This window comes from Columba livia, chromosome 3, assembly GCF_036013475.1.
Source record: "Columba livia isolate bColLiv1 breed racing homer chromosome 3, bColLiv1.pat.W.v2, whole genome shotgun sequence".
Classification (NCBI taxonomy): domain Eukaryota; kingdom Metazoa; phylum Chordata; class Aves; order Columbiformes; family Columbidae; genus Columba; species Columba livia.
The window spans coordinates 95046617-95334974 of NC_088604.1; the positions used below are offsets into that span (position 1 = coordinate 95046617).

The 288358-nt window shown below is 39.8% G+C and overlaps 1 protein-coding gene and 1 long non-coding RNA gene across 12 annotated transcripts in view; both read right to left on the minus strand.

The window, feature by feature from the left end:
• Positions 1–9032, minus strand: part of LOC135579118 (uncharacterized) — a 24885-nt gene extending 15853 nt beyond the window's left edge. Inside the window, exons 1-2 of one of the 2 annotated variants that reach the window (XR_010471595.1) lie at positions 8770–9032; positions 271–341 (exon numbers count right to left, since the gene is read on the minus strand). This is a non-coding gene — a long non-coding RNA (uncharacterized LOC135579118). The other variant, XR_010471596.1, reaches the window with a different exon arrangement.
• An 8133-nt stretch (positions 9033–17165) lies between these two features.
• Positions 17166–180433, minus strand: EML4 (EMAP like 4). 10 transcript variants are annotated; one of them, XM_065058315.1, is made up of 24 exons: positions 180093–180433; positions 90382–90564; positions 78555–78672; positions 73208–73378; positions 70956–71078; positions 67969–67994; positions 67487–67519; positions 56126–56249; positions 50725–50874; positions 49348–49417; positions 47834–47944; positions 45521–45616; positions 44599–44733; positions 44241–44376; positions 42277–42428; positions 40659–40784; positions 40303–40434; positions 39646–39713; positions 33508–33596; positions 31286–31383; positions 26331–26418; positions 24967–25065; positions 20511–20641; positions 17166–19999 (listed from the first exon to the last, which is right to left on the minus strand). In XM_065058315.1, the coding sequence occupies exons 1-24, from the start codon at positions 180115–180117 to the stop codon at positions 19535–19537; spliced, it is 2949 nt and encodes a 982-aa protein (XP_064914387.1). In that variant the 5' UTR covers positions 180118–180433; the 3' UTR covers positions 17166–19534. The 10 variants fall into 10 exon arrangements, with proteins under 10 accessions (XP_064914387.1, XP_064914385.1, XP_064914386.1 ...); XM_065058313.1 differs by having other exon boundaries at positions 73208–73381; XM_065058314.1 differs by lacking the exon at positions 180093–180433 and adding an exon at positions 140166–140205 and having other exon boundaries at positions 73208–73381.
• Positions 180434–288358: the final 107925 nt, after the last annotated feature.

The following is a 288358-nucleotide window of genomic DNA, read 5'->3' on the forward strand; positions in this document are numbered from 1 at the left end:
AACTCTTTGTACTTAGAAACTATTTTGCCAACGTGCAGTCATGTATATCCAATACAGATTACTCAAAGGCTTGTCAGCAATCTTTGAAAACACTCAGGTTTGCTAAGATGACTACAATTCAAGTGCCTCACTGCAACTAGTAGAGAAATTGCATAGAGAAAAGAAAAAACACATCCACAGCACAGACCAATGTCCAATTCCATAATTCTGCATTGAAGTGCTAGAAAAACGTTTAAGTACCACGAAATGTTAAGTTGCTAGCAAAGTTACCATTTGAAGAGTAAGCTTGGATCCATATCCGCTAATTCAAGTAGACCCACTCCGTAGAACATTTTCTGATCCTTCAAAGGAAAAGATGGTATCATGAAGTGACGCACCCACTCACATGCCAGTTAGAATATGTCTTCCTCTGCTCAGCAAAATTCTGATTGGGAGGATGACAGTTTACACATTCCCTTTTCAAGGTACTTTTGCCTTACCAGTGTATTACAGAAAACTATTATTCCTGCTCAAGGCATAATTGACACTCTGCTAATTTTGCTCATGCTTTAGCTTCTATACAATAATTGGGAAGAAAAAACAAACAAAAAAGATCCTTTATTTCACTGTTGTCTCTTCTTGGGGTCCTCTCAATAAGCTTTGGATATTGGTGTTCTCTTTGTTGGTGTTTTCTCTCAAGCCTCTTTCAGGAATCAACAACTTTTAGAAACATCCTTACTTTGATCTCTTGGTTACAGTTTCACTTTTAAAAAAAAAATTAGTTTCTAGTCCCGGTAGCTGTAAAGGAAAGCTTTATAGTGTCATCCAAGAGAGCAAATTCATTTTGTGAGCTGGGAAAACAAAACAAAAAACCACCAAAATATTTTATATTAAAATAAATTCTCCATATTGTAATTTAATTGGGGAGGGAAGGGAGGGAGAGAAGGGACCGATGCTTGAGCTGTGAATTCTTGTAGCTGACAAATCTTTCATTCAACCCACGTGCTGACACAGTCCTGTTATTGTACTTGCAAACATTTTATGCAAAGTGAGACCTGTATATTGTATTTGCAAACCACAGAGCTCTTTGCAATTGTACAAAACTCAGAAGCAGACCAGGTATCTTGTCAACAACCCCAAAAACCTGACTGGAGGTGTATGGAAACCTCATGCCTTTTCAGATACCACAGAGCAGAACAGCAAAAGATTTCTCATCTTTTCAACTGCTGCATAAATTCTGGATGAGCTAAATTCTCCTGTGTGAAAACTAACAGCATCTGGCAAGTGTAGTGGCTTCTTAGGAGGTTCATGGCTCCACGTACAAAATCTCGAAGTGACATAAAAATAGGAATGTACTTTGTTTCAAACAATTAAGTATGCAGGATCCTTCAACGTGCATTATAGCACAGAAACAGCACTGACTTCAAAGTTGCTGCTGCTTTCATATGTGAAAGATCTGAATCTGGCCTCTAACCTTAAACATCTGAGTCTTTCTTTGGTCATTCAGCCAACAGTACTTTAAACCTGTCTTGCTGACATCCCATAGCCACAATGTACATCCATACCATATTGTGCTTTCCAATCAGACTTATATATGTGTGGGATGCAACTATATCCTTAATGCCGGCCTCCAAGAGAAATGCACAGACTATTGAAAGCATTCCTTCCAATTTTAAACAGGATTCTGCCAAAATACTTAAATATAGCTGGTCAGCAGACTGCACAGTGGTTATTGTGATGAAGTGAGACACCAACTTAAGCTCTGTCTGCACCACAAATTTAACCAAGCTGGTAGCTGTTTGACGGTACAGGCTGTTAGTCTGGGCTCATCTCTCAGTATAATACATCCTAGGTCACATTTGCTCCCATCAGCAGAGTATTTGAATGTGCCTGTGGCCCTAGGAAGGCATGTGAGTGGGTGTGTGCTATTCACAGATGTGATGCTATAGACTTTCAGGAATGCAACAGAAGAAATTGCTGAAGGTTGTTTATCCTCTAATTTAAAGCCAGGCTTTTAAAGGTGAAAAAAAATGAAAGACTGGCTCTCAGCACCACTTTGCAAACTGAGACCAGGTGACTTTGTCTTCAAACAGATTATTTACTTTCTGATTCACATCCCTGGATACTACACACTCCTTTTTCTCACAGTGCTGATGCAAAAAAATCACTAAAACAACACAAGATCCAAATGGTAATTAAAACTTTCCATCACATTGCACTGACATTATCAAGCCGTGGGTGGATTCACTGACACAGTAGTGGAAGTACAAAATCAGCATTGGTTCCATTCTTTAGAGATGCAGTGCTGCTGGCATCCATACAGAAACGCCTACAAGTCTTGAGAGAATATGATAGTTGACCTAAAATATTTGTATACACTAGGTTATTCAAACAGTTTTCAAGATATTTCTGAGAGTGAGCCTTATTTCAGTTTGATCTCTGGCTCTGTGCTCAAGAAACATCTTGCACTTAACTGAGAATTTGCTGGGAATCTAAATTGTATCCCAGCGCTGAATGCTTGGCCAAGGAGATCTAGGGTCTCTGCCAGCAGAAATACACACTGAAAGACAGTCTGCCTTGGTGTGTAACCAGTACCCCACCACATATTGGACTGATTTGAAACCATCAATTGTAGTTGTATTCCACCACAAGGAACACTTAGATGGGGTACATTTTAGCATGAACCACCTCAGAAGGTCATGAATATATATGGAAATTTTTGCAATGTAATCTTTACAGAGAGGAAAGCAATAGCTCACTCGATAGCCTTTACACAAGGGTGTACAGACAGCCATTTACACTCATTTAGCTCTATCTTTCTTTGCATGCATGCCTCCATGTAGAAACACAGAAGTTTCAATTTTTCTTACCTGTAGAAAAGAGCCTTTAATGGGCTCCCTTTAAAGGGAGCCTTTAATGCTGGAGACGGGACCCAAACCACAAAGATTGTAGACTAGTATTAAAAAGTCAGCGTTCATCCGCAGCAAACATACAGACACATACTCACTTTATACGAAACACATTTGCTTTGTTTTGGCAAAGTTGGGCATTTAGAGGTGCCTGAAGCCCAGTCCTCCCTTCTGAGTGAATGCCCCAAGCAGTGGGCTGGGCTCTCTCCTCTTGTCCTCCATCCTCCTGCCCGCTGGCATTGCTCCAGGCAGGAGGTGGAAGCCATCCAGTTCCTCCAGCCAGGCGCTGCAGATGCCCTGGAGCTCTCTGCTGACAAACCGTAAATCTGGAACTAAGGCTGGGGTCCCCGGGATATCAGGATAAGATTTTTAACACCTAAATTAGTTTGCAAAAAACAGTGCCTTTCTCCTCCATTGACAGCCCCATTTTCAAGGATGAACAGTGAGTTCAGTTCAGCTTTCTCTGAAAACACCTTTGGCTGCCTCCCCACTTGGAGGTCCCCCATCTCTGGCTCCCAAGGGCACAGGTACCTCCAGCAGCCTCAGAAATGCTTTTGAGCTCTGTTGAATACAAGAAATTTCCCCACATGCCTCAGCTTAACCAACAACTTTCCTCTGGTCAGCAGCAGAGATGCTTCATTTGCCCATCTCACATCCTAACTCTGATCACATATCGGCTGCAGAGTCTCAGGTCCTAAACTCTGTGAGGGATGGCATAAGTTAGACTAAAACTGCTGAACCTTTGACAGAATCCAGCCTTCAGTATTCATGGTCACACAGGAAGTCTATACTATCAGAGTTCAAGCATCAAAACTGTAATCCCAACGCTGGGTTTCTGTCCTGAGTAATAGGTCACTCACCCTCTGAAGCTACTCAGATATAACACTGATGTAAGAGCAATGGTTGATGGTCATTTTCCAAGTCACATATTTTTCTTAACAGCATTCATGAGCTGAGTTTTTCTAACACTATCCATTTCTTTCTGATAAGCAGCACGTATACAAATCTTGTCCCATCCGTTAATAAAAAGGGTTTGAATGTATTCAGAGAGCATATGTGGCATTTGTGCTATTCTGCTGAGGACTGATCACTCACACTGGCTGATAGTCTATGACAAGTGACTCAAATGTACGATGAGGGATGGGGTAGGAACTGTTGAGAACAGTAACACCTTTCAATGCTTTTATCAACTCCAAAGGAGGCAGGAGGGCTCCACTTCTAGATGTTGGCTGTTCTAGGGCACAGATTTTTTTTTTTAACTTGGATCAGGAGAAATCTTCTAAAGCAGGGATGTCAAACTCATTTTCACCACTACCAAGACCCAATCCCTCCCTCGGACTGACAGTTGGTCTTACACCCACCCAGGTGGTATTTGTTCCAGAAATCCACCTCTTTATAAAATCTTCATGCACACTATACATCCAGTCCATTAAAATTAAAAAAAAAAAAAAAAAAAAAAAAAAAAAAAGAAAAAAGAAATGCAGCTTCCCTTCTCCCAGCCTCCAGTAAACAAAATGTACAAAGAATAAATGGGGCAAAACAGCCACTCCTTTAGTAGGTGTCCCACAATCCCTATCCTATTCGCTACCAACATGGCCTTGAATTATTTCAGATTATAGCACTTCCTCAAAGGGCACCATGTTATTTACCCCACAAAACACCATACTGATTTCTCAGCAGTAAGCAGAACAAATAGCACTATTAGAATAAGCACATGGATCTAAATTCCTGCCTGCTCCCTCATCCAGTGAACATTTGAGAGGCTCAGACAACTTCATGATCTGGTTAAAATTCCCCTCGTATCAGAAGATGGGTGCCTATACTCGTAACTTATGGATGAATCTAACCTCTTCCCGTTGTTACCATTGCTCAAATGTTTGCCAAACCTCAAAACTAAGGCAAACTAATTTAGATTATAGCAGAGTGCCACCTAGTGCTAAGCAGGTTTGAATTCAAAAGATGTGCTCTTATCTGTAAGAAATTATTGAGCAAAATTTCATTCTTCGGTTGTACTGGCAGTATAACACACCCTCTCTGAAAGGGTGGAAGGAAAGTACATGAAATAATGGAGGGGAAGATTATAAAAGAGCCTGAACCAATTATGTTTGATATAAAGTCGACAAGGCTGTGCCATTAATGAAACCCTGCCCTTCAAGGTGAGTGCATTTAGACTGTTAAACATGCTCTAGATTTTAGCACATAACATGATGTATGAGAATAGAAGAAGAAAATGTGACAAAAAAACCCTGCTCAGAATACTCTGGAATTGTCCAAGAAGCAGGGGTGGGGTGAGAGAGGTGTGGGGAAAGTCATGTTTATTTCAAACTTTGCTTTTTTATGATTAATTTTTTTTTCTACCCTGCTGAAGCAGACAGGTCACACAGGGCCAGGAACCTTTTCTGTATTTCAGATGAAAGGCACTTATTGAGCCCAGCAAACATCAGCTGTCCCACAGCTTTATGAAGACATATGAGGTGACAGCTCTGCTTGTGGGCTCTGAAAACGGCCTTAGAGATGAACAGAAATGTGAGACACACAAGTTTTCACTCCCTAAATGCTTTTACTGATGTTCCAAGGGACATTTTAGGCTGAGAGAGGGTGGTGGCAGGAAGAAGTTCTCTGATAGTTCAAACAGAGATTAAGCATTTCCTAGTATTAAGCTCGGGAAAGCATTTCCCTGGCTAGGATGATGTTACCATGCTGTAAATGTTCTTCTCTGAAACCAACAAAGGGAAATGGAGAAATGTCAGGTTGTTGTGGGGTATTTTTTGTTTAGGTTTGTTTTGCTTTTGTTGGTTTGTGTTTGTTGGTGTTGTTTGGTTGGTTTTTGTTTGTTTGTTTAGGGTTTTTTTAATTTCTTAAACCCTCAACACACCCAACAACAGGTGTTCTATAAAAAACTAAGGTTCCCAGAAAATGATACCCAGATATAGAAATGTCAGTCCCTTCTCTTGGTAATCACTACACGTGGTTATGAACAACTCTCTCACATGGGCTGTCAGGGTGGAGCACAGATATTCCCAGGAAAACACTCTCTGAGGTAAAGTCTATTTACTGCTCAGTGCCGTATTCTTCCTTGGGTGTGTTTGAGAAAAAGCTGAGGGTAATTGACATTTCTTATGAAAAACGCAGACTATCTTTAGGCTAGTAGAAATGGGCAGGGTGGATCTAGAAATAATTCAATGGGCTATTCTGAATTATTATTCTGATTCTTGTCCTCATACTGCAACCAAAAGCTGTCTGCTTTGACTCCAAATTCTTATAATGAAGGATGAGTGAGGTTCCACTCTGCTGAGACTATCCCTGTTTGTAGCCATTGTTACTTTGACTGAAGTGTTTGGTGCAACTCTAGCAGCACGTTAGGCACGAAAATGCTCTGTAGGCCAGTGGACTTGGGAAGTCTTGCTTATGAATATCCCTTTGAAGTATCAGGCTGGTCCCACCACACACCTTCCTCCTCTCTAAAGCTCAGGATGGGTAGCTCCAGCTAGCAAAGGTGTTGCATACTTACCCACAGCTTCATACTGTATTAATGCAAGAGAGCTCATATCTTACAGCTAAATGAAGGTGCCCCATTTTTTAAACCTATAAAAGCAGAACTTCCTTCACTCAAAACCTAAAATAATAGCTAAGATAAAACTGAAATTGAACTGTGGGTGACTCCAATTATTAAGAAAAAAAAAAAAAAAAGCAGCCCTGTTTCAGGATTATCTCCGCATTCTCTAGAGACCTTATTTCTTCCCATTAATCTCAGCACCCCACCATCTACAGCATGCTGCAAGAAATGGAATCCCCACAGCTGGCTCAGCTCTCTGATCTTGCAAACTTTCTTCCTTAAGGCAGAGAGAAGCTTAACTCCATCCTGGTTAGAATAATTCACAAAAAGCTCCCTTTGCTCTTACCAGATGCCCAAGGGAGGTGCTGCTGTCCCTCACATTTCCCATTATGCAGAGAAGGCTTTCTCATGCTGCAGAGGCTGAGCCTACTTCAGCTCATGTACATCAGGCAGAACATGGTCTTTCAGCATCAGTTCCAGGCTGATGTGCTGGTTTGCAAGGGAGAAATTTGTGCATCTTTGCAAGTAAATATCCTCATCATCACAACATGTATTTTCATGTTTTAAAACATACGAAAATCCTACACACAGGGAAATTGAGAGACAAGGGTAAAGTCCTTTGGTGAAAGCTTCCCTATTGAGTTGGGAACAGCAGCTGGATTTCTCCAGCCTCCATCCGACCTGTCTCCACACAGCTGCATCTCTCCCCACCAGCACTCCTGAGGCACCACTTGCACATGGGCAGCCACCTTGTTAAGCCAGGACTCTGGTTTAAAAGACCACTCTCCACTGAGAAGCTGCTGTTCCAATCAGGCACCTTTAAACCCAAGGCAGGTATCAACAAGGAGTCCCATCTTACAAAACTGAGCAGAAAAATCAAAGGGGCTGAGGCTGGAGGGCCCGCCTTAAACCCTCCAGTGGAATCCTCCTCCTTGGTTTATTGCATTTGAACTGCTCAGACCAAAACGCAATGCTCAGCTGTAAAATATTTTCTTTTTGGCAGCTCACAATCTTGTTCCAAAGGCACATGTGAAATACATTCCTGGGTAATCTTGGAGTGAAGTGGGCCAGATGGTAGCAGTCAGATGTGACCCAATTCTTCTTAAGCTCTCATATTTTCAAAGATGTATGCTTAAAAACCTCGTGTTTCTCTCCCACAACATATATATTTTTTAGAATGTGTTTTTTGAGGTGGTCACCGGAATGTACGAAACTGTTGCCTTTCAGCATCCTGTGTCCTGGGGATAAGGAGCTGTGCACATCTGTAACTCAACAAGTCGTCCCGTCGCAGTTTTAATTCTGTTTCCCATGGATCAAGGGGATATCAGCAGCCTCCTGGTTTAAGGAGGGTGAGGGAGCGGAAATACTTTCTTAAGACTTTACTGAAGGGAAACAGATAAAAGAGGGACGGGGGTGGAAACTGGTTCCAGTTGTTGTATCAGCTGGAGGGGAGGGAATGGCTTTCAAAATAGCCACAAAGCAATTTAGCTAAAGGTTTAGGATTGTTTTTCTCAGGAAGACTTCAAAATGTCTGATCCTTGTTCAATTAAATATGTACGCAGGCCCTCCTCTCATTCGGGACAGTTCACTTTTTGTTCTTATTTTCTTTTCACGTATTTGGCACAGGCATCTCAGTCATATCCCTTGTGTCTAAATATTTCAACATTCATTGCAATATTGCGGAGCTCAGGGTAAGCCCTGCAAAACCCATCACCACAGGAGAACCAACTCCCGTAGCAGGGGACATAAAAGCACCACCAGCCCTGGTGGCAACTGGGTCTCACTGGTGTCAGAGTAGGGGTAGGATGGTCCCTGACCCACCTTTGTGGGGGACTCTTCGCCCATATTGCAGAATTTTAGGATGGCAGGTCTGATTTCACACATGTGTGCAGACAGACTTCTCTATAAACCTTGCCTCCATAAAATTGAACCTTTTCAGTGCTGTTCTCTTTGACAAGAAGCTTACTAGTACTCGGTCATCTCTACCTCACATAATCATGGTCCCTTCAGAAAAATAAACCCAGTAATTCACTACCACATCTGTATTTCCCAGCTTATGAGAGGCATAGTGAGAATTGACCATTAGATCGGCTTTTCTCCCCAGCAGGAGAGTTCAGCAAACGGATCAATAGCTGCAACCCCTCCAGAGGCCTTGGCCAAAATTTTTAGAAGTGCAGCATGCTAAGAAGAAAGCAAAACTTATGTTCAAAGTCTACCTAGAGCCTGCCATGGCAAGCAGGCCTGTGGAAGTTCAGTGCCTGGAATTTGGATTTGACGGGAAATACGATGTCACCACACAGAGCCCATACATACATATGTACATACCCTTTCTGTGCCCTGCAGCCTCGCATCAGCACGGTCCTCCCTGTTCAGGCTCCCCTGGACAGGCAGCAACAGCACCACCATCACTCTCCAGCCTCCTCCAGAGCTGGTGCCACCACCACAGCTTCATGGAGGCACATGGACATAGAGATACCTCACTTGATTGAAAAGGCCTACCTCCTCCTTAAGTGAAAAATCTGAAAGCAAGCAACTTGTGCATCAGAAGCATAATATATAAAGAAAATTTCAAACTAATACAAACCAAATATTTGGTTCCATATTGTGGATTATCAGATTGAGCAGCTGAATATGATTTATAAGGCGGAGCTCAGCATCCTTGCTAGCGGCTGGGTGCAGCTGCTGCTCGAGGAGGGGCTTGCACCCACGACACACACGGATAAGCAGACTGCAGCAGCAATAAGTTCAATGCAAGGGTCTGACACCTGCATGTCACCAGTTTAATGGTATTTCATTGTCTGCAAAGAAGAGATCAGTAACTTTGATTTAATACATTGCTGAAGATGTTTTGTGCAATTTCACTTGCCCTTCACAGTTTCTCGGTGAAGCTCTTTGCAAGACAGAGATTGAGCTGCAGAGAAGTGTTTGCTCACAAGCCAACGCGGCAACAAAATATTCTCAGTGCTAGGAGGCTAACTGTGGAAATCCTTCCCAGAAAACAAGCAGGTTAAATCTTAGCCTTATAGACCAGCTACATCGAAATACAACTTACTTATTAAACAAACAACAACCAAAACTAAAAACACGTATCTCAATGCTCTTGAGAGACAAACACCCATTTTCACGGACATAGTGTCTACTCTGGTGAAAAAGACAAAGAAACACCTTTTTGGCCACTGCCCAGACTAGAGATCCTGACGATTGATACCATTCACTATGGGGTCAAAGTTTAAATAATTAGTTTCTCCTTACTGCAAATAGAAATATCGGATGTTCTGCACGTGAATGAGAAAGTAGAAACAACATGAAAAATACACCCAGAACAGGGTATATTTCTGGGAAACATTCCCAAAGCTGAAAAGCAACTGTTGCAGCACTGTTTAATTCCAGTCTTAGCATAAGGCTATACAGAGCCAACACAGACAATTACAGCTATGACAAAGGTACTGTAAATAAATCAAAAGATGTCATTAAAAAAGGAGAAAAAAAAATCAAAAATAAAAATCTGAAACACCTTTGTAGAAATTTCTGCCAAGCTGCAGGGTTTCCCAAGCTATACACTAGCTTCAACATGAGAAATAAAACTGTCATTGCATATCATCATGTCTTGATTTGGCATAGCAGTTTTACAGTTTTAAGTTGGGAGGTATGAGCATCTTTGCACCCAGGCAAGATTTTTCACCTGCTGGTAAGAAAGGTAACAACACAGCTGGATATCAGTCCAGCTCTAATTTATACTGAAGTGATGGTCAGAGATGATTCTAGTGGCCCTAGAAAATAAGAGCACTGAAAAAAACAAAAAGGTTAAAAATAAGCAGCAAGGAAAATCTTTTAGGAAAGTCTGCTTTGTAAACGAGTTTTGACAAAACATTGCACAACATACTTCATATTGCCTTTTCTCTACTAGAATATAAAAGACCCTTTTAAAAGGAGGTCAAATTCTTGTAGTTTAGAAAATAAGAATCACAAAACCACTGTCTAGTCTGCAACACAATGTAGTGGTGAGCAAACTTCCTTTGCTAAGAAAAGTAGCATGACTCGTTCAAGCAAATCCCTTTTTGCAGCTTTCTCCTTCCTTTCAGTTTTCAAATCACTCAAGAAACACATCTTTATTTCCTGGAATACTTCTACTATTGAACTAACTTAGCTACCGGACAAGTGTTTGGAGACCATTCATCTGTTATGCTTTAAGAAAATTCAGTGGTGCAATCCTCTTCTTCTGTTCTATCTGTCATACAAGAACACATATTCCTGTAATCAACTCTCAGAGTCACCTTTCCATCTGAAACTCGTGCCTGTGAAATTTATTATGTGAATGTTTGTTAATGTTAGCTTAAAATTTGCCTGGTGTAAAATTTCCTTTCCATAAGGCAGCTTGATGGGATACCCTGTAATGAAAAGTAAGGTGGATAAAACATTTGTAACAGTGGACTATTCCAAGTAAATATTAATCAGGCATTGTTCTGGTGTGTATCCCCAGTCAAGGCAGACTTTTTTACTTTCAGTTTTTAAAGCTGTGGCAACAGGACCAGGTGAATTTTAGAAGCAACAAATAATTCAGAATAAACAAAATATTCAGCATCTTCATGACAAGAAGGGAAAGATTTTTTTTTTTCCTAACGAACATCAACAAAACCTCACAACACAACAAAAACACAAAAACACAACATGCAGCATGACAGGTTAGGAGACAAAAATTCCATTATCTTCATATATAGTCACTGGTTGGTGCACAAGAGTCAAGGAAAAACAAGTACCAGAGTTACTCAGCCAAAGCAACTTCTAAAGGCAAACACATCTAATTATCATGTCTACATACCTGTAAAAAAATGGTATGCCTTTACTGCATGTGGCTTTTATTTGCCATTGCAAGGTAGTCTTGGCATTTCCTCACTACTCTATCGAGTAACCATGCAGCCTCACTACCGTAATGTTTTGTCAAACCATCAGCAGTATTTCAATTGATTTTGGACCACAGGAAAAACAATGGTACATTTTATTGCTGTTTAAATGTGACTCTGCCCTGAAAATTACTCTGAACTGGAACTCCTCAAGAACTACCAGGAATAAACCTCATGGAGGGCCTTTGAACATTTGAAGGAACAAGCGAAAACAAACAAATCAGGTTAAGGATTACAAGAGAGTTGCACGTTGGGCTGATCAAAAACTTGCCCACTCCTTTGCACACATGATATTCATTCCTCCCATTTCATGCACATTTCATTAAATACATATTTTACGGACACGCAGCATGACAGATGTGCAGCAGGAACACATGCACAGAGCACAATGTCCCCAGGCCAAGCTCTCTGCACAGACAACTTAATGCAGACATACCCAGCCTAAAACTCCGGACCCAATTCTCATGACTTTCAGAGAGACAAGTCTCTAGAAACGTTTTCAATTCAGCAAAAAGCTTGCCTGTCAAGTAAACTGTTTATGGCAGCACGCCCCATCTGCAGCCCTTCCCCCTGCACACAACAATCCTTTCTGTTGTTTGCTGTAGGGTTATGACTTATTCCCAGAGGGTGATTCTGGGAAGATAGCGCATGCAGTGGGGAGATATTGTAATTGGCAATAATTCAGGTCCCAAAACTGGGATCCCATGGTTTCCCTAGTCCTTTCCTTACAGCAGAGCTAAAAGAGAATGCTTTTCTTGCTATCTGTGACATTAAATTCTGTGCCATTGGTCAGGCTCCAAAGTGATGGGGGGAACACAGGAATAAGCTTTCCGTCCGGACTTCATGCCTATTTCCAGTTAAATTTAAATCTGTGGAAGAATGAAGAAAAAAAAAGTAAAAATCAAAGTAATAAATGAGAATGTAGCATGTAACTACTTCTATCCCTCCTCTCTGAGAAATTCATGGATTGCAATAGCCTGTGTGCTGCCGCTAGACTGGAAAAGCTCTGGGAGAAAGTAATCAAAGGAAGAGAAACTGCTCCAGAAACGTCACAGGGCTTGGTAAGCACAGTGCAGTGCTCACCAAAACAGAGCGGCCTTGATGGCGCTCCATCTAATTCAAATATCCCAATACAAGCAGAACTTCATGCATACATACACACACAAAATGAGCAGATCCATATGGTCCTGGCAAAGGGTCGAACGGACATCTGTCCTGAAAAATCACTCCTAGGTATGTTTTTTTGAGAGCTTAAAATGCTTCACATCTGTTCCCCTCCCAGCTGGCAGAAAATCCAGAGGTTTACATACTTCCTTATTTGTGAATCAATTGAAAGACGTAATGCAACTTTGACATAAGAAACCCAGCATCACACACTCAGTTGACATGTAATTTTCCATTTGCTAAACCTGGACCAAATGAGATTCTTTAATGTGCCTGGTCTATACTGCAGTCATTTCACGTTAAACATTCATGACAAATCTCTAGTTTGTATTAGCAATGTAGGATACCTGTGTATGGACTAGATGTTGACTGTTCTCTCCATGCTTAATTCTGCGTTGTCCAATTCTTCAAGGAAAAATTCCAGTCAACGCAATGCTGGAAACAAAATTTTCCACTGAAATTCTGCCTACAGTAGAATCTGCAGTCTCACTACAAAATAGAGTGCCTGCCCACAGCAGGGTATAGCTCATACCCACCTCTGGACCAGAAGAAACGAAGTAAGAGCAAGTTTGGTGTACAGTTACCTCCTCTATACACACAACACTACCTAGATCTGTTTGCTCTGTCTTCTTTCACAGTCAAACTGAAAACATTTTTGTCTGCATTGCTAAAACCACAGCCTTCAGCTTATTTTTTTTTTCTTTCCTCCCTTTTCTGTTTTCCTGAGCTGAGGCAAGCCTTCAGGCCTCTCTGACGTAGAAATAACACCGGCTTTGTTCCAAAGTCTTTTTACCCGGAACACAGTTCTTTAAGCTGCAAATTCTACTGTCAGTGCCCACATAACACCCGAGACACTCATTTGTATAAAACAAAATACTAGGTATTTTTGTACTTACATACTAGATAGCTTTTAAAGCTCTATCCCTTGTCTGATGCAGACAACTTATGACTTTCCCTCTCTATGATCCTCCTGTATGCAGTTACAGATGCATAGGAAAGTGTGAATGGACTTAAGAGAGCCTAAAAGGAAAGATTATTGCCAGTGCAAGGACCTATCTCTTATTGCCAGTGCAAGGACCTATCTCTTACTTGATGGAGCTGTGCGAGGAATAGAGGAGACACTCACAGACAGATACTAACTGAAATGACAAGACAGCATATTTAAAGGAAGCTGAAATAAATTCTGAAGCAGCAGTAAAAGCAAATGACACCTCTTGCTTTTAGGCTGGGAGGGCAATGGTGTACAAGTGGTGAGGAGCGGGCTACATGACAGGGAGGATTCAGAGCAAGGTCAGCTTTGAAACAAGTGATGCATGACAGAAACATGGAAATGCTGAAATAGCCCACCACAGGGACCAGAGCATCTCAAGAGCTATCTGGAGCACTTACTTGGCTCGCCGTCCAAAAAGCACATTCAAGAAATAGCAACTTAAAGGCACTTTATCAAAAAATAAAGCTGAGACTGTGTAACCAACTATAATTCAGACAGTCTTTTAAGAATTTGTAGCAAGTGTTATTTACAGCTGTCCCAAAGAACCAACAAAGTGTGGTGGTTACCAGAGAACAAAACGATGTGACCCAAGCAGAAGTACCTGGCAGAGGCTGCTAACAAGGCTTGGATCTCACTGGGATCTCACACCTGGAGAGAGCTGGGAAGAGCCCAGGAGTCCCCTTCAGGAGATGAAAGTGGGCTATAAAACCTACCACTTAAATCACATGGACACACATATCCCTTGAAGATGTAGACTCTTTACAGACTTCGGTTCATTACTACAACTTTCTGGAAGAAAACTGCTTTCTGTAATTGTTTGTTAACAATAAAACCCAACCAAAACCTCCATGAACATACTGTTCGTCAAAACTGACCTGTAACCACCACAGATGAAATGAAAGCTTTTGTAGGTTTTAGCATACAGACAAAACATAACAGATGACAATTTGAGGTCTGGGATGGGCAAAAGATGTTTTTGTTTGTTTTTTATTATCCATTGATAGCATCCTCCTCTTCCCTTAAAAATCAATTTAGTCATTTTAACACAGTGCCTTAAGTACAGTATGAGTAGGCTCCATCCACCGGAGTCTCTCTTCAACAGGGCATTTCATCTGTCCTTTTTCCCCAGCTCCCCTGTAACATGCCCACTTGTGCCAGGAGGCAGCCGAGCTTCCCAATTTCAAGTATTTCTCTCTTCATAGAGAAGAATCCGAGGTCTGTGCTCAGTTTAAGGTAACAAGGTTAGCAGACCTCTGAAGGGGCTTTTCATTTATCTGAAAATGTCCTGCATGGGGGACTTCAGAGGATGTGTCAGGAGCTTCAGCTTAGCCCATCCCAATGGAGGGGGGCAGCAGGACCAGCACAGGAATGTACCAGGGACTCAACCTGAGAAACCCTCACCCCATCACTGTGCCTCCTTTCCCAGTCCTCCCACGTTGCCATCCTGCTGGAGATGTTTTTCTCCCTGTGCTCTTAAACCTTCTTAATTCACTGTGGTGTGAAGCCATCCACTTTTCTTTCAAATAATAATAAAAAAAAAAAAAGGCCTTGAGCAGTCATAGCTGTTTGATGCTTGTATACATATATGCACACAAAGACATTACCACATACATTAAGTGCATTAAAATGTGTACACTGCTCAGTCTTCTAACTTGTATAATCCTACTGTAAGCAGTTTTTCATTCTCAGTTGATTAAAGTATTAGTACATAAAACATCTGTCATAAATAAAGATTAAGCAATGGGCTCAGACTTGCTCAGAAGGAAAGCAAACAAGCAGCACAAATATCGCACAAGTAAAATCTACCTCATGTAATATTAATCCTTTCATCGCCAGGAACCAACATTTTATTAACGTGAGGCAGCAGAAAGGAGAATTGTTGTTTGTTTTTTCAGCCAAGCTTATATTTCACAATGACATTCTGCTTATTTTTGTCCTTAATCAACCAAAATACTGCACTAAAGGACATAAAAGGGGGTGTAACACATCTAATGGGGTGAAGCACAAAGCAGAAAATACAACATTTTCTTCCATGTAGACTAATCAATGTAACAACTGAAATTTAACTTTTGCCTTATTTTCAGAGACAAAGACAGAATCTATGCATTCCAGGAATTATTAAAATAAATGAGGCTGGAACTTGACATGCATCCTGTGCAAAATCTAGTTATTGTTATTTATTACAAGAATTACAGTAAGATCAAACCTAACAAATGCTTGCTTCATCATTACCCATACATGCCCCCAGCCGCTTTCTGACCTACCGTGGAACTTCTACGTGGAATAAAGACCAAACTGAAGTATATGGTCATAGCCTGAAAAGTGCCTTTTATATGCAAAACCCAATTACTATCATTCGGTGTGACACATGCCCAATATGGACATATATTGCAAGAATCCATAAGCTTAGCATTTCATAACACTCAAATTTTACCATGCAACCTAAACAAATATTTTAATGCTCATTTTGAATTTAAAGTTTTGATCAGGTAAAATTGGATGTTGTTACAGTTTTATACCTTTGCTGGAGCTTCCACCCTGAACTTAAGCTCCACAAGACAAAGACCATGGCTGCACCTATCCAAACAAGCTGGCAGCAGATGCTTCTGCCCTAAATAAGAGGGGCACTTGGAACCCTATCCTGCCTCTATGCTGAGGGAAGCTCACAAAACACCAGCTTACCTGCTCTTCAGGAAGAGTTCTGCCTCACAGAGCATCCCAGAAGAAGAGGTAGCAAAAGCCTTGTGCCAGGTTTGGTGAGAAAGGGAGCAGAGCCTAGCAAAGCTCACCGCTTCACAGCTGCCCCGAGGCAAAGTGGCACATGATGTTACGGGTGTGCTGGAAACAGCACAGCCTGACCTTAGGGCATCTGCTTGTTGCTCAAGTTAGAACAGCAAGCATCCTCTTGCCAATTTGGTTGAAACAAGTCATAGAATCATACAATAGTTTGGGTTGGAAGGGACCTTCAAAGGTCATCTAGTCCAACTCCCCATCAATAAGCAGGGACATCTCCAACTACTTTCCAGTCAAACTCAGGGAGTGGCAGTGATGTTTTTTTGTTTTTCTTAGAGCGAGGATAAACATGAGGTATTTGTCTATCTCGGAAGTTTCTTTATTCTCCACCCCACCCTTTCCTTTTCTGAAGGGCAGAAACCAGCTGCAAGCAACAGAGATGATCCAAAGTCTTATAAAAGGCTGAGAATCTTTCACATGGAATATATTAAGAAACTGAAGCATACTGTGACCTTCTGCATCTGCAACTGGACAGATATTATCAGGAATGTGGAAGCGTCATGACATTTAACATGCTACATCCAAAATGACCTTGTACTTTTTTGTATGACTTCCAGATAACAAGCTTCTGGCAGAACCCTGGAAAGTTGACTGCAATACGCATCTGGACAAATACCTACTTGTAATCCCCTGCTGCCCATCAATTAAGTGCAGTAGGATAGTGCTAATAGGCTATTAATAAAAAATGGAAAAGGGTAATGTCAGAAAACTTTTGAAAAGGAAACAAGATCAATATTTAGGAGTGCCAGTGCTATTCATGATTCTGAATGAACTCCTAAAATCGCAGATCCAGACATTGCAAATGTGCTCATAGCAGGTACTTTATACACAGAAGGAACCACAACAGATATGGAGAAAAACACTGCAAGATATTATTTTGATTATTTTATTTTTTTTTAATCTTCAAAATTTTCTGCCTTGAGACAGGAATGCATGATAGATAGAAATGGCTCAAACATCTTCACATGAAACACTCTTAATCATAATTCATTCACAATTATTTTTCTAAAACATCTACAGTTACATAATCCCACCCATTTCCATCACAGATTTAATTATTTGTTAAACAGTAGTTGCCAGCAATTGAAAGCTGTAAGGCTTTTTGCATATTAGTAGAGTCTTCTGAACTACAAACACAAGAATATCACAACTATAACTCTCACTTTACATGGCAACCCCAGGTGGCAGATGTTCCAAAAAGAAATGTGTTGCTTATGTGGAGTTCATAAAAACGACAGAGAGAGCTCTGTGCCTCATTAGCTCTAAAATCCTTTCTCCTTTACTAAGATTATTTTCTAAACCTACAGCATATTTCTCATTTGGAACCAAGAACTTTGATGAGTTGACCTTTATCTTCCATTGCTGCTATTTGGCAAATTTGCAAATCAAGCAGACTAGAGCTCTCCAGTAAAACTCTATGTACAGAGCACAGTTTAAACAGATGGGTTGCTTGGAATCCGTATCTCCCTCCATCTGAAGGGAACTACTTTGAGGTTTTCTGGAACTGTTGTAAACAAGAGGATATTTTTTTATATATATATATGTGTGTGTGTATATATATATTTATATATTTTATATATAAATGTTCTAAATGTCCTTTGGGAGTCCATTTGTGTTTATCTTTCCAAATGATGACTAAATACCTGATCTGTAGCATTTCTCCTGAGAAGATACTAGTAAGGGAATGACAGTTTTGATGCACTTTGGAATGGCACAATCACGTAAACGCTTGCACAATTAAGACTTATGAACTCATCCAAAGTTTCTAAACATGATATCCTAACTAAGAACTAAAATACCAGCACAACGCAGCAAGTTAAAAAAGAAAAGTCTATGTAGTCAAAATATAAACATGTACATAGGAAATGGATACCTGTCAGTAAATCTATATCTTTTTAAAGTAGGAAACGTATGCACTTAAGAAAAAAATGTAGCTATCTGACAAACTTTGTAAAAAAAAGTACTTTCCAAATGCATAACAAATGCCAAGATATCCCGTAACTGGCCAGGTATAGCCACATGAGAGCTGCATGGCTTAGAGCAACCCAGGGAGGGGTGGAAACAAAAGTCACAAAAATAATAGATCAGCAAGTCTAGGGGGGAAAAAAAAAAAAAAACACAATTAAAAAAAAAATAATAAATCACATCATCATCTAACTTACCATATGCTTATATCACAACTGCTAAAGGAGCCAGGGCAGGGGAAAGAGAGATTGCAGTTTAATGATTCTTAGAGTTACCTCTAAAAATTCAGAAGAAAAAAAATGATCAACTTAATATACTACTCCTAAGCACCAATTTAATAATTTAAGTTAACTGTATTTATATTTCTCCTAATAGGGATGGAGCAAGTTCTGCTTGAAGTTTAACTATGGAGCCCATCTGACTTCTGTGTTCTTGCCATGCTTCCTCTGCTGTTCACATCAAAGTCACTGTAAAGACTTTCCTTAGGTTTCAAACTCTTTAGGCAAGCAACTCTTTGAAGAGACAATTACATCCTACAGTTTAAATCAACTTTCACGTCATGAAAAGTGAAACAAGCCAGTATTTGGTTAGTCTGTTATTGAACAGCCTGTGAAAATGGAACAGCCAACACTGTTCCCCGACAGGGTTTGCCTTAGAACTAGCAGCACCCAGGGCAGACCAACTGCGAACACATCCAGACTCCACTAGGAATTAGTAGTGTTAGAAAATTGCATATGTGTTACATCAAGAAGGCATTGCCATACATGTGGCATCATTACATCGTTTTTCCTCTATTTTTCTCACTAAGAAAAAACAAAGGAAAATAGCCCTACAAAGAGCTTTTTTTTTTTGCTGTTGTTTGTCTTCGCACCTGGAAAAAGCAGCACAGTACTCCCTAGCTGGAACAGCTCAGCGCTTCCCATCAGCTTCATTCTTTCAGAAAGCACTTTCACATCATTAAGGTGGTCTACTTCAGCTAATTCTCAGAGCTAACCTTTTTTCCAGTATATATTTCATGCCACTTCCTGACAGCAATTTCAGAACTGAAATGGATCTATGGTAATGTCCACTACTGTGACCGGATCTTGACACACACCATCAAGTCAGGCCCTTGGGATGGTTCCACACATTGAACTGAAGCTCAGACTAAAAATCTCACTGAAACTCAAAAGCTGGAGTGGTCATGAATCTCAGGTACTTTTCCCTATTTGAACCCTCACCCTGTAATGAAAGCACGCACACCAAGGGAAAATAACCACTGCCTGAGCTGGGAGCATTAAGACACCGGTGAGTTATCTTGCTGCTCCTCAGTGACTGTGGATTCGCTGTGCTCCTCGCTCGTCTCGTTGGAGGGCTCCTCGTAGCCCGGCTCAGCGGGATCCAGGCTGCTCCCCTCGCTTTGCTCCTCGCTTTGCTCTTCACTGGCCTCCGCAGACTGCTCCAAGTTGCTCTCCAAAGAAGCCGGAGAGCTGCCAGTTACGCTTTCATTTTGGTTCATTTCATTAAATGACTGTGGCAGCGGGGCAGGAGACTGTACAGCATTTTCACTGGCGGGGATGGGGACTTTGGTTGCACCGACGTCTACGACAATGTCATTTTGTGGTAGAGTTACCTTCTCCACAAGTTTCCATTGAATAATACTCATGTCTTTCCCTCCAGTTGAAATCAAGTGACCATCATTATGGGTGAAGCTGACATTTGTCACATGACTACTGTGAGCGCTGTATTTGTGACTTGGAGCCTATTGAAAACAAGCAGAAGTATAAATCACATGTTCAACTAGAAGAGCACATGAGACCGAAATCCAAAACAACTACTGTTTTTGTTTAGCCCTTCAAGAGAGCTCTTTATTCATGCAAGAGTAAATAAATATATTTATAATACTTTTCTCCCCACAATATACCCTCTCTTCTTAAGGCTTGTGTACTTGGGATAAATTTAGATCTTTATGCAAAAAGTAATGGACTTAACACCAAGGCCAGCCAACAGAAAGCATCAAGCCTCTGCTCCAGAACTTAAGGATAACTATTGCTACTTCATTATTTTATAATTTTCATATATATGTATATATATATACACACACATATATACTTAATAAGGAAAACCATGCTTTTGTCTCTAGAACTGTTCTCAGACATGAACGAGCCATTTGGCTGGAAGGCTGCAAAACAGCAGAGTTGGAAGCAGGTATCTGGCAAGGAGAGCTTCAGGCAATGCAAACAAGCACATAGACTAGACTAGTCTAGACTTACCTTTGGTTTGGAACAGGGATACGGAAAGAGATGGACCTTACAAAAATCATCAGCAACTGCTATCACTTTTCGGTTATGGGATCTCACAAGGGCATTTATGTCTGTACCATCTGATCCTTCAGGCCAAACTCCTAGGAGAGAGTAGAACAGATATTTAGTGATGGCAATTTTAGAAACAAACTAAAAAACAATCCATAAAAAAAATAAAATGTATACAGCTATAAGAAAAGGAAAGCTTAACAAAAGATAATTAAAACATTTAACTAGAAATGGATTATGCATTGCATTAAATGTCATTAATATTTTGCTAGTCTAATGCTGCTCCCACACCCCCTGCTCTCCCAATCCCTCAGCCTCAGCCAGGATAACCTCTTGGCTTGATGAGTTTATCTTAAAATTAAGTTTGCTGCTAAAGCTGGCCATCTCTTAAATTAGCACTTTAATTCATGCACAAAAAGCAAGACTGATGCTGAAGCATGGAACACGCCTGTGTACCGTATGCAGAGATTTCTTTTGGTTTTAATTTAAATCTTAGTATTTGCATGATTCAAAGGAGACAACTGTTTGATGATACTTTGCACTTTAGAAACCCAGCCTGTACAAGTTTCATGGATGTAAGTGCTGTCAAGTGCTTAAGTACAATTCAATATGCTTTTAAGTGAAAAGAATGACACAGATATGTCTAGACAGAAGAATAACAACATTGCCTGAATGAAAAGCACTGAACAAATTGGGGAGGAGGGAGGCTCTAGTTTTAACAAAAAATAAAGACCCTAGAGATTCCCATAACAAAACTGATGGTTCACATCTGCAAGAAAAGCTGAACAAAAGGTAAGCAGGGGGTTATAAGATACTAATTTATGCCAAAGGTACCATATTTTTACAGCTCAGACTTGGATTTCTGATCCGTTCAGAAGTTAGGAGGAACCTTCCCCCTCAAGCTTCACCCCCCACACTGAAAAAACTGTGTCCCCAATTGACTGAGAAGGATTTCCATTGTCCAATATGATAATATGTTCTTCCTCCCTTACAATCACCTTAAAAAACGTGTGCTGTCTACTATTTCATACAGCACAAATGCCAACTTAGAATCACCTTATCTTTAAATTCCCACACTCTCCTTGTTTTTAAGCAAAATGGCAAATAGCATTTAACTTCAAAGTTTTTGTTTGTTTGTTTGTTTTCCCTTCCCTCATTCTCAGTGGGTGGAGTAAGAACTTTATATTCTCTGGAGAATAACAAAGCAGCTCGTTAAGCTTGTTACAATGCCAATAAACTACACTGTAGGTAATTTACTGAATAAAGATATGAAATACTAAGGACAATATTCAGGAACATTTTAGTGCTCTCTCATCAACAAAATCCATTTGGAAAATATAAACTAAGAATTTTCAAGTAGCTTAAAATGAATGAATTTTAACTTTCTCCTGCATTTGATATATATATAACATACTGTCATCAGGTAGGAGTAATAAATGAACTTCAAATCTGTTTCCTCAAGTTTCAGCTACCATCTTATGTAGACTGTGCCAAACAGCTATTCTATTTCCTCTTCTTTTTACTTTAAGATAAAAGACTACTATTCAAGATTGCATCTCTTACTAAACATCTTTTGTGCACACGAATTCTTTTAGCAGCTCTAAAGGTAAGACAACCTTTTATCGTAACACAGTAGGATTTGCTTTCAATGCATCAGGCAAACATAGAAAAACCATGACATCAACATGATGACAATTACATAATAACTGTAAACATATAATTAAAAGGAATAGGACTTTATCATTAGGTACAACAGCAGCACTTCAATTTTAATAAATTCTGCTAGCCAGCAGTAAGCCTCTTAAAACAACCTGCTCAGATGAAAGAGTGGGAAATGTGCAGTAAACGAGAGTGACGGCAAGTGCTCAGGGTACAGTGATGGCGCTGTTGAGCCAATACAGCAATATGCACGGCCAAAAAGGAGCGATGCTAATTCTCATCCCAACCATGCATTTCCATCCTCTTTCTCCTGCTGACAATAGTGCAACGCCAGAGCCTACAGAGGCACTATCCACAAAGCTAAATTAGTAAAACACATCCCCCAAAAGCCAAAATCCCATGAACTTAACCCTCTCTCCTAAACATCAAAGCGAGCAGCCCCGGGCTTGTTTGGATCCCTGAGCCAGCTGACCCTCGGGTAAAAGCCAGACTTCTCCTTTGGGCAGCAAATACCTCATCGGTTGGCTTAACTGCACGGTCTGATTTAATGGGAAAACACTTGCCTTTGTCTGAGATGCAGCCATAATTTTAAGATTCTGCAAAGGGTGTCAGACTATCAGACAATATAAAATTAAAGCATGATGAATCTTGGCTTGGAAGTTTTAATATATTATTTTCTGCTCCAGAATAACATCACATTATTTGCTTTATCTATTTCACTCCCAGATCCTCTGGCACACCGAAGATTTTGAGAGCAGTTGAGGCTAATTAAGCTTAATCCAGAGTGGCTAATGTTTGCATTAATCCAAAAGGGAATGCAGACAGGATCAGCAGGATTATCTACTTTTTAAAAAGTAAAAAGGCTTCTCAAAACAGTGGTTATGGGAGCTACTCATCTCCAGCCTGGCCCCGGTCACCAGCAGCTTCTATCCAACAGCTGCTAAAGAGACAAAGCCAATGGTCTAGATGTGAAACCAAACCCTACCCTCCCACACTTCATCTCCTTAGGTCAGGAGTAAAGGACACTTCTGGGAAAGCACTGGGATCCAGAGAGCTGCTCCCTTTATTCTGCCTGCTCTGCCACCAAATGCAGTGGTAAAAGTTCAGTAGCAACAGAGCCACCATCCCCTTCCTCCACATTTCCAGCAGATGTAAGCACTCGGCATAAAACATAAAATGACTTCAACTCCAAGGCTATTCCAGAAGGAATATTCAGTCCTTACAATGTGCTTTCATTGCTCCTGGCGAAAGACATCATATTAGCAGAGTTTTTTGTTTTTCACTTTCTTTAGTGTCTCCTGAATCTTCTGGTACTCCATTTTAAAGAAGGCATTTGTGTTGCACTATTATTTCAGTCACAGTAGCAAAGACAGCAAGGAAATGACTGCTGTGGACTTAATTCCTTGTCAGCCTAGGCTTACAAGCATAAAGCATCAGGAAGAAACAGCCACCCAGTCCCACTGAATAAAAACAAACAAGTACACAACCTGGTTCACAGTTCTTATGCTAATAGGAACCAGTATTTTCAACATACTAGCAATAAGCAACAGTATTCAGCTCCAGAAACAGCACACTCCAGTTTATTTCTGCTACCTACCTCAAGCTTCAAATAACTCAAAAATATTTAGGCAGTTTATTAATCAGTTCCTCCTCTGACTCCTTTATTTTCCCTGCTTCACCTCAGATCTTTGTTACTCAGAAGGAAAACTAAGTCTGGTTATAAAGCACCAAATATCCTGCACCCAACCAATTTGCCACATAAGGAGTGTCAGTGTTGGCCCACAGATCAACTGCAATCCTTTAAGGCTACTTGCTCATTAAGCACATGCCAGTGCTGAAATTTACATAATCAGTGTCAGAAGCTACAGAAAGCACCCAGACTTAACTGATTTTCTTCTACCCTGCATGTATATGGATATTCAAAGTTGAACTCCTCATAGCTGTGAAGAAAAGATTTATAGACCTAACCCTCATCTCAAAAGGCTTCACTGATTTACCTGCTTTTGATGGTTCCAACAACATGAAGAACAGAGGAAGGTATCTGATCTCAGTGGTGGAAGCGAGACATCCAGCAGCCTGCTCCCACAACTTGGTTTTACAATGCTGACAGGCTGAACCAGACTTTTCAACCCTTTGCAGAGGGGCTCCTCATTTATGGCCAACAGAGCTGCCTTCAGCAAAAGCAGTTTGAACTGTTTGGCCACAGTCTCAATTGCACTATTAAAATCAGATCTGTCACCTTTGTAATTTTTTTTTTTTTTTACTTTTAAAAAATAAACTACTAGGCAAAGAATCTGTTTAATCTTTAAAGCATTTTTGCTCTTCCGAAGCAGTGTATATTACTCACCATTGACCATAGGTATCAAAGGGCTCTCATAATTTTAAGTCATGAACTATAACCTACACTCACATAGTCTTGTTCCTATCCCAAAACAAGGTTAGCAAAGGAGAACAAACATGTGCCGTATGATAACTTTAAAATATCACCTTTTTGATTCAGTGGCTCCAAAACCGGTAGCCTAAAATGATAGCAGAAAAATCAAATCCTAAACTTCAAGGCTAAATAGAAATCAATTGTACATTGTCTATAGAGCTACCCAGTGCTCTGTATCATGGACAATTATTGCGGTCAATATCTTTGGTCTCTCATATCAGCACCATCCTCAATCATCATTAACAGTGTATTTCTAATGACAAATTGAAGCAAAACACAAAAGCACAGCATGAATAGCTTAAAAGCAAGTTAAATGGTGCTTACCAAACACCTGGAAGCCTAGCACACAAGTGTATGTTGTCCAATCTATATCCTTACAGTCAGAACGATTCCTGATTAGCTTACAACCACTTGGAATGTCCCCTGCAAAAAAAAAGTGAATGATGAGTTATGCCATATAAAATTTTATTTACAAATGTGCTCTTTGAAGGTGCTAAGACAGTAAATAAATGTATCGTAAAACTAATCTGGAGTCACATTGTAGGGCCAAATACAGAGCAGTAACTTCATCAAATTCCAGGTACTGGAAACTTTGCTTGGTATTTGTCACATTTACTTCTCATCTCCCTCTTCAGATCAGAGTATCTCAAACACACTTACCTGCAGCCTGAGTCCCTTGCTACCTACTCTACAAAATGCTTTAATAGTAATAGAATAATTTCTGCTTCCTACCAGCTCCATTGATGTGCTAAAATTCAACCAATCATTCAGGAAGCTCTGCTTTTGAAACTGACAGAAGAGGCTTATATTGCTTTTCAATTTCTGACTAGGAAAGATTCCTCCACCTTTCAACATACCAGCCCAGTACTAACAGGTCACAGCTCTTTGCCTCCCTATACAGGCAATTATAAGCACCAACACTTCCTTTTGGCAGATTGAGATATTGCACTATCCAGATTTGAAACCTAAGTTGTGACAGGCAGAAACAACATGTTAAGGTGACAGATATTTCAACTGTTGGCTCTTCCTGCCTCTACAGGAACAGAACTACAATCCTCTTGGATCTAGTTAAAGCCACAGAACACGAGATTAGAAAAAATGATTTAAAACCAGAATTATATGCGCTATGCAAGTCGAACTTTTGACACAACCACTATATATTAATATTTTCACATAGTTGTTAGGGAACTGCAAACTTCCTTAACATATTAAAAAAAGACAAACACAGAAACATTTTTACCAGTAACTCATTAAAGTAGTATTATTGCTTTGCTTAGTCTTCAACACTAAAGATAAAGTTTAAAAAAAGAAACCCCAGAACAAAACAGTGGCACAGACCCACTGATTTTATTCCCCCAAAACAACTGGTACTGTTGACACTAGTTAGACAACTGTGTGTACTTTTTCAATCTACAGAACTTTTGGCCAACATCAAAACATAGTGCTACTTGCTCTGTAAATTCTACGCTGCTAAACTGATTTATGACCTTGTAAAGAAGTAAGCTATATTTGGCATCGCCATTAGGTAATACAAAGCTCTGAATAACATCAACATATCAGGTTACACAAGTTCAAACTGGTTCCTTTGTCAGTAAGCATTTTGCGCAGTCCTGATCAAACACAGTCTTCTAAATATTCTGACAGCCAATACATACTTCTGTTTCCAGTGTATTTAATTTCATACTTACAGTATAGTATTTCATAGTCTCCTGAGTTTGACATTATATACTTGTTGTCCGGGGACCAGTCAAGGTGTGTAATATAGCTGGAATGTCCCTGGAGAAGAACGCAGTAACACCAATGTGAAACACTTACTTTAATTCAAACAGAAGCAGAATTTGCACCCACAGTTGGGACAGCTATCAGCAGAAAAGCACCTCCCTTCCCACCCACCCCAGGTCTGTCTCAATTCACTTGTGCTCCTTTAAAGGCTCCTTGCTCCAGTGCCACAGACTGAAACATCTGAACACACGCAAGCTGGGCATCCCGCCTCTCCCACTGCACGGAGGATTCTTCACTTGTAAACTACATCACCCCAACAGCATCCCGGAATGATTTACTCCTAGAAGGTACATTGCTAAAATATGGATAAACTCACGCTTTTACTTGCATTAAGAAAGTATACATCACTACTAATTGAGAAAGGCAAGTACCTCACATGGGAAGATTTTTAGATCCCATCAGAGGAGTGACAAATCAGACTCTTTTATTTCTCTGCCCTTTCAAAATAACTTCCATCAAATGCACATACATTCAAATAACCTTTGCTTGTCCTAAAAACTTAGGGATCCCTTGGTTAACAAATACTATGTAAAACTACAACATGAGAGCCCTCATAAGCTTTTCAAAAGTTTCTGCTGTGCTTCTTACACTGCATGCATGTTACTGCCAGCTTCGAAAGGAGTCTTCCCTATAGACACATGGTCAGCTATATCAAAACACTTTGGCATAGTTGCTTAGTTATCACCACCAAGAACACACTGACAGCTAAAAATCATGCATCTTTGTTTTTAAGGGAGAAGCTAAATGCAGCTGGTCAGAATATTCTTCCTGGGCATGAACATTTCTGTTGGCAGTTATAATAATAACAATAATAATAAAGATATGAGAGACTCCAGAGAAGCTGCAAATTTCTATTAGGCAGGAATAAATTATTTCTCTGTAGAGGAAAGGGTAGGAAATGAATAAAAGTGACATCTCTTTCACTCTTTCCTTCTTCTATCCTTTCAATTCTTCTTACTGCTATTCTTCCCCTCATAAGACTATCCATTTTCTCCCCTTCCTAGTCATTCTGCCAGGCAACAAAATACCACTTTCTTGACTGAGAGATGCCAATACATGTCCCTGTCTCAGTGGGGGTGATAAAGATGGTATCCCTTGGCCACGTGCCAGGTCTACTGGCCCCACCTGCACCCACTGTGCTGGGCCCACGCTGGGGCCCTGCGCTGCTGCTGCAATACCCGCCACACCAGCTTCCTCTAGAGAGAGCCCTAAGAGATGCTGATGGATTCCAGAATTACCTGCAAAAATACACCCGTGCTTGTCTCCCTGTCCCCAGGCCCTCTGTGAGAGACTGCAAAAACATTCAGGGGAAAAGCAAGCTTTTAAGATTTATTTACTTATGAACTAGTCACCGCCACCAGCAGAGGAACTGTGTATTGACATAACTGCTTTGCAGTCATGGGTGGGATATATGATATCGACATGCAAACTTGGTATTTTGAAAAAAACCACGCACAATTGGCTAGGATATTTTCTTCCCTCCTTATTTTCCAAGTCTTCAAATTTGCAAGAGAACTCCAACATGGAAAAGAATTGGTCAGTCATTTACTAAATCCTGCCAGACATTTGGCAGCTGTTAAAATTCCTAGGGGTGGCGGGGAGCAAGTAAAACAATTGGCCAGGGGGCTCCATGTGCAAAATCCCTTCAGGAAAATGATCACCAAAGGATGAACTGGAACAAAACACTGTCATACTATTTTCAAGAGAAAAATCCCATTTTCTATTAAAATCTTTCTTTGGCAGCTGCCTACTGATAAGGCAACATTTTATTCTTTCCTTTTCTGTACCTTTATATACGATGAACATAATTCCTCACATTATCAGTGGCTAGCAAAACTATCTGACCAAATGGAAACCCTCTCCTTCATTGGTAATGTTTATCTGTTTCAGACTTAACATTCAAATGGCCAGAGCCTAAGAGACGGGCACACCAATTATTTCAAGTTAAGCCTGGCGTATCAAATACTTCAGCGTGGCTGCCTTTGTGGCTTTCATCCCACAGCTCTATCAGTAAACGCACAGCACTTGCTTCTCTTTTGCTAAAACATATCTCTGATGTAAGGCAAACAGAGACAGCGCCAGCTACCCTGGAGCTGCTGACATGATGGAAGTTCATACCCCAGCCCATACCTTCACATTGCTGTCTGCATAGCTGAAGCCCTCAATAAACAGCTGCACAAGTCAAAATGGTTGTTGCAGCTCATCTGAAATTCTTTCTCATCACAACCAACACCATCCCTCACTGGAAACATGCTCACAGATCAGTGACTGGCCTCTCCAGCAGCAGCAGAAAGCCTGGTTGTGACTGAAAGGGGATTTAAACCTAACAGTGGGCATACAGCCCTTAGGCACAAGCTGATGCTTTAGTACATAAAATTCTTCTGAAAGCATTAAAGTAATGTATTCAAGTCGGAAGAAACAACCAGAAATTGACTACCAGGAGGACCAACTCATACTACTTGGAGATCACCCGCAAGGCTACTGAATGACATAAGAACGCCAGAAGGATAGGGTGACAGCACCCGAGTGCCAGCTGGGAGAGCCCTGTGGGTCTAGAGGGTTCCCAGGTTCCTCCCAGCTCAGCATCAGGCTGGGACAAGCAGCTGAAGGAGGTGCTGGGTGCCTGAAACCCGAGCAGCAGAGTCAGCCCCGGGCGGCTCACACCCTGCTGCTGCCTTCTGCACAAGCTGGAGGGGTCAGGGGAGCTCAGCCCCGACAGAAACCAGGTTGCTAATTCTGGCTCCTATGCGCAGTCACTTCGATTGAAAAAAGTGGTTAACAGACATGTGCTTTGAAGCCTTAACCCTTTTGCCTGAGTGTAACAATGTTCTTTTCTCCTATATCAAATTCACAAACCCCTTTCCTGCCAAGACAGAGGTACAGGTAGCTATAGAGGTGCCTGACAAGAAGCTGTGTACAGGAGAAAAAAGGTGAGGAAGGAGAGAAGTGCTTTTCAGTGGGGTGGTGCTTTTTGTTTCAGTGCAGCTTCACCATACTCAGTATACTGGGAACTGGTTATAATATTCCCAGCTATTATCAGCTTTAGAATTACTAGATCACTTACTACTAACACTTTATTTAAAGTAGGTATATTCTACAAACTAATTGCACCTCTGAAACACTGTCCTACAATGTATGGGCAAGGGGACCCAAGCATCGGTCAATGCTGGTTTAAACTGCCAGATGCTCTCTCCTGAATACAATACATATGATATACAGAAATAAATTATTTCATACATCTTCAAACAGCTCACAGAGACACTGAAGTACATAGCAATCTAAATATTACATATGTTGAGACTAGCCACCTGAGTTATTTTTTTTCTTTTATGGTTAAGGAATAAGTGACAGGGTGAAATGCTGTACTGAGGTGCAGCCATCCACTGCCATCCCTACCAATCCCACTGGGCCACCAGTCTGACCTCCCTGTAGGCTCAACCCTTTCCTCACTGCCTGAGCTCCCTGGAAGGCTGCAGATCTGATTTCTCATATCACAATCACTGTGCTATCGGCTAACCCCATCACCACCCTGCTCAGGGGCTGCAGGACGCCCTGGCTCACCCTGCTTCACAGTCCTGCCATCGAGGAGCCTCCAGCACACCCAACAGCCTTCCCTCCAGCTGCATCCCATGCCAATGCTGAGCCCTCCCTGCCATGGATGGAGCAAACCCACCGCTGCTGACCTGCACACTCCAGGGATGGAGCAAACCCACTGCTGGTGACCATCCTGCCAGCCCTGTGCCATGGCAGCAGTTGAATCCAAGCTGCCCTGGACCCCTATGCTCTTGCAGCGTGGAATGTCCTCAGCCAAATGATGAGTAGAAATGCACACCATGCATGGCACTAAAGGACTGGCTAATGCCTATTTGTTTCCCCCTAACAGTTTCCACTACAGGTCTTGCGTCAAAGGTTGGGAGGGGAGGCAGAAATTAGAAACAAACAAAAAAAAACCCACCCCACAATTTAGCCTTATGGTTCCATTTTCAAATTAACAAAGTAGCTTGAGAAGCTCTCTTATTTTTGAAACTAAAGAAATGCAATTGGTGACAAACATGAGAAGTGTTTTGAGCATGCGATGCATTCCTTGAAAAAAAAAAACAAAAAACCCACCAAACATTTTACACTACAAATGTGAACCTATTCTTACAATATCATTTGCAAATCCCATTAAGGTTCAGATTCCCCCTAAACTAAAGAGAGCTGAACTTAAGGCCAGGATATTAGATAATTAAAACACTTAAGGAAAAAAAAAAGTACGTCTTTTTAACACTGGGACAACCTCATATAAGTGTAAGGACTAAAATAAACTCCACTACTTGTGTTACGCTTACATTTAGTTACCCTGGGCCATAAATTTATTGTTGGCTAATCCCCTGATTCCAAATCTTGTAGTAACAATTACAGCTGAAAATAGTGCATATTTTCAACCTCAAAAATTACATATTCTAATGAAATTCTATCATCTAATATTACATTGGTCCAAGGAGTATTTTACCAATAGGGGGAAAATGCCCCCAAAGAAGTGTATTATTTTCGCCAAAAGAGTTCCAGCATACAGGTACAAGGCACTTCTCCATCTCACTGCTAATTTCCCATTTCAAAGAAAAAGTCAGCAGTCTGAGAAATCAGTCATATTTGATGCAAAAGTGTTCACCTAACACTAGTGGTTGCAGTATCCATCAGACCAAAGTAAAAAAAAAAAAGTAAATAATCAAATGCTGGAAAAAAAACCCATAAAACTTAAGACCAAAAATAAAAATGGAAAAGCATCAATCCGGAAAGAGTTCCACTGTTTAACATCTTAGTGTATGTATAACATCAAAGTGCAAGAACTGCTGATTGTATTTTCTCCAAAACTTACAGTGCATTTTCCATATCTGCTATACTTTCTTCCGTTTTCTGTTACTACGTAGAGGTAAATAAAGTTGTCATGGGATCCAACTGCAAGTAAGGTGCCATCTACAACACAAAATATTTGGTATCAATTTGTTTTCTAAATATTAATGATTTCAGATTTATCACTAAGATAATAGTCTCGATTAAACTACTGCTTATGAATTGTATTAAAGGATACATAACTCTTTACTGTTTTTATGGATACATAGCAATTTAAGTAAGTGTCCCATGGACATGGTATAAATCCTCAGATTGCATTGAGTTTCTGGAAATTGCTGACAGTAAGTAGGCATAAGTTTTCTGCATACAGTACTTCATAGCTCAGCTTTGGAGGGGGAAGTTGCATATAAATCAGCACTAAGTAATGTCTAAAGAAGCGAAGCATTCAAATATGACAAGCAGTTTTCTAACCTGTGTTGTTTCCATTTTAAAAAAAGTACATGGAGAAGAGTTGCCTTGAATCATGATCAATGCTTTAAATGTCAATAAACATCAGTGCTTTAAAATAAATTGCTGCACTTGGCAGATGTGGCAGCGGCAGAGGAACATTTTGCCCACTGATATGGTATGTTCTCCAAAAGCAAACAAGAAACAGATTTATGAGAGTATTCTTCCATCCAGTTTTACTGAAGAGGAGTCAGCCTCTGATGATTTGTCATGTCACGTCTGAAGAGGAGACTCAGTGCTGGCTGGGACTCTCTATGCAATCCCATTGCAAATACTTAACAAACAGCTCTGAGTTTCAGACTGACCTGAGTTTAGTTTTATGATTGTGTATGAATACACTTGAAAATTAACTAAGTAGTATAATAAAATATCACCAAAATACTAAGCTTTTTACAGACATTTTTGTTAACCTGTCAACTACTTAGTTGAGAAATTAAGGTTTTTCTGGGATCAAAGCTAACATTTATTATAACAGCAAAGTTTGATGTGAAGGAAAGGCTATGACAGGCAACCATAATGTTTGCAGTTACAAAACTCAGAGATTTAGCATACACAAACAAATCTGTAAGAAAGTTGTAGTCAATGGGGCGGATTGTTGTAGTCAATGGGGCGGATTCTACTTGGAGGCCTGTATCCAGTGGAATGCTTCAGGGGTCAGTACTGGGGTCAGTATTATTCAATATATTAATCAACAACTTGCATGAGGGAACAGAGTGTACTATCAGCAAGTTTGCTGATGACACCAAGCTGGGAGGAGTGGCTCACACACCAGAAGGCTGTGCTGCCATCCAGAGACATGGACATGCTGGAGAGTTGGGCAGGGAAAAATTTAATGAAATATAACAAGGGAAAGTGTAGAGTCTTGCATCTGGGTAGGAACAACTCCAGGTTCCAGTAGGGGAATGACTTACCAGAGAGCAGTGTAGGGGAAAGGGACCTGGGGGTCCTGGTGGACAACAGGATGACCATGAGCCAGCACTGTGCCCTTGTGGCCAGGAAGGCCAATGGCATACTAGGGTGTATTAGAAGGGGGGTGGTTAGTAGGTTGCGAGAGGTTCTCCTTCCCCTCTACTCTGCCCTGGTGAGACCACACCTGGAATATTGTGCCCAGTTCTGGGCCACTCAGTTCAAGAAGGACAGGGAACTGCTGGAGAGGGTCCAGCACAGAGCAACAAAGATGATTAAAGGAGTGGAGCATCTCCCTTATGAGGAAAGGCTGAGGGAGCTGGGGCTCTTTACCTTGGAGAAGAGGAGACTGAGGGGTGACCTCATTAATGTTTATAAATATATAAAGGATGAGTGTCACAAGGATGGAGCCAGGCTTTTCTCCGTGACAACCAATGATAAGACAAGGGGCAATGGATATAAACTGGAACACAAAAGGTTTCACTTAAATTTGAGAAGAAACTTCTTCGTAATCAGGGTGCCAGAGCACTGGAACAGGCTGCCCAGGGGGATTGTGGAGTCTCCTTCTCTGGAGACATTCAAAACCCGCCTGGACACATTCCTGTGTAACCTCATCTGGGTGTTCCTGCTCTGGCAGGGGGATTGGACTAGATGATCTTTTGAGGTCCCTTCCAATCCCTAACATTCTGTGATTCTGTGATTATACATAAAGCATCCTAAACAATTTTTTTAAAAGTTCTGCCTTTTTTAGTGACTGGGGAGTAGCGTAACACCATTTAACAGAACAGACATCTAATTTATCAGCACTTACTCCAAATGTACAATTCTGCCTACCTACTGAGTAGCGCATCACTGATAGCTGTTCGTTGCCATCAGTGTGTATTGAAACCAGATCCCGTGTTTCTGCATCCAAAACAAACCACCTAGAGAGAGAAGAATTCAAATGAGTATCACTTCCACCAAACAAAAAAGCAAGCAAAAGAATAATAATCACTGCCTGCCTTCATCTTCTCATGGAAGTCCCTCAAAGGCAGCCCAGAAAACATCTGTTTTTTATGAAACACTTTTCTGGTTCACAAAGCGATAGGAGTTTCAGTGAATGATATAGAAAAGACTCTAAATGTGGCCCAATTTTTTACCACTTCCACAAAAACTGTAGTAATCACTAAAATGTCCACTGGATGATAAACATGCCACCAGACAGCTAATGTGACTGCACCCTATCATCCTGAAGCCTTAAGGCTACAGCTGAAGTTTATCTACTACTTCTTCCCCATTTTGAAGAACAGTTTTGCTATAAAACCTAATCTTTCAATTTGTATGAAGCAAAGTTAAAAAAAAATGTATAGAAGTGTAGGAGGGAGTGGAAAACATTTCCATACTCATTTTAAACAGAAAGTATAATCTCATCTGGTATTTTCCCCTCAGTCCTTTCCATTTCTGTGAATAATTTTACCAAAGAAAGAAGAAATAGCCAGGTACTGAAATTTGATTGTATGTAACCTGTCACGTTGTGGTTTTTTTTGTTTCCTGCTTGCATGATTTATAACTAAAGCAACTAATGGCATCTATTATTTAACAATAACTGTATTAGTTATGAAGAGCAGGTAAAAATCTCAGAGCAGCTTACAAAAACTTGGTGGCCCATACACTGAAATTGCCACTGACAACAAGACCGGCTAGATCAGCAGAATCTGAATATTTTGCAATGGTTCTGATGCCCACCTAACTCCTAAACATAGCAAACATTGGCAAAACAAAGACAATGAAAATTTAATAAAAAAAAGTATACAAGTACACATATATAATGAAAACGTAAGATACCAACATGGCTAAATACATTAAAGTGGTACACAGAATTTAATTTCTTTGCTCTGAACTTCTGATCTCACGGCCAGGTTTCCATCCCCAGTGGCAAATGGCAAGTTCACACACTGTGGAAACGACTCAGGCAATTCCACCCGCTGTCTCGTAGTGAACTCAGTGGAACACCGCTAACGCTAGGACCATTTATTCCATAACAAACTTATATGACCTAAAATAAACCCAGGAACAACAGCGGACATCACCACTTTCTATGGACAGAGACGAGACTCCAGCTTGCATTGATCCAGCAGTGAGGTATCTGGAAAGCAGCCCGGTCCCAAGGGCTTAAAACCAGCTTGTGGTTAGAGAACCACATTAAAGAAATTAAACAACATCTGCATAAAAAAACCTGAGGCCCATATGCCATGGACTACTGAATAATTTGTGTGCAAGACAGTGGAAACCAGTAAAACCAGTGGAAAACAGCTAGTAGGTCTGCATTGGACAGGAGTAGAAACCACACTCAGAGCTTCTCTGCTGTAATCCTCTGCTGAAAGCAGACTTTTGATTTCCTCCAGTCTATACACTGAAGCTTTGCAATTTCCACAAATTATATTAGGAATTACAAGTTGCTATTCTGCTATTTAGTTCAAACTATGCCCTCCTTTGGCCCTGCCAAATGCTCGCTAAAATGTTGCCTGGCTGATGACCATGACAGGGGTACATACACTAAAGAACAAAGCAAAATAAATAAATAAAACCCAACCAAAACCACAGAAGGGTTTGGCAGGGACAAAGACAGAGGGTAACTGTGCCATTTTGCCACCACATAAAGAAAAACAATCACTCCAACGTGACAGGAAAACTGCTCTTAAAGTACATCCTGATGGGACAACAACAGGAGCATGAAGAGCGCACATGGAAGCATCGCTGAGTTGAAGCAATCTGCTTTCCAAGGAACAGCAGAAGCTGGTCTGAAAGCCAGTGCTCCCTGCCTCATTATTTGTGTTTTCCTGAATTCAGAACTGGGTGGAGGCTCCTCACTGCTTCTGCCCAGGTGGGCAACACACCTCTTGTGCACAGATAGCAAAACAGGAGATAAAGACCTTTTGCTTTACCAGAAAACTTAGCTACTATGCTGTAAAATCTATTTATCTACCAAGACGACGCAGCAGGATGCATGTTTTGAGTAGCATAATTGTGGTGTCTGGATATAAAAACTGCTTATGAGCATAGTAAACAACCAAAACCAGCCTTCTTCCACAAAGTGGATGGGTACTCCCCTCCCATGCCCCCTGCCATACGATCCTGCTGCATGAAGTGTCTGCCAGACAGCCAAGAGGGGGGCTGAGGCCCCCAGGTCCAAAAATACACAACCAGGACAGGGCAGGGAGGCTGCTGCGGCAGTGATGCGCCTCGTGATGCTGGTCCTGAGGCCTGCTCTTTAGGTTGATCCTTTGAGGCTGTTCCCTGAACCAGGTAATCCTCCAGTTAATATTGTGTGAAATGAAGAAAAAAAACCCAATCAAACAAACCTGAAATGCAACCAGAAAAACATAAAAAAATACCCCTATTCTACTGAAAGCACAAGGGTGGTGCTGTGTGGTATCAAACACAAGGCTAAACTTCTGCTGCTCTGAAGGGTGCTCTTTGAACTTCATTTGGCATTAGGAGACAGCACACTGTGACAGTAGTCGTTCTGCAAAAATTTTTCTGAACAAGAGATCTTAGCTGACCAAGGAAATGGCACACCGTGACAATTTCTATATTAATGTAAAAAAGGATGCATTGGTCACATCTAGTTCAGCTGCTTACAATCTTCCAAACTCTCCCAGTGCTGAGGCAAACACTGCAACTGCCAGCAAGAAAGTCCGTCTCCATGAAATGTGTCTTCTGTCTGGCTGCTACAGCAGTTTATCGGTATGTCCCACACCGGCCCTTCTCGCAAACAGCTGGGGTCCACCTTGAGGCTGTGCTTCGGGAGAGGATCTTCCTTCCAACACGAAGGTATGCAACACGCAAACGGCAGCTGACCGTGAAAAAGTCCTATAGGGCTGTGAAACACAAACTTTGGCTGCCAAGTGAACTTCTGATCTGTAGATCAGATGAAATAAATGGATGGATGGGATCCCAGCTGTAAGAGAGCAGCTCTTTAGCTTTTTCTGTTTTTTTACGTATTTTCTCCCAATTGTTACTGAAGGTAACATGCTTAACTTGTTTGCAAGTTCACACAAACCAGACAGAACTTTTGCCATTTTCATCCATTTCTTGTCTTCCCATTCCTTTGCTTTAAAAAAATACTAATAACCTACCTAAAAAAATACCAGTTTTTAGAAACAAACCCCCTTAAATTACTCTCCTTTGGCAAACATCCATGAAAGACATTTATTACTGATAACTCACATCTGTGAATGCAGAATTTTTCTGATTAAATCATCAGGGAAACAGTAATCCAGAGTAGTAATACATTTTTGCATGTACACTTGCAATTCCCACATTTAGTTAATACCGAATGTTGAACCTGCAAGGCATTAATCAGAGGCAACAAATCAACCCATCTAGCAAGACTGGTTCCCTGGGATATTTAGGTTCCTTTATCTTAATATCACAAAAGATGCTGAACTGGTATAAATCTCAATAGCTCTACTGACTGATTCACCTCCTTGTGGGTCTGGCTTACACTGGTCTTGTTCTCCAGCCTTCCATTTTCTTAATAATATTAGTATTTTTTAAGAATCTCATTAGTCTTTTTTTCTGCAGTGCACACCACTCAAGATATTCTCTGTGATCGGTCACGGAAAGGTCCACTTCCCTACAAATAATACCACTGGGAGCATAGAGCACAACAAAAGGATCTCTATAGTGCCTTGAAAACCCACTTCTCTGGTAGGATTTCTGAATGCCAGCTCTTTTTAGTTTTTCAGCTGTGCACTTCCAGCAACAGCAGGATCCACAAGAAGTATCAGTTCTCTCCAAGCCAGGCTTAATCCCAGACAACCAAAGATCACGCACACAGAAGGTATTTAAAGAAGTGGCTAAGAAAACCTGCAGCAGACCACTTTGCAGACAGCCCAAAAAGGGAAATTATACCAAAATACTCGCCATGGGAAGTGGTACGTGAAAAGCACACCAAAACCGTGACATGCTGGCCTGATAAAAATGCACCGCTGCAAAACGACAGACAAGAATAGGAAGAGATGTAGAAAATTCAGTTGTCTTCAGATGTCACAATTTTAACCATCACACCCAACTTTCTTAATGCTCCGTTCCCTGCTCCTGCCTTACTGACCTCCACATTGGAAGCAGAGCAGCACTAGAATGACATTAATGGACACATCCAAGGTTTATTGAACTCTAAACATATTAGATCCATTTAATATTGGCTTTATGCATTTTGGGCTATGAATCAAGCCAGTTATTAAACAACTTGTTAAGGCTTGAGACTCTTTTCTCTCAGATGTTAAACGGGACACATGCAGCCTTCATTCCTTGGGAAATAACTCCCTTGGACGGGATTATCTGGCGCAGAAAGCACTGCCTGATGCCGGAGGTTAGGCAGTAAATTTAAAACTGTTCTGTTTATCTTGATTCACAACACCACTTATTTCTCGTACACTTTTGCACTTACCAGGCTTTATTTGTATATCTCAAACCTATAATGGAATCATGGAATTTCAGAACACAGTAAAATATAACGGTGAAAATATAACTGCTTGGTTTCAAGAACAGGGTAAAAAAAAGGAAATAGATAAAAATCCTAAGGCCATCATGATAAATTTACCCAACACAGTAATTAAAAAAAAAAAAAACAAATTCAAACTGAGAAGTGCTAAAATGAAAAAGTAATGTTCAAATGCCTTGGGATGTTGTGGGGGGGGTGGGGGGGAGCACAGAATAAAGTCAAAAGCAAACACCAGACTGAACGCTTCAGCCTCTCCATATGCCTTCATTATGCTTTGATGGAATTTCAAAAACATCTAATAACTCTCAAGAAATATAACCTGACCTTCTGTTCCCTTTTCCCCATTTCAAGTACTATTAGGCCAGTATCTTCTACTCTGTTTAATGAAAGTAGAAACACTTGTTCAATTTAATGCTATATTCAGAAAGAGATGAAAAAATTAAAAGGTACAATGTAGAAACCAGATATACCAGAGCTCAGCAAGATTTTTCTAAGGAAGGTAAACTAGGTTTTCTAGCCTGATGTTACACCTAATGAATTTAGCAAAGACTGCATCATCATCTTGGAAATGAATACTCTTCAAAAGTATTTAACGCTTATTTTTTCCAGGAAAGTTAAAGGGAGCTGTTCATGTTCAGCAGTTTTTAAAAGCAAACTTAAAAAAAAAAATTATGAGATGCAAAATACTGCCCCCCACCCCCCCAACTTTCTTACATGTACTAAGAATATTATTATTTTATCACTGAGTTGCCAAACCGGATGTAAAATTAAAAATGGCAGTATATTTACTATTTTCTCACCTCTCTAATGCTATGAATATCTAATTTTTTTCTTCTGTTACTTGCTAAAAATCTTTTACATGGGACTCCTTTTTTGGGAGATGATACCAAGCCAGAGGTTGGATATGAATTAAAACGATTTTCTTCCATGACTGAAAGAAGCTGGAGCTAAAGAATTTGGCAGCACTCATTTTATGAATGAATGTGAACAGGTCAATAGCATTTTATTGCAGCAATGTACCATGTTGAACTCTGTCTTACACAAAAATCAAAATATTAACCTGTTCACTTGCCTTTCCATGTCAATTTAGAAGGTTGCAAGTGTGTTTGACTTGGGAAGGAGAAAGATCTGTACTGTACCTGTCTTATAAACCAATGTCACACACACGATATAAAAATATATGATACTTGGTAAAGCAAATAAGGAGTGCTCATGGAAAGCCCCCCAAAAATTTAGAAAAAATAATCAACATCTGGGCTTTCAGGAAAGAGTAGTTAAAAAACCTAGACAGCCTAACAACAGTCAAATAGTCTTTCTGTCTTCATCTAACCCACCTAAGAAAGATCTGTCCCCTTCTCCCAACCTTTATAGGCTACTTAACCTCAAGCCAAAAGAATAAAAACCAAATGAAATATAAATTCCAATATAAAAGATGCCTCGTATCAAATCTTTAAACTTCCACAAGTCAAATGAAAGGCATTTACCTGCCCGAGTGGGTTCCTATCGCGACCACTGCTCCGCTGGGATGGAAGTCAGCACAGTGCCCTGGCTCCTGGAGGGACAGACATGGACAGATCATTCACCCATCCATGTCCTCATGGTCAAACACCTTTCCTTCTACCAAAGCTACTCTAAATGCCTGAGGTGAACTGACACATTGAAAAACTAATTAGCAGCATGCTAATAATCCTACACAGGTTATAAGTGACAGGTATTGCACTAAAGCCTAAATTTTCTGTAAAAAGATGCTTTTAGTTGGATATTAGGACAGAATTAGCCAAAATATGAAATGAATAATGACAGTAAGGAAGGAATCCTAAAGCTAAATCTTGCACATTTGTATGATATCCTCTTTGAGTCGTTTGAATAATTTATAAAAAGTTAAACTCTAAAAAGAACAAAGCATTGAGTTTTATTTGACTTGGTTTGCTAGAATGGCACCAGACAATGGTAACCTGATTACAGTCCACACAATATCTGATGACCTGGTTAAGTTTATCACAGTTTCCAAATAGCTGTTTTTAATGGTGTAACTACAGGATTTTTGCATTCCTGCAATCACATGGAACAAGGGTGTTTCAGAAAATTTATGCTTTTTCCTATTTTCCAACTTTATATTCAATGTTGAAGGGTTAACATACATCTAGCAGCCTGGTCCATTCCAGTGTGTGGTCCACAGAGTTCCACATGCAGACTTGCCTATCTTGGGCACATGTTAAAAATAAGTCTTTGAAAGGATGGGATGCCAGTCCCCAGAGTTCATCTGTATGTCCCTGGAAAGAAAACACAAATGATTTAACAATGAATAAAGTAAAGGCTCTTAAAATAACACGCCAGTAGGGAAACCGTTTACATTTGGGGGGGGTTTAAAAACAAACAAACAAAACTCAAAAACAAGCAAAAAACCCCCAACAACAACAAAAGGAAAAAAACCAAAACCAGCACAAAACCAAAACCAACCAACCAACAAACACTAGAAAAACCCTGTTGTGCTTACCTGTACCTCTACTATGAAACCATCATTAAATGTTCCCCGCAAAACAAAGTTTCGTGAAGTACCCACTAAAAATTGATCTGCTTTTCCTTCTGCTACTGCTCTGATTGTACCGTACTGGTCAGGAACCTAGGATAAGAAACATCTGTAAAGCCACATGATGCACCTTAATATGAGCTTATTTTTGAAGGGACAAATAGTGCACAATGACAGTACCAGAACTGCAGTTCTCCCAGTATAAATAATCTAATCACATATACATTATATCAGGACTTGACCAGAAACCTACTTCATTTATTTCTCAGTACAGAATCTCTCCCCAAAATAATCACAATTACTCCATTTTAACAAGTCTCCGTAGAAAAAAATTACCAATTAAGTTCCATGAATTTTTAAGCATCAAATACACTAAACAAATGCATTTCACATCTTTATGTCTCATCATATAAGAATAGGAATAATGTATAGTTACTGTTTACTTTTCAATACACATGCTGTAAAACAAGAAAAAAAAATCTTGCAGCACACAGTAAATGCTTCCTGATTTTCTTAATGCTTCCTGCTTAAGTAAACGTTCATATGCCTCATGTTGGCAATGACTCTGAATTTTATTGAGTTTGTTTACTGCATGCTTCAATTTTAACACACTGCTTTATTTTACAGTGTGCATTTGTTTGGTTTACTAAATTATTTATCTTTAGAAAATACACTAACTTTATTGGTCACACAAGACAGAAAATCCATACAATCATTCAGAAAATTGTGTGTCACGGTTCTAGTAATATTTCTCAACATAAAAAAAAAAAAAGCTTTAACATAACACTACTAATAAAAGGAAAATAGAGACACTGATATAAAAAGAGTGCATTACTCAAGTCTAGGAGTTGTATATGACAGTCAATGCTGACTACCTCTCAGCCATGTTTTCTAAAGGTTAATATTAGATTCATGGTAATAATGAACTCTAGATGGAACTAAACATATTTGTTAAGGAAAAAATGCTGCTATAAATACATACTAGGTAAGTGGAGTGAACCACAACTAGAAGAACTGTTTAAGGACAACACATTATTTCAAGAAGTCATTTTCTTGTCAGGACAAAAAGCATTTTAAAATCCATAATGTATGATTTTTTCCAGTTCTTCTTCATTTACCTGGAATTACCATATTGCTAAATCACAAAGACACACATTCTTACACGGTATTCATGTGTGTCCTACTTGATTTTTGTCTTGTATATTAACAAGTTCTATAAAAACACTCCTCAAATGCTGGTAACATTGTTTTTTCCCAGACAAGCACACTTAACAAAAGGTGATACTGGAGAATACCCTCAAAAAATAGATGAGTAAAAGAAACTAATGAAGCGCTTGGAGGAAAAGAAAAAACTAACAATTTCTGTTCACTTAAATGGGAAAGAACTGAAGTGTCAGAAAGGCTCATTTACAGGCTAAAAATGTAAACACTTTTGTAATAAAACACCATCATTGACTTAAGAAGACAGCAACCAGCAGATATTCTATCATCCTAAGTACTGATTCTCCAAAGAGTGGAAAGGATTCCAGCTGGCTACTCAACACCTTGCTCAAGGCAAATTTCCTTGTCCCTCTTGCTTTCTCACCTCAATTTCCCTTTCAGGATTCAAATCATGATCCCACAGGATGATCTTTCGGTCCTTCCCTCCTCCAGTTAGTAGCATCCCATTCCTCATTTGACAGAGTGTGAACACACTGCCATCGTGAGCTTTGATTTGTCTGCTTATCTGATATACTCCTACATGCACAAAAAGAAAATAATAAAGAACGCTAGTCATTTTTTCACCTGGGGTTTACAAGAACTTCTGCCTTTTGGCAGAAGATTAAAGTAATGGTGTACAATAAATAATTAAGTCTGAACTGTCAGGCTATTTGTATTGCATCAGTATGGCAAACACAAGGTGGTAGTGTTTTCTTACAGGATAAAAAGCTAAAACAAAGGGCCTGCCTTTCAGAATACAAACGTTTTTGAGTTCGATCGCTCTACAACTTGTGAAGGCAAGCACAACTATTTACAAAATGCTTCCGTACCTCTACTATCCAAGAGAACACAGTTGTTCCAGCTGCAAATGAAACTGTCCTTTAGAGTCACAGAACATTTAGCAATTCATTATTAGAAAAGAATTAAAGTTATTTTATTAAAAGAAACTTGTTGTCTGTAGTGTAATGGGAATAAAAAGCAAATTATTTACAGCAAAGTTTCCAGGATGCATGAACCTAATATCTAATGCTGGATGTTGCCTCACCTAAAAGTAGTACAACCAACACTTGGCATCTATCAATATAGCAGTCTACCCAAAGGAAAACATCAGGAAGAACGAGAAACGAGAGAATTAAACAAGAAAGGTATCAAAGGAAAAGCCTTTTGCAACCTGATCAGGTCTTCAAGTCAAAAGAACAGCTGTAAGAAAGTATGTTAAAAAAAACAAAACCAAACAAAACAACAAGATTCTGATGCTTTGAGACTTGCATATTTTCAAATAGCAACTACAGAAAAAGCCTTAAACACCACCGAAATAACTACCAGCTTAACTTTGCTCATTCTGCCTATGGCTCAAGTCAGTTCAAGTCAGCATGCTCTCACATGAAAAAGAGTTTGAGATCAAGTCCTGTGACCCATCTAATATGATAAGCCAACTAAAATATCTTTATGTTGATGTAAATAAATGTTGTATTTGATATCTTTTAAGATTATACTGGCAAAAGGTTACAAGAACTTCAAAATTAAACATCAGATAATTTGTTAAATCACTTTTCCATTGCAGTTAGCTTGAAATACAAGAAAAAGATTTACCTACAAAAACAGACTTACCATTAAAAATTTACTTTTTACATCAATGTTTTCCTGGAATACCAATTCAAATCAGAGTGTTTGAAACAGCTGCCAAGTAAAATAAATTATCCTTCAATTTATAAGTCACCTTAGGGTGCAACTGTGCCAGGTCTGCATATGTTGGGTAACAAATAATTTTCCTTTCTTTTTTACAAAAGCTTTGCCCTACAGAATAAGTTTAACCCACATTCCAAATAACATGGGATTCAAAGTATATTTTACAGCCAAGACTTGAGTATCTGCTAAACCAGACATGGTTATTTGTGTTAACTGGCATGGTATTTTTCCTTCACATACAAGTCTTATTAGCATCAGCTTTGCCACTTAATGGTATTCCTCTGAGACCAAGCATGGAACAATATAAGCCTTACGTGGCAAACGCAGCCTGCAGAACCCTCAAACTGATCCTACAGCCTTTATCAAATCACAGGATGAAAGGAAAGCTGATTAACTGCACATTTTTAAAATGCAAAACATTTAGATAAAGTAGTTTTTATTCACTTCAGGCACAATCTCATTAACTATTATTGAGAAACTCTAGAATGCTATTAAGTCAGCAAATTCCTGAGACTTGAAGGAGTTTAGTACCACCTGTTAATAACATGAAGTGTACACCCTTAGTCAGGCCTGTGTCCGTACTCCTTTCCTAATGCAATCCTTTATGCTTGTCTTCTACAGACTATCTAAAATCTGCGATTAACTGTGAATGTGTCCTACCTTTAGGTCCTTTTCCTGGAGTAGATTCTACAGTAGTTTTGCCCCATATAAGTATTATCCCACCTGAGTCACCAGTGAGCACATCACCATTTCCCAAAAATGCCAAACACTGAACAAATTTGGGTTTTTCATATTTCTGAAACAAAATAAGCAAAAGAAAGACTTAATGGCTTGTACTCTTTAGTAATTAGTACAATATATCCACACCCATACACCCTGCACGCCTGTAAGCAGAATTTAGCCTTCCTTTGTTTGTTAACTCTGCTAAACCAGTACATGGTAACAACGTAGCAAAGTTACAGACAGCCTGAGCAGATCATACAATTTATTTAAAACTGACCTGCTAAGACATTCTTACCCCAAATATGCCTTGCTTCCTCGACAATGAATTGCCACTCCAGGTCCAGAAAAATATATGAGATTTGCCACATGTTATTATGGTATTGGCATCAGTTGGATGGAATTCTACAGCAAGAACAACTTCATTTGTAGTCTGAAATAACAGAGACAATATTTATTCGGAGGGGGAATTAACTACTAGAAACACATGTAAAATCCCAAGTTTCAGAACAGAGATATGAGGAACCAAACAGCTCATTATACGCTCAAAAGAGTCTGCAAGTGTTCCGTGCTAAATCAACTATCCAAATGGCCACGCATATCATTTTACATATATTTATTTTTTACAGTCAGGGTTTTACACTCACTTTTTAAATGACAAATCTTCTGCCCTCAGGAACAGCTAAGACTTCTGCCACGGAAAATAATGATGATACATAAAAGAGACTTCACTGAGTTGAAAGCCCTGCTTAGTTTTTACAAAGACTAGTTTGCTGCTCTAGGTAACAAAGCTGTGACGCAGGCAAGTGAGAGAACGCTAACACAGAAGAATTATAATGCATCTTTCTCTTTCTGAAATTCTACCAAAATTCCTTTGGGTTCTTTCTTCCTTTCATTTTCTTTTAAATAAACAACTACAAACTGAATCATCACTTCAGTTTCTTAAAGTCCCCATGATTTTTTTTTTTAATTAGGAAAATATTAAGGAATTTCTTTATTCGGTTTGGCCCTTAGGGATGACTAAAACGTAATTATTAAGAGCTCTGATATTCAAAACCCTTCCAATATACAAGTTAAGAGTACATTTCTTTTGTATCCTACAAGCTGGCTGGATTACACAGTTGTAGTTTCTAAGAAAGATTAAATGTGCACCTCACAAACTTGTATTTAAGGTATTAATATTCTGAAGCAAAAGTGGTTCTAATTTGTGCAATAATTACCTTTATTTCTGCTATTTTTGATTTCCTCTGCCAATCCCACACAGTGAGCATATGCTCATTAGAGTCATCAATTACACATAAATGAGTACCAGAATCCTAAAGGAAGAAGAAAAAAAAGTGCTGACAAGGTACTATCACAGCACATTTAGAAACAGAGCAGGGCATCAATATTCTTTAAAAAGGTACAAACACAAATTAAGCAAGTCCTTTTAATTGAATTCTATGCTTGGTATAGATGCTATTTTCCTTTACTTTTAAAGACAGACAGATTTTTTTTGCATAATCTCATAAAAATTACCATGCTTCAAATAGTATTGTAGGAAAGCTTTAAAATTATCTTACCAAACCTTTCACTTTTCATTTGCATTTGTCGTTGTTTTTTTCCTTTCTTGGTTGCAGTATCAAGCTACTTAGTAGCAAAGAGGTTTCTCCCTTTTACTATTCTGAAAATATATTATTCCTTAGGTCTCAGAGGACAGACACACAGATCCACTTGTGTTTTTTTTTTTCTTAAATGTCACCATTGCCTATACACAACTTCATACTATCCAACTTTGCAAGCAGATCTCATTTTTTCCTCATGGAGCTTTTAGTACCAGCAATTTAATCAGGTAGTTGGCAAAACCGCAGCAAAGGTAAAACTTTCTGAATAAAAATATGCTTATAGAGCAGGAAGACTGGCATCTAGAGTATTAAATAACTGAAATGGCTTATTTTAAATGATTTTACAACTACATGGTAAACAAGGGTATGCCAAATTAAAAAGCAGATAGAAAATCTTAGAAGAAAAACATGCTTATTCACAGCAACACATACTTGCACAAACCAGTTGTTTCAAGGACATGTGTAGAAAGATTTGGAGGAGGCCTGATTTATTTTAAAGTTGATTCTTGCAGTTCAACCGCATTCTCGAACAAATTATGAAAACAGAAGTGGCTGAAAATTTTATTCCCAAATACTATTATGAGAAGTAATATGCAAATATACATGGCAATTATTAAATGGAAAGAAACTCTGAAGACAGCATTGGTGACACACACAGCTCTTGAGGGGGGTTAATGAAATTATGTGATTAAAACACAGTTCTACAGACATTCACTGTTTCAGTCTTAGTGAGGAAATCATGGGTCTGTAATAAGGTTTCAGAATCAGTTTCAGCTACAAACCAGAGCTGATAAAAACTAGAATATAGTCCTCAAAAATTCCTTAGTCCAGGGGTGTCAAACTCCTGTTCACCAGGGGCCACATCAGCCTCGTGGTTGCCTTCAAAGGGCCGACTGTAATTTTAGGACTGTATAAATCACAGGTGGCAAACAGTTATACAGTCCTAAAATTACATTCGACCCTTTGAAGGCAACCGCAAGGCTGATGTGACCCCTGGTGAACAGGAGTTTGACATCCCTGCCTTAGTGGCTTATTTGTTTATTTTTAAAATGATGGAATGTCATTTATCCACCTTGAAAACAAACAAACAAACCAACAACATAACTGAGTTTAAAAGTTGTATTGTTTGTTAGAGTGACGGGAATAACAATACTCTTCTCACATTATTCTATTTTGTTTATGCTACCCCCATTTGGAAACACACAAACAAAAATCTTTTATTTACTGAAATACAAAACCTACATGTAACTAAACTAGCAGCATTACACTGTTAAGTGAAATTTCAGCACGAAAGCATAAGCATTTCTTTTCAACAGTTTGCCCAGTGACACTGTTGAGTCTCCATCCTTGGAGCCAGCATGAACCCAGCTTGACACAGCCCTGACCCGCCTGCTCTGGCTGAGCCTCCTGAGAGAAGGACGGTGGACAAGCTGATCTCCTGACCTCCCTTCCCACCTCAGCTGTCCTCTGAATTGTTTGGGTTTTTTGTTTGTTTTGTTTGTTTGTTTTAAATTTCCTGTTAGTACATAAAAACCTACTCCAGCTATGCAAGCAGAAAAGTTACCCCTTCTATCAGAACTCACTAAACGTCGTTTTCGCAAACCTCGCTAACTTGTTTTTAACAACCAAACCCTCACAAACAACACCAAAGCCATCACAGACTTCAATTTCTAGTTAAGGCTTTTCTTGACTAGTGTTTCACTGTGCTAGTTTGTTACCTCAGTTCTATACGTGCCATTTCCTGTTTTTTCAGCTAGCTCACTCACTGTCAGCTGGTTTTATAAAGTATACATAAACTTTACTGACACACTTTTAATACCAAAACAGATCAGCTAGACAACCACGTACAAAAACCTCCAGATATTTTCTTCCCGTTTACATGGGACCAGATAAATTATTTAACACACCAAGTAATCCTACCCATCTTACCGCTTTCGAAAAATCCAAACACCCCACTCCACGTTCAAAAGTCCCGAGGCCAATAACCTGCAGGGTCACCAGGCTCACTGAGTCCCACACTCTGACATGGGGCTGCAAGGGCTGTGTGAAAAAGCAACAGGACAAACAGCGTCATCAACAGCGACAGCATCATAGGCAGGTGTCAAGTTTTGTTCAACAGATGCTACCTGAATTACAAACTGCAGGCTGAAATGCAGGATGACCTGTGCTAATGATGCTGCTGGGTAGTCTCTTGAAGCTCAGAAGGTGAGAGTCAAGACATCCTTGCTCCCTGCATCTGTGCTACAAACACGTCAGTGGTTGCCACTATGGCAAGAAATGAAGTATGGTGGCATTCCGTAGCTGTGAAAATAAGTCTTTGCCCAGCATAAGACATAGAACACATAATGGGGGAGTCATTTTGCATTTCAGACCCCAGATCCAGCAATCTTATGCAACAACTGAAAATAATAATCAATTTTTTTTTCTTTCTATATATATAACGTAGGAAAAAACACACAAACAACCCCACGCAATAAAACAAAACCAAAAACCTGTGGTGCTCCAAGCACCTTAACCATCACCAAACACTCAATGAAAACCTCCATGATTATAGCTCATACAAGTAGCATCCCAAACCCAGCTTAGGTTCATAAACGTGAAACAATCACAAATGAAGTGGAAATTAAGTTGGTTTAAGGAAAGCATTCATCACAGACAGTAAAAACTAATCATCCCATTGATGGAAGAACAAAACAACCAGCCCTAACAAGATATTCAACAAATGTTCAGTGGAAATCATAACAGTATCTATGCAAAAAATCCCATATGAATTTCTTACAAAATCTAAGAAATTCAGTTGAACATCTGAATAAGGGTTACATTTAATGTTCTTTTACACCTCATAGTATCTGTCTTTCCACCACCTCCCCCCCGCCCTTTATTTTTTTCCTCTAAATTTATGAAGATAATTCAATTATTCAAATTCTGACAGAGTTCACCAACAGCCAGAGACAAGAGCATTTAAACACGCTTTAAATGATCTCAAATGAGGAGGTTTGTAGGAAAGCTTGACACACCTTCCATGGACTCTCAGAGGTGGTTAAGAGCACAGTGACCCACAGAACCAGAGACTTGTTCTCTAGGAGGAGACTTATTGAAAAAATGTGACAGAAATTATGTGGCCTTATAAATCAATCACAAGCTTGACATCTGCTTGCAGAATTAAAATTGCAGAATTAGTTTCTTGTGTCACAGATAGAGGACTTTATGAGCTTCTGCTTTTTTTGATGAGTGCTTAGTTTTTACTGTCTTTTACTAGAGATATAGGCTGTTAGCTTCGACACAGCAAAATATCTCCGTAAATGCAGTGCATAAAGTAAACTGCAAACAGAAGATGACGATGAAATTAAAAAACAAACAAACAAACCCAAAAATACCCCAATAAAACACTTTTTCCTGATTTTCATAACAAAATTCTACTGCTCAACAGCTCTATTACTTACCCTTCCATCTTTATCCACTCCAGCTAACTGTCCTGTTGCAATTCTAATTTTGTCTGGATGAACTGCAAGACTAAGACAGACAGAAATATGACTTGCTTTTGCTGTCACAGGCCTTAAAAACTAGGGTTTTTCGTAAATTTATTTTTCTTAACAGAAGCCCACGCTTTTGATCTTAAATCCCACTTTTAATAAGACAGCTTCAATGTTTTTCATCAGAATATTTCATTGCACACTTGCACTGATGGGCCAGTCGCGCTCTTGCACAACCAGCAGTGCCAGAAGAGCCACCTCAACTTGTGCTCTCACGAATCTAAAGTTCGCACTGCATCTGGAGTCCACTGTAAAAAACCACACGTTGTCTGATGATGAACTTCCTACACATGGTCATGTGCCATATTTATAAACACTACAGCATATTTTATGCTTAAATCTACAAATAGTATGAACCTGGGGAAAAAAAATAGCTGAAAAGTCGTCGAGGGCTTGTGCACCCAGGAGTCAGGGATTACTGTCACTTGAAATGAGTTGCTGATGTGATTGTACTAATGACATTCTCCAGTATGGTACACTACTAGTGCAAGCAAAAATATGCTTTTCCTTATCATCTTTTGCTTTGGAGCTGATGTGAAAAAAAAAAAAGTGTCATTTCAGAGTACAAATCCTCTTAAAATCCTCTTAGTCATAATGATTTTTTGACCGACCTTCTTATTTGCTTTCTCTGTAAAATTACAAAGGTGAAGAAAGCCATTGAAACGGGAGCAGGGTGATCCTGCATAGGTCAGTGAGGGACATGAAAAACATTTTCAATTCCAGTACAGTAGGTAGCTTAGGTTTTCCATTACATTATGTTTGCTACTCTTAAAAAGTCAACAACTGCTTTTGCACCCACAATGACGATGGCTTCAATTTCCCTGCTTGTTTTCTTTTGCAAACATCTTTTTGAGTTCCCAGACAGTCTAAATACTTGGATGTGGCATCTATTAAGAAAATGAGAAAATTATTGCTCAGCTTTCCACTTCGTTTTCTAATCCTCTTTTAAGACTACCCCTTTGCCATACTGTCTGTAAATCACTAATTTCGAATTTTTAACTTCTGGGACGTATATTTAGAATAATTTATGCAAGGATCCTTTCTCTAACCCTGCACTCTTAGATTGTCCATATATCCCACTGTTTTAAGCCAGAAACCCTAAGCTCCAGCACTGTTCATTCATTTGCGCAGTGTTTACTACAGTGAAATCTACTGGGACTGATGAAACAGAAAATAACTACAATTATGATGACATTAATGAGCTCATACATACAGTGGGAAAGAATAAAAAACCCCACATTTCTGCATCATTACACTCATACTTACATGCAAACGCTATATACTAACCATTTAACGCAGTCCGTATGACCCAAGTAGTGTCGCTGAGTTCTTTCCTCATAGTTAAATAGTACCACCACTGATGCTATGAAATATACAATTTCTCCAGTAGGAAGGAGGTAAACATTGGCTCGACAGTCTCTTCCACGATACCCATATCTATACATATATTTTTCAAGTCAAGAATTTCATAATCACTGTATACCAGAAAAGAAAAACAAGACCAAAAAAACCCAACAAAAACAAGAAAACAAACAACCAAGAAGAATAACAAAAAAACAACACCTTTTTTTTTAATTAAAGGATTCCTGGGGAGCTCTTATCTCAGCAAATGCCCTTTATGTTTTTCCTCTGAAACTACAGCACAGTTTCAGGAACACAGTTCAAAAACAAAACCAACAAACCCACAAATAACAAACCAATGCCAAAACAAACCCCAAACCCAACCAAACAAAAAGCACCCACCCCAAAGCTCATACAGCTGTACATCAGGAAATGATATCCCTTAGAAAGTGATGCTCATTGATGTTAAAAATAAAATATATAAGTTACACTGAAGTAAAACAAATACAGTGTTGTCATTTTATAAAAGTCTCTGTGTGAAGTTTCATTAGGTAACAGCAGGACTCACTGTACTGGCTTCACATTTTTTACAGCAACAGAGCTGTGTATCTGCGCCCCAGGCACCAGAGTATTACTTCCATTTGGCCTTTTAAAACAAGCGTGTGAAAATTCCTCATGCCCTTCAAAAAACAGCAAGCTTCTGCACAGCAGCTGCCAAGTTCAGGAAATATTTCTTTAGACTGTTTCAGAGTATTTTTAAAACAAACAAAACTCAAAAGGAAATGACACGGTGAAAAATATTCTTTCCAAATCTACCCGAAATATATAAAAGGGATGATTTTGTATGAAACCTGCATCACTCTTAATGACATTCAGAAGTTTTACACACCGCGATCCAGCCTTGATTAGCACTGATCAACCGTTATTACAACTCGGTACTTCTTTGAAACAGGTGCAATTTTCTTCATCTAGACTATTAACGTGGCTGTTTGCCCGTAGTGCAGTTCCAGGGTCACTATGTACCATTAACATCATAACTCAGACTTTACCAGTAGCTCTGTAGCCTCAAAAAATATAATTTTCCTGTTATGTCCTGCATTTCAGAGAGCTCCCCACTTTAGTGCCAACTAATACACCTGCAACAGCACAGAAAATATGGGAAATACATTAAGCAACTTTAGCTAAAGGATTCCAGCCTGGTTATTCAAGCAAATGAAAGGAAGTCAAAGACCCACATGGAGAAAAGCTGGATGGATGAAGCTGGCGCTTTGTCATACGTGAAAGCAGGTACAGTAGTCCAAGTCTGGGGGCATCTAAACTGACACCTAAGCTGATGGCCTGGCCTCTGTTCTTGGAAAACGGCAACCTTTCTACCAAAAGTACCAACACACCTCTTCTAATGCCACCCCTCAACCTCCAAAATCCCCCACCACACCAGCTTTCCTCTTTTGCAGCCTCATCAAGCCATAGGACTGCCACAGGAACACTTGCAAAATTAAACACGTGCTGTAACTAATGGTTCAAAGAGGGACACTGCATTCAGCTGTCAATTAAATCTCTTACAAGTACAGAAAACAAGAGATTTCTATCATGCTGCTTTCCGTTTATTCCAGAAGAACACAATGGCTCCTCTGAAGCAGAGATTATTCGTTGGCTTGTTTAGCAAATGATATTGAGAGAAATGCTGATACAACACAGTGGTGAGGGCAGGAAAAAAAAGGACGCCTCTATTTCTCCCCCATCACTATTTACTTTCTGACTAAATTTTCCTCTTTCTTCTTACTTTAAACACTGGTGGAAAAAAAAGAAAACCCTCCAGAATGGTCTTTTATTAAAACAAAACAAAACAAACCCAACCAAACAACAAAACCCAAACCAAAACAACCAAACCACTGAACTTTCAAAAATGTCGTGCAACAAACCAAGAAAAATATATTTTCTGTCCTGAAGCATGAAGAGTGCTATTTTAAATACCTTCTAAGAGGAGAAAGGCAGATCTTGTTAATTTGTTGTATGTGACAGTGAGTGTATTGATAAGGATTTATTAAGATTGACATCTTTGAACATTCATCATAGAGAAGTATTAATGATTTACTCAAACACACCTCTCTAGATTAGAAGTCCACCATCCAAAGCTAAGGCTGAGTACTTTTGCATCCACCATTGAGCTCTGGCATTCACAAGGCTTCAAAAAATGGCTACGTTTTCGCAGTCCATTCCTTTTCTTTACCCCACCTATGTAATAAAGTACCAAAGATCATCTGCATTTTCTAGGAGAGTAGTTTTCAGAAGCATGTAAAGGAACAACCTGTTTTATGGGAGAAATGTTTTGCTTTCTTCATTCTACATCCCAGATTGTCTTGAGAGAAAAGGAGAGGGGTTGGTGCTCTGCAGTTCCTTCCTTCTCCACACACTCACAACGAAGTAGCAGATATGTTAATACAATAATTAACTGCCTCTCTTTACAGAAAAAGGGGTGACAACTTTAATGCTTAATTTCCTCTAAGTATCAATGTTAGTCGTTCAATGAGACCGATGTCTCAGCCAAGTAAACTCAGAGATAGCTGTCTTCATACTGTGAATATTTCTCATCAATTACAAGGATTTGTTTGTTACAACATTTGATATGTTTAACAGCTTTCACTGTTTTTAATTGGCTAAGAATAGCCATGGCCCTCATGAGAAGTGATTCACTGTACACCAGAATACAATAGTATATTTACCACTGGCTTCAATTATTCTTAGAAAGAATAGCACCAGTGCTAAAAATAATCGTATAAAACGAAGTCAGAAATACCCTCCAGAAACTGAGCTACTATACGTTGGGAGAAAGAGTTTATAAAACCACTGTTTGTCAACAGCAGCACTGACAGTGACCTCCGTAGCTACTAAATAAGTCTATTTCTCCATTACCAGAAATGCCAGATATGCTTTCAGCAGTTCTGAAGTGCAGTAGGAAAGACTGCACTACAAAGCAAGGATAGCCAAATAAAGTTATTAAATTTAAATGAAATCACTCAGGAAGCAGACACAGTCAAGAGCTCAGACTTCCCCATGAGCTACTTTATCTTGCCAAGCAGCTTAAGTATTTCTTCAGTTGACAGTAATCTGCAGGGCAGACAAAGGCTATGTGTGTTCTGTTGAATTCACAGTGCTGGGTATCAGTAATTGAATATACCTGCAGGACACAGTTCATCTAAAAAGGAGGGCCCCTCCCAGACCAACAAAAAAAACCAAACCCAAACCACAAAAACACCTGCTCCAAGAACCCTTCTATTCTTGCCTTGAAGCTGTTCATAGTTGATCATCATCTTCCAAAACAGTATTATCGAAGGAAAACCAATTATATAGTGTCATCCACCAGGCAGGAGAATTAAGTGTCCAAAACAAAACTTATAGATTGAACAATTCAACACTCAATTGACATTTCATTTGCCAAACACTGACATCACTAAAATATTCTGTGGATCACTGTCCCCATGACTTTTTAATAAGATGTTGAGGCTTTGGTTTGCCACGGTATTTGGAAGTTACAGCTGGCTTGCAGATTTCTTCCCCTTGCTAAGCCTGTGCACAAAGTACAAAATCTTTTGCTACAGTATCTTCCAGTCTCCGAAACGGAAGAGTAATTTTGTGCAACTTCACAAAGACCAAGATTAAGCCTTCATAAATTTTACTGCCTTTTCCTCATTGTTTTCTTCACCATCGTATCCAAGACACCCTACACTCATAAATATACTGGTCTGATTTAGGATGACATTGCCTTAAACAGATTCCAAAAACATATGGACAGTCTGTTTAAACTAGATTTATTTCACTTTAATTAGCCCTCAGCAGGAAATTAGTTTAACCTGAACTTGAGGTCCTTGGACATTAAATAAGTATGTCCACACTGGGATTTGCACCTACTTAACTGAGGGTGTGATTTCATGATCAGTTTTCATCAGTCCAAACTTCTCACTGCTGCTGAAAAAGTAGATCTGATCTTTCTCCAGTATGCCAGTTCTAGCTTTTGCATGTTTGTGGGGCAAATCAAATGAGCTGATCCTGCTGAAAGTTAATTCTGAAAAAAAAGATAACATTTCAGCCAGATCAGTGACTGACCCAATTCATTCCAGAGTCATATAAGTGCCAGCAAAAGCAGCAAAGAGCTGTGACAGTAGTAAAGCCAGGCATCACAGAATAGCAAAGAATGAATTAAAGCTCTGTTTTCCTTCTAGGCAGACCTTTAATCCAAAACTTTCCTCCTTTATGGTCTAAGTTTCCACAGTCTCACTGGAAAATTCAGAGAATGTGAGCTCCACAACTGCTCTTCATAACCAAGCATGCAATATTATGTGTTTTAAACTTCTATTAGTTAATAATGGCAGGAAAAATAATAGAGAAATCTTCTTTCCTAAACTGAGTAACCAAGGGTGGCTTAAAATACATGTATGCCTCAGTGACTAAGAGATATGTTGAGAGAGGTACAGGCCGCCTCTGTCTGTACATATCCCGACATATGACAGTGTATCATCAATATTCCTGAAAATCTTCCTGCTTTCAGTACCAAACAGAAGGATAAAACTTGAGATTATTACACCAACTCAAGTGCTGCCTAAACACGTTATTTTACTGAGGAACTTATACAATCACAGCTTACTGGAAGAATCTGCAGAGACGAGGGGGGGTGACAGGAAGACCCAAATGAGTACAGAAGCACGTCTCTTGCAATGAACTTAACGTCTGATCTACTAAGTCTGGAGAATCATTGTCAGTCACACATGAACCAATTCCATTTTTCATGTGATAAATGTATTTAGTATACACTATTCTCCAAGAAGTGAACCCTTCCACTTTGGAGCTGAAACACATAAGTAGTGCAAAGAACCTTGTGGACAGCTGCTTCGGCAATCCTCATTCCATAGGTAAGGACAATGAGAAGTTCTGGAACTTATTCAAGATCTTCCATAGTTCTAAAACCCCCTAAAAATGAACCAAAATTGAAAACTAATAATGTTCCTGAATGCACAGTCTATATTAATATGGGGGATGGGGGAGTATGTATTTTTCAAACTCACTAACTCTATAGAGACACTTTCACACTAAAAATAAATTACAATTAGTTTCAATACCAAAACAAAGAAAAAGCAAGGCTTTTCTGTGCCCACATATTTCACAGCTTACAGCTGTACTATAAAGTAGCTACAAACTATTTCAGGTGTTATATTAAATTGAACTTTTTTCCCCCACTTTTAAGTAAGTGTTTTTTTCTCTGAACACAGAAGACACAAGACCAGATTCTAAAGGAAAAAAAAAAAGGCAAGACAAAAAGGGGACTGCAAGTAGTTACTGATGTCAAGGATACACCCACTCCAGTTTTAACTTCTCAGGAGGCAGCTCTGTCCTAATATCGTCATAGTTTTCTACATCAGAAGGAATGAACATTGTGATTGGTCGGCCCCGCATGAACATCTTGATATATTCTCCCTCTGTTGAAACAAAAAAGCATATTAATCATATGGTAAATTTACACAAGAAATAAGCACAAAAGAAACCAGTAATAAGCATAAGGATGCAAATAACACTTGTGATATAATCATTATATTTGAAATGTGAGCTTAGTAAAGGCCCAAATTTTACTGTTTTTTAAACAGAACACTGAAATATACACACATAGAGTGTTAGTTGAATTTGTGATAGAACAGACTGAGCATGTAACACTTTAGACATGCAAATGGGATAACGAAGGCAAATGTCAAATTAAAATCTGAAACTGAATAAATAGGTTGTCACAGAATCACAAGATAAGACATTTCAGGTTGAAGGGGACCTCAGAAAGTCTTTAAGTCCAACCTCTGGCTCAAAGCAGGCTCAGCCATGAGGTCAGAATAGGTTGCTCAGGGTTTTGTCTAGTCCAGTCTTGAAAGCCTCCAAGGATGGAGATGGCACAGCTTCTTGGCACCCAGCTGTCTGATTAGAGCCCCAGGGCAGAACTGCTCCTCCAAGCCCCTCTGTTCCTAGCCTGTGTCCCTGCCAGGGGCTCTTCTTTCACCCAGGTACAGGACTTGGCATTTGTCCTCCCTTAGTTTTGTGAGGTTTCTGCAGGCCCAATCTCTCCAACCTGCCCAGATCCCCCTAGTTGGCAGCTCTACCCCCCAGCACATCAACTGGGCCTCCAGTCTGCTGTCACCTGCGAACTTGAGGGTGAACTCTGTTGCCTGCTCCAGGTCATTGCTAAAGATGTTAAACAGGACAGGTCGAGGACAGACTTACTCCCACAGAATTATAGTTTAACAACTCAAGTCAAACTTGGAGATACAAAAACGCAAGAGAAAGCAGATAATTTCACTGACAGCAAAAGCAATGCAGACTCCAAAATAGCTTCTTACTCACAGAAACATTCCAGAAGATGCAAAGATCAAGAAATAATCAAAGTTGCAAGCAAGACCAACCTTAAGCCATGGCCTCTGCCCTTCTCTGAATTTGAAATACCCCTACTATACAGACTGCAGAAACATATTCCATCTGAACTGCAGTCAGAAGGGAAGGAGACAGGAAAAACCTGTAACTATTTTAATCCAGAAAAAATATTAAGCTTTCTTGTACAAAGTTTGGAAACGAATTCCTGACACTCAAGTTCTTTCTTCAAGAGCTAGACAAGATCTAAGGCCAGCAATCATCAGTCTAATGAGAAAAGTGTGGTGAATATGCTAGGTTATTTAAAAGAAGTATTTCTGATCACAGAGGATTTTATCAGAATTGTGTGAAATTTTGTGGAATGCCATCCCAGTTCTGAAAACACTGAAAAGCACCAGCTTTGAATACAGCAGTGATAATTCTAGCACATACCAATGGCTTGGACAGCACTGACACACAGAGGAAAAAAAAATCTATGGTGACCAAATCATATAATACATTTAGTAACTCCTACTCAGAGGAAGAACTACCCATGAGCTTGCATTGTTTTAACATCATTTGTTACAGCATTGTTCAAACTTACTAGGTCAATGAATGCATCTACCTGAACATAAGCTAGTTAAAAGTATTCTCCTATGTACATGATACTCACTTTGGAGATTCTACAACACATGTGGCTTAATCTGTCAAAAACTTTTCCTTTTCCTATGAAGACACTGTAGTTTGATTTCTTGATGCTGAACAGTTTTAACTATTTTTTTTTTAATTTTATGAAACAGATCAGTTTATAAAATTTACCAAGTTCCCAGACTTTAAAGATGCGATTAGGGTGATTCCTTTTTCACTTTTAGTGCGTTCAAGTCAACCTTCTGAGACCAAAAATTCACTTTACTTGAATTTTGTGTCGCTTTTGACCCTGGTAGTAGGTTTACACTGTACTGGAGGCAAAAAAAAAAAAAGGTAATCTTCCTTCAACAGTCCAAATACAGCTGAAAGCTAGTGCAAAAAAACCCACAGGCTAAAAAAGTGATTCCTGAAGAGCAATTGTAATAATTGCATGATATAAAACTAACACATGCAAAAAGGCCCTTCCTTATTTAGAATACTAATATAATAAAAGATGAGCCATTTAAGTCCAGTATCAAAAGAACAAATGTCAAAAAGATGAAAACCAGTTGTCCCACTTCTAAGAACAAATACAGCTCCTTTGAACAAGAACCCTGTGAGTTCATCCACTGAGAACACGAGAATACTTGCCTCAGATCAAATATCAAAGAATGAAGAAAATCAATTCCCAGCAGCTAAATTAGAAACAATAGTTGTTTTATCAAGTGTGCATTTCTTAAATGTATTGCTGAGAAAAAGCTCAAGATCAGCGTGGTCACTAGTTTGACACAAATGTTTTGATAAGTTTTCCAAACAAGCAACATTTTTTCCACTAAAATATTTTTATAGTATGTTTTTCACAGGGATTAAACAATACTGGCTAAAACCAAGAGTGATGTATGAATAATGACCTTTCTTTTAAAATCTGGTGCTCACACTCTTAAAACTTAAAACACAGTGTTGCCTGAGGGTATTTAGAAAAGACCAGTCGTTAGTGCAAGTCAGATTCTTGAATTATTTTGACACTACAAATTTAGGATCAAATTTCTCATCACTGCTTAGAACAGTGGAGACAAGTTGCAATTGAAATTCCTACGGATACAGGCAGTTGCACCTGTTGGACCCTGCAGATGAGAGAGATGAAGAGTCCATGAGAAATTCAGTGAGGTCTTTGGCCTGAAGAGGCACTCCTGGAGCTCAGGGAAAAGATCATCTGCAGGGCCTTCAGATACAAATCAGCTCTCTGAACTTCCCTATTAAAGAACAAACATGTTTTGCTTTTATTAGCTAGCTTCATGTTTCTAGAGATTACCTTTGAAGACAAATTTATCACACTTGTTAGGCAGATATAGGCTAGGTATAACTTGATTAAGACTCTCCTACAGAAGAGAAAGGATTAAAAAAAAAAAAAAGGTGACAATCCACTGGAAGAGTTTTGTCTGAGAGTGTAAACTTCCTTTCATCAGAGTAACCTGTAGGGCAGATATATTATTAATGTAAAAATCTTTTGAAATACTAGAGAGGATGACAGCATATCAACAGAACTATTCTCAAACAGCAACTAATTGCCCGAGGCTAAATTCTTGTAAATGGAAGTTAAGAGAACCAGTGATTTAACTCTTTCATAGCAAACTGGCTCAAATGAATGCTTGAGCACTAGACTGTTTGTTTCCTGCATTCTCACTATTTCCACATATAAAGCAGTACGTCTAGACTTTTCTTCCCCCTCACTTGATCTTTTGGAAGAAAAGAGACTTGGTTATTTCATGACATATTTGTAGGCAAGGGGGTACAGGGGAGATAAAGTCAGAAGTTTAAAAGAGGGGGGAGGGGGAAGTCCTTGACAATTCTGGTATCTACTAGTCTGAAAACAGTAGGTGTGAGTACAAAAATTCTCTACCCCATATAAAGAGTTTTTCAGACCCCACTATTAACTGTACAGAAGAATTGGAGGGTGAAGGAGATACCTAAAAGGATCCTGGAGATCACTAAGTTAATTAGTCTGCAACTGCAGACATCCTATAAATCCTTTCAAATTTGGATCAAACCAACCTAAAAGTACCATTGCATCTCTGTACACAGCACACACAGGTGCTGTGGATTATCCACACACACAAAAAGGAACAGCTCAGGCCCAGGGTTGCTACAGAAGGCAGCACCACGTGGATGCAGGGCTCTGGCTTCAGGGGCCAGCTCTTCACCGGGAACAGCTGGAGCTGCTTTTGTGCAGCTTTGAGCTCATATTCGCAGCCCTTGCCAGACTCTTCTTGGTTCCACAACAATTCACCTCTGGAGCCTCAACAATCTCTTTGCACAAGGTGCCAGGGGACACAAGACTAGCGCTCCCAGTTTTTGCTCACATGAAGCCCCGGGTGTGCTGGACCTGAGCAAACTCCATGCAGGCCTCAGCTCCCTGTGGGAACACCAGAGGTCTCAGGATATTATTAACTCAGTCCCAAAGATGCAGAAACAGTTGATGTGACTACACCGTAGTCCCAGCCAGCTAAAGGGACATAAAACGTCACTCAGGGAGAGTGACAAAAAGACAGCGCCTAGCGACTTGGTGAGGTCCCACCTAAACGTGGATTTGAACACCAAACAGCCACGAGGCTCTGAGAACCCATGCCGTGAGCTGGAGGAACATAACAGCTGTACCCAGCCTGGCCCAGGCTGATGGATGCACAACATGGCCCCCAGTGCCCTGTGTCTCTGCCTGCATCTCTCTGTTTTTCAATTTGATCAGGGTACTGCAGCACTCACTTTGCACAGGAGAGACTTGGCTGTCACTGGGATACATACTAACATGCTCTGCTGATTTTGGAGCATCCAAAAACCTCCCTCTCCTAATAGCTGGGAACCTCTAGACTTCCAGGCAACAATAAAGCACAACCAGGTTTACTTGTTCTGTTCTGCTGTCTGAAAGTGCACCAGGTAGGCACGAAACCAGCAATCATGCCTCTCCTCCTCCCAGGTCTTCATTTCGGAAACAAAACAAAACAAAAAAATCTTATTCAACTCTCTTCTTGTATGATAAGGTATCAGGCTGTCTCCCTACCACCACAAAATTCACCTTTTATGATTGCAGGTAGCAATAACTGCACACAGTGTTGCAGAGGAGAACCCACCAGGCTTCTGATGCATTAAGATTTTCGATAAGGCAGTGTTATCTCCATTAGAATAATCTCTGACGCATCCTGGGATTGGCTTTGTGTTTTCATATTAAGTGAAGAGTTCAGTCTTCGTATGATAAACTAAAATGTTAGAGTTCTTTTCCTCAAAATTTAACTGTGGCTGACAACCTGCTTATAGCTAAAATGTTGCTAGAGGCTCCTGCATGTGTGATCTCGCACTTTGAGTAATTTAATTCTGTCTTACACTACTCTAGGCCTCAGAAACATTTAGGTCTTGCTGTATTAAAATCTCAGCTTCCACTGGATCAGTTTGGTCTCTCAGCTTCATGTCATCAGTGAAATTTCATCAGTGCTCCTACTTCCCTGTGTTAAGTTCATTAGTGTAAACACTAAGCCAAATAGGTCCCAAAAGGCTGCAAGCAGATGTTGGCAACCAGAGTATCTACTGTGGGTTTTTTGAAAGTTTATAGCCTGCTCAAGAAGAGAGGAATAAATGCGTCTGTGAAACAAGGTGCTGCTACTGAGAAGGAACCCTAGAAGCCTGCCTGATCTGCAAGGAAACAGGAGTATCTTCTTCACAGTCACTGTAAGCCAGCGGACTTACCATGCATGCAAGAAAGCTGTTGGTAAAAGCATGCAACAAGAAGAATCTAGGACTAGAACTAGTGCCAAATAAAAAACTGTAGACAAACAGACAGTGGCTGAACATTTTCTGCAAAGCCTCCTTGTATCAAAAGAAGATTCCTATTAACATAAATAAACTTTTAATCAGGACTTATTATAAGAAAAAAAAGAAACAAAACCCCAACATCACCCCCCAACAACAACAAAAAACAAACAAAACAATCGAACCCCCCAAACAAAACAATAACAACAAAACCAAAAAACAACGACAAAACACAAAAACAACCACAAAAAAAAACCAACACCACACCAAAAAAAAACCAACACAACAAAGACAAAAAGGAAAAAGCAGCAAAAAGGTAACAGTAAAATTCAACTTCAACCAATACCTATTAATGCACTCTTGGAAGAAAGTTTAAAATGCAGCAATTCAGTGAAAGCAAGCTAGAAGGCAAGACCAATGAAAAACACCGCAGGTGATAACAGAGGGCAAAGATATGGCAATACAAATCTTCTGAAAGGCTGAAATTAGTGCTTCAATGAAGTCAGCACAGAAAAACTCATGCAATGACACTTAGGCAATTTATTGCTTTCTGTGAATCATATTCTTAGGGGGATATGGAAGGTTTTCAGAGGAAAATAATAAAAGTAATAGGAACTGAAAGGAGTAGAAAAAAATATCAAAGAAGTCTTTCTAGATTAACTCAGAAATATCTACAAAGAAGAGCAATTCAGAAGACACGAAAGCTACTGTTTAGATATTTCAGAAATTTGAAGACAGTGACATAACAAAACCCAAACCTTCCTGGTTTCCAAAAAACATGCCTCAAAAATGAAATCATCGAGCAATACACAGCAGTTTCCTAGAAGCATGTGAGAAGCCCTCACCCTCAATTACTGATGTATTCAACAAGACTGGACAATTTTATGTGTGTATATATATATATATATATATACACACACACACATTTACACAGAATAGGTAATAGTGAATATATAAGAAAATTATCTGTTTGTCTACACAGTTATAAGTTTCATTCTTAAGGAATCATTAAAATAATCTTATCTGGTGAATTATTAGTGACTATTTTTCAATAGCTCTCACTCCATCTAGTTTGAAAGAGAAACACGGACTGATGTATCAAAACCCTTGGCTCAGTTCTACTTGTGTTTAGCATCTGAATCTTACCCTTAAAGTGAATTACCAGCAAATGAAAACCCCCAAAAGACTCCAAATAGCCTGGCCAGGCAGAACTCTCTAATAATGTACAATAAAGTACCACATCCAGAGTACATTTATTAATCTGTCTTCACCTTCTAGTTGCTTGACCAGCTAAGTTATGCTTTTTAATACTACAAATAGCTTCTTTCCCACAAGCTTTCTGCTTTCAGGCCTATGTCCAAGAACTCTGTAGGACCACTAACCTGAGGGACAAAGGCTTAGAAGCCTGTTTCTAATTTAAACCAGTGCTAACAGCACAGAGATGAATACAACTGAATCAGGCCATCATGCCCAGACCATTACATTTCAAGTCGCAGTGGAATTAAAGTGCAGCTGCAGGCCCACCATCTCTCACCCTGAGCTATGTGGCAATGCTTGCTGAACCTGCCAAGCAGACATGCATTGTTGCTACTGAGCACAGGGTGCAATGCAAATCAGTCAAAAAAAAGCAGATGAGACCAAAGATCTGCACTGGTTTGAAGTGATTTTTACAGTCTTGCCTTATGATTTCTTAACAGAGCTTTGGTTATTAATTTTATGTAACTTCATCACTAAATCACAGTTAAAACCTTGGTTCTGCATGTATTGGCTGACATTAAGAATCTAGGTATTAACAACAGTTACCACCTGCATTGAAATAATACAAATTTAATACTAAACTCCAGCTTTTTATTTAAGAATGGACTCATAAAGAGGAGTACTGGACACAAACAAGCTCAATAACACTGTATTTAAGTGCTTCCTGTTTAAACGATGAAATCCTGGCTTCACCAGGAATCAGTGATTAAAACTGTCAAATACCAGTTCATTTTTCTGACAGTTTTTAATAATGTGCACTGTGCCTGAATGAGAAGAAGCAGCCCAATAATAATGAGAGAGGTTGGATCTCTGTTTGCTCTCAGGTACGTGGGCACCTTCAATGAGCATCTGACCAAAAATCTGTGTCTGACAAAAAAACTAATCCAAGGTAGTTACTGAATGTTGCAGTCTCAGTGGACAGGACACACTGTCAGCAGGATAAATTTTTCCACTGTGAGCTTCATGATTGCCCTGTTCTGTGAACCTAGAACTATAGCACAGTTAAACTAACAGAAGAAAAAGTACTGGAAACTAATAAAGCACAATCTAAAAAGAAACAAACTTAGGAATGTAGTGAATGTTTTTCATTAATTCTTTCACATATGTTTTTTATTGCCATCCAAAAATGTCTTAAGTGTCTTTATAATAAGTGAACAAGTGATTCATATACTGTACTGCTGTCACTGAAACCCAAACTTAAACATGGAACCTCAGTGAAAAAAAAAATCCTTTTATCTTAAATAACCCAGGTCTTTAACTTCTGGTTACAAAAATATGAATGCTTTATGATTAATATTTCAAGAATGTGTCTGCTGAAGTGAAAAGCAAGATAGCTTCTGTAGGCAATTATAAACACCTGCTGGTAGAGAACTGAAAAGAATAACTGTAGCTAGTGTCCTTTAAAAGCTGTAGTAAGCAGCTGCTCATTTCACCCATAGCTTTATTGGATTTTCACAGAATTTTAATACCTCCTCAGTACTGGATTTTATTGTAAAAAGGTTGTCCTGGTTTGCAAGGAAAAGGGAAGAACGTTCAAAAATAAGCTGAAAAATCTAAACCCAAAAGTCTCTTCAGCAAATGTATGGATGTTTGTCTCATACTTGCCTCATTAGCTTGGCATCAACAAAGTGTTCCTGTGTGTACAACCTCTACTTCAGCATATACCTGGACGGATAAAGCTCAGGCATAAACTTAACAGGGAGTAGGTGCAACTCAACCCAGGTATGAGTGATAAAGGCACTGAGGGAGCAAAACTGGGTACTAAGATAGAAGGTAAGCAATCAACACTGGTAACATGGATGGTGCTAAACAGAGGACACCCAAGTGACTGCCCACCCCACACTGCTGCTGCTGGAGAATAGAATTGCCCAGGTCTTGCTGACATTCACCAGCAATACCTGCAGCACGCTCTCCAGGGGACTACGTTCTGAAGCAAACGCCTTTCAGGATGGAAGATCATCTAAGATTAATCCTCATTTTCTCCTCAAGTCTTTCACTTTCACAGCTAATACATACTATCAACAGAAACCACATTGAGTGTGCGCAGATTGTCACAACATGGATAATATTGCAGTAGCTGCTGCTGCTAGAAAAATAAGGATTACAAGAACTAAAATGTGTGAAAGCACATTTCTAAACATTTTGTGGTACAGTACTATAGTGACAGGTTTCAAAACAGTTTCTTCAACAGCTGGATCAAAAAAAAAAAAAGATTCTAGGATGTTCAAAGCTACACAGAATTGTCACCTTCCATCCTGCTATCCCATGCAAACACCTTCTAATACAACAATTTGCAATTTCACTGTGTTTCTAAACGTGTGTATAAAGACACTGAAGTATTTTTATGTAGATTTGCTTTGAAGCTTGACAGTCTGCACCCCAGCAGTGTCCCCAAGAGCCCCCTCACACAATTCCTAGGAAGCACAGTGATACAATGATCAGCGCAGGTGGAGTGTGCCGGGGGACACACATACAGTCTGGTAAAATGAGCAGCTCAGGGGAGCTGCTGTAACTTAATTAACACCCTGCTAGAGACTGCTCGCCTCTAGAGGCAAAGGCTGGCATGCCACAAAGGAGCATTAAAGCAGCTATAGCATTTCACACCTTCGGGCTGCAGAACTGGAATGTTTGGCACACAGAGCATTAGCAAAGGCTGCCCTTCATCCCACCTGCCTGAGACAACTCTGTTCAGCCACACGGGAATTACCTCCAGAGAAACCAGGTTAATTGTCTGTGTGACTCTTGAACTTTCCAACCAGCTGGGTCAAGGTGTCAACTGGAAATTGGTTTATTTACATGGCAACTATCCAGCAGAAAACAGGCTTAAACTCACCTGTCCTGAACAGGACGATGCACTAGAGGGAACTGGGCAAGTGTTGCTAAGCTTATACTGGAAAGGATGGGGGACCCTCTGCACCTACAGTAACTAACAGGTGGCTACTTCTGTGGCAGTAAACAACACAAAACCTTACACAGCCTTAAACACACTCTCTAGAAGTTGTCATAAAATACACTCATTGATCCATATATAAAACAGTCTCTGGAGGCTGAATCCTGCTAATTGCAACTTCATCCATATTAAAGGCAGAATGATAGTTTGCCACTATACTTGTTTAAAATCTTAGTAAATGCATTTTCTATGACAAAACTTTGTCTCCATCTTCCATATATGTGGGGCCACTGTCACGTAACATATTTCTCTTTCATTCCAGCTGGGCTCAGAACAGTCTATGACATGACACACATGAAAGGCACCCATCTATCATTCAGTGAAAGCTCACACCAGTGCAGAGTAGCACAACAGACAGCAGGGTACACAGAGGCCACCCAACTTAGAGCTACCAGGCCGGGAGACATGGTCCATTCTTGACAGATCACATAGAACTGCAGAAGCACATTGTAGGGAAAGAATTAGTATTGAAGGTATTTTAGCTGTACGCAACCTGGTATTGTGAAAAGTTGTGTTTTGTAGAAAGAGTATTTTTAACATAACAGTCTTATTTAACTCTTGAAAAACTGAATTGCAGCTGGTCTGGACACTATTGATTCGTTTCTTTTCATAGTAACCATTGCTGCACCTATGTACCGTTCCATAGCTGGTGTCAAACAACCTGGCATAAAAACATTTCTTCTTTGTTCCTGATGCTTATGCAACCTCTTTCATTCCTATTGTCTTTGAAGGATGCTTTTGGTAAGAATCAGTTTAGAATATTTTTAAATCTGTAATTTCTCCATGAATTAGAAAAAGATAAAACAATTAGATTCAAGTTGATTTTGTTTTCATTACACAATTAATATAATAACTTCTAAAGTTTTTACAGTGTGTTTTTTTTTTTTTTTCTTTTTGAAAGAAAATCCAGAGAAGATCAAAAGTAATCAAACTGTGTACAATGTAATCTTGCTTACAGCACAGATCTTGGAGACTACAGATTTGTTAATTAGCAGCAAAAAAAGCATGAGACAGAACCTCTGTACATAGATATATGCTGAGTACAGCATGCACTTGGGTTACATGCTTTATTTTTGAAACTGCATGCTTCAGTACAGTTTGCAGGACATCAAAGCAGAGTAGTTTTGGGACACAAGAAGTGGATTTCTTTTGCTGTCTCATCCCACCACATTCAGATAGATGGCTCCTTCTCCCGTCTGAACAAGCCAGCAGCAGCAGGTAGCCACAGAATGCAAGAGTCATCGGTGCAAAGACATACACTTTATAACAGACTCATTTTTCATTTCAGCAAACTATATTAAAACCTTGAGTCTCTGTTCCTGTCTACTCAGCGTGTATTTGTAATATTGGCAAGACAGAAAGCTGAGATACAACAAATCTTTTAGTTGGCAGTTCTTAATATTCAGATATCTTAGGCAACAATGTAAGACTTCTAGAACCTTATTTGAACACACATTCCTCTCTGACGAAATTATGCATGTAGTAATTTATATTAGACTAACCCCAAACAATCTGCCCGTAGACTGCAACGTGCACGTGCATATTTATTCCCATAATAAGGAAGTTGAAATATTTATTTAAATGCTCGAAGTTTTTAAGAGATTATGCACTGATGCTCTTTGATGGTGAAAAGCCAAATAAAAGATTTGTGAAAGCAATAAAGTAGAAAGCAACCAAAGGGCATAGCTTAATTCTTACCTTGGCTGTTTTTTTCACGAGTTGACATTTTTGCTGGTTATGGGACAGAAATAAAATATCTTAAAACTATTTCTAAAGTCTCACTCACACCTGCTTGGATGAAGACTGGCACACAGGTCAAAACTTCAGATTTTTGTTTTCATAACCTCTATTTATGCACATACACTCAGAGAAAATAATTTTTAAAGGTTTTTTGTTTCACAAAAGTCAAATGAATCCTCTCGCCACCCACCAAAGTTTTCTGTCCTTCCTAAAGATCCAATCTGATGAGGCATTCCTTCATAATTTCAAAGACCCTTATACAGGTCTTGAGTGACATTTGGCCAGATGAACTCTTGGAGTAATTATTAAAGCTACTTTAGCTCTATATCTCTGTTTCATAAGCATACATCCCAATGTATTTATTTACAGGAAATAGTACTCAGTCAAGGGCAAATCTTTTAAACTTCATCCAATATTTAAAAATAAATGCTTTTATTTACCTTGGCTGATGATGACATCTTTGTGCCTGGGGAAAAATCCAAAATAATATCATTAATAATATGTGAAAGGCTTCTCAACCAATGCCATCTAGTTCTTACACATTATTGAATTTGGCAATCAGATTCTGTGTATTGTGCAAGTACAGCATAGGATGCTAAAGAACTAGTCTCAGTCATTTTAGTGCACTTTTAGCCATACAGTAATTTATGTAGTTCACTGTATCTTTCAAAGAACTTAAAGTCTCTGGCCCTATGGCAAGGGTTCCTAAGAATTATTGTGTTAACAACAAAATATAAAAAGGTTTTAAAGTTAAATTATGGAGGGTATATTCCTCGCGCACGGAATATTCCACTTTGAGAGAGCAAATCTCTAATAACCAAATGTTTTAAGCTGACAAACACCCTCAGGCCTGCCTGCAAAGCATTTAACACCTGTCAAAATAAGCTGTCTGCACACAACACAGCAAATTTTTCTAGAATTAACCCTGTTGGATACATGGGTTAAATGTAATCAAGTTGCAGTTCCATTTAAACTGGATCTATGCAGCATTACTGGATGTAGAACACAAAGTCTTCAAAGGAGTGCAGCAAAACCAGGAATGAATACTCACAAAAAACCTCAATCTTTTTTTTCTAAAAATGGAAGAAATACTAATTTCCAGCATCAGTGCTACTTCTTACCAGAATAACACTCCTTGACAGGAGCGTATTGCATAAAAGAAAAAAACCTTTGAATTCATTTGAAATTCAGCAGGAAGGTATGAGTGGCATCCAGTATTTTTAGCTGGATGGAGGTCAAATTTTTGCAACAGTGACAAAGGGTCAAGCATATGCATGAGGAAAGTCATCTCTGCCTGTTGGCAGAATCACCCTTTTCCACACTGTCAAATGAAAAATTAAAATTGGATTCCCGGTCCTGCCCGCAAAACACTGAATGATGGGCTGCCGTGGGAACCCTCTTACTTCTTATGGGTTTATCAGGCTGATTTACGGCTCAGTGTTGGCTTAAAGACTGAGCTTACTAAACAAAGTTCATCTCCTGGGCTGGTAGCGCAAAGCATATGTAGAATATTTCTGTCCTGGGGCCCACATTAGGGTCTGAATTCTATTCCCTTGCACAAGACTCCAGTAACTTCAGGCAGATTAGGCCAGAGTTTCTTCCTTGGGAACGATAAATGCAATGTAACAATATGTCTTTGCACAAAACCAAACAGTTCTTTTAGAAATTGTGCACAGAAGATGGAAGTAAGAAATTAGCATTAATGTATGCGCTTGAATGCAAATACTGCTTTTATTATAATTATCATAATAATTAATCCTAACCTTTCCCTGTCCACTCTTAGATACCTGATTAGAGACTGTAAAAGAGCAGCATTTAAAGTCTTTCAGAAAATAAGTGGAATCATGGGAAAATGAAACACAATACCTCTATTTTGACCATGCCTGAACCAGTATACATAATGTCAATAAAAGTAATATTAACTTTCCATTATTAGTAAATTTGAAGTATATACCACATTGTGAAAAATATTTTTTCCACAATATTTTAGTAGCATAACTAAATATTTTAGTAGCATAACAAAAACCAAGAAAAAGAAACTTGATATGCAGAAATCAAGACAGAGGGTTTTTTCATTCCAAAATATTATCTAGCAGTACCCTGCCATAATCTAAATTGCCAAAGGGCTTCTATATTCCAACACTGAAAACCAACTATAAAAGGAAAATAAATACTTGCAAAATATGTAACCCGTAATTCCTCACACACAGCACTTCACAGCTCTGCAGAACTCTTCAGGCTAAGCATAAAGCTTTTAGTAAACGTGCTGATATCCACACCCGAGGTTAATTTAAGATGTTTTTGTTCTTCCCATTCCTAGGAAAGAAGGAATGCACTTGCACTGCTCTTGACTCTTAAGTATGTATTTGACAGTCTTAAATGCAAACTAAGGAGAGCACTACAGACACGATCATGAAAGGACTGGAAGTTACCGAAGAGCTTTATTTGTCATAGTGGGAGTTTTCCAGGTGGTTCTGCCTTGGAACAGTAAATGGCTATTTGAATGAAGATTAATGAGCAGATGTATGAAATCTGCAGACTACATCAAGCTGGAAGAAGCTGCCAGCATGCTGGGGAGACCTTGGCAAACAGGAGAGGACTCAGTCAAAAAGACAACACAACAATTTCAACAAATTCAGCAAAATTTCAACAAAGTCAAGACCAGAAACTAAGTGTGCAAACATGAAGGGGCAAGTCCTATTGGCAAAGAACACTGAGGACACAAAGTGTCACAACAGGGGTCAGCGACGTGGAGCTACAGCAAAAATCAAACTCTTGTCCCTGTGCTGACAGTAGGAGAAGTTCACTACTCTGGACTCTTAATCCCCAATGAGGCCGCCACTGGAGATCAAAAACTAAGATGACCTGCTGCTCAAGAGTACAAAATACCCGATGGGCTACAGCACATCACCTTCTGAAGGTGACACTGAAAAGATCCCTGTCTATTGTCTCAAACCTTCAATTAAGAACCTGTTAAACAGCTAATTTGAGAGACCCACCTGAAATGCTAACAGTATATTCTTACTATTACAGTCTACTTTAGAATCACACATACTATGTCATAACCAGTAAATTAACTTCAAGGAAATACACTTATATTTTCAAATCTGTTTTAATTAGGAAAAAAACTAGTTTGAAGCGTCACAACAGTGGCACTAAGCCATAACTCTTAACTCACAGTGCATAATTCCGCTAACCCAAATGGGCAATATTAAAATGTATTTACACTCAAATCCTCCATTCACATTTTATAATAATTTTAAGATTTCACAGGCACCTTTTCAGGTTATGCAAGTAACCACTCCTGGTAAAAACAAAGATGCAAATGGTCTTAACATATAAATAAATAAGTTCAGTAAAATTATGCATTTTCATATTTTGACTTGAATAAAGTTCACTTGCTTTTATGTACCAAAGTGATACATACTTGTCTGCATTCTTCACCACTTTTGATATTAATTTAGATGTTGATGCTACTCTCAGCAGCTTGTTACGACTGTCATCTGAACTCTCCCAAGCACCGTGAGGTTTTTCAGCAGTTTTCTTTATGCTAGAAGAAACAAAAACATATTTTAACATGACAAGATCATAAGATAACAATAACTGGAACTGGTATGCAACTGACAGATCAAGCAGCAGGAGACAAAAGCAGAGCTAGGTCTTCCTTCAAGCTGAAGCACGAAACAGGAAAAAAAGATTAGTCAAAAAGTTCTAACTGGATGAATGAAAACAATTGAGCAAGACAGTAGCCAAAAGTTTTATCCATTCCTTTCCATTTCCAAATGCTCTTACATAAAGCCTTGAACAAAATAACTCTATACTTCATTACTATATTGCTAATAATTACAAAAGTGGAAAAAAGGAGGCTACAGTATATTAGCCTTAAAGAATAAATTATTTTTTTAAAATAACTTAAGAAGGTAACAAAGAAGATTTTTTTTTCCCCTTGATTAACTGTTCACCAGCTTTAGCACGCTGATTTCTGAGGCAGAACAGTTCTATCAGATTACAGTTTCATACGGCTGTTCTGCAGATAGCATATTCTAAACCACGTTACTGCCTTCAGTCTTTTTGAAAGAATTGTCTGCAAGCTTCTCGCATGAGTAAGGTAAGCTGGGTTTTGGCCCAATACTACAGATTATTAAATCCATGAATTCTGATACAATTTTTCAGCAATCTCATTGTAGCCAATTTGCACTAACAAGAACCTGCAAGTTTTGCAGTCACTAGTTCATTAATTTCACATACACCTTAATCACGGAAAACGTGCTCAGAAGTGACCTAGCCCAAATTATTCTTCAACCAGCTGATTCAGAGGCTGCGTATGTCCTGCTAACAGTATCACACTTCATCCCGTCAGAAATGCTTTTTGCAGGAATAAGTCCTGAACTGCAACCTTAGAAACGGCAAGCTGCTTCCCCAGCACCTCAAGAGGATGAAAAGTCCTGAGACAAACACGTTAATCAAATCAAGTTAAATCATTAGGAGGCTAAAAAAAGGTGTTTATTGTTTTCCCCACACTGCAAAAGATTAGTAAGCAAGACTTCAGACAAACATCTTTACAGTGAGATACCAGGCAGAACAACAGGCCACAAGTTCAGCTTCAGACAAACTTAAGAGTTTGTGCAAGACATGGAGACAGAGCCTTTATGGAGTGTTATAACATGCACCAGTCAAGTGAGAGTTTAAATATTTATTAGAGCTGTGAATTTGAGCAATGCAAGACAACATAATCTTGTGAACGATAGTACATTTCAGAATAATAAATTTCATTTTTTTTAAGAGTTTGTTTCAGTCTCCTAAACGCCAAACAGTAAAAGAAAATATCACACCTTCTAAAACATTAAGGTGCCAATGAACCAAAAAAGAAACCACATGGTATGATCCACATCATTTTGAAACTCAGAGAAAGAAAAAAAAAAAAAAAAAAAATAACCCAAATCTTAAAATCCATTTCCTTAACTTTAAAAAGCCATTAAAAAACAATCCAGGAGTACCATTTTTTCTGTGTCTAATTCCTACTAAAATGAGTGGGAACTTAAATGTAATCCTAAATAAATTTTACTTAAGTCAAGCAGTTCTATGATTTGGGCGTAAAACCAGAACTTCACGGATGTAAAGAATCAGAATAAAAGTGAACCACCCCGCAACCGGGCAGGAATTGAAAAGGGGAAGGGCTGGGGAAAAAAAACCCCAAACTGCAGTCATTGCAGTCATTTTAAAGAATAATTTGTGAAGAAATACTCCTGAACGAAGACTTGCAATGATACTAGTGTTTAACAAATACTGTTACAAGATATAGTCAACGGTCCTGTGCAAAATACACTCCACAATTCAGCTACGCCACACAAAACCTATGAAGTGTATTTTGAGAAGGATCAAAGTCATCATTAAATATTTAAGAATAATGACTGATTAAGAGGTAATCCATCACATTAGGATTTCAATCACAGAGAAGAAAAAAGAAAACTTTGTAATCTTAAAAATTTACTCAAAGAAAAATTGCATTTTTACTTATTTGCTTTGTTACAATGCATGTCAAATGCTCTAGCACAAAAAATACAGAACACTTATTAACTTGATCATGAGACTGGAACTATTTCACATGACTTGTTGTCAAATATGAGCTCAGTATCATTACAATCAGTTTCTAATTCTGTACTGTGGTACTGTGAAAACCTTTTGGCTGGAGCAGAACTCTTGCTTTCTTGAGTTTGCCTGTGTGTTTGGAGAGTCTGTGAGGAGGGCTGGGGAGAAGGTGATGCTTGAGTTTGTGGACTTTGATCATTAGAATGAGATTCCTCTTTTTTTTCTTTCTGTCCTGGAGGTTTTTCCTTCTTTTTTTCTGTACTGCTGTAAAATAAAGTACAACATAGGGAGGAAAAAAAAAAAAAAAAAAAAGAGAACAAGCAAATAAATTAAAAAGGTGGGAGAAAATGCCCTCTGTGAAAAGATGGGAGAAGCATGTAACAACTTACTACATATAACCATCGAAAGAACACTTATTATTTACTCACTCTCTACAGGTTAGCAGTTTCCTAAAAGATCTGTTCACTAGCTCCAAAAATAAAAATAGGTGAGAGAGACACTGAGGATTATTTACTTATTTTTCCTGCATAGTTTACTAAGTTTACTCTGATTTTAAAATGAATACATCTTTGATTTGAGTATGTCCTTCATTCGTGGGTGCTTCTACAGTATCCAAGGCTGACACAAGTTGATGCACCACAAGTCAGCTGTCCCTCAAAAAATCATCTCGGATTAGCTGAAGCCTGCCATGAAACTATACCACTCTCTCCGTATTTCTGGACATGTGTGGTACCTCTTCTATTTGCACTCTCACCAAGAGAGTGAAATGTTGTTGCTGGTCACTTGGCTCTCTCTGGCTGCACCGGAGTTCAAAGGAAACCAACTCTGGAAACTCAACACTGCTTTGATCTTTAGTTGACTGACATCAGTTTGTCTTGCCACTTCTTTAAAGCCTTCAGTAAATGACAGCTAAGAATACATCCTTATTTTCATAGTGCTGTATTTATTAGGCTAACATTTGAAACAGCTTTAAATACATGTCATTAACAACTTTAAATTCACTAAGAACCTAACCAAAGGTCCACTAAGTAAACAAGAAGATTAATTTAAAGGGTCTTTACAAAACAGCATGCTTTGCAATATACTGAATCACGTAAACAACAGCAGGACCTAAAAGAGAAGAATTTCTGTAGTGCATGGTCTATTTCTTTTTTAATATTAAAAAAAAATAAAAAATCTTGCAATAGAAATTTCTCAGTGAACAAACAAAGCAAGATCCAAACACTGGCTAGAAAGGGAAAAGAATGATTTTTCTCTTAGGTTCAAAGAAACCTGCAAGTAAAAAAAAACAAATAGGATCTTTCCAAATAAGAGAATCCAGATTTCTATTCCCTTACACCAATTCCCCTCCTTGAACCTTTGTGTAATCTTAATTACTTGTGTTGTCATTTACCTTCCCACACAAAACAAAAAACAGTAAGACAAATGGGCTCTCAATTTTAATATAACATTCCTAGGACCCTCTTTTTTTTTTTTTTTCATTATTTCAATTAAAAGTATGTAAGCTGCCACTGAAATATTCATAAGGATCACTCAGGATTTCTCCTGTAAACTAGTTTAAAATGTCAATATAAACAATCAAAGATACATTTTGTTTTCTGAAAAACAGATGAAAACAAAACAGAAAGAGCTTTCACGTTTCTTGAGTGTACGTATGTGATCATAAAGAACAAAGCTTGAAGAACCTTGGAGTTTTGCTTAATAATTTATATCCAGAAGTCCTTAATTAACGAGAACCATTTAAAAAAATATTATTTTTTAATCAGAAGACTTAGCTTGCATTGATGGATGCAAACACATACTACGAAATCTTAGTTTTTTCATAGTCTGTGGCAAGAAATGCAGCATGGTGAAATGAACTCTTGGAACCTCTTGTCACTGAAAGAACCAAGACCTTCTCTATTCGTCCTCTGACAGGTACACTCATTGACCTTTGCATTCATTCTCCCATCAACTCAGGATTTCTCAGAATGAAGTCCATTTATGAGAAGAGACCTTTTTTTTTTTTTTTTAGTTCTTTCTGGAAGACATGCTTCCAAATTTCCCCTTTACCCCTACTTGAGGATTTCAAAAATACAGTCTCATAGTAAAAGAGATGAGGGAAGCAGAACAAGAGAGAATACACAAATGAAATTACTTCCGTAACTCCAGCTTGGTCCTACTTGGTGAGAACAGTGGCTCACCTGGCATCATGTTCTGTCTCCAACAGCAGCGTAACAGTGGGGTCATTACCCTTTCACCACACTTTTTGGAACATCCTGTTTACAATGACACCAGCAATGCTGCAAGTCACCTCTGGGCTCCTCCAGCAGGCTTGGGTGAGTGCCAGTTGCTGACAGCATCATATCATCTAACCCACAAACTTGGCCTCGTATTTTTTGTGTTCATCTGATCCATTTCCTAGAATTTCCACAGATTCAGCGTAGGAATCTCTTCAGTATCTTCACCAAGCTTGTCAGCTGTGGACTCTTTCACACCTTTGCCACTAGGTTCACCCCTTAACTTCTCTGTTGGGCCACAAGAATCACAGGACCACTTGGGTTTCGGTGTTGCAGGACAGGGTATGCCTTGTGTTCCAGCACAGTGCTTCTATCCACCACCAGGTTGTAAGTGTGCTTCTTTTATTGACTGCCATTTTAATTTGAAACTAAATTATGTAGGTATGTGCCAGTCCTGGTTTTGAATATATTTGTGCTGAATTTGTTTTGCTCACTTCTGCTAAAATCTTCAGCTTAATTGTATTATAACTGACTGTTACAGAGTGGTTCTCCCAATAATACCTCTTCAACTAGGACTTTTGCAACATCTGAAACTAAATCAAAACCAGCACCTTTTCATGTGGGTTTCTAAAGACTGGTTGTTCTGGGAAGCAGTCCTTTAATGCATCCAAAACTTCTTTCCAAATCCCAACTCAATGAGGCATTTCTTCAGCCTACATATGAGTAGTGGCGAGCTATTACTATCTGTCCTAATTTTGCAGATTCTCTAATTTCCCTTGGCACAATGTTTCATCCACAACACATTGGCAGCTACTGCAGAGGGTGGTCATTTTGAAACATGAAGGCTGTTCTTACCAGAAGCTGTTTTCAGAAGAATGTTAAGTCCTAAGGAAAACGATCCAGCAAGTCTATGTGGCAGCCATCTGAAGTACGAAGTACAAACCTGTTTCCAATTTTAGTAATAATACAAGGTATACAGCACGGTTTTTTATTCTACAGTGTTTCGAAATTTTCACATGTACATGACTTCATCTCTGTCTAAGGGACATCGTCTATCTGTTGTTCCTGGTACCTTCCTGGGTTCTGGTTTTAGCGACAGCTGATATTTTAGCATACCTTTGTTGAAATGAGACGTGCTACTGCTGTGTAGCTACTGAGCCATCAAACCTTCTCCATGATCTCAGTATTCAAGTTGGTAAAACAAGGATTAAACAGTCCAGGAAACAAAACAGAAGAAATTCTCAGAAATGGCAAGTCTCCAGGGGCCAGAGCCCCGGAAATGTACAATATTAAGACTGCACAAAATACAGACACTGAACTTGAACAACAGTAACAGTTTGTACACAAGTAGACTTCCTGTTATTTGTGACTAGATGTACAGCTACATGTACGCAGAACATGAAAAGCTATAGTCATGCTATGGAGGCTGTTTGCTAACTGAAGTGTAATTTTGCATGAATAGGTAACCATGTCCACCTGCTGCACCAGTTCAACCTCCAGCCTGAAGAAAAGCCTTGACAATTTGGGGTGAACTGTCCCATTACCAGCTGATATTCTCCTGCGGCCTCCCTCCTTGTCATACTCACAGAATGTTAGAAATAGACACATTTAGCCTAACTTTAAGGAAATGGGACTTCTACTGACATTGACTTATTTGGTGCTGGATAGTTTTGCTGTTGTTAAAAAACCCCAACTGCAAAGCCTGATACTGGACATTTTCTTTCACATTTCTTGAGCTGGTAATTTTACGAAGGGGAGTCCCGTATCTTCACATGTGTTGGAAGAACCAAACCCTCGCCTGGACGGTTATTTGAGGGTCCAGGGAGAGCCACCCTCAGCATATTCAAGGCTTTCCTCTTCTGACCTATCCAGGTCTCCTTTTAAAGACCTTAACTTAGATGAAAGGGATGCCGGCCTCTCCAGTCTGCTCTTCTTCTGTAGTCAAGTGTTGAGCAGTCAATGAATCAAGAAGGCGATTCAGGGCAAACACAAGCCGAACATCACGGGAACTGGACTGGCTCTCATCAAAGTGCCAAGAGCCACAAGGTTAAGATTAATGGAAGAGTGCTAACTAAGAAATACCTTCCTGCAGGCATGCCTTTTGTCCTGGTGCCTGTCACACTAGCAGATACGAGAGACAGAGTGATCACTATCTGATTTATTGCTAAAAAGCAAACATAAGGATTCAATAAAAAGATATGCAATGCTACACAATGGAGAAGAGTGAAAAGCAGGGCACAACCCTTGCTTTCCAAATTCCAAAGGGCATTAAAGTTTCTTCTGGTTTGTTCTCATACAGTCTATATTTGCATAAAGCAATTCCCTTAAGCACATCAACCGTCTTGTTGTATAGCACAGCTATTTACATCCACACTAGAAGATAAACCAGCCAGTGGAGTTGCCAGAGAACTCTACAGAGGCCAAGAATTTGTTCACGTGATTTACCACTGTTACACATTATTCTCTGCCCTGTGGCTATAGCTGGCAGCCTGTTCTTCCCAACAAATAGAAATAAGTGCAAAACCTACTGATTAAGGCAGCCATGCAATCACTATCTAACAGATTCACAGAATAAAGTAGTTATACAGATGCTTTGTTTACTGTATGCAGCTGAAAACATTACATGGGGGGAAAAAAGCTATTGTTTGGTGCTTAGCTCATTTAACTTACATATACTCAAGCAGTGCTGTTTCTACACATTTGAGATCTGATAGACATTCTTCATAAAGACTAAGTAGCCATATTTTGGGTTAAGATTTTCTACACAAAAATGCAAACTTTTATCTTACACAATTCACTATTGTTTCACAGCTATTTTGCTATTGCCTCCTATTTACACTCCACACAATGAAGTCAGTTTTGTCCTTAAATTTCCTTGGGAAAAAATAAAGAAGCGGATGAATACCAGAAGGAAAAAATTTTCCATTTGTATTGGAAATACATTTGCTCATTCTGTCCCCCAGTGAGAATACATTTGAGAAACTATACATTATAGAAATACACTTTAGTGATGAATCCTTTTAGAACCCTGATGTAAGCAGCCCAACAACACAGTACATCTCCGAAGTTTATTTGTGCCTTACTAGACTTCAGGAATCTCTGCTGAGTGTAATGCAGAGGCAAAAATCAAACTCTCGCTCTGTCTTTTTTGTGCTCCCCACAGCCATACTCCCTCCCCTTCCCCTGAAAAATAAAAAAGATTAATAACAAGTCAATACCTTTTTGCAGCAGATGAAAGAGTTTCTTTTCTGGCAACAGAAACAGAGGAACTGTGGCTTGTTTTCCTGCTTCCCGTACTCCCGTTAGTTATACAGGACATCGAGAGGCTCGGCTGACCTAGAAAAAAAAATATTGAAGAACACAAGGTATTACTTCTGTATCCAAAGATCCGTCTGAAAAACCAAAAGCTCTCAGATGTGGACTTGGTATCACACAGCAGCAGTCCCAGCATTCAGGGCAACCATCAAGCTTATATCCAGTGACACATATTAATGAAAGCCTTAACCTTGGCAGCTGGAGACAGGAGACCTGGGACATTAAGGCAATAATATGCTCTGATAGGGTCAGCTTCTTTACTGCTGTGCTGCCATCAAATACTTTAATCCAGTGACATGCTACATCTATTTCCAGTTGTGATCCACAGGGAGAATTACAGCTTACATCCAGCCTTTGGAAACTCCAACACTTGTGGGGCAGACCTGATTATTTCAACTCTGTTGTTCAAAACCATCACAGCTCAGATAATACCATATAGGGTTTGTTTCTTTCAATTTGTTTGTTTTTTACTAAAGTTCAAAAAGTTGCAGACAGAAGCCCTCGCTACACTGAAGGAATTATTAAGTAATTTAAGGGTTACAATTCTAAGGATTCAAAACCAAAGGTTTTTGGGTTGTTTTCAGCTGCCCCTTCGATCTTAAAAAGGTATCGACCTTTGAGTATATGCACTATGGTATAGTTATGAAGTTCCTGATACAGTTTACTCCGTAGAACATCTGCCACATCCAGTGAACATGACAGCCTCCCTCCAGGGAAGAATCAAGACTGTGTATGTGAAGAAGGCTGTTGTCTGTCAGATGCCCACTTCACTCATTGCAGAAGTTTGAAACTATGCTGTGAATGTGGGAGGGGATTGCAAGGAAGACATGGGGAGCGAAGGCTCTTCTATTTAAAGAGCTGAACACTAGCCCGGCAATCGGCTCCCAGACCTGCCTCTGTCACAGGCCGGCAGTGAAAAACAGGCATTTTACTCGAACCTGACATTTCACCCTTTCCCACTCATTGTGTCTTTCCTTTTTTGTGTGCCTGTCTTATTTCTAAAGTCTTACTCAGGAGAGTTTTGCCCCCTCCTCCTCACAACTGCTAAACTTGTGCTTTTCACCTCTGAAACATTACATGCCCTGAAAAAGTCCCTGGGCTAGTATCACATTAAAGCATCCAACACTGAGTGGCCACTTTTGACCCCTTCTCTGTACTATAATACATCCCCATTTCACAAACGGCAAGTTATTACTGCATCTCATAGGGTCATGCTCTTCAGCCGCTCTGACTTCAGCCAAAAGCATGAAGGACACGATTGACAGGAAAATAACAGGTCTGTGTTCATGGCAGGCTTGGAATAGTGTGAAATAGATAAGGCATGAGGCCATACATTGTACATAAAAGTGAGGAGTAAAAAAAGCAGTCGGGGAGAATTGACCACTCTGCTGACTGAGGGCAAACTCGCACAGATGCATCACTTGAACAATACCAGCCTTTGGTCCATTTGTCACATCATAGCTCTATCAGGCAGGCTGAGAGGCAAATTAATTCTTATTTTAAACAAGCAATTTACATACAAGATTTACCCATCAAGGGAATACTAGACTTCAGAACTATTTGAATGAAGGTAGAAATGGGCTGACCTGTGCTAGCCATATACTGCTTCAAAAGCACCAAGCAGCATGTGGCCACATCTGAAATTCAGATCAGGAAAGCCAAAAGGAGCATGCAGATTATCCCCAGCAGAAATGAGAATAAAGAAAATCAGAAGAAAGACACAAATACAGAAACACTGGAAAGATCATTGTCGTTCTTCCTAAATTCTGCATAAATCAACTTAGTGTGATTCTTGCAACCAGTACTTCTCAGAGGTGGTTTTACTCACAACACACACATTTGGAATACAAATTTTATTTTAAAAGTTAATATACTGTAAGAAACCTCTAAAGCTCAAGAGATTTTTACCCCCTGTGTAACTTAGATTGCAGGACAAAAGTGCATGAGCTTAAAAAGCACGTTTAGTATTAGAAGCCTATAAATTACCTTCCTTTATTTTCAGTGACAATGTAAATCATCTTCTTTGTGGAGATGCATAACATCAAGGTCCATGATTCACTCTTGAACTGTATTTGACCTTAACATCTCTGTCTGCTCATCGCAAATAGATCAATGCCTCTCCAACCAGCGCTAGCATGGCTTTCCAGAAACATGAACCAGGAGGCATAATAGCGGTAATTCTATTTCCACACTGTACTCAGTGTGGAAAGCGTAAAGAACAGAGGTACTACATACAGGGTACAGAAACTTACTAAGTTGAAGGAAAAAAAACAATGCTCAGTTTTCTCAAGCAAGGAGCACATCGTTATTTTGTTCACTGACAAAATATAGAGTAATTTCCCCTAATAAGCAAAAAAATTGTTAGTTCCTGCTTACATCCAAGGACAAAACTGATTATGAATAAAACTGTACATCAGTGTACACTGACAACAGGAATGCACTCTGCTCCACACAATGATTAATGCAATAATAATTAAAAAAAGGAGCTGTATGGCAGTTTTGGGATTATTTGTTTTTCAGTGAAGTGGATGTTGATGGTGGATCTGCAGTGTACTTTCAAATTTCAACAAGTGGCATGCAAAATTAAGTCTGACGTGAAGACTTCTGAATCAAAATAAAAACATTTTTTGTAAAATGACTAAAAATTACAAATAACCCCAATCTCTTGAATCACACATTTAACGAAAAAGTCACAGAAACATTTGGACACAGACCAAAACATCAAGATCTAGGAAAAACTGCATTGATGGATTTTTCCAAGTGTCAAAAACACATCAGACTTTCTTACACTGCAGAACAAAACCTTGGTCAGTCATAGTTGAGTGTGCCACACTACACATGCAATGAAGTGTAAAAAACCCTAAACTCCAAACCCAGTACACCTAAGAAACAAGCCCCCTTCCAGGCTATCTATACATTCCATTTTCACAGAATGACAGAATATTAGGGACTGGAAGGGACCTTGAAAGATCAACTAGTCCAATCCCCCTGTCGGAGCAGGAACATATAGATGAGATTACACAGGAAGGCGTCCAGGTGGGTTTTGAATGTCTCCAGAGAAGGAGACTCCACAACCTCCCTGGGCAGCCTGTCCAGTGCTCTGTGACCCTCACTGAGAAGAAATTTCTTCTCAAATTTAAGTGGAACCTCTTGTGTTCCAGTTTGTACCCACTGCCCCTTGTCTTACCATTGGTTGTCACCGAAAAGAGCCTGGCTCCATCCTTGTGACACTCACCCTTTACATATTTATAAACATTGATAAGGTCACCCCTCAGTCTCCTCCAAGCTAAAGAGCCCCAGCTCCCTCAGCCTTTCCTCATAAGGGAGATGCTCCACTCCCTTCATCACCTTTGTTGCCCTGCGCTGGACTCTCTCCAGCAGTTCCCTGTGCTTCTGGAACTGAGGGGCCCAGAACTGGACACAATATTCCAGGTGTGGTCTCACCAGGGCAGAGTAGAGGGGGAGGAGAACCTCTCTTGATCTACTAATCCCCCTTCTACTACACACCAATATTTAACCAGATATTGAAAAATGACCTTTGGTATTACTTATTTTTAAGGGGAAAAAAAAAAAATTAAATTAATCTGCAATTATAAGAAAATGCATTTAGGTTTTAAGCCGTGAGACGGAAAGGCAAGTTGAAGCCCTGTGCATGTCACAGGCCATGGAGCTGTGAAGCCTGGCTGCCCAGGGTGTCGGAGACACACAGCCAGGATGTTGCCAGCTGGGTCAGAAGCCCAGGGAAGTTGACACACCAGTCCTAAAACACACAGATCTCTTCATGACTTTTAACCAGAGCATCTCAACAGTCAAGATATTTCAAAAATTAACAAGGCTATAACTTTTCTCACTGCAGAGATAGTCCTCCATAGCAGTCAACTTTGCTTCAGGGACTTGGGAAACATGGAAGCAACACAGGAGAACACAATCTCCTGATCAACAGACTAAAACAACCGAGATCTCCCAGTGGTCGGATTGCACATCTCTGCCAGTATCATGTCATACGTCACCTGCTGGCATAGGCAGTCTGAAAAATTTCAGACTGAATAGCACTCAGCTTTATCTGTTAGTTTGGAACAAAAGCCAGACATAAACTGAACATAAAATGAAAGTCAGTGTATGGTGACCAGGATTAAAGCCAAATTGTCAAGAGATCAAAGTGGTAAAAAATGTCTTTTATGGATACTGGATTCATCTTTGTTCTGATAATTTTCATAGCATAGTATCTGTTGAGTTAAAAAGAAGCATTTCATTAACATCTGTCAAGTATACAAGTGTGTGAATGAAAGATAAGTAGGATTAGAAAAAACAGACCACAATAAACCAAGAATCTATTTCCAACTTTTTATCAGTCTTGATTAGTTAACTGGGGAAAAACTGAAGCCTAGCTGTAAAAGACAGTGATAAGTTTTGAAAATGTGTGTCCTGTGATAACGTGATAGCTTTTCTTTCCAAACATACATACGAGCTACTAGAGCTGAGGATCAATTAGGAATTCACTTATTTTTTCCTAACTCCAAAAGTTACAGTTCAGTATTTTAAAATATAGTTTATTGTGTTTTTACTTGTGTAAACTGGAACAATGATTTGCTTAACATCTTCGTATTTGCTGCTATCTTGACAGGTAAACTGTCTTGCAAGGGAAAAAATCAAACCCTTCCTTCTCTTCTTCAGGTAATTTCACTTTAAGGTAAGTAGCTGCAGCTTCATTAAAATAACTTCTCTGGACTCTTCATTTAAGTGGATTTAAAGTAAAAAATTCAACAACAAATTACATGTTACACACACAAAAAAAAGCAGCATTTACTTACACTGTTTTTCTTTGAGCTTGCTTTTTTTTTTTTTTTTTACAATAAGCCATACAATATCCAAATCCTTCAATAACCTTAGAATACTTCATTCTCAGCAAAATTTGACAAATAATTCTATATTTCAAACATATTACATGCCTAGGGGTTTTATGCAAACAAAACTGATGGCTTGAAGGCCAGAAAGCCAATTTAGTAGTCTTACTAAAGAAATATACCATGTATGTTCAACCACACTATTAGTCACCAGAGAACCCACACAGGTGAGCTGCAGAAAAACACACCAAAATAGTTCTAAGTGTAGCAGAACACAAGATTTTTATCTGCATTTCCTTTCTAAAATAGACACATCAAAAAAATAACTAGAAACTGCGACAAATCCTGAACTTCAAGATGTTACAATTAATTGTACAAAGGCAAGTAACTGTAGTCATCACTTTGCTTCCAAAGTTTCAAAGGATGCCAGGTCCCTCAGCTCATGGACGATGCTGGCAGAGAAATAGCTTGGGAACACTAAAACTCTTTTAAAAAGAGTACTGTATTCTGAAGGGTATGTTTTATTCAACTACTTCACTTATGCAGTAAGAGAAATTCCGATGGAGACTTCTTAAAGTCAAACAAATGTTATCTTCTTCTATCACACAACCACGTGCTACAGGTTGGGGTGAGAGACTACATAACCAATATAAATCAGGACAAAATAATTCAGTTCACTACCTATGGGACATACTTTGTCTTGTTTAATAATTCAATTTTAAGACAAAATTAAGTTATGACAAACTTTATTATTCTTAAAACAATTACATCTAGCTGAAAAAATGCAGATGCTTTTTATACTTTATTTTTTAATTGAAGGCAAATTTCACAAATCTTAACTGACAACTGGCTATTAAACATACATTATTTGTCATTTCCTATTAAAAGGAAAAGAACTATCTGAATAGAAGCATGTTAATATGCAACAGTTTTAGAATGTATAGCTAATGCATAAACATTTTGAGATGCAAGTGAACCTCTCCCTGTAAGCGGATAAATTAACTACAATATTAAGAATAACTAAATATTTATTTAGAGATTTCTCACAAAAGATTTACAGCTACTGACTTACTGTCAATGTATACATTTCTAAAAAGAACTGATCCTCCCATAGACATTAAACTAGTTTTTCAGGTGTCATGGTCCTAAGAGTCTAGGGGAGCCGTGCCCCCACTCCAATGCTTGGCAATTTGGGCAGACCTTTTAAAACCATCAGGGAAACTGAAGACTTCATTGTCATGGGACAGCCAACAGCTTATTCAAACCACACAGCCCTTTCTCTCCTCCCTCCCTATCACTTCATTATTTTGGTATACTTTCCCAGAGGCAGCATTTATTTCCTCAACCAACCACCCAACAAGCTATATCCAAGCAAAGGAAATAAAATTTTAACCATGGTAATCTGAAACGATTTTATATACTCCGGCAAACAGTGATGGAAGAGCTTCTCAAGTGTTATAAACTACAAGCAGGTTTTATTCGAAAAAAGTTAATGGCACCATTTAGCTCTTCCAACACTGCAATTCTTAGTTTGAGAAGCATCATTGAGAACAGCAGAGTTACTGCTCAGGAGAATTTGCCCACACTGTTCAAAAAAAAAAAAAAAAGCACATAAATGCACAAAACATATCCAAAACTGTAAGTTGCACATGGAAAAAGAATAAGACGTTTATCACCACAACTAGAAAAATACTCCTCTAAAATGCTCTGAATATCTTCTCCAATGAACAAGATTATTAGGTTACAGACATTTAAAAACAAACAACACAAAACAACAAAAGACAAACACAAAACAAAAACCATAAAGAAAAACTTCTTCAGTTCTCTCTCCTTAAACTCGGTTTAGCTGGTTAGTGACCCTTAGTTCACTAATGCCATCTAGATCCAAATTATTTGAATAAAGGAAAATATATGAAGAACATCAAGACAAGTAAGTATAACAGAAGAAGAAGAAAACACAAAAGACAGAGGAGAAGATAGGAAAAAAATAGGGAAGAAATGCAGAAAGAAATAATTCTAATGCAGAAAGAACAGATGGTACTGAAACCAATGCCTGGCAAATCCATTAAGACCTCAAGAGCATCATTATTTGTTATGTGAGCATAGAGCCTACAGACTTCAATTGGACTATTCCCATGAGTAAAATGACACACATACAAGCTTGCCAGGTTAGTTTTAATATCATGGATAAAAGCCTATACCCTACCTCTACCATAAGCATATTCCTACCTACACTTGTATTTTCTGTTCCTTTAATGTTTACTGGTTAGACAACATAAACATGTACCCAGTTATTAAAACAACTGAAACGCATTAAAATGTGTTACAACTAAAATCACAAATGCAAGTCTATCTTATGCTTTCAGTAATAAAGCCTGCTGAACACCTGAAGTTGATTTTTGTTTTATATTAAGCTAAATTACTTAATGTTACTGAAATGAAGCCACTGTTGAGATAAGGTAAAAATTACATCTGAAGTGTTTTGATTACATTAGTACAATGAGATGGAATTTCAAGCAAGACCTACTTAGGATTTTTCCTATTGAAGAGACACACTATTTCACATGAGAGAAGGGAGCAGAAAAGCAATGAAAACTCTCTGCATTCCTGTTATACAAATCCACTGCACAAAGGAAAAAAAAAAAAAAGCTGCATTTCTATTACACAGCTACTTTTGCAGGTCCCCAAGATTACTGCTTCCAGTACAACAAATGCCTTGTGGTCTGCCAGTCTGTAGTATCATGCGAGACCTTCTCTGCAAACTGCCATCCACTGCTTCAATTTTGGTTTGCGAGTTGAATTTGCACCTGAGTTATTTGATATCAATTCTTGTCCAAGCAATGGGAAATGCTCCTCCAAAGGTTTTTAACCTGTGACAAGCCCCCTCATTGCTTCCAAGTACAGAAAAAGGGTATGAACTCTTTTGTTTCTCCATGCTCAGACAACAGATGTACTTTCTGGTGGATGGACACTTTTTCAGGCAAGAGCTTATACCCCAGTGGTATGATTAGCCTGAGATATTTTACTGGTGCCACTGTGTGCCACAAACATGTCTCCACACCCAGAGCCGGAGGGATGAATTCTCCTGTTACACACATTTTGACACCCTGGAAGACTTTAATAGTTTTACCAGGCACCAGCTGTGAGCCAATCTATCTTGCTGGCAGCCACAAGTACCAGACTGCTTTATGCTTTCCTTTTCTTTGGTGTCCAGGTAATCTTTGTTTTTGGAACTTTTTGTGAATGTTAACAGCACCAATCATGCATCAACAGCAGAGACATGTGGCAACAAGACCACAGAGCTGCCAAAAGCAAAGAACTTCTTACTAAGAAATTCTTAGCAAGCCATCTACTAAAAAAGGAAAAAAACCAACCAACCAAACCCACAAGTGCACTCACATGCTACAATGCCCCCAAGCCCTGTAGCTGCTGGGGACCTGTTCCCTGATCTTGCTTTTTCACATTTCAAATCCTGAATGCTGTTTCCGGACCTGGTAATTTCTTCTTTGTGCAGTTATTCCTAGCTGTGTGCAGAGACGGAGAAGTACTATCGTAGCCTTTTCATTTTTAAAAGATTTTTCTCTATTTAGAATGACTTTACATTGAGAATTACTAAAGAGGAAAATAAGCCACATGCGAACACTCGTAGTCTGCTTTTCACTGTGCAATAACAGACAAGTGTTAATTCTGTCACAATCCCTACTAGAGGTATTTCCCCTCATACAGCATGTGCACTTCATGCTTTACTAGGAGGCACTAAGGTGGCTAAAAATTCTCACCTTTAGCTTATCTCACAGAGTCTGCAAATCTATCCCTGCAGGAAGAGCCGTTTGCTTCTGAGGCAGAGCTAGACAGACAAAATCATAGGTAGTGACCTCCTAATTGATAGCCCATGATAGAAATAAAAATCTATGCATGCCCGTGTGAGTTTTTTCACTGAAGACTGGACTAAGTTCAAAATAAGCATACAAAAAAAAAAAAAGTTAGGAAAAAGAAAAACAAATATTACAGGGACAATGCAAAAAATTAGCTTCAGCTATGGTTGATTCAATCTGTCAATCTGAAATAAAGGGATAAGAAAACTAATAACAGAACTAGCTCACCAGATATGCAATGCAGACAAACTAACAGAGGATGAAGAAATCTCTTTTTGCACTAAGTTGAGCCATCAACTTCAGAATGAGAAAGATGGGTGAAAAAGTGGTTGAGATTTGCCCCTTTCAGCACAGTCCGTTCACAACACTTGTTTTTAGCTTATTAAAAACCTGTCTTCACAGACACTGCTGAGGTGTCAACAAGAGAAGAAAGAGGTTTCAAAAAACTCATTTCAGCAACAAGTAGGACAGATTCTTTCAAACTAGTTTAGATATTGTCTCTTACTCAGGTTAAAACTCTTGTTTGATGGAAAGATTCAAGTTGGCTTTTTTCCAGTACTATGATTTTTGTAAATTCAGTTTATTTTTAAACTCACTGTGTTGCCATACTTCAAATTAAATACATTTCTCTCAATGTATTCAGAAATACATACACTTCATTCTGTTTCCGCATTATTTATGTCAGCATGTATTTATGGGCTGCTGTGGAGACAAATACTTCTGTAAATCAAAGCCTCAGCACTTTTTTAAAAGAAAACCTACCTATAATATTTACCATGAAATTGTCATAATGCCGAAATCCAGATTCTTGACAGGATCACTGACACCAAAAGGAATTTTGGACGAATACAATTGCCTTTGCAGCAACCATGACATGACTAGTAAGAGCCTGTTATGTACCCATAAAATACTTCTAACAAAAATTAACAATGACTTCCTTGAGTATTATTTTTGTATGCCAGTTCAGACCTTCTGCCAATCCTACTAATCCACAAAAATAATACATTTGTCTCTGTTAAAGTATTTCAAGAGTTTTTTATTTATTGAATGAACTTAAAATACAGAAATCCGAAGTGGAACCCAGGGTTTGCAAAAAGCTATATATGAACTTGTTTTGAAATATTTAAATATTGATGTTCAAGTTTAAATCAATGTTAATCTCAAGTTCATTCTTCAAGTCTATATTTAGACTAGTACAAAATTCCAGTGACTATGTGAACATTTTCTTTTGTGACATTTCAAACAACCTATATGATAAACAGTGAAGTTAATGTGTTGCCTGGTGGTATTAGGTAACCGAACACAATGGGGACACATCCACCACAAATTAAATACAGTGCTAGCTAGTCATAACACATTTAAATTCCATGTATTATCTCATATGTGTACATCTCTGCCTCCACCCCCATCTCTTTCTCCACAGCTCCATGCTGTTATTAGAGATGTAATAGCAGAACGCTGAAGACACTTGGATATTCCACCTCCCCCTTGCACAAGAAATAATTAATTTATTTTTCACTGAACAAATGCACCTGGAGAACTCGGTATGGCCCCAAAGTCCCAGTAAGGAGATAGCCCCAAGGCATTCTGCAGCACACAGCATGTTTGCCCTGCCTGTGCACGTAGTTTGCTGGGTATGAGATAGCTCCAAGTCAAAGGTCTTTAGCCGTGTTTATGCATATCCCAGCTCATCTGCATTTAAATGGGAAGAATAAGGTCCTATGTTGCACACGTTTTACCCACAGTTTTCCACTTGGTCATTTTCTTTTTGTCGTGATGGACAGCAGACAGCAAAGACTGGCTCAGTCAAAATACTTGATAGAGGTCTATTTGCAGAGAGTTACAGAAGGAAGTCTCAATTTTGATGAGACCAGAGATGCATATTGGGTAGATGAAAGCTGCATTTACAAGCAGGGATGACAACAGTCTGCCATTTAGCAAGCAAGAGAGAATGGCAGGATTCAGAGCCCAAGCCAATTAAGCATCATCACTTCCTTCCATCTGGCAGCGAGACTGCAAAAACACTTAATTAAGCAATGTGATCTCTCTGCCACATCTAAAATAATTCAAACTTTCAGCATTTTCAGCTTTTGCATTTTCAGCCTGTATAACGCAGCCATCCAAACAAACATACACAATGATGTGGCACCAGTGTTATACTAGTGCTGGCGTAGTGGGTGGACTTCAAGGCTGAAATACAGAGAACCTAACCTTTTATTTAATTAGAGGCCTAAGATATATGCCACAAATATGGATAAAACTATTCATAAAGAACTATGGCTAAGTTGGAGTAAATTCAAATGAGTCAACTCAAATAATTGTTCAGAATAGAAAAGGAAATGTCCACACACACAAAAAGTAAAAAATAGTGCAAACAGCAACTAGTTTCATTGATTTTAAACAATCCTGTGTATTTCAAAGTTGTAAGGTAAAAGGTATTAGATTCTGTCCAAAAGAGATATTTCTGAGTGGCTACATGGTTACTTCTACCAGAAATGTACCAGTGGCGAGTTCTCTCTGCAGATTAACAAAAATCAACTATATTCAGAAAACATACTTATTTGGTGGCAATGAGGTTTGGGATTTTTGTTTTGTTTCAATTTAGGAGGAGGGGGAAATTCTACTATGTCACTTCAGTTGAGAAACTTGTAGGTGAAGTCAAAGCTGAGACTCAGAGCCACACACAAGACCCCAGAAGCCCCAGTGATGGGTCAAATACCACAGCTGTGAAACTTTTCACTATTTAAATTAAAACAGGAACCTTTAAACAGAAAGTAAGGTAAATTTTCAGGGGGTTAAGTAAATAAAAATATTAGCAAGCAGCAAACTTAATAAGCATATTTCAGATATCTATTTGCCATATACTATAAAGCCACTCTTCCAAAAACTAACCCCTCTAGCTCGAAATATACCTGCCTTTCCAAATGAGACAGAAAAGGGAAAAAAGATCAGTGGAGATACATTCTAAATAATACCACTGACTCTAGACAGTTTACTAAACATAAACGTACCTTTACTTGGTGCTGATTTTCTCACGGAAGCTACATGGTCTTCAGAGATAGCAAGACGCCTGAGCACATCAGCCAACGCTGCTTTGAGCACAGTGATTTCATCCTCTTGCTGCTGGACTCTCAGCTCCAGGGCTGACAGACGGTCCTGGACATCAGACGTACTCGCAGCTGAGATGCTGTCATCTGTACAGCGGGAAAAGAGAGTAGAAAGAGGCATTTAACTTTTCGTTCTAAACTAAAAGGCACAGAAAGAAGCATGCACAGCATGTCTAACCCATCACTTCGAAATACTGAAGGTGTTCAAACATGTTCAGGCAAAGAAGGAATGGATATTAGTGCTTCAAGACAGAAATGTTACTAATCATTAACTTAGACTGAAGGCTTAAGGAGTCTGGCCTTATTACAATCAGAGGAGAAAATGTGTTTCCTGTTAAAATAGAGTAGAAAGAAAAACATGCTTACCAACAGTAGGAAGACTGAAATTCATCTTATTTAAATAGTTAACTAAATTCACTAAAAAGGTATAAAATCGTGGTCAAATTTTGCAATATATTCTTTTGGAACTGTTGAAGAATTTGAAATGTGATCTGTAATTTTAAAGCACAATATAAAGTTCAAAAAATATAAATCTGGAGTTGAACATAAATGTATAGCTAGCCATGACCTGATTGCATGGAGTAGCAATCTCAATTTAAATGGTCTAGATCAGAGTTTTTAACTCCAGTTCCTTCTCTTACTTTTTTTTTTTTTTTTTTACATCACCACCCTGCATATGCCAAAAAAATATGTGACATTATAACAGTTGGCCTGAAGTGAACAGAAAATAAATACTCTACAAAAAAGGTTCCAAAAATCTGTTTGGCCACACAGAGATAGATTAGCATTGAAGGCATAATCCAGCCAAATCTATTCTTCAGTGGTAAAAAGGAAATTACAGCTTCTGCATACTCTTTGCCTTTGACAGTTCTTTGCATTATTTCTGCCAATCCAAAATAACACACAACAGATTTTTGTATTTGGCTGTTCCAATAAATCACAGGCCAACCACTAAAAATGACCCATAAAAGAATATGTTGCTCAATCACATGGTACTGAATTCCTTATCCATCGTGATTTAGGCTTACTAAAAACTCAGGAAGGAATTTCTAACACAGGTTTACAAAATTTACCTGTATTATACAGGCAGTATAAGTCCATGTTCTATGAAATATATACAAACAGCGAATTTACAGATAAAGGTAAATAGCTGGTATTAATACCGTGACTATATACAATCTAAATTTTAGTTCGCTAATCTTGCTAAGACATACTATGGAAAAAAGTTAATATGAGCCACAATCCTAAAATTATTTTTCACTAAAAAAAGCCTTCATCTTGGAAACACTTGCATAAGGGCACTTTTAAAATAAATGTAAGCAAAAGAAACACTGAGCCAAACCCCTCAAATAAATTAAATATGAAAGAGATTAATGAAGTTAATGCCAACTTCCATTCAATTAAAACATGATGCTCACTACTAAAGAAGCAAAAATTGAACCAAGAAAAACAAAGAATCACAGTAATACTTTCACAACACTAACAAAACTCCTTCAAGGAATTAGTAAAACAAATGTAAGTAGTTAAAGGTATTCACAATTATTGTTAAATTGAAAGGAACACTTAAGATTGCTTTGATAAAGCAACTCTAACATGAAGACAGTTTTGTGTATTGATTTAATTCACTATTTGGTTAATCCAAAAGCAGAAATTTATCACTTCATGGTTAATACTATATTCATTCAGGCTAATAAATAAAAAGAACTGCAGGGGAATTAATAAAGCAAGCAATCAAACTGAGATCCACGGACAACAGATTAGAACAACTCTGAACAAAATGTCTCTGATATCATCAGCCATAACTGTACCTCCCACATGCAGAAAAGTTATTAAAATAGCTCTATAGCCCAGCATATCCAATGTACTCTCAATAGTACTTTACAAATCCAGACCAGTGAAACCTGCCCAAAGCTGGGAATGACCGTGTTAGATTCTTTTAATTAAACCCCACATTTTCAAAACACAAAACTCCATCTGTTTTTGCAGAGCCAGTAGAAGTTCCTATAAGCTCATATACCAATGCGGCATGTAGAAAGGAACTAAGGTAAATTTACATAAATTAATTCATGAAGAAAATATTTTATTTTAGGGAAGTAAATGGACTGAAAGAAGTACCATGTAATCCATACTTTTGCTATCTTTACAACATTAGCCTTTAAATATATGCAGCGAATCAGTCAAAATGAACATTGCAGAAAACGGTGACAATTATTTTCAAAGTATCTTTATATCTCATCTCACAGTGAAGTAGTAGTCCAAACAAAGAAGAGAGAAGTTTGACATTTCCTTAAAAGAATAAAGGAAAAAAAAAAAAAAAAAAAAAAGCTTTTTTTTTTTTTTTTCACTTTTTATCTGCCAGAGCCTTCAATTAAAGAACCATTAAAAGCTCTTATAATGGATAAATTATGGATAAATTCCCAGGCTGTATAAATACAGAGATTACTATAAAACATTTGTAAAAGACGTTAAGTAACTATGTCAAATCATCATTTTAGAAGCCAGACATCACTGTGTTCCCTGTGCGGAGTCCAAATAACAGTAATTAACAAAGCACGAGAGGCTCCACTTTTGGTTGGTCTCTCCGATGAGCTCAGACGGAAGCACCCTACCAGAGCAGTGGCTGCCTGGCACGGGCAGCTTTTTTTCCCCACCAACTACCAACATTAACTAGACTTCTTCTGCTGAACCCCAGCACCCCAAAAAAGGAACATATTAGATGGCTCCTGCAGCTCCCAAAGCCACCGTTGTGTCACTAATTCCAAAGGTGAACAGGACAGCAAATCTTTCTGCCCTGTAAGGCTGCAATGCTTTTACCTTCTCAACCTATCAAGTGAGATGGTAGACGCAATGGCCAATGTTGACCTCTGTGACCTGTGCGATGGAGGCTTAACCCTAGACGTGGCATGGAGGGGCAGAAGGACTCTCAAACTCAGCCTTATCACAACAGCTTGTCAGAGGTCATAGCTGTATAAATGGGGCATGAGTAGGAAAGCAAGAAGGTTAAGCCATTTAGCTCGTTCAAAAACGGGCAAAGCAATAGGCTACGTGTGTACAACTGGAGAAAAGAGGTTTCAAACCACCAGTGGCTGCTTTGCATTGCAAAGAGGGCACATGAGACACAGCGACTGAAAGGAGAAGTTGGACAGCAAGAAGATCACTTGGAAATCAATAATATTTTGGTTGATCAAAGAACTCAGTAGCACACTGGGAAGACATTTTATTGTTCTTTATCACTATACAGAAGCAGCATCTGTTTCAATATGATGACAATCATATTACACTGGCAACTATTAAAGCAGTAAAACCAAAATACCTCACCCATGACAGCAAATATTCAACTGAACGCAAACATGCCCTTCTTGGCAGTGTCTAAAAAGTAAGTCAGCTAGGGATTAAGTTTAAAAGAAGATGCCTTGAAAGTAAACACAACTTCAATCCTTGAGATCATTTTGACAAACCTGCACAATGCAAAACTACACTACCTTTTTTTTTGTCATATAAGTTTCCAAAATCTCTTCCAGATTTCTTCTTCCATTAAAGATTTATTCTACTACTCTAAATAACTGCATCAAAAGAAGTTTAAACAAAAATCTTCCTTCAAGTAAATGTCCTTCCCTATTCAGAAGGGAAAGGGCTTGTACACAAGTACACAGTGAGTTACTTGGGAAGTTGAAGTCCATCTCCTCCCTTCCTCTTCTCTCACTCCTGAACATCTGGCCTTTCCCTCATGCTGTTTCAGACATCCGTCCTTGAGCCACTCTTAAATCTACTCAGCCAGAGGGAGATGTATGTATCTATTTAAAAAGGGAAACCAGATTAGGAAACATAGTAAGAAATTTGTAAGTGCAATTGACTATTGATTCATTCACTTAGCTTATTTTAATAAAAGACCTATTTAGTCACCTGGCTATGTTTATTACAACAAAATAGCATCCTTTCTGATGTGCTGGTCACATTTCACAAGCTGCCCATGACCTAAGCATCTTGTTCCACTGGTAACAAGATCCATTACAAAAAAAGCACCGTCTGCAGTGCCCACTGGTCACAGTGAGGAGACACCCACACAGATGCGGATCTAAGGTCCTTCAGTTTTAAAAAGTGGCTTAAGATAATAATATTGGTACTCAAATGACAGCAAAAACATGCAAGGTCTAAACATACAGTACCATAACTTTCAAAACAAGATGTCTTGTTATTTTATCATAGTTCACTAGTTTGATTTTTTAATTTTAGCCATTAAAACATTAGTTCTTCCTCTGCTTTTGGAGTAAGCAGGGATGACATATGGGATGCTTGTATTTAGTACTGATAAGACATGTGGATGACCTAAAAATTAGGGTTCATTTTTCATAGCAAATAAATGGCATTAAATAGATGCTTTATGCTGCGTGGGACTCCTCACAGTCACATGTGTCAAACCAATTCCAGCAGATTCAACAAACCAGCAGCTCAAACCACCACTGAGACTTTTTGAACGGGGTACCCAGTACCTAGTGACGGTACTTAACAAACCTCCTAATCCACTTATCACTCTTCGCGTGTCACCAACCAGGCACGTGAGGATAACAGCCTTCGAAAAGCATCACCCTTCACCACTCAGTGCCTAGGAGAAATCTGAGCTGGCTACATTTGAAAAAAATATCTCTTACTACTGAACTGTCTATTCTGGGGCCCCTCAGCAACTCCAGAGCATCCATTATCACTTCTCTGAGTCAATTCCTGCCAGCCCCCGATTTTAGACATAAGCAACATTTCAGAAAAACAAGTTCTACAAACTCCAGCACATGGAAATTTAAGCCACGGGGTGGAAAATCCTACATTTTATCCAATAAAGCCACAAAAACCACAGATATTTTTAAACCCTTCTCTGCCAAGGCACCCACACCATTTTCTATGTTTTCCCCAGAGTGTTACGAGTCTCTTATTACAGAAACACAACAGAAATTACTTGGACTGGTATAAAGATCTGGCTGACAATTTCAGGAGATAATCGGCCCAGAAGAACCCCTTCTCACTAGGACTGTGGTCTGTTTCTGTGTGCAGGAAGGTACGTATTTGCACAACTTGCAATTTTTTTTCTGAAAAGCAGTGAATAATTTGAATTTGGATGAGGGTTATATTTCCAGAGAGATAACTGACATAGCTGTTTTTACTACCCTGTTAAGTACAAGAAAATTATCCGCAGTTTTCTGCAGCTCACTTTTCCTAAGACTTCCTTACACATAATTATCTCTAAAAAGAACTTTTTTAAAACATAGAATTAGACTCTACACTCTTTTACCCACAGTATCTCTCCTGCACTTCCTCCAAATGCCAGCACACACAAATTATCTTGGTTTTGTAAAGGACGTGAGTCATGGGAAGAACATAAGAATGGGAATTAAACCACACAACACTAACATGGAAGGTTAAAAAAGCTTACTCCCTCAAACAACACTGTATTAAGTTCTAATGTGTCCCTAGAAGCTAGACCTGGTGAAATGGAAGCAGAGTGGGAAGTTCCTCCTTCCTACAAATGCAAGACTGCGGCTCTTAACACTCTAAAGTACCCCACGTATCTTTGACTTTTTTTTCCTACTTTTTCGTCCTCTTTCCCTAATTTCCTGATTTTTTTCATTCAGAATTAAAAACAATGCACTACTTGATCTCACACATATTACTGAAGACAAAAGTAAAATATCTTTCTGTACTTTTTTGTAGAACAACAAAGCAGATGTTTTGAGATGGATACAGACATATCACTGATTGCAGACACTGGTCCCCAGCTCACAGCTTTCAAATATGCAGCACGTTAGTATTTCCAACATTAACTAAACCTTTTTTTTCTCTCTTCCACAAACATACCTCCAGGTTTTCAGGAGGAAAGCATGTTGTCACACACCACTCATTTGCTCAGGGCTGATGTTGCACAAGGACCATCATGTTGAGAAAACTGTCTTCCTTGTGCAGCTCATTAGATTGTTTAATGTTGCATAGTACAATATTATTTTAGTCCCCTCACATGCTAGTTAATTAAAAAAAAAAAAGTACTACCTTTTACTAGCCTTTCACGAGGCACTTTCAAGTCCACAACAAGCAGGAACTTTCTTTACGTAGCTCCTACTGCAGAATCAGACCAGATTGCAATGTCTAGTCGATAGTGCGTTAAACATCAGAAGTGATCATCCCAATGACTAATCCACATTTTAATCATAAACTGTGAAAAAAGATGGCTTATTATTCACTTTAAAATTTAGCAATGCAATCTACCATGTTAAATGGTACAGAACTTTGCCATAAAAAAACCCAACAAACCAACAAAATATACCCCAACCCTCACTCAAGTCTGAAAATCTAAACTATGCCTAAAAACCTCAGTCAAAACCCTGAAAGGAATATAATTTATGTTGTTAAGAACTTATGCATGACTTGAATAAAAGTAAAGTGGCCCATCTGGAAAAGATCTGTACAGATCTGTATAGGTATAATCATAAATCCCAGAAGTCAATTTAAAACAAAACAAACAAAAAAAAATCCCACATAGCACACAAACCAAACAAACCACAAAGCAAATAAACATGCAAAAAACTATAAATGCATATCATTAAAGCATTGCATTAAATTTTAAAACAAGAAGATACATAACTACACTGGACAAAGTTTCCTTAGGACTTTCCAATTCAGCCCAACATATATTCATTATGTAACTGCAGTGTTTTGTCTGTAAATGATCCAGAAGAAGATTTTACCTTAGCATATGAATGTTTTGCAATGCAATAGTCATTACTGAGCTTTGCTATTTGTGAACTGCTTTATCATTTGTTTGAAGCGAATTCATGTCTGTGAGCCTACTACTGCACCATTACATCGCTTGAAAACACAGGTGATGTTCTCTATAATCTCATTTTAAAGGGTTGGTCTGATCTACCACTTCATCCATAATAGTAGTTCTATTTGTATATGCTAAACAGATTTGTGTACGTAGGCTTTCATATATTTTTTTTTTATTGTTTTTACTGACATGAAAAAGCAAGGGAAAGAGAAAGATTAAATGGTGCAAAAACACCCTGAAAAAATAACTTTGTAATAATCATAAATTACAACTGTTATGACAAAAATATTTTTGTAATGATCCCATGCTTCTGCTATTGTAAACCCTCATATTATTTTTAATACAGATAATTTAGAAATGTATCAGCATGAGATTCACGGGTACAACTTCGCCCATGCTGTATTCAGCCAATGTGAGCGTTCAGGTTGCCTAACTTTCCAGTAACTGTATTACTTACTAGGCACACAAGTTTCAAGAAGAAACAGATCAGACTTGCCAATACTAGTTTTGATATGTAGACTGAGAAAGCAAAACAAAGCCAGCACTTAAACACACTTCTCATATTTGACATTGCTATCCATATAATTAATTGGAGAGGCAGGTAAGTACGCTGTCTCTCTCATGTATCCTCTCCCCAACTGCATACCTCGAATCAGCTCCACCTCCACCAAGACACATATCAACAGTAAAACCATTTACAGGATTTTGACCACCCACTACTTAAAAAGCCTTGTGGTTTTAAAGTATTTTTCTTCCCCTAGAATTGCTCAGCTCTTGATGCTCCTGATACTCTTCTGAAGCTCAGGACACTCCAGTGCTTGTCCTTCAACCAGCAAGAACAAGCCCTTATCTTCCCAAATGATGTTTCTGATGAACAATATCTATGCTCCACAGACAGAACTCACAGTGGCTACAGGCACCTGATTGGGATCCCCCACATAACCTGCTCTGCAGCAATCCCAGTCACCCCAAGCTCTTTTTAATATCTGACACCACCCTATTTTCATGTCACAGTTAGACACAGAGAGGGGCAGAGAGCGCCTTTTCTAACACGTATGCTTGGAAGTTTACCTAATAACACCTGCAATTAACTGCTCTACCCTAACTTATACATGCATTAAAAGCAACACTTCATCACACGACATATTAGTATCCATTTGCCAGAAGTATTTCATGTTGTTCTAGAAGTGTTAGAACATTTCTGTGAAAAAATGCTAATTTAAAAATTTAAAATTAACAACTTTGCCTGGCATGAAACTATGTGGGCTAAAAATTTCAGCGTCTGGAGTTCCTCTCCCCCATCCACCCCCAAGCCCAAACTGATCTAGTCAAAATTTTCCAAGAAAACAACTTTTGACATGCTGAAGAGGGAACAGATCCCTGAAGTCTCCCTTCTTCACCCAGGGCTGTGCCACCTCTCGCCTCCCCACACCACGAGCAGACAGCACCCCAGCCACCCCACAGGGAACCTCAGCTGGCTCCAGCTTTGCAAAGCCAGACACTGGGGCTGCCAGAGCAGGACACCACGAGCAGGACAGCACCTCTCCCCCATTCCCGAGGCAGAACCTGCATGTTCTGCTGAACCTGACACACCAGACACGGGGGCGGAAAAGTGATGAGCTCTCATGGGTAAAGCACACCAGCAGCAATCAGGCTTTTGACATGGACAGGGCTGTCCTACTCATGCACTTTGACAATCAAAGAGTTTCAAATTGGGCAATTACTTAATTAGAAAATCGGGTAATTAGCAGATGCTTTTGACCTTAATCTCTTTTTAACTTCACTCTTCATCTGCTAAATGCAAGCATCCTCCCATACCACATAAAGGTTAATTAACACTTGTGGGCTACTGAGGCACCACCATAAGTGCTGTAGCAAAGTCAATGTTGAAATTCATGTATTTCTTTGAAAAGCAAGACTAAAAAGCCTTGCCATAAAAATTACATAGGAAGCTATGCAAAGAAAATTAAAACAATTCAAAATACTGAGCAACTGCTTTGAAGGCAGAATTACCTTTTCTGAGTACTGACTTGGGGGAGACTATGATCAAGTAATTAAAGGCTGTATCTTAATACTTATATGATCCAGAAGATTAAATATAGTCTTGAAAGACCACTCCAGTTCTGGTTTTCATGTTCAGTCTTCGACTTTCCACTCCCAATGCTTTTCTTTAACCACATTTCATTACTACAAAGGTCTACAAAAGACAGCAGCATTGTCACTGATCCGCTCAACACAATGGATTATATTAATTAACCACATTCAGGCTCAGACCGTAAGTACCAGGATCCAAAACATTACTAAGTCCAGCAAACATTGTAGAGTTCACTAAGAAACAAAGGATCATCTCAAAGACTCTGATCTTCCTGGAGTATTTTGCAAAACCATTTACACTGACAGGTACTCATCACTTATGTGGTTGGTAAGGAAGAAGTTAGTGTGAAGTCTTGTAAACGGAAAAAGGAGCAAGCAGAGGGAAATAGGAAAAAAAAAAAAAAAAAAAAAAAAAAAGGAGAAAGGAGGAGAGCAAAGAGCAGAGGGGAAAAAAGAGGAAAAGAAAGAGCACTCTCAGTGATCTAACTCTCCAGCTCTCTGCACCCGCCCCCTCCCCCTGGGGCCACTTAGTTTTTAACTGCTCTTGTCAAAGCGATGATGCTAATTCCTGCTCAGAGAAGTGTCAGTATAGTTGGGTTTTTTGGTGGGTTTTTGTTTGTTTGTTTGTGGGATTTGGGGTGGTTTTGTTTGGTTGTTTTTTGTTTGGTTGGCTTGGGTTTGTCTTTGTTGTTTTGTTTTCCAGTATTTAAGCCCAAATTCATACAGCTTACCACTAATTTTCCATGCTGTATTTCCAAAATATATTTCCAGAATATTTTTCCAGTAGCGTGCAAATAAAATCCAGGTTGCAAAACGTTCAGTCTTTAGATTGCAACAACACAGAGGAAGTTCAACATCACCCACCACTGCAATACATCTCTGCCTGTGTAAAATACGTGAATTCAGCAGTACAAACTTAGTTTTAGTCTGAAACTTATGGAAACTCTTAAATATTTATTGCTTATTTGGGCAACAAACTAATCTGTGTTTTTGTTCGTGGTGTGCTTTTAACAAATACATTTTTGCCCCAGAGGAAAGCTGTTTTTACTGTTTAATCTTGCTATACTCTTATCAATTCCAGGGTACAATTTCAGCAGCGAAACACAAAAGCACTGAAATCATTAAGTGAGATAACATCAGGCAAAGCAACATAACCTCTTTTGCGAATACAATTTATTATTGTACCATCCAATGTTTATTTGCAAAATTTTACTAATCTCAAATCCTGAAACACAAATGAATCATCTCCAGCTTCTGTTATCTAGGAGTCAAGATAAGACATTATCTTTGTAAACAAGTGCTGGAACAAAAGTGTTGAAAAAGTGTGCCTGCAATTAGTTGTACTGGTTGCTTTATCATGCTGCTCTTTTCTCCTTCCCCCAGAACTCACAAATAAGCATTTAATTTGTAACATTAAAAATACCACTGTATAAACTAAGCCTCTTTGATCTCATTCTGTGTTATTCTAAGCCACTCTACCACAAATGCTGCTATACAAAACCCCATCCAGTCAGGAAAAATACAGAGTCCTGGTCTATTTCATTAATTTCCTTTTGTTTAAAAAATAAAAAAAAAATTGTCAATAGTCTCCACTTATTAATCTCGGCTGCACAGGTTGTGCAGCTGTCAGCAGTTGTTTGTGTTTCACAGGCAATAGATGTTATCTTGTAAATTCAGTATTATGTTCACACAATAAGAATAGTCTCCTATTGGAATGATAGTCATGCATATAAAAATACCAGTACTACGGTATTGCCATGTTAAACAGATTCACTTCTTGATGCTGACATTAAACACAGAGCATAGTGCATGCTGTTCCCACTCATCTTCATCTTCCTTCACACTTAAGGGAAAGCTGCTCAAGCTTGTCCATTGCAACATCATTTCACACTCAAAATTCAGCCTCAAGTGCAAACACCCCTGCTCATCAGCACTCCACCAAATTCAGAGCAAACTTGTTGTGGGTGCCTAGACAGGAGGGCAGGATGCCACACTCCTCAGCAGGATAGAGCCCTCTGCTCCCTGCCAGATGGCCTGTGCCACCTCCCCATGGGCCACCAACCCACTGCAACGTAGTCTGGTGGCGCTGGCATTGCCCTGGGTGCTCAGAGCTCCCTCTCCCCGCCAGGGAAAACCTTCCCTTTCGGCTCTGGCAGGATTCTGTGCTCAGCAGAAACGCTTACACCAGAGGAGGTGAGAGGGACCAAGGCTGCTACATGCAGAGGGGAATTTGACAGCTCTTATCTCTCTAAGTCACAGGACACATGGATTTCAGATAAAGGTAAAATCTGTTTGGAAAGAGACTCAGCAACTCGGTGCCTTATCTTCGCTTTCTGGTATTTCAGGTATAGGAATTCCTTCCACTTATTCACAGCCCTACACAGACACCGCTTTGTTACCTCTCAACACCAGAGCCCATTCAGTAAAATGCCAACTCTCTCCTAACAAACTAAAGCATCCTTGAAAAGTTATTGTCCTCCTTTGCAATTTCTTATGCAAAAGCTAAGGATGACAATACTCTCCTTCCCTTGTAGAAAAATAAGCTCTATTAAGAGACAAGCCTTCTATAGAGGGAGCATTAATTCCAGCGTCAAGTTTTCTCCTGTGACCACCCACCAGGGTGGCAGCACTTCCTGCAGAAGCTGCCCTTGCCCCAGCTCTGCGCTGGAAACCTTACACCAAGCTGCTGCCGCAGGCAATACCACCTTGCAGTTGTCAAACCTCTCCTGTATCTTGTGGGCAAGAACAGATGTAAAGTCTGCTTTTGATATTTTCAGAAGTTCATTGTTTCTTGCGACTGAAAGACTAAATAAGCTAGATCCAGCATGACACTTCCAACGGTAGCGGTCAAAACCCCACTTTTGTTTACCTCCACCAAGACACTTCCTCAACTTTTGCAAGTGCTTGCAGCTTTGGTATGTAGAGGAACACCTCTACAACAGCTAATGCTTACTCCAGGTGACATCAAACCAACAGCATTGAAAAGAACTACAGACTAGTCATAACATAGACACTGCTAAGCTATCTGCTTAGTCTGAAGGATAAAACACAAGCTGTAAAACTCCCACACAGCCAACCTGTAAGGTGGTATCTGCAAATAGTCATCACACATTAAGTCACAATCTCCATTTCAGTTACTACAGAGGAGCAAATATTGAGACATAAAGGGAATATTTGCACATTATGTGTCACAGAAAACACTTCAGACCAGACAGACAGCAGGCAGAAATATCTGTACTCATGTAGGTCAACAGCCACCCTCAAAAAGGGGAACCGAGCATAAATACAATTTTAAAAATGACTCGTTCTTTAGATAAGTTCCGTTTGTTTTCTTGTGTTAGAAATTAAACAGTCCCAGAGAAGCTTTGAAGTTAACACCTACAAACAAGGTGTGGGTGGAAAGCACCATTCACACCTTTCCTGTTGCTGTGGCCTGACAAGGGACTGACAGCTCTGTTATCGATCCTGCCATTCAGCAACATGCTACGTTTGAACAGCTGTAGAAATATTTAACATTAACATTTATTATTTTACAAAGAAAGATACTCCTTTAAACAATTCAGATTGCAGGTCTACCATCAAGTGTTGCCATGTTTTCCCTAGTAAAGCCATTACCAACGCATTTCCACAAATGCTCTACAACCAAGGTAATTGGGAAATCAAACTAATTTAATTTATAAAGAGGAAGAACTCTTGAACGGGATGACAGACTTCTGTATGTGTAACTACGCATATATTTTAAAAAGCTGAAGTTGGACTGCTTCCACAGAAATGAATGCATAAAAATGAAGCCAGATTCCACATTTTCAGTTGCTAATCCTGGCAGTATTGTGCCTAAAATGGAAAACTCCACTGGAAAGGGAGGAATTAGGTCTCATCTGTATTTAGGCTAAACCACAAGGCATGTTTCAGAATCGATTCACCTGCAAGCAAACACAAAACACATGGAAACAGTGTTATGTGACACTACAGCCTCTCAGAGAAAAATCAATCAGTGAACAGAGCATTCTGGACAATGTAGGTAGGCTAAGACCTTCTAAAATTTCATCTTGAACATATTTTATGTAGAAGTCCTACGCAAAATTGAAGTGTCATAATCGCTATTGATAAATCATACAAAACCATCATGAAAGCATGCATGGAATTTTCCTGCATGGAAAACAGATCACCTTTTTACAGGGATACCTTTTCCTTACTTTTCAAAGGTTCCTTTAGAAGAATACATACATTTCTTATATGGAATTTTTGCCCAATTTAGTAAACATCAAAGGGACCACATTTCTATCAAAGTTGCTTAAATACAACACATGTATCATAAATGGATTACCTATAATCTGTTCTTTCAGAGCCTCTGAAGTAGAAACAATCTTTGGGTTTCTTTTCCCACTATTTGCTACAAAGTAACAGGTTTTAGGTAAAGAAAACATCCCTACAAATAGCAAGGGATATGGGACTGATAACGGATCTGTCTGGTATTAGAAATGACCAAATACTACAAATACTTGATAGGGAAACGAGTTAAATCTGGTTGTGACTAGGTAACGGCAGTGTCGTGAACCAGGAATGAGCTGCATTTTTGCCCATTTTCTTCCAAAATCAAGGGATTAATTAATCAAGAATGAACACCAACCAAAGTCTCTTCAGAAATGGGAACCTATATGTGCTGATGTACACCCATTTAATAAAAGCAGGAATGTTTTGCTGGAGACATACAGTGGCACCGATGCCAGGAGACAGTGTTCCCACTGCTGCTCAACCTGCTCCCACCGCGTCGACCACCGCTCCCCCACAGGCCTTGCTGCACAGGGTATTGCTTCCCGCTTTCAATAACACACCAGAAAACAGCAATGCCAGCTAACACCTGCTTGCAACCCACTGAAAGGAAGTCTATAATTTCAAATTAATACACTTCAGACTAACAAAGTGAAAAACGTACGGGAAAAAGCTATATATTGTAGGCCTCCAGTGTCTGCCATTCAGTTCTTCCTCCTTTTCAAAATCTTGGAGATTTCTATAACTTTTTTTGATATCAGTGTGGGGAACAATATAAAGCCAAAACATAATAGTTATTCTGAAAGTGGCTATTGTTTTAAACCACAGAATTATGTAGTTTGTTCCTTTAATGCTTACACTTTGAGATTGCTTAATTCCACATAATACTTAGTCAGCATTAGCTATACTAATTCAGCTATTTATACATATAAAAGAACCATCCACTACTCTGCACAATATTGCTAGTCAATATAATGGGATCCTTCATGCTTGAAAAGGATCCCCCCACTACAACAGTGTATATCAATAAGAACAAAATTGTTTTATGCATTTTCAGTATCTTCTAACCTTTCAAATAACCTTATTATACAATTTTTGTATTTTTAGTGTTAGCAGGAAAGAATTAAAACAGCTAGTATGAGCATGTTCTTTGGGCCACAGCCACATAAACTACCAGGGAGTGAGCCCAAGAGACAGTTAACAGTATCACAGCTTCCACGTATCACACAGTATCACAGTATGATTGGGATTGGAAGGGACCTCAAAAGATCATCTAGTCCAATCCCCCTGCTGGAGTAGGAACGCCTAAGTGAGGTCGCACAGGAACATGTCCAGGTGGGTTTTGAATGTCTCCAGAGAAGGAGACTCCACAACCTCCCTGGGCAGCCTGTTCCAGTGTCTGTCACCCTCACTGAGAAGAAGTTTTTTCTCAAATTTAAGTGGAACCTCTTGCATTCCAGCTTGATCCCATTACCCCTTGTCCTGTCATTGTTTGCCACCGAGAAGAGCCTGGCTCCATCCTCATGGCACTCACCCTTTATATATTTATAAACACTAATAAGGTCACCCCTCAGTCTCCTCTTCTCCAAACTAAAGAGACCCAGCTCTCTCAGCCTTTCTTCATAAGGGAGGTTCTCCACTCCCTTAATCATCTTCGTTGCCCTACGCTGGACTCTCTCGAGCAGTTCCCTGTCCTTCTTGAACTGAGGGGCCCAGAACTGGACACTATTCCAGATGTGGTCTCACCAGGGCGGAGTAGAGGGGAAGGAGAACCTCTCTCGATCTACTAACCACTCGTAGTAACTACCCAAGCACATGCCCTTACTCAAGAGCAAACACCAGGCTGTTTAACCTACTAATCCTCACTTAGTAACCTGCTGTGTCAACAACACGCTGTAAATTTCCGCGTTCGCGTAGCCCTCTGCAGCTCTTGTGCAAGCCCACACTCTAACTAGGTGTGACCATTCTTTGCAACCTGTAGCTTGCATTGCAAAACATCTCCGTATGAGAGCACTCCACAAAACACAGCCTGGACACCTCTGAGTCAACCCACAAGCAGAGAGGAAAAGTCACCCTGCCCCAGTGGTGTCACCGCTCTGCTGCGGAGGGAGCAGGGCCAGGAGCACAGCTTTGTCCCCCCAAACTCCTGCCCCCAGGGTCACTTCACCACCAGCCATGTAATGTAGCCCCAAAATAGAAGCTGTGCGCAATCAGTGCAAACCACTCAGGAATCAAAAGCCACCTCCCAGCTCCAATTTTTGCCCCTTTATAATTAAAAAAACAAACAACTCACCCCCCAAAAAACCTTATTGCTCAAGACACTGTGCCATTCGAGCCATTGAGCAAATGGGTAAAAGCAACAGTGGCGGCAGCATGTAAAAATCTGACGGACCAACTCAATCAGCTTCTCGTGGAAGGGAATGCTCCCTTCAAAGCATTTCATAAGTATCAGAAATCTAACTGTGGGTATTTTCATGGTTTTAAATGCTTCTGAAAAGCATCAAAGGCAAACAAGGCCAAAACCCAAATTCATGCATTTTTAGAGCATACGAAGAACAAAAAGGGTGCTGGGAGAGAAAAGCAAAGGCAGAAGACATGGTACCTAAATTCTATCTGTTGTTATGTTACATCACAGCATCTTTTCATCACACAATAAACAACTGTAACTAATGACTGTCACATTTGGTCGTTCCTTCTTCCCCGCTCACAGGGTTCTGCACACCCAGCAGTTCTTCTGTGTTTCTTTGCAAGTTCTTCTCTCAGAGCCACTCTGTCCTACTGCAGAATGAGCAGGCTGAAGAAGCACTTCAGGTTTGCATGCTGCAAAAGGGAGGTTTCCAACACTGCTGCTTTCTTGATTAATTTACAATTTGTCTGTGTGAAGCAGGATTATGATCTTGTGTTCATAAAGATACTTTCTTACGTTTCTTAACCTGGGCATTACTCAAAATTTGAGAGCAAAGACTCTGTGCTGAGAAAGTGTGTGCAGTCTGAACCTGACCCTTAATGACAAGTTTGCTGCGCTTCTGATATTTCACCAATTTTGATACTCGAGCAACTTTGCAATTACTTTCTGCAACTGCTTAGAAAATGCTAACTGTGACCCTGCACAAGTACTCATTATCTTCTCAACCCCCTCTTGATGATGAATGCATATTCCTAGAACTGTTAGAAGTGAAACAGACACCCAAACAGGCAAAGCAGAAGAAATATTACCAAAATATGTAACCACATTTCCGAAAGTTAACTATCAAATTAAAGAAATTAGACTTTTCCATTGAGTCAGGGTAAGTACTAACCTTTAAACAGTATCAGATGAAAATCCCTATGGACCTTTACAATATTTGTAATTTTATGTCATATCTACATAGCACTACTGATACAACGCAATATCACAGATATTTAGTCACATGCTATAGCGTAATGATGCAGATATTTATTAAAGTAAGTACCAGTATACTTTTTTTTTGCTGTTTCTCAGTTGAGACATACATTAGAAGGTTTTTAGTGAGGTGTGTACACGCAAACATCTACAGCACATCTGCAGTCAGTGACATGCAGAGTCAAACACCATGTTTGACCTGAGAGGGATGGATCCCCACTGCTCTGTGCGATGCCACCGTACCAGCCCGTCCTATGCACATCTGAGTCACACCAGGCATGTCCCTTCTCTTGGTTACCTGGAATGGGGGTAGTGTCTGCAGAACAAATGTCACTTTGACAAATTTAATGTAATTGAGCCTGGAAACAACTAGCCCATCCAGCTTACAGCTCACTTCATTAAGTATAGGCTCAGCTAACTCATAAAGCAAGTAAATACTGCTTTGTCCAACTGTGCTTATAACTACTCAATATAACCACTCAATAAAAGCTTCATTTAACTCTGCCAAATTAGTAGAAGGTGGTAAGTAAAACTACACTAACCTGATAAAGAAGTAAAACTTAAAACCAAGTGTACGTTATCCTTCAAGTTCTAGAGGACTTATGACTGTGTAAAGAGGCAGCAATGCTATTTTCACAAACTATAATGAGATCGGATTTCACCTCCACACAGAAGACAAGGATCTCAAGAAGATGATGTTGAACTGATGTGGAAAATTATGCCAGTAAAGAGTGATGGCTGTCATAGTTTCCTTCTATACAGTACGGTATTATAAGCAAACAAGCATACAAAAGGAAAGTAATACCCCATCTGTCCTTGCATTCAGAAAGCCCCATTTCCAAGCATTTAAGCCCTTCAGTTATGAGCATGAATGGCTCTGGCTACAAAAACGCAGCCCTTTGCACTCATTTCTTAGTAACTACTATTCCTCCTGGTACGGACCAGTTTGCCTTCTGTCGGGATCAACAGAAAGCAGAGAATTTTCCCAAAATACAGCTTAAACCATTTGGACTACCATAACCCTGGGGAGAAAATGCCCCAGCTCTTGTAGAATACCTGGTTGCATTTCATTACATCTAGAAAATAAAATGCTCTGTCATCTCCACTCAGGAAACTTAAGAGTTCTTTTAAGTGTGCTACTATGAAATAGTTTTTTTCTGGAAAACAGGAAAGCATGTTCAGAGGAACTGTTAACACATTTCTAGCCCAGGACTGTGGACAGTACTATTCTAGTACTGCTTTTAATTCTTCAAACTTCCTCACTAACATAACTTCCCAATAGCAAAAATGCTTAAATGAGTCTCGGGCCGCTCATTAAGTCTGACCCTCCTCCAGCTCATACAAGGCTGGGCTGGGAACTGCAGCAGCACTTGGGGTACACCAAAAACCTTCACCAGGTCTCACCAGCTGGAACCCTCAGTACTCAGTGAGCCAGCATAGATTTATCAGGCAGGTTGGTGGGAATTCTCCCCTTGTTCATAAAAAAAAAAAATGTATCAACCAAAGGGAGGAGTGCTTGTTCCATGTCTGATACTCTGGGAGATAGAAATTATAATGGGGTTTGATTACTCAAATAATCTAAAGTAGTTTTAAAATTAGCTATGACAGTACTGACTCTAACATAGTCAAATCCTGCGTCAAATACACTGAAATCTACAGCAAGATAAATTTTTAATCAAACACTGAATACTGTAACGTTTCAGGTGAGTCAACTAAGAGCACACAAACTTTCAGACTGTTTCTTTATTTTTACTTTTTTTTTTTTTTTTTTAGAGGATTGAGATAGCGATAGGGAGTTCTACATTTATCACCATTATTATTGGCAGAGTAAGCCTAGAGTAAAGCTAGCTCAAAAGTTTTCAATGCAATTACACCAAAATTTGTCTCATTTAAAAAGGCTTCGCTGCATCAACACAAACATTGTAGTTGCAGTAGTCCAAGATGATTAAAAAAAAAAATAATAAAAAAGTCACTATTTAGGGAGTTGTAATCCCCTGAAATAGGCTCATACTTGCTTTATTTAACTGGTCTCCATCCAGTACCTAACCAATTTTAGGTAAAACGCCAAGCTGAAAGTAGGACTTCTATGTCAAATTTGTCTACCTTTGCCCATGTAACAGGGACTAGAAAGAACAAAAGTCCTTGTAACATCTAAATACTTCAAGTAAAGTCACTTTCATTAGATACTAATTCAAAGTAAGTACTACTTCTCCACAAGCACCCGGGCAAGGCAGTAAGAGCAGCACCATCCCCCCGCCATCAGCGAGGTGGGGGGCAAAGCCTCTGCCAGCCAAGGTGCCCTCCAAGGCACGGGGACACCTCCCCGGTGAGCAGCACAAGCCCACAGGGGGGCTCAGTCTCACCCCTGTGGAAACCCTGCAGAGCCACCAACACCATCACCTTTGCCAGCAACACCTCCAGCAACTTGTGAAACCACACTGCAAAACAACAGCTAAATTAACTCTCTGCTAGCCTCAGCGCTAAAGATAAACACATCCAAATAAATTTAAGAGTCTGAAAGCAATGAGGTTTACAAATTCAGAGATGTTAGTGGTTTTTCTTTTTTCCCAGTTGTAAATACTGTTTACAATGTCAAGTGTCATTGGAGGCAAATATTTAATCAAGAAGCATGCAAAACTAAAGTTTTGTTTGCATGTAAATATTTTCCTTGGTCAAACTGAAAATTCATACCCTGATCCATATCACATAAACTAAATTCTAGCTCAGATCTCACTTGATAGCTAAGATCTTCCTGAAAGGACATGTTATGACATAAGCCCTTGCCTTAGCTTTAGTTATAAAAGGCTAATTAAATACAAGTAGAAAAAAGAAGTAGTCTCTACTGACATCAAACAAGCTTTTCAAAAAATCTGATTAAGCTGCCCGTTAGCACTGATATCCCATATGTTAGAAGGGATTCCTAGTTCTTCACTGCTGAATTAGGAATTATTTTTACCTTTGGCAAGAAATGAGCAATTGAATTTATATATAGTGATACCTGTGCACAAAACAAATCAAAATTACAGTTAAACTAGAGAAGTTCCTATAGAAAAGCATATCACTATAGGATACTTATTAAAAAAAAAAAGTCCCCCAAAACCTCACCTGAAATAGCCTACTGCCAGCTAGCACAAAGCCTTAATCTCCTTCAAATGAAACAAGAATGAGCATGTATGGCCCCCAAAAAATAATTAATTCTTTCTACAGCTTATTCTCAGGCTTCTTCCTACTTGTTAAAACTGCAAAGTTGCTAAAAGCCCTCAAGGCAAGGAGTTCAAGGATAAGATTAGACATTTCATATGAACAAAGCACTTGTTGATTCTCCACCGTACCAGTTTCTTATCGCTGCAAGTTTACTTGCCAGCCAGCACACATTCCTCCAAAAACTTTAGGTTTAACGACAGAAGTAGGAATGAAATTTTAAATCAGCAGAATATATTACACTGCTAAAAGCATCCAAAGCCACATTTTCTTTTAATTGCAAATGCTGTATTTAACTCTTATACAGCAAAATCTCAAGTCCTGCATTAAGATTTTAGTTGAAATAATTTTCTAAGATGTAGAAAAAAATTAAAGCAGAACATGCATTGAGAAAAGAATGTATTTCTTGCACCTTATTCTGCTGGATTTCTAGACAAATCTCAATGGTTAAGTCCATCATGCAACACTCACTCTTGCAATTCAAGATATGCCCCAAGCTCAATTGTGAGACACTGCTGTATTTTTTACAGTCACAAAAACTATTGCTAAAAGCCATTAAAGTCAATAGTAATGTCTTAAGATAAACCTCATCAGTAATAAAGTTGCAAATTACAGACATAAAAATTGCTGTTCTTTTGGATTTTGTTCTGAAGATAAACAGTTAAACATTATCCTTTCTCTTCTACCGTAAAAGTCCTTGCAAGCCTACAAAATAAAATATATTAAGCACTTGTAATTGTAAAATTTCCAATTCATCCTCCCTCTTTCCCAAGAGTTGCAACATGTTGAATTCTAAACCGAATGCTTTGAATTCTGAGGCAGATAAAGTACAGCGCACTGCTCACTTTAAGCACGCTGTAGCAATGTCGTTCCTTTCTCCCACTACATACACATAGAAATCTACGTATTAAATATTTGCCCCCCCTTTTTTTTTTAAAACAAGCTTTCCTGTTAACCATCATATTTTATGCCAGAAATGTAGGTTTTTCTATGCGAATTCTGTATTTGTATCAAACCTGCACAGCATGAATCAGCAAACAAAGAAGAGCTGCTCAGTGATGTTTGTTTCATTCGCAATAACACACTTCTTCACCGTATAAAGGAGTGATATGTTTTACCTCTTGGTTACTGGGGGGTATTTGTTTGTTTAGTATGTTTAAGACCTAACTCACATACTTTTCGGTTGATACAGCTACAACGCTGCAATTAATTACCCAATTTACGCTCAAGATAGGCTGGCTTGATAGCAGCTATTTAAAGAAAGGAAATGTGTGTTGGAATATTGCATTTTTACTATGTCACTAGCAAAAATAAAGTGGGGAAAAAAAAAAAAAAAAAGAAAAAATTTAGTTCTGAAAGGCAAATTCACGTTTCACACACAGACAGCCCAGAGTTGCAACTGCAGCACAGTCAGGAACTACCTGCAGTGAACGAGCCTCTGCTGCCTCCTGCCTGAGGGGTCCCGGCCGGGCTCCCTCCTCTTACTTTTCCTTTGTAAAGCGTTAAACCGAGCGCTGGGAAGACCGGACACCCAGAAGCGGCTCTTTCCCGAGGGCTGCACAGGGTCTCTCGCCGCCCTGGCCGACAGGCCACACTGGAGCGCCCGGTGCGACCCTCGCTATCTTCCTGACACTTTCTCCGCTACACGCACACATCAAAATTTTATTTTTTTAAATCTTCTCAAGGTTAGGATGCTGCACGGTACCGAGACACTTCAGGCTCCGAGTAAGCACACCTTGCCGGCTGTTCGTAAGTGCGCCGAGTTAACTTAAATCGCACAGATAAACATTTACCCCGCTCTTTACAGATTTCCCCTTTTTCCCCTCCGGGGAAGGGAACTGCTGAACGAAGAGAGCCGGCGGTCATTCTTCGGGAGCCCCTGCGAGCCGCGCGGCGCGGAGCGGGCGGGCGGTACTTACCCGTGCAGAAGCCGACGAGCGCCGAGGGGTCGCAGGCTGCGGCCAGGCAGGACAAGCTGTCTTCCATTCCTCCCACCGACGCCGGGCCGGCTCTCCCCGGCGGGGCTCAGAGCGAGCCCCCGCGCCCCGGCCCAGCCACCATGCCGCAGGCTCCGAGGAGACCCTCCCGGGACACACCGCGTTGCCGGAGGCGGCCGCTCCCGCCGCGTCTGCCCGCGGCCCCGGCCAAAACGAGAAGCGGTGGGTGGGTGGGTGGGTGGGTGGTGGGAGAGGGAGCGCACTCGGCGGCAGGGCGGGGCTAAAGCTCCGACGTCAGCCACGCCCCCGCACAGGCACGCGCTGGGCGCTGCGACCCTACACAAACACCGCGGCACCCGAAATCACAGGGATCGGGACTGTCGGCACTGGCAACCCGCCAGGCCCCCCCGCCCCGGTGGCATCGTACTTACGGCCCGTTTTAAAATGGTGACATTAACCATAAAAAGCCAACAGCAATCCACTTGCCCTCGGCCTGAGCATAAAAAACCACCACAAATGACGAATGAAAAGGATTTTTATGCTCGGTCAACTCAGATAAACCCTTATCTATCCAAAGCATGTTTGTGTCAGAAACACCAAAGATCTACTGTCATTCAAAGCACAACGTGACATGATAAGTTCACACGGGGGGGAGAAGACGGGGCGGTTGTTTGTTTAGTATTATATTTGAATATTTTTCATATGACATCTTTCAAGAGGAAAAAGCAATGACATCACTGGCAATGTACTCGTATCCATTATATTAAAACGAAGCAAAATATCGTGGCTTAAAAGCAGCAGCTTTGCAAAGCTATCGTTCTAGTCAGCAGAAGGGAACTTGTATTACAAACGCATTACAATCCATTTAGCATGATCATGATTTCGTTTGTCTTGCAAGATGAAGCACAGCCAGATGAGAACTAATGAATGCAACATGTGTTCATACTTTTGGTAGCCGTGCCTGAAGCCAATTGGCAGAACGACTACAGCAAGATAAATGTCAAAACAAAACTATTTATGACTATGTACTGCATATATTTTGCCTCTTCTTGCTAGCATACTTCAAATAGTTTATTATTTTCAAGCTTTGCAAGCATATTAAATAACTCTGGATTAAAGTTTTGATTTCCAGACAACATTAGGATAGTAAAAAATAAATAAAAAAAAAAATAAAAAAAATACACAGAGGAAGCGCATGTCTCCATTCAAAAAGAAGGAGGGGCAGCACTTTTTTCCACCCTTACAAATGGTTGAAAGAAGGTTCATAACACCACATATAATTAAGACAGCACACAATGGGTTTTGTATGTTTTCCCCAGAACTACCAGTCTACATATTTTGAGCAGCACCTTCATTTTCTAGGAGCTCCCTAAACTAGCCTGATTAATAGAAAGAAGGGACTAAGAAACTGAATGGTCTAAGATGATAAAAGTGTAAAAGTCAAGGGCACACAACTCACGTAAAAGCCCTAATTAAAGCCAAGGGCTTCAAACACACAGCCTGAGCATCCAGATTGACCAAGAACTAATGCGCCCAACTTGTCCCAACCACTATGTTGCATATGTCACCAGATTAAACAATCTTCATTGCAAGACAAAACACTGAGTCTTATCTTGGGTGGGCTGGATGCACAGAATTACACACACACACACACATGCATTTTGGTATCCCTTTGAACTCGACATCCTTCCCAATGCAACTATGAAGCCTTAAAAGACATTGTGGGCAAAAATCCACCAGTATTTTAAACAGAGCTTAATGCCTGCCGAATCAAGAGCATGCAGGGTGAGGCAAAAGGAAGCAAAGCAAATGTTAGAGCACCTTCAAAACAATTCTCTGAACGCTAGAGTTTGAAATCAGATTTCAGTTGACCCACTATATACAGCTCACCCTGAAAATGACAGAAGCAGCCACAATTCAGGCACTGCCTGTTCCCTGCTGGGCTGAGAACTTGGATCAAAATTCCTTGATTTGCCTTTAAAACTCTCACGAAGCCCTTAACTCCTCATCAGGATTTTTCAGCCTCCAAGCTCTGCTCCATACCTGTCCTTCTAAGCAATCTCACTATCTTCAGCAGCTTTCTACTTCTAGCCTTTTCAGGTTTAAACACCACCTCAGGCTCCTCTTCCCTGCTGTGGAGGATGAGGATGTACTACTCTTAGCTATTTTAGGTAAGCACAAATGATGAAACAAGTACTTAAAAAGACCAAACCAAAACACATACAATGTAGCCAAACTAGCCTTTGCCTAGATAAGAAATCTCAGAAAACCAACCCTCTTCAATCTAACATAATAAAGCCAGTTAAAAATCAGTAGAGCCCTGCACATTGCACAAGTATGAATTCGGTTTTTTGCTTGTTTGTCCCCAACATACAGATACTTCGGAACATTACACATCTGGTAACAACAGAGGGTGGCTCAAAGACCACAGCAGCATCAGTCAGATTACGAACCTATGAAAGGAATCATTTTAGGCATACTTCAAGTTTTCACACACCAAAAAACACCTCAACCCACATTTTCTTCAGAGGTGGGAACAAAGGGTTCCTTGAGCTTTTGAAGAGAGCCAAAGAAAGGCCTGAACTCCTTGGAGTCATCACTTTCACATGAAGAGGAAGAAGAATCGGGTGCCCCTGCCCCACGCCCCAACCATTGCCTTCTGGTGACCCAGACACAGCCAAGGGAACTGCGGGTGTCCCTGCCAAAGCCACCACATCCCCAGCTGCAAAGACTGCAGAACAGACACCTTCTCCACAGGACAACTTTAGTAATTAAAAAATAAAGAGGAAGATTATTGAGTTTCCTTGGCAAGTGATCCTGTTGCCAAGAAAATAACCTGCAGTTGTATGAAATGTGGAAAAAGTCTAAGCCTGTTTTCACAGAATGAAGCTCTCTTCATAGTCTTGAAATTTAAGGGATCACAGGTTGAAGAACTGCTGCATGAGGCAATCACCTTATCTTCCTTTCAAAGGATTACTTGAAACTCCCTACCTACCCTCGCTTCAGAAAACCCGTAGCTATAACTGTACCTACACAATATAAAATGATAACTGTACTGAGACTAGTTTAGTGACTCTCTTGCTGTTGACCTGCAAGAGGGCAGCACTAGTTAATCCTGTTTCTTCATATGTATAAAACTAATTATGTTTCCACTGGCAAACAGCGTTTCAATTATTTTGCTTTGTTCTTTCTGAAAAGAAACTGCAGCAATGTTTCAGTTGGCAATTAACCTCATGGCCAAACAGTATTGCCTTTCAGCAGCTGCATACACCTCTGTTCCAGTATTACCTTTGCTCCATGGAAAAGAGAGAATAACAATTATTTCTTTAATAACTACACAATTCCTAAAGACTTGAAGCCTTTTATTCATTTTTCCATAGGAAAAAAATAAATAATCCTTTCTAAATTCAACAGACTGGTTTTAAAACCATATTTTATCTGCAGTCACCTAACTAGCACAACAGATCAAAAGCATCTCATTGAATGAGACAAAAATAATTAAGCACAGTTTTAAAACACACACTACAGTTAAGGACGCTCATTACATCAGGCCTGTTCCCAGCTGGACTTGAGAGGTGTATGGAGGTTAGTAAGCGATGAAGGACAAGAACAGCCATGCAGGATCCAGCACTCTCATTAACGCCTGCAGGATGCAGCAGCCTCTGCTCACTCCTCCTCTTCACTACAGGTGCTGGCACTGGAATAAAACCTATTAAAGTCCCATTCTCTGAAGTATGAATACCAAGAGTGACAGAAGGCAGGACCTTTGGCTATGATTAAGGTCACTTACAGTTGGCACATGGCAGCACTACTGCTAAAATAAGCATGTCTGCCCTTCTCCTGCATCCTTCCCACCCTCAGCCTGCCCTTGCCATGGGCACAACCACCCACAGGGCTGGACAGGACAGCACACCAGGAGACTGAACAATATGAAAACTAACCCATCAACACCAAAACAGGAAAGCTACCAGGCCAGTCGTGTGGTATATGGCACAATGAACCACGTTGCTGCAGCAGGGAGGTGGCAGCACCCACTGGAAAGAGCATTGGGAACTGTGCCCGTTAACAGCAGCTTTGCCTGTGGATGACTACAGCTGATTGTGAAACAGCTACACTTGTAAACCACCTTTCACTGCCAGAAATCTGCATGAAACAAGAACTGATAGAGATGAGAGTGAAGTCCCTGAGCGAGCAGTGCCAGGGCAGTACGTGGCAGAGAGCACACAGCGGTGCGGAGGCCATTCCCTTATCACCCCTCCCAAACTCTAAACTGAGCTGCTTCATCCCACAGGCATTTTTCTTGAACAGAGCTAACATGCAGAAAACATGAGAAACAACAGGTGTACATCAGATCTTAAAATCTGTCTTGAGGCTGTCCTCCAGAACCAAACCATACCCATGTCCATGAAGTCAGTCATCCTGGGAAAAGGATCTGAACAGGGAATTTTTTTTTTCCTAAAACCACATTACCCAAGTAGAAAAAGAAAACCCACAACTAATACAAAGCCCTCCACATGCACGTGAATATTTTAAGAATAACTCCCTAAATGTCTGTTTTCGTCAGGTGGGTTTTCTGCTGCATCTGCAGCTTGCTCTTGTTTGCAGAGGCAACTGCACAGACACAACGGAGGTGGCAGCAGGCTGATGTGGAGAGTAGGAAGGGTGGCAATGTTTAAGGCTGGCGTTTCACTGAGCACAACATCAAACCACAGCTGTAGCGTGCCTTCCGCTGCCTGCTTGGAGCACTTGCACAGCAGACTGCTTGCAGCTGCTTTCCTCCCTACCCATCAAATGCAATACGGAAACACCTAGCAAACAAGATGAAAATGTATCAAATATAAAACACAGCCACAAAAAGGTTTCTCCTGCAAATATTCCTGTGGCCATATGTTCCAGACCACCACCCAGACCACGTGTCCTACATGGTGGCCCACACAAACATGACCCACCCCCCCCCAAGAAAATTCAGAGTCTAAACAGCAGCACCCCTGTTAGGTGCAGCCTGTATTTTTGTTGAGGAAAAAAAATAAAAAATAAAAATGGAAATCACAGTTTCACTTCTGGTCAAGAACCTATGCAGCTTCAAACACACAAGTTTTGCATAAGAGATATTTTTAAAGCTACAGGTAAATTACACAAGGTTGTTAAATAGAAAACACTTCCATTTTCTGAAAGCAATCAGCAAAGTTTGATTCTTAACAAAGATGACTAACTGGTAGTCTTAGATCATACCAAAGCTACGGTTATGAACTAGCTTTAGTTAAATGACTGCTGTCTAATCATTTAGTTCATGCCGACAGAAAGAAAAATGTTGCATTTGCCATACAAAAGTGGGGAAACAGCGGGGGAGAGGCCAACTGCAAATGTGTTTTCTAACAAAGCGCTTTCAAAAAGTATGTACTTCTAGCAATATTAACACTGCTTAAGAGTTGTATATTCTTTAAAAAAAAATATAAAGCCAGTCATGCATATTAAAACATCTCTCCGTGTTCTCCCAGTGGCTGTTTCCACTAAGATATTGCTGCAATGTTGACTGTTTTTACTACTGTTATAAGCAGTAAAAACAAACTAAATGAAGTGTAAAAAAACCAACAGAATTGGAGATTCCACCAGTTACAACAGAGACCAGAGAGTTTCTCCTTTACTAACCACTCTGAGATGTGGAGGAAGTGGAAAAGCCTTTACAAAGACACCACCCTTCACACATCCATCACCCAAAACAAGTCGGTATTGAGGATGTCCAGCAGGAGATTTGTGGGTGCACGGAGGGCTGGCACAGCTGGTGACCAGCTCATCAGCGCACTGGGGGGACACAATCCTTGCTGTGCACAGAAAGCTGCTCTGTGGGCAGCAGATAGGGACGAGAAATGCATCCCAGAGGGCGGCTCAGATGTAACCACACGTCTTGGTACGGCACACAAATGAGGCAGAAAAACCACAGACGCCAGTCTGGCTTAATCTAGATGGCTCAGAACACCTTTCGGCTTCCGGACTTTCCTGTACATCAGCAGAACCCAAATCTTCCACCTGAGGGGTGGGGTGATCATCTCCATTTGTGACCACATAGCATAAACACAATATCTGTGATTAAGGCATTATCTAGTACATGCAAATGTGATGTAGGTGTCAGACCTTAAACTGTTACAACACTTCAGAGTTTGACCTTATCAAAAGATCATTTATAGTCACGCAGTTTTGACATATTATGTATAACAGCTGTACAGTCCATAAATTAATTACCCTTCTGATGGCACAGACTACTAAACAAAGTGGTTTAAAGAGAATCTGTAGAGACAGTTTTATCTCTGTGTTGTTCCTTTAAATTTAGTTGACAGCATATTTTGTACTCTCAGTAAATTGGGTCACAATAATAAACATCATGGTTTATTTACAAATACAGGATTGAACTGTTGCAAAATTCTCAGGCAGGGCCTATGACCTATGCTGTTAGAAGAACATAAAAGATACATGCATATTGTTTTTAAAAAAGACAGGCATGGAAACTCCTGTTTATGTCTCTTCTTTTTCAGTAGCATTCTCAGTATTATATTTCAGTTTTACTTTAAAACTTGATGAATATAAAATAGGGAAAACAAGCCATACTATTTCCATGAATTGTTTGATAAAAAATTGTCATTAGAAGGAAACAGTTTGGTTCACAGACAGAGGTTAAAAGAGACCTTTCAACTAAGTCAACAAATGAGATCTGCCAGACTAGAATTCACACTTACCTGAAACGCTGAATAACACTATTGACACAAAATTAGGCATTGATTTACAATTTATTCTTCCTGTAGGAATAGTAATGTCACAAAAAACTGACACAACTGATACCTTTGCCAGCCTCTTTGGAGAAAAAATAAAGGACAGCATGAGACAACAAGCAACCCACCATTTTATCTGGTAGCTCTTTCACAAGTCAAGACCAAGGTCAACTTTTGACTGCAGAAACGTGTGTTTATATTGCCAGAAAAAACAAAAAACAAAAAAAAAAAAACAAAAAAACAAAAAAAAAAAAAAAAAACAAAAAAACAAACAAACAAAAAAAAAAACAAACAACCCTCTATAGGTCAGGAAAAATAATTTCTTCCTCTGGATCATCAATCCTGTTATGACAGCTAAAGGTCAAAGTAAGGAACAGACAGGCTAATTAGAGAGAAGGGAAACTTTGGTGTGCAGCGGTAGGTCTGACTGAATTGACAAATTAAACAGCTGTGGCATAGACAAGGAAACACCATTCTATGGGGAAAAGCACCACACAAGAAAAGTGGAGAAGGTCCTTGCTGGCTTTAAAAAATGCAGTTGTATTTTCCAAGAACGCAGCTTACCAAAGCTTCAGAGATCCACTAAAGGTCAGAAGCGGCAGGAATTTGATGGTATCGTATTACGTAAGAGGCATTTTCATACACTGCAAAACCACTGGCCCCGGGAGGTGGGGATAGTTATGGCAATACATGATAAAACTCGCTATGGCCTTACTTCACCACAAGAAGCTTCTGTATTCCAGATCTACCACGTAATCTTCAAGTAATAAGAGCTGGAAAACAACAAAAATCCAAAACGTACTGAAGCCGTGACTTTAACATTAATTTAACCAAGCCTCAAATGAAGAGTTTACCTATCTGTTCTTTGAGAAGGATACAAGTCCATGATATAAGTGAATAAAATACCAGGGGTGATGGTACTACAATTAAAAGCAGCTTCTTCACTGGCAGAAGAGGCAACAGTACTGACTGCTCTAAGCTCCCTAGAGTGTAGGATAAGCAATCATCTGTATATACTTGCACAGGAAGAAAACTAAAAGAATAAAAACTATTCCCCCCTGCCCACCTGTTTGTTGAAATACTGGCTATGGCAGCATTTGTATTTCTGTTAATACAAGAGGGTATCCCCAATCCATGAAGTCAGTAGGCTTCATGTAACTAGCTGCTTATGTGCAAGTTTACACAAATCAAGACTGATACAAGCACAATACTGCCACAGGATTTTTAGATAGAAACTTGACAAGTGAATTTACACATAGATTTTTTTTTTTTAATCCAAGTTTTTGAGACTTGAGTGTTTATTTTTAACATGAAGTTCTAACCTACAGATGACTTCAACATACAACTTCGATTTGAATTCTGTCTTCTCTGTGAAATGGACTGTAAACACTTTTTCCTCATATCAGATTGTGTGATGTTTAAAGCGCTCTACAAAGCCAAATGGAGGATCACAGAATTGTAACTGCACATGGCTACACAGCTTTTAAGTCATGGACATAATAAAGCATCATTATGTTTACACTCTATGTTTTTCTTTCGTATTTCAAATTTTTAAAGTGAGACTTGATCTCAAGACAGTCTTGAGACACAAAAGATGTCCAAGCATTAGTAAAGTACTCTAAATTAGTTAATAAAAGACGTTTTCTTAAATCACGTATACCATAGGTCACATCTGACCACTGAAATACTCAGTCCAGTATACAAGCCCCCAAACCCCCACATTCTTCCTTTTACTATCCACAAGCAAAAAGAATTTCATTGTTTTAAAAAGTTTTTTTGTCAAAACAAAGCTTCAAAACACAAACTGTAATGGTGGTTTATACATCAATAAGTTTGTAGTTAACACAGGAGCTTACAGGACACCGAGCAATGGACAAAATTACATTTTCAGTGTTTTATTTAGCAGAAATGTTTTGCCTGCTACTTCTATAAACAGGAAGACTCAGCTATTTCCTTCAACCAAGTGCTAGAGACTTACTACCCTAAGAGCGCCTGCAGCAACATCTACTTGCAAGTAACGAACCTGTAACACGGGACATTTTATTATATTTCTCCATTGGCTGTATTTACAGCATGAATGTGTTTTTAATATTTTCAACATAAAGGAAAATCCTTCTACAGGAAAGCACATACTACCAAATTATATTGTGGAACACCAGAATTAAAGGAATGGTATTACGCAGCAATGAGAAGACAGGCTAAAACATCTAAGAAATGTTGTGTGTTCCTTTAAGCATCATTTGAGGATGCATTCAGTTGACAAGGTAACAGATGTGAAGCAACCGAAGAGGCACCATCCAACCGATAATACAGGTTTTCGCTTTTCTGTCAAATTGCTCTATGTTCTGCCACCCCATAGGAAAATACAGTGTAAAATTATACTACAGCAATCAAGAATTAATAAATTGTTGCGAGTCACTTATGCAGCTTTCCTACACTTACATAGCTAGGATGTTTACATTATAACATGAACACATTCGTATTTCAAAAGGAATCCTCTAAGTCACTGCTTGCATTTTTTGCCTGACACTATATACTTCCTTGTTGAAAAGTGTCTATCACCCTACAAAGGTGGCTCACAAGGAGCAGCACACCACCGAACCCCTTTAAAACAAAGTCAGGAGAGCACAGTTGTGGGTTGCAAATGACTATACTCCATACATTCCAAGATTTTCTTAACAGAGAAAATACCTCCATATTTTCCTTTGTTAGTTTCCTGGCAGAATTCGAATCACTCATTTTGCTTCACTCAAGAAGGAGTATTTAATTTAATGATTAACTCATTTGATGGATAATCAGGCAACCGATTTTATCTGCTTCATTGCTATAAAGCGGTAAGCGTAACCTTCCATTAAGGCAAATTACAGGTTTTAAAGCATACCTGCAATCAGAGGAAATCAGGTTGTTCTTGCACTATCCTCAAAACCCATGAAGTATACGTGCGTTGGAGGGAGGTGGAGAGAAGTAGAGAGGATTAAATTAAACAATTTGGAGGAAGCATCTTGCTCTTTTCTGTCTCCACTGATGAAATCAGGTCTGTGGCATTAAAACCGACGTGAGAGAACACGGCTTATTTGTATTGTCCCCTTCCTTTTCTCATTTAAAAAATCAATTGCCATCCTTAGGCAGGATATACATTGGTAGGAACAAACTAGCAAAATTAAACTGAATTTGCAAACGTATCTTAATTGCCCACCCCAAGGACCACACAAAATGTCTGGAGGCAGACTGCAACTGAGACACCCAGCATGGGCATCATGTGTCAACATCAACACGTGATAAGAATCTGATCTCCATAAAACTTGGATGTTTATTTTCTTTAAAAATAAAAGCTGCTTGAATATGTAATAGTAATATTTTTTTTTAATGTGTTGATTAGCAAAGTCTCCCACTCTACAAGAACACATTACTGATTTTCAAACTCAAAGCAACACCTTGGGCTGTCTGTATCACACACACACGTATACATGGCGTGGAGCACCTTGATGCAGGTGGGGAAGTTTTGGTGGCGTTTCAGCACAGGCCCACTCTCCTACAGACAGGATGGAGTGATGTACCAGCCACAGGAGTGAAGCCAGACATCCCTGAAAACACATCAGAAAACGCTTGCAAAGAACTGCTTTCAAGGTACTACTTTCCAGTAGAAGAATTGGAGTGGAAATAACCCACTCTTGACACGAACCTCTTGAGTCAGGAGTTTGTTTTAGATCACTAGCAAATTAGCGGTTTAAACTAGATTCACCATTGGAAGATCTGATTTGGTAAGAAAGTTTTAGATCCTGCTGCACAATTTTGCAGGAAGGAGTTTGCCCAGCAGCTGTGGCACTGGGTGAAGGGGACACAGCTCTGAACACAGACCATTCTCTCAGTGACATGCTGGGCAGGCCAAAAATCCATGAGAAACTCCAGTTGACTGAAAAGGGAACTGGGACTCACCTCAAGAGCATGATACCCCTTATTATGTACAATTTAACATAACATGGCAACTCCAACAAGTTATTAAAATAAGGCATACTCATAAATACAGATGTCTTTTGAAAAACAACATTTTAATAAAACTATACCTAAACAGCATTCGGACAACTTGGGCTATAGTAAATATTGTATGATATTTGGATTCCTTCTTTTATAGCATCATGTTCCAATTAATTATCAGAGCTAGTTTTGTAAAAAGAATAGAAATCAATATTATTACTTCATCAGCTAAAAAAATGCTTTTGCAAATTATTCACGTACTTTGATTTCTCATACTTGTTTTGCTGGAAAATAAAAATGTTTAATCAATTAATAACGATGGAAAAAATGCTGACTTAATAGAATTCCATAGAAAAAAATGCTTTACAATACTCCATGAAGTATAACCAGCACAGTTCTACTCACTTGCTTCTTCACCTGATGAATTCTACTAATGTATACGAGAATGCTGGGTGAGTCTACATGCTAATATTGTTTTATGTGATATAGTAATATGTTAAGGACAGTTTTGCCTTCTAAGAGACTGTAAACGTGTATATTGGTCCACATGATTAATTTGTCATTAAAATGTGAAATACTAGTTATACTATCAGAGACATTTTCCTTAGAAAGAAAATGTCACTGATTGGTCATTTATGTTTTAGCTCTATCTTAACTAGAAAAAGTAAGATGGTATAACTGAAGTCCGAAAAAATAAGTATCTTTGTAGTTAATAATAGAAAGTGATCTTTTCCATCTATAGGTTGCTGCCCTAGTACTGTTGTAGATACCACCCTTCATGTTATGGAATAATATAAACTAACCCCCCAACCAAGGCATTCCGCTTTCAATACTTTTTTTTTTTTTTTTTTAAATGTTCCATTGCTTTGGGTTTCTTTACGATGTAACCTAAGCAGCATAGGCAAGACAGTGCACTATCCTACACAAAACACTAACTAACTCAGAGTGGTCAGCTGGCATCACAAAACATTCAAAAGGTACAGAGGAGAGTCAATATTTCAAGTTCGACTGAACTGAACACGGCTGAGATAAAACAGTGGCACGTCGAGTACTCTGGATTTGCTTTTGAAATGAACTGATGGTTCCAGAGAATGGGGAGGGGACGAATATCAGCCTCCTGGCTGGTGGGAGGGATGGGAGTTTCTTCTACAATTGCAGAAGTACTTTTCAGTATATGGGATGGCTGGAGCAGAGTGAAGCCCTCCATAGGTGAGTGAGGCTGGCTGCTGGGCATAGCCACTCGATAGCAGGATCTGTTCAGTGAGATAGCAGCTTCAACAGAGCAGCTATAAACAGTGTCAGTTTAAATTAAATATGTTTGTTTAAACCATACGTTATACAACAGGTATCTGCCACATCCAAGTTTTTATAATTTATGAAACAGATCTTAAATACAAGGCCAGCCTCAGAACGTTGAATATATTTGGACCGTGGCAATGTTTTTTTGTGATCTTGTGTTAATTCAGGGTATTTTTTTTATCTTTAACACTGCACGCCCGAGATGTCTGATTTTCGTGCTTTTTCCTTTTGCAACTTTGAGGACTGCTAACTTCCCAGCTTTATTAAACAAACACAGAAATCCTCTTCCACATACTTCATAGCTTTATCAAGAGTGGCTTTAAAGAAAACCAAACTTCTGAAACATTCACAACAAAACCATACCCGTTAGCAATAGAGCTGATGATGTGAAAAAGCCCACACCAGGAGCTATACAAGGCCTCCTCTAGCAGGAGGATTGCTCGAGTTCAGCCTCTGAATACACAGCTCTTGGCAAACTCACTTCAGTGTGGCTTACTTGAACATTCACAACAAAAATGAACAAAGCCTCTTATTTTTACGGGTCACATCAATTGTTCCAATGCATGCTGATCGTATCTTCTGCAAACAAAGCCAGGATTTAATTGCATTGGAGCATTAAGCAGAGAGCCTTTAAAAGTCTTTTCTGTTTAACCTATCTGAATTGCGAGTGGCTGTATCAGAAAGGACTGAAGTGTGTGCCATTCTGCACAACAACCCGTGGTCTTATATATGGGTAGGTACATTCCCAAAGTAATTTCAAAACACATAACTGATAAGGAAGAATTCTGAGTTTGCTTTTCTAACCTTCCCACAGATTAACACAATTTCGGGTTCCTAAAATAATAACCACATATCCCACTGCAGGCATTTCTGACATTGCTGGATTATTCCCAGCGCAGCCAGGCGGGGCTGTATATTAACAGCAAATCCACATGTCTGAATTATCAGTGCAAAATTCCTCATGTTTCAGTTTAAATCAGGCAAGACTGTATATTTTTTTGCTTCTATTCATTCTTCTAGATGCATGTCAAAATTTCCTGTCCCTTAGGATTTTATAATGCCTTTGTAGATTGTGAAAACAAAGCAGTAAAGCATATCGATGAAAACAAACTCTTCATTTTTCTGTATTAAGGAAACAATCAAATTTCTGATCCACTATAAAATCCAGCAAAGTAGCAATTTATAAGCCATGCCCAGCAATTCAGAGGTACGCAACAAGATTCCAGGTACGCAAAGTAAAAACCCAAACACAAGCCACACATACACAGATCACGCCACAGACCCTCCTGTACTCTCCTAGCGATAAGATGGATTTTCCTACTTCAGACAGTATTTTGTTGCCCAAACCTTGAGCTGAACAAGGCCCTTCCTAAGGTGAACTCCTGGCTGTGATGCTTTTCTAGCGAATGCAAGATGGGAACTGCTTCCAGCTCAGTGACAGACATGACACACACCAGCCACACAGCCTCTCCTGAGCAATGACAGTTCCCTGGGAGCACCACTGACCCAGACACCACGAAGTTCCAGCAGCGCTCACACAAAGGGTCTGTCTCCATTTCCAAATTCCACCAAATTGCCTTTATATCATGACACTAAAAACCCTTGCTCCTCTTTGTCAACATGCACAAAGGTTGTAACTCCACAGCTCTGGGAAGAGAACTGTTAAAATGAGTATGTTTGACATGAAGCACCAAGCCAGAAATAATATATGGGGGACACTGGCCATGAGGGGAGAACACAGAGTCAATAAAACAGCTTCATTTCCTTTAAATATTTCCTTTTAGCTCTTTTTTTTCTTGTCTATTTAAAGCATAAATTATTGATAACAGGAACTGTTCTGAAACTCCTGTAACACTGAAAGAGGTGCTTACACATCTTTTGAATGGATACTTTTTACTTCTCAATCTAATAAAAGTCTCTTAGTATTTCTGGTTTAGAAACATATTGCTTTAGTCCAGCGTTTCTCATAACATACACAATTCCAGCTCCCTCAAGCATCAAGAGGACAGGCAGAGAAAAGAGAGTTAACATTTACACTGCACTCCCAAAAGGGCTTTGATAAAAATGAAACTTACACCTGGATTAGCAAACGTTAACAAGGTTTATTTTGAATGTCTATTTCTTGGGTTTTGTCCTTCTCCCTAGCTTAAATGCAGAGTTGAAAGACCTGGCACTGACCCTTCTTTTGTCAAGTGGCAAATAACAGACCTCAACACCCAATAACATTTGCACTTCCCCAAGACTAAAGGCTCCCTTCCTTCACAAAGACTTGGCTAGAATAGTTCCTAGATCTCCACAAACTTGTCTTAAAAACAACCTGTTGATGTCTTAAAGAAGTTCACTGCACGACCAGCCTTGTGCTGTGGCAGATGAGGGAGCCCTCACTGGGGCAAATGGCTGGATGGACAATGACCAACACCAACGCTGAGCAATGTGTCCTGCCAGCTCAGGAGCACCTAAACCCAACTTAAGCCCAGGTCTAGTTTAAAACAGCTTGCAAGTCCAGTTTGCATATATATGGATGGATGCATCTGTGACCCGCAGAGCCACATACCTGCCTGGCCCCCCAGAGCAGCTCACGCAGGGTGCATAAAGAACAAGCCTCACACCAAGGCAGGACGTGCTGACTGTAAAATGCAATTGAGTTTTAACAGGTGCTGCAACAGCTCAGTGACCATAAAGGAGAGGAAGGCAGTACTGTGCTATGTAAGACGACAAAATCATATATATAAATGAGTTGTTGTTTCTGGGTTTAGAAGTCTTGAGATCCTTTTTCTGGTACGAGTCACTGGTCAACGGGAGATTACATTAACTGTAGACCTCTAGAAAGAGTAACAGAGACCTTGTCTTGCCCTGCCCCTTCCGAATCTCTCAGCATCCTTCCCTGTATCTGATGGCATTAATATTAAAACAACAATATGCCTGGGGATACTTGACCAGAAAGCTCTACAGAGAAGAATTAAGACTGGAATTGTCCCCCAGCACAAACAATATTAGGCAGAAGTCTCAACAGTTGATAATACTGAACATTTTTCACATAGAAAATAATCTGAACAATATTATTGCACATGACGCAAAGATAAATCATAGGGCATTAAACTAAGTTGTTAGGCAGCATGTATCCCACTTCCTCATTGAGAACTAAACAACATAAATCACAACTAGTTATTTCAAATGTAATCAAACCCTACCAGACATCGCAACTTGCTAATGCTTTCCCTCTGCCCATCTCTCCTCACCGCTAACTCAGAAAAACAAAGCAAACAAAAAAACTCACACTCTGCACACTCAGATCTACAGACACACAACCAACAGACCTCATGATGTCTTCCTCTTCTAGAGCCTAAGTAAAGCTTATTAAACAACAACAAGAGGGAAAAAGGCAAGACAAAAGGGAAAAAAGAAGTCACCCACACACAGAACAAAGCCACAAAAACCCACAAGAGGGTCTGGGCAATTCAGCAAAGGTAGCGTTCAGAAACAGTATACCAACATATATAGCAGATCCACACATACAAGTAAATTTTAACCATTCAAAGCTTATGCAATTTCACAGCATGATTATCATCTATCACCCCACTTTCGGAGAGAGAAACACAAACAATTGCATATACAGTATGTGCACCTTCAAGCGGATGCATTACTGTGCACATGTAATTAGAAAAAAATCTGAGTCAATTATTGGTGTGATTAGCCATTTTATGAGTCCTTCCGCTCCTAAACCTTCTCATATCCTAAAATTGCAATTAAAGGTAAAGAGATGATGTCTGGAAAAAGAATCATTCTTGGTTTTAGACAGCCACATTTCTTGTATGGCAGTTAAAAAACTACCAGAATTTCCCCTATAAACATGTTTCCAGCAATTTTAGCTCTCCCACGCAGTCTTTGGTCCTAAAGTAATAGTCTCCTGCAGAAAAGTTTTTTATACACACACAAAAAATAATTCAGCCACACATTTCTCTTGCATGATGAATCGTTTTCCACATTAAGATGACAACACTAGCACTGGAGTGTCCTGCCATTGCAGGCAATTAAGAGATTCAAAAGAAAAAGCATTAGTCTTGCAAAAGACGAGCCATTGCCACATTATGAAATACAAGATGTAGATGAAGAGAAACATAACTTTGAGAGATAGCCAATACTTACACAAAGGCTAAAATTGCAGGGTAGGATAGTCAACAGGGGAGGAGAAAAAAAAAAATAAAGAAAGAGAAGTATTAACACAGACAATCTTCATCACTGAATTCATCCATCTATCAAAACTGACTAGTGTAGAAAGACTGAGCAATTGACCGTATCGGCGAGTTTGAGAGCTCAACTTGCGATGTTTGACTGCCAAGGAGGATCAGGCTGAATGTGGAACACAGAGTCGGCTGCTGCGCAGCACTTGGGCAACATCGATCCTCTACACATCAACAGCAACCTCAACACAGGCACCCAGGGCTGCAAGATAGTCAAGATGGATATATATAAATAGATGTAGAGATTATATATAAATAGATGTAGAGATATATAAATAGATGTAGAGATATATAAATAGATGTAGAGATATATAAAAGAATGAGGAAGCACTACATACCAATTAAATTATTAAGAAATAAATAACAGTTGAAACATAATGGACTTTTGGCAATGGTCACTTTGGAGAGCAACTGGGATTCTACAGAGATTTACACCTGAACACAGACTGCGGTCCATAGATAACCCCACATACACTGCCCATGAAAAGTGTAAACTCCTAGAAAACATATATATTTGTTGGTTGTTTTTTTTTTTTTTTAATACATAAATGCTAGCAGTGCATGGACATGACGGCTGAAGGAGTCCTTTGGTCACCAGTCATTGTCAGTCACAGGTCAACAGGGAGGCTGTCGGACAGAGAGATGACCAATGCTCAAGCAATCAGAAGCCACATCCGTCCATTTCTGATCACTTGCCAAGCACATGTCAAACAGGCTGGAATTTGAGAATGGCAAAGCTCAAGAAATGACTGGAATTCGTTAATTGGTCTGATGAGGTGGACAGATCTCAGAGAGTATTTGCACTCTAACTGAAACATGTTTTACTCGTTGGGTTTGTTTTCCAAGGCAAAGAACAAATTTGGTGAGGAGGACTCCAGACTACCTGGATGCATAAAAAAGCTGACCTGTAATGCTAAAAATAAGCAGGAAACCTTTTTTCCACATAGTGGAAAAAAAAATTAAGAAAGAAAAGCATGTTTCAGAGGTTAAAACCAGAAGATTAGAATCAACTAGGAGCCTGCCTGAGCTGAACCAAGGAAAGCAAATAATGGGGACATCACTGTTACTATGCACCACAGCTTCAAAAGAGGGAGAGAAAGGCAGCTACCTACACACTGAGATTTAAGAGGATGTTTAGGAAAAAACAGGCAGGAACAAACACCAAAGCAAATACTTTGTCTTCTGTTTCAAGGAAGACAATAAAATGATACACTGAAAATGAGGATAGGATAATAGTTATTACCATATACAGGGCGAAACAAAATTAGACCATTTCAAATAAAGAAATAAGAGTATCTGGATAATCTCCATCCCACAGCATTGAAATAATTGGCACACCTAACAGTGGCAGAAATGCCAAAAATAATCACAAGTGGGAGGAGAAAGGAAGTAGTTTGGGAGAGAAGGAAAAGCAATCTCAGTGTTACAAAAGCTTAAGTATGACTTTGATAATACAAGATCTAAACAAAAGAAATAAAGGAAATGTAATTTAACAGTGAAATGAAGACAAGGCAAATTTGACTTTGCCTGTGTTATTTATTCCTCAAAAAAGGATAATACAGCAAACTTAATCCAGAGTCAAAGCAAGAACTGATGTGATACCTCACAGAATAATACTTAGGGTACAGCCCTATAATGTTTTAAAGACTAAAAAAGCACTGGCTCAAATACAATAAAAACACACAATATCGAGACAAAGAGAAGGTACTTCGTTCCTCAGGTTTTGTGAGATCAGGGATATTAAGTAAGTTAATGTAGTGACTGTATAAAAAGAGCAGGTATCCACTAATGACTTATGGGAGACCAAAGTTTGGAGAATTCTCTGTTCCAGAAAGCATCTCACAGTCTTTTGGGCTAGCTAGAGCAACACAAATGCAATGAAATTTAAGTGTACAAAGTAAAAGACAATTATGAATAATGACTTCTGCTGCGATCTGGGACCAATTAACAGGAAATGAAGTGGAGAAGGGAGATGTCAGAGCATCAAAAGATCACAGGATCCCATTAGCCCTTCCAACAGCTGTTTGATCCTGATGCTTTGCAGTAGTTTTACACACCGACACACTCCTCCCTCAAAGAAAAAGAAAAAAAAAGGTATTTTAGTAGAAAAACAGGACTGATGAATTATATAAAGCATTGGTATACCACTATTCGTAATTTTATATATATATATAGTATATATATATAGTGTGTATATATATATAGTATCTATCTATATATGTATATATACTATATATATAGTATATATATACTCTATATATATAGTGTGTGTGTATATATATATAGTATATATAAATATAGTGTGTGTACATTTTTTTATATATATATATATATATATATATATATATATAGTTGTAGCTACCTAGTCCAAAACAAAACAAAAACACATGGCTTCCTCCAAAACCAATCCAACTGAAACAGGTACAGAGAAGACTACTCAGAAAATACAGGATAGGGAAAAATCTATTTTATAAGAGGAGCTAAAGTACTTGGGATGCCTCAGCCTACTCAGCCTAGCAATTAAGTGCTGAAAGCAACACAGCTCTGTAGGTGTCTTGTGTATGGCAGGGTAATCTCACAGGAAAAGGAACAGGGTTTTTAAGATGCAGAAGCTGGTCCAAACCCAGAGGGAGGAAGCACCTGCCAAACTGGATGGGGCAGATCTGGAGCAAAAACTGGTTTCAGATGAAATCTCAAATACATGAGGAGCAAAGTCAACCCAGGTTCTCCCAGTTTGCTGCTTCAGGTATTCAATCTGACCAATTTCCTAAGAGGCTGTTCAAAGAAGGTTCATTAACTCACCACATGCTATATTATAGTAATTAAATTGCATATTGATACCTTCTGCTGATATCTGAAAGACAGAAAAAAAATAATTATCCGAGAACCTGCTGCCTAGGTCCGGAGTGGAAGGGCTCCCACTGCCCCGAAGCAGGAGGTATAACACAAGCTGTGCTGCAACATGAAAACAAACTTCAGCAGCGTCTGCACGGCACGTTGTCCCTATTTTTACTACTGAGTGCATCTTTCCTGGGTCAGACTTCTGGAGTTTAGGTATGGCCTGTTCCCCCCTCAGCCAGACATTTACATTTAGCACATTCCCTGCTATAACAGGGATGTAGAAAAAAATGTCTCTGATCTTTTTTTTGCTGCCTCCCTAGGGCAATACTACTCTTTATTCACTCTTTCAGTCTTTTTAATAAGGTTTTAAATGAGTTAGAGTGAGCAACAGGCCCATCTAGATTTAAACTTTTCTTTTTTACATGACTCTTTGGGGAAATTGTCCCCTTCAGCCCTCCATTCCCAAGTCAGCTGTACTTTAATAGTCCATTACAAGAAGAGAAACAAATCTCAATATTTACTTTTTGTTGAACTATCAGATAAACGCTGGGTCTATTTCTGTTCTATTCACATTCTCCCACAATTTCCATTACAAGGTATGCACTTAACACTTTGACAAGAAGTTCCCCACTGCTAAAAATCTCAGTGCTAAAAGAAAAAGGAAATATTTCTTTAGGTTTTGGTTTCAAACAGAAATAAATTTTCAAAATTAAACTGGAATTCCCCCAACTTACTCCACCACACAGCAGGCTCACACTGTCTAGCAGCTCAGAGACATAAACTCTAGATGTTGCAAAGTGAATTTGAATCCCATTTTGCTGGAAACACATTTAGTTTGCTTAACTGCCCTGGACTACCAAGGAAACCTTCTTTCGGATTCATTTGGTTAGAAATGCCTCATGGTAAGTTTTGTTCTCTTCTTGAGTTTGCATGGCATCCCACAAACAGGACTACCTGCACTGGGTATAATACACAAAATACAGCAACATCTAAAATTAACCTTTAATCATTAAATTGTAAAGATATACATACCCACACATTATTTGTCTTCATATGCTTTGTAAATAAGGCGTGAGGCCTAAAAAGGCTCTTTCTAAGATACTTCAATAGATATCACATGCATGCCCCAAAATGACAGGTTTTAAGCAAATGTACAAATTACTTTGCATGTATTATGCCTCTAGTCTTTTGGTTTGCCCCTTTTCTTTTTTTCTTTGAAGACAAGTTCAGTTTGCCATACCCTTTTGGGGTTTTGATTTGGTTGGTTTGGGTTTTTTTTTTTTTGATGTTGTGGGTTTCTTGTTTTTGTTTGTCTTGTGGGTTTTGTTATTATTGTTGGGTTTTGTTGCTGTGTTTTGCTGTTTGGTTGTTTGTTCTTTTTTAATGTAACAGTAAGCTGTGGAAAAGCAGCAGGCTACTGTCACATCCAAAGCAGTAAGACGAAGTATGAAAGGAGAAAAGCGCACTTGATTTGCGTTACTCATCCTTTTATCCCTGCTCGATGGTGATTTTACAGTTAATAAAAGAAAAAAAAAAAAAAAAAAAGAAAGAAAAAAGATAACTGAAGGGAAGAAAAAAGGGCAAAATTTATATTAAGCCTTACTTCAGCTTTTTTTTTTTTTTAAATTTTCTCACTCTTTTCCATGTGTAAATGGTGAGATTCAAACCCCATTAAAAAAGCCTTGGTAAGACTTGTATATTAGAAAAAAAAAAATCACATGCATATAAGGAACTGAAACTACAGTACTAGAGTTAACAACCTGTTTTATTTCAGTTTATGTTGAAGCGTTGGTGTTTGCAGGTCATCAACCTGTATGCCACATTTCTGCTCTTCAAATTCTGATTTTGTCATCCCTACAAGAACTCCCCCGCCACTGTCAAACCTTCATGCTGCCGGAAGAACTGGTCCACGCACACAGTTCAGAGGAGGTTTCAAACTGGTACGGGTATTTAACCTCCCACATTAAACTCGTGCACAGCATGCTTTCAAAGCACATATGAAACACCCAGCTATCACCAACAGCTTTTCCATGTTGTGACATTGCAATTAGCAGTAATATTAGCTCCAGGAGCTACGGCCACCCCACTATGTTGCTAGCCCTAACATCTCCTGTGCACAAGTTCATAGCAGCTGGTGGTACCACCTACTTCTGCACTAGAGACCAGCCAGGGAGCTTGACATCAGGGGAGAGGAACAATATCTCAACTTGTAGCTCGAGCTAGCAACTTGATGAAAATAAGCTTGTTTGTGGAAGTATACCGGAGTTACCTGTAAAAGGGAACTCATTTGGGAGACTATGATACTGTTTAGAAAAAATATATTTTAGGCAACATGAATTTGATCATTCTGAGAAACCCAGATGTTCCACAACTGAGGGCTTTCTTGACCTGGTCCACTCCTGAACTGTATTCATTGAAAAGCAACAAAAGAAAGATGCTAGGGGAAGAACACCAAGGGCGGTGGAAAGACCCATTAACATACAGGGTTGAGAGCAAAGACCCCTCTGTTGGATCTGGGTACTGCCTGCTGCTGCTCCTAGCTTTGGGGCAGCCAGCAGGACCTGCTGTCAGCACACTCAGTCCTCTAGAGAACACTGTCACTGCTAGAGCCAAAGGTGGCTCAGACACATAACATGGTACAGGAAAATTAGTTTCAAAAAGCATCAGCTCAAATCCAGAAGCCTCACTGAGGATCCTCTGCCTTCCAGCCTGGATCCTGGGGGATGCACAGGTCCTTGGCTCCTGCCAGCAAAGGTAGTCACACCAAACAAACTGTATATATATAACGTTTCAGATGGAGCTCTCATTGCCACCCAGTAAAGTCAAGCCCACCATTACTTGACTTGGGAGACAGCATCAACGAGAGAATCAACATCCTGTTATTGAACTTGCTGAACATCTACCCTCTCAGTTTCACCTGATCAGCGTCACCGTTTTAACTAAATTATTCTCTGCAAGGAGGTTTTCCGGAGCCAAGCCCATAAACCAATCATCCGTGAAAAACCATTAGGACTATTTCCTTTTCACAAATTGTGTAAGCAACACAGATCCTATCAGTCAGGGCTGGAAGAAACCCATCATAATTTTTCTTTCCTTTCTCCCTCCCCAACCCAATACATAACTGCTCAGTAATAAAAAGCAGTTTTCTTGCTTTTATGCATTTGGCACATATCAGCCTTTGACTATGCTAAACAGAGCACTTCCTCACGCATAAAGCATCTGTTCTCTCCTCCTTGTGCTTGTGTGAGCTCTATCCAAACAACCTGAAGAGACAGGATGTTTAAATTCGAAAATTGCTCCCTGGAAGGCATAAAAAGGAGCTTTTTAAAGAATGTCATATGTTCCTGAAAAGTAGCCCAAAGCATTGTGCTATCTCTGCCTACCTTTCATGGCCCAGTATAACATTTCAGTATAGCCCCCATCGTAAGCAGTTTTAATTTAGGGCTCAGTGATTAAAAAAAGTTCAGAAAAGTTCTTCTACAAAACACTTCTGACAGTGACAAGATATTAAGACCTCCATGATACACATAATTCTAACTGTACACACATTTTAGTTTATTCTGGGAGTTCACCTATTATCCTCCCAGACGTCAAAGACAAAGCTCCTCCTAACTCCAAATGGAGCAGAACCTCGCTCAGTTGTTAGACGCAACTCTGTAACATGATTATCAGCAAATTGAAGTAGCCTTGACCACTGGGCACTGCAACAACATGGGGCATCACCTGGCATCCATCATGTGTCTGTGTTTGATGGTGTTGTTACCCTCTTCCCTCTGCACTGCCCAGCCAGAGCACCCCAGCTCCCCACGGTTGCTTCTTCAGAGTCACAGAGCCAACCCCAATGCTCCTTCTCTTTCGTTTTGTCCAAAATGGTTTAACTCCAGTAATTATCCATCTAGCTAATGTTACTGAAGCCAACTGACAAAATATATATACACACTTAAATGTTTTTTTATTTATGTATATATAAAGAAAGAAAAATATAGGGTCTTTAAAATATTAAAGTTATTATTATTAAAATATTGTTTTTCTATTCCTGCCACAAACTTGTGGGTTTTTTTGGAAGTTCAAGATTTTCCTCAAGTGGAATGTGTTTACATGAGATGCAACAGTAAAGAGAGTAAAAACATTAGTAAAAGGGAAGCATACAATTGTTATTAAAGCACACAATCTATAGTTAACCAATAAGTAATCTGTTCCCAAGTATACTTTTTTAAATTGTTCAAGTAAAGGACAAACGACATTTTCCAGAAACCCTACAGTAGAGAGCTACTCATCTAGAACCTGAATTCATAAGAACCAGACTTTATTCTGCTTGAGCCTTCAAAAGCCTGAGACCATAAATAAATAAATAGATAGAAAAATAAATAAATTAAATAAATAAATACATAAATAAATAAATTCAATATTATAAAGTGACACTTGCTACCCCTTGACTCATGACCTATATAAATTAGCTTATCATGGTCAGGGTCTTCCTCCTCCCATTCTTACCTTCCAGATAAAAATAATGATTCTGTTCATCCAAACATAACATTTAACCCACAGCCAGGTTTTTAAGTTTAGTAAGGAATATTTTGCATTTTGAGAAGTGTGGTACACGCAGACAAAGGTCCCTCAGCAGTTATGTGCCACAACAGATCTTCTCCTGTTGGGCACTTCAGGCCATGGTAAAATACAGCCCTGCAGAACTGTCTACTAAAGCTTTAATAAAAGGCCAGTTTTTTGTTAACACCCCTACTGACACAGCTATAGTCTCAGGTTCTTGAACAGCCATAACTAGAGAGACGATCTCTGAAGTATTTTTAAAGCCTAATAATTGCAGACTTATGTGCTATTAACAAAAATGTCAATAATTCCAAGTATATATATATATGTATGTATATAAAGTATTTCTTTAGCATTAAGTCTTTTGCATGCCTGAACAACAAGTCTCAATGTATTCTACCACAGAGCATATTTCTCTCTGTTTCACACACATTGCAAAATGACCCACTTCTTCTGGCCACCATAAAAAAAATGACTACCAAAATTATTAGATGTTTAGCATTTCCCTAGCAGCCCAAACAACACTATGCCTTTAATCTAAACACATGCATTGATACTACTTTATGGAAATGTTCACATTGTAGAAGCAGCAGACATACATTCACAAAACAGACTCCTAATTTATATACACACACATGCTCTCAGGCAGCCTGTGCTCCCCAGAGGAACAGCCTGACAAGATGCTCCTAAAAAGTCCTATCTTCGTCATACGTTCTACATATCAAAAGGTACATGTAGAAGTAAATGCCTCTTTTATTGGAAAAATAGAAAACAGTTGTGCTTAATAGTTTGACACCCTTAGAAATCTCTTCACTAACAGCAAAACAGAGTAAAATTAGCTCTTCATCCTGGATCAGGCAGTGAAAAAAAGCTTTATTTAAAGGCCAGGTATATCGTTCCAGCTAAATGCAAGCCACAAGACCTCAACTGACATTTACTTTGGCAACCTCACACAAATCAAGATCACTCATTCTGCCTTCAAAAAGGGATTTAGGATTGACCATGTTAATGGGTCATTGTTCATTTTTAAGTGTGCCAATTCATGCAAACTTGATTTTCAATAGAAAAAGTCAAGTCACAGACGAAACTCTTTCAATTTCCCTTGGAAGAAAAGAAGCTTTTTGTGAAAGTTGGCAATGTCCTTTGCCTTTTCTCCAATTAAGAGAACAAAGTTGATGCAGGAGAGGTGGAGCTAGAAACACAGAGAGCACAGAACAATCTGTGATGTAACCTGTAATTGCAAGGACCAAACAACCTTTTTTTAACCAAAGCACAATGAAACGGCCAAGCCACAAACAAAAATCAAGGATGTCTAAGTGTCGTACGGAGACAACAAAGCTTTAAAGGTCCCAAATCTCCCACCGCAGAGATAAAAAGGGGAAAGGTTGTATACGGAGCGTACAGAAAACTGCTGAAGAGGAAGAGCAACAATACGAGTATTATTCTTTTGTCCAGAAGAGAAGGGCGGGTTTGGAGGAGCCAGGCGGCACCTTGCCTTGCCATCACGCCTGAGTGTCCTGGCACCACATAGCCACAGCCGACCTGCTCCGGCACAGGCTGACCTGGCCACAGATGGCTCTCCAAAATTCCTGCCTGCTTCCTACACCAAAAACACTTTTCGCTGCACTTCTCAGTCTCTTAGGAGCTACCCCACAAGTGATCACAACTCCAAGTCTTGGGATTAGAAACATTTCAAAGGCAGTTCTGTTAAATCTCACTATCCTCTCCTCTTTAAAAATCAGCTCTTACCACTATTTACGCAGAGTAAACTTCACTAATCTTCATGCAAATGTATTTGGGTGTTTAATTCTTGGTGCAGGTAATAGCGATGGATGTTCTTTCCATGACTAGAGAATTTTCCTTGAGCTAATTGAAAACAGGCACATTTTGACTAACACACATAACTGCCAATAGTCTTGCAGGGAGGCAATGCAAGAATGATTTATGGGCTGTGAATATCACGTAAATCTGTCTTCAAGTAAAAGGATCTTCTCTACACAGAACACGTTTAAGTACTCAATTACCAAAGTACTCAATTACGTATTTCCTAACTAAGCAAAAAACCCCACTGCATACCTTAGCCCTTCTTAGAGGTGTCACACACCAGGTAAACAGGTATCAGTCATAGCCAACCAGAGAGAGAAAACAAATGCTCAATTAAAACATTCTTAAATTAGATTATTTTGTGCTTTTTCCAAGTCTTTAACCATCCCATTTTCACATCACCTTAGTGTTCACCACTTGCTTGTGGCCCAAGGGGAAGGTAACAGAATCTCCTGGAAGCTGAGAGTTTTTACACCTATAACAGCTGTTGTATACATCGTCTTTCTCACTGCCTTTTCCAGCAGCAGTTCTTATTTCATTTTCATTTGAGACCCCCCAATTTCTCACTACTATACAGACAGGGAAATAAAAAATATCATTTTTTCAAGGAAACTTTTGATAAACATCAAACACTTGAGCAACTATGCTGGTTCCTGGTGGAAGCACATTCCCCAAACAACTTCAAGCATGGAATTTTCTTTCATTTAACTCTTGAGCATCTGGATCTCATTCCAGGTCTCATGTACCTATCACATAACAGATTAACTTGAAGCAAAACTGGAGCTATTCTCTCTGTTGATATTCACTGTCTCCTGGACAGATGGAAGCTCTGACCACACTGAGCACAGCAGATCCCTATTTACATTGCAGCAGGAAAGCCAACATCTATCAGTGACTGGCAATGCATTCAATGAGGAAATTGATTTTTTTTTTTTTTTTCCTAATGGAAAACCACACTAAATAATTTGTAACCACATTAAAATCTCAAAAAAAAAAAAAAAGTTTCTGAATTTGGTGATCACTGATTTAGTTGGACAGTGCTGCACATGTAAAAACTGTGAATTCATAAATTCATTTTCCAAGTTCTAGCAGAAACTAAAACTAGTCCCTCAAGGTACAGAATACACTTGTATCCTTGACCAGCTCCTCTAAGAGACTTACAAAAAGAGTAGTTTTGAGTCAGAAAACAGGAATGCAAGAGAATGAAACATGACATTCTTGGCGAATTAGAGAAAAAAAATGCCTATCTTTGTAAATGACAAATTTTGCATGCCCATTTTGACTCATCAACAGTGGACTGTGCTCATGAACATCACACTCTACTAAGCATGGTGACATACTTGCAGGCAACTCACCACAGAACAAGATCACAATCCATTTTCCACAAGGGTCTCTGGCAGCTGTCCCACATCTGGCAGTAAATCAGGACAGTACGAAGATGAGGCACAGTTGAACACAGTGACAAACTACAGCAGCTCCACACAGCACTACTATTGGTTTTACACAAGGCGATTGTAAAAAGACTGCTTTCTTGATTTACTTCTACTGTAAACAATGGCTTCACCCCCAGCATAGCATCTGGCTGGAGAGGAGTATTAACAATGCACTGAACACTCTCCATGACCACAATACTTGATTTCACTCCTCTACCTTCAGCAAACATTCAAAAAGGATACTTAAAGCACTTATGAGCTTGGAAAAAAATAGCATTTGCACCTGCAGGGTAAATTTCAAAAGTCTCAGTACAAAACTTCAGTATTTGATAATTAAAAGCTGCTTGCATATGCACACATGTAAATATGGATGGCTCCAGGCAGAAATGGTTTGATTTGCTTTTGAAGTGCTGATCCTTCAGGACTTGATTTCAAAACTTAGAAAATAACTGGTTTTCCCCCAAAGCAAGGAGAACATCTAATTTGTAATTACATGCTCACTTTCAATTTGATACTGGTGAGAAGTTACACTAATCACAGACCCAGTCCGGCACCCAGCGGAGCACACACAGCACAGGAACAGAGGTCAACATACGCAGGTACAGTACGGGCAAAGGGACCAGCTCGGCAGCTCAGTGAGCTAATAGTACAACATGCTTCATAATTGTAATTGCTGCCCAAAACCTACTAATTTTCAAGGGATTCTTACAAATCCACAATTACAGAAAAGCGAATCCTGTCATAAAGCAGTGAACACTATATTCACGCAGTCCTAGAGGGAGCACTTTCAGCAGTATGGCTCATTAGAAAGGTATTCTTGCATTAAACACCAATGCCAAAGAGAAATGTTAATGCAATACCCCGGAGCCATGCTGAAAACCGGGTTGTGGTAGTGAAGTGGCACCTACTGAATTGAATCCAGTATCCCTGCGCCATGGAAGGCCATCAGAGCACAGCGATGGCATTCTGCTTTGTTTTCCAGAGATCAAGCACAGCTCATTATGAAATCTTATTCTACAAAACCCACACCATCTATATCAGTCAACATATTGAGCATTATCCTTACCACAATGATTGGGAAGAGAATCCATTTACCCTTCTGCCGTCCAGTTACCTTAACACAAAACTACTGCAAAACCTCAAGAGCACTTGGGGCTGCTTTTTCTTCTGAAACTCTGCATTTCTTTAGCACAGCTCCATTACAAGAAGAAGAAAGCAAGCCGCCTCAAATGTTTTGCTGGAAAAGGAATATAGCTATGAACAAAGGTTAAAACTGAAAACTTGAAACTGCCTAGCAGAGGTGTGGCAGCTGAAACCTGACAGAGTTGCGTCACCAAGATTTTACTTTGGCAAACACGGTTTCCTGAATTCAAACAAATCGTAGACAGAACTATCTTTTGTTCCAGCAATAGGCAATTATTGCATAGACATGCTTTCAAGGTCACTAACGGGAAGAGTAAACTACACCAGGATGTGTCAGTCATAAGTAATGTCTTGAAAAAAGTTAACACCAAGCAAGACATATTTAAAGCCTTCCACGCTTAGCAGGATGCAAAGTGCTTCCTTCCTTCCAAATGACCACAAATAAACATGAACAAAAAGATCCATAAAAAAAGCAATAAATATTTCAGAGGTTCATATTCTTCTCTATTATACCTCATAGTTAACATTATTTACAACCTAAATAATTTGTTTTACTCTGCCAAAGTAAGACAAAAAACTAAATGTCTCATTTTAATTATCTTGGTAGAAGAAAATGTTGCCTTTGAAACAATTTTAAGAAGAGGAGAAAAAAATATTAGCCAGGGACTTCATTCTCCTTTATATTAAGAACTCTAATGTAAAAGCATATTTGGAAAAGAAGCATTTTTGTATTTGTTAATGTCAGGCTATGTGAGCTATATCAACATTCTCCTTAAAAATAGGACAGTAATCTAATTACAAGTCTCGTATTGATATTAATAAAAACATTTGCATTTAACAAATGCAAAGTCAAAAGCTGCAACCGTTCCTAGAAATGCCACTATTCTTTTCAAGAGTTCAATAAATACACTCAGATTAGTATTGACAAAAACAGACATGAAAAAATATTTAGAAACACACATGATAGGCAAGAGTATTTAAACAAACAAACAAATCACCGACACACGGGCTTTAGAAAAAATACAAAGCACCCTTAAGGAACTGAAACAACTTCTATTCAGAATAAGGAGGAAGAATATCGCACATTTATGTGGCAGGGAGGTTTTACACCTTTCTTGACATCAGCTGATGATTCCTGAAGTTTGATACAAGATACAGCACTAGACAGACCACCGTCTGTTCTCACACTGAAGGTCATCAGGTGTGTGTGAACTATTGGCTTTCCTACACGACTGTTAAAAACAGCAACTTCTTTTAATTCACCTGTGTGTTCCTCCTTCAGTTATTGTGAACTGAATACTGCAAACTGAATACTGAGCGATAACCAAGAAAACAATGTGATTGTTGTACTTTTTTTGCCTTTGACAAAGGTACGAGTTGTCATGTCTACTACTTCTGTACTTCAGGATGAACAGCTACACTTCAGCTTTACCATCTATCAGAATATACAACGCTACCCAAACATTACAAAAGCAGCTTTGGTAAGACAATGCTCACCAGTGGTTACTGGATTTAAAAATGCTTTCAAAGCACCTGACACAGGAAAATCATACTTGAAGATTCACTGAAGCTGCAGAGATGAAGAAAACGAATTGATACGATGTACCGCCTCCAGCGAACACATTCTCCCTCTACCTGCATACACACACAAGCAATTATTAACTCCTGTAACTCAATGCAAACAGTAATAAAATGTGAGGTTTTTTCCACTGAGTTAAACTTAAGCACCTTCCTTTCGCAAGACTCAGAAACATGCATTGAGATAACACTTTGACACGAAGCCTCCTCATGCCCAAGAAAGTACTATATGTCCATAACATAGAGACTTCAAAGTGCAGGGTTTCTACTTGAACACATCTGCACAAGCAATTCACATGTCAAGGATTTACACACAAATACATGGGGTAAAAAAATGTAACAAATCCAGTACTATTGTGGTAGGCATGTAAACTGCTCTGTAGATGTGCTCTCTAACACATAGTGAATGAGAGAAGAATACTTGTTAAGTGCATTATAAAGTTTGAAGCCCCTCTGAAAAGAAAATTTAATGACATTTGATGTTTACAATAGGCAACTTGTTAAAATTTAACCTCATCAAAGCAATAGCTTATTTCATAATTACAAACTATGGAGCTCCCCATGGCACAATAGGAGGGTATAACCATCAGCTACCATCTGCACTAGATAAGATAGTTCTCCATCATGATTTCCCAAAACGCCTATGTCCTACAAATTCAGCTTATAATTTCTACATCATATTTTGAAACTGCACAACAGATCTCAGAAATCTCAAGGAGTGACAAGAAGATGCAAAATACCCAACCTGACATCAACCGACTTATATTTCTCTCTAGTATGAGAAGAAACAAGAGTTATATTTGACAGCCTCAAGATTGACTCTATTGCACCAGTCTTTGCTCAAGTCTCAGATTTTTATTAGTATACCCAAACGGAAATCCATGTGCTACAGGGCAGACCTCAGCTCCTCACAAGTATTTTCCCTGGTGACAGCAGTGGCTGTAAAGCAGCCAGAACTGGGCAGATGAAGACAACATGGCTCCAGCAGTCACTAGTGCTTGGAAGTACTTGAACTGCTCAGGCAGTTCAGTTTCCAGCCAGAGCAATTCCTGTTTAATTCTGTTTACATTCACAGAGCTAAGGGTCCATGACATCTCCATTGATGCTACAGCCTCGTAGCAACTCCCTAGAAGTGGGAGAGAAGAAGATACTTACATGATTTTAAGACAAGCTGAACCTGGTGATTTTCCCAAGAAAAAGTCAAGCAACATACAAATCAAAGCATTTGATTTTTTGTTTTGTTTTAAAAAGGAAGCAAACTTATGTTCCTCCCACCTCAGGAGGACCGGACGCACACTGAGGTCATGAGCTGCCCATGCGGTAGAGCTGTATTTCAGAAAAGAAAAATAATTCAATCTGATGAGACTACTGGTGAATCCAACCTACACCATGTTCCTAAAAATGGACATAAATGGAGAAGCAAATGCTGTCCATAACACATTCAGAGATACTTTTCTCTGGAGAAAAGAAACAAAACCACACCTCTGAAATGTGCTTATGTCCAAAACCATAAGAATTCCACACTTCTCTAAAACCAGATTATTTACTGTAACACCTCCCACTTGCCACTCATACAAATGTCTAAATCATCTCAATTCTCAGGAGAGTTCTCAGCTTCAGTAACCTCCAAAGGAGATGTGTTTTTCACTGTAAACACTAATTCTGTGAGAACAAGGATAAGGAAAGAAGAGTGGGTGGGAGTATTTCCTTTTCCTTGGATTTAGTTTTGCTGAGTGTTCATTGTTCACAGGAGATGTTCTACCTTTCCATTGTCTCATATGCTTCTCCCACCCCTTTTTTTTGATGCTTTGGAGACAAGCACTAAGATAAAGCAACCTTTTTCTTCCACGTACTTAAAGTTTGGTTGCCCAATTCTGGATTTAGGATCTTCATAAAGGCACTCTTATCTGTAAACTCATGGTTTTTGTGTCCTCTTCCTTCACAAATTAAGATGGTAATTAAGCCTCTGTTAATCCTCTTAGTCCAATATGTTGTCCTCATCTCCTTGTTGCTCACTTGTGCTGCTTCATCAGGTTATTCTGTATTTTCTCATAGACCTGCCTAGTCTTAACCAAATTAAATAACTGACCATTCTTATCCACTTTTTTGGTCATTTCACCACGTTGCTCACACTGACAGTAAAAAGCACATGTTTGGAACAGGGCAATCCCATCATTGTTAAGTCCTACCAGAATTCTTTGGCATATCCAGCTGGTCAGGACAGTTAGCTGGGCTTCAATGCACCAGCTCGAGCATCCTTTCATTTAACATCCTAAAGCCTGACACTAATTAATTCTTATTAACGAGACAAAAAAAAAACACAAAAACACCTTAAAACCAAAACCCCCACAGAACTAGAGTACTTCACCACCATAGTCTCACCATTTTTTTTTTCCTTTAACTATTGGAGAAGGAACTATATCACTTCCTATTTTTGTAAACCGACAAATTACAAAGTCAACCATTTGCTTCATAGGCTTATTACCCTTCTGATTTCCTTCCCATACATTTGTCTGATATATTTTATGGCTTTCTGTATTGGTTTTGCTAGGGTTGAATTCCTCTTTTCTGAAGGGCCTCTGTTGACTCAGCCTTGGTGTACCACCCTGTCTTCCTGCTTCCCTTTTGTATTTTTTTTTCTTCCCTTCAGACATATGCATCCTTTCTGATACCGGATGTTACTCAAACTATTCTGACCTAAATTTAATTATTCAAGTTTCTTTGCTTCCCAAGTCAAATTATTGATGCGTAGGAGGGCAGGAATTAAATCCTTTCTCCACAAAGTCACTGGGCTTGTTTGAGCATGGCATTAGTTACCAGTTCAGGGTTACCACTTCAGCAATACTCTTGCATACTACATTTAGGAAAATATCTAGAAAACTTCTCATATGTGAAAAAGATATCATGGCTTAGTTTCCTTTATCTACCATAAAGATTTTCAAAACATTTTTGACTCAGAGCTAATCTGCTTTCACTTTAAGCAAATAAAAGGGGAAGACAGAAGAAGAAAGCCTGTCTAAAATGTAAATTAATTTATCTTCCCAACAACACAGCCAGCATGTCTAAGTTTAAATAATTACAACTGGTGTAGCAGAACTTGGCCAACCCAGTCAGCTGCCTCTGTACTTACTGCACACAAGAGGCAGGCATTTAAAACTGCAGAAACCTGTTAAAGCACGTTGTGCAGCTTAGTTCATCTTTCCAGATCAGTAAGTAGTACTAAAATCCACTAAATACCTCTTAATGCAGAATTGTATAAAATAGTTCTCATACTGGCAAAAAAGTCCTCTTCCTCTATACTCAGAGTCATAAGAAACACAGAGTAACCAAACGCAAAGAGGAAAAATATTCAAAAAGTAAGATATTTCAAATCCTACAGCTAACCAGAATTAAGTATCAGAAAATGTTCAATTTACCAAAAGAAAAAAAAAAAAGACGACAACATCACCCTAAGGTACACAACTCTAATTATACTTCTGATACTATCTGTATCAGCTATTATCTAAGACTAGGAACACTCATTGTGTAAACACAGGTTATTTATTTATTTTTAAAAGACCTTACACTCTACATACAAAGAATAGAGGCAGTGGGCTTGTTATTATGCCCCTTATAATATAATTTGATGAAAAATTCAAGCCACAAAAAAAGCAAAGGTTGATCTATACTTTTTTAACTGTAAAGTTCATCAGTATATCAATAGACAATTAGGTACGGTAACATTTCTACTTCGCACATATACACAGATTTGGGGTTTTTTTTGATACAGCAGTATTTTAATACAGTTAAACTCAGTACTACCTGTAACTTCAGACTCCTATATGTGGTAATATCTGGAAACCTTTAATTATTTAGAAATAAAAAAACAATTTAGCACTTTTAAGTCTATTCTGTGAACGACACTCAAGTTCAAATTTTGATTCAAGTAGAAAAAACAATTATCACAAACCAGCCACAATTTATTGTCTCAGGTCACTTTATTAGACATGCCAGAGTATTTTACAAAAGCACAAATAGAAATCTCAGCTCTTTATGTGAGTTTTGAAAGCATACACATCTTCCTTAAAACAAAAAAACAAAAACTCACCTCATTCATTATGAGCTTTTTTAACATTTTAGATTGTAAACACCTTATCTTTCATGCCTACCTATTCCCTGGTTGTGAGACCACGAATAAGCCACCCAGGTAAAAGTGCAATTTTCTATACCATGCCTCCTTGGTGGTATTATTATCATACCCTCACACATTTTGTTCAGCTTCTTCGTTTTTCTCTTCCAAGTCAAACACAATCCTGCTTTTTCAAGCACACACAGTATGCAATTCCGTACCTCCCTAACAAAGTTATTATACATACAGTACACACTATCACTACTGTCCACTGATGCTTTTTAAATGTAATCCTATACTGCAACATGTACTTCTGAAAGATCAGTCACTCAAGTCAGATGGGTTTAGATATCTGTAAGCATTGTTATTTCCACAATAACAACTATAGTCCCAAGATGCAGACAGACCACAGCAGTAAGCACTGGACATACAGAAGGACCTGGGGAGTTTACAGATAAGGTTTATAGCCATTTGCCATCTGGTTTAGCAGAAATGGGAGAAGCACTGGAGTGAGCAGTGATGTCCCACACTAAGCAAGGTCCAGCTGAGAGGACTGATGCCTCAGATGGAAAATATCTGCTTGGAAACAGCCTACACCAATTTGTGTGTGTGTGTAGGTGACTGTCTTAACAGATATGAATTACATTTCCATTGCTTTTCCTTAACAATGCCATCATTTTTACTTTACACTTGAAAAAATAAATCACAGTGAGAAATAGAGCAGAAAATAGATAAAAGTCTCAAACATTGGAGCTGACAGTTGATTTATGGAAGTTATACTTTAATCTCACATCTCCAAGCTAAGCTTTAAAAGTTTAGGTCAATAGCTACTTAGGCTAACTGAACAACCATTTATGCTCTTTTTTAAATACCAACTATATCGAAGCAAAACACAAAACTCACCAAAGCAGAGAACAAAAATATTATTCTACAACTAAAGCAATGCAGAAGAGAGGAATGTGTAGTTATTTTTAAGCATGTCTGTGGAAGTTGTACAAGATATTTCATACTACATTTCCTTTAGTCAACTTATGAGCCAGTACATGTAGTAATGCCTAATCAGTATTTGAGGAAGGATGCATTTATTGCTGAAATCTCCAAGAGCTGCAATCAATAGATTCTGTTTCTGGCACACAGAAGAGACACATGATTTCAGATCAGTCCTGCTACAGCAAGCTAAAATAAAAACCTCACAGTCTTTCTATGTCATCAGCTTATTTTGCTCCACTGCTGACAGAAAAAGATATTAGTATTGACTCAAACATCAACAAATGCAACAATCCATTCAACTTGGAAAAGTTACAATAACACCTTTTTTACAAGTTCGCTCTTCCTTAAACAGCGAGCTGAGGGTTAGAAGTACTTAGTGTGTCATCTCCCCAATCTTCTGCTCAGTTCCTTAACTTTATTTGTCCTGCCCTGTAAACACGCAATAAGGCTGCAACAACCAATGATAGGACAAGGGGCAATGGATACAAACTGGAACTGGAGGTTCCACTTAAAATTTGAGAAGAAACTTCTTCTCAGTGAGGGTGACAGACACTGGAACAGGCTGCCCAGGGAGGTTGTGGAGTCTCCTTCTCTGGAGGCATTCAAGACCTGCCTGGACGCCTTCCTGTGTTCTGGGTGTTCCTGCTCCGGCAGGGGGATTGAACTAGATGATCTTTCGAGATCCCTTCCAATCCTTGACATTCTGTGATTTCCAAAGTACGAAATTCAATAAGCCTTGACTTCCCAGAATTCAAAAAGTGCCAAAACACCCATATATGATTTCCCTTTTAAAACACACACACACACAAACACCACACGCACACAACAACACAAAAAAAAACCCACACACCCAAACCAATAAACAACCACATGCACACCCAGTCCCAAAAAAACATTTTCACATTATACATCCATCTTCCAATTCTCTTCCATGGCAATCAAAGAAACTAACAAAGTACATGGACACCTAACAACCTTTCCAGAAAGCCCTTATTTAATTAGATCAGGGCTCATGTCAAAGCAATCAAATTCAAAATACTTTATTCTAGTTAAAGCTAATGCTGCCTCTTCTTTTCCACATAAACAAACCACTAGCCTCTTCATTCAGCAAGAAACTGCAAATAAACTTGTTTTTCCATGAGACATTTCAAGTCACCTCTTGCATACATATTACCTGGTAGTATTTACAGATTCTTTCCTTTGCTTAGTGCAAACTAATCTGCACTCATGCAGATCCTCCTGAATTTAAAGCAATATATAAAAATGGAGGAGTTATTGCATAATCTGAAAGGTGAACACAGCTTTCTCCTTATGAATTATTTCTATTCCTGTACACATGTGTGGGGGGATGTGTGTGAAGCAGTTAAACTTGTTAATAGTCTGTAGAGAACGAGCTGAAGGCAACACGTTCTTGCACAATACGTTCTTTTAAGCTTGCTGAAAACTGATGCAACGCACAAATGCGCATCTTCCTTTCTTATTTTTAGCACGAGGATCCACTTCCCTGCTGCCTCAAGCTACACGAAGGGAATATTAAAATAATCTTCCAGTAAGGAAGAATTCTGCATGCTTACTAGACAGGATAATTATCACTGCCCTTGCAGTACATGCTAATTGTACTTGGCTACAGATAGTTAAACAAATACATTCAGAGACTCATCATCTGACTTTCAAGCTGCATACAGTGAAATTCACATTTTATAAATATTTAACTGGAAGTAAAAATGCTGAGGCTTATCATAGCTGTCACAGCTTTGAGCAACTGAATCAATTAACAATAGAAAACCTTAAGACAATACAGATATGGGAAGCTTGCGATTACTCACAAAAACCTAAGTGGAACAGATTGCAACACAATTTCCCAGCTCCTGGAGCAAGTGGCCATGTGTTCTCATCAGATCCCACCAACACAGAGAAAAAGCTGCCGGTCTCTGCCAGCAAGTTGTTTTAAGCACTTGCCTGCACCTGAGGGAAATAAGAAATGCAGCAGCAGAGCCAGGGGAGCAGTGGGATGCTGGGGAAGCATCCCATAGCAAGATGCTGTGGAAGAACAGGCCAGGGCAGCACCACGGGAGATTTCCAGTTCTTCAGGTCTGATGCTACAAAGTATTATCTGCAGGCTGAATTGTATTTATATGTAGACACATGTATTTATATGTAGACACACAGAGCAGATCACACTTCAGCCAGCACTTTAAATCTGCAAGGGGAAAAAACATTCAGGAAGGTAGAGGAACTTCTGCATTTTTCTTTTGCTTTGTGGTAAAAGCAACTGAAATGTCTAATTAGACAAATTTTCACAGAATCACAGAATGTTAGGGATTGGAAGGGACCTCGAAAGATCATCTAGTCCAGTCCCCCCACCAGAGCAAGAACACCCAGATGAGGTTACACAGGAAGGTGTCCAGGTGGGTTTTGAATGTCTCCAGAGAAGGAGACTCCACAACCTCCCTGGGCAGCCTGTTCCAGTGCTCTGTCACCTTCACTGAGAAGAAGTTTCTTCTCAAATTTAAGTGGAACCTTTTGTGTTCCAGTTTGAACCCATTGCCCCTTGTCTTATCATTGGTTGTCACGGAGAAAAGCCTGGCTCCATCCTCGTGATCCTCACCCTTTATATATCTGTAAGCATTAATGAGGTCACCCCTCAGTCTCCTCCAAGCTAAAGAGCCCCAGCTCCCTCAGCCTTTCCTCATAAGGGAGATGCTACACTCCATCTTCTTTGTTGCCCTGCACTGGACTCTCTCCAGCAGCTCCCTGTCCTTCTGGAACTGAGGGGCCCAGAACTGGACACAATATTCCAGGTGTGGTCTCACCAGGGCAGAGTAGAGGGGAAGGAGAACCTGTCTCAACATACTAACCACCCCCCTTCTAATACACCCCAGGATACCATCAGTCTTGGGGACTGATCATACAGAAGTCAGTGAACAGATGTCTTAAATTGCCTTTAATTTCAGCTTTAAACTTGTTTTTAATTCCATTAATTCTTTCATTTTAACTCCAGCTATTCTCCCATTTTTTCTTATGGTTTCTGTACCTCCCTTGATGTAATCCACAGAAACAACGAAACATTATAGACTTTCTGCCCTCTTGCAGAAGAAGGTTCTTCTTCCTGTTCTACCACAATATTCACTGGACATAAAATGTAATGCAGTTATGGACTGAACACCAGCTCCAGAAAACCCCAGGAGCTTCTACATTACAGAATTGTCTTTAGACGACCTCAGATAAGACCAATGCATGACAGGAAAGTAGAAAAAAAAAAAAAAAAAAAAAATCACACTTCCAGAACAACACACAAACTTTTCATTTCTGCTTCAGTAGCTCATAACAAAGACAAGCTCAAAATTCATATTAAATTCATCACCAGCTTTCTTCTTGTCGAGGTATTAAAATGAGCTGTTTTCAGAGCCCAAGTGTTTTAGTTAGAATTCACGGCCTCATACCTGCTAAAACCACAGAATCCACTGAAATTATGCAAAGCTTTGACTTACCGAAAAAAAGCAACAAAACAACAACCACCCAACCTTATCTACAAGAAGAACACCAGCTACTAAAAACAAAACAAAAAGCTACATCACAGCCTTGAAAAAATAGTCATCTGTAATCAGAACCATGCATTTAAGCCTCAGTACCCTGTGAGATACTCGAGTATTTTTGAAGGACCACAATACAGGCTTCCAGCATTTATCTTTCTCAAAACTGCTACTGAGATTTAAACCTATGGAACTGACAAAAAAAGTAAAATATTTATACCATGTTCTTTACTGCATCAGGGGAAAAAAATAGATCAAAAAGATTAGTGAAAGTGCAAAACTTTTACATCATTATCTGATAATATGCCCTATATAGTATCACGTGCACAAGCTACAAGTATATTTTCCCATCTACATTGGTTTTTGAATAAAGACCTCGACTTGGCATGAATGTTATGCTATCAGTAAAAAACTAAGCTTCCATCAAGCTATTACAACAGGGCCTTCTTAACTATATTTCTGTCTTAAAAAATAGTGTATAAAACCCCACAGGCAACCTGATAAAATTCCTTTCTCTGGACTTTCTTACAAAACCACATGCTGAAAAATAGAGTTTTGGATCCCATTGCCACCATTGCTTCATTCAGTCAAACTGTTCTGTCCCTGCTCAGCCCCACTAGCTCCACCTAACAAACTTACAGATCAGGGTCAGATTTTTATCACAAGTTTTTTGTGCTTATTTCTAACAGCACAGATTAACCAAAAGCTCAACATGAGTGTTCCTCAAACTGATTGCAGCTGCAAAATAACGACTAGATTACTAGTAATTATTAGAATAGCAATTATATTCTCCAAAATTAACTTGATTTTTAAATTTCAGTGAGATTGTCAGACCAAGAGTTTTAAACACCTTTATAACTGCACATCAAGGGCTATACCCAGGGGTACACATACCTGGTTATCAATAAAACTGCTTAAAAGTTAGTGGCCTTCTCCAAGCTACAGCTACTGATTTGTGGTAGAAACTTGAAGACTGCACACGATCCTTACTCAGTCACTACAAAGGCCAAGATCTCCAGTGAGTATATACAGTGAAAACAGAATAAACAATTTCTGCCTGCGGTACCATATGGGAAATTCCCACCTGTACATTTGCTTTTCCCTCTCAAAACCCTGCCCTATTTTCCCAAACATCAAAACCCTTTCTTGCTGCAACAGCAGTTGAAGGTGAACTTACAGCTCCTCCCAGCAGATACAGCTTGCTGCCCAATTCACATTAAACCACAACAAGACAAAAACTCACCTCCCACTGTCAACAATGAAAAATAATTAAAAAGACAACAACAACAACAAAATCACACATCTTCCATCAGATAAATGAGGCTGCAAGCTGATAGTGCTCCACTGTATTTGACAGCAGATTATTTTTAGGACAGTGACTACTCTTCAAGGTATGCTAAACAGGTTTTATTCAAAACTGAAGGCATTATCTTTATTGTAAGTACTCCTGCTGGCATCAGTCTATACACCTAGCACCTTAAGCAATAGATCATTATTTTATTTTGTGCTTTCAGCAAACTCGAGTGTTTAAGAATATTAATAAAAGGTCAATGCATTTCCAGCCTCATTTATATTTGACAAGTCAATATCTCAAGTACCATGCACAGCTGTATAAATTCACACCTGGAATGGTTTTTTTTGCAAACTCATTCCAAGGATTTTTAGGATTTTGGTTTGAGTTTTTCTGGGGGGTTTGTTTGTTTTTTAAAGTGAGTTGGAAAGAAAGTGTTACAGATTTTTATTATAACCTTCAAACAAATTGGATCAACACTTAGGACCAAAAAAATAAAAATCATATGCAAATTTTCAGTAGCAATATTTTGCTAATTTGCAGCATGCTAGTTCTGATCTCTGCCACCGTATTTTCCTTTGCGGGTGATGTTCTGACCATTGAATTTGCTAATACAAGTCAGTTGTACGTAACAAAATGAAATGTATGTATGTAATGAAAATGAATGTTCATTCATCAAGATGTCTCATAGAGCAGATTTTTCCATAGATCCATCTAATTCATCTACCAAACACCTGTCCACTTGCAAAGTCAACATACTGTTGTATCTTTTGATAATCAAAGCTGCTTGGCTTAGGTAAAAGGCATTCAAATACACCTTTGTTGTTGTGCAAACTCTTCCAAGACCAAATCAAACCAAAAAAAAGAAAGGAAAAAATGTGTAAATAATAATGGATCTAGTGAGGTTAGAAAAATAAATGTACTGAGGCATGATGGCAAGATTTATCTGAATTATGTGTATATATCTGAAATACAAGATACTCGTTTGAACACACGTGCCTGTCAACACAGCAGATTGTGGCGGCCACTGGTGAGTTTGCCAAGGAGGGGAGGGATGGAGAGGAAAGTGCCAAGGAGGGAGAGCAGGAACAGTGGTATAAAATCCCTACAATCAACACAAGATTTTCATAAGAATCTTCCCTTAAAATGGGACTGTTGGACTAAAGTCTTCCAGCATGTAGCTGCTGTGCAACACTGGAAAGCCTGCCTGTGTCCTGAAAGCCTTCTTCCCGATTCGCAAGTTCATTCCTTGCATTCATATGGTGGAAAATGCTCCACAAAGCTCACAGACATCAGCTGGTCCTGAGCTTGGAAACGTGTTCTCCCACCCCCATATTCTCTGTAGCAAGTTCACAGCTCCATGGTGCTCAGCTGTGACTTCCTAACACCCAGTAAGGCTAAAACAACCCCACCACGCTTCAGTCAAACCTCTCAGATGAGCAAAGTGTTTCAGGACAGCCAAGCTCATAAGCCTTGGGGTTATCCAAACCAAACCCAAGCCCATTTTCAGATGAAGAATAGTTTACAAAAGAAGTTCTGACTAACAGTTTACCACCACCTCCAGAAAGGAGTTTCCTAAATCTTAAAGAAGAAAGGCATAAACATGACTTCAAAACTTCAGCGATTTCAAAGCAAAAATGATTTTAAAGTAGTTTGAGTATGCTGAACACTCTTGATACTTAATGGTTTTACTGTTACATATTTCCTTTAAAAGTCTATCTTCTTCAATTGCTTTGCCTATAAAGCTCCCCCACATGCAACCAGTGCAATGAGGTTCAAGCAATGTAAATTTGTACCAAAAAACCCCACAACCACCTCAAAACAATTGCAATTCTCTCTTTAATTTCTTTCCAGTTCACATCACTTTGAATGTACCACTTTCGACATGAGCATAAACTGGTTTAAAAATAACTAACTAACTAAATAAATCGTTCACCTGTTGAACTCTGTTATTTTCACAAACAATTCCCAGTTCCTTCTTAAAAGCAATGATGCATTTTTAGAAGTCTACAACACAAACAATTTCTGTTCCACTGTTCAGCTTTCCCCTAATCTGTTTATTAAATTTGCATTTCTGAAATATAAGGATTGGATGAGAGAAGAAGATACACGATTATTTTTAGAAACTGGGTGAAAAAAATAAATGGGTCATCAGGCTTCAAATGCAGCGGTCTGGTCCAAATGGCAACGGTTCTGGTCTAATGGTCCAATTGGTGTTCAATTTCAAGTGGTGACCCTCATGGATCAGTATCAAGATTAATCCTCCTTCATCTGGTCAATGGGATGGACACATCCCCATCCTATTTGCGGATGACACCAAACTGGGGGAGGACTGACATGGTGGGGTCTAGGGCTGCCATTTCCCAACATCAGGACAAACTGGAAGACTGGCTTGACAGAAGTCTCACAAATTCAGCAGACACAAATGCAGAGTCTCGCAGCAGTGCCAGGATAACCCCACGCAGCAGTGCCAGCTGGGGTGACCAGCAGAACGGAGGTGGGGATGCTGGTGGACAAACTGAACAGGGGTCAGAAAAGCACGCTGGCACCAACCCAGGCTGACCGCGCACTGGGGCTATATGAGCAAATGCGTGCTAGCAACAGGTTGGCAGAAACAATTATTGACTTCTGGGTGGCAGCTAAACACATGTGCAGTTTGGAGTCCCCTAGTACAGTGGAGATGGACCAACTGAAGAGACCCCAGTGGAAGGCCATTGAGATGGTAAGGAGGCTGCAGCACATGATGTATGTGCAGGGACTGTGAGAACCGGGATCCAACTCTACTCTTCAATACTCTGTGGGCTGGGGCTATAGAGAAGAGTGTTCCAAGCCCTTTTGAAAGATGCACAGGGAAAGGGCACGCAGGAGGCAACTGTCACAAGTTGCAACAAGGGAAACTCCAATTCATCAACCTGTTTTAGCTCTTGACCGCTCTTAATGAGACTGGGTTTTTTTTTTCCTTTGTACCCAGAGTTGTAGCCTTTCCATATTCAAAACTCAGCTGGAGCAAGACCCCAAGTAATGCAATCTGTCTTTGAAGCCAGCACTGCCAGGACTGGGGGGTGTTGGACCAAATGACCTCCAGAGGTTCCAATCAACATTTTTCAGTGATTCTATGATCTATTCTAGGAGGGCATGCTTGGTATAGTATTACAAACGTAATATACCAGCAAGCCAAAACACACTGCCAGCCAAATGCAAGAATAGAAGATCTACTCTACAGTCTTTTGACATACCCTTGTCAGCAGATGCTCCAAAATGCTGGGTCAAAACTCAGAGGAAAGGGCACAGGGAATAAAAAAAAAAAAAAATCCAGAAATGCAAACACAGTTTTTCTGACATATCTGTACATAAGGACTTCTACCTTATATACAGCAGATAATAACTTTTTTGTGTCTCACCCTCAAGCAACAGACACAGGTTGCAGAAATGCTGGTAGTAGAGACTTGACTTGAAGAGAAACAAACACCTAAGATGAAAGATAAGTGTTCTGAAATGGAAATTTTGTTTTAAGATGTCCCATGCTGTTTTTCTCCCACTAGATGCTACTCTTAAGTCACAATTCAATTCAGTGACTGATTTATCAACTTGTTTGTATAAATCCTGATGTTCACTTATTAAATATATATGTATCACCCATTTTGTCTCAGAGGTATTTCATGGCAGAACATCTTGAGAAAAACTTGGGGAAGAAACTTGTTTGTTTAAATAGAAGCATCCGATAGCTAGCCAAAGTCAAAATAAAAAGTCTGTAACAAACAGCCCAGGGAAAAGACTTTCTGTAACGCAGCTGATACAACAAACTTTCCTCCAATATAAATGTCCTCCTGGTGTCTCACAGAGACAGTACGGCTGGACTCAGGAATTGAGAGCACTGGACACGCTGGGCCAGAAATTCAGATGATTTAATCAACAGAACCCCATGAAGGAAAGTGGATCTGGCCTGCTGTGCTTTCGTTGCACATGTTGAAAAAACTTCAGTAAAGTCTGTTGAGATAACTTTGATTTATGTTGGTGGTCAGTTCTCATAACAAAGTCTGCTAAGGAGAACAGGGTAAGCAACTGGCTGTTTCAACGGCTGATAGCTTAAGTTGGGAGTGGATGGAAGTACACCACCTTTTCAAAGAATGTGAAACCAGTCTAGATAGAATATAGAAGTAATTATTGCTTTTCGCTAATAAATATAATTAAGATTCTGTTTGTCTAAAGTTCACGTTAGCTTTAGGAGTCTTACTGAAATTCACTGTGAAGACAGGAATCTGGCCATAATTTAGGTTTCCTAGCAAGGTGAAACAAGTAACAGGAACCTACACTGATGAAAAACTTTGGTGCCAGTAATACCTGAAGATAAGATGAAAGCCAGTAACAAGCTGGTTCTCATACACAGTGATCTTCCTGCTTCCTGTAATTACAAGGACCCATCTCATCTACTCTATTGAAAATGCTATTTTCATTTGAAAACTGTTATAGTATTTTTAATAATTTTATTTTCACTTAGGGACTGCAAATTTCAGGGGGTTAATAGGCGCTGTTAACTGCAGAATCTAAATCTTATCCTGTCTCCAGAATACGAAATGCCAATAGCCGGCAGGAGACAAGGAAAGGAGATAAAAGAAAACAGCCTTGTCCAGCACTACACTGCCAAAAAAATATTCATTCACTCGACATTGCTTAAAGTTGTGGGCATTTGCAAACAAGAAGCCCAAAAGCAAATCAAGGAGACTGAGGTGACCCAACTTGGGTGAAAGTAATTTTAGAAATTAAAATACTGGAGAATTTATGCACTTGGAGTTCTGTATTAAAAATGAAGGTTGAGACTTTGCGGAGAGGGTACTCAACCATTAATAAGAATGTCAGTTCTGACATTTGGAGCACAGCCTCTATTGTAGGAGTTTCTGCATGAGCTGTACAAAAAGTTACTGAGCTGGGTGCAATTTGTGTAAGCACACATATAAGAAGAGGAAAGGAAAAAAAAGCACTAAATGAAAAGAGGGGGAAAATTATTTCAGTAGAAGATGCCTCATTTTGCTGGCCAAAACACTGTGTCTTCTGAGACATCTGATGAAAGGAGTCCATTCAAATTTGTTGAATAGATACTGCAGGAATACTGTCAAATATATGGGGAAGATGTTAAAAGCTAAATGCCTCACCGTTCTTGCTGAGTTGCAAATTAACACTTTAAGTATGCATTACACTGATGCAAAGTAAAGCCACCTACACCGATAACGTAAGCGATGTACAAATACACATTAACTCAAACAGGTTTTGTTAGCTCCCTGGTTGCAAAGAAATAAACTCAAAAATAACCTAACAATAAGTCTGGAAATCAGCTAACAAGCAAATAATAAGCCCTACATGAACAGATGTAAGGGGAGGAAAAAAAAAATCCCTCAGACGACTAAAACCCTTAGAGAGAGCAAGTGTGGCAGAGTTTGATCAGTGACTGAAGATGCCAACACCTACCAGTTTCTAAATGCCTGCCTGCTGGCTTGTCAAGTGGCATTTACAAAAATGCAGTCTGAGAGAATGAGACACGTTTCATGACTCAAGACAATGTGGCATCAGAAATTCAGGATTTAAATAGATACATCTGGTTAATCCACTTAGAAAATAGAGAAAAACTGAATAACCTCTTAGACATTAGAAGAAAATATATAGTTACATCTAATATTGATGTCATGGTTCATTAAACTAAGAAGGTGCTAGAGATTAGAGGTTTACATGTGTCTACTAAAAATACCAAGAAAACTTAATTGTACAATTGCACTCTTTTGTCCCCCAGTGGTCTCCTTACGTCACTCAAGAGTTTCTTATTTGGACAATTAAACTAATCAGATTAGACCACCAAAAATGTTGGAGAAACCATTGTCTAAATCCAGTTAAGGAAACAAAATCCTTAAACATTTCACAGAACATTTCTATATATTTAAGGATCTTAACCTGAGAACACCTGCCTACAGGTAATTTTTAAATAGTTATGACTCCTCTTGTTACCAGCTGTACTCAGGTGCATCAGCTTTTTGCAGAATTGAGAACATGTCTACCATTTTCCTCTTCAGAGGTCTTGATCTAAAAATTTCAAGAACATTCATACAGAAAGAGTAAAAGAATCAAAAGGTGCTTTTCAGACCAGCTATTATCCATTTACAAAAATATCTGTGCCAAAAGCCATAGCATGTTTTTTGAGTAACCCAGACAATCTTCTCTATGAAGAAATTACTGTATCACAAAGTTCTTTCATTCAACAATACTCTAGATTATTATGCAATGCGTCACCTTATCTTTCAACACATTTTGGTTATTGCAATCGTCTGTGGCAACCCTGATTATAAAAAAGTGAGACTACACACTATTTGCGTAGCATTAAAATTACTACATATTTTAAAAATCCATACTTAGGCAACAAATTTTGCTCTAGAGGAGAGAAAAGCATTGATCTTATATATGTAATACTATTTGGCATTTGCTCAATTAACCTTTACTTCTTAAAGCAAATAAAAGTCATCTCCCTTTAGGAAAGCACTGACAATACTTTGTAATAGCTCCTAATGCATCCTCTCCTCTGCACATCTTCAGTTTTACGTAGATTAACGTAGGATATTAATTAAATGATGAAGTGTTTACTTAGAGATAGAATGTTGTGTTTTGTCTTCTGCTAGCCCACATTTCAGCTGAAGGAACACTGTTTGTGTGAAATGGTACATTGGGCACACAACCGCACCTCCTGTTATAGCATTCCCTTCCCTTTTCCCAAATTTTAATTCCTCATAGGTCCAGCAAACTAATTCCACAGGGGCCTGTGCTCTTTGTGCCTGATTTCTACTCAAAAGGTAATTTCTGTAGAAAGACTGAATGTAACTGGTTCAGCCATTTTTTAAGCTGTCTACGCACCCACCCCACGGACATCTTCTGCTCTGCATAGAAAAATCTGTGCTGCCGTAACTGGGCGATCTACGCATTTCTGCTCAAAACACCCTTTATTTCACAAGTTACTCCAAGACCTTAGGTGCACACACACACACACACCCCCATCCTTTGCAGGGGAACAGGCCAGCAGATTTTGTCAGCTTGGTTTTACTCCATGGCTTCTGACTCGTAGAATGAGTCACACAAATGCTTCTGAATGTCTGAATCCCACAGGCACAGTAGGAAATGTGAGGAAAAGGAGTCCCCAGAGAAGAGCTGCTGGTGGGTGTGGTGACAGCGTCTTCCTGAATCACTGGAGCAGAGGAATGATCACAGAGCTTAAGAAATGCCAGACAGTACTTCATTGCTGCTGCATCAGGTGTTTAAAAATTTAAAAATGCATGCAAACACTGTACTGTACATGTTAACCAACCTTACATGTCAAGGCAAGTTTTCCAGGTTAACTGCTCACCAAGTGTCCTGGTTTTGTTAAAAAACAAGTTTCTCTTTTAGTGAATTTGCCTGTCAGCTAAAGCCTTCATATTAGCTGCATTTTCCTGGAGAACCAGATATATGTTTTGGTAAACATAGCAATGGAATGCAAAGTTATTGATGAGCATGGACGGACATCTTCTGAGAGGGGCAACGAGAAACAGGTGACCAAGAAACTGAACAACTGCGTATACGTTCCACTCATGTGAATACTTCACATAAAAGTGGGAGATCACGAGGATCTCGTCCCTTCCTTTTTCCCTTTTCCTTATGGCCAACATTAGGAGAGGACCTTGCTAGTCGTCCCTGCGAACTGAGGCCTAGTGAAAGACTGAATCCAGCTCCAGCTGGCTGCAGAGTCCAATCCAGGACTTTAGTTGCCGGCTCTGCAGTTGCTGAGACTTTCAAGATTGGTTTTGTACATTTTGTATTATTTTCTCTATTCTTATTAGTAGTATTAGTAAAACATTTTTAATTTTTTCCAACTCTCTTCTCTCGGTCCTTCTTTCCCTCCCAATTGCCTGTCCTCAGTGGGAAGGGGGGAGAGGGATGGGCAAAAGGGGGAGGAGAGGGGGTTAACAATACATCTGCCAGGGTTTTATTGTCACTCTGCAATCAGAAACCCTCGACACCAAGTAAGTCATCTTTAATTCTAAAATGAATCAAACAGTAGGTACAATTTAATTTGCAAAGCAGCAGTTCTGAGGGGGTTCTTATAAAAGCAGCTGTGCAAGCAAGCCTAATATTGCAAAAAAGCTCATTCATCCCTTGGCATCTCAAAGCAACTGCATGGAAATACCCTCCTCTTTATATGCAAGGGCTTGTGAACGTGTCTAAACTTACACACAAAGTGAGATACAAGTCAGTCAACAGGAATATCAAGCCGCACAGGACTGTTACCATCTAAGATGTTGAAGGGCTGGGACAAAGGTTTCATAGAATAGTGACAAAATCCTTCAAACAATGGAATTCAGACCAAAAAAAGTTTGAACTACTGACAAAGACAACCACAGAAGTACTTGACTCCAAAGAGGCATATCACATTATCCCTCCTCTGAACATTTTAAAAGACTTCTGTGTAAAAACAGTACAGTCACAAGCATGAGAAAATGCTTACCATTAGCAATCCCAGTCCTCCATACTGCTAAATTTTGCTCTCCTTCTAATCCTGGCCTCTTTCCTAGCGGTATTTCAGAAATAGCACTGTACAGTAGGTTCTGTACTCCAGAAACTATTTTACTCAAGTTGCACTTTTCCACAAAGATGATATAAAATATGGTGCTTCTTGAGAAATCAAGAGGATTTCTCTCTTAAAACGCACATACTCGCAACATTGGCTGAAGCCGATCTGATCTTTTTTAAATGCTCATATTTTTTACAATAAATGTAAATGGGAATAAAAGACATATCACAAAACTCTGTTTTCTTACATTAATAAAAAAAACCTACATTTTGCAGACAAAACAGCTAATACCTCACAAAAGCATATGAAGAACCTCTTTACTTAATGATCAGTTGAAAGTCATTGGGGCGAGATTATAAAGGCTCAAAAGCCACAAGGCTCTGAAAGTTCCATTTTATACTTCACATGACTCCTGAATAATCAATAAACAACATTTTTAGCCCCAAGAAGTAGTAAAAGAAGGATCAAGTTCTCAGCCATGAAAATGAGTTTTCCAGATATTCTGACTTTTTAACTGTCATGGCCAAGACTAGATACTATACCTTCCTCTGCCATGAAGCAAACACAGTACATAGCCTTTCTTCAACTCCACAGATTTGACCGTGGCAGTAGAAATAAAATAAGGGAGGATGAAGATGAAAAAGTAACTTAGGCACTTTTGATTCCACACTCAACATCTGTGTTATTAAGAAGTTACACACAGCCCCCATGCGATGCTCTGAGTGAAATTAAAAATAAATAATCTATTGCAGTTATTATTTCCTGCAATACTGACTTGAAAAATACTGTTAAAAATGTGTGGGAAAGCAGTAAATAAACACAGGGAAAACACACATAGACATGCACAGTAAGAACTACAATGATCATCCTGAAGTACCTTGGGATATCTTAGTGCCTTATCATAAAGAATAAGCAAACAAGCACTATTAAGGACATGAAATGTTATTCAGGCATTCCCTGTGGGGCTCAAGAATGACGAAGCTTCCCAGAGCAGGACGGTGAGAGAACTCCTGAAGCAAGGGAGTCCCAAGCGACCTCAGATACAGGAACAGTTAACTATAACGTGAAATTGTGTTTTTTCTCACCTTACCAGGGAAGTGCAGCTGCAACTACTGGGATGAGATATTTAAACACTGCCTTTGTCAACATGAAACAAGCTTATGCCTATTACTAAGGTTCCTTTTGTAACAAAAGGGTCTTTAATATTACATGATGAACAAAGTACTTCTTTCTTTTTCTGAGAGAAAGGGGAATCACTACAGAAAATAAACTGTCTGCTCTCAGAGTGTATTTTCTTTCAAAAGCAGTTGCAGGGAGCACTAGTGTTGGCAGTCGGAGCCGAGGTTGCAAAACAATTGCCTAATAGTGGTAAATTCATAACTTTCTCAAGTATTTACCTTTTTATTTGAAAGGTTTCACATTCACTCTGTGAAGACTCTTGATAAGCATCTGAATATGCTTCTTAAAAGACACATTAAGTTATCATACTATAAATGTGATCACTTAGGGTCTACATAGTGATAATGTAAAGGTCTGTACGACTAAGCTAAATCTGACACAACCCTGATAGCTCAGCCATGCAATCAAAATGTTGGAGGGTGGAAGAGGAGAATAAATAGGTGAAAAGTTTAGATTTATAAACCTAGCAAAACAAACACATTCCTTTATTTTCTTCTGCTTGTAATACACCTGTGGACTGACTTGTTTACCAAAAACAAAAAAAAAATATTCTGAAGAAATTGAATCCAAAACAACAAATGGTAAACTAGCAGCCTTCCATCTGGAATTATTCAAAGGCACATATGGTCAAAGGCACATATGGTCATTCTTAATGTAGAAAATTTCTGTAATCTGATACTTATTCGTCTTTCTTATGATTATCTGCTCCAGAATATACTAGCTTTATAAAATGGGGTTTGAAATCTGGTCTTGTAAACAAAATTTCAAATTATTAATTCATTAATTTGAGGCTATTACCATAAAAAATATAAATGCTAAGAGACTGAATTAGGTTGGCTTCTTTTTTTCTTTTAGCACACAGCAACAATAAAACCAAATTAAAATACATTTTCTCATCTGTAATGTATGCATAACTGCCTTAATAAAGACAGCTAGACAAATAATGATAATCAAGTAGGATAATTATATCATTAGCTGCATTCAAGGTTGGGGTTGGTTTGGTTCAAAAAATAGTAATACATTTGTTTATATACATACTTTTTTTGAGATTACACTATGACATAGCCTAATTCTACATATTCACTTTTTTCAGAAGGCTTTGGAAAGGAAAATCCATTCTCAAGATGGGAGCACCTGGTTTCTCTTTCCACACACCTTTTTTGAGGACAGTGAGGTGAGAAGAAGAAACGGAAGTGGTCAAGGAAAAGGAAGAGAGGGAGAAAAAGCTACCAGGTTTGGAGAGAGGAAAAGGGAGGGTCCACAGCACCCAACTGGCTCCCCAACTGCTCTACCACCATACCAGGTGGTTTTTCCTCCCTCACAGCATCAGCCCCACAGCCATGCCGTGAGGGGGTATTTTCCCCTTTGGGGTAAGAAGTGACTTCACTACACTGGCAGACAGGAGCTCCACAACACAGAGAGATGGGTCTTTGCAGAGGGGGACCAGACCACAGCCTTGCTCTACCAGGCAGCACACAACCCCTCAGCAACACCTAAATTTTCTCCTCCCACTCAAGAGCTCTTCAAAAAGGCAGATGCATGCATGGCATTTTCTCTACACTTTCCAAACCAAGGTTTTAGACCACCATCTGCCTGGTCACTTACAAGACCCATGCCTTCTGTCCTCCAGAGATAAGATGACAAATTTATCCTTCTGGCAACCTCCTATACAGCCACCAACAGCAATCCAATTAGCCTATTTTCTGCAGAAACATAGCCATGCTGATGGGTATATGGCTAATCCTAAACATTTTGTACAAGACATCATTCAGGCTTCAAGCACCTACCTTTCCTTTTTCTCATCCCTCTGCCCTCAAGTGCAGCCATTACTCAGTCTCCACTTGAAGACTGAGTTTATAAGAGCTGACAAGTAAAATAAAAAGGATCTTTTTTTTCCCCAATGTGGAAAGTCACACTGAAGAGCCCTCTCCTTGAACGGCAATGGGTAACCTGTCGTTCTCTGCTGAGAGAGCAGCCTCTCACCAACCCGCTGTGGTCCCCCGGCACAGCCTCACTCACCGCATGGTTTGACACGTGAGTTTTGGAGAACACCTGCAGATGGGGTCCAGCTCATTATGGGACCACACAGATGAGCTTACACACACTGAGAAAAGCCTGGTCCCCAAGGCAGCACCACATTGTCCCTCGTCCAAGGAGAGACGATTCTGAAAACGCAGGCAGAACTTGAGTCCATCTGGTTTGCCCTCAACACCGCTTTCAGTAATGTTTTCATACAAACAGAACAATCATCTGCCAAAGGCCTATAAATATTGCCCCAAAACCACAACTGATTTTTTTCTGGTAGGTACGAAGTAGCTGAACTGCTCAATGTACAGGTCCTCTCCAAGGCTTGCTGGAGAGAGCAGAAAGAGGAATACAAAATTACCACAGAAGAACACAACGGGCAATAACAAGATAATATGTGGCAGAAAAACTGCACTACCTCTTGATAATTGTAACTGTTCTATAGGGCTACTACAGGTCACTTCCTAGATAAACAAAATGTAGCACTAGAAAGCACTTAAATATAATACAACTGTGTGTTCAATTACAAAACCAAAGACACATTTCTCACTAATTATGTTGACGCACGTGGGTTCAAAAAACATTCTCAGTAATAAAGCTGACACAATATACACCATGCATGGGAAACAGAACATGCATAGCAAGAAATCATTAACTTTAACGCCACAAAAACATAAAGATCAACCGTGAAAGCAGCAGAGAACCTTCAGTGATTTGATGTTGCACTTCCTTCTAGGCTTCCTGTTGTACATTTGTAATTGCTGCAATTGCTGTCCTTGGAAAAATGAGTCATGCCAAACAAAATAATCAAAACATAATGATTAACAAAGAAGCAGATCATACCTTACAGTATATAAAAAAAGCTTCTTCACTATTTTTTTTAAATAAGATTATACATCATATGTTAAACAGCATAGCTCTATTTTTGCAAAATCAAGTTGTGTAATATTTCCATAGTCCAAAGTAATCTTACAATGCATTAACTATGGGGGAAGGGGGGTGGGTAGAGAAAGGGAGAGGGGGAAAGAGAATAGAAAAAGCCAAACATCAAAACAACCCCACATACGTAAGAACTTCCAGGAACTCTAGAAGTGTAGTTTACAAACGTCAACAAAACATTAGAGTTTACAAACATCAACAAAACATTTTCTTAATTCACTAAACTGTGAGTAAACTGTCCCTAAAAACAAGTAGAAACTTACCTACTTTAAGTGTTATAATAGTATAGAAAATGGTAGTCTTGATGCTTTTACTACATCATGCAAGATTGAAAGAGGGGAACAGAGGAAAGAAGAAAGCCATATGGCAGCCATCATCCTATTTAGTAAGGATGGTTCTTGTTAGAGAAGAACTGAAGATCCAAATTGGACTGAACAGCCAGTATGGTACAGCAGCAACTCCTGCTCTAAGGTCCCTAGAAATGGCCCAGCAATACATCAGTTCTGGGAGCATCAACATGACGCAGTTTTCAATTTCGAAAATATTAATGGCTAACGTAGTACAAAAGTTAAATTCCTAAAACCTATTCTAACAACTGCTTCCAGGAGCCAGAAAATTGCTTCTATAATGATGAAACCATTCAAAGTCAGCATCCAAGGAGGGCACAGGTTAGAAAAAGAGTGACATGACATAAAATAGTCCACAATAACCAAGAGCACAGTAGGAAAACACAGGGAGACACATTATGCACCCCCAGATTTCGACAAACAAAGCTTTGCAGAGCAGGTCTGCACCAGCCCTGCTGCCTGCATGGACCAATGGTCCCAAGATTAAAGGGATGATTTTATTCCATCCCCACCATGAGGTCAGGGACATGCTGTTGGGGAGCCCAAGCTAGGGCACCAACAGGAGTGCAGCCACCAGCTGGGGCTAAGGAAACCACAAGCCTCTCCCTTTCACCATTTATTTATTTTAATGTATTAAAAGAAATGTAAAGCGGATGTCACTTCCAGTTCTCCTCATTCTCCCTAGCAAAGCAGCACTGCAAATGAAGACTGCAGTAACATCTTTTTCTGCTGTCAAACATGCTGGCAGGATGATCATCACCTTTCCTTGTCTCCTCATCTAGGATTAGAGTTTAGTCTTGCAGCTAATAGCAAGAATAGTCAGGACCAACCTCAAGAATTTTTCAGCAAAAACTTGGAAGTTAAATGGCAGTCAGTGAAAGACAGAAAATATTCCCCAAGGAACAAAATGTAAAAAGAACCCACCAGGCAACACAACATCCATACAGACACTGGGTGAGGGGCAGGGTAGAGGAAGTTCTACAAAATTCTACAGTGTTCAAAAATCTAAGTATTTACAGTGAGAAGCACATGTTATGGCAGCCCAACACAGCAGGAAGAAATGGGAGCTGCTCTGCACAACAACACTCCAGCCAGCCGCAGCTTGTCACCATCCCAGTGACACTTCCCAGAGAGGAGCCCAGTGAGGCTCCCACACCCTCTAAGCTGCAGCCTTTCTTCCAGGGGCCCTTCCTTTCCCTACTACAGTGTTCCTTGTTCACAGCAAGCCAAAACTCTACTTAATATCCATTGATTAACACATCCCCTGTTCTCATGCAAGCAGAAGTCTCTGTGGTCACACAACCCACCTCCAGCTTTCCCAGACACAGCTTAGGACCACATGTGCAGCAGGGTTAAGAAACAGCCACAGGGATGGTTTTCATCTGGAGCAACACCTTGAGGGTTATCCTCCAGAAGAGTTACCCCAAATCCTGGCGGGGACCCAGCTCTGCTTCCCAGCACAGTGGTGTTCATGGGTAGCAGGTGGCTCAAGGCCACCAAACAGCCATTCCTCGTGGAGTTTAGAGGAGAACCTTGGATACTACATGTACTATGCACTGCACAGAAGAGGGAACATTAACATGTACACATCGAAGCCAGTGATGAAAATCACTATGAAATGGTTATTTCTACACCTCTTCATAACAGAGAATGATGCAGATCAAAAGCAGAAGCCAGTACCCAAGGCTGTTCAGCCAGTGATGTAACTCAAGGGTCTGTAACATTCCAGGGTGATGAAGAAGAGTTAAGAGTGAACAGGCAACTCTTAGATGACATCAACCCTACCCATTTTTCTTCTAAAAATACACACACAAAGATGATATGATAGTACAGAAGAGCTGTTTGCCAAGCCGTAACTTCTTGTTCATCTTAAGCAAGTCACTTCTTTCTAGTAAAGATTTTTATCTGCTAATTAGTTTAATTTTGAAGGTATTTGAGTTTTAATCTGTGGGATTATAGAAGCACTATGTAACAGTTTTATGCAGTTCTTGTAGAAGACAAAAAGACCTGTTGTAGATATTGCTGAAAATGTAAGATATCACTATTCTTTGAAATGCTCAATAATGAATGAAAAAGATAGACTTCAACCCCTTTAAAACAGAGGAGGAGGGATATATGTACACACAAAGTATGGAAACTTCCCAATTAGTTTTGGAAACAAAGATAAGGGCTACTCAAATATTTTCTGTTTAAATTAACTTCAACTTAAGGCTGAAAGGCAGATCAAACACAAATCCACATATACTGATAAATACAATCCATGCTATATGTGGCAAATGCTCTGTGTATGCTGATTCCCTCTTGCTTTCTCACAATTCCCTTTGTCACTTTATCTATAGCTTTGGAAAAACATCCCTTTGTGGTCTATAAAAAGTAAACAGCAAATGTTCCCATTAATTCACAAAAACAGTAGCCAAGCTAGAGCCCTTTTCCTGGTAAAGTTGCTATAGCTATAGGAACAGGAAACTGAAATTTCTACTGCAAATAATAAATTACGTAAACACAGATAATTCAAAGCGTATTAGCAAGAACCTCTACACACACACCTTTATTATTTAGCTAGGCAATAACTGAACCAATATCCACAACCAAAAGCCAGAGAGCACACAAACAGTAGTTCTCATTTTCATATCTCTGAAGGTTTCAAGTCACCATATTTAGATATGCTGGGGGATGGGAAGGACGATCAAATAAGCCAAGTCCCATCTGGCGTTCAAATCTCACCTGCATGGACATGAGACTGCCCTTACCCCGAAGTTGTAAGGCTTTGAGGAAGCCAGCTGTGTCCAGCTCTGCCAGCACAGAGTCAACAGGGACCCACTGCATGAGAGACGAGGACAGTCAGAAGTGGAGTAGGACAAGGACAGGAATGGGGTCTCCTTCAGGGGAGGGAAACAACAGGTAAAAACTCTGCTTTGTCAACTCTAACAGATACTCTTTTTTCAATTATTATTGACTTGAGCATAGCTAGGATTTCAAATGCATAGTTAACAACCCATAAATATCTGAGTTAAGGACAGATACTTAACTCTTTGGTGGTCCACACTTTCAGTACCACTTAAAACAGGAAGACTTGACATATAAACAGGAGGAAACGGAGCAAATACAAGAGCATCAGAAGTCCAAGCCCCCTGTAAAGCCAATAGGAAAAAATCCTGAGTGATCCCAATGTGGGGGCAAACTACACATTCACACTTTGTTTAGAGACTTTCTCTTGCTCAATGCACTACACAACTTTCTTCCTCTCACAAAGCAACTCCTTGCTGGTCCCAGGAGATCACGCTGGGTTCTGAGCACCCGGCAGCTGAGAGCCTCCCCTCCCTCCCATAGTTCCTGCTGTATTCAGGAACAGGTCACACATTAAGCCCACACATTAAGCCATAAAGCTTCCTGCAGGTACAGAGAAAGAGACACTGCATGGTGCTCGCACAGCTGGCAACCTGTACCTGCACATGTTTTGAAATATGTTAACACAGCACTAAATAGCTTACCCCCTTTATGGTTGAGATGGATGAATACTTCAATATTTGACTATTAAAATTCAAATTAAATGCTCTCCCAGCCTCATAATCCTCTAAGAGCAGAGCACAATGCACACAAACACTTTTTTGTAGCAGAACCACAATCTTGGTATGCACACATATGAAATGAATGATCAAAAAGCTGTTCAAAACTCAGATGACTTCATACAAAAAAACCCTGTCCCTCATCCCAGTTCAGAAAATAGGATACCAGGTTAAGTCCCACCCAATAACATACAACTCATTGACAAATTATCCCAATTAAATAGCGATGTACAGTTCCTTCAAGCAAACCATATCTTCTGTGTTTGCTAATGCACACTAGGATATTTAACCCAAAATAAACCACTCCGCAGCACAGCGAGATCAGAGATGGATAACAGCTGCCAATCTGATGCCCACAGCTTGAGTACCTTTGTACCAAAGTTCCCTTGGAAATACTAGAAATACATTTACACAGAACAGACCCTGCATGTACCTTTCATTTTTCCTGCAAGTATCCTCAATATTAATTAAAAGTTCACAAGTGCCTTTAGTGGGTTCCGCTATGGAAGAAGGATCACAGCATCCTCTACAAATTCAAGCCAGCCTCTACCCTGCACCTCTCAGGGCTGTGATTCAGTCTCCCACTGAGGCATAAAGCAATATAGATGCCCAGACCAGAGCTCCAAGCTCTCACTGGAGGAAAGAGTCAGCAGTTTTACTGCAAAAGGGCCCACAAAATCAGCTTAAGCAGAAACTAGCATGTTGATATCATAGAAAGCATCACTGACCTGGAACAAAAAAAAGAAACAAAAAGCCAAGGAGGATTATGATTTATGTTGAAAATATTTTTTTTAAACAGAGCTTTAGTAGGATGTATACGGATGCATCAAAGCACAGGATCCCACTTACCTACTTAAACAGCAACACAGTGAAAAGCAGAACCATACATTAAGTTATCTTCAAAAAAATGTCCAAAACACATGCCAAATAATTTCAAGACTCACAATGACAAAGCTGTTCAGCCTACAAGCTGAGACAGGTATGCAACAGCATAACAAGGGCTACCTCCTCTAATGGGTCAGATTCTTGCAAATATTTAATTTAAATGTATTAAATTGCCACTCCTGAAAGACCAGGACAGGAGGGTTTTTTTCCCTCCTGTGCCATATGCTGTATGTAACTAACAGTTCTAAAGAAATCATTGATGCAGATTACCTGGAATATTTAACCCCCTTAACCTGCATCAATATCTTTCCCACCTCCTCTCTCCAATGCTAGCATAAATAACCAATAAGACCTTCATTACATCAAAGTCTTTAAGCAACATGAATGATTATACGATTTTAATAACCCAACAGAACTGAAATGAGAAGTATAAATCAAACACCTACAACACAAATTGTGAGAACCCAGCTCTGCTAGTTTACCAAAGTCGGGAAACACAGGTCTAGTTGTAGAGTTAGAATCATAGAACATCCTGAGTTGGAAGGGACCCACAAGGATCATTGAGTCCAGCTCCTGTCCTTGCACAGGACAACCCCACAGTTCACACCATGTGTCTGAGGGCTTGTCCAGTCTCTTCTTGAACACTGTCAGGCTTGGGGAGCCAGTTCCACTGCTCCACCACCCTCTGGGTGAAGAACCTTTTCCTAATGTCCAACCTGAACTTCCCCTGGCACATCTTCCTGCCATTTCCTCAGGTTCTGACATTGGTCACCAATTAAAGAATACTACACTGTTATGCAGAGCCTGAAGTCACAAGGAATTATATAAATATCTATATTACCCTGCCTTACTGGATCTGTCCTCATCACCACTGGGCACATTGGACCTTCAACCACATTTCACCATAAATCCTGCAACAACCCAGCTTGTCATAAATTGGGTCCTCAACCATGTCAGCTACAACAGATTTCTGCTACGGGTTGAGAAACAAAAGGAAAACAACCTGGGAGGGGTGCTGCAGAAAAGGCACATATCCTCCAGGAAGCTTCTCCTGGAAAATGAACACATGTATCTGAATCCTTGTTCTGAGTTTGGTATTTCTAAGCTTCACACTAAATGCCCAAGCTACAGTAGTTTCTGCAGAAAACCAAGCCAATTAAAAAGAAGCTAAAATCATTTAAAATAAAAGTGTTAACAGATAGAAACAGCAACTCCCCTAACACAAACAATACTTTTAAAAAAGTCATATTTACATCAGGAATACCACCACCAAGTGTACACTGGCTTAATAAATGGCTTTATTACTCCAGTACTCTAGTGTAAAGAATAAACTCAAATAAATCAAGCTTCTAAGCATTTCACCATATCTACCTCCAAAAGCAACTTATATATTCAGATTAGACATTCACTGTTCTAACAACAACTGAGTCCAAGAAGTGTGGTAAGCAAAGACCAAGCAGACTGTCAGTATAGTCATAACTGCTCCCTTATCCATGCTAACCAACGCTCCACCCCTCTGAGCATCTTTCAGCAAATACTATAGTCACAGATTATAGAAGATATAGCACAAAATCCAAATGTGGAAAACAGCAATGCCAGTTAGTCATCTTTTTAAATATGTCCTATCACTTTCATGAAAAAATACCATCACACATGTTAAATGTTTAGAAAACAGACAAGCAGAAATCCTCCCTATCACCAATCCCAATGTACGTGAGTCTAAAACCATCTCAAATCAGTGCTTATTACAGCTATTGCAAACGTGTCAATAAGGACTTGGAGCTCTTCCACTTGTATTCTGTGAAAAAAAATAGGCAAATATTTTGGGCTGCTTGTTATTGTTGTCCCTCTTGCCTCATGACTTTAACAGACACATTTAGAGTTCAGAAATCAAACATTACAGCCACACAAAACCACTGATTTCCTGCTATACTTCTGATGGCATTTGCATGGTACACATTGAGAGAGGAGGCAACAGCAGTTCATTGCAGAATTTCATAGCTAAACAAAGTTGTAACTTTCTCCTTGTTAGAGTTCTTGTTTAAAAAAAGCTAAGTGATACTGTGCAGATGTGAGTATTGCCATGTCTCTGAATCTTGCAGCTGAAAGAGTTTAATTTATGGTTCATACTGCTGAAGGCTCCTCCTTCCCACACCTCTCTTTGGAAACACCAAGAAGCACAGTTTAGGAACGCTCTCTTGAAACTCCACTCAAACTGCATCCAAAAAAATCCCAAACCATAAAAGTTGTAATGCATATTAACACACCTGAAGTGGACTTTACTCCCAGAGAAGCCCGGGTGTACGTGTGTAGCAGTCACCTCAGAACTGCTACGGCTCAGTGCGTGATTTCACCACAGCTACATCAAACCAGAAGTCTCTAACAGCAACACTTATCCCCCTCCATTCCATATGGTCAGGTTTCCAATATCCACTGCTTCTGGAAAGGAATTATGTCAACCATGCCCTACCTAAATGAGCAAGTCTATAATTCCAAACCACTCCAAAATTTTTGTAGTAGTTATAAAAGCCAGAAGTACTCCAAGATGAATAATAAGAGTGTTTAAAAACACAGTTCTTGGAGGTGACATCCATCCTCAAAGAACTGAACCTGCGAGAAAAACATTTGGCTTTATTCTACCACATTAAGCAGAACTTGCCAATGAAATACAGTGGTCTAATTAACTAAAGATCCATATAACACACAAAACAGGAAACCTCTTAAGAAAACGGCATGGTCTGCCTGTGGCCGTGAATAAGGGGGAAGGAAACCAACTGCAGCCCACCCTACTGTTGTTGTTTTGTACAGCAATAGGCCTCATCAGAACCCTGACGTAAATGCAACATTTTTCTTTTGTCCTTAAAAGAGAGAAAAAAAAATGTACCATACAGTAAACCGTGCACAAACTAATAGTTCTAGCATTCATTTTACATATACTTGGGACTGTTAATGCAGTTACGCTTGTGGGCGCCTGCTTACCTCAGCAGCTGACTGAAATTCTGCATTCATAAACAATTTCTATTACCCTTTTGTCATAATTTCATTAAAAAACACAAAAAGTGGTGAAATCATTACCTCTTGTGTTTGGACAGCAAACATAAATTTCTCTTGCTAATAGCTATTTTCTTGCTTTTGTGTCCTCAATTCAGAATAAAGAAATCCAGATCTTTTGTCTTTAAAATTATGAAGTTCTCATGAAAAAGCATTTTCATTTACTTTAACTAAACCACATTTCTAGTCCTAACTAATTTACAGCATCCCTTTAGGGAGCCAAATCTGGGGCTCAGAAGCATTTGTGACTTTAATTTATCCACTGGGTTCCAAACTCCCAATTTTCCCAGAGAATTATGAAAGCCTGCCAATTTAGCTTGATGCATTAAAACTGTTTACACAAATCCAAAATACATTCAATCACAAAACAGTTTGGTTTCAGCCCCCCACCCCTTAATTTTTTTAAACCCAAAGAAACTGGCAGGAGAAGTGGGAAGCAGCTCCAGGCTGGAGCACTGAATTCATAGCAATGAGCTAAGTTTCAGCGAAACAAAAGAGAATCAGGCAAGACACAACACTAACTTTTTTTTCAACACTAATTTTTCTTTAATTTCATACATTTGAAATCCAAGGTAGTTGTACCTCTCCAAAATACATCATAACTGTTTATAGAGCATATCTACATTGCTTCCTCTCTTGCCCCCTCCACTGCCCTTTATTATGTGTAAGAGTAATACACATGTATAAGCAGCTCCAGAAAGCTAAACAAAATCCATATAAAAACAAAGAGTAACCCTACTTCTACAATAAGACGGATCTGCACTCAAGAGTATCCTGCCTAAAAGCTGCAAGACCATGCAATCCACATCACTAAACAGGACAAAACAGCAGTGTAGACCATCATCACAGAAAGAAACTGGATTTTCCAAAACTTGTGAGAAAAAAAAAATTCCTTCCCAATAAACAGCACTGTCATGCAAAGTAAAGCAGTAGAGACATGAAAAAGTCAGGAGTGTAGTCAGGAAATCAGCAGTTAAAGAACATCAAGACACAGCTATATTTAGTAAACAAGTTAGGCTGAAACTATTGAGGGTGAGCAGAAGAGACAACCCACTGAGAGGCAAAACAATCACCAAAAAATAACAAAAAACCTATTTTATCTAACCCAGTAAGAAGTCTTAGGGCAGAAAGCTTAGAAAGAATATTGTCATATTCACTGATGGTATGTAGCATGAATACTCACAACATGGAGCAAAAAGAAAAAAATATTAAAGAAATGAAGTGAAGGGGGAGTGAGAAGGAGGAAGATAAACAAAGAGCAAAACCAGAAGCGAAAAACATTTCATATGTTCCAAGATTTAGCAATAAACTCAGGCCTTTAATGTCTCTAGTGTCTCTCTTCCCATCCCACCCCTCCAGCAGCACCACCCATTTACTTCCACTGACTGGCTGAATTATCGGCTCAGACTGCAAGCTCCTCTGTGAACCCAACTGTTTTACACGAGTGCACATGTGTGTTTCCTAAAGATGAATCAAAACTGTCAGAAGAGCTTGCACATCGCTGTGTGCTGTTTCCATGTACCCACCCAACCCTAGAAAACCAAAATTCTGCATCCATTCAAACAAGCAGATTAAAGACGAAAAAAAAAAAAGGATAACAATTCCTCTTTAAACTCTTGGTGCCTGTGCTCACTTGTTTACAGAGAAGAAAAATGAGGTGAGCAATGGCCCCACCTGAGCTCAGAATTAACTGTAGAAAGATTTCTTGAAAAGGAAGTTAGTGAAGCTTATAAAAAAATTGTTTATCAGGCAATTCTCATCTTCTAAACAGAAGAATGTCCCTACTAGAAACACTCAACACTAGCAAGAACAGAGAGACTTGCACTGTCATCGTACATGCCATATGCTATAAAATTAATTACCCTCTAGCACCCTTCCTATTACATTATGTGTGGGTAAAAGACGAACAACATTCTTGGCCTTAAAATCACATTCATTAAGGATTAGATTTAGCAAGAACCTAAAGAGAGAAGGGGAAAATAAACCTCAATAATTGATAGAAACCACACCAAGAAGGGAAGCAGCTACTCTGAAGAGCAAGGAGTGACAAACAGAATCTCCCTGTACAGTACTAACATCATGATTACCAACATAATGATGCTTACAAAACAAAACGATGCTTCAGAGGACTTGGAAGAGCATTGTTCTTAACCATTTTTCCCCCTCTTACATATCTCACGATACAAAGCACAGAAAAAAAGAAATCCTTTTAGAGTAAGTTCTTCAGGCAAGAGAAGATCCTGTCAGATAACTGTACTTCCCATATCAAAAATATTAAGTTGGAGTATGAAAAATACACTGTGAGGCCAATAAGGCTTCTCAGCATCCCAGGCATTAAAAGCCTTTCTAAAGGAGAGAGAAGAGAGTCCTTCTAATAGACAGTCCTGTGTTTGGGATTCTGATTCTTCTTTTGTTTTTAAAAGTGAGAGTGTTACTCGCTACCAGGACAAATATTGCCAATTGCTCTGTGCAAAAAAAAAAGGTTTTTTAAACACACAATCCTTTGCTTCTCAGCTGGCTACAGAGCATAAGGTTCCTCCTCACTGCCCATGAACTAAGCCCCTTTCAGCCAAAGGTGGGCAACCACTGAGTTTCTGAAGCAAACAACCTCCCTTCCTTGCTGCTAGTTTAATCACCCCTGGCACCAACCAAGGCCATCCTTCCCAGGCAGGACAGACTGATGTCCTGCCAAAGTTTTTATTTTTAAGAAGACTAGCACACTGACAATAGCACACAGCAATCCCACAAACACAGCCCCGCAAATCAAGCTGAACTCGTTGTCGCTACAAGCGATTGCACTGCAGCACCGCGGCCACTTTTGCAGCCTAGACAGGCACCTCATATTCTAGCCCAAATAAATGACAAATACCCCAACTTGCTGTAGATAGTCATCCCACATGCTCATTTTTCTCAGAACTGAACCCAGACAGAGATGAATCATGATGCACACACACTTTGCAGGCTCAGAGCACTGGTGACCACAAGATCCTGCCTGTTCAAGCTCTCCCGACCCCTCTAGCAGACCTGTCCACATCACTGGGGGCTCTAGAGAAGACTTGCTGGGTTTCAGCAATGCCACAGGTTCAACAAACACCATCAGTTCTTCCAGTGCAGGAGAGCAGCACAAACTCATAGCACTGCCTCAGTGGCTACCCGATACAGACCTGACGTACCCATGCAACAGGACTGTTTTCCAATAACTTTTATACAATACCCAGCACAAGAAATGGGGAGGGGGAATTAGAAACTAACCTACACGCCATCCCTCCAGTAAGTAGCTAGTACATACACTGCAGTTAGTAGCAGTGCACGTAGAGTGATAAAACAGTATGTAGATCCTACATAAAATGAAAAAAGTGAACCTTTCTTATTATTTCTTCAGTTGTACCTCAAATAACATCAACAGCAGAGCAAAATGTTGGTTTTCACTAAGTCATTACAGCTCTTCTTTGCCTTCTGTTTCTCTGAAAAAAATGCATAAGCTCAACTACTCTTGTCTTAAAAAAAATATAAAAAATCCTAATTGTTTTATGCCTGCCTGAGGCTTCAAGAGAAGATTGATTTTAATTTCTCAGTGAAGATGTTTTCAATCACTAAGAATTTTTCAGTAAATACTACTTCTCAGCTTCAGGGCATCCTGTACAGCTGCACAAAACCCATGGTTTGAATTCAGAAGTTGAGACTTCTTCATTGATTTTTTTAGTTACTACTCTGTCACAAACCTCATCGCTTGAGAGAGTCCTATTGAAATGCTTTGGACCATGTTATTATCTTAGGCTGGTGACAAACTTGGAAAGGGCTGCAGTCATTTTTTATACAATAATCTGATGAACGCTTCCATATCTTTGTTTTCAATGAGTTATTGTTACAGAGCTCAATCAGCAGAAGCTTTCTCAGAAGGGAAAACAATATGACAGTTAAAAGCAATGGAAAACTGTCCACCAAAGCACATCCCTCACCCGTCGCCAGCAGACGGTTGTGCCTTAGTCTTCATAAGCCTACATCTAGTATGATCAAAAAGATCTCATACCTTAGTCAATTAACCCTACAGAAAGATAAATAAACAGCTTAAGAGACGCCACAGAGCAGTGATACGGTGATAAATGCTTCATATTAAGGCAGCGCTCTGTGACACCTTTCTGCTGACGGTGTGCATTAGCTGCACCAGAAAGTTACGCTTTAGGCCCAAGAAAGGCATCACCCTCCACGCTGCAGGAGTTTCACAAACCAGCAAAGCCAGCCCAAGAGCTGGTAACAACATGATGCCACCATGTCCCACCTACCCTCAGCTGAGGCCTCCTACTGCTTCTCTGCTACCACCTGTCATACTTCTACTCTCCAAGCCAGTTTAGGCAGAAACCCACCGAAACAGCTGGGGTGAGCAAGAAGGCCATAAATGAATGTAATGATGATATGAACAAATTAAAATTTTTGTTGCAAAACTGTCAGCCTTCTACGGTCCTACAGCTCTCTGCTGGACTTTTCTGAACCAGTCCACCACTGGCTGAAAGGCACCAGCGTGAGGGTGGATGAGATGCCAGGCAGTAGTTTGCAGGGTTTGGTTTTCTGTTTTTCTGTTTGTTTGTTTTTTTGTTTGTTTGGTTTTTTTTAGAACTCTCTCACTCGGTTCTTCTAGTAGAATTAATCATGCTTTATTTTCCTTGATGATGCTGTCTTTGGGTTGTTTTGATCAGGACCCTAAGATGTGAGAGCACTTGGCAGAACTGGAAGCAGACACCCATGCTGTGCTCCTGTCTGGGCAAGGGCACAAAGCACAAGCCTAGGCGCTCAGTCCAAGTTCCCGGACTTCTTGTTCCCATTCAGAAGCACATTCTTTCACTTCAAGGGATGCATCTGAAAATGCAGATGGCTGAAATCCATTCAGCGCTCTGATGACCATCGTATTGGAAATGCTCAAATGTAGAGTATGACTGTCCTACTTGAGACAATAAACGGAATTCAATAACCACTTTGCTACTGGTGATACTCAAACAGTACTGAAGTCCCAGTAAATGCGAGATAACTCGGTGTTTCATCAAAAGAAAAAATCTATACCTATTTCAGCTGTACAATTTAACTCATAATGCATAGATTTTTTTTTTACTTTATGCAGTAATTGGACACTCTTAAGTAGAGTGCTACATAAGCACTTACTAAACCAATAACCAAAATACTTTTTCTAAATTACATATAAATGGTTTCTTTCATCTGTTTATTCTCATAAAAATTTCAATGTGGAAGCCAAAAGAAAACAGCTGCATAAAGTATTTTCAACTGCAAGAGATGCATAAGAAGGTATTTCTGCCTGCGCTGGAGGGCACAATCTGTAATAACATTTTGCCTCCCAGATAATGACAGGAGGCATTAAAAGGACAACTTGCTCTCTAATCATTCTCGCTTGACTAGTTGAGCATGCACATACATAGATAGCACAGTTTTGCCAACAATAATTTTAATTAATTTTTACATTTCATTCTAAATTACATTAATTTATGGCCTTCCTAAAAGACATCTAGCAGAAGCTAATTAAATTCAAGCCATTAGATTTTAATTAGAGATATTCAAAAGAAAAAATCTCAGAACAATTCACACATCTTTGTGAACACTACATGCTCGTTAGCAGCTAGAGTAACCAACAAGTGCTTATAAATACAGAAAAAGACTAAGCAGCATGATTCAAACCGGGAAACAAGAAAGTCACACAAACTTTCATGCTTCAAAGCTAAAGACTCTGGGAATGCCCTCTCCTCAGCATTCACGCTCGCCATAAAAGCAAAATCAAAGGCCAACTAACAGTGAATATCACGACACACAGTCTAAAAAGTTGAGCTAAGCTTAATCCTCATTAAATTCTAATAAAATCACAGTGCCTTTCTGGCCAAAAAGTGAAACACGTTAAAGGCCCAGATGAAGCTTCCCTTAATAGGGCAAGCGGGACACTCTGAAGAGCCCACCACCACGCCAGCCCACGGTGCCGGGCCATCCAACGAGCTCCACAAGCAAACTCCAAGCAGGAAAATGATGCTTCATCATTTCAAAATAATTGGGTTTTTTTTCCACACATAACACAAAACAGTTATTGATAAATATCTACCTCAGCAGGGGCAGTACTCCATGAGTTAAAGGCAATACGGGTGCCCTTTGATATGGTGATCAGCTCCACTACTGGGTAAATAGTCTCATAAATATTAACAGCAGCATATCTGCATACGTCACCCACAGGCACAACCTTTCCTCTGAAAACTGGGAACAGAACCCCTATAATTCCTCCATGTGTCGCCTTCTGATGGTCAGATATAATATAACTATGGAAGTTACTTGAGCAAGGAGAGTGTATCAGGCAAAGAGCCAAACTACCAAAGCGTACTGTTAATTATGGTGCACCAGTTTGTTTTGGACAGGTGCCCAAAATGCTGGAGTTGACATTTCAAAACCTGAGGGGTTACAATCACACTCAGAAGTATTTAAATGAGTCAATTTTTCCAGAAAATTGAGAACTCTTCGCTATTATTACAGATTTCACAGGAGAGCTGTAAAAATAAATTAATCTAATTTTTAGAGGCACAGATTTATTCTTCTACAAAAGATGGAGTGAGTTCAATCACAAAATGTCTGTAATAGACGCATCAGCGCTGAAAGCTAACAGAAGGCATATAAAAAGAGTGGCAGGTAGGCACAACATCTGATGTCACCACAAAGTGAATGGTCAGATCTATGTCACCCTTATAATTTCCAGAAAATGCATAGGAACATACATACTTTCTAATTCTTACATTTGCAAACATTTTCAGTTTCCATTTTTAATCAGGACAACTTCATACTACGTGCAATCTGTCCTATAAATCATTCAGAAAGTGGGCTGGTGAAGAATCTTTAAGAAACTGACGACAATTTGCCACAGCCTTAACAAAACTTAAGAGAATGAAACCTGTCATTTTTCTGGGAATAGTGGATAAACAAGCAGTAAATATTTTCGATCGCAACACAACTCCAAGGGGAGGAACCTGACGCTCGGGGAGCCAGGAGGAATCCTCGGGCACAGGGAGGGATGCGCGGCCACCGTGAAGGAGCTCACTCCCCCCGCCACCGCAGACACGGTCACCGCTCCCAACTTTTGGAGCGAGTGTTGGAGCGAGCACCCCGAAGCCGACCGGAGCCGGGCCCCGGGAGGAATAGACCCAAGGCTTGCCGGGGCGGCGGGGCTCCGGCGGCAGAGGCGCTCCCGGCGTTCTCGCTCCGACACCCGGGCCCGCTGCGCCTACCCGGCCGGCTGGGGTTCCTCCCACCCCCGGAGCAAAAGGGAGGTATGAAAAATAAAATAATATATTTTTTTAACGAATGCAACAGCCCAAAGTCAAGCAACTAACTCTGGGGAAGGACAAGCCCACGGCGAGGGAAAGAACAAAGGAGGCAAGTGCAGCCGGAGCTCTCGCAACAGATGGTTTGAAGCTGACCAGATTTCGCGCTGGCATACCCTCCCTCTCCCCTCCCCTCTGGCCGCCGCACGGGCGCTGTTTGCACGCACCGGCCCGGCCGGCACCGCGTCGCCCCGGCCGCCGCGGCGCAGGGCAGCGCCCGCCCGCGGGCCGGTTCCCGCCGCCCGGCCGGCCCCGCAAAGCCCCCGCGGTGCAGCCCAGCCCAGCCCCAGCCGCCGGGACCGCCACCCCTCGCGGGAGCCGCGCCGGCCGCAGGTGCGCACCCCCGGCCCCGCGGCAGGCTGCCGGCACGGCTTGCCCCGTCCCGCCCTCTCTCCCGCACGCTTCCCGCCGCCGCTCACCCAAACTCCCGGCGAAACCGTCCATTTTGTGTGGCGGGAGGCTGGTGCCGCAGCCCGAGGCGAAGCCGCCGTCGCCGGCCAGGACAGGTTCATTCACCCGCGGAGTGGCGGCAGGACGCAGCGGCGGCGCCGCAGCCCGGCGTTCATGAGCCGCCCGGGGCAGCGGCTCCGGCGTTTCCCCGCGCTCGGCGGCGGGAGACGGCTCCGGCGGCTCCTCCTGCTGTTGCTGCTGCTGCTGCTGCGGGGCCGGCAGCGGCGCTGCCCGGCTCCGTCCCTGCGCCGCGACCCCAGCACGGCAGCTCTTGCCGAGCTCCTCCCGCCGCCGCCAGCGCCGCCCCAGCGCCCCGTGCTGTCGTGCTTCCGACTCCGCCCGCCCTGGCAGCCGCCGCTTCCCCTGCGGGCGGGCCGGCCCCGGTCCCGGCCACCGCCGGCGGGCAGCTGCGAGCCGCCTTCGGCTGCCGCTCCCGCGCCCCGAGCGCTCCGGCTGCTGCTCGCCCGCTGCGGTGGAAGCTGCGGGTTGTAAAGGGACTCTCAGGAGGAGGGGGAGACGATGGGCTGCTGGCCGCAGCTTTCCGCCGGGGGTCCCGGTCTTTGCCAGCACACCTTGCCCGGGATAAACCGTTTAGGAGTAACAATTCAATTTACGTTCAGAAGCTTATACTATCGGGCAATTTGTGGGGGGGTTAATTAGGCGATTTAATATCATGAGCGCGGCAATCAAAACAGATGTTCTATTAGATTAATCTAAAAACTTTGGTTAACTAGTTTGAGAAAGTTTTTCCTCACTGCATATCGAGCCAGAGGAACTGCCACTTCTGTAGCCTTGTTGTGGCTGTGTATAGGCGATCTCTTCCTCCACTTCCAGCCAGCCACATTCCAGTCTGCCTCCTGTAACTTCCAGCTGTATGCTGGATGACGAGGGAAAATAGAAAGTAGAACCAGAAATTCAAGTCAGCCATGCAGTATCTAATCTCTTAGCCAAGAGTGTTTCGTATGTTAAGCAACATCATCAAGTTCTGTGATGCGTTGCTTTCTCCTTGCTCAGGAAAAGCTACGTACCCATTGCAACATCCTGTTTTGCTCTAAGTATTTTCCTGCAATACACTCAAGTGCTAGTGCTGCGGTGATACAGAGAAATGGATAATTGCCTTGTGAGCATGTCCCTGGCATTTGCAGCCATGTCCTCTAGTGACAGTCTGTGGGTGTTGTTGAACAGGACTGGGGAGAAATGTGGTGCTGGAGAACAGCACAGACCTACCTCATGGGAGCAGCACACCTTCCATCCACTCAGGCAAAAGCATTGTTATCTTACTGATTTGCAATATAAAATAAAGCCAAGAGGTTTATGTTTGCTAACATTAGAGGAAGACATCTTGAAATTTTTCATCAAAACCTAATCTGCACCAGATTTCCCAGCAAATTTTACTGAACATCTGTCACAGCAATGAATTTGAGTGTGACTGACTGCACACACTCCTCGAAGCAGGAGGGTGACAACCAGTTGCCACAAAGGAAAGCAGCAAGTCAGAGCTTGCCACATTCCCAGTTACCAATTTTGTCTCCAGAGGAAAGAATGGCCACAGGGGCAGCATGAGTGAGCATACTAGGAACCTGGGAGAGCTGCCCTTTCTGGGACAACAGGGTCTCCATCCTATGGGTCTTGAACTCAAGAAAGCCACAAATAAAAATAAAAGCATGCATGGAAAAGAAAAAAAAAAAAAAGGAAACAAAACCAGGAAGACGGCCATCATCAGGAAGTACCCTAAGTCCTTGTGAGAAGACAGGAGCAACCCCTGAAGTAGATTCCAGGACACCCAACTCAGAACCAAACGGCACTCCAGAACTATGTGCTGACCCAGAGCCTGATCTAGAACCAACAAGTAATCTAGAACACAATCTAGACCCATAAAGCGATGTAGAACACACTCTAGAAACATAGAACAAGAATGTGACCTAGATCCATAAGGTGAGCTAGAACCCGATCTAGAACTGGCTCCCTCACAAAACCACCCACTCCCAAATACATGCCTGCTCTGAACACGACTACACCAACACCACCCTGCCTTTACAAACAACCAATGCCATAACCCAACCTCTGGAACGCATTCAGGCTCTAGGGACAACCCAGACTCTAGGGCCTCACATCTCATAGCAACAATAAGCACATTACTTTCCCCTTTTCAAGTACAGGGATTTGAAGATGCAGATCATCCAGAATGCTGGTATTGGTAAACTACATACATAATCTATCTTCATATACCCTTTAGTCTTGTCAAACGAGATGCCTTCCAGTCAATCTGGTATAAATAGGACCTCATTAGCCACTAAGTTTCTTTGTTGTTATTCTTTCTGGTCTTAATTATGAACAGGTATTAGACTCCGTAGCTGCTCATGGGGTCTGTTGCTGTGGAATGGCTCAGTGTAGCTTACCTGCATGGTCTTTTAGCCACAGCAAAAGAGTGCTGCAATCCCTGCAGCAGAGAGTTCCTCAAATATGCTTTGTTTTTCCAAAAAAAAGCAAGAAAAACACAGCACTACAGCTCCAGTACCATCTCCCCACCTCCCATTTGCCCTAGGCCAGGTTTTCAACATACTTAAAGCATTGGGAGTACAGAGAGAGAAATCTCCTTTAGCTCAGAGAAGTGTCCAGGGAACTCAGAGCCTGTGGACAGTTTTCTTCAGAAAAGGGCCCCTTTCTTCCAAGGTAGAGCCTTACGTAAATGCTTTGTTGTGCTGTTTTCTTAAACAAAACAACCAAAACACACAAAAAAATGCACAACTGCCTTCTTGAGCTCTCAGCAGGACCATCCTTCAGACAGACCCGAGTGAGATGTTGCAAACATCCTTAGGTTTGTAAGTAGTGTTGCTTCTATTTTATACACTGGAAACTGTGGCACAGAGTTGAAGACAACAGCATGAATCCTTATCTGGATATTTAATTCCTACTGAAACTGGTTAGGAGCATGACTGAATATGTTTAATTATCTGGGTCCTGCAGAGCTTGCATAAAAGTGCATAAAAAGTTTAAGAGCTGCAAAAAAGCTAGTTTTCCATAATCTTATCTTAAACCCAATATAAGTTTGTTACTTAAGTACTGTTGAAAACACTGACTTTGGTATTAACATTTTAAAAATAAAGCTCTATCACTACAGAGTTATGGAACTGAACAAAACCAAGGAAATGAAAAAACAAGGAAGTTCACCTCTGTGTGACACGTTAATTAGGAATTTCTGAAGAGCTATGGAGGAGTTAACAAAATACAGCAGACTCCACCTTTCAAATTCTTATGTTACCTTCTTCAGTCTAAGCCAAGCTCTGAATACTACCTGAACTTAGGTGGGGTTTGTTTGGGGTGTTCATTTATCTATTGGTTGTGCTTATGGTGTAGACAACAGATGTAATTGTGGTATAGACAATACACAATCAGAGTTTTAGCAAAAAATCTGCAGTGAATACATATGTGTGTTTATCATCTTTAACAATTTTATTTGACTGTTGATCAGAATAACTTATGATTAAAGGAAAAATAAGTTTTTCTTTCTTTTTTTTTTTTTTAATGTAGGTTTCAGACAGGTCCTGGCAAATTACTCAATATAGCCTGTAGACTGATAAACATCATGGCTGTTCCAGGTGCAAACCCTAAGGTGATTTCTTGCCTCTGGTATACTACCTAGTGCTTAACTTGGAGGAGGGAGGAGTAGTACAATGCTGTAAGGGGTTTAACTTCTGTTTCTTACTTGACAATTATTCAAAAACATGAACCAAAGAGTTGTAGAGTTGTTACAATGTTTTAACAAGCTCAGTGATTGTCCCTTTTAGTTTACATTTTGCTGCTAAGATTACATTATTTGGTATTGGAATAAACTTAGAATATCTCACCTCAACTTTCAAATCAGCTAAACATCCAATGCTTTATTGCACATATAGATGGTAAATGGAGAAAGGCAACTGTGATACCACAGGGCAGGAACTTCACATCAGTTTGGCAGATTCACAGTTTAGGAAATCCAAGCTCTTGTATACAGCCTGACCCTTTTCAAGTCCCACCGATGCAGGAGGCAGCTGGACAGGTGCTGGGGTAGGGCAAAGCCCACCCTGTGCTGCTCAGAGCAACACACCAGTGCCTCAGCCACTGTAAATCAGTTTGGTGTTACTGAGTTCATTAGACAACGCTGATGTACCCCAGCTGAGGACCAGGACATACACATGGAGCCTCCCTGTTACTAGAAGGAAGTTATGGAAAATAGGAACCACAGAAAGAGTTCACCCTGATATACACAGTGGAGGCTACACACATTCCAGAGATTTTTACCCAGCCCTTGAAGGAAATAGACTATTTTTTTCCCCCATTGTTTAATTTCTCTGGCACATTTTCCTTAGACTACAGGTTGTTGAACAGTACTCCTTGCAAGAATACCTTTGTTTGTTTTTTCTTAATTGACATAGTTTGGCAACATTCAGCCTAGGAATTGTTTATAACATTTTAGTGGCTTGAATGTAAATTATATTTGAGCATTTTCCACTGAGAAGACATTGAAATTATTAACAACTGAAGACAAAGTTGCTGAGATTCTCATACTTGAATTTAGGAGTCTAAACCTTTGAGCCATTTCTTCTTACCCTTTAGAAAGAGGATTCTGCTTCCCACAGTACTTTTCCCCTGTTGCTTACAATAGTGTTTAGTTTCTTGGACCAAAGTGGCTACATCCGACAGAAATCTTCTCCCTCCTGCATTTTTCCTGGTGCACCTCTTCAGAGTGAGCAGCAGGAGCCTGGATGCTTGATGAGTAGCAGTCAGGGAGCCCCAGCCCCACAGGTCTGATTCTGCCTGTGCCCTGCTGACACGTGCAGATCTGGGAAGAAGGGAAGAGGTGCTGCTATTTGTAACCAGCTGTGCCTCACAGCTGGTGGTGTAATCAGTGCAGGATCACTCCCTGTGCTGTGGTGGTGCTCCTTTGAGATGCTGTTCCTTCACAGATATGTGGGTTTCTTTATGGTGTCTTGTTTTGAAGAGGAACAACTTTATAGGTTTGCCATAAGGCATGGGATATTGTTAATTCCCCCAAGTGAAGCTCAAGTTACAAAAAGTTCCCAGGGGTCACTGATGTAAGGGAAAAAGTTTGATGCCTGACCTAGAGGTAGATTAAATTACTCCTTCCTGATTTATAGAGGGTACTCCTCTTACCTCCAACACAGAGTCTGCGAAGTTTTTCTTTCTGGGCTGGGATTTTGTCTTCCCACAGAAGTAGCCTGAGGTTCAGTCTCTCTAAATTACCCAAGGGCATGAATCAGCATCTGTAGTGCTGGATGGGCTGGAAGGCTGAAGAGAACTAGAGAGTTTTGATTAAAGCACTGAATTATGTGTTTAACTAAAATATGACATAGAGTTTCAAAATTAGGCTGAATTTGCTGTGTCTATCCTCAATAGTTTTGATAAAGACGTTTAGCTGCTACTTTATAATACATGTTAGAAGCCAGTTGTCTTGATGTTGCTGTGTACCTGCTCCTCTCAGGTTTTGCAAATTATTCCTAGAGGTCTGAGGTTAAGGCATACCTAAGCATCTCCTGATCTTCCTCCATTGTTGTGTGAAGTAGGAGCAGAAATTGTCTTGCGAAACAAAAATTGTCTTCCAAAACAAAAAATATCCAAGTTTGCTGGAAGGTTTCAAGCAGCAAAACTCTTACTTGTAGTAAGATGGATTGTAGTCTTATTTCTATAATGATACTACTCAATTGTTGATTGACATGAAAAAAAAAAAAACTCATAAAGAGTCAGGGTTGACCTTTACAACTATATCTAGTTGATCTCGCATTGACTTCTGCATGTTTAGTTTTCCAGTTCATTGCGAATAGATTTTGATCACGGTTTGCAAAGTCATTCCCAAATGTTCAGTAATGTCTTCATTTAATACAATAAATATAATTTTCTAGCAGTCAGGGGAAAACCAAGAACAAAATCACAATAACAATGTATTTTTAAAGATACTGATGATTTGGGGGGGCCTCCATAATGGAGACTCAATAGAGATGGCTTTATTTTGAAGAAGTGCTGAGCATCCACGTCCTGAAAAATCAAGCTTACAGTTTGCTGCTTTTTATTGATTATCCCAAAATGGCAATTCCAAGCCATTAATGAAACTTTGGCAAGAACTGTATAATTTCCTGGGGTCCTCATTAAATGTGCATTTTTGTTCAAGTGCAGAACCTACAAAACCCTGTTGGCTTAAGCTAAATTTCACATCATTGCACTGATGTGTTTAGAAAATGGCAGTCTCTGAAAAATGTGACTACCAAGTACGAGAAAAATAGCAGAGCTTTAGTGCTAATTCGTTCACCAGCCCTGGTGGGGAATGAGCAGATTCAGTGTGATTCCTAAGCATTTGCAAATTGGCAGAATTTGAGCAGAGAGGTGAAACTCTTGTGTGCACAGTATTTTTTTTTCCTCACGAGAGGAAAGGTTTAGCATTTATGCAAGAAAGCAGGTTAAAATTTTTATTCTGAAACTTTGTTGATATCAAGTTTACATTAAATAAGGAAATCTGAAAAACATTTCACAAAACTGGAAGAAGAGAATCTTATCTTCCTTCATCTCTCCCCAATGGATAAGTGGTCTGGTTTGTCATACCAAAGAGCACACTCAGTTGTTTTCTCAAATTAGTGAGCTCCTCATGAAATTCATACTTTGGTCCAAGCCCTATAAAAGTCCAATGTCTTACATAAGTGCTAAGTTAAGGGTTTAGCTGAAGCATAAATTGGTCCATTGGCTTTGTGTCAGCCATTTACATTAGGGTGCAGTTTATTCTCTGCCTCAGGAAAAAATGTGCTTCAGCTTGTACTTGGGAGCATTGTGATGAGCTTTGGAGAGATCCATTTTCTCTTCTCCCTGCTTAGAAAAATGAAGAAAAGGTAAAGGTAACAAGTTAGTGATGTTAACTAGGGGTGCTAACTAATAAGTATTAAAACTGCTGAAGATAAGATGATTTTTTACAGTGAAAAGGTTATGGTGATCCCCCTCAGGGACAGAATAAAATAACATCATTACATGTGAAATGTGTATCTTTTTCCCCTGACTGTTAAAACATCTCGTGTAGCTTTTCATTTTGTACAGATTATTATCCATAAGCTGGTCCACACAGTAGCCTGTGTGCATGGGTATGTATCTGTAAATAAATATGCTCATATACATCCTTCTTCATCAGTGCTGTTCAGCCCTCTGTGCAATTCTGTTTAAGTTATTACTGTGCTTGAACCATTTGTCAGTGGAAGGAAGTGTCTGCAGGGAAGTGATACATTACTGTGTAGTTTCTTGCTGTGAAGTGTTGACTTTAAAACAGGCTGGCAGTCTGCAGCCCACCCATAATAAAAATGAACAGACATGGTTTAGGAGGTTTTGTTTTTCTTTTGTCCTGTTGTTACACCCAGTTTAAGGAATCTTTTATTGTCTTTCAGCTGTGCCATACTCAGCAATAAATTTCTCTCTTACATTTGGCCTTTTCCCTTCTGGGAGTTTGGGATTCCTTCCCATTTCCATTTCTACATTTTTAAGCTGTGACAACCATCCTCTTGCCTGGTTATTAGCTAGCAGGGCAGGTGTGCAATGTTTTCTTTTAGAAGGGATAATGTTAGACCCAAATTCAGTGAGCAGCACAGTGATCATCCTCTGTTTTACAGACTGAGAACACCAATGAGGATGTTAATGCATAACTATGGGTGGGAGAATGAAGACCAAAAACAAGTCAGCATAGACTAAACTGAAATAAAGTGCTAAAAAATGCTATTCCCATTTAAAAATATTAATCCTGCAATAATATCTATATAGAGAGAACTTGAATTAAGGGCAAGCCTGCTCTCTGCATACCAGCAGTGCACAACTGAGCTTTTAGGCATTGATATCTTCCATGTCTGCAGTATACGGACATTTGCGTTACTACTCCATGAGAAAATGTAGATGTAGGAAGGAGGCTTCTGCCGGGCTCCTGGACACACTGACACCATCACTGCATTTGCAGGATGGGTCTTGCAGAAGTAATGTATCACTTTCAAAGTCTGAAGAGACACCTGATTGCATCTTTGCTGAATGAATAGTATCAGGACCAACACAATAAATCAAGAAAATAAATTTGTAATCTTGGTTTCTTAATGCTCATCAAAACATATGCTTCAGCTTAGTATCTTCTGCTTTCAAGGGCCTTCACATTCATTTAGGAAGATAGTATGACGGGGGTGATAGTTGATCTTTCTTTGAACCAAATCTGTAAAGACTCAAAGATGATGCTTCAAACCTGTCTTGCACTATGATTCCCTGGACGTGGGTCCCTAACCAATGTAACCAGGGGAGTTAGATTTTCTGTAGTTAAAGGCAGTAGATTATTAACTTATTCATAATAAAGCTGTCTTAGGCAGTATGTAACTAGGGTGAATGAACTCATTTTCAAACAGATTTACCTGTGCCTGAAGAATCAGTTAATAAAGAACATTTGTTTTAATTTCCATTACCTACACGCATTTACAAATTATAGTTCCTGATTAATGACATCAGGAGCTGAACTTTGGCTTTTAAAGCACCAGACACATGCTGTGCTGTAGACACATTTACATTCCATTTATGCAAGTCGTCCAATTAAAATTTACTCATAGAAAGTATATAATACATCAGAATGAATACATTATTTCCCCTATTAATCTACTTTCTTTGCTTTTTAGCAGAAGTGACCAACCTTTCCCTTTGCTCCAGTCAGGAATTCATGTGAAAACCCCTCTTCCTGAAATAAGGGCAAAAGTAAAGGAAAATTTTCCAGATTTAATTAGTAGTTTATAGCTCTTAAATCAATATTTGGGAAAAGGAAAGCTTTCCCTTTGATTTTGCTTATATGATTGTATTTTAGATTAAAAAAACAAAAACAAAACCAAAACCAAACATAGCCTGATCATACGCAACACCAATTCACCCTCATGTCAAGAGAAAAATATCACAGGACTGAGCTGCCTCTGTCACAGGGTGGCCTGTATCTCGGAGAAAGCCGATCTTTCAATAATAGCGTCATGAACTGCTTCGTGTTTTCCTTTTACAGATAATGAGCAAAATTTGCCAGGCACTTGTCAAACAAAGGTGCATTAAAAATGACTTCCAACAGAGCGGCTCAGGTGTGCAGCTAGCCTTAGCCTTTCCTCAGGCTGGTTTACTTGGTGGTGCTTACGAGCAAAGCCCACCTGAGTCCAGCATCTGCAATAATAGAAGCGACTGTCAGTAGCTCTGCAGATGAAAGAGCTGCGCTTATTGTTTTTCTGGAAGCACAGAGTGAATGACCCAGTGTGAATGATACCTCTCCATGTGCCCCATAAGATTTTGTTCCATTTTAAGTAGGGTTAATGCAGTAGACAGAGGGGAAAATCGTGGTGTAGTATTTGCAATTTTCCATGTTTCCACAGGAAAACAGCAGATGGCAGCAAGAGAGATGGTGTGCAACCACACCTGGGGTTTGCCTTCCTCCCAGTGGTGGGTAGGCTTTGCATCATTTCTTGGCTCTTCTAGGTGGTCATGAAAATACAAGAAAGTTGAAAATTACCTTTTCTTTTAGGCGTGATCTCAATATCTGTGATCTTCATCCTGGAAAGGTATTTCATGGCTCCAGTCTCTCTGGCCCGGCAATGAAGTCTCCTTTGCTCTTTTATGTGATTTGTAATGCTTAAGAAATTATGCTGAAGGCAAAGGTGAGTGCCAGAGCAACTCGATCTTTGTGTTTTGTTCTAAATACAATATTGATGCATAGAAACCTTTCTGCATCTAAAACATGCTTCCCAGGCAAAATCCTTCATGTGTCAGGGCCAAAACTCCCACAGTTAACTGCTAGAGGCAGAGAATGTATTAAACTGGAGACAAGATATGAGAAAATTTCTGCCTGAGCATCATGTGATAAATAAATGGAGTCACGGGCAAAGGCAATTCTTTTCAGAAAAGAAAGAAAAATGTCATTCAAAACCTGCTATTGCTGAAGTTGTGAGACAGGCATTAAAGACAAAAGTTTCATTTAATATCCGTGTGGTCATAAATTCATCCTTTAAACAGCAGCCACTGAAGGTAAAACTTCCACAGGTAGTTCAGGGCATTGACACTAGATTCTGCCACTCCACCTCTGCAGAGGTATAATATGTTTTCAGAAAAACATACTGAAACTGTTAGAAGGACAATTTTCCTTTAGGGCTTCACAGGTGAGGAAAGCAAAAGCTTTGGGACAGTACAGAGTCAAATTTAATGAAAATGTTTTGAGTTAACTATCCCTGCGACATGAATAGTAGTGTTTTGGCTTGGTTTGGATTGGGTTTTTTTGTTTGGTGGGTTGGTTTTTTTTTTGTTTGTTTGGTTGGGTTTTGTTTGGTTTTGAGCAAGTTCCCCAATTCCATTGTTTTGACAGACATACTTATGTGAAGTTTTTCTTACTTTTCCTGCACATTATATCCTGGCTACACAGATGTCTCAGGCTCTGTGGATTCCTTTACCACATTTTGGATCAGGCAGCCCAGTCCTCTTCAGAGCCATTTATTTCTAAATGTTTTTTTCTCTTTAGTCTGCTAATTCTTTCACCATGTTCTTTTTGACTGTGGGATACAAGAGATTTTTGGCTCAAACAGCCTTGCCAGATTGACTGCCTATTCCAGTCCCAATTCACAACTGATGATGATTTCTGAAGGTTCTTTGTTTCAGATTTAAACAAGAAAATTTCTTATGGTCACCTAGTGGCTTCAAAGTTACAGTTCTCTTCCTGTTCCTAGGTAAGCCTTTTAAAGGATTCCTCTCTCTTTCCATGTCTCTGCATGCTTTGCTTGAAGTATGCATGATAATAAATGACATTTTCTTTCTCAATAAAAGATGCACCAGACAGACTATATTGGCTACGAATACTGTTTTTCTCTGCCAAATCAAAGGATTTGGAGATGTCTCCAACATTTCTTCGTATGGAAAGCTATTGTGAGCTGGTTTATATTTTGCTGTTCCAGCTGTTACAATTTATGGAGATCAAAATCTGATTTAAATGTTCTTTCTACAAAGACTGTTGAGCCAGAGTCTTGCTGGGAAAGGACAGGTGGCAGTATGGGAAAGGGAGAATTGATTTCTCTTATTTTTCTTACTTCAGTATGATTGGTGCTACATTTTGTGCCTAAGGTAATGTTCTGAAGCCCAGAAGATCTGAAATGAATTTTTTTTTTGGTCATGTCCCTTCCTATCTGGGTCAGCCTCCCAGTATTCTTCAGAGCTGAGGGAACCAGAGGAGTTATCTATACTGACCGTATACCTGGATAAGACCATTTCTACCCATTCTGCCATGGCACACCACACCAGGAGAGTGGATGAAAGGATGAAGTCTGCCCAAACCTTTTACCAACATGGAAGAAGGGGATGAGAAACCAGCCCTCTGTTTTATGAAGGGGCTGTAAAGATAACAGCTAAGTGTAAAAGGCAAAAAGCACCATCAGGCATTAGTAGACCTTAGTTAATAGCCCACATGAAAGCATCGCTACTTAGACTATAAGGGTTTCAGGTAAATGAAACAGTAAAAGTTTGTTTGTGATGACGGGTGTTTGGAAAGGCTTTTACATTATTTGAGCTGTTTCCACATCAGTAGAAAAGAATGACCAGTCTTGAGGACTGAAAAAAATGTAGATTAAAGCTGATAAACATTAATAAAATGACAAGAAAAACACAAGACAGCAGCAACTGGAAAAAAAGAACAAACCAAACCAACCAACCAAACAAAACCAACATGGAGGAGAACTTATTAATTATGCCTGATAATGGGAGGAATGGAGCAGTCTTTCTTTAGCAGACCTGGAGTCAAGTTAGTCATCTTTTTCTTGTTTTCTCTGCCTTAGGTTCATAGGAATACTGCTGGAAACATGCTGTATGCTTCAGGCATCAAGTGAAGAGCTACATTTGAATAATCTTTGTATATAGCCAAAACAAAAAGACTCAAAGGCGTTTTGAGTGCTACTGTCTTTCCGCATGGTCCAGAGAGGAGCTGGTGGGCAGGTACCAGTTTCTCACTCTGCTGCCCTGTCCATTGCATGGACAATTGCACCAAGTAAAATAAAAACACTACCCTACTCCAGCAGCAGTGCTTTATGCCCATTTCTACTCAGCTAGCTCTTAAACAAGTGTGGAATAGTGAAAATCCTGACTCAAGAATATGCATCTCACAAGCAGAGGGAAAACTACATGATGCATAAAGGCACTTTCACAAAAAAAAAATGGCATTTGTCATGTGAACTAATTTCCTTTTAATAAACCTATTTTTTAATAGAAACTGCTATCTGTAAGTGTTACTGAAACCACATTATAGCTGGAATGTGGGAGTATGGAATAAGCACAGTTTGAATGTAATGTGAGCATACGATATTAATAAAATGCTTTTGGCGTACTTGGAATTGGCTACATTTTATTTTTTTGCAGTATTCTTCCTGTGTTCAGTTCCTGTGTTGTCTGTACTGTTTATTTAAACAAATTTGGTTTGGATTTCATCTAAAAAAAAACAACAAAGAGGGCCATATATGCTTTTTAAGATAAAATTTGTGTTTCCTTTTTAGTATTCCTAGTGCTTGCTATATGATTTCAAGTACAGTTTATCCTCTAAGTCCATTTCGGCAGAAGAATTTGAATCACCACTGGAATGCATGTGGTGAGCCGAGAAACTCTACCAGCAATGAAGCCCTTCATCAGAAAGAGAGCCTAGTAGTTTTAAGACTTCATTATGGCTTGGATTGATTTTGTAGTGACATTTGTTTGGTTTCTTGCCATTATTCCAGAAAATACAAAGATCAAAGAAAAGAAAGTCGTATTGATTGGCTCAGGTTTGGTCAAAAGCTAGATTTGTGTCTTCTAATGTAACTAACATTTTACAGATGGCTTAGTTCATGTTAAAGCTAGGGATGCATGTAGATTGAATTATCAGAGGATTAGAACCAGCTGCATTTAGTTTTAAAATATTTTTGTGCATATTCTGTCCAGAAAAGTGCACAGAACAGACTCTTGCTGTACGACTTCTAGCAAATGCCTAAAAAAAGCCCCACAGAAACTGAGGGTCTGCCCCTGTTTTCTGCTGGTTACCTTTTCTTCAAAGAAACCACATTGTGCATGGTTGAAGTCATGAGTTCAGGTCCATAAATCTCATATTTGACTGTGAATTAACAGTAAAAAAACATCAGATCTGAAGAATTTACTTGAATAACACTAGAATCCAGACCAGTATCAGTAGGAGATCCACAAGCCACTGGAAGTGACTTTCCAGTTTCCTTGCCCTACATTTTGTGCACCTCTATAAACGGATTTGGAACAAAGTGATTCTAATTTTGTAATGTTTTGCACTGACTCTGCACATCTCTAAATGACTACACCAGATGCAAAATGATGAAGAATCAGCATCAGTGAGTCGTGGATTGATCTGCTAGCAGAAATATCCTTAAATATTTACTCTTTTAGATTCTGAGTATCAAAATACTTTCATGATGTCTCAGGACACACAGAAATGTCAAACACAGTATTAAAACAGACCATCTAGATTTTCACTATTAAACTAGATTTACTATAATTGATTAAATTTATTATAAGCTCTTTGAAGTCACTAATAAATGAACACTTTAATTATGCAAGTGTTCCAAATAGACTTTTTCTTATTATTAATAATTAAAGTATCAGCATCCACACTTGCAGCAATATTATTACCATTCACTAGATAAAACAGAACTAGGTTTCCATTACCATTAATACTATGTAGTTTGTTCTATTCTATCATTACCCATGAAGTATTCTGAAAAAGCAGGATAAATTCTTGCTTAGTGCTCATTAAATCCTCTGTTATTGGTGTCCACTTGCACTGAAATTATTCCGGATGCTCATCTGCAAGGAAAATAATTTGCTGAAAAAATCAGGATATTTTGCTAAGTTAATCTCTCTTTGCATACTTGTCTGACATTTAAAATATGTTATTAGTGATGCTTAATAAGGGGTGATTCTTGCCAAATTTATTTCCTGAGACAATCTCACCAGAAAAATTTCAGGCTTAGTAGGAATAGGCACTGTATATTTTTATTAAGTCCAGGGCATATTTCTTTGCAGAACTTTTTTCCTGAAGCAGATTTTAGCTTATGGTAAAATCAGAATGCTTCTGCGATGCATGTTTTTCCCATAACCTTGAAGTCCCTTTACAGCATATGCTGGTGCTTCTGAGAAATAGGGCTTTGTCTTGAACACAGAGCCAAATCAATTACCTTCTCATACATAAGGTTTATGATGCAGGCTGGGCCTCTAAAGCCAAATGCGATTTTGCATCAGGTATTCAAGCTATATGATTTTACTAAACATGTACTTTAATCTTGTGTGCATGTATTTGGATATCAAAGGAAAATACAAAGCAAAGTCTTAACTCTGTCTTCATCTTGTCTTGGCAGTCTTTGTGGGTTGCATTGGAGCTGTACAGGTTCACCCAGTTAAGCATCTCTCTCTGTTTTTTTGACTAATTACCTCTTAAATTCCCAGCAGTAGTGAGCACAATCTGACTTGCTACAGCAAAGTCCAGTGAAAAGCATTATTCAGTTCCCAGGAGATTATCTTCTGGAAGTCTTATTTTAATTTTTTCTTTTGAATATTAGTTTAAAAGGAAAATGTGGCTCTGAAGATTTCTCAGCCACGCCAGAGAAGGCTGGAAGACATTCAGGCCCTGATTTTAGTAACAGCCTGGATACCTGTGCAAAGAATTATTTCAGTTTTTCTTGCCATCAGTTTTTACTATTTCTAATCAGGTGTCTAATCAACTTTCACCAGGCTTCTACTTGCAGAAGGATATCAGTTTATGGAAGTCTTTAACAAATACATGTATTTTTTTTCTTTTCTGGTCTATTCAGTTTCCATTCAGCTTAGGTTTTTTAACTTCCTGCACACCAGGGGATATGGAAATTGCTTTTACCTGATACCTGAAAGTTTCTTGTAATCAGATTTAATATTTTCAGGACTTCAGAAAAGACTTCACATTTCATCATCAGTTTTACAAATTAATGGTTTATGACGAGGATAATGATGTGAAACACATATAATAGGGTATTGACTATTGTATTGTAATGTGATGAATATTCTGTTATATACATTGTATTTTAATGCAACATATTCAAATAAAAATCCATAATTAGGCTTTATAGTGTTTTCTGAAATGTTTATGTCTATCTCAAAAAACGGTGAGTAAATAATTACAGATCCACAGAGCTGCAGCAATTTTCAGAAGCAGAAAATGCTGCACAGTGTTTCTATGTTGAAATAATCATAGCACAATTTCTATTTTCAAGAAATGTGTCTATCCAGGGAATCGATCTGATCTTAGGTTTGTTTGTGTAGCACTTAGCAAGATAGGGCATGGATCAGCCTGGTAGGAACCAGCCTGGTCTGCGAAGAGCTAAGCTCTCTGCAGCCCCTCCTGGGGGGCTTGGAGCAGCAGCTCTGCCTCTCGGCATCTCGATCAGACAGAGGGTTTCCCATCCTGACTGGAATCAGAGGGTCCCTGCTTCTCTTCTTACTCAAATAGACACAAGAGTACTGCATGAAAAGTAGTCAGCAGCAGGCAAATGCAGCTTGATTCACCAGCGTGATGTTCAGAGAGGATATTTCAAACTTTGTGTTCCAGCTTTTGAAAAACAAATGGATATGGGGAAATAATCCTTCTGATTTTTCTTTCTTCCTTCCCCCTAGCTCCAAAGCATTGAGTGCTACTGATGGGTCACGTAAGTAGATCTACACCAACAGCTAATTCAAATCACAATATTGCAGAGAGGAAAACTACCAGTAAAATGTTAGCTTAGCCTGCTAAGTATGAAGTAGGAATTAAGAAATTTAAATAACTGAAGATATATTAAAGAAAAAAAGTCTAGACCATCTCTTCTTCCATTTACTTGCCATGACTGGAAGATTGATTTCACATTGTTTTGTGTGCACCAACCATTTGGGACACCATCACCTAATCATATCCATGAACCTCCCAAAACTTGGCTGGCAAGGATCTCCATCCCAAGGAACTCATACCAAGAAATAATTGTTCAGAGAGGTGTCAACAAACATGGGCTCATTTTTTTAAATGCAAACCTCATTTCTACCACCTCAGTTTCAAGACTAGCCAACATCTTCAATACCACACAATAATAAAAAGAGATGTCTGATGTTGATTAACTAGAGGTTTTATTATAAAATAAAGCATGAGTTTTAATTATTCTAAGTTGCCATGCAGTATCGAGTTCAATGAATTGCTTCACTGATTGTTTCACTGAGAGGAGAAAGAAGTACAGAGGATAGAGAAGGCTAGATTGCATGATATGATGGCTTACATCATTACACGTATTATTAAGTGACTCATAGTATATTATGTGATGCAGTTCCAGATTTATAAAATGGATCCTGAAACTCACTGAAAACTGGTAAAGTTTGATATTTTTTATATCTGGTTATCTACAGAGTTGTTGAATTATGCCCATGGACCTCTAGGTTTTGGGTTTTTTTTAATTTTTGTTTTGTTTTGTTTGAGAAATCTTGAGCTCTGTATATGAAGTTTTCTGGAGCTTTCGCAGATCATTGGTGTTTTCCCGATAAATTTATATTTCTGAGAGCTGTTATTCTGCCTGTGGATTCACTGATTAAGTATGCCTGTAGGATACCCTGTGGTGTTACTTGGGTACAAAGGCAATAGAGATAAAATCATCAGATATAAACTGGTAAGACAACAGTCAAAGAGGACAGGTAGAAAGCAACAAGCATCGTCAATGTCAATGGGGAGCAAAGCGATGGTCTGAATGTCCTCATTTCTGCAGCAACGCTTCCTCTGCTGGACGTGTTGTGCTGCAGATGAAGCAGCTCTGGAGACAGGATGTGAAAGCCGACCTGGGCAAGTCTGAAGCCTGCAGTGACCGAGGCTGCAGCTCTGAACCCTCCATTGGCTTTGTGGTTCTGCAGAGATATCTATTGGGATAATTTAACAGGAGCACAGGTGTATTTTTAAAATCTACCCAGAAATAAGATCAACACCTGCACAAAGAATGAATGTTTCTTTTCTCTAGGCCTTGCTCTTCTAAGGTCAAAACTGAGAACCTTTAATAAAAATATGCTAGTGAAACTGCTCCAGATGGCTTGATCCTGGTTCCCTGAGATCATTGACAACTTCTTTTGTGTTAACTTAGATTGACTTTGGATAGGACCTGGTAATAATTAGAGTACAAAATGTCTGGCACTCTCAGGAAAACAGGTGGGTGAATCCATAACTAAACAAAAAATGAACTTATGCATATTTATTGTGGACAGCTGCAGGCAAAATCCCAATGTTTTAACCGTACACAGCCTTTGTTATGTGCCTGCATTCCTTTGCACCAGCCACCTGTTATTTATCATTTGCACCACACCAGCGTTGCCATATGAGGAAGAATTGGCTGTGATTGATACAGACACCATCCCCGGCACATGGCCTTGCCTGAGGGACTCTTGGGGACCTCAGGGACATCCGATGTGAGAAAAGACTGCAGGATGTCTGCTGAGTGTAGCCATTAGTTTGGATCTTATTTGGAATAAATACATGTGGCTTTTCATCACCTCCTTGAAAAGAAGGGCAAATTTGCATAGTGACAGCAAGAAACACAAAGATACCAAATCTGGTACCACAACCTCCACTTGTGAATGTGCTTTTCCAACTTTTCTTGGGCCAGTTTAAGCTATGAATTCAGTGATTAATGAAATGTGACTTAATATTGTTTATCAATAATCATTTCAGATCAATGAGATTCTCTGATAAACTACATAAAAAAGAAGCAAGAACTCTGTCTAGCACACACAAGGCACACAAGAATAATTTGCATTAAAAAAAACCCTGCCTTAGCAAACTGTGTCACAGGTTCATTTCATTATCTATGCTGCTTTGATACTCTGGAAAAGACTAGGACTGCTTCCAACAAAAATGAGAGACAAACTTTCACTTATTTCAAAAGCAGTAGGCTCAAGCTTTGAAACACTCATATCACTCACACTTACTGATACAGGTTTGAATAACCAATATACTGTACAGGATTTGGAACAGGCGCTCTAGACGATTTGGGAAATATTCTTGTATATTTTCAGTAGCTCCTTTGTACATTTTTACTTTACCACCTATTCCCACTAAATCCACTGGCATCAACTGCAGTCTTTTGTTGTTAACTTCAGAAGGTTTTGCATTAAGCCCTATAATTTCACTTGAAAAATATAATTAAGGATGAAATCCTGATTTCTTTGAAGTCAATGACAAAACTGCAATTTCATTTAAGTATTTATGCCAATGATTGCAAAGATAACCTTCCACCAGGAATTCATTTCAATTTATATAATTATATTTTTGTGTATGTAATGACTAATGTTTCCCCATTATTGTTTAAAAGAGATTCCAAAGTCTGTACAGCTACATTTGCTTGCCCATAGAAGAGAGAAATACTTAAAGACTTTTTAGGACACTGTAAGTCTTAATGAAATAATTTTTTGCTTTCTACTGGTTAAAATCAGCTCCTGAATCTGCCAGGGCAATGCTGAGATGACCATCAGTGCTGAGATGACCGTCAGTTGTCAAGATGATCTGAATCTGAGGCTGGTAAACATAGGTGGAGTTTCACATTTCAGGCACCAAGTGTTGTGAACATGCGAAAAAAAAAAATCAGGAAGAGATTTTAACATCCACCTCCTGATATATGTTAGCTTAATTTATTTCTCTAGGTATTTATCTGTACTGGAAAGCCACCGTGACTTAGCCTATGCCCTTTCTCTCTTTGCATAAATGACTTGACAGAAGAAATTCCTTTACTATCTTCAAACTTCCAAACTCCTATTTCCCACTACAGCTCTACCTGTATTTGGTGGGATACGTAGTAGAGGATTAAAATGGAAACCTTTAAGTTTCTTATTCTTCATTCTTTCCTTTTAAGGGGTCATGACTGATCTCACAAATAAATATCAGGTATAAATTTCCAGTGCCTGTTTATTTTTATTAATATTCACAGTTAATCTTGCAGTCCTTTTGGTGGTTTTATTCTGGGAGGTATGGTGCTCCTCTTCCTGTGTTGGCCATCAAATCAGTTTTTCCTGTCTTCTTTCAGAAGAGGAGTTTATCCCTCATCAAGCACTAACAGTCAAAATCTAAGATATCTTTTAAAACCACACAGAGATTTGTTTTAATTCAACACATCTGTGTTGAATTAGACCAAGAAGTTGCATAAAGAAGACTCATGTATGACTCTGCTGAAAGCTATTGCTGGGCTGATGCTGCATTGAATTAAGGCATTTTGAAGTTTTACTACTCTCTGGAAAAACTGTCCCCTTTCATTTCACAGAGCTTTGTGTTTCTCCTACCTCACATCACCTGGACCTTTCCCTTCACAACCCCACAGGTGGTTTTTACAACAAGGCAACTAGTGGGGTTGCTACAACACCATATAATACTGATGAAGAAAAGGCACCAACTGATTTTGCTGTCTTTTTGTTTCAGAGAAGAAAATGGCAGCACAATGTCTACTGATGGCTGACTTTACCTCTTTCACCCTTCCAGTACATCTTCAGTGCTTTGCACCCACAAAGTTTATGCAAGGGAAAGGAAGCACATGGTAAAAATATGCTTTTCTAACAGTAGAGATGAAGCATTGGTCTATCTTTATTGCACATTAGCTGTCTCATTTTGAGAATTAAATGGAGCTACAGCACTGTGCATCTGCTGCTGGACAACATAAGAGAGGTCAACAGCAGGTATGTGGTATCATACTGAACCCTCTTCAGTACCTGCTGTGAACACTCCAGATGCTTTGCTTTCATCTAGGACGCAGGGTGAGATAACAGCTTAGTAACAGGCATTTCTCTGCAAACTGCCTCTTCCCTCCCCCCCTTCACTCTGTCGTGGAAAACAGAGTCTTGGATTTATGTATTCAAAGGAAGTCTACCGTTTTTACTTTAAAAAATGGAATAAGGTACCTCTACATTCATTATGCATGAGGGTGTCTAGGCAGGAAGCTAGTGCTGGATAATTGGTGCTCTATAAATTCACACGCTCCATTACTGCACCATATCCTCCCTTTGTAGCGAAGCCATAAGTATAAAATCTCCATAAGCTTTTTTCACGGCAAAATCCTCTGGCCAGCTTTTTGCTTGGCCATATCTTCTATATTTAACATTTTCCTAAAGCTTCCACTCTCAAGATTTCCTTTTAAATACAGATGTCTTTCAAATCCTCCTAAATATACCTGTTATCCTTAATCTCATATTAAGGCAGGTCTATCCACAATGAAAAAAAATGCTATAAAGTTATAGAGAGACAAACAGATAATGTTACTTGGCATGCAAAAATGTTAACTGGCAGAAAAATCTGGGGACATAATGATTAGATGAAAATCTCTCTTCCTCTTTTGCCACTGTAATGCCATGATCACATCAATGGATTCCCTGCACCAGACACCCAGAAAGCAACCTGATCTTTGTTCCTAATCCACTGCAGAAAACATGGCTGAACAATAGATCCCTTGTGCTTGCTACGAATGGGCAAATAGATGGGAACACTGTTAGGTCTGCTGCAACAGTTAACATCAAGTAGCATCAAAAGTCACTGGAATCTGGATCCACCTCTGGTGCATGCAAATCGAAGCATATTTCAGCAGCACATAGTGTCAAGCCAAAACGATGTGTTTATTTGTACTTTCAATGTAGTTCTCATTTTCCTCATAGACTGTGAATGTATGGGTTGTTCTAATTGTGTACAAAGAACACATTTTGCAAGAACTATTTCTAAGCTAGCAAAGTAACCACAGTTATTATTTAAACAATGTGATCTGGAGTTTTGATCTGGATTCACCAGTCACACCATTAATTTCTGTTTCATGATTCATTGGGTACAATTCTTGGAGTTACTTTTTATTTCAGTCATATTTTAAATTGTCTCTTAAGTATTGTTTTAAAGTCTAATGTTTTGATTTGATGAGCCTCCTAGAAAATAAACTTCAGTCCTGCTGGCTTCCATGCTGGCATTCTTTGGAGAATGCAGTGTTCTCTCCTGTGAGCCCTTGGAGAGTGGTGTAATGTGTTTAGCACGACAGTGTTTTCCTTTTCCTGTGCTCTGCTTGTCAACAGTACATTACCTTTGACTTTCCATGTCTCCAAACTGTTCTTCAAGCAGATTGCGTATGTAATTTAGTGCTCTCCCCTCTTTATAGTTTTCCACTTGTTATGCAGAGGAGGTAACAAATCCTTCCCTCACCACAAAATAACTCTCTTGCCAGTCATGGTTTTTAATGGTGTTATTCGGAGCCCAAAAGGGCTGTTAGTCTCCCTGAGAGGTAACAGAGTTAATTATTTATGTTCTGCTCAGCCTCTCTTCTTCTTTCATGCAGTCACCCCATGTTTTCAGTTCACTGTGAGTAGAGGAGGTGGATTGCTGCACAGACAGACCCCTGATGAAAGAGGGACACCTGAGTACCAGCTCCTGGTGGTACCTTTCTAGCAGTGCCAGCCCGATATCCCGCTCCTAACTCAGGACACTCTTTTATCTCAGTCCACCCCACAGTCTCTGCAAATCTGTCATTGCAAGCCCCACATAGTCTTTTTATGAAAACATTTGCTCTTTCAAGACCAGCCGTCTCAAAAAGAGATGCTTTTAGCAGGATGTTTTCAGAAAGACGATCCAAAAAGGATGTGAATATAAACTAAGCAAATTTGATTACTATTTAGAAAGTACATTTTGGTACAGTTTGTGGCTGTTCTTATGTAGCAGTGCCGTGTACAGAGGGAGGGAAATCATATGTATTTACAGAGGGAGAAAGGGATTTGGCTCTCTGCAGCACCTTCAGCTGACTCCTCAGTACATTAGCTAAGACTATGTCATATTCCTGCTCCATTTTTTAAAATTATTTCAGAAATATTTATGGACCATAACTGCCACTTCCTTACCGTTCCACAGATGGCTGAGTTGTGCAGCAGAGAGGAGCTCCACCTTCCCATCACTGCCTGTGGAGGTGGTGGTGGCAGTAGAGGGTCCTCATGGCACTCCAGGGCTCCCCTCTGCTGGTGGGCCTGCAGAGTCTGGGGCTTTCCCATGCTTCCCCAGATGTCCCCATGCTGCTCATCCTCAGGGAACAGGCGGGCTATGGCGAGGCTGTCCCAGCTCTCTGCTGGCACCATCTCCCTCATGCCTGTCCCTCCAGAGCCCTCATCTCTGGGGCTAACATGTATGCCTGGGGATTGTGGTGTCAATAGGCATCTGAAATGAGTAGGACACTTCTGACCTTTCCAACCCAGAGCTTTTATAATCAGATTTTGCTCACATATGAGAGCATGGTTTTTTTCCCTGTTTTTTCTTCCTCTCTACCCCTGGTGTCCATCAGGGCTGAAACATCAGCTGAGAATCTGGGCAGTGGCAGAGCTGGACCTCAGGACATGGAGCCTTTTCTTTCCCCCCACCATTTTGCAGAGACTTCAGCTCCCTCACAAGAGTCATGCAACTAGAGGAAATGGTCCTTGTTCCTTCTCTCCGCAGCGCACACAGACTCCAGAGCAGCCAGACTGTGGCCTTCTGGTTTTCATTATGAGTAAACACTGGAAATGTGGTGTGCATTTTCCAGAAGGGGCATGTTGTGTATTTATTTTATGAAAGTAAAGAAGAGAGGAAGAGTCTTCTAGATTCCTTTTTGTTTAGCATTTTATATAAATGTGAGAACTGAGGCAGTATTGTGCCATGTCTTCCAATGATTATTAGCCAGATGTCGGTATACACTGGTAAAAAATATGTTAGAAAAAAGATGTGTGGTACTGTTCATTAGTAGTTTCATTGTGTACACAGTCTTATTGTCTTATTAACATTTCTTGATAAGAAGGACATATACTAGAGGAAAAAAAAGCTGTAGTATGTGAATGCTGTTTCAGTTCTGAAGCCTAGATATTTTTAGCACCTTCATTTTTGGAATAGCTTCTACCATAACTGTGCAAAACTTAGATATACAGAATACGTGCAGAGAATGAAGGAAAAGACTTATTTTATTTCAACTATGCATATGTACTGGGCTGTATAGTACAGCATGCGTGTTGGGAACTGGCTTAGAGCTGAGACTTGGCAGTACACAGGCGTCCACGGGACAGATAAATGAGCAGTTTTCACCGACAGACCCTGCTCTGTGCTTACGGAATTGTAATAAGACCTCACTTGTCAAAGAAAAAAAAACCTCAGGAGAAACACAAGATGTTATAAACCTGATACTTTCCTACTTTGTAAAGATATAAAACTACAGCAGTGATTTTTTGATCCACTGAAATTAAGATCTAAATTGAAGAAACGGGCTGTCCTTGTCTGATAAGTGAAAAATCTGTCTGCTCAGTGCAAGCTTTTTGCAGAGCAGAGGCCATACACCTTGGCACATGGGGTTTCTGCCAGGAGATAATGTTTGAGTGAGCATGAGAAGCACTGGCAGAAAATTAATAAGCAACAATCCACCTTTAATTACTGATGGAAACAGAACATCTCCCTTCCTTCAGCTGGAGCTGCTGTGTGTGGCCCAGTATTTGATCTTTTTTGTATGGGACATGGGCATAATCCTGAAATACATGGCAGAGTTACTTCCCAAGAAGAGGTTTCTTCCCCAAGAAGCACCAGAATTTCAGGATGTGAACAGCATGCCCCTGCAGCACAACAGGCACTGAAGCAGATGCACCACCCCTATGCATTCAAAAGTTAAAAGGCAGATCACAAAAATCACTAGATTGCTCTAAAAATCAGGAGCAAGAAAAATACTAGCCATGCAATTCTTTTAACTTGCTTCGGACCATTAGAAGTTTTCAGTTTCATTTCAACTTTTCTCTGCAATCGCAGGGGCAAATTAGTTTTTAAATGAAACCTACAGGACTCTAGAAACCAGAGGTGAAAAACAAAAACAAACTCAAATGGTAAAAGTTAGGAATATTACACTCAAAATATTTGACAAGTAGCTGGTAAAGACTGGCTTACTACAATTAGAACGGAGAAAAAGGACATCAAATTAATTCCAGAGCTTGATACTACTGACATGATGAGGGAAGGTAAAGAAGGGAAATATAACTTACTAATATGATGCATATGTTTGCAGTGAATCTATTGTAGTTATGGAAGGTTGCCAAAGGCCTTAAAAAGCATACGCATATATACAAAACCCTTCCACGAGAGGAGAGCTAAGCATTGCTCTGCAAATTCTGGAACTAATCATGAAGACTGTATTTCTTTCTTCCCCAAGCTCATGGTGAAGCAGATTGGGTATTAGCTTGGGAAGGAAAACCTTACTGCCACTGTGTCTTTGGACTCCCTTTAGTACTTTACCTCACTCTTCTGCGTTCATTGAAGGAGTCACAGACACAGACAATATTTTTTCTTTCTCATTCTTTCTTTCTACAGCTTTGTTTTTAAGACTTTACATGCACAGTCAGGCATGTTGAATGCATGTTTTGTAACTAGAGGTGAAAGCTCATAAATGTTGAGGATGGAGGCCAAGCAACAGCAGGGCAGCTATGGGTGGGAGTCTGTAATCTCCGTTATGTTTTGGAAGATAGGAGGGAAGGCCATTTGTTGTGCCCAGGTGAGCTCTAGTCCACGCTACCATTAATCCTATCTGCTTGTCATTTTAATGATGAAAGCAATTAAATACATTCAAGTTGGGGCACTGATGTTCTTGAAAGCAAAGGGACCATACACACATAGAACTGGAGTTTCGCCTATGACAGCAGATACCTTTGTGGGTCACAGCTGAACCTGTGCCGGCTACGCCAGAGCCTGCGCCAGGCTGCAGTGAGCTGATGGCACCAAGTGTCACTCACCAGGCATCCTAAGGCTATCATAAGGGTTTATGGGAGCGGGAAATGCTGGCTTCAAGGAGGATAGCCATGTGTTCACTCCTCCAGGAATAACTGATGGTGCCTCTCAGCTAACAGGGCTTTGCTGGAGGTAACTTGGGTACCTTGGGAGGGTACTACCCCACACAGACATCAGACCCGGCAAGGAGCCGCTGCAGCCACTGTTTCCCCATTTACAAGCAGCCTGTGGATTGCTCTGCAGATCTCAGATCTCCTGCTCAGGCAAGAGGAGCTTTAGAGAGAGCAGAAAAGAAACATATTTTCACAGCAGGGAGGAAAAGAGAAAGATGAGGACTGTGGCACTAAACAAGGAAGAAAATCTGTTGGGGAAAAAAGAAAAGTTGGCAGTAGGGAAAGCCAAGTCCAAGTACTAGCCTGTGGGTTGCAGAAATTATCTGTGCAATTAGGATAATAGCTTCCAGGGCAGTTACTGTGGAAGATGTCCCATAAGACTCCAAGAGAAATCTTTAAAAAAAATCCAGCTACAGAAAAGAAAAACAAAATGATACACAGATGAGAGATCCCATTTTGTATTCTTCAACAAGCCATGCTCTAGAATATGCGATGATTTTTTATGTCTTCAGTATTTTTCTTTCCCCTTCTAATCAAGTTTTCTCTCAACATTTTTTTTTTTCTTTTTGGTTCTGTGTGCATAAATCATCATGGCTGGCACCTTCTTCTTGACCTCATCTTCACTAAGATGTCTCCTGCAAAGTACAGTTATATGGTGGCAACATCTGAACCACATTTTCACATGAATGCTCATATATCGTTGTTTGTAACACTGTAAGTGCAGGATTGCTGGAGACAAGTACAAATTGTCCTGCTGGAAGGATAGCTGGTGAGATTTATTTGGTATTGTTGCCTGTTCTTCTTCCAATAGGAAGCTCTCTTTACGGGTAGAAGTATGATCCCTCCGTGGAGCAATATACTACATGGCCAGACATATGGAGTCTAGCCTTTCTGTCTTTATGGTGCAATACCAAAATATGCTACAATACCTGACATAACTCCAACTGAACCAGCTCCAGACCTGGGAACAGTTTAGCTGCATCAGCACAGTGGTATGCCCAGGCTAATTAAAATAGGGCAGAGGCTGTACTGGTACAGCTATATTGTTCTGAGACAAAGATATTATCTCAGCAAAGAGCTTCACTGTGCAATATAGATATACTCTTTAAGACTGGATGAGAGATATATGGACATACCTTTCAAGATTCAGAGATGAGCACCCATGCAATAGTTTTCATCTTACCTACCCGTTTTAAAAATTGGCACAATCCTAAATGATTTTTATCTCTCTTCCCAGGTTTTCCCCTACATTCCAAGAGCTGCTTAAGAAAAACAAAAACCCACAACCAAAAATGACTCAAGGAGGGAGTTCAGTAAAGTCCTTTGCCAGTTATTGTAAAATTCCTGAATAGAAATTGTCCACGCCTTCCCACTACCATCTAGGGAACCCCTCAAATTTGCAGCCATACCCCGGCAGCAGACCAGGTGTCCTGGGCCATGCCTTGCCTGCATGTCTTTTCGCATACTTTCAAATTTTAAAATAGCGTGGGGAATTGCATCTATCTGTACTTCAACTTTCTTGATAAGGGTTAGAGAGTGACACCCTGTGCATGAAAAGGCAGGGACAGAAAGACATCCATTTCCACCTCAGTCACAGTATCAGATTCTCTTAGCACATCCTAAATGTCACCTGCACCCCTGGAGGCAGGAAGAGCCAGCTGGGTGCTGGAGTCCTCCTCTCCCGGCTTGTCACCTGCGATGCTGTGTAGGGTGGTCAATGTGCAGCTTCACTCTTTAGATGATCCCACCGATTCAAATCTCCTGGTATAAGCCCACAGGAAGTAAAACAAATAGTATTCCCAGGGAAAAACATGCATGCATGTAGCTTCCTGAGATGGAATTTCCTGGTGCCTGACTTGTCTGATCTCCACCATCAGTCCAGGTAGAGAGCTGTCTTTCTGCCTGGATTATAGACAAAATTGTTACTGTTTCCTTATTTCTTCTTGTATGGTCCTTTCGATTTGCTTTATTGAGTTACTCACGTCTTCATCATTTACTTCCTTGCACGTGAAATAAAACCAGGCATTTTCATCTCTTCTCATAAGGAAAGCACACAGGTCTGTAAAAGATTTCATTGCCCTAGTCTGAACATTTCCATTTGGTGTCCTTTGATTAGATTAATTATACTTCATTAACAACAATAACACACCAGAACAAAAGAGTGACATCTCCTGTCATGCATAACTACTCTTGTAGTCATTTGTTGTTGCTGTTGTTGTTTGTTTTGTTTGGTTGGGTTTTTGTGTTGCTGTTGCTGTTGTGTTTGTTGCTGTTGTTGTTTGTTTAGGTTTTTTTGTTATTTTTGGGGTTTTTTTGTTTGTTTTTTTTTTGTTGGTTTGGCTTTTTGTTTGTGTGGGTTTTATTTTTTTTGCTTTACCTCTTCTTAATACTTTTTCAAAACTCAATTGGATTAATATTTTGGGCATTTTCTTGTGGCACAAGAAAAGACATTTTTCCAATACAGTTCTTCATTTAGAGGGGGAAAAAATAGGCTGCCCAAGAACAGCTTTGCAGTTATATTTGACCCTCGTTGTACAATAGCCACTGCCAGAAGTAACTTCTGCTGTGTAGCTCAGTAATCACACTAGTACTGCAGCGTATTTAAATTGCTCTGCAGATGACGGGTAAAAATAAGTGAGCTAGACATAAAAGCAAAGGGTGAGTGAAAGAGCAAGCAAGAGAGAGATGTCCTCAAATAGATTATACGGGTCAAGTCATGCAAGTGCTTTTATTACTGCTGATTAATTCTGTCAGCTGTTATGTTAATGTGCTGCATGGCATGAGCGGGCACTGAGCAAAAGTACGAGGAAGCTGAGACTATTCTCTAAATAAGGATGTGGCCCCAACTGCTTGAAATGGTGTGTATGTGTCTGTGCCTGGCAGAGTGATGATGGATGGTAACAGGATGAGAATGAAATCTCTACTGCTGCGCTTTTGCAATACAGATACACCTCTCTCCAGACTCAAGGAATTAGGGGCAGGTTTTGTATTGCCAACCCCAAGCCTTCAGAAGTCTCAAGACGGTCTAACATCATGTATTTTTAAAAATAATAACTATGGATTCTGGTTTTGGTTGCCCATATTTTTCTGGACTGACAGCATTTAATTTTCAAACCTTCTGCTTCCAGAAGGGCTAGAACCATAGTTAATAAAAAAGAAAGCCAAAACCTTGCTGTGTGCCAAAAGCTGGGATCTTGGGAAAATTACAGAATGCATGAGCTTTTGATAACATGATGCAAACTAACCTGTCTGTATGGTCAGACCTCAGGGTGGGAAGTACAGGGAGAAAAACACACACAAGCTATGACAGGCTTCACTTGTGAGGATTCTGTGTTCAGGAGAAGAGCACCCCAAAAGGCTTTTGGAGGTGGCAGCAACACAAGCCTGGTGTTCAAACCAAGAAGGTATTTAAGAGAAGGTGAGGACTATTAAAGGTAGAACAGTGCACAGTCTGCTGGAGGTGGCTGCCAGCTCTCAGATGAGGAAAACAGGTGCATGCTGTGGTGTGACAGCTCGCCGGAGTGGCCTGTTCCCCTGCGTGTGGAGTAAGCGGTGGCTTTGCTCTCCATGAGCTGTGTCCCTCACTGGGGAGCCAGGCATGGAGTGAGGCTGAGTCCTCCTGACACTGCAGCTTCTGCCCCAGGCTGTCTCCCTCTGCCCTTATCACATGCATCCTCCATCCCTCCCATCAAAAACAAGGCATGTGCATTGCTTCAATGATGGGACCTACAAACAGTTTGGTTTTTTTCCTTCAGGAAGCATACTTTCCCATCACGGAGCTGACAGCAGTAAGCTGGCACAGCCTACCTGGCCTTCCTGTGATACATGATCCTCCCACAGCTGTCTAGCAAAATTCCCCTCTTCGGATGTGTGATGGAGACTTGAAGTGCTGTCTGCAGGAGCAACCATGGCATAGCCCAGAAGGGACAGTCACTTTGGGCTCAGGCAGGGTGAGGGGTGGGTTTTCCGCTGCGCAGGAACAGGGTGTTGCTTTCCCTCTGGTCTGTGCACAGGGGGCTGTGAGCCGGGGGCACCACAGGAGAAGCCCTGCTCCTTTTTACCTGTGTTGGACCCCTGTGCATGACAGTCCCTGGGGAGCCCCAGAGGAAGACCTGGCAGCAACAGCAGGGGAAAGCCGCAGGACACTGCTTTTCTGTGGGCTTCTGGGCCAGGGTACCCCCTTGTCATGCAAGAATCATGCTATCCCCTGCCCCATGGGCACCCCACTCCTGCTGCACCCTCCAGGGTGGTCCCTGCCATGGCAAGGCCACACTTTCAGTAGCCCATGATTGGGGACATGCTTGGCAATAGCCCAGCTGGGACCCTGCCCTGAGCAGCAGGCTGGGCTGGAGACCTCCCTGCCAGCCACTGATTCTCTCACCTACAGTGTTCATCCTAACATGCATAACTAATACAATAACAGTCTTCTAAAAAATCATTAATGCCAGGAAGTTGAAATCTTTTTATACCAAAATTTTCACCACCAGTTTCCTCTGGACTTATGCCATCTTACACAGTTCCTCTGTTTCCTGCACCAGCAGACATCATGGCTACATGGTACAAATAACATTTGTGACATAAACTCAGTCTTCCAGAACAAAATCCTGTGAGAGGGTAACTTGTTTAAGGATCTTCTAAACTTCCCCGAACAACAAAAATTCCTCCCTGATGAGTGAGAAGTGGCTGAGGAAAGAACAGGCTGAAAACAGTTTCAGATGGTGCCTTCAAGAAGAATTTTTATTCCTTCAAAGACTGTTCTTTTCTTCTAAATATGCCATCTAGTCTAATAAAAGAAATTGTCTTGCCCTGGAAGCCTTGCATTGCCTATAGGCACAGTGACAATCATCTGCTGTTGAGAGACACCATTGCAATGAAAACGTGGCATTATTTGAAAGTGTCTGTTTTAAGAGGGCCTTGCTGCAGTTGACCTCTCTTGCTTTTAGTAATTGTTTGCGTGGACTCATGGGTTTGTGAGGGAAACTCAATGCTGGCTAAGGCCTTGTTACCATTTCAATTGTCATTTACTTAATAAAAGATGCCCCGTGTCCAGTGTGCTACATTTCAACCCAGAACAAATATGTCTGGTCAAGTGGTGCAGGATGGAAATCTTGACAGTCTCAACTGTAATGGGCACAACTGTGTGTGGCTGTAATGAGCAACAGACAATGTGAACGCCAAGTCATCGGAATCTGTTTTCATCAACACTGGTGCTATATAACAGCCATTTTTTTCTTTCCTTATGGCTATTAGGAAATTGTTTGTGGTTTGTTGCTGTTGTGTTTTTTCTTTACAGCTAAAATACAGGAAGAATTACAGTATTTGATATATTGATTTCACTAAATTTCCCTGCAGGAAAAGGAAGGAAGGAAGGAAGGAAGAAAGGAAGGAAGTAGGAAGGAAAAAAAGAAAGAGAGAGAGAGAAAGAGAGAGAAAGAAAGACAGGAAAGAGAGAAAGAGAGAGAGAAAGAAAGAGAGAGAGAGAAAGAGAAAAAAAGAGAAAGAAAGCAGGAAAGCAAGGAAGGAAGGAAGGAAGGAAGGAAGAAAGATAAAGAATATACAGCGGGAAATGCAGATGTTGCAAAAAGCTCCCTTCTTTTTGAATTTCTCAGGGGCAATATATGTTGCTGCTCAATGTGCAAATAAAATGTGTCTTAGATGTCAGTAGTTTTGGTGCCTGACATTTGGCAGATAAGATTTTTCTTCATGAAATTGTGAAAGGATATTAGGGTAGTTTTATTTTATCTTTTCCCTCCTCTATAAGTGGGCAGAAGGGACTGAATTTGAGTGGCAGGAAATGAAATGCTGGCTGGAGGGGACAAGGATAGAGACTCAGTGGCTGAGAATACAGTCAGAAAGCCGAATGCTGACAAAAATGGGAAATAACTCTGTACACTGGTAGGCACTTGAAGAATTAATTTAGCAGCTTTCAGTGTAGCTACAAGTGATGTGAATTCATCTAAGGGGAAATGCAGTTGTTCAACACACTGTGGGGGAAGATGACTCTAAATTACTGAAGCAGGAGCCCATAGCACTCATGGGAGACAGCACAACACAAAGAGCAGAAATGAAGAATTAGAGGGTGACAGATTGCATTGCATAAGGAAGATACTGAGTGTTATCAGGAGACTGAGTCAATGAATTACTCAGAGGGTAGTCTTCTCCTCCATCTTATCTCCTCTGTCTGTGTTTCATGTTTAGACTTTACAAACTTTTCAGCCTTTTCATGCCCAATTCAGGTGCACCAAGTAGGCCAATGAAAGAGCACCTGTGGCCAGATGCTGGGAAAATATAAGCTGCCAGTGTTTCCTTCATGGTCTCCCATCCTTCGGTCCTCTCATCCTTCCAGAGGAGGGGTAGCCATGAACCCTGCTGCCCATTCCAAGCACCTGGCACTGTCAAACCCTACATCAGTAGCAAGAGATCTTCCTTGACTTCATTTGGCTTTTGCAGAAGATAGTCAGAGATACCTGAAAGTGAAAGGAAGCTGAAAGACATTTTTCATGTGACAACAAAAAATCACCTCACCGCTGATCATTTTTGTAACTAAAAATAGGCTTTGAATATGCGATAGCATGAAACTTCTTTTTAATAGATACCATTCTCTTTCTGGGTGCTTGATGTCTTTTTTTTTCTGACAGACTGCTCCAGTTTGTCTTAAGCCCCCTTTGTTGCCCCATTTTTGAGGCAATGAAGCTCAGCTAACCTCAGATCTCACACATGTAGAAAAGCCTTGGAATCTCATCTGTCACAAGAAAACATATCCAAACTCTGGAAATTCATTTCAGAATTTGGACTTTTGAGCCTGCCAGTGAAAGAATAACAGAAGCAGAAGGAAAAAGGTATGTTTTAAACTGACAGCTAGTGTATTTTATTCCTGATGCAAAAAGACAAATTGCTACATGAGTGAGCATGCACTAAAATGTGATTAAATCTAAATCCAGTGTTCTCACCTTCTCCATAGCAGAGGCTTGTACAGAGCTCTTTTCTGGGTGTTTCTCTCTGCTTGTGGAAAAAATAGGTGGTATCTTGTCAGAAAGCCAGGCCAGGCAACATATACAGAGATTTTTACCCACCTATCTATTTGTTTAAACCCTCCGAAATACAAAATTTGAATTTGTAACAAAACAGCCACAAAAGTAGCCTGAAAATATTTGGAACTACACTAAGGAAAAAAAAAAAAAAAAACACAACAAACCTTTTTTTTTTTTTTTTGTGTAGCTTCAGGAACAGCAGGTGTAGTGCCACTGTGCAGTTTAATTAGCTTGTAAATAGGTATAAAGGCTCTGACACTTTGTCTTCTCAAGGAAAGACTCTTTCAAGTTGATCTAAGTGAGACGGGTTATCTCATGCAAAGGAAAATAAAACTCTGGAATCAATAATGAAAATTGTGAAAGAGAGTGCTACTTCCACCAAATGCAATGGATTTTGGAAAGATTTCATTTTAGGTGCCTGGTCATGTAACAAAGTACAACTTGGCCCACCAACTGTCAAAAAAAGGCTTTCCGTTTCTGCTGTAAGCAACACAAATAATAATACAGATAAACAAAAGAAAAAGAGTTGCTAAAAATTAATGCTAATGTAAACAAGAGCAGGACCTGACACACACACACACACACACAAGATATACAGTAATTTCACTCTGCAGACAAAGAGGTAAAAGAACAGCATCATAAAAGATAAAATGTTTTTTAGAACACTTTCACTATTTGTCAGGGGCTATTTAGTGATATAAAGCTTCCACAATATGTATGCAAGGAAGCTGACTCCAGACAACTACAAATCTGGGGAAGAAGTCCACTGAAGCTAACGGATACAAATCACAGGGGCTCTATTTGTGGGAATGGCCACTAGCAGAATGACCCTATAAACCTGAAACTAATACTACCTCACCGGAAAATCACAGTTTGTTTTGCACAGTACTGCAGAGCAGCTCAATACAAGTTCCTCTCAGGCAAAATTCTCTCTGACATTTGTGGTAGCTTAGCTGCGTGAAAACTGAAGTCTAAGCCGTATGATGCAAAGAGATAAAGTCCAGTAAGCAGATCCAATTTCTCATTCTGTGTGATGACGCTCGTCCTGCTTGATCCCTCACCCGTAAATCAGTGAAGCTCCGTGTGAAATTTTGAATAGGAGTTTTCAGGAAAGTCCCGGCTGCTGCAAGAGTCAGTAGATGGCATGTTTCCCTCTGAGTCAGCCCTCAATCACATCTCCAGAAAGTCTGAAGGGATTGCTGGTAGCCCTGGTTTCAACCAGCGCTGACCCCAAACCTGACCACCTCTGACCATGGGGACGAGGACCTGGGTCACTGCCGATGCTGGTGGGCACTATCCTCTGTGTCTGTGTCGCCAGTGCCAGCAAGGGGGTCACACTCTGTCCCACAGACAGATTAAGACATTTTCCTGTGTGGATAGTGGTGGTAATTCTGGTACCCTGGCAAAAGCTCTGATTCACCCGCTGTGGTTTTGTTTCCGGAAGGTTTTAGATCAAGCTATAAATCACAGCTCAGTGATCACTGTACTTGTCTGTAGTGCCTTCAACTGCCTTTTCCAGAAAGAAAGGCTGCACATTCTTCACCTACCCCAGATTATTGTTATTATTATGCAGTGTTGAACTGGCTTTTAAATAAACAATTGCCAGGCAAGAATTTCCGTCTATTATTTTACTGCATCCTTCAAGTTTCCTTGGTATTAGTAGAGGTAAAGGTTTTGGCCAAAGTTGAAAGAAATTATGTGAGATTTAGTTATCACTGAGTTTTGGTATCTGGAAATAATTCCTCTCCTTTTACATCTGTGCTTGCATATGTTTCTGAAATAGAATTAGAGAAATCATCTAGACTTTGATATTGATCCCAAGCAAGAATCTAAATATTTCACATTTATGATTGCGCATTTGATGTTCTGCGGTCATAATGCTTCAAAAAATAGATCTTTACCAAAATTTAAACAGTGACAGAAGCTACGCTTGGAAAACAAAATACAACAAGCAGAAAAGGATCTGTTTTCTGCATGTGTGGCACAAATACATAGGTTTGCAAGGAGCTTCTGGGCTACTTCATTTTCATAAAAATGAAAGCAATTAAGTTAGAAATAGGGGGTGGGCCATACTTCAGATTTGAAAACCTGAACTAGAGTAAAGCATCTGTGCTTGAATCAAGGATTTATAACACATATAATCTTTTATTTCCAATGGTACCTACTTTGTCTTCTTTTTTATACCTGTTGTTTTTTTAACCTTCCTCTATTACATAAGGCGTAAGAAAGGCACGGTTTGTACAGAGGGAGAAGTAAACAAAAGATATTCAGAGGATTTTCAGTGCACACAAGGACAGAGTTTATTTTTTTCATCCTATAACAGCACTAAGTCTAATAAACTGATTGCTTCTGCCTACAGACCTTGCTTCAACTGCTGCATAATTGCTGTTCTCTAAATACCACATTTTGTGCCCTGTTAATGTCATGGCTGTTTGAGGCTGTTATTGTTGAAAATGGAGCTAAGCTATCTCAAAAGTAAGAAAAATAGTTGTCAGATCACACAGAGTTTTCTTTCAGACTGGTCTTGGCATATGCACGTGTTTTTGATGTACTTAATGCCAGACGTGCAGATAAATCTGAATTTTGTCGAGGTGCCATGAAAGAATCAGTAAGGCAAGGTGCTGAAATCAATACCACCCAGGAAGGGACAGAGTTTCCCATCTTACAGGTATCTACCGAGACATGGTGAATTCTCCACCCTGCACATATCTGCATGGGCACACAAGTGCCCTTGGGCTGAAAACAATCAACGCAAGTAATAGTCCTGGAGGAGAAAAATGAATTCTTCATTAGTGTACAAGTGCTATAGCATTGCTTAAGATTACGGGGGTTGATTCTGTGGTGGTTAAAAGTAAGTTGGGCTCAGATCTACCCATTTATGTTTCATCGTTAGCCTGGATCAGAAGCAGATTCCATGCAAACTTGGGCTGCAGGGTCCATGCTACCTTGCTCAGCCTCTTGGCTCAGCCTGGTGTTATCCACCTCCTGCAGACGTTATCCTGTGTGTTAATCTCCCTTCCCTCTTCTGCAGGTATGTACTTCATACCTCTGGGTCTTCCTCGAATCCGTACTTATGCTTCCAGCAGAAGTGCACATCTGTGCAGTATAATTACTAAGCAAAACTGATGATCCAGCCATCTGACTGAACAAAACACTTGGGTATCAAATGAGATATAATTGCGGCGCTGCTAAGTTGGTACACCAGTCTGAAAATTGGCTTAATGTTGTGTGTGGGGTTGTGAACTGGAGCTTGCACAACTGTGGAAGGTGATGACTGCTAATGACCCCTTGCCTCTTCTTGAGGACTCGAGGGAAATGTCTTTGAACAGTCCCTCAAGGTTTTATTTTTTTAGACTTTTGGAGGATAGTGTCTGCTGCTACCCTTCTCTCTTTCCAGAGAGGAAATCCACTTCATAATGGCCATTACTGCAGCTACAAATCTACTTCATAAACCTGCTGCCACTAGACACGGCTTTTTAAAAAAGTAGCAGTAGTCAATTTTCTGAGTGTTTAAGCTTGAGAGATTTTTGTGGTCAATGTGATCTTATGGGAGCTGATACTTCCCGGATGTTATTACTGGAGTGCTGCAGCTGTGTTTTTAACTGGTAGTGGGTTGGAAGCACTTTATTTGTCTGTTCCTCACTGAGTAGCTTTCACATGGGACTTGATAACCAAGGTGCTGCAGAGCCCTCTGACTTAAAGATCCAGCAGAGCTCTTGAGCTTGGTGCTTAAGTGCTTTGTTAGATTAAGACAATGTCTAATAATCCCTTGAAGAATTGTATCTTAGCTGCCCAAAGTTTCTCAGATGACAAACAGCAATTCAAGAAAGTGAATATTTCCACTCAGCATCTGTCTTGTAACAAGAATTTGGAAGGTTACTATGCACCAATGCATTAATGCACTCTACAAATACCACAGATTTGAGGGGTCAGACTGTAAACAGCTGTTACCATAAATGCATGAGCCGTTAGTCACCTTACATTATGAGTTTATTTTCCTTTTTCTTAAAAGCTATAGTCATCCAGTCATCCAACAGGTCTTGGATCTCTCTGAGTTTTCAGCTCACTGAATGAAAAGTGCTCACGTTTCTTTGTGTAAAAATGAATGTACCTTTCCGTCCATTCTTGGTATCTGGGATGGAGCCTTGGGATGAGCAGGCTCCATTTATAACACATTTCTCTACGGAAATGTGCTTGGTCTTCCTTTTTATAAGTTTCAAGTCATTACAGAACTACAGAAACTGGATGATTCCTTACCAAACCAGGAGACATTCTTATCATTAAATCATATCTTGAACTCTTATTTAGAAACCTGAAGCAGGAATAAAAAATTATATGAAATGTCATTAAAAGGTTTGTAATTTAAAACAAAGCCAAGCACTCTTTTGTACCAGCTCCTCTTACAACTCCTTCCCTTAAGCGACACTAGTGTCCTACAACTATTTTTCCCATTTTTTGGTTAGCAAAAAAGACAAACTTCTTTGAAGGGCTATTCATTTAGGGCTTGTCAACAAATTGTGTATCTAGAAAGTGAATTTGAATTTAATTAAAGGACTGAATTCTAAAAAGAATTAATTAAATTGAATGAAACTTCTGTGTGGATACTGTTAAATACTCCACTGTGGCTGCCAGCGCTTATTCCCTTTGGAAGACCGAAAGCATCAAAATGGAAGTTTAATTTATTTTAACCAATCCACTTTAAAGACTAATAAGGATTAACTTTCCTGGGTGTCCTCAATTGTACAAGCACACTGCCATCTCAGAGGTTAGCTTGCACTCAAATAGTGTTGGAACATTTCTCCTGTAGTGACTGTTGGGCTAACTGGGCTGATACTCCGCTTCTCTCTGAATTCAGTGAGATTTTTTTCCCTCTCAATGACACTACAGAGGGGAAGGGAGACACTCAAACCAGGTTTAAAAGCTTCCCTTTCAAAGACTTTTTAGCCTTTCTGTAATATGCATTGTGTTTGTCCCTTCAGATAATCCTTGCTCTAACCGCTGATATGGGAGAAATAGGGCCAATTGTAGTGGTTCAGGAGTAGAAAGGGAACAGGAGCTATTCCTAAGGAGGGATTTGCAGCAGAAGCATGCTTCAGGGGAGAATTTGACAGGTGCAAGGAAGAAAGGGAGCGGATTTTAACCCTTGTATACAGAATGGCTCATTCAAACAGATTTAATTTTTCCTTCCTTGTTGTGTAGTACCTTCACTTGAAGAAGATTCCTCTGCTATGGGACAGTTCTTACATTGTTCACGTCCTGCCCAGCCCCTTCCATCAGGGAGAAAGCCTGTTCCGCAGTTATGTATCAACATTGCCAAATGTGAGCATTTTTTGTATGTGTAAAGCTAAACATTGGAAGCTGTTCTACCTGCCTGTGGTAGAGTTCAGGGAAGGGAGGAGTGTGCAGATTCTCTGAGCAGTCCGGGAAGCATGGAAGTTAAGTGCTAAAGGCCACTTCAGGCTTCCAAAAAAGAGTTTCAGCAATCTGTGAGACATCACGGAAGAATGAAAGGGAGTTTCAAAATAGCCTTACTTTAAATAAAAACATACTTTGGCAACGTTATGTGAAATGAAAACTGACGTGCTTGACCATCATATTGACATGTTCATCAAACCACTCGACAGACTGCAAATATCCATGCAGATTCAGTGCCAAAAGCTGGAGCAGTCAACCAGATGTGGAGCAGACTGCAGCTGAGCCTGTCTGCTCCCCAAGCAGGGATGGAGAGAAGCTGCTCACTGGGGCTGCGATCCATCAGGACCACCTCGGATATTTGCAGCACCAGGGACACCAGCATCTCTTCTTCTTGTGAGGTGTTGCAGGGGGGAGGCTTTCTCCTGTTGGGGACTTTGCTGAGGGAAAAGTCTAGTAGAGAGAGTACTGAAGTGGGAGCAGAAGGAATTTTAGGATGGGGAGTGGCACTAAAAAATACCAGTTCTCTGCAAGTATTTAATATCATACAAAAGCGTGCAGCTAAGTATGTGTTTACTGGATGCGAGCATTCCAGCGCATTCCTCAATCAGATGTCTATACCTCAGGGAACCGGGCTCCTACTGAGATTCGCATGATACCAATTCAAAATAGAGTTCTATAAGAGCCACTTCAGACTTGTTTCAACTGATGAGTATTTGTGCCAATAAACTTGCTTGCTAAGATGCTGCCAGGAAGCAATAGCTAGTCCAGTCCTGAGCAGACTAAAAATCTGCTACGTATATATTTATACAATGTCTGCATGCAGGTGCCAAGACATAGCTCAGGGCTCACAAGTTCTACCACCACAGGAATAATAGACATGATTACTGTAAACACATTGCAAGCAAACATACTTAAAAGTCTTCAGAGAAACATTACAAAGGCCCCATTCTTCACAATGTTTTCTGAGTGTAGCAGATGTTGAGGACTAAGCACCATGATGCAAATCACCAGGTATCCAAGACCCACAATGAATGTGCTGTTAATCACTGGCTGCACTTGTTCAGCTCTGAGTAATGACAAAATGCTACACAAAATACTTCAATCACCCAGTTACAGTAAAATAGAGGCTCATGTCAAAACAAAGGGATGGTCGAGAGGTAGTAGAACATAGCCTGCTTAATTCTTGGGCAGCTAATGCTGTGTAACAATGTCGTCTCGCTCCATGAACGGTGCATGGCCTGAGCCAGAGCTCTGGGGAAGCTGCATTGTCAGCCGAGCAGTCAGACCCCTCTACCTACCGCCTGTCTTAAAACCCACAAATCCATCAACCCAGTTTGTAGGTAGGTCAGTGACTGACTTTGTAAATTGCTTAAAAGAAAATAGGATGGGTTTGGAAAGTAAAGAGAATGCAAACAGGCTGAGGAGAAAGGAGAAAATGGACTCAAAGTGCTGACTCTGACGGAAAAAGCAACCATTTTGCGTAACAATGATTTTGTGATTGTTATGAGAAGTGTAAATAGCCTTCTGTAAATATTAGTTAATCACTGAAATAAGTCTAGGAACACACAGTTGAAGTCATATTTCACTTAATGAATCAGAAATACCTATCTTAGCACACACTTAAGGAGGGGAAGTTTTACACAAACAGTAAAAAATAAGTTAGAGAACTGATGTATGTGAACTGAAGACTCACTCCTCAGCCACTCAAGCAAGAGTGGCACAGGGCACTGGTGACACATGGTTTTATAGCTAGAGAAATGTAGCAAAATGCAAGTTTGACTTCAGAAAGTTGTACCGCTCCCACCAGCTCCCTGTGCGATGCTGAGTGAGATATGTTCCTCCTTATGTCTCTCTGTTTCATCCTTCTTGTTTGCTTACCCTGAAAACTTCTACATGATCCGTATCTGTCCATGCAGTGTATATTAACCTCTTCTTAACTTTATTTAGCTGCTGCTTGGAATCATGTAGTTTTGGTTACTTGTAAAGTTGCATAATAACAGTAAATATCCCAACGGAAACAAAGAAAGAGGGCTTTGGGGCCACAGCTGTTGTTCTGCTTTGACCCTTTTCTGAGCACAGAAGTGCTTTGCTTCATCTCAGACCAAAAGCAACCTTGTGCACATTACCTACTCACTCCCATAATAAAACAGGGTTTACTCGTCCTGTAGGCAACAAGCTGAATCAAGAACCAGCACAGGGACAGTGATGCTAATATATTTTATCGAAAACATAACATTGTTCTGTGATAGGCCTCCGTGTGGCCATTCAGGGATGGAAGCAAGCTGGGGTACAGGGAGCTCCCACGCTTGCTATATCCCCCTCACCAGCACCAGCAACACATCACTGCTTCTCCAGGACCAAAGGGCAAGTGTGGGCTCCCCAGGGGAGCCAGGTTTTACAGGTCACCCACTCCCAGAGCCACCTCATCACCCCCAGGAAATGCTGTTCTGGGTAGATGAACCCCACCAGACTTTGACATCTGATTCTTGGTAATTCACGGGAGAATAAAAGGCTGCTCCAGCTTTGCAGACAGTGTGTAGCTGAGGTCCAGATTAAGGGAGCAAAAATCATGCTGTCAGAAAGCTGTGGGCTTTCTTCTTGCCTGTGAAATCACAGGCTTGGGGCTGCTGGGAAGGAACCATAGCATCCATGTGATGGATGCATTGTCTTGCACTGTATTATACAGGGACAGCTGAGGGTGCAGATTTGATAGTGAAAAGAAGCTATGTCCTGCTGTACTGTGGTGTTGCTGCTGCACTCTGCTCTCTGTCAAAGAGCTCTCATATCCTATCGCTGTTTGAAGGGTCATGGAAAAAACATTTTAATGAAGAAATGCTACTCACTCATGCGTGGTTTGTCTGCATGTGGAGGTGGGGGACTGACTTTTTAAAGTTAAAATGGGTTGTTCACCTCCAGATCTGCAGTGGATGTTAGAAGTCAGATAACACACTTTTCTCTCTTTGTGTTTTAAAATAATCTGACCCTGGGCTCTAGTGTGCTATTTAGACTTAATTTGCAAAAGACAAAAATAGTATACAAGAGCTATTTCTGTCTTTTACAAAGCAATTCTACTATTTCTTAGCTTGAATCCTCTAGCACGTGTTCCCTGTTCTCCTTCCCCCTGCACAGGATCCACACCGTTAACTCTGTGTTTTGCAATTGCATTTTTCTTCCTTTCAAATTATTCTTATCTATTGTACCAAAAATTCCCTTTAACTGCTTTCCAGTCTTTCAGTCTCATCTCAGTGGGCATATTTGCATAAATGTTACTGCAGTGCTGCGGGAATCTTTATAAGGGAATTGGATTAGAGAGGCCAGGTGATCGGTTTCAAAATTTACAAAAGATTTTGCTTTTCTTTGCAAATACGTCAACTATCTCATTCACAAAGCAGCATTTTCAATATATTATAGCAAACAGTTAAGCCAAGGAAAAAAAATCAGTCTTTAGAATTCTTTTCCCCCCTTCATAGTGAAGGCATGCTGTATTTAAATAGATTAAAAATGAAAATACAGAGGTATGTAAATTTGCTTATACTAAATATGTGTATTTGCATGGACTACTGTAGGTTCTTTCAAATGAGTATAATACCATCTTTCAAAAAAATGCAACTAAAATGCAAAGTATCAGGTGTTAATCATAAAAAAAAAAAAAGTAAATCAAACATTATGACAAATTTGTCAGGAAAAACAATACAAAAAAAAGACATCCCAGACCTATAAAATTATAAGAAATACACCTTTTCTACATTGGAAAAGGAGAAATGTACTCTCTTATTCTTCAGTTTTGTATCCTACTGTTCCACCATAAATTATAACTGGTAAAAGATAGTGTCTGCAAAACCCATAATTCATTATATCATCATAAAGTGTCCAATAGGGAATATTCTAACACCTTTCTTGTTCATCTTTTCTGAGCACAACATAATAAAGACCATGAGAAGAGCTATTTTCATTGCAGATTAAAGTCAAGCTTGGAGGTAGGAGAGGTCAGAATGCCCCTTCTTTTTTCATGTTGAATCTTCCCTGGGGAAATCTCTTTCAAAAAAAAAAAAAAAAAAAAGAGTAAAAGGAAAATAGATTTCTTTGTAGCACTTTTTAAAACAATGTGTTTTCTTATGAAATAACAATATTAAAACTTGCATCCTTTTTAAAAATGCAAAACCAAAATGAATCATCTGTTTTCACTTAGTGCCAATGAACTTTGGCATTTGGAAATTTAAAGATTTTGACTTTCGGATTCCCACGCTTTTTAGAAAAACAGGTCCTTTCTTTTCCTCCTCTCATCCTGAAGCCTCAAACCTGGAAAATATTTAAAGCAGCATGTTAATATTCTCTTTTTCCCCTGCTTCCCTCCCACCCCCATTTTCCTGCTGTTTTCTAACCATTTCCAGTTGTCAGGAAGATATGCCGGTAAAACAGAATGGAAAGAAAAATCATTGTATATAATAAAACCAAAAGAACATACAGGTGTTTGGGCTTGTGTGCCTGTGAGAAAGATCTTCTCTAATCTTCTTATGTCCTCTAGAGATACACTTTGAAATAAAATGCTTCAGGCCATGTGTTCATGTCTCTTGTGTGTGTTGGTCCAAAAGCACCACTGGGCTGATTCTCATTATAGCTAGAGCTACACAGAGGAAGCGTTCTGATGTCTGAGGGTCTGTGTGTTATGTTACCTACATCTGTGAAACAGGAACCATCCACTTTAAATAGCAATAGCAATATTTATCTTCCTTTGTAAAGTACTTTGAGCTTCATGGAGGAAAGAGAGCTTTAGAGCATGATTACATGACATGTTTGCTTTGCAGTTACTGATGCTCACAGTACAGACTTCTAGCACTCATAATAAGGTACAAAGAAAGAAGGAGTGAAAAATCATGTGTTTTTTTCTAAGTAGGGCTACATCTGAAGAAGTCCCATGACTGTTCCTCATTTGGCCCTTGTTAACCTTTTGCCTTGTGTCTGAGAACAAAATTACTCTCTCTAAACCAGGATACCTCTTGCCAGTTGCCTATGCTGGTATCAGAGCTCAGAAGAGACCATAGATTCATGGAATCATAGAATACACTGAGTTGGAAGGGACTCACAAGGATCATCGAGTCCAACTCCTGTCTCTGCATAGGACAACCCCAATTGTCCACCACTTCTTGAACGCTGTCAGGCTTGGGGCCGTGACACCTCCCTGGGGAGCCTGTTCCAGTGTCCACCACCCTCTGGGTGAAGAACCTTTCCCTCATGTCCAACCTGAACCTCCCCTGACACATCTTCCTGCAACTGCCTCAGGTCCTAATGTTTTGTGCAGGATGTGGATGCACACTCACTCCCTGTCTCCCACTCTGCGTTGCTAGAGGAGTCTGTTTTGAGTAACATTGAAGCTGGGAGGACTGGTAAGTCAGTGGGGGTCACTGTGACATCCAGAGTACTTGAAGAAAATTGATAGGTCTTTTGGCCAACGAAATGTCTGATCTCTTCTTCCAGGACAGGGCACACTCTAGTTAGCAGCAAAATAGTAAATGCTAATGTGTTACGTTAAACATTTCCTACTGAACAAAGAGCTTGAAAAGCTAGTTTCTTACTTAGCTTCCTGGTCGTCATATGTGGGTCTTCATACTATGTATGACTAATTTTAGAACAGCAGAATCCCATGTGCCCCTCTTGGAGAAGCATTTTAGTAGAAATATTCCTGGGCTCTTTGTTTGCCTTGAACTATACTCAGGTATTTTCATCACACATTGGCTTAAAATAAAAAAAAAATATTCTTCTGCGTTGCATATTCTATTAGTATTGAAGTTTTTTTGGCTAAGCTGGCAGGACCAGGGGAGTGTGAGCAGAGATAGTGCAGATTGTACTTTTCCTTCCTCCGGTGGGATCGTTGTTTTTATTTCGTTATAGCTGATCCTGACTTTAGCTCCAGCCTGTGCTAGCAACCAAGAAGCACAGAAGGACTGTCTGGTACCTAGTGACTGGGGGACTGCAGAGAGGCATTAATTATGTTTTCTTTCTTTTCATGGATCCACAGTGCTGATAGCTAGGAAAATATGTGATGTGGCTTACTCTGGTAAGAGTAGGTTCTGTATGTTTGCTTTACTATTATGTAGACTTCATGGTTAGTTTCTCCTGGAGTGGTATTTGGAATTTAATTGTTTTTTATTCAAAGCAATGTTATTGTGCTCTGACAGCCATTCATAAGCTGTCTAAGATGGATTGGTATATTAATGGATATCCTGTTCCAGGGAAGTTTGTGTTTTACAGTTCAATTCGATGAGTCAAGCTTCAATCCACTATTGCATGAGTATTCACAACGGTGTGGGCTGAAAACACACAAAAAGGAAAATATCCACCCTAATGGCAGTTGAGTACACAATACTGTGGAAATGGCCAGTTTTCTCTGCAAGTTCAAGGGAGTTAGCAGTCACTTTTATTGGCTGTAACTTTCATTTGAAAGTTAAAACGATGGCTGATGTAGGTTGACACCAGAATCTAAAACAAAAGTGTATACCTACTTTGCCATTTAAAAGTTCTGAAATAATTAATTTTCACCAAAAAATAGCAATTAGATTCAAACTGTCTTTTGCCCTTGATCCACTGGACTCAGTGGTGTTCCAGAGAGAGAGACTGAGGTCAGGATTTTACCCAAATTCATGATCTACCTTAACATGTCACTTACTCCTCCTGGTGAGTGCCCGTAAAGGCTGCCATTGAACTAGCTCTACATTTAAGAAGACTTGCTACAGTAGACAGGGACAAATTGTTCCAGAAAGAGTGGTTAAAACATGCTCGTGGGGGTTTTACGGTTCCATGGTGTAATCCAGCCCCTGGCAAATCTGTTGTCCTTCCAGTATTTTTCCAGTTGGCAGTTCCTATATAGATTTGCTCCAGCTCTGAACAGAGGTGAACAAAGACTGGAAATATTATATTGCATGTATATCTCTAAATCTGAACAGGTAATTCTGCTTGATTAATGGCCCAATGTAGAAAAAAGTAGAGCATTTTTCTGTAATGTTCTAGCTGACAGTGAAACAAATGTGGTAGAACCATTCTGTGGAGATTTTTTTACAGCCCATTATAACTGACAGAAATTGCAAAATGTTGTTTCTAATTTTAGCTTGCAAAATACAGAACTACATATTTAGCACCTCCAAAATCTTGCTACAGCCAAATACACACTATTTGTGGAAATGCACAGACTAATGCATGGTATACGGGTGATGGTATATGCGTTCAATTAACCGACAATTGTGTATGCCAATTTTCACAGCATTGGAGTGTCTGCTTTGCAAAAGTCAGAAGCAAGTACTGAGGGCGTGGAAAGCCTGTACTTTGTATTCATAAGGCTTTTAAAGGTTGAGTTCTTGCAAATCTTGAAAAGCTGAGGCTTGGAATCTCAGGTATGCCTTTTTTTGCCACCTGGTGCGTTTGAAAATATCAGCTCCCAGGTTAGTGCAAGCAGCTGAGTTGTTTTAATATTTCCTCATTACACATTAAACTTTGTTCGTGTATTAAAACTTTGGTATTTGTTTCTAATCAAATATTCAACCTATTTTTTGAAAAATAAAAATAAAACCCCATGGTGTAATTCTAGATAATCTGAAATAGTTTCTAAAGCTTGTAGCAAATAGCTGCTGAACCACTATTGCAATGAAGGATTAAAATTGAATTATCACTCGAAAAGTCAAAGCAATCAACAAATAAAAATAAACCTGTTGAGTACCTTTGTTTCAACATACCAACTTTTAAGACATAAAATATCAATCTAGCATACAGTCATCAATTTGCTTTACTCTCATTATTCTCTTTGTGTCAGTGACTGAAGGGAAATGCTCCTCATAGCAAAATTAGGCAGTCCTACAGGGGCTTGTAGGAGCCTGCAGGATCAGAGTCTTAAATGTGAGGTGTTCTATTTCGTTTCAGTGACAACTGAATGAAAAAATTGTAACAACTTTATTAATTTCCTTGGCTTGTAAGCAAGAAGCTATTATAGGTATTTCATAGTTCTTGATTACTAATAGTAGTTATAAGTTTTGGAGGAGGTGGAAACATGAAGCACTTCTCATCCATTTTAGATTCATTATATGCAATAATTACTTAAAATTATGACCAAAACCAAATCACTCTCAGGTAAAAGAAAAAGGGAGAACAAGACAAAATAAGGAACAAAACTAACATAATTTATTTTCTCAGGAAATAAAAAAATCCTTACAGATTATTAGTGAGATTTCACAAGTGAATGTTGACTTAAAATACCTGTGCACTAATTCTTTAAAACCCCTGTGGACACACTATTGGTGCTTTCTAGAATATACACTGTACTGGAGAATAAAATCACTTTTGAGAGCAATTTGTGGAGTTTTGTGAATGCCAGCGATTCGGACCTTTGCTGTTCCTGTGTTCATTTAAAAAATTTCACATCAGCAATACTAGAGTACAAGTAACACAGGAAATTAATAAAACCCCATGAAAAGCTTTTCAGGGTAGATTACTTAAACTGTGAATCAGATGAAGAACTTGTCTAAACAGATTAATTTAAACGGTACATAGCCTGTGCAAAGTCGTTATGATGTACACATACTTTACCACAGCCAAAGTACTTTTGTTCTTTGAAAGGCTCTATTAGAGGTAAAAATCTGTAGAGACAAGTTGGTAAGTGGCCCCTTAGCACCAAGGATATTGCAAACACCATCCACTCTGAAAGGAGAAAGTGCTTGCTTGCTGCTTCTTTTGATGGAGATTTGGATGATTCAAACTCCAGACATTTGAAGAAAATAAAAATGTTTGAATGCCTCATGAATGAGTCACAACGCAATTTTGGATCTTTCTGTTGGCATGACAAAGTATCCATTGTAAAGAAAGGATTTCCTGATCTTGAAAATGCTACTGAACCATTGGCTTATAAAAGCAAACTTTTTGCAAAATCTCTGCCATTAAAAACCATTTTTTTAAGCTTTCTGTTCGAGACACAACTTGTTTTTCTTTCAAGCACTATCAGAAGTATTTACTCTGCATTTTCACTTTTGTAAGTCCCTATTGTTAAGCACTGTGGAAAGGAATAAAACAACCGACTTTACACGGAGGGCAGGCAGAAAGATTTAGAATTTGCTACATGGAGACCATGTTTCTGACTTATACCAGCTTACATTCACTTTCAAATAGGTCTTATTCTTATGATGGTCTACATTGTCCAGCTGTAAAAAATAAGGCAATGAAATGCAGAATGCATTGATTATGAATGGACAAAATATGAAAGTAGTAAAAGAAAACAATAACCACGTAAGCAGAGCAAAAAGTCATTACATGTTCATGTATTTTAGGATAAATGCAAAACAGTCAGGCATCTTAAGGTTTCTTCTCCTAAAATTGCCCCAAAGCCACATAGTGTGCCATGCTTTAATTTTACACTCTATTTTTACGCTTAAGAACATCTATGTGTGTATGCATGCATGTATTTTAATTCTAACATTCACAAGTTTGGTATGTCCAAAACACCACCACTGGATAATTTTAAAAATGTCATTCCTGTTGCCTGTCATTCTTTCTCAAGACAGGATATGGGAAAACCAAGAAAATAATTATACCCTGCAGGAAAACACTTTACCAATATTCTTATTTAGAAACAGGTTCACCAGTCCTCCCCTGGGACACCCAAGGTAAGTTTTCTGTTTGTCTTCTCCACCACAAAAATCACTGGTGTCTTCTCAAACGCCCAGTGTAATATACGCTACCCCTTAGTTTTCTGCTTTGAAAGGCAGCCAGCGTGTAATGTTCGCATAACTTTTTAAACATTATGTGAGCTTTATTTCTGTGGTTAGTTGAAACACATCCTGTCACATCCTGTTTTTTCTAGATACTTTTGTGTTACTTAATAACACATTTGCATTTTCAAAAATATGCTAACACCTTCCTTTATACATTTAACATCAAATTATTACTTTATTTACTTGTGACATAGGAAATCAGTCTCACGGGGTCAAGACTTGGACTTCAGGAAAATCTGAGTTGCAAGTGCATTCATAGCTGTCGACTGAAATTTGCTACCGCACTGCAATAGCTGAGGCAGCCAAACATTGCTTTTTCAGTAAGAAAATTCTGAGCGGTATGTGAACCTTCAAAGGTCATTACAGAGATTCATTCTTAGTACCTATATACAGCCTATATCTAAGTGTTTCAGTTTGGACTAATTTCCAGATTCTAGGCCATGGGAGAAACAGTTTTGAGACATCCATGGCTCACTATGTATTTTGGGTTCAAAGAGTAACTTCATAGACTATATTTTCAAATATATGTGAGGCAGTGATCAAGTAAAGATATGTTTATTTTAGTTCACACTTTAAGTTGTAAAAAATTCTGTTTCATAAACTCAGAAATTTTAATAAGGAAAATGTTGTCATTTCATTGCTAAATAAATTGGTAAGGAGAAAGAAGGGGAGAAATGTTTGTTTCTGACACAAATATAAAGTATAAATTACATTCATCCATGAAAAGAGATCAAGTATGACATTACCTTTCTTTCCTACATCAAAGGAAGAATATTCAAGGCAAAGCCATCACATGTAAAGTTTTCTTTACATCAGCGAAAATATTATACGAAAGTATTTCATCTTTTACTCCTCCAATAATTAGGATTGTGAGTGTCTTAAGGGTATGGTGGAGCCATAGCACTTCTTCAGAAAACATTATTTTTTTAGACAGGGGGAAAGGGAAAAGAAACATCACTTTGAAACAAGCTCAAGCAACCTTGTTGGTACTTTATATTCCAAAAGCACTAGCAGTGCCCACAGGCAGACTGGATTGGTCTTTGTTAAGAAAGCAAATTCCCCCAATACTCCCATGCCCCTGTACCCCATGCCAGGTGGCAACCCAGCCCTTGGCACCCGTCACCACTGTCAGCACCACTGGTGGGCATGGACTGGCTTGCAGGCACTGCTGGACAGGCTGTAAGCACCAAGCACACCCTGGCCTTGGGAAGGTCTGTTGAGGACTGTCTCAACTTGGGTCTTCTTCAGCTGCAAATATATGATCTCACTCACTCACTCACTCACTCACTCACTCACTCATCAAGGTAAGGGCAAATAAACCAATGTCAGTCTCAAATAAAGCCAGTCCCAGGAAGAAGAGGTATGCAGTATGCCAGGTGTATGTTGTGGACCCTATGTGGAGTCTATGAACTATAAGAACCACTTGTCCATCACTCTTCCTCCTCCCTTGTCAAGGGGCGGAAGTCACCAAACAAATGGATATTGACAGAGCCAGAAAGCCTTCAGAAGATGACAACATGTCCACTCCCTGAAGAGGCTAGTAGCTGTGACCCAGTGGGCAGGTTTTCCTTGTAGTCCATCATCTTCAGCGACCATGACACTTGTAACTGACCTGAGAGAGATCCACTTATATTCTTCACATTTCCCAATGGTTCTCACACTCTGGTATTTTATGATAAACCATTGAAATCACTAGGGAAGAGTGATCACAGACAGTTTGTTGTAACCACATGTAACCACATGGATGGATGCCAGGGAAATGGGTCACGCTGCTAGCGCAAAGATCTGGGTGCAGGTTGCAGCTGTTGAGGGTACACCTACAAGATTACCCTTAGCTGTGGAGGGACACCAGTGTAAAATATAATGCAGTGTAGGCTTTCTGCATTTCAAAGATGAGATGCCAAATTTGCAACATACTCTATTCAAACAGCATAACAAACAGTAACAAGAGAGCTGGAGTCCCATGAAGCACCATGGAGGAGCCCCATGGCGGGTGCATATCTCACCTGCCGAGGAGCCCTCCACACCTCTGAGATTACACCAGCTGCACTTTATTCAATGCACATTGTTCAGGTATAGAATTACTGAACAACGTGCACAGTACTTCGTGCCTGTAAAAGTCAGGACAACAGAATTAACTATGGGGCAAGCTTTATGCACAGCTCGTGTTTCCTGACGGTATTTATGTTGGCAAAGCTGTTTGGGAGTCAACGTGGTTTAGCCAGAGTGTTTACCCTTCCGTGCATGAAAGAAGTAGACACTAGATTTGTTTTCAGTGAAGATGGAATATAATATTTCAGGCTCTGTTTTTTAAACAGCATTTTCATGGTTTATTTTTTTTCCTTTCCCATTTGTTTTAGCTATATCCCTTTACTGCATTTTTCCTGAACTTTTTTTTTTCCTATGTTCTTTTCCACAGCATACTTTTGCTAAAGCTTTATTTACTTTTGAGTATTTCAATTTGCTCTTCTTACCTTGGTCGTAGCATTCTGCTGCTGCCAGTCTTTACAATGTTTAGACAAAGTTAGCTGAATTTTTTGTTCACATAAAGGCTATCTGCCTCAATTTTATTTTTGATTCACTTGTACATAATTAGATAATGGTGGGCTTCAGCAGGTGAATATTTTAAATGAGTTAATTGCTGTGATTTGAAATGAACATATTTATTGTCATTTATCTTTCATACTGTTTCTCAGTTACAGCTGTTTGGCATGCTAATGACAAAACCCTAACCCTAGCCCCTAACCCTAACCCTAACCCAAACCCTAACCCCTAACCCTAACCCTAATTAATGGAGGAGCAGGAAAAAAGATACTGCAGCTGTTGTCAGTTTCAAATTAATAACTGCAGGAAAAACACTTACACCATCTTAGAAATCATTATTCTTCTACTGATGAATAGAGGATAACAGACATACACAGGCCTTTTCTCCATTCAGAATGCTTGAAATACATGATTTTACAGTGTTGTGTTGACAAACCTGAACCTGGCATTCACCTTTTTCCTAGGGCTCCGAGCACCTTCCTTTCTAGACAGCAATATTATCCTGATACGTTCAGACTGGCTCCTGAGACAGATGAATGAGCATCTTCCATGCTGTAAAAATACAGTTTCCATCCTATAGCAATCTCATATTTCTGATTTGACCAGCAGATATTAGAGTATTCCAGTGACAACAGAATAGAGATGCTCCTAATGAACGTACTGCAATGAATGCTTTTATTTCCATAGTAATTCTTATAAATTAATAGGCTTCTGGGTCTTAGAATTGCTCCTGTGACACAAGCTCTATTCCAGATCCCTTGGGGTTTCACTAATCAAGAACTGCATATTATATAAGCCGTTCAAAGACTTTTTCTTTTTCTCAAGGGAGAAAATAGTACTTTCAGTGTGTCACTGTTCGAAGAAACCATTTGAAAGCATTTATAGACAAGTCCTTCAAAGTTTAATAAGTTATGTATAAGACGTTATGGAAAACAAACCTACAGGAGACATTGTTGAACCATGCTATCAGTTTTTCTGTAAAATAGCTAAAAAATCAGAAACAGTATAAGGAAGGTACAAAATTTTGAATTCTGTCATTGTCCTGTTGACTGCCAAGCTGTGTGATGGGCAGTGTTTTCAAATGTACCCAGTGGGCTTTCAACTCCCAGCCAGTGCTGCCGGGTACAGCACCATGTCCCCATGAGCCATGGATGCTGGTCCTTGCTCCACCTTTTGTCTCCCACACAGGTTGTGTTGGTCCTGAGTGATACTTATTGGTTTGGTAATCTCTCTTTATAAATATTTTCTTTCTCTTTGTTGTTATTCAGCAGTGTTATGACTGAAAATACTGATGGGTTTTGCCTGAACACCCCCTGCTTTTTGTGTATTAGAAAGTTTATTAATACTGGTGAGTCAGGGAAGTAATTGTTTACATACTGACACAATAACTGCAGCTTATTTTGGAAATAAATCACTGAGAAGAAGGCTGTAAGGAATATGTTTGCTGACGCTGCATATAGCTCCTACAAAACCTGACCTTGTAGCTCCTACAAAATCTGACCTTTCCTTATGTTTTATAGCAACTTTGTGAAGCCGGCTTGCATTATCTGGTGGCAAATTCCAAACTCAAGATGTTATGCATAAAAGGCATTTAAATTTGAGTTGTTGCTCTAACTTCTCTCAGGGGTCTGCAGAATATTTCCCATGAAGCAGACACTTTATCAAAGAATGAAGTGCATGCTTTCCTCCAACAGCTCTGCCAAACTACTGCTGTCCATGGCATGAACACTGAGTGGGCAGCCCTAGGGTCTGCACTGTACATCCTGATGGGGAAAGCAAAGAAAAGAAAACAAAACATTGTAGACAGGGAGGGGAAGGGTAGATGAAGCCACATGGAAGTTTTTAAAGTAAATTATTGAGCAATGCAGGGTGAGCTAAAGTACTGCTCAATACCTCAGAGTGAACCACTTCTAAGTATTGCATCTTTTTCTTGACCTTGAGGGAGCACAGAATGCTCCTAAGCATGATTTCCAAGACTTTATTAATCAAGGGAAAAGGAACTGTGTTCCTTGGACTGTATCTTTTGCTGTGATGTACTTACATTAAAAGATACATGGAGTTTGCAGAGACTGTTTTGACAGTCCAAAGAGATGCATTAGTCATTCTGCATTAACTCAGTGTCTAGGGGAGTGGGAAAATGTGCTATCTGTTCTTATCGTATGGGAAAATACGCTTGCACACTGTCCACATGATACAAGAATAATCACGGACTTCATTTTCCATGGCACTCTTCTAAGGCACTGAATTTGAAAAGTCACTGCGAAGTTTGTAAATATGTGGTCGAAGTGGGTCACCTGAAGCTGCTGATTATTAAATCCATAATGTGATAAGGATTTCTTCTCTGAATGTTGCTCTCCAGATTATATATTGTTCTTCAGTTTAGCCAAATCCCTTTATTAATTAAACTTGAGAAAAGGGATTTGTGAAATTAATTCCTACAATCACCTGTGAGTATCAGACGCCATGGCACAGAATATGTAGTGCAACTGCCTTGAAGTGTTTGTTCAGTCCTGGGGCTGCTGTAAAGGATCCATGACCTCATCTCCATTTCACCATGTGCAGAATGAGGAGATATTACAACCATTTGACTAGCCTGGGAAATTTATCATCACATCTTCAGGGGATATGACTGATGTGGAATTTAACTATACCCAGTAAGGCTGGATTCTGCCTTGGTCTTGTTCATGTTCACGTGAACATGAGTTTGACCTGCTAACAGTTCATGGGAAAGACACCGGGGCAGTTTTAAATCTACCAGGGTAGAGTCTAAAAAGCTGCAAAGTTGCTCATTAATTAAAGATACTTATTGTCCCAGTGGCTGCAATATCTCAGTTTTGCTGCAGAGTTGTAGCATATGTGATATCATCTGGTGTACTACATCACGTGGATCTTCACTGAGGACATTAAAATATTGCACTATAGAATGTACCTTTATGAATGTGTATTTTAAATCTGCTGTCTCTGCATGGCAATGTGCTGGCGAGGGCATGAAGAAGTCATTGACCTGCTGCCCGACTCCAGAGGTCTGTGCAAGGACATGCATGTCTGAAACAGCCTGAATTCTAGGATTTAGTTAATACCAAAATGGCTAATGTTTACAAAAACCAAAGCTGTTTTATTTTTTCATCTCTGCCCAAAATGAAACCTAGAAATCTGTTCCGTGCTTTGGCTCAAGGTATTCTAGTTAAACTGTCACTGTGAAACATATTTTCCAGATCTGAGCACATAAAGGGAGCTGTAAAACATACTAGAGGATGATTTTATATAACCTTGGTGTGTTTCCTCATGCAGAATATAGTTGCTCATCTTTATCAACTGTGCTACAGAAGACCTCATTACCATTGGTCGAATTTGAAAAACAAAAGCCCAAACTCAGGAACTTCTTATGCTGACCCTTTCCTAAACTCAGGCAAGTAAGGCTGAGACTAAAATAATCCATGAGCTTAAGGCAGGTTGGGCTCCACAATTTTGTTTGTGTCTGATGTCTTTAGGGACCATGTTGTAGTTTAGAGCCTTGACCTGGTCAGGATTTTGCACTGTAATATATTCACAGGTGTACAGAGCCAGCTTCAGTAACTCATTTTCTATATAGCTAAATTATCCAAAATCCTGTTGATATTATTGAAGGCTTTGAATTATTTTGCCATTTTGTGGCAATCAACAGCAAATCCAGCCCTGGCTTCAATAGCCTTTACTCCTACATTGCATTTGCACAGTATTTCCCATGAGCAGCAGGACAGCCCTTCACCTGCTGCCAAGGGACATGGTTCTTTTCATGACATTCATTAAGGCTTGGGCCTGATAGGCAGATCCTTTATGTTCTCATATAGTCATGCTTTGCTTAGAAGATGACAGGAAAACCAGTAAATTAATGCCATTTTCCCAGATTCTAATACACCATTCTGTGCATTATTAATAATAATAAACGATAAACAAGCCAAGTAGTACCTTCTAATTTATTCTTTATCAAAAAAAAAAAGTGTATTTAGGTGTATTATCCAGCATAATACAGGATTTTCATAACTTTCACAGTTTTCTCAAAGTGACTGATCTATATTTCTGTTCTTATCAGCTAAGGCTGAACCCAGCGACACTATGAATGGGAAGGACAAGACTTATCACATCTTCTCTGTCACTTTTCAGTGAACACGCATTGACCTGAGCAGTGATGACAGGAGACAGGGTAAAGAGATAAGTACAGTTCACTTACTCTTCCTTCACTGTCTTCAGAAAACCCAGACAAAGTAAAGTAAAATCTAGGCACAACTCCTGGAAACAGCTTTGCCAAATCTTTTTTTATCTTCCAATCACTTATTTTTCTACAAAGGAAGTAAAACAGCACTTCCATCCAAAGAAACTTTTGTAAGCAGCAAAGAATTAATATTATTTCAGGTTTGTTGCTGATAAGTGGTGTAGAAATAGAAAGCAGTAATACTTAGAACTGGTCAAAAATAATATCAGTCCTGCAGCTGAACTCAGTATTTTGTTTTGTTTGCATTAGGCCCCAAACTACCATTGAAAAAATTAAACTTCCCAGAATATTTGGTTTAGAGTTTATCTGAGTGTTCCCCCTTGGGTAAGACTGAAAGATTTGGTTTTAACTCTCTCATCTAGAAGGCTGAAGTTAATATTTTGATAACACATTTCACACAGAAAAAAATGTGGAAAAATCAATACATCCCTGTAAAATGTTTCCTCTAATGCTTTCAGCCACATGGATGAACATCTCAACAATTTTGACAGCACCTCACTGTCATGACAGACATAAAAATACTAAAAGAAAATGAGTCACTCATGAACTAAGATTTTTTTATATTTTTTTTAACAAAGAAAGCCTACTATTTGAAGGACTTGTTGCCTTTGACCTACCAATTTCTCTGATGAACAAAATTAAACTTAGCCATCTGTTTTCAGTTATCCGGCACAAGTATGTATTTCTTGTAGTTTAATCTTTCATTAAGCTGAGAAGGGAAATGAATAATTTAATCGAATTGCATTTCTATTTGGAAGATTTATTTGCAGGATTAGAAGTTGTCTACCCTCCCAGGTCACAACTGCAGATGAACCCTGTGTCCTTAGTCTACTCCTCTGTGGACGCTTGCCTGCGTCATGAAGGATGCACATAATCTGATACCACTGATGGCACTACATCAGAAGAAGGATCAGAGCTGGAAAAGCTTACAGAGCAAAATGTACTCAAAACTGCATGGGATACTCAAAGATATCTTGCTTGCTTGCAGTTAGCCGAGCATGATAAGTTCTCTTTATCAAGTTCACTAAATTTTTTGCTAAGTTGAAGAAGAAAATTTCCTCTTTTTTTTTTTTTTTTTTCTCCTTGTAACATTTCCACAGCTGCTAGAAGAGTGCAGAATTGTCTCAGATAACCAAGTACACACGAGAAATTCTGGGCATGCCAAAATCCTTCTACTAAGGGAAATTATTTGAGATTTCTCCAGAGATAACACTGATAATTTAAAATGTAGTTGGATTTACTCACTATTGCTGTAAGGTAATTGAAAATGGTCTCTAGACCATGGATAAGCCTTTGGGCATTACAGATTTTTCTTCTTCATCACACATGATGGAAGAATTTGTCTGGAAACACTCCAGATCACTCAAGCACATATCATTTCCTCAGCTTGTAGGGCAAGAACAGCAGAAAATTGTTTTAATCTTTCCAGGTAACATAGTTACACAAATGTAGATTTTATGAACACGCATTCCTTCCAACTGGAAGTACAATTTAATTAAACTTAGGAGAGGGCTGATAACATTAATCAAGGGTACATGAAAATTACTATTTTGATGCTGTTTCTTAAGCAATAATTTAGATGAACAGATGAAGAATGCCACCTACAGTTAAGGTCAGGAATCTTTGTCTCTCCTGTGGTACCTGTTTCAGCTTTCTACCCTGTGACCAGAAAACGAATGAACACTTACTAAGTCACAGCAACTGCATCATACTGAGCACGGTAATTAATTGCTGAAGCTGGATGATATTACCATAAATAAAATGTAAAAGCTTTAGAAAGTGATTGCCTTGTAGGCATGGGCATTCAACTCATTACTTTGGTCAAGAGCACAGGCAATTTCTTCTGCGAGCATATATATGATATTCTTAAAAAAACTCTACTCAGTGTGCTGTGGTCCAGGCTGGCCACATGGAAATTTACAGCAACGACTGTGAGAAGTTCAAATACTCAGGGGTTCTTTACAGCCTTTTCTGCCATTATGCTATGATGCAGTAGAAGAGAGTTAAATGTAATTTAAGCTGAATGCAACATGCTAGAAACGGAGTATGTTTTTTTCTAGCAAAAAAATTATTAACTATGTAAAGTATCAATACAAAGCATTCACTACTTTGAGACACTTTGCAATAGTGACAATAGCAGAATGTACCGTTTTAAGTGTTCATCAGGCTGTTGGAGTTAGAAGAAGAAACACTACAGCCAAATTAAACCTATAGTAAAGTATTCTACTCTCTTGCCTGTTATGAAGAGCTCCTGATAGGACAGCAGCCTTGCTGCCTGTTTCAATTTAATTACTCAAGAGCAGTGGGTGTGATTCAGTTGTTCAGATAGTGACTTCTTGCCCTTCTGATGTTGTCCAGCTCCTTGCCCTCTGTGACTCCGCTTTGCTTTCCAGGCAGAATGATACATATGCTGCTTCAAAAAGATGGGTCACACAAAGAGTATCCAAGACTGCACTCTGGGCAAATGCACAGAGTGTCTGAAGCCTTGGTCTGCAGGATATTTTCCAACTTTTGACAGCAAACCACTTTTGAGCAGAGCTTGCAAAACCAGCAGTCCCTTAAATCCTTAAGCTGACCAAGCTATGATTTCTTTGAGCATTATTAAGGTGGCTGAACTTGTCTTATACACTAGCACCAGCTTGACGCTGCCTTTGGGGAGCAGTTAATGAAACTGAAATTTTACTCTTCATTTCAGTTATAACTCTGATTTCAGTTTAACTGTTGGTAACCCAGAACCCTTCTCCCCATTGAGCAGAGGACTGCACCTTGCCAGCAGCCTCCAGCTGAATCTCAAAATGCTGCCCTCCAGGCCTGCCACAGTGGACCACTGTCCACCAAAGACCATCCCTGCCTGGGGCTGAGCAACACACTGAGGTCCAGGGTCCTCATCACGACTCAGACATCAAATCCTGGCCTTGGCTGGGGTAACACAATTTACTTCCCTCCCTCCAAAACAGAGAGAAAAACCTGCTTTGAGAACATTGTGAGGTTTCAGGTTTATAAAGGGATATGTGTAAGAATTAGGAAGTGTAATGAAACGGTTTAATAGACTTACTTATAGCTCACAAAAATCTTTGAAAGTGAATCTGTCCCAAATCATAAAAACATGACATAATGCAAAAGGAATTTTAAAAAATAGTGATTTTTTTTGTTCATTGATATTTCTTTTTGTGAGAGGCCCTTCACTGAGTGGTTGTTGAACAGCACTTTATCAATGGTTTCATTGCCGTGCAGCAGGTAGCCAGTGCAGAGTGCTGACTTCCTCTTTTGCTTTTCGTAATTTGGGTATTGCTAAACCAACTATTTTCTTCTGTGAGTCTTTATGTGATAACTCAGCAGAGACTGCGAGGCATGAGATACAGCACTCTCAGGCTTATCAAGAGTATTGTGAAAGTTGTGACTTTTTTTTGGTTAAGGCTCCATTTTCTGAAATCCTGGCATTAAATCTCCTTCTCTCTTTCCTTTACTACAACAGAAAAGCTCATATTTGCTTAAATGTCTCTAGGGGAAAGCTGAAAATAACACCAACAGTTTCAAGATCAAGGGCAAACAGAGCCCAGGATGTACTTTATATTTTGACAACAAAATGTTCCAGAGCAGAGCCTGAACAAACAACAAATTTGTAATGCTGATTTGACTATGGATTCTACAAAGCAATTGGGCAAAGCCTCGTGTTTGCATTTGTTTCCTTCACAGTACAAGGGAAGAGGACAGGGTGAGAGGCGAGGCTGACTGAATACGAGGAGCCAAGGAAATATTCTTCTGTTGGAAACTGTGGGCACCTCGTGCTGGCTGGTATCAGATAGTGGGTACTTGTTTGTCACCTGCCAAGCTGGAGTCAGGTAGACAGCTCTGTATGTCCTTCCATTACTATTTTTCCTCACAATACTGTACACTGGTTACATGTAAGGTCAAACTTGTTGTGTTGATTATTGCATTTAAGTTGTCAGTAGCTGTGGCATAGGCTTGAACTGTAAGAATTACTTGACTGCGGACCAAGATATTCCCCTAAATTCGTCTGGCTTCTGTTTCCTTTAGAGCAAAAATCAAGAAGAGGAAAGGTAACATCGGCTGTGTACCTGCTACTTCCTCCCCAAAACTGCAGCTACTGGTTTGCCTGCGATGCTGTACTCAGCACTGGTGAGGCACCACCTTGAATTCTGTGTTCAGTTTTGGGCTTCTCACTACAATAAAGACATTAAGGTGCTAGAACAAGTTCAGAGGAGGGTGATGAGGCTGATGAGGGGTCTGGAGCACAAGTCTGATGAGGAGCAGTTGAGGGAACTGGGGCTGTTTATCCTGGAGAAAAGGAGGCTGAGGGGAGACCTTATCGCTGTCTACATCTACCTGAAAGGAGATTGTAGCATGGAGGGTGTTGGGCTCTTCTCCCAAGTTGCAAGTGATAGGATGAGAGGAAATGGCCTCAAGTTGCACCTGGGGAGGTTTAGATTGGATCTTTGGAAAAATTTCTTCACGGAAAGGGTTGTCAGATGTTGGAATAGGCTGCCCAGGGAAGTGGTTGAGTCACCATCCCTGGAGCTGTTTAAAAGACATGTAGGTGAGGTTCCTAGGGACACGTTTTAGTGCCAGAGTTTGGTTAATGAGTGGACTCGATGATCTTGAGGGTGTTTTCCAACCAAAATTATTCTATGGTTCTATTCTATGACCTTGCCCCCTCATGGGTCCAATCACACTCGGAAAGGAGCTGTGTGCTGCAACACGGAGCAGTCCCTGGAGTGGGGGTGTGAAGCTCTTCTTGGCAGCTGGAGGAGCTGAGCGCTTCCCACCACGCTGCCAGTGTGGCTGTACCTGTGCTATCCTGATAAGCACTGAGTCATATTTCAATCGGCAATTATAATTAATAATTATAAGGCAGCGGGATTTCCCCTCTTCTTACTTCTTTTAATGGGTTATCTATGACTTAAAATTGATGTTTTGTTTCAAGAATTCTGGGGAAAGGTAACAACATCTCTGGGACTTTTTTTGTCTCACTGCAAGCCAGCAGCAAAACACCCACGCTCTGGAAGTCAGTCTGAGAGCAGGCAGTAAAGGTTGTTCTGGGGTTCTCAAGAAAGGGAGAGAAACAAGGGCTGGTGACACAGGGGGGAAAGCTAATGCTACCTTTTGGCCAAAATTTAGGTTGTCATCACAGATGTGTGTTTCTGACTGCGTTTTTTTGGAGATGGTGAAAAAAGAGTACAAATTTATCTATATGAATATAGGAAATACAGGTTGACATTTCTTATACTGATTTTTAGTCAATGTCGGTTTGCATTTAGTCAGGGTTCTAGCCTAACATGCATTAGAAGGTACCTTCAAGGGATGTTTCTGAAAGTAACATTATTTGTGGTTTGCTTGTTTGTTTTTTTTTAGAATTGGTGCTTATTATTCCAAAAACCTTTGATCTGGTGAATAAAGGCATTCAGTTTGGATGGTCAGAACCTTCCTATGAAAACCAGGAAGAAACACAGAGAAAAATAAGAGTTAAATGTGGAAGTGATTAGTATACGACCAGAGGAGCACTCATGTCTTCAGGAAACCATGTGGCCATTTGCATTTACATCCCCTATAACACATTCATTGTTGAAGCCTAGAATCTGTCAACAGCATAAATCAATCCCTGCATATATCACTAAGTTCAAGTTTATTATACCATCAAGGTGGAGCTCAGCTATCCCTGCTGTCATGCTGCTTTAAATAAGCAAATAGATGAAGCTAATTTAAATCTCATCTGGTTTTGGAAAGAACTGTGCTCTGTGCTCACTCATATTGCAAAGAATTTGTGTTGGATTGGATTGGATTGGATTGGAAATAGCAGATCCGAGTGGGGAATTTTTTAAGTGAGGCAGAACTGAAGGGGAGTGAAAACTGATACTGAGTTTTTATATAACGCATCAAAGCTTTGGTATGGGTATTGGCTTTATGAGTGTGTAATTCTATCTCCTAATGTGAATTAGTTTCACCCACATGACAGATCAGCAAGTATTTTGCTGCAGAGCTAGGCATTATCTTCTGGGCCCTGATGCACTGAGCCCAAACTGCTATGACAGACATATCCTGACTGTTGGGTTTGCTTATTCTTTCCCTGTAAGAGAGAATGGGACAGGTGTGCATCTTGTGGTGAGATTATATAAAAAGAATTACATGATTCAAGTAGGGATAAAACTAATTAAATGTTATGAAGATGATTTTAGTACAGTTCATACTTCCCTCTGTGCCTGCTAGAAACTTCTGTAATTATCCCAAACATTTTATCAGAGTTCCCCTAAAATGTCAGGTGGATGTGAATGTTTGACCTACAAGTTGCTGCACTTCTGAACTCAGACTTTTTCCAGTTTCTGTGGATGAATTTCCCAACATTCCTGCTAGGCAGACGGAAAACTTTCCGTTCCTTTTTAGAGACACCATGAAACAACAGATCTAAGGAAAAGATAAATAGTGTAATTCTATTTTACCAATTCAACATTAATCTACATGGCAGACCTGCTTTTAAATGATCCAGATAAAGCTTTGTGTGTTAAGTGTGGTTCCCCATGGTTTTATTTTTCCTTGAAGTTAAATTTAAAAATACCTTTAATCACTTTCATTCCATTATTCAGCATTGTTATGATGAGTAATTCTGTCCCTTTTGACTGCTTACCTGTCTCAGATATGCACAATAGTGTCTGATGGAAGAGCCTCAGTACAGTCAACTATTTACACTGAAGGGCTATGAGTCCACAGTTGCATGTCCAGAACATTCAGCTGAGAGACCTCAGTCCCTGCCCATTTGTATCTCAAAAATGTCTACAATCCAAAAAGTATTCAGCAAAGAGTTTAATGGTGGTTCACTGCTGACTGATGCAGAGAAGAGGGTGAGGCATTTATGTCTTTAATGGGAGATCAAAGTTTGATGTCCTGTTCTGAAAGATCTGGTGGAAGGGGGATTTTAGCTGAGATCTCTCACAGCTTAGTTGATTGCTGTGATTATTCAGGAGCTGATGGCTGGAATGGCAGGAATGGGGAGAACACCCTCTCCTTCTCCCCTAGAGTTGCATTACATTCACTGACTATCCTCAAAGCATGCCTGTCAAGGAAACAGGCACAACTGTCCTGGTGGGAAATCCCCAGTGCATTTGGATGTGTTACAGGGCTTCAACAAGGAATCAAACCTTAGGTACTTCTGTTGGACATTGCAGCCACAAACTGGTGGGAGAATATGGGTAACTGAGAGAATATGGGTATTTGTAGAGTTTGGGAAGCAGGAGAATCAGCAGTGTGGGACTTCGGCACCCAAAATCAAAGCCGCATGTCTGATGCTTTTAACAGGCATAGCCCACGGTGTCCAGAGTAGCTATTCTGTGCTAATGACACACTCCTCACCGTCAGCAAAACCAGGTGGGCCATGCTCAGTGTCCAGTGCCCCATCACTTCACAAACTCTGTGACAGAAAAAGCTCGTCATGAGCACTGATAAAAAGTATAATGACAAGCTGGGGGCAGCTGAGCAGATGGATGCACGATGACGCAAGCTTCATTTTTGTTTTCATTGCACATCTTCAGCCCTGGCCTCTGTCAGTAGGAACTGAAAGTTATTGCTTTTGGCATGTGCGGATTTGCAGCCACAGACATCTGTGCTCATCAGATCTCCCCATCAGGAATGGCATTAATTAGCACTTTGGCAGCCACCCACAGGACACCGGAGCTGAGAAAACAGTCACAGCAGCGAGGCACCATGGGGCTACTCCACAGCTTACATGGGGCAAAACTTTGCTGGGAGGCAGAGCTGGTCGATGAGGGCAGATGCTGGGCTGACTGGTTTGGCTGGTGTGCAGCTCCCCCCTACGCTGCTTGTGTTTGGTGTGGGGTGTGGGATGGGCTCTGGCTGTACCTCCGCACACACAGAGAGGAGCGATGCTCCATCCGCCACTGCCTGCCTGTGCTATTAATCACTTTCTAATGCGCTGTGTTTTCTTAAATTAGTACCAAAAATAAAGACGAGACAATGACTGATTGAAAAAGGATTTTCTTTGTCCCTAATGGGCCACATGGAAGAAAATCTCCTGAATAATTTATCAACTGGCTAATGACTGAATGTAGCTTTTATAATGCTGACGAAATGGTGCTAAATTCATCCCTGATACACTCTATGGAATTGCACCAGAGAACAATTTGGCCCAGTCAGTCTGTTTCAGACATTTTTAACTGTTTCAGTGTCAAAGGGACAATGAATAGGCAGCAGCAATGGATAGATCCTTCAGGCTGCTTAAAATAGGTAGGAGTTTTTTGATGTTTTGTTCATTTCTGATGTTGGATCTGCAACTGATACCATCAAAACTAAAGCAGATGATCATATAGAAATTACTGTCTGTAGTCCTTTATTCCACACAAACTGCAGCCAGAAAGAATAACTAACCAACAAATAATAAAAAAAAAAAAAATTACACGTGGTGTTGAAGCATAGCTCTTTCCTGTTGAATTACCTTTATCTTCTAAAAGTCATTATTTATTGTCATTTCCCTTTCAAGCACAGGGAATGCAACTTGTCATCTATTAGAAATTACTCATTAAGAGGAGTTATTCTGTTGATTATAAACTTGGCAGAGAAAACACTAACCTTCAGTGATATTATAAAAGAAAATGAAGAAGCAAACCCTTTTCTTGATTCTTTGATGAAGAAAAATTTTAAGAAAATAAGGGACCCTAAGAAAAAAGAATTGAACCGATTCTCCTACTGCTTTTTATCAATGGAGGAATAAGAGCCAGGCAGGATTTAGGGAAGTAGGTGTGGATTTGACTGCACAAGAAAAATGGCAAGGACAAAGAGAGGTGACTTTGCCCAGCTGGGGAACAGTGAGGAGTCTAATGACTAGGTTTTGCCACAATACATATTGCCTGCACAATCATTTCAAGTTTAAAACTAATTTCCCAGTAGTTTGTTTTTAATAAATAAAGAAGTCACATCATGAGGAATACAGAGAGAGGCCAAAGTTAATCTTCTGAGTAATTAGGATGTTTCCATCACTACTGTGTCCTGTTGCTTGTGTCCTGAAGTGTTGCCATATATCAAATACAAATTCTAGAAATCAACTGAGTGCTTTGGGAGGTGATGGATGTTTCTGCTGCTAACTTCCACAGTATGTCTGCCTGGTTATCAGACTGTGCTAAAAATAAAGACCAAATTTAATGTTATACTAAAATAGCACAACTTCTGAGTTCAGAGTGAACAGAGTAAAACCACTGTCATGTTAGAGTTTTGCAAGCACTCTGGAACTGGCATTTATGGAACCAGAAATGACGCTTAGCACATAAATTCAGTGTGACACAGACAGCAGGTCTGGCTCACCAAACAGTTGTTTTATGAAAGCTTCAAATTCTCCGAGTTTACAAGGACAGTAAATTCCTAAACATACTAGTTACAAAGCTGAAGAATTAGACATTTACAACTTTTGTTTCCCCGTGGATACTCTCTGTGAACATAAATCTCGGTGTGTGTCACAGTTGCTTTCCCCACAGGAACCATTCCTTGCATGTATATCTATATAAATATATGTCTATATGTGCAAATATAAAGCACAGCAGATGCTTGATGAACTTAATACATTCCTAGCTTGCATCACTTCAAAATGCCACAGGTGTGATTTAATTGGAGACACTTCGTTGACTTCTGCTATTCCCTGTTATCTTCACTGCCTCTACTTTCGCTTTCAGGGGAAAAAAAAAACGTAGGTTTTGGCTCTTTGGTTGAATTCGTGGTTCAACTTTCACACACCACCGGAGCAAACAACTCCACTGACCCATCCCTATCGTTGTTTTTTCATTTGTTTCTGAATTGAGGTCTCGAGCCCGGGAGGAAACAGGTGCCCGCTCAGCGCCCGCAGCCGCTGCCTGGCTGGTCGCTCCCGGAGGAAGGCGCTGAGCCGCGCTCCCGCCCCGCCAGCCGCGGGCTCCGGCGCCCTCCAGCAGCGCGGCCCGGCCAGGCGGAGCTGCGGAGGGCACTGGACCGCAGCGCCTCACCCGCTCCCCCGCTCCCCGGCCTCGGCCCGCGTGGCGCGGCGCTGCCCCCTGGCGGCCTCTGCTCGGCCCGGCCCCGCCGCCGCCGCCTGCTCCGGAGCAGCAGCCCCGCGGCAGGAAAGCGGCCTGGGGCGGGCAGGGGCCCTCGGGCTGGTCAGCTGGGGCCGAGCTCCCGCCGGGAGCGGATTGGGCTTCTTTCCGGAAAGGACGGTCCCTCCAGTTCTTTTGATTTGGTGGTTTTTGTTGTTGGCTGGTTCGTTTTGTTTTGTGTTTGGTTTGGCTTGGGGTTTTTTGTTGTTTGTTTGTTTGTTTTGTTGTTGTTGTTGTGTTTTGGGGGAGGTGTTCATCTTTTGTCTGCTTGGTTTTGGTTTTGGTTTTTGGGTTTGGTGGTTGGTATTTTTTTGTTTGATTTTTAGGTATAAAGGGTCTGATTTTACAAGTCAGAACGGCAAGGTACCAGCTCACGATCAGAGCTCAGACCCACCTCTCACCAGTTTTCCCCCTGGGTCTCCCATCCATGTATTCAGCTATTGTCTTTGCACTACTTTTGAGGTTAGTTTGGAGGATTTCCATGTGTATTTATGATGTCTTGCATCTGGCGAGCTCTCTCAATGGTGTCCATTAATGGCAGGCAGGTCTCCAGGGGCAGAGACCTGTTGGCTGTTGACCCTCATGGCTCCTGGAGGCTGGTTTATGAGCAGGGCCCTGTGCAAGGCACTCGCCTATGGATCTGTGTGGGGAAAGGGGACTGCAGGCAGTGTGCAGGTTAATGGCTGTCCTGGGTGCAGGGCGCAAGGTACCTGGGGGTCCTGGTGGACAGCAAGGTAACCACAAGCCAGCACTGGGCCCTTGTGGCCAGGAAGACCAATGGCATCCTGGGGTGTATTAGAAGGGGGGTGGTTAGTAGGTCGAGAGAGGTTCTCCTGCCCCTCTACTCTGCCCTGGTGAGACCACACCTGGAATATTGTGTCCACTTCTGGGCCCCTCAGTTCAAGAAGGACAGGGAACTGCTGGAGAGGGTCCAGCGCACAGCCACAAAGATGATTAAGAGAGTGGAACATCTCCCGTATGAGGAAAGGTTGAGGGAGCTGGGGCTCTTTAGCTTGGAGGAGACTGAGGGGTGACCTCATTAATGTTTATAAATATGTAAAGAGTGAGTGTCACAAGGATGGAGCCAGGCTCTTCTCAGTGACAAACAATGATAAGACAAGGGGCAATGGGTGCAAACTGGAATACAGGAGGTTCCACTTAAATATGAGAAGAAACTTCTTCACAGTGAGGATGACAGAACACTGGAACAGGCTGCCCAGGGAGGTTGTGGACTCTCCTTCTCTGGAGACATTCAAAACCTGCCTGGACATCTTCCTGTGTAAACTCATCTGGGTGTTCCTGCTCTGGCAGGGGGATTGGACTAGATGATCTTTTGAGGTTCCTTCCAATCCCTCACATTCTGTGATTCTGTGAAACGGCCACTGTGCAAACACTGATGCTGTCTGTAGCGGGTGCTGGAATTTCTCTTCTGTTTATGCATAGAGCAGCTGCAGCTGTGGGAAGGGATTCACAGGCCTACAGAGAGGTTTTTGAGGCCAAAAGGGACTATTAAATTGTCTAGCCTGATCTTTTCTATAGCACAGGCTGCAGAGTTTCACTCAGACCTGCACTGAGCTGCCTATTTTCTTACTGACATCGTCTTCCCCAGAAAAGCATCTACCCTTGATATGACATATAGTAAAAGATGAGGAACTCACCACTTCCTTTGAAGTTTTGCCACAGCAGTTAATCACCATCACAAAATGTCCTTCTGCAATCTAATTGGTTTCTATCTGGCTCCAGCAGCTGTATACAGGTCTCAGTCATACTGTGCTTAAAGTGAAGAGCCCTTAAATCCCTGGTGTTGTCTTTTCTGAGTGTTTCGATGTGACAATCGGTTTGTCTTTCAATTTTTGTTTGATAACCTGCATAGGCTGAACTCACCAGCTCTTCTTGCTGTATTGTGTTTTCCCCAGCATGCAAATCACATTTGCGGCCTCTCCGATTTATCAGCATTCTTTCAAAATTGCCTCTGCTAAGCAGCAAATATACAGACCCTAGAGGACAGGTATGCACAGTGCTACTGTTCTTATCTGGATACCCTTAAGGAGCTGGAATTTGTTTACTGTATGCTGTACTCCATAGTAGTATTGGCTATGATTAGGCTAGCAGTAGTTTTCCGGGCTTGAATTACAAAGCTTACATGTTTAAAAGCCAAGATATAGGAGAAATGCTTTCTGCCTGGGCTTGGACTGCCCGTCTTGTAGAACCCCGCAGGTGTCTGATTGAGAGGCTTGCAGACAAAGAGCTGTTCCTAAGGGACTGCAGGCTTTGGACTACACTGCAGTCCTTCTACTTGTGCCTGAAATAGCTCAAAGCAGATGTTCAATATAACCAGCAAGGGTTTGTGGGTTTTTTTTAGGATTGTACAGAACTAGCAAATTGTGGTCTTGGAGTGGGGAGGAGTTCTCCATTGCTGTCTGATATAGGTGATCTGCTCTGTTTAGACTTGTAGGGCTGTGTCTGAAGCTTGTTTCAAGTGCCAGCAGCATTTAGGGACAATGTTTGTGTTCCAGTTCGTTTGAGTACCAGAACACAGTTTCCTGTATAGGCTTTAAAGATTCAGTTTGCTTGCTTTCCTCAGCTCCCACTCAACCATCTTGTCTTTGGAAATGGTGTTCCAGGACTACGTTGGCCCTCTCCAGTCCAAATTTAATTTCTTTCTCTATGTTGTGCATTCTGGGTTTTGCCCTCCTTACTTATCTATGGATGTTCCTCTTCTTTCACACATTGCTCGGTGTATGTCACTCTTTTTTCTTTCTCTTTATCGGTCTGTTTCCCATTCAGCTATGACACTTCCTGGGCTCAGTCTGAGATGCCTGTCCAAGCATATTCACCCTTCTTGTTCTGGGTCACATACTTAGCTTGCTCTTCTTGGAAAGTTCATTCATCCCTTTATGGCAGAAGCTCCAGGTACGTTCTCGTTCCAAAGCATTAACTGGACAGTGGGCCATTCAAGCACCTGGATGCCGATAGCAGAAGGGATATCCACAAGCCACCAGGAACAGAAAAGCACGTATGCAAAAGTTTTGGCAGTTGACTAGTTGTGGGACTTGACTGGAAATCTGTTCTAACGAGGCCGAGTAGCAATTTCAAAACATATTTTTGGAGACTTAATTGCTGAAAATTCCCACTCAAATTCCTCTCTGTGATCAGATAAATGAAAGCAATACAGCACTTGGGGATATTTGACCAACTAGATTAAACAATGTATCTCCAAGCCGTTCCTTCTGGTTTGGGTCAGTATATTCAGGGTGAAGTGTCTGAGAACCTGCTCATTTCTGGGTCTCCTTCAGTCATAGCCAAAGATTTGTAAGGAAAAGGAATCAACCCCCTCCCTTGTGCAGCTTTAAAAGTCAGATGATAATGTGCTTCCAGTTAAAATACCTGCCTAGATAACTGCCTGATAACATGGAACTGGCTGGTAGTTTCAGCCAGAGCTGACTTGTTGGTTTCAGCAGCGCTTTCTGACGTGGCGCTATTTGTACCTAATTACATGTTGGCTCATGGCTTGGGTCCAAGCTCTCCCACCGTCCTTGCTTCCTGTTGTTGGCTCGTGTTTCAGCTTGGCCGCAGGCAAATCAACTGTGTTTTCTCAGGCAGGAAAGATCAAGCCCCACATGGGGAGTAGCTTGACCTTGAACTGTGCCCCACCAGGTAGTAGGAACTCAAGGCAGGTGGGACTGATGACTTGAGGCCACACTTGGCCATGTCTAGCGAAGGCAGTTTGGGACAGCCTGCGTGACTCCAGTGTATAGCCATCTCCTGGCCAAGCAATTTCCAGAGCTGTTTCATCCCTATTTACCAGTGTCATCTCTTCCCAAAGTTTAGATACTTGCTTCTACACTGGAAAAATGCTGTGGAGCAAGAGTGAAAAGTTGTACTTTCATAGTCGTCTCAGGCTTTCATAGCCTGCTACTTTTTTACCATTTCATAGAATTCTGTCATTCTGGCATTTCAGTGAAACACAGAAGAACAAATTGAATAACATCACATCCTACGGATTTCAGGTGATAAATAGCTGAGGCATAATTGTTATGATTTATAAAGTCAGTAGTCACCTGATATTTGAAAAATAGATGTGATACCGATAATTTAAATATCTAGGTATCCTATACCAAACACCCTAATACATAGGATCTACAGATACTTTTATGTCTGTTCAGAGTACTTTATGCCTACCAGTCATTAGTAAGTCCTCAGTCTGTGCATAAAACTAAATATAATGGGTAGAACTCCAGGTCCAGCTTCTGATTAAGGGAAAAACATGAATAAAGTCTAGAGACCTTGTGCGTATGTGCTCTCTTGTGGGGCACAGACAAAAGAGATGATAGAGGGCTGCTGTGTAGCTGTCACACAAAGATAGGTAGGAGGAGGTATTGTGTTTTTTGGTTGCACAACAGCTGCATCCTGATGTTGGGGACCAGATACTGAACAGGACAGGAGCCTTGTTTCTTGGTCTTCCCCCATTAGCCCTGGTTTGCTGCTAAGGAGATGGGTATCATAATGCAGGTATGCCAGTGTTACAAATGAGGCGTGCCACACCTAGAAGCACAGCCCCAGTTAATAAACATTGGTAAACTTATTTTGGTAAATTGGTAAATCGGTAAATCTTCATTTATGCTGAGGCAGCAGCAAGTCCCCTGGGAATACAGGGATGAGGGGGATGCATGTCAGTGACAGGGGTCTGGAGATGGAGAAGGAGGCTGAGGAGAAAGACACTGAAGGGAAAATCAGAAGTGCAGATCCAGCCTGCTGCATGCCAGCTGTACATACACCTCTGTACCACTAAGAAGGCCAATAAGATGAAGGTCCATTAATTTACTTAGTGAGATCAAAAATCAGATGTCAAATGGATGTCAAATTGAATCCCTAACATTCTGTGATTCTGTGATTCTGTGGAAGGAGTGTTTAAAAGCCCTGTGCTTTTAACTGCTTACCTGCTAAACTGCTTGAACCCCGGGTATAATTTTAAAGTAGTTTTTCTCTCCACATCCCCTTAGTACATTTCCACCTACATGAAATGATTGTAAAATTTTTTGAGTGAGCACCTGATTGTATCAAATGCTGTGAATCCAAGTCTGTGCCTCAGGCCAGTACATGGTCAGCGTTTAGAAGAGTGTTGATATTCTTGGTAACTTGGTTTTGGTTGAATCAAGAATAAATGAGTCAGATAAATATAAACAAAACATTACTTGAATTTGCAGGACACAGAAAAATTTTTCAGTAAGCTCAACCTTACCAACCAAACGTAGAATCAGTGATTATTTGAACAAAAAAAAAATAAATTAAAAAGGAGGCTGATAGTGGTGCCAGATCACTCAAAACTCAACAACAAGAACAAAAAGTAAAATTACAAAACCCAAAAAATTGCTGGCTGAGAGAGCTGAGGCCAAGGCAAGCTGCGATTGTTTCCCCTTTTCTGGAGATAGAAATACCTTTGTCTCAGAGGAAATAGAGCAGACATTCTTTGCAGCTGATTTCCTTCTGACTTCCTCTGTGCTATAGATGCATGTTTTCCTAGAGCTTTTTTAGAAACTAAATCTTTCTGCTGTGATTTCACACTTCAGCAGCTAAAGTCCAGCTAGTTTTCAGTGATATCAAATTTTGCTTATGTTAACAAAAAAAACCTACCTAAACTTTACTTTGCTTTCCCTAGCAGACCATTTCACCCACTTCAGAATATTCATATGCTCCAGCTTGTGCTTTCCTTTATGATCAAGCTGAGTACTTAGGTTGCTGGTGGCAAAGTTCATGTTTGCATTGTTTTCTTCACTGTTTGGTCTGGCATCTGTTTCAATATCACTGCTTTGTGTTAGAATTAGCAGGGGAAAAAAAGAAGCATATTTATGCAGCACAATAAGTTTTCATAACAATTTCCAGATGTCAGATCCCATCCTTCCTTTTCTTATGATTCACTGAAACACTGTGTAGAATTTTCTGAAGGTAAAGAAATAGGAATTAAAATAATCTCAGGGAAAGGTTGGTATGACTTACTTTTCATGAAAATCTTTCAAAGGAAAAGAAACTTAAAAAATAGGATGTGAATTGGCAGTCACCTTGGGACTAATTTATTAATCACATGAAGTGCAGAAAATGGCCTAGTAAACAGTATGATGATAAGGTCATCATCGCAATATCATGAGAACGCGCCAAATCCATAATCTTTTCTTCAGTCCTTGCCCAGACAAACCATGTAAAATCAAATGTGCTAACACGCTTGTCCAATGTAATTTTCCCTCTCTGTTAAGGGAAATACAGAAATTGTTGAGCTCACAGTAGAAAGTTCACCAAGGCTGAGTTAGCCAACTCAGGGAGCAGCAGCTCCTGCTGTAAGATCCAGGGAGACTGGCTCTGTTCCCACATATAAGGACTCATCCACAGCATGCTGTTGCTGTATGGACAATGTCTTTTCACTGAGCTCAAAGTCGTCTCCATGAGGAGTCAGTAAAAACCCCCTTCCAGGCATGGGAGGTGCTGAGATTCCCAGTTATCTGCCCCATCTCTTTCCCCAAGGACTGCACGCCAACATTTGGTTTCATCCACCTCTGGTTTCTTGCTCTTTTAAGGGGTAGGTGGCTACCTCTTGCCTTGTTGAGAGCAGGAAGATGTCAGCCCTTCATGGATATGAAGAAGGAGATTAGAAAGCTATATTGTGATAGAGGTATTCAGCAGAGGTGGGGCATCTGTGTGGGAAAAGGGACACAAGTAACAATTCTGTCTGAAAAAAGCCACTCAAGAAAAGGTGTATTTCTTTACTTCCAAAAGTTTAAGAAACACTGTCTCTTGGCTGTTCTTGTAGCTCTTGGCCTCTGACTTTCAAACATTGATACCATAAGTTCATTTTTATTGGCTAATATAGTGCCAAAAATCAAGCTGAAAGAGGCTTTGTGACAAAGTTGATTTATTTTTCCAATTAGCATCATCTCCCATCAACTTCAGAGATGATAAAATGACATACAGTCACCCTCCTGTTTTTCACAGAGTTTGGCAAGGGCTTTCTTCTTGATGATGCGAAGAGAGAAAATGTATTTATTTCTACATGCAAGATTTATTTATTCCCTTTCACTTACATCTCCCATTCATTTATCAGTCCAGGAAAGCAGTATGTCAGTTTAAAACAAACAAAATACCCGATATGTGGGTGGCTCCAGATTCACTGCAGATCTCTACAAAAGCTTTCATTGTGAAATACTCCTGTTTGGATGTGGTGGAAGCTGAGAGTTTTGTGGATTCCTGCTCCCCTCCATTTGGGTGGCAGTGCTGTACTCTTTAATTGACCAGCATGATTCAGTATGTTTTGGTTTCTGACTATTTCTTTTCGTGCCTTCCATATCCTCAGCAGCGCTATCCTCTTCCAGTCTGAGAGTACCTCCTATCTAGCCTGCAGATGTATTTTACTTCACCATTAGTGGAATATCCAGAGAAATTAAAGGCCTAGGCTTTTAACTTTTTCATAATCTCACTTTTGCACAAAGTATATCATGAAGAGTGTTGCATGCTTTGTGTAGTCCGCTTGACTGATAGTTTTAAAGAGAAATAAATTTGTTTTGCAAAGCCTGATTTGGTGACTTTCTGTCTGCTTGCAAGCTGGCCATTTGCAGGCCACAAACAGAACTACATGCCTGAAAGGAAAAATAAAAATAAATGCAAATTCTTTGTCATATTTTGTTGTGGAAGAGAAGATTTGCACCATAGACAGGGTTGTCGCCCAAGAAAGCCTCACTGTTTCTAACTTCTTGCAAGATACTTGATAAATTCACGAACTGTGTGTGGGCTCGCTCTTTTTTTTTTTTATTCCTGGCACAGATCCTGTTAAATACACAGAGGGTCAAATGCTTCTCTTGGTCTTCCTTCCCGGAGGCCAGCTGGAGAGCTTTAGTGTAACAAAGAGGGCTTTTCCCTTCTGCGATTTACCTCTGCGTGAACTGACAGTGGGCACTTGAGACCTGCTCTTGTTCTCGCTGACTGGAGACCATGACTCCCTCCTTCAACACGCTGCCAAGTGGAGGCCTTTCTGAGCGAGCAAAGAAGATATATTATTGAACGTGTCTGTCTTTGCCGTAGTAGGGTTATTTTCATATCCATGATATAAGGTACTGCTGTGTTTCAAAGTTATTTCGAGTTAGGTTACTTTGGGGTGTTTCAAGTAGATGAGGTAGTAGAATAATTTGGTGAAAAGAAGGATTTTCTGAAAGTAGATGGGGAGAAGGCATCCAGTGGTCAGCAATTCTTGGATGTTTTGGAGCATAAGTAGGGATCTCAGAAAGTAAAGGGAAATACTAGAGGAGAACGTAGGAGCACTTCTGTGAGAGACTGGGTCAACTAGGAAGATACTCCTGAGTGTTTTGCAGGGACCTGCTGTCGCTGAACACTACCCAAGTGTAATTGAGGGTGTAGCTGGTATTTATCAGTATTTAATCTATTATAATTGCTGCAAGAAGTGTGTCTTTCTGTGATTGCACTTTGCTAGCAACTGTGAATTTGCCTCGGAAGTGTAAAATGTGTATCAAAATGAGGGTAAGGAGGAGTTCAGGTGAAATGGAAAAAAAGAAATATTCACACAGATACTGGGACTCCTGTTGTACATTCTCATCTTGTGTGAATGTGCATCTTTCTATTTCAGATGTGTGGATTGTGTTGTGTTTTGGTTTGTTTTGTTTTTTAAGAAATGTCTGGCCATTGATTGTTATCCAGTTTCTCAGTATCTATCCTTCAAATTAAAAATGGCACCAGGAATTAAAGAAGTATCCCTAGAACATATTTGTTGCAGCTCACACCATTTGGATCATCTTTTAGCAGTGCGTGTATAGACACATCGCAAAATGCAGTTGTATAGGCACCTTTTCTCCCCAGGGCATGCCGGGGGTGAAGTGTGTTGAAACAGAAGAACCCGAGATCTTTCACTGCAGCAGATTGTTGTTACTTTTCTAGCAGAAAAATTTCTGAACCCCAGATTTAAAACCTGAGTGATGGAAGACAGAAGAAATGTAAATATTCTCTATTAAATAAAGAATTCCCTGAAGCCTGCTGTGAATAACACTTGCGTAGGAAGAGACTATCAAAGCGTGAGAGGGATAAGTGCTTCTGAGGAAACCAGAAGGCTTTATGGTTTGAGACTGCTTCAACAATAAATATGCAATCAGTTCAAATTATATGGCAAACTCTTAAATAACGCCAGTGTATTTTGGCATGATGGTTGAATTTAAATGCATTAAGCTTTTCAGTGAGTAGTAATAATATGGCATTAGAGCATTAAGAACGGGCTGTGCTTTGCCAAACCTTTGCTTTAGCTCTGTGCCTAAAGGCATGTTTAAAAGGTAATTTCAATGTGGTTTTAACTGGCTGTAGTATTAACCCAGGAAGGGCGAGGGAAAACCTGGCAAGGGCTGATGAAGTTTTGAGGTCTTAGATTTTTGGATTACTGTCATAATGGGATGTAGCTGGTTTATTATATGAACAGAGCTTTGTTGCAACTTGCATGGCTGTAGAGTGAACGGAGTTTCACAAGCAAAGGAAAAGCAACAAAATAATATATAGTGCTGATGTCTGTATGCATGGGCCAGAACCTTTCATAGCAGCAAAAGGTGGCCCTTGTGCTTCAGTCCCTGCTGATGCTCCAGACTGGGACTCTGCCACACGAAGCCCTCTTTATTTTTAGAAAATACATTTTTAGTTATTAGTTGCAGAAAGGATACCAATAACCTCTGGATCTGATAGTGGGATAAAAGCTATTGTTCATCAGATGGTTACATAGATATATATTTTATATGTATATACATATATGTAAAAATAACAATAAAAAAATATATATACTGTCTCCAGTGAATAGAATCAGAAAGAGGGAGAAAAATGGGTTATGGGGGGAAGGAGATCTGGCCCCAGTGGCCATGTGTCTAGTTGATGTTGAAGGCAGGCAGTTCCCAATATGTTTCATAGCTGGAGCCTGACAGACCTTGAGGCTGACACGGTGATTCAGGATGGCCAGCGCTAGCCTTGGGAACACCCCCTCAGAAAATTCTTAAGATTTAAAACCAAATCCCTCATCTGAGCATGTTTTGGATGTCAAATGAAGGTTGTTGTTTTGTTTTTTTTTTTTCTCTTTTTAAGTATTCCTGTTTGACAGCACAGAAAAATAGGCTTTCCATCAGATTCTGAAATGATATAAGGGTGATTGCATCTGCTTTCATGCAAAATTTCAGATTGATGTTCTACATTTTAAAATTTAATCGGGTTCAGGCTGCATTTTGATTGATTTACAGAGTGAGCTGTCTCATGACCCATGCAATTACTGACTGCTTTTCCATCATTATACTGGTTGATGCAGTACTGCTGTTGTTCAAAGACATTTTAATGGTCTGGTAGTCACAAAACTACACTCAAAACACCTTCTCCAAGACACATTTTCAGTAGCTCAAAGTCAATCTTCAGTTTTTTTCTGGTTTAATGAAAATTTTGTAAACTCTTTGGTTAATGATCCCATACAGGATTTCTGCACTCAGCATTTGCAGCTGGCTGTAACACAACCTGAAGTGTTTGTACTGATTGGCAACTTCTTTGGGTATCACTTTTTAGCTGACCTCAATGAACTAGTCTACCAGGGCTATGAAATTTTGGAGAGTGACCTCTACAGGCTCAAATCAGTCTTCCAGCAAAGTGAGTGCCAACACCTCCAGAATTTATATATTTATATAAATATAATTTCATTTAAAAGAGAAATTCTGTTGCCAGGATTGTATTGTCTGTTGTGTTACCCAAATTTCCATATGGGCTATCGTGCTGAGTGTTGCAGGACATTATATTCTTGGATTATCTTGAGGAGTTTTCCTATGTATGTCACCTTGTAGATCGTCAGATTTCATGTGGAGTTTCTTTAGGCATGTGGCTGGACTAAATGCCTAATAACATTGGCAAAAAGGTCCTCAGGCCAAAGCATCAATGATTTCCCATAATTTCTAAAATTATTTTGGACTCTTGCAGAATGTAAAATTCTATAGAAATATAGGCCACTCTGAGGCCATGTTGTACATTTAACCTATTTTCAGATGCTTTGGACTTTTTAGAAAATTTTCCGTTATTTGAAGCCAAATTCATGTGGAATTCTTACATAAAATACTTGATGGATATTGTTATAAGGTCCAAATCAGTGCCAAATACTTTTTTTTTAAAACAAGCCATGTTACCTGATAGACTTCAAGCCTTAGCCAATGCCTGTGCAGTCTACAACACATTCACTTCAAATTCTAATCCAGACAATAAAATGTCTGTGACTTGCAGTGTCCTCTCACAGGACAGGGTGGCATTTTGAATTACTTCTTCTTTAGTGAGAAGTACTTTGAAACATATCCCTAGATTCCCACAGCATGCGAGAATAAAATGAGATTATAATGAAAAATATAGATTTTGTTGCTCTGTGTATCTATGAATCCATCTGTCTGTCTGTCTATCATGATCGTCAAATCAATCATACAAACACTCGATCTGAAACAAGACTACTTAGATGTTTCACAGCCTATTCAGTACAGCTATAAAGGGATTTCATATGAGAACATACTGTTCAAAGCTGTGAAAGGAATAACATATCTCACAAAATGACAGAATAAGGGCATTACTGCTGAATTGACAACATAAAGAACTAGGAGAAAAACATGCCAGAGATGATTTACAGATAGCAGAACACTGCTGTAACTGGATTTTATTTTTTCTGCTGAACACTTATGGAATTTTCTTCCATAAGGTCTGGATTACTTTTTTTTTTTTTTTTTAAACACAACATCTGGGTTAGACAGAATATTTTTTGAGAAAAATTGCTTCTTTTCATTGGAAAAGCATCCAACGTTTCATGCTACAAGGAGACTTCTTTGGCTCTATATCTTTTGTGACTGCGAGCTCTTTGGGGCAAAGTCTCTTATCTCTTTCAATCTGTAAGATATACCTTACACAGTAGGGCTCTGGTCGTCGTTGGTCATCTTTTGTTTTTTCTACATTGAGACTGTTAATGAAATATGGATTTTGCTTGTTTGGCATGCTGTGAGACAGAGCTGAGACAGCCTGTCCCAAAAGAAATATGTGAACTCCCTTTTGGGGCCTTTGACATTTGTCCTTTCTCGCATGCTGCCTTTTGTCTAAACTGAGTCATCTGGAGTGCAAGTACACGGCGGCTCTTCGTGTGTGGAGAAATTGGTACCTTTCTGAATTTTGACTTCAGTGAATGGAGACTTGTGCACCCTTTTTTGTGTTGTAAATGACACAGAAGTAATCATCGTATCGTTCTAAGAACACGTAGTAGTTCAAATCTCATGCTGTAATGACCTGGAAGCTGTTGGACAGGTGCAATAACCCATCTGAAATGTCTGAGAGGTTTGTCACTATGATGGCCAAAACAGAATGAATGGGTTTCAGAGGTATACAGCATATCTGTGGAAAACATAGAAAGTTCCAAGTTTTCCATTACACTTTTGTCTTTAAGATAAGTCTTTTAAAAATGTTCTTTAAATAAGTTTTTCTCTGCTTTTGTCTCTAGCTGTTCGTCAGAAATTATTTTCCATTTTTCCTCAATTAACCTGAATTGATTCAAGGCAGATCCTTCCTAGGCTGTCTGAATCAGTATTTTCCTCTACTTTCTCTTCAGGAAGAACAGCACCTTTTCACAGCTTTGGCAAAAGTTAAAATTGCAACCATGAGAAGATTTTTGTTCTTTTGTCCCTCAATTTTGTTCAAGCTGTATGCATTCTGCTGGAGGACACTTGCAGAATTTACTGAACAGCAAATGATGCGTTGGCTAGTTCAAATCTAGAGATACAATAGGTGACGCAACAGTTTCTGTAAACAGGCAATATTTGGGTAGTACTCTATGGTGTGTAACAGATATGAAATCAAAACAGACATTAAGGAGATTTCAGCAACACTCAGATTCAAACAGCTGAAATAGTGACTCTAGCAAGCAGCCAAGTTCAAGGCAAGGGAGAAAGATAAACAGCGACCTGGTGGTGATGGGTGAACTTGAGTGAAGTTAGTGTGATGCCTGTTTACAATGCTGTGCTATTATAGAGAGTTTAAGATCAGAAGGAAGTAAGGAAACAAACTTTAAAAGCAGAGCCCACTGTGAGATGCTGAAACACTCCCTGAAAATGTCCTTTCTGGAGCTTCAGTGCTTCCATTGTAGGTAGTGGCAATGATTGCAAAATGGCAGATGAGCAAGAAAGCTTTGACTTCTGTACAGCATTGCTCTGCTCTGCTTTATCCTCATGCTGTTTCCAATACCAGAGAGGCCAATTACTCTTCTGAACATGTTGGCAGCAAATTTTTCCTCCCATTCCTTCCAATATGAATCTTCTCTGAACACAAAAGAAGTAACTTCTGGAGGAGGGGAGGGAGAGACAAATAAAAATGCATGTTTGGAAAATTCTTCACAGTTTTCATGAAGATGTTCTTAAAGAAAGGATGAAGTAATGAAAGCTAAAAGGATGAGAACCTGATGTGGACTTGAAGCGAGTAGCACTCAGATCCACTCCTGTGAGGAATTTCCAGGTGGATGTTGAAGCGCTGGACGATATAGAGGATATCTGCAAGTGATTTGATATCTAGTATGCAGAACCGAGCTTTAATCCACTCAGTGATGTATGGATAAGGACACCTGGCCAACATCTGGAAAAACTTAAAACAGGAGGAGGTCCAGTGCATTCTTTCAGATAGTTTTTGCCTATTACTGTTTCCCCAGAAATTGTTTCCTGTGTGTGCTTCATTTTCAAGTGCATGAAAATAACAATTCGCTTTCCAGATCTCAATTTTGGCAGTTCAGAGAGAGGAAAAAGGTTAACGGGAGCAGATGAATAAGAGTCAATTCTGAATCTGCCCTGCAAAGCTTCTCAAGTGCCAAGCAAAGCTGATAACAGGGCATGAATGAGGTAAGGATGCTGGCACTCACAAACCCAGGGTAACTGTCCCATTCAGATTACATGAAGTTGTCGTCAGTGAGGGTATCAGTGTGTTCTACCTATAGGAAAATGACACATGGCTGCAGAGTGTGGAAACTTAAAATGTTCCTAATAGAATTAACATAAGAAGCTTTGGAAGGCCATTGTGTATGTGGTTGGTGAGGTTTTTTTAAAGATGCTGAGTTTTCTGATGCAGTTAATGTGTTGTTACACTGTGTCAAGATGGAGAGGAAATAAATTTCTCCGGGCGTTACTCAGGAAAGTTTGTTCCTGGTGACATTGCTGCCTTTGAACCAGGAGCTGCTGTAGCAGTAGAAGGGCAGAATGATGAAAATCTAATCGAAAAGGCACAGTTTGTCCAAAGAATAAGTCTTCTTTAGTGTTGAGATAAGGAAGGCATCAAGCTTGTCTGTTCTTCAGTTGACAAAACTGGGCACAGGAAATACGCAGCACTTTGTCCAAAAAACAAGCCTGAAACACAGAGGTGTCTTTTGTGTTAGCCCTATGTTTGTTGGCAGCATGTGGGTCTTAAGAGCGAAAGGGCTTCTGTAGGGCAAGATATTTTTTTAATAAATCCATTTGGTCTCTGAAAAAGTTTTTTAGTGACTGCCTGGCAAGGGCATCTCTGCCCCAGAGCTTTTCACTGGAAGGCAGAAACAGCTCTAATACGAGTGGTAAGTACCACACTGGTGAAAGACTTGCCTTACACTTAGTTTTTAGGGATCCTGTGCTTTTTAAATAAGGCAATCTGTCTTTAATAATGTTATGACACACAGAAGTATTGGGAACAAAATGATCTTTTATTTTCTGGCCGTAGTAACGTGACATGGGCCTGAGGTTACAGCCAGTTACACTTTATCCAGTGGCTCTTATGGTTATTGTTACAAAGCTTTATCCTTGTTATCATCAGGATGATCTTGAATTCATTTTTTCCTATTCTCACAGTGTTGCAGCCAACATGGCCTGTACCATTCTGTTAGACATACTAGAATTGTATCGTGTGGTTTAAAGCAGATTCTGGGAGAAATTTCAGCCCACATAGAAAATCTTCCTAGACTCGTTCCAGTAAAAACCAGCATCACTGCTTAAAAAAATAAAAGTGAATATGCAGCTGCATGTTTGCAAACTGAGCACAATGTACATGTGTTTACAGAGTGTAAAAAGAAATCCCATCTATTTTACTAGGCTATATTTACAAGCCACCAGGCACTTTCCTTTCTCCTGAGAGTTTGGAGATAGTCTTCAAATGATCCTTAGCTTTACAAGGCATGAAAATAAATTTGGAGCTAAAACAGGCAGATTCTTGGCAGGATTTTTCTTTCACTCTGCCCTGTGCAACTATCAGTGCAAACCAGGGCCAAAGTCATTGGCTGCGAAAAAGAAAGAGCTTGTAAAAATAGTACCACAACATTTTGTGCAGGGTGTGTGGCCGCAGTCATGTTAAAAGAATAGCACAATTATTATTACAATAAGTTGTCTATACAAAGAATTTGCTGAAGTTAAATGATTGATTTTTAAGAGTTAATCTTTACAATAGGACTGGCCATATGTTCAAGAATAATTTATTGTGGCACTAGATGAGAAAATGGAAGATCAATCACTTCAAAGGATTTCTGAAATGTTACCGTCAAAGTCCCATCTCTGTTCATGTACAAACTGGCTCCGATGGAGGAGAGCAAGGCAAGATCTCTCCTTTTGCGGTTACAGGGTAGCAGCAGAGCTGCTTCCTGGAGACCAAGGCGTTATCCAACCTGCAGACGTCTGAACCTCCACGCATCAGGATCTGGCACACACATCCTCACAGCTGCACCCCTGCCAGTCCTCTTCCCCAAGGCTCTGCTGCAATAAGGTGGTGCAAACAAATGCCTGAGTTGCACCCTTTCCGAAAATAGCGAGAAAAGAACTGAGAAAGGAAAGGTACCATCTTTCCGCAGGGGAATTATGACAGCTCATTTATCTTCATGGCCTTCTCTGGGTATTGGCAGCTTAAACAAAGAGCTTGTACAATTAATCCAGTCCTATAAGCAATTAATACAAAATCAGGCAGCTAACTCTTGTTTTACTACACAGGAGACTTCAGGGAGAACAGAGAATTTGGCTAAAAAGATTACTGTAAAAGTACTGTTCAGAGAGAATGAGGAATTGGAATATGGCCCAATATATACTACATTCATCAGTAGTGAAAAACAGGAGTTTATTTTCTATCACAATGATATCCTGCACCAAGAAACACTCACTGTCTCCTGAAGTGACAATTAGTTGTGGTGGGGTAAAAGTTGCCTGTACGTTTCAAGAGTTCTCTCAGTGGTTTGCACTGAATTATTCACTAGGGTGGGTAATAAAATATCATGCTACTTCTCATCCTGTCTGAACACTTCTTTTCCTGTCTGAACACGTGTTTTCATTCTTCTTGGAAACGTCTAAATTTTATTCAATATGAATTCTTTGTTATCCACTGTAAGACCTTCTGGCTCTAGGAATTTATTTTAAAGAGTGATTAATAAGGTTGAATGTTCCAAATCTTCCACATAGCAAAAGGCAATACTCAAATTTGCTCCAAGGTGCACAGGATCAGATGGTGAGTAATTTTCTGCAGCGTCTCGGTTATTCTGGGCTGACTGCTGCTAGACCAGCAGAGTGAAGTTGATGAGACACCTTTCATCTGCCCACCTGAAGACAGACACAGCAATGCTTTTCTAGAACCGATAACATCTGAATAGCTGACAAACGTAAATGTTTTCAGGGTATGTGGCATACTGCCCTTCATACAGGCACAGTTTTACTGCTATCAGGCTTTAAGCCAGCTTGGACTTTTGTGGCAGTCCTCAAAATGCAGCAGTTGTGGAGACACAGCAAGAAGTGGCACACCAGGCTGAGAACAAAGATGGGGAGCAGCAGCTCTCCTGGGCACTTGGAGGCAGGAGAAAAGGAGGAGACAATGGGCAGCTGGGGTCTGGGCACACTGCCTCGAGCTGCTCTGCAGCCCGGAGCAGGTTTCCCTTCTCCAGGACTGTCCCCAGCTTCCTTCAGCAGTGGCAGCTTACAGAAGGACCTTACACAAAACCCACCCTCGGATGAGGTTAATTTTTCTCATTGATAACCTGATAGCAATAAAGCTGTGGTTGAGGAAGATCTGGAAAAAAAAATATTTAATGAGATCTCACTCTTAATACCAAACATGTCTTTATTCACAGGACTGCCGTGGGGATCCTGGTGGGACTAATGATATTGGTTTGGCCAAAAGCTTGATTATGGGAGAAAAACAGATTCAGAATTCGTTACTTTTTGAAATAAACCAGGATTTTCTGTCTCTTTCAAACAAAGCCAAAGCTCTTCAAAACACAGCTTTCGAAAGTCAAAATAAGTTTTTCTACAATGTCTTCTGTTCCTTCATTTGAAGGCAAAGGCAATGTTTCAGTTATTTTAACTGCAATCAGTACTTGTGTGGCTAGGAGCCAGCTGCCAAGAGACTGTAAAGGTTGACAGCAATTGGAGAGAAAATTGGAGAGGGAAAAAAAGGACTGTGCTTCTTCAACCTTTTTAATGAGGCACAGCAAATTTAGAATGGCAAATACATGTAGTGACTTGTTATTCAAAAGCCTACATTGAGTAGTTAATGGAAAAATCATGATTTATTTAAAGAAAAGAGGCAAGATTGGGAGATAAACTGCTGCTCAATATCTACTAGTACATGGCGCTTTCTGTTCAGTGGGAATTATTTCTATCAGCAGTAAGAATTAGGTGTAATTGGAAAATTATCTCTTGTGATCACTTGAGTGCTGGTTTATTAAAAAAAAACCCCAACAAGAAGCTTTTGGCATCCGCAAGTGTTCTCAGCACGGAAGAACCCTGGCCTGGTTGGTCCCTGCCATCGCCCTCTTACCAGTTGCCTTTTATCATAACACCGATATCCTTGGAGGAGTTGCATGGTCTGAGGATCGGTCAATAAATGCATCAGTATAAGCATGTGTGAAATGAGTAGCATGGTGCCAGCTCCATAGTAACCACAGTGTCATGAACAGGTTCCTGAGATGCATATTAACTAAACAGTGTCTTGTGAAAAAGATCAACGAGGCATCTTCGCACACTCGTGGAGACCAACAGCAGTTGCTCTAGCTGCTAAAATCCTATGATGTGCTTTACACTCAGCTGTTCTGGAGAAAAAAGAAAAGTACATTTACTTCCTCTCTCAATGCTATCGCTTTTGCAGATTTTAAACCCGAAGAGCTTACCTGGGAGAGGCTGGTGGTCTCACAGAGGCCTGCAGAGGTGAGGAAGGAGCTGCGTGCTTCCCCGTGGGGATGTCACTCCTCGTGTCTGCTGGAGTGACGGCAGCCCTTGGCTGGGTCCCCGCTGCTTGGCTGGAAAAAGGGCTGTACCACAGCTGTGGCTTCTCAGACGTTCTTGTGTACAAGCTTTACAAAACGCAAAAAGAAAAAATGCAACATGTTCAAAAGGACCTTTTGAACTTTCAAGGTGATCAGCTCGCTATCATTCAGTCAGAAAACTGTTTATTTGTATGCTCAGGGCTTTCTGTGTCTATTACTGGTGTGTGTTTCAAGAGCCAAAAGAAGCAGAGGGAGGCACCCATTTATAGCTACTTCAGTGGAATGGAGACGACTGGGAAAATTAACAAAAGGAAAGTGAGAGGGAATGAAAACCAGGAAAATATTACAACAAACAGTTCACTCACCTCTACCTGGACTGTGCAACTACAGTCTAAAAAACCCACCAAGCCACATTTACAAATTGAAGCAATGAAGTTATTCTACTGACATTTCATACCGTATCAAAATAACTCTTTCTGTATTTTCATGGGGGTTTGTTTTTTTAAAGGAAATATTAATTAAATGTATTACAAACATAAGGGTCATTTCTGCTTGTCCTTTTCCTGTTAGCATGGAGCAGTTCCAATGCTGTTAAAGTCAACAGGAGAAGTATCACAGTGACAGCACTGGTCTGGACCCACAGGAAAATACAGCAAGTGCTGGCAAGATGACAGAGGAACTGTGCTTAATGAGGTCATTTGTAACCTCTTCATGATGCGAGCAGCTGTGTAGTAGCTCTGTTGCAGAATCAGATCTATAAACCAGACATTGTAAATACAATATCCTGTTAAGCCATTGCTGGGAGAAGATTTTTTTGGAGTTTCTGGATTTCATAATTTGTAACGCTTAAAATGTTTGTGCTTTGTTTTCCAGAAGGAAATGCCCCAAACTATAAAATTGTAAATTATATTATTTAGAGTTATTATCATGCTTCCTGTAGTTCTTATGGTTGCTTATCATAGCTGTGATACAAAGGAGCATTTAGAGATGTACTTTAGTACTTGCCTTTCTACAGTACTATTTAAACTTACTTATTTTTCAATGTTGTGGTTTTTTTTTTTTTTCTAATTAGAGATGCAAATATGAATTAGAGCATATGGTCTGAGTCCAATGCTGTTGAATTCAAGAGTCAGGCTCTGGCTTCAGGGGATGTTAAATCAGTCACTTCAGCCAAACACTGAAATTTCAGTGTTTTCTTGTTGAAAGTGAAGTGTTGAAATGCAGAAATCAGTCTCAGATCAGATCCAGCTCTCTTGACTGCTTTTTTTATGCTTGGCTAAGCCTTCAAATAGCTTCTGTTGAAAATACAAGGTTTGTTACTGTCTCTAACATGAACAGAGCTGGTTAATTTCTGAGGAGCCCTAGTACGAACAGTCCTGAAAATGAAACTCAGAAGTAAATATTCTTCTCATGTTAACAGTCCACTTACAAAAATGCAGCTTTGTGTGAAGAAGTGGTGCTTCATAAAAATAAGGACATGCACTAAGAACTATGGTCGGCAACATTTAATAAATGCCGCTGTAGTTTAGGTATGGAACATATGTTTTGTGTAAGTAACTTTCCTTTAGTCCTAAACTAAATGATACTATTTCTTATGAACTTTACATAAGAAATCCCTGAAAGGTTAAAAGCTTTGATTGATTGTGTTTTGGTTTTTTTTATTATTTTTTTTCTGTTTTCCTTGCAGAATGAGCTTCAGAGTACATAATTCTCACACTCAGACAAATTAAAAAGGGAAAAAAGTGTCCTTTTTGTAACAAATATTTCATAGCACAACGAATATTCACACAACAGAAGTATCAGCTAAGAGAGCTGGGAAATTTTACCCAAAAATCTGCTGAGAGGTGAGCAATAGTAATCAACTAGCACATTATCTGAAAAGTAAATTATGCGTCCAGCCAGACTAACCATGCTAAAATGAGTGGCAGGAGAAGATGTCAAGATTTCTTTCTTTATGACCTCCATTGGTATGTGTTGATTTTTTTTGGCACTGCCCCAGGCCCCGAGTGTACACAGTTGAACAAGGGGAAAAGGCAGCAGATTTTATTGATTCATAATATGGCTTGCTGTAATGTTCTGAGGGAAAACAAAGAGCTTATGTTAGCTATAAGGTACTGTAATATATATTTAACAAGTATAAATTATAAGTTTGTCTCTCCTTAAGAGTATAAAATATAAGGTGGTTTCAGAGAGAGTCTGAAGGAAAAAATGATTAAAGCACTGTCCAAAGTAGACAAATTCATCAAACAAACTCAGTTATTAAAAGAACACAAACTTATATATGAATTATTTGCTCCTGCACAGTTTTACCAATGGCTGCTAACCATTCCCCATCTGAGATGAAGGGTAATTTTGTACTGAAGACAGCAGCACGGCACATGATGTATTGCAGAATGGTTCACGTAACTTGACTCAGTTTTTCTCCTCAACTCTGCTTCCTGACAAACTTCCTAAGAGTGGGAAGCATCATTTTCTCTAAAGTTTGGGTTCCCTTTGACTTAATACAGTGTGGGATTTGTACAGATCCAACTAACTCCAGAGATGCCTGCCTCTCTCTCTCTGTGGTGTCCTGAAATATATCTATTAATGTCCTTGAGCACGATTGATGCAGACTGATGCAGTGGATGAACTGAACTGTCATGGTGTGTGATGAGCTTTGTGTTATGGGCAGATCACTGTGGCAGATCTATATTTGATGTTGATCAAAATGTAAAAATGTCATCAGAGGAAAGTTACAGCATCACTTTGGGTTTAAATGGGTCTTTACAATACCTTCAGAAGAAAAGGCAATGAAGGCTGAAGATTGGAGTGGATGCTGCCATGTAGCATCCAGAGTCTTGGTGTGTCAGGGACTCACTGCATGGGGGCAATCAGTGCGTTGCTCTGGGGCAGGACTAGGGCGACACAAGACAAGACAGAAGCCCTTGGTGGCGTAAAGTTCATGATGAGCCTGGGCTACCAACATCTTAAACTGTTTGTAGACATCCCAAAACCTATGTTACCTCTTCTAATCATCAAGAAGATAGTATTTCTTAGGAAAAACTGTAATTTTTCATATGCACTTTTAATTTTTAGGCTGGAATTGTTACGTGACCAAAGTAAAAGAGCTCCAAATCTAATCAAATGCATATCCTGAAGTCATACACACAACACAAATCTTTGTAGAATTTGCCAAACTAAATGTAGCTAAAAAGGGTTATGAATATCTAGGGCGAAATTTTGGCTCGCTGAAAAGAGTGGGAATTCTGCCATTGATTTGAATAAGGCTAGAATTTCTCTCCTCAGACCTCCTCTCCTGCATCTTTTCATTTTATTAGCCGTTCTGCTTGCTCTTTGCATGCATTTTTATTTTACATGGAGAGATTATATTATGTCAGAATATAATATTTCACAATTGTCAGGACACCCCCCATCCTGCAACTGTAGTTGTCGTTGCCCACAGGGAAGCAGCAAGTGGCTAATGGCCAGCAAACTGCAGTATTGAGGAGGGGCTACAAGGGAAGCAGAGCAGCGATGGAGCGGAGGAGGAAAGGGGCCCCTGCTTTGCGTTCTTCAGTGTGGGAGTCAGGGAGAAGCTGCATCCATCTGTGCTCTTAGATGCTGCCTTTATGTGCTTTTGCAATGGTAGAACTGGTGGCCGCGGTGGCCATTCGGGCTCTTTTTTTCCCCCAGTTGTTGTCCAGCGTGAGCTGTACAGCAGTTTGAATGTTCCTCCAACCCATTTGTTGCATGTGTTGACTGTGGAGCTAGAGAGCCTTCTCCTAAAGCTGAGGTAGGTTATCTGTGCTCCTTCTGCTGACATCTGTTACAAGGGATGTTTTCACACACAGTGGATGATACTTCACTGGTGACTGGGGAAACATGACTAGTAGTTGCACAGAAAACACTACTTCTCTGGACCAAGGCCAGCTTTCTGACTTATTGGAGAAAGGCCCCATCTCTTCCTTTGGCAAATCTTCTAATCCATCCATCCCTATTCTTATTTCTTTGTAAGGGAAATGTTGCCTCCAGTAAAAGAACAAATTATGTGAAAAATACACTCGGTACATTTGGTGCTCATTTTTCTCTGTTAACGTTTGTTAACAGTTTCAGAGAAGCTTTCTCTGAGTGCGGAAGACTTTCAGGAGGAAGGCCAGCTCTCCAAACGCACAGGCTAGAATGCTTTGTGCACCCCTTTGTTCACAGCTGCGGTCCCAACAAAGCTGCGGTCCTCAGTGGTGTTGCACTGTATCATGTTATATTTGCGCTCCTTCTGGAATGCTTTTTTTCCATATACTTTGTCCAGATTTTGGTCATATATTATCTGCCTGACAACTCGACACCTATAAAAATTTATGAATTTGTATTAAAACCAATACTTGATTATGTCAGCGTTTATGAGACTTCCCATGAGCCCTGTATTCTTCAGTTGAATCTAGCTATAGCCCCTCATAATAATAATAAAACAGGCCATATTTCACCATTTGTCTGTTAACATGACTCGCTGGTAGCAATTACAGTAGCTACCAGCTCACACTTTTGTTGATTTTAAGGATTTGCTGCCTTGTGAGGGTTTTTGCTGATCTAAACACACATAGACATATATTCAGTGGGCCTCCTTAACTGGGCTAGAAATAGCTGTGGGTGCATTTTTCAGTTTTCAGAGAATGACGTCTATCAACAGTTATTCACACAGAATTGTGTGGTGACTCATAATGAATGTGTAATTGTGGGTTTATGTACTGATAATAAGCAGAAAATTGACACCACTAGGTCCATTGTGTTTGCAAATGTTACGGATATGGAGACCAACAGTAAAAATAAAGAACGAAATGCAAATACACTTCTTCCTCCTGCAGTAACCTTCTTCTTATTTCCATCCCTTACTTGTCTGGATCAGCCTTAAGTACTTCCTTCTGAGGCCTGATAGAGAATTTGTGTGGAGTGCCAGCTGCAGCCTTATACACTTAAGTGATATATGAGTCGCATTCTGGCTTCTGCAGGGGAAGGTGTTGCACCTACAGTTAATATTTTATGGTCTGTTTTTGGTATTGTGCAATTCTTTTACCTTCATTATCCAGTTTGTAAAGTCAAACTGATGTATGCAGTAAGACCATGAAGGAGAAGTAAGATTCTAGCATTTTAAATTAGAAGTCAGTGAGTCTTGGGGATTTCTTAGCTTTAATACTAACAATGGTAACATACTACTACTGTTAGGGTAACTGTAAGCTGTACAACAATATAAAGATTATAAAGATATGTATAAAGATATAAAGATTACAATACAAAGATTCTTACATCCTAAGAATGTTAAAGTTGTTTTGAAAAATGAATCAGGGAAACAAATTTTTATATAGATAAATATATACATGTAAATAAAACATCTGCATTATCCCAAGTCAGGATATCCTACTTACTAGAGAGGAAGAACATGGAGGGGCACAAATAGTATATGTGAAACACAGGAGCAAATGTCTTTTCATTTCCATTTCTTTGCTTCTCATAACACACAGCTATAATATTTCTGCTATATGAGAATTCCACAGGGATAATGTTTGCTGATTTGAAGGATGAGCTAGATCGAAGTTGGCTCCAGAAGTTATAACTCTACATAAATTTACAGCTCTTTGCAGTGAATATGTAACATACACATAACTTTTAACTAACAGTTATATAGCATTATAACATATTTTATGGATAAGCAGAACTATGATGATTCTTAAACTTTTTAGTTCCTTCTATATCAGATTATATCTCCAGGCAAAGAACAGATGACTTATGCAGAAGTTTAAATTATTTTGAAGTTTTAAATTTAACAGACATAGATAACACGAGTACTATTCCCTGAGGATTTTTTCATGTCTCAAAATACTTTGTACAACTTAATTTTCTCAAGATAGTGGTGCAAAAACCCTTCAGGAGATTGAAGTTCCACTCCTGTAGAAAGCATTTACTGCCTTTGTAGAGCTTGAAATTGCTGGCAACAGTAGTATGCTGCATTTTGGAAAGTCCTGCAGGTCATATCCCTACAGCCTATACAAAAAACAAAGATTTAGAAAATGAAGCAAAAGGGCAGAGAAACTGGTAGACTGTTTATAGGTATAGAAAACTTTCATCTTTCCTGCAAAACCCAGTGTTCTGGAGCAATCTCTTCTGATATTTGTTGTACTGCTAAAAATGTGAGCAATGAAAGTTACACACTTTTGAAAATTATAAAAATGAATAATTTAAAAGTTGGGATCCAGATTCACAGGAGCGGTTAAAAATTGTGTGGGTGAGAAGAAGGTGGTGGTTTCTCCTTTACACCTATTCCAATAGAATAATTAGACAACATTCCTCTTTTATTCCAAGCAGAGTTTTGGATCTGTATCTTCCATTTTGTAAGAATATTTCCTAACTGGTGAGATGGTCAGGATTTTTTAGTCAAATTTCTACTTTAAAGATTTCAGTAAAGGATCTGTATGCACGTTTTCCTTGACGTCATGGTGCTCTGACTACTGGGCAGAGAATATAAAATTGCCAGGATTATTTCTTTCTCTTCCTTATACTTGGGAATGTCATTGATCGTGAATCTTGCCTTTTACTTCTATTGAAAGTTTCCTGAGCATGAAGCAATTCTTCCTCGCAGTTCCTATAGTGCCAATCCTGTGAAAGGTGGTGGCAGTCACTCGTACAGATGGGGACATTGGAACTTGAACAGCACCCGCCAGCTTGTGCTCTCACTCTCTTTCTCTCTCTGCTCCTCTCCCTCCCACAGTTGAAGTCCAGATAGTTTCTACATGGCTCTGTGAATTACAGAATTACAGAATTACAGAATGGTTGGGCTTGGAGGTCTTAAGGGGCATGTGGATGACTATGCAAAGCTGACTTGCAGTCTAGCTGTATAATTAGCAGATACACAATTTATTTCCCTAACATAAATCATATAGCTTCATAGAAAGTAATAAAACTGTTATTATCATTACATTTTATAAAACATGAGGAACTTATTTCAATGTCAAGATAGAAAAGGCAGACAAGAACATTCCTTTAATTATTTAGCTACCACAGACTTCCTTTTATTGCACCATAATTGTTAACTGGAGACAATTGTAATTTTAAATGTGATACTGTTTCCCCAGATAAAAACTGGAAAAATCAAAATTGGGCACGATGCTTTAAATTTGCTAGTAAGAGCTTGTAACATCTCCACCTTGTGGTTATTTCTCTGAGTAACGAGCCTAGACTGCTGCATCTCAAATGGTAGGTTATTTTGGCTCTGGAACTCCAGGTTCTCTGAACACAAATAGTATACATTGAGGGATTTTACGTAAGAGATTTTTGTATAGAAAAAATGCCTATTGTCCTGACTTTAAAGTCAGTTCTTTTTTCATGCTTTCATCAGACATTGTTACCTTTTTGTATTTTAGACAATATCAATAATTAAAGTCAGGAATAAGTAACTACAGAAGCAATAAACATATAGGATGACTGAAACTGTCCAGTTTGAAAAGAAGTATTTCTTACATAAAAAATGCCATCAAATAAAATAATAAGATGAACCAAGAGATGGGTCAAGAAAACTCATTATCTTTTACTCATCAAAATATTTGCAAGTATCCTTGTATTTGATGAAAAGAATGCTCATTACACACAATAATGATCACTATGTTTAGTGGACAAGTGTTACTATCCCTGTTTCACAAAGGTAAAGCTAACTGAACAGAGAAAGTACCCTTTCATAAGGTCACAGAGCAAGGCAATGATGGAAAAGAAGAGTAACCTAGACTTTCTGTTTTACAGTGCCTGGTGGTTTACTGCTATATCTGTCATCTCTCATCTTGATTTACCATATTAATATCAGGAAATTGTCTAGTCAACTCTAAGAAGCCTCAGAGTACAGGTATTAACTCAGCACTAGTTGCCAAAGCTGAGCTGCTTTCCTTTTTTTACTTTTTCAATTTGCAAATGTAAGAAAAATGTCCCATGATATTTCTGGTATTTCCCTGATCACGATCAGGCAGAAAAATTAGGGCATAAGCTCTTTCATGGTATTTTGGCACATCCTACACACACCAGAATTTTAAAATGCCAGGATAGGCAAATAAGTAAGTGTAGTTATGTTATCTAGGCTTTCTAAAATGTCAGAAATACTTTGGCTCGATATTTTAGATGAAGATGTTCCCACCTCACGTTTCCAAGTTTCAGCTCTCATTGTTAGGGCGGTTTTATTTTCTCTTCATTTATTATTATTTATGGCTAATTCACCTTTATCCGTATAAATATTTCCTGGTTTTATTGTAGTCATTGTATCTTTTTGTACAGTGTATCATTTGCAAAAAGCTACTCAGCAGCCTTTTGTAATGCATCCTATAAAGGGAATGTGATAAAGTCATTTGACACAATTGCAAGAATATAAGCAGCGTCACTCCTTCTTTCTCCATTTGTAGAGATAACTTACAACTAGAAAAGGTGTATTAGCTCTGCTCGCTGACCTTTTTTTTTCTTTTTCTGGGAAGGTAGGTGTGCCCTCCTCACCTCACTAAAAACAGTACTTTTTAAAGAAAAAATGCATATCCTGTAAATGCTGTGGTAGGATCGGAGGCCCAGGATGCCTCATCACACACTGTTGATGCTTCTTTCCACCTCTGTGACTCATCCTGAGACAAGACATGATTACCCAAGATGCCCTTTCTGTTCCCTATTCCTACCAGGCTGTGTCCAGTCCCTGAACTGAGAGGAACCATGTGTGAAACTGAGTACTTGTCTATTAGTAGAAAGAATGAGACTTTTTTTTCCTGACAGACCTCTTTTTTTCTGTCCTCAGCATCACACTGAATATTTAGTCAAAGAAGGTCTAACCTAGGAGGGCTCAAAGGCTTAAAGACATTTCTTCTAGCTCCAGACACCTCAGGTAGCAGCATAACTGCCTTTAGTCAAAAGACTAGAAAAGGAGATTTTTTTCATATATTAGTGGTCTTCTGTGGGCACTAAAACTTATGTGGTGTGATTCTTTGTGGCAGCCTTGCAAAAGCATATGTGGTCTGTGCTTCCTGAGCAGGAGGTAGAGTTTTGAGGTAGGGAAAAACTCCAGAAGGAAGAGCTATAGGAGTGGTGGATGATGAGGAAAAGTGAAAGTGGCCAAACATGGAAGAGATTAATCTAGCTAAATATAGATGTCTTCACTGTAGGTGTCAATATCTGAGCTAGTCATCCCATCCTCCTTTGTGGGGCATTCTCAAAAGATTACTCAGAGAGGATGTGTTCTTTGCTCATAACTTCACACAACTTTCTAGCTGTCAGCATGCGACCTAACTTTATAGTCAGTCCAGAAGAGAAGGCACTTTGAGGGTATGGTTAATGCCCTGTGAGGCAGTCATGTAAAGTAAATCATAGACAAATCATGCCAAGGTTTCTCTTTATTGACTACAAAGACAATACAGACCGACAGCTAGAATACAACATCTGAAGAGTGGTCTGTGATTTAGGATAGAGAAACCATGTCCCGAGCAACCAATCTCTAGAGGATCCACATTATTCCTTATTCTCACTAGTGAAAAAGACCTAGAACTTTCTGAAAGACTTCAGCTCCAGAGCAGTGGTGCCACCTCCCCTGGCTGCCCTTGTCCCTAGGTGCTGGCTGCGTAGCATGGTGTAACCCCAACTCTGCTGTTCAGAGCTGTCCAGACCATTTAGTGGCCTTCTTCAGATTCGGTACTGATGACAGGAGACTGAGCTCAATTACACAGTTTGATTTCTGCAACAGAATACCTCAAATGGAAAATGTGGTTCTGGTGTGTTTTCTTTCATGTACAGTGCAGTTTTGGTCACCATATGGTGACTAAGCCATGCTGCCCTGCTTTGCTGGCATGATTTCAGAACACTACTGTATGAAATAACCACGAAGCTTTGAAGAGCAGATCAGTTGAGGGATGGGTGGGCAAACTTTAAAAGACTAAAAAAACTTGTTCAAATAACACATTCAGATGCTTATTGGAAAATAATTGGTCTGGAAATCAAGCTTCAGTGCCTCCTTGTCTCAGACATTTGCAATGCTGAAGTAAAACCACACCTTTCAAACTTGTGATCTGCTGAAGTTCAGTGAGGTTCCAAAGAGTTTTTGAAATGTTAAACTTTTCAGCATTTTTTTTCCAAGAGGGAAAAATTCACCCCATTCTGTTTGAAGAAGTCTGCCCACAACTAATTCAAAACAGCATGTAGCACACATTGCGACAGTGCGGTTGTTGCTGAGCCCTCTAGGTGGTCCCAAAGACCACAGGCATTCACCTCCAGCAGGTGAGTGCTAGCGGTGATGCTTCAGCATCAACACGAGCACCCCAGCAGCCCTGCCTCAGGCAATGCTGCTGCTGAAGCCATCTGGTGAGGTGCCCCAGTGAGTGCTGGAGGGTTTGTCACCGAACACTTCCAACAGGACAGGTGCTTCAGCCCAGGAAATGCTCTGCACAACAGGCTGTCACCTCTGGATCTGCTTGATGATAGTGGTATGAGGCTATCGTGTTAATCTACTGACATGGGATAAAATAAAGTTGATGTTAGTGCCAGCTATACTCGCTTAGCCAAACGCTGCTCAGGTCTTATCCTGTGGACAGAGAAATGCTTAGAATGGTCAAAATCTAAAATGTTTATTTTTTTAATCACTGAAAGCATCTTAATTAGTTTTTAGAGGTACTTAGGCTGTGTGCACATACGTACAAAATTACATTCCCCAGAACCTAAGTTAAAGAAATGAGAAAAGTCAACTCTATGGTGTTCAATATCGTCTAATGGAGAGCATAAAGGGATATAGCTTGTTCTCTGACTCTGTTCAACCATCTGTAAAGTTGTAACAGCGGCATTTCCTTTCCAAGCAGTCCTAAGGTTTAGCTGGTCGCCTCCTATAACACAACGTGCAATACTCATGGTGGGCAATATTAGCTGGGGTAGGGCAATATAATGACAAAAATTTAAAAACAGGCTTTTTCTTTGGAGTTCAAGGGAAGTTCCACTTAAAGCAACTGTTAGTATGGCATGCAACAATGCTCATTATGGAGATTTCAATCTATTATCCTAGTTCTTACTGAAAGCCACTCCCTGCAGCAAACGCAAATACTGGTTTTTGACATTTATCTTAAATTCATACTTCATCTGCTAGAATACATATTTGGAAATATTTAAATGACCCTATAAAGTTCAGGTTTTGAATTCTTCTGAAACAGGATCTTTATCCTGATGATGCTAGGAGTCTAAAAGAAAACAACGTTCCTTTTGTAATTAAGCAGAGCAGCTATTTATACTGCCAGCTGCCGGCTGCATTCCAGTACAAAGTGCACTCATGGCATCAATTTAAAGGGCATATGTTGGAGGCAAACACTCAAAAGTGGTTTGGAAAGAGGTATGGAGTAAAAGTTTCTGAAGTGCTGTGCTGCTTTGACTGAAAGTGAGTTAATTTTCTTCATGCAGTTAGAAGTCTTTCTTTTTCGTAACTAGCATGGTCATTATTTTGGACTTAGTTTGAGAACAAGAGATAACACCCGGGACAGAGTTAATGTTTTTAATTGCACTGGTCTGAGAGCCAAGGACATTCTGAGTGCTCTGCCCACAGGTGTGAGACATCAAGGAAGGGGGCATGGATGGGATAGAGCTTGACTGACATCCAGACTGATCAGTAAGAGTATTCCATCCCATTAGCGTCATGCTTCAGATTTGAGGAGAGTCAGGATCCTCCAGTAGCTCTCCTCTCTCACGTTCTTCTTCACTCTTTTTGTTGGAGCTGGGGGAGTTCAGTTTGGGACATTTAGTTTGGCCTTTTGCTACTTTGTAGAGGCCTCTGGGCCTTTCTGCCTTTTTTCCCTTTTTTCTCTCTTCAGGATCAGCTGTTCAGGACCAGGTGCTGCTTCCTGGGACTGGCTGTTTGGTGTGGAAGAAGTTCGTGAGAAATTTCCTTGAGTATCTTTTATTTTACCTTCTATTTCTATTTTATATATATATTTTACTGGTAGCGTATTAGCATTTTGTTATTTTGTTAAACTGTGTTTATCTCAATCCAAGTTTCTCCCTTCCCTTTCAATTCTTTCCCCTATTTGGAGGGTCGGGAGAGGAGTGAGTGAGTGAGTGGTTATCATGGTTGTATTGCTAGCTCAGGTTAGACCACAACAAGTGCCTAAGTCACTTTAAGGAGTGAGACTTCAAGGACGCTCAGTTGACTTTGAAAATGGTATGCAGGCTTACCAGAAACAGACGATGACTTGAAGTTGGCCACAATCCTCAGTAGCCACAAAAAATTCCACACTTCTGGGACAGGTTTTATTCAAGTTACTCCAGGTGTACTTACCCTTGGCCTTGTGCTAGAAGGAGGTCCATTTTCTTTTAAACAATTTGCTTTGACGTTAATGGCAGCAGGATTAAGTCCTGAGTCATTTGTCGGTAGAAGACTCAGAAATTTCTTTACTCCTTTTAATGTGAATATTTTTCTTTCTTCTCGCAAATCTTGGCTTTCATACTTACTTCTCTTTAGGTATGTGAGGAGCATTATTAAAAAAGCCTGTCTTCAGGAGAGCAAAGCATTTTTTATCTAACATTTCCAGTTTCCACCAGCCTAAAGAGGAAAAAGCCTAAGTCTGCCCTTGAGTGTGTACATTTTACTGCATAGCTGAAACCGAATTCTGCATGGAAACATTTTATCAAGTACCTTATTTTTCTACACATTCCTGGAGAACCTGCAAAGGAGGAGCTTGTCAACTAAATTGAAAACATACTAATAAAGTTAAAAAGTTAATAGGAGACATTTGCAATTTCCCAATAATTTTCCTAGCGACTTAAACTCTAAATAACTGTGTATACTTGTGCTACTGTTTTCCTTACATCTTTGTGTCAAATGACATACAGAAGAATTAGTGCCGGATATCTACCATTTGTCGCACACCTATCAAATTATAGTTTAGCTAGGCAAACTTACAGTTCAGGTGGCCAGGTCTCTGTTTGTCTGGGAGGCTATTTTCAATTACTTATAAGTAATAATGTGTGTTTTATAACTCAAACCACTTGTAAAAATAGAGCTTAAAACCTTGTGACTGAGGCAATAAAATAGAAGCAAAGGTTTAGCTGTTGTAACCTACTATGCAGTCCATTTAAGGGCAGTGGCTGAAATATAGTTCCAGACTCTGGGCTACTTTTGTGCTAACTAGACAATATAAAAACAGATTGTGTTTTGTGATGTGGTGGTGGTTTTTTTTTTGGTTTTGGTGTTTTTTGTGGTGGTTGTTTTTTTGTTTTTTTTTTTTTAATTTCATTTTGTTTTGTTTTCATAATTACAGTGATAATTGTACTAATGAAGCAGCTGTAATGATTGCTGCTTATTTCAGTGAATCTTGGTTAGGTATTGTGAACCAAGACACTGCTAAAGGGTGTAAGCTGGCTGTTACCTTTGCCTTATATCTCTAGGCTTATATCTCTAGGCTTGCAAAAGGGTGCCATTTAAATATACACTTTTCATTTAAAGGTTACACAGAAGGATAAATTTGCAGGGCTTGGTTAATTCTGCCTTACATCTTCTTTCCACCTCTCCATTTACTGTGACTAGACTATCATATCTGAATATCATATGGCCAGTCCGGTATTTATACCAACTAATGCTGCATGTCACTGGCATTCTGACTAAAAGGTCAAGAGAGAAATAGTTTGATGGACTGACTAGCTATTTCAAAGGATATATTTTGTTTTTCATTCCCTTCAGATCAAATTTTTCTGTTCAGGCACCTATTTTATAAAATTTGTGCATTTGCTAGATCTTTTTAACCTTAGGAAAAAAAGTCTATAAGGTGACATCTTATTCCTTTCTTTTATTTGCCTTAAGCCTCCAAGAACATTCGTCTGCATTCTTGCCTCTACTGATAACATCTTTTCTAGATGCTAAAGAGCTGACAGCTTATTACAGGGGTTGCACAGTGCTGAACCCTTCTCATTTAGGTTTGGCCTTAATGCAAAAAATGTTGACCTTTTCTGTATTTAATATGGCTCACAAGAGGCATCTTTCCAAGTCTTAATATAATCTGCTGCTGAACCTTCTCATCCTCCTCCACTTCCCCTCTCCTTCAACCTTCTAGCACTCCTAGTTCACTGTATGGGATATGGACACCCTACATCCCTACATTGCCTGGCATATGCTTTTACATATATCCAGGAGATTCAGGAATTCTTTTGAATTCCTTAAGTGCTGCTCTATTTGTACTACTAGTCAAGATTCTTTTATCAGTTTCTGATATCAATGTCTTTATCTTCAAGGATTTAATAGTCTGTTAGTGTAACTAATTTATTTCCCACACAACCTTTTTTTACCTGTTGACTTTTGCCCATCAGGTCATTTGAAAGAAAATTTTTGAATGAGGACTTGGCCTTATCATAAACAATACAGACTAGAAATAGAAAGAGACAATATCATTTAACTTTTCTACTTCTCTGTTACAAATGGGTACATCTAATAATATGCATGGCCAATTATTTTAGTTCTACTGTATCTATTTAAATATTTTACATACAAGAGTGATCAAAATAGTCAAAATTTGAATTAAGTTTTATGATCTGGATTGTTTCTGAAACACAGAGGTGATCCATGAAAAGGCAAATACTGAATAGCTGCCTTTGGACTAGGTCAGATTTTGCAGCTGGACTAGATGATTGTTGTAGGTCCCTTCCAACTGAAATTTTCTATTATTCTATTCTATTCTATTCTATTCTATTCTATTCTATTCTATTCTATTCTATTCTATTAATGTCTAAGTTACCATTATTTGCTGTATACAAGGTGAATGATACACTAGTTGGCTTGCTAAGCCATTTTTTTAAGCTATGAAATAAAATAATAATAAAGTTCTAGAACAGTTTTGAACATTGGGATGTAGCATAGAACTTTTTTTGTGAATAGTTTCTATTTATCATTTAGCACATGGCTTTGATTTTCTTCACAGTTGCAGTGTGTTCACAATCATGCCTGTTGCTCTCTTGAGTGCCAAACTGACACCTATTTTGAACATAGAATTGGGTTTTCAGCATGAAGAACAATCCCTATAATATTTTTTTATAAAATTCTAGCTCACAGTGGGCCAAATGCTGTAACTTTTACAGGTTTTATCCCACAGTCTTCTACCTGATTTACCACCCATCCTGGGTACTGAGGAATGTAGTTTTGTAAGCCAACAAAGCAGAGCCATGTCCTGAGTTAACTTGCTTCCAACAGCTCTCCCCCAGAAAAAAAAAAAAACAAAACATTTGGATAATGCCTCCAGATATACTTTTCCAAACATAAAGATGCAGTTCTTAAAAGTCAGTCCTGTTAGAACTAATTCTTTTGAGCCAAGCCCAAACCATAGCAGTGCTGCAAGTATACTTTCAACCAAACAGCACCACGCCTATTCTTATTCTCCACAGGGTTATGGAAAACTCCCCAATAAGGGCAATAACACAGCCCATGGGAAAACTATGCCAAGCAGATGCTGGGATATCATTTATGATGAGAAGCCCTATGGTCCCCAGAGATCATTTCATCATTCACTCAGGAGATTCAACCCTTCTGATGGAACAAATATAATACTATGGAAAGGTTCTGCCCTTCTCTTTGTATTTGGTGTAAATATGCCCTATTATATCCTGAAAAAGAGACTCCCTTTCAAGGACAAAAACACTTGAGAGGCAAGACTTCCATTGTTCTAAATTACTGTATTACGCTTCAAGTTAAAATGGCAGATTTTTGGGACTTCAAGCTAGTTTAAAGTGGGGAATGTATTATGGTGGTGTGTCACTCTTTAAAATTTTCATAATTGCTTTCACATATCTTTATCTCTTCCTTATCCTCCTTTTCTTATTCCACCTATTTACCTTCTTGTAATGCTGATTAAAAAAATACCTTTCTAGCTAAGATGGAGTGAATATCCCATGCTAGTCTTCTGCCAGTGTTACACCAAGAAAATTTCCAACAGCATGGGATGAACGTTCCAAAGAATATTCTGTTTTGCAATCTGTAAGAGTGGCAAAATGAACTTAACAGATGCAGAATCCAGCCCTGTGTGTTCTACCAACAGAGGGCTGCTGTAAGGCCAGCAGTTACCTTTAGGGTAACAACCAAGAAATGTATAAGCACTTTTGGATGAGTCCACCTGTGTTGATTTGGAATTTGTATTAGGCATTATCAGCGCATTTCAGGTGTATTTCTCTATTGGTTAGTATCAGGGAGAGCAGGAACTAGGGAGGAAAACTCAGTTCTAGCTGTGGATTCTACCTTTCTGATCCCACTGACCTATGATAATTCTTATATATTAGACAGATACATTACTTTTGAATTGTGTCCGTAACATGATTAAAACAAAGGGCTGTTGCAGTCCAAAAATACTGGGTGGGGGAGGGGGGAGAGGGGAAGACAATAGAAATTTCAATTGTCTTTACACCAAAAAGCAAAGTCTTGCACTAGTTAAACTCTGATGCAATGTTTGGATTTAATTACAGTAGGCCAAATTCTGCCCTCAGCTACACCAGTCAACTTGGGTAAGACTTGGCATGGAGGGGACATTTTCAAATCAAATACCATGGTATTTTTATAATACCATGCCAAATAGGGCATAATATATTTTTAGAAACTTTCTCATTTATAATAATAAAATGCTCTTCAAGATGATTCACATTAAAAGAAACAATTATTTTGGCTCACAGGACATGTTTGTAACTATGTGTAGACACTTATTTGGACGCAATTCAGCAGCATGTAAATTCAGAATGTGGATATATGCCAGTGTCAGGGAGGAAAAAAATCTCGAGGAAGTGAGCTGTTACTCAGTAGCTGTTGCTGTTTCCTTTGCCTGCTCAGAGCTCCCTATAGCTTCACAGGGGTGAAGAACTGGAAGGGAACTCCAGGGGTCATCTGGTCCATATTATTGCAGAATGATAAAATCAAACTGACAAGGACAGACATCTGTCAGTGATGGTTTAATACCTTTTGAAAACATTTTAAAAAGGGAAATTCCATGCTCTCCTGTATTCTTCAATATTTTTGCAGATAGACAAGCATTTCTTAATGGATAACTTGAATGGCTTTTGATGCAAATTAAGCAGATTTATTCTTTCTCTTTCCACTGTGGTCATGAGGAACAGCTGAGCATGTGCTGTCCCTCGCTGGAAGGTTGTCAGTTTGCCTCCTTTCAATCAAACCTCTTTTAGAAGGGGCATGGTAGAGAACCTTCAGCTTTTCCATCTCATTTATATGCACATTAAACCCTCTCTATACTTGCCACCCTCCTTGGAGTCCTTCCCCAGTTATCTCCATCTCTTTCCATTCCAGAGCCAGAAGCACCAGTTCAGATCTGACCAGCAGCGAGGAGAGTACAATAATCAAGCCCCATATGTTGCATATAACTTTTCTCAGTTTGCAGTAGCCTCATATTGTTGATTCACATTTAATCCATAATCCACCATGGACTTCATGTACATCTACCTGCACCAATTGTTTCTTTCAGATTTTAGACCATTTCTCCAACTTGTCAAGATCCCTTGAATTCTGATTTAGTCCTTCAAAAGGGTTTGTGACACCTTTCAGATTATAGTGCCCTAGTCCATTATCCAAAACATTAACTTTTGAAGAAAACTGGGCCTGGGTAGAAAATGCTTAAATGGTTCAATGTTTTTAAGAGTGAACAACAGCTAATTACTATTTAGAGGCAATATTTCACTCATCTATGCATCCCAAATATGACAATTTCACTATGATCTATTCTAATTTATTTAGTACAGCATCAAAAGCGTTTCTTAGGATATAGTTATTCTGTGATTTTCTCCTAACCAGCTAAAAATCAAATTATTTCTTTCCTTGGGTGGATGTGTCATTTCCAAGGCAAAAATAAAAAAGCTCTATATTTAAGGTGCATGCCTCTCAGAAATAAAGTCGTTAAATCAAAGCTATTACTGGTGATACTTTCTAAACTTGAATACAGGCAGTCTATTTATTAACATGGATGAAAAAATATTACAGTTATTAACCTGTAAATCACTGGTGTAATATGTTATTCCAATCATTCTTGGGGGGGGCGGGGGGGGATCGAGGAGGGGAATGTAAACAATATTTTGAAACTTATTTGTAATGCTACTTGCCATCTTTCTGCCGGAGTCAAAAAGAGACTGTAAGGACAACAACTCTGGTTTGTTGCTTTTTATCCTTTTTAACTAACCTGAAAGCAGGGGAACACTCATTATGCTCTGGGCAGAAAAAGTTGTTCTGCCTCAGGCTGTGCTATCTCCCCTTTCCCCTTTTGCCTTCTTATGTCGTTCATAGCAAAAAGAAACATCTTTAAGGAAAGCGGCTACAGTGTTGTCCTGTGGAGAACGTGGTTTGATGTAGCCCAGAAGGTCACAGAGGTACCGGATCAGCAAACGATCTCTGATACTATAAAGCTTCTGTCTGAACTTCTCTCGCTTCTCCCTGCACAACCATTAGCATTTTGTTATGCAAAACCAGTTGATATTTTAATTCAACAAGTACTGAAATCAGACAATATTAAGCATCTTTGGTTTCTATGCATTTATATGTGTCTGGAATATGTTGTTATTCTGGGGCATTTTGTTTGTTTGTTTTGTTTGTTTGATTGTTTTATGATGACGCACTATCTTCTCTTGGACGAAGTCTCTGGAGAAATAATAGCACAAAGCTGTTTCTTCAGTGATTTCAGGATAAAATAATTCCTCAGGCATAGGCCTCAGAGAATTAAAAGTCAGAAATCCAACAAATAATAACTTTTTTTCTTTGTGAAGTCTAATCTCTAGAGGATGGATCTTATCTGTTGGTAAACCTTTAACGTCTACAAGCATTCCCGAATGGCCTAAGATCAACAGACCATGTTAAGTTGACACATTTAACTGAGTATGAGTAAATAGATATAGATATATGGAGACAGATATATAGATATATCTCGTGTTTCTGTGTGCACATGAATGAGGGGCATGGAGAAAAGGCAGTGTTATGGAGGCCTGGAGTTTTGCTGCTTCTGATCACATGCATCAGCTGTCTTTCTTATGATTTTATTTTACTGTAGACACAGAGCAGCACATTGGGCACCAGTCTGTTGTACTCCTTTCAGTCAAAGAACAAGATCTGTTATTTTTGGGTGCTCTGTACCAAAGACATCATTGAAAACGCACAAAGCCTGTCTGGGCAAGGGTAGGCAGACCTGGGCAGGGTGGGCAGACCACTCAGCTCATTCCAGCAGGCAAGAAACTTATCAACACCACCTTTGTGAACTACAAAGCAGTGATAAGTTTGGGACTTCCCCTAACAGTTCATTTTCTTAGTGCACAGGCAAGTAAAGCAATCTATGAAAAACATAGATATTTTTTTGTCCAAGGCAGTGTAGATTTAGGGCAAGCATAACCGGAGTTTTCTAGCTGATAAAAATGTCCTCAATGGTATATAAGTGATGGCATGGAATTTGCTTTGTTTTCCAATATATCTTCATGGCAAGTAAACAGAAGTTTGCCCAGTTATGTTGCCTTGACTCCCTTGAGGGTTAGGTAGGGATGCATGGATGGGAGAGAGGCACAAAAGGAAGGCAAGACCGTATTTGTCTGACCTGCATGTCCATAACTTTATATTTAACTTGCGAATTAAGGATTTATAGCTACAACTGCATGGTCTGAAAGGTACATACCCAACTCCTTTTGGTCATACCTACAAATAGTTTATGAGCGGTTGCACTTTGTGCTGGCTGCACAGACTCAAGGCACCCCCTGTGAGCTCCATTCTAGTTTCTGTACCACCAGAAGTAAACTCTAGTTTCTGTTGAAACACATTGAGTGCAAAACACGGCAGATTGAGAGAAGAGAGCCTCATCAGAGATAAGCCTTGAATCTACACTGGTGCTGTTTTTCCCTTGGCATCTGCCAGACATGGAAAAATATTTGGCATAAGCCATCTCTCCTAGAATCTTACTGCCACTTATTTATTTAATTTATCCCATTGCCACTTATTTATTTAATCTCTGCTCTGTCAAAAAGTTTACTTTATCACCTTCAGTGATGGGGAAGCGTATCCCTCCTGCTGGTCTTCTGACCACCTTGTCTCTCATTCAGCTGCCACCTTATTACAAGAGGAACTTGTCTAGGAGCACAAATAATCAGATCTCCTGCATTGCGTTCCTTGTCTCCTTGAGGAATACTTACATTTTCCCTCCATCCTTTGGTTTCTCACTCCTCCATTGCACTTTCAGTGTGTATTTACTTTGGCAATATGTATTTCAAAGCAGAAAAATTACAACTGAGAGTCACTTTTTCGTTTTTTATTTCAGTTACATGCCAGCAATAGGGATCAGCTTTGCACTGTAGGGTCTTCTTCCTGTGGCTGCCCATGGCTTTTCTTTTAGTGCTGGGACTTTGTTTCTATCACTATTTTGCTTTGCCCACTTGTACACAACTGTAAATGGGTCTGCTACTGGCTTCCAAACTCATGGTCTGAGAAAATTCTCTGCAATCAACATCCATTTCTCCTGTGAGATCTTCTAAAACAGACATGTCAACAGCACTATCTTTGCGGTGCTGTGTACTTAAATTTGCTTCTCCATGCAGGAGTGTTTCAGATACTGAGTAACATCAGACAACAGGTTAGTGAGGAGTTCTTAGGAATGGGGTGATTAATGTTACATTAATTTATGTTTCAAAAAAATGAGTCTATGTATTTGACAGGTGGACTTTGTACTGGTTTCAGTTAGCTTCTTGTGAATATCTAGCAGATTAGTTTGCTGACAGGAGTGGATAACAGGGTCCTGAAGTTGTAAATGCAAGGGGATCTCCTTATATAATGAGTATGTCCCATTTGCTCTTGCATGTTGAGTGTTGAATTAACTTTCCCAGACTCACAAGTTTTGGAGACAGAAATCATTGCTGTGACACATTTGGAAAAATACCTAGCACATTTTGACTGTTGTTGTAATAGAAAAATAATATGTAAAAGTACAGGCAGATCACATTATTGGGAGAGCATGAACTTTTCAGAAGAAAGGTTTAGTCAGTTTTTCAACATATGTAAGTGAACCAGACAAACAGATAATGATGATAGACAGACACACTGCTTTTTATGCAAATGGAATCCTATTAAAAGTACAAAAGAGTAGCTACTGAGCATAATTAACTGCAGCAAGTTTCATTTTTTGATACCTTTCCGATTAGAGTAAATTATGAAAGAGGATATAACATCCATGGATATCATTTTACAGTAAATTCCACCTTAGGTTATTGCATGAAAAAGAGCTATACTCCAGCAGGGGTTAGTAGCAAAGGTGTAATTCAAAATGGAGAGGAACCACAAAAAAAAAAAAAAAAAAAAGAAAAGAAAACAAAAAACATCTCAATGATTTTCAGTGAAAAACTTTATTTTTTTTTTTTTAATGAGCTGAAAGATCATTTTCTTCAAAAGACTCTATGTTCTTTACATATTTTCTTCCCTTTACAATATTTCATGTATACCAATGGGCTGGATAAAAGAGAGTCATCTCACTGAATTTATGATGCCTCTTCAGTTTGAACTCAGCAGGTCTTTGCCATAAAGTGAAAGGTCTAAAAACATTTTCCTACTTCTCCTGAAGAGAAAAAAAAATAACCTTATAGTTGGACTAAATCATTATACAATGTGGTTAGTATTCATTGTCTCCCATGTATCCATCTGGCCAACAAAAACAAACTTCCCAGGTCACTCAGAGGATGTGGTATTCGTCACAGCTATCTGTGATCTCAAGCAAGCCGAGGTGATTTCATAGGATGCACAAGTTGCAAAAAGCCCTAAGCAAAGCATGCAGACAGTTAACACTTCATATATTGGTGTGCACAGCACTGAATGCAACGTGGGTTTGCAGATACAGCCTTCCCTTAAAGGTTTATAGAAAAGAGGAAATACAGATGAAAGTTAAAATTGTTATTGTCCTGATGTACTGCCTTTTGAAATGAATAGTGGAAGGGTCCTAGTACAGCTTACAAAAATAATAGTAAAAGATAATATTATTTATAACATATTTTTAAACCACAAGTCAGAGGGCTGAGTCAAAAGCAACAGGTTTTCTAAGGGAGCCCTGTGGCTTTGCTGACCCCAGGCAGGTCACAGAGTGACCCAGCTTTCCTGGGCAGGTGGCCTCCTTCCCTGCATCCCTGTGCTGCACACAGACCAAGGAGGGTGGATGCACAGGCACCTCACTGTGCTCTTCCCTGCTATTTCTGCCTTGTCATCGCCCCATACCGCCGCACTCCTGAATCCGGTTCCTGGTGGCCACAGGCTGAAGGGGGTTGTACAGCCTCCCCCACCAGCTGCAGCTTTCCCTGGGGCTATCAATCTCAGAGAGAGGCAGTCTCAAACATTAAATTCAAAATGCAGGATTTTTCTTTGAATGTGGCTTTATTGATAACCGCAATATAATAACAAAGCCCTGGAGTTTTCCCCTGAATTTGCCCTTCTACATATCCCACATGATGTGTGCGGTGCCATTGTCCTGGCAGGGGCTTGCTGGGAGCCACTTGCTAGCGTGACTTGGCACTGATCACTCGGGATAATAAGCGGAGGGCTCAGCACCCCGGGTCTAGAGTTACTCAACCAAAATGCTGTGTGCTGGAGTCTGCCAGTGTCTTGTGTAATCCTAACAAATTCCAGCATTTCTGTGGAAAGCTACAGGACATTTAAGAATTTTCTGGAAACTTTACCATTTTCCTTCATGTTCAGTTTTGGTTTTCTATGAACCATCTGGCAGTTTTTATGTGTAAGTTTGTATTACCTGCAACTTTGCATTTTCAATTTAAATCCATGTTTAATCGAGTTTCTCAGAGCAACAATCAAATGATAGATTTAGACAGAGTTACTTTTATTGATATCCTGAGGACCAGCAAGCTGTTTGGATAGAGAGCATCAAATTGTTACCTGGTTTTGGTGCTTCACCCCTCTCTGGAATAACAGCTGGGATCAGGGCTCGTTCATGGCTAATTGTTAGATAATACTCTTCATTGTACTGCTTTCATAGTGAGCTGCTATCTCACCCACAAATAGCATCTGAAGATGAAGAGAAGCATCAAAGAAACTTCCTTCCTCTGTTTCATGATGGCAAAAGAGCGGAACAAAATAATATCTTCTTTCTTTCTCCCCTTTTCTTTCTATTCAGGAGTCTCAAGACTATTAGATTATGTCTAGAGTTCAGGGTGTGGGCTCAAATATGCCACCCCTGTAGCAGGATCTTAGTAGCAATATGAAAAATTAACCATGAGACTTTGCAAGTGGGAAAGAGGAATCTGACTTAAACCAAAATCGTTTCAGCTCTGTCACCCACATACTCACAAGATCCAAGTGTTGTGTGTCCAGGTAATCAGTCTGGCTTGCAGGCATCAAGGTGCACGTGTCCAGGCAGTCTGGCTGGGGTTCCTGGCCGTGACGCAGAGGACAAGAGACAGCAGCTACTGAGTCTTCTTGAGGTCACCTGGTCTTTTTTTCAGATGGGAACCATATCTGCCACCATGACCTTGTGTAGCAACAAGCTGCAGAAGTTCAGTACCTTCTATGCACAGAGGCTGTCCTCACCATGGGCATGCAGGGAGGGGGTTTAGAGTGACAGGCTGGGGGTTCCTGGGTCATTCTCAGCACCTCCACACTAGGTAGATTGGTCTCAATCTAACCCCTATTGTAATCGCTGCAATGAGGAAAAAAAAAAAAAAAGAGGTACTAGATGTAAATCTACAAACAGACATAAATTCATAAATTTAGATATAAATCTGGGGTGAATATGCTGGTGAGTCTGTGTGTTTTTCTAACCTCCCCCCTTACAATTTTGATATAGTTCTGTCTTTTGCCCAGCAGGACCAGGAGTGGATTCTGGTTTCTAGCACATATGCCAAACATCAATGAAAGGCTCACTTTGTCTCTGCTTGACACATCAGTCTTGAGAATTGGCCTCATTTAATATTCTTATCAGAGTTTGAAGTCATTGAACTTCTGATTGATTGATTCTTCTGAGCTTTAAATAACAATACTACGTAATGTGATCTTTGTTAAGACTTCCCAGAAGGCGACCAAGAGAGCCAGACTTCTGGATTTTGTAGGGTGTCTTTTGTATTTGTTCTTTTGGGTTTTTTAGGAGTTGTTGGTTTGGGTTTGTTTTTTTTTGTGTTGTTTTGGGTTTTGGTTCGTTGGTTTTTGTTTGGTTGGATTTTATTTGTTTTGGTTTTTGTTTTATTTGGGGTTTTTTTTTGTGTGTGTGTGTGTGTTTTTCTTTTTTTTTTTTTTTGGGGGGGTGGGGGGTGTTGTTTGTTTTATTTTGTTGGTTTCTTTTGTTTAGTTTTTACAAGATGAGTTTAGCTGAAAATAAAAATCTCCCACTAAAAACCATGTAGAGCTTCATGCACTCATTAGTGTAGCTTTAGAACAGCTTTGTCCTCACCAGAGGCCTCAGATTGTTGGATGTTGCCTTTAAGTGTGAAAGTCCCGAAATTACTTTGTTCTTGTGGTCTTTCCCTGAGACTGTTACTGCCCATGGTATACATGGTGTGCTACGAAGCTGTCTGATGTGATGGGTACAACCAACTTCAAGAGAGTTTTGCTGTGTTAAAATATAATATTGGACGTTAATGGAGGGCTCCCAGATCCTTCGGTGGCTTCCAGGTCAGCCTTCTGTCCCAAAGAAGGAACAAGGGAGTCTCCGTGGGCAACACCAGCGGCCCCGTTTTGGTTCCAAACGCCGGCGGCTGTAGCGGTACCGCCCGGTCTCCGCCGTTAGATGGCAACAGCTCCCTGGGTAACCGCGGAGGGGAAGCCGAGCTGCCTTTCCTCTTCCTTCCCAAAAGCCGTCCCAGCGCCGGGCCCGGGGCCTGGTTGTGGTTTGGGAGCGGGGAGCTGGCGATCCCCGAGTGATGCTGGGCTCTGTACCCTGGGGCCGTGCCCCCTTTCCCAGCTCCTCTGCCCCGGGGGAGCGTGACACTGCTTATACCCACCCCGTGCAAAATACAGGGGGCGGCCAGCAGGCCCCTGCATCCCTCTGAGTTAGGTGAGAGAGGCATTATCTGTGCAATAAAAGGAAAAAAGACGTGCACGGGTATCTGAGGGATAAAATTATAGACTTTTGCTTAAATTAAAAACACGTAACTTGTGAGTTTTGCTGCAGTTTGGAGCAGGTTTTCATCACGTGGAAGCAACAAAAAAAGTAACAGCTTTGAGGTACAAACTGTGAATGTTTCATTTATCATGTAATGGAGGTCACGAAACACTGCGTTAGATTTTATTGTTTTCATCTTACAAGACTTCAAATTAAAAATGCTCAGTAGTATCAAAGAAAAAACAGTTGGAGGGAACCCAGTACACCTCAGTTACTCTGCTGTCCAGAGGTCAGATCAGCTATACCAACATCGTTGTCAGGGAATACTTCTCCATCCTAGTCTTAAAGGCATGAAGGCTCCATAACTTCCCAAGCAGACTAGGTCTTCCCCATGCCAGTGACTTCAGTAGCTCTTAAGAGCTTGAGAACTATTTCTCAATAAAAGGTCAAGCTTTGTAGATTAACCATGCAGCCAGCTTTGAGTTTCCAATGCCAGCTGCTCTGATTCTTCAAAATGCCTGAAGATATAAAGATACTTGAGTGTCTCCAAGCATGCTGCTATCAATGAACTTGGGAAGTAATGGAGTGCCAACATAAGTACACATTGAATTATATTGAAATTTTCAAAACACTTATGCTTTACTTTTTTGCCTAAGCCAGGCATTGATCAAAGTAGTGATACATGTGACCAAAACAAACTAATACCCCAAATACCTTAGTTTACAGTAGTAACATAGGCAAATGTGTACAATGAATAAGCTTTTTAAGCCTATACTTCAATATTAATAGTTTTTTCCACTGTGGCTACCACTTTCAGGTCTGACTTTGATAAGACAATGAGCATAAGGTTTCCAGAAGTTGCTAATTTTTGATGCTCAGGAACTCTACTTGCCTTTCTATCTGATGTTACATTATTTAGTTTATTATCTT

Bases quoted from the DNA above. Each gene is read 5' to 3' on its own strand.
- EML4 (XM_065058309.1), bottom strand. From the start codon at position 112,223: ATGGAAGACAGCTTGTCCTGCCTGGCCGCAGCCTGCGACCCCTCGGCG. The intron at 45,617-47,833 runs GTAAGATGGGTA...TTCTTCCTTTAG, and splicing joins GTTTGGATTTTTCGAAAGCG to GATTCTGGTACTCATTTATG. The intron at 40,435-40,658 runs GTAAGCACAACA...TTTTCTTTCCAG, and splicing joins GTTTCATAGTAGAGGTACAG to GGACATACAGATGAACTCTG.